The following is a 276354-nucleotide window of genomic DNA, read 5'->3' as shown; positions in this document are numbered from 1 at the left end:
ACCGCTGCACCTGGCTGATTTTTGTATTTTTAGTAGAGATAGGGTTTCATCATGTTGGCCAGGCAGGTCTTGAACTCGTGACCTCATGATCTGCCCGCCTCGGCCTCCCAAAGTGCTACGATTACAGGCACGAGCCACCGCGCCTGGCTGCCATTACTTTCAATGGTAAAAACAGCAATTACTTTTGCACCAACCTCATATGAACTTGAAACTGGCAGCCATGAGTACTTCCTTTGCTTTCTCTGCAAACTGCTCAGGGGTCTCTCCCCAGTAGGCCTTGGCAATGGTGGTTTCCTCTGCCAGAAGCACCCTTTCCCACAGGTCTACTCTACCTGGTGAGCTCTTATATTACCTCCAAAACCCAATCCCATTGTGCCCTGCCCCAGTAGAGTCATGGGTTCAAGCCTCGACTCGGGGGCACCTGGGGGCATTTATGATCGGCCGTGTCTTCTCCAGATTGGGGAAGAGTCTGGGGACACACCAGGAAAGGATAGGATCAAGATGGGACCTGAGGGCCCTTGGGGCCTCTCCCGCCTTCCCCAGGGACCCTTGCGCATACAGAGAGGGCCTGTTGTCTAATGGGTGGGAGGAGGTGGACTCTGGGCCAAGCTCCCTTTGTTCAAACACCAGCTGTGCTGATTTTTGCTGTGAGTCACTTGGTCTTGGTTTTCTCATCTGTGAAACAGGAAAAATAGCAGCTCCTCTCAGGACTCATGGCCGGGAGCTTTGGTAAGCAGGTGATTGTCATCAATGACCCTCACACTCCTCTCTCCTCTCTTCCCAGCTACTCTGATCCATGGATCCCCTGGGCCCAGCCAAGCCACAATGGCCGTGGCGCCGCTGTCTGGCCGGGCTGCTGTTTCAGTTGCTGGTGGCTGTGTGTTTCTTCTCCTACCTGCGTGTGTCCCGAGACGATGCCACTGGGTTCCCTAGGCCAGGGTTCATGGCCGTGGAACCTGTCACCCGGGCTCCCAGTGGGTCCTCCCGACAGGACACCACTCCCACCCACCCCACCCTCCTGATCCTGCTGTGGACGTGGCCTTTCCACATCCCCGTGGCTCTGTCCCGCTGTTCAGAGATGGTGCCTGGCATGGCCGACTGCCATATTACTGCCGACCGCAAGGTGTACCCACAGGCAGACGCGGTCATCGTGCACCACCGGGATATCATGTACAATCCCAGTGCTGACCTCCCGCCCCACACCAGGCCGCAGGGGCAGCGCTGGATCTGGTTCAGCATGGAGTCTCCAAGCCACTGCTGGCACCTGCAAGCCCTGGACGGATACTTCAATCTCACCATGTCCTACCGCAGCGACTCCGACATCTTCACGCCCTACGGCTGGCTGGAGCCGTGGTCCGGCCAGCCTGCCCACCCACCGCTCAACCTCTCGGCCAAGACCGAATTGGTGGCCTGGACGGTGTCCAACTGGAAGCCGGACTCGGCCAGGGTGCGCTACTACCAGAGCCTGCAGGCCCATCTCAAGGTGGATGTGTACGGGAAATCCCACAAGCCCCTGCCCAGGGGGACCATGATGGAGACGCTGTCCCGGTACAAGTTCTACCTGGCCTTCGAGAACTCCTTGCACCCGGACTACATCACCGAGAAGCTGTGGAGGAACGCCCTGGAGGCCTGGGCCGTGCCCGTGGTGCTGGGGCCCAGCAGAAGCAACTACGAGAGGTTCCTGCCGCCCGACGCCTTCATCCACGTGGACGACTTCCAGAGCCCCGAGGACCTGGCCCGATACCTGCAGGAGCTGGACAAGGACCACGCCCGCTACCTGAGCTACTTCCGCTGGCGGGAGACGCTGCGGCCTCGCTTCTCCAGCTGGGCACTGGATTTCTGCAAGGCCTGCTGGAAACTGCAGGAGGAATCCAGGTACCAGACGGTGCGCAGCATAGCAACTTGGTTCACCTGAGAGGCCGGTGTGGGGCCTGGGCTGCTGGGAACCTCATTTTCCTGGGGCCTCACCTGAGTGGGGCCTCATCTACCTAAGGACTCGCTTGCATGAAGCTTCACCTGCCTGGGGACTCAGCTGCCTGGGGACTCAGCTGCCTGGGACGGTCACATATTGCAGCTTCACCTGCCTAGGGATTCACCTACCTGGGTCCTCACTTTCCTGGGACGTCACCTGCTGGAGTCTTCGGTGGCCAGGCATGTCACTTACCTGGGATTTCACATGCTGGCTTCCAGGAGCGTCCCCTGCAGAAGCCTGGCCTGCTGGGGACCTCATCTCCTGGGGACCTTGCCTACTGGGGACCTCAGCTGTTGGGGACTTTACCTGCTGGGACTTGCTCCCAGAGACCTTGCCACACTGAATCTCACCTGCTAGGAGCCTTGCCTCCTGGGGACCTCACCCTGGAGGGCACTGGGCCCTGGGAACTGGCGCCCTTGGGGCCCCACCCATGAGTGATGGTTCTGGCTGATTTGTTTGTGATGTTGTTAGCTGCCTGTGAGGCCTGCAGAGGGACAATGACGGTACCGTTTCCAGATGTAATATTGCAAAGAAAACCGATGATGAGGCCGGGCGTGGTGGCTCATGCCTGTACTCCCAGCACTTTGGGAAGCCAAGGCAGGTGGATCACATGAGGTCAGGAGTTTGAGACCAGCCTCGCTAACACGGTGAAACCCCATCTCTGCTAAACATACAAAAAATTAGCCGGCCGTGGTGGCGGGTGCCTGTAATCCCAGGTACTTGGGAGGCTGAGGCAGGAGACTTGTTTGAACCCAGGAGGTGGAGGTTGCTGTGAGCCCAGATCACGCCATTGCACCCCAGCCTGGGTGACAAGAACAAGACTCTATCTCAAAAAAAAAAAAAGAAAGAAAGAAAGAAAGGAAGAAAGCTGATGATGCGTTCTCCTCATTCTAGGATAGTGGTTCTCTCCCCAGGGTGATTCTGCCCCCAGGACATTCAGCAAGGTCTGGAGATACTTTTGGCTATCGAAGTGAGGAAGGGGGATGAGGTCACCTAGTAGGCAGAGGCCGGGTTACTCCAAACCCCCTACGATGCACAGGATGCTCCCACAACACAACCACAACCAATCTGGTTCCAAGTGTCCAGAGATAGAAAAACCCTGTTCTAGACCTTTCTATGGCCTTGGCAGTAGGTGTCGGAGCTCTGTGAGGTACATCTCCAGCTGCTTCCTGGGGGTGGGCTCTGACAGAGTGGGGTGAGGAAGGACCAGCGTGGGTGGGGAGTGGGGCCCAAGCTGCCTGGGGATCAAAGTAGGGCCTGGCTGGGACAAGGGGACCTTCCCTGCCCAGACACAGTGCCAGGTGGGGCCAGATAAGTCAGCTGAGTTATTAGGGACAGGACGGAGAAGAGCAGAGGTTCCCTGAGAAAGAAGGTGGTGGGCGTGTGGGTGACCTTCAGCATGGAAATGCCCATGGCTGGGGCGACACTCAGTGTGACTGCCACCATATGGCTGCTAGGAACGCATCACTGTGGGTGTGGCTGCAGGTGTGACTGTGTTTATGTCATGCAGACTACGTATAACAGGGGTGTGTATTCGTGTGGTGATTGTTCCAAGCGTAAGACTGACCGTAAATGCCCTGGGAGTGTTTTTTATTTTTATTTGTTTATTGTTTTAGAGACAGGTTGGAGTGCAGTGTCATGATCACGGTTCACTGCAGCCTTGAACTCCTGGGCTCAAGTGATCCTCCCACTTCAGCTTCCCAAGTAGCTGGGACTACAAGCATGCACCACTATGCCCAGCTCTTTGTTTTTTTTTTTTTTTTTTTTTGGAGAGATGGGGTCTCGCTATGTTGTCCAGTGGTTTCTCACTATGTCTTGAACTCCTGGCTTCAAGTGATCATCCCGCCTCAGCCTCCCAAAGGGCTGAGATTACAGGCGTGAGCCACCGTGTCTTGCCCTTGAGTGAGCCTTTGCATCCGGGACAGTTCAGGGGCCCCTCTCTGAGTGTGCAGGGCTGTGTCTATGTGGGTCTCTCACTATGTGGCTGCTGCAGGGCTGTGCATGTGTGTAAGTGTGTCAGCAGATGTGATGGAATGGATTGTGAGTGACTGGGGCTATGTGTGCACCCTGAGTGTGTGTCTGTGACCATAGGTGTGATGCTGTGTGCTTTTGTGAATGAGAAGTGATTTTGAGAGTGTTCCTCTCAGGCTGGGCGCGGTGGCTCATGGCTGTAATCCCAGCACTTTGGGAGGCTGAGGTGGGAGAATCACCTGAGGTCAGGAGTTCAAGACTAGCCTGGCCAACATGGTGAAACCGAGTCCCTACTAAAAATACAAAATAATAATAATAATAATAATATTAGCCGGGCTGGGCACAGTGGCTCAGGCTTGTAATCCCAGCACTTTGGGAGGCCAAGGCAGGAGGATCACAAGGTCAGGAGATTGAGGCCATCCTGGCCAACATGGTGAAACCCATCTCTACTAAAAATACAAAAATTAGCTGGGCATGGTAGTGCGTGCCTGTAATCCCAGCTACTTGGGAAGTTGAGACAGGAGAATCCCTTGAACCAGAGAGTCGGAGGTTGCAGTGAGCCGAGATCGCCCCACTGCACTCCAGCCTGGGCGACAGAGTGAGACTCCTCTCAAACAAAACAAACAAACAAATTAGCTGGGTGTGGTGGCGGGTGCCTGCAATCCCAGCTACTCAGGTGGCTGAGGCACAAAAATTGCTTGAACCCGGGAGGCAGAGGTTGCAGGGAGCCGTGATCGCACTACTGCACTCCAGCCTGGGCAACAGAATGAGACTGTCTCAAGAAAAAAAAAAGAAAGAGGGAGTGTCCCTTCCTGAGTGTACAGTTCTGAGTGTGGATGGTGACTGTGTAGGATCATGGGTCCTGCCTGCTGACCCCTTGTGGGTGGTGGTCTCTGTGTCTCGTGAGTGTGCTTGTGTGTGTGAGACCCTCATCCGGTGTGCCGATGGGCTGATGACAACCGCGGCCCCAGGGAATTGCAGGGGCTTCTCCGTTTATTTATGCTCCAATTCCCTGGGGGGCTGGGCCTGGTGCCTTGTGGCTGAGACACTGGATCTGGGTGACAAACAGGAAGGCCGAGGTCTGGGAGGCCCCGGAGGGTGGACAACACTCACATACACATGCACACGGTGGCATGTGTGAGCTTCCGGGGCGGCAGACCCCTGAGGGTCAGCTTTCTCACTGTGCGTCCTGGGCTGAACAACACTCCTCTCTCTGAGGCCAGGCCATCTAGGATGGGGAAACTGAGGCTCAGAGTAAGCGTCACTTGGGCTTCCGCAGCGTCTGGAAACTCCGGGCTCTCTGCGGAGGCCAGGCTGAGTCGGCCCAAATGGTGGAGGAATCCACCACCTCAAACCTCAGAGTCAGAAGACTGCGGGGGTGGGCGGGGACCCCAGCCAGCGGCAGCCCTGAAACTGCTTCCGAAGCAGACCACCCACGGGCTTGGGCCTGGCCCCCAAGCCCTGTTCTCAGGGCCCCCTGGAAGTCCTGCTCATTAGCCTCCTTGAGTGTCTCTAGCTGTAGCTGAAGGTCCCCGGGAGCCTGGGGCCAGGGATGTTCCTGTATGTCTGGGTGATTCTCCCTGGGGGCAGTTTCTGATCTGTGCCCTCCAGCTTTGCCGGGGAGGGGGGCGCGGGGAGGTGCGGGCTGAACCTGCGAAGGGACACTGTGGTTAGAGGGTGGTCCTAAGGGCGGACGTATGGGAAGGAGTGGAGGGGGCCCAGCTAAGGGGAAGGGTTGTAACCTTGGGAACCCCCAATCTGAGGGGCAGGAGGGGAGGAGTCTCGCCTCGCCGGTGCCTGCCCTGGGCTCGCAATGCCCGCCCCTTCCCCGCCCCTCAGACCGACCGTGGGACCCGCCGACCCCTCCCGCGCTCTGGCAACCCAACACCCCAGGCCTGCCAAGCATCAAGGTGACACCGTGGGCAAATCTAAACACCGAGCCGGGCTTTTTCCATCCTCCGCAGGGGCTTGTCGTAAATCCCCCCTCGAGGCCCGGCCAGGGCTTTTATGGGCCGAGGACCCAGGTCTCTGGGGACCCAGCTCTACCCCAGCAGGCGCCGGCTTCGGGCTGGATGGGGCTGGCGCCCGCCCCAGGCCTCTCCCCGCCGGGAGGTGGGCAGCGTGCGGGTATTTTTAGTAGCTGGAGGGAAGGAGATAGTGGCTTTCAGCTCACCCTGGTGGGGGAAGACCGGCCCGAGGAGGCCGTCGGGTAAGGGAGGTCTGGGTCCACCTGGACCTCAGTCTCCTCACCCAGAGTGGCTCCCCCTTCCCCCTCCCTAGAAGCCCACATAGCGGGAGAAGTGCGGACGGGGAGACTCTGGGGAACTGATTCCACCTGGACCTCAGGCTCCTCACCCGCAGTGTGGTTCCCTTTCCCCCTCTCCAGAAGTCCACACAGCAGAGAGGTGCAGTCGGGGACAAGCTGGGGAAACTGGGTCCACCTAGACCTCAGATTCTTCATCCCAGAAGCCCACACTGCGGAAGGGAATAAGCTGGGGAAGGGAGGTGCGGCAGGGAACAAGCTGGGGAAACTGGGTCCACCTAGACCTCGGTCTCTTCATCCGGAGCGTAGCTCCCCTTCCCCCTCCCCAGAAACCCACACAGGAAAGAGGTACGGACCGGGACACGCTCGGGACGGGCAGAGGGACCCGTAGGGAGGCAGGAAAGACGGTCCCTGCCAACCTAGCCCCATTCACCCCATTTTTCCTTTTTGTCTGCCATAAACTGGAGCCACTTTGCATCTACCCGTCCCCCAAAGCAAACGGCATCTTCCCACCACCCTGCAGCTGGGCCCCCCACTGGTCCCCGCTTTCCCGGCGGAGACAGCGACGCGAGCCACCCGCGAGCCCCTAGCCGAGGGTGAATCACGAGCCAGTTCGAGTTCCCACACTTTATCTCAGTACAGTTATCGCGAGAGTCCCGGGGCCGCGCCGGCGTGCTCCACGCACGCGCAGTCTGTCGCGGGGCCGGCCGGTGGTGCCGTCGGGGCGGGGAGAATGGCCGCCGCGCCGGCCGGGTGAGGTAGGGTCACACGCAGGCGCACTCGCGCGCCGACAGCTCGTGCACCGTGTGGTAGCGGCTGTGCGCGTCCAGGAAGGACACCTCGTCCTCGTAGGCCGTCGGGCGGCAGCAGGGCTGCGCGCGCACCCGCTCCCGCCGCAGGCGCCGCCGCTGGCGCAGGCGTCGCAGCCCGAGGTCGTAGACGCGCGCGGCGGCCTCGCAGGCGCCTGCGCAGTAGCGGAACAGCACCGTCTCGTCGGACGCGTAGCCCAGGCCCAGCTCGCTCACGCGCACCTCCAGCTCGCGCAGCCCGCACGGCCGCGCCCCAGAGCGCGCACGCGCGCGCCGCCGCCGGGGCCCCGCCCGACGGCGCGGACCTGGGGGTCGCCCAGCCCAGGGTGTCAGCTCGCGCAGCTCCACCGCATCCGGGGCGCCCTGCAGCAGTGCACGGTCTGCGAGGGGAGGAAGAGAAAGGAGGCGGGTCAGTGGGTGCAAGGGATGGGAGGGAGCCCCATACCCTCCCTGTACCTCTGCAAACGAAGACCCTTGCTGGGACGCCAGACCTGGACGGCTTCTCATCTCCCAGATCCCAAATTTTCACACCCTCTTGCTGAGCTGCTCATGCACCCTCTCTGGGCGGCACTGGAGGGCACGTACATACACCCCTACGCTGGTCCAGCACCCCTTTCTGAACCCTGAGCCTATATTGGCTGCCCAGAACCTGGTTCATTCTTTCTGGGCTGCTTTCCAGCCCGTCTCACCTTGAGCTAAGCTGACCGGGGTCTAACTCACCTCCTCTGGGCCCCTCTCTCACCCCATTGTTGCTCCACTCTCCTCATCCTCCATCGCAAATCTATATGGACCCCGCCCTTATGCTGGGCTGCCCCAGGACACTGGTGCACCCTCTCTGGGCAGCACGGGGAGGGGGCTGCTTCCCATGCCCCATCCCTCTTTAGTGAGGCTGTCATAGGTCTCTATCTCTAGAACCCCTTCTTCAGGCCCTGACGTTTGCTCTGAGTTCCCGGGTTTTTCAGACTCCCTCCATCCCCGCTGCCCCACTGTGCAGTGGAGCCTCAGTTTCCCTATCCAAGAAACGAATCGGGGTGGGTTTCTCAGAATGCAGAGGAGCAGCAGGTACTGCAGCCTACTGCATTCGAGGCCTGTGTGGGGCCCCCACTCCATGGAGTGACAGCAGCTACTGTCAGGGCCACCCCCATGTGACAGGTGACAAAACGGACCATCCCAAGGTCACATCATTACCAGGTGGCCGAGAGAGACGGGCTTAAAGGACATTCTTCCTGCCTTCACCGTTCACCCAAGTTTGGCCCAGGTCCAGCCGCCTTCTCCCACACTCGCCAGGAGGTGCCCAAGTCACCGATTCCCAGGGCCTGGCAGCCTAAATTTATTACCCAAGCGCTGACTCCACCCCCAAACTCCGAAGCCCCAGGAGAGAAGTGCAGACGCTGGAATGACAGGCAGCGCTACTGGCGGACCAGAAGGCAGGGGACTCCCAGCCCCAGAGCAGGTGGCAGTCATGCTTGTGGTTAGGAGAGGAAATCTTGAGTTTAGTCCCCACCTGCCCCCAGGGCTGGTGCACCTGGCTGTCAAAAGAATGAGCCTCTAGGTGGCCCTGGGGAAGGAGGGGCTGTCTGTCTCCTGGGGTTTGGTAGGGGAGGAGATGTCTGTTCCCACAGGGGGTCTCAGAAACAAGACAGACCCAGCCTCAGAGCCTGACTCTGCCACTTTCGCCACTTGCAACCTCAGGCCTCAGTTGCCCTGTCTGTTCCATGAAGCTTGCATGATCTCTGTCTTGGCTGGGGCTGAGAGGGTGGGAAGTCGGTGCGGGGGAGTGGCCGATGACTGAGCAACCTAGTCCGTGTTCTTAAAGCCATGGAGCAGGACTGGAGTGGCCGGGACTGTGCTGGGGGGTTAGTTAGGGGCACGCCCAACCCTAGAGGGGTGCATCGAAGCAGACATTTGTGGGCTTGCCAGATACAATACAGATGCCTGGCTAAATCTGAATTCCTTATCAACAATGAATAATCTTTTTTTTTTTTTTAATGACACGGAATCTCGCTCTGTCGCCCAGGCTGGAGTGCAGTAGTGCGATCTCGGCTCACTGCAAGCTCCACCTCCCGGGTTCACGCCATTCTCCTGCCTCAGCCTCCCAAATAGCTGGGACTACAGGCGCCCGCCACTGCGCCCGGCTAATTTTTTTGTAGTTTTAGTAGAGACGGGGTTTCACCCTGTTAGCCAGGATGGTCTTGATCTCCTGACCTCGTGATCCGCCCACCTCGGCCTCCCAAAGTGCTGGGATTACAGGCGTGAGCCACCGCGCCCGGCAACAATGAATAATCTTTTGGGATGTCTGTCCCTGCCTCTCTGCAACAGGGCTGGCTGCTTGCACGGGGGGCTAGAACACAAAGTCCCCAGCCTGAAATTCCACCATGGAGCCTAGAACATGGGGACTTGGGGACTCAGTGGCAGCTCCCTTTTTGCCGTAGAGCAGGCAGGCACCCGTCCATGGGCCCTGACCCTCCCCAGTGCCTGAAATTCCTCCATTCCTGCTTTGCCCCCCTCAAGTCCTGGAGCACTGGCTTTTGGAGCCCCACCCGGGTCTCTGTCCCAACATCCTAGGAAGGACTTCGTGCCACTTGCAGAGAGGGAAGTGGTGGGAGGACAGAAGTGGAGCTCGTGCCGGAGGCCACCCTTGTGCATTGTAAGGACAAGAAAAGAGGATTGTGTGGGCTGGCAGGGGCGGGCGCAGACGTGCACGCGGGCGTACTCATGGCCCACACCCAAAGGCACTGCACACGCACCCTGCCGGTGTCTGTGTCTCAGATGCCCACACAGGCGCACGCATGGACATGTGTGTGGGCACAGGGGTCAGGGCCCAGGCACCACTCTCACCGCACGGCACTTGCAGTGGGGCAGGCATTAGGGATTGGTGGGGAGTTGGGCAAGGGTCTTGCCCTCAGGGTGGGCATTTCTGTGTCCCTATAGCAGTGCTTTTGCCCGTGTCTGTGCCCCCAGCCCTGTCTCTCCTCTCTCTCTCCACCCCCCCTCATCCCTCCAAATCTCTGGGTCTCTCTTCTGGTTTTCAGCTCCCGCTCCATCTCCCGCCTCCCCTTGGTCCCTGTCCCCTGGGGCAGATCACTGGGACCTCAGATCCAGCCTCTCACTCCTCCCACCGCCCCCCCACCGCTGCGCCGCGGGGGCCAACCGGGCGAATGCCCGGGTCTAATCTCCATCTGGCCCCCACAAGACCTCAGGGCAGAGCCTAATTCCTTGTGACAGCTAAGCCGAAAGACCCCAGTTCCCAGAAGTCACCCTAGCTCCACCAGGCCATTGGGGGAATTTGCAACCTCCCTCCACCCCATCTTTTTTTAGAAAATGTATTTATTATTATAATGTTTTGAGACAGAGTCGTGCTCTGTTGCTCAGGCTGGAGTGTAGTGGTGCAATCATAGCTCGCTGCAGCCTTGAACTCGTGGGCTCAAGTGATCCTCCCACCTCAGCCTCCCAAGTAGCTGGAACTACAGGCATGCGCCACCACACCTGGCTAATTTCTAAAGTTTTTTTTTTGTTTTTTTTGTTTTTTTTTGAGACGGAGTCTTGCTCTGTCACCCAGGCTGGAGTGCAGTGGCCGGATCTCAGCTCACTGCAAGCTCCGCCTCCCGGGTTTACGCCATTCTCCTGCCTCAGCCTCCCGAGTAGCTGGGACTACAGGCGCCCGCCACCTCGCCCGGCTATTTTTTTGTATTTTTTAGTAGAGACGGGGTTTCACCGTGTTAGCCGGGATCGTCTCTCGATCTCCTGACCTCGTGATCCGCCCGTCTCGGCCTCCCAAAGTGCTGGGATTACAGGCTTCAGCCACCGCGCCCGGCCAATTTCTAAAGTTTTTTGTAGAGATGGGGGTCTCACTACATTGCTGGGGCTGGTCATGAACTCCTGGGCTCAAGAGATCCTCCTGTCTCGGCCTCCCAAAGTGCTGGGATTATAGGCAGGAGCCACTATGCCTTGCCCTGAATAATCTTTTAGGATGTCTGTCCCTGCCTCCCTGCAACGGGGGGCTTGCTGGCCCTATCCTTTTTTTTTTTTTTTTTTTTTTTTTTTGAGACGGAGTCTCACTCCGTCATCGGGCTGGAGTGCAGTGGCGCCATCTCGGCTCACTGCAACCTCCGCTTCCAGGGTTCAAGCAGTTCTCCTGCCTCAGCCTCCCGACTAGCTGGGATTACAGGCACGTACCACCACGCCCAGCTAATTTTTGTATTTTTAGTAGAGACGGGGTTTCACCATGTTGGTCAGGCTGGTCTCGAACTCCTGACCTCAGTGATCCGCCCGCCTCACGGTGCTGGGATTACAGGTGTGAGCCACTGTGCCTGGCCGGCTGGCACTATCTTTTAAAAACTTATGACCCCCGCCACCTCCCACTTCACTGCCTGAAATTCTACCCCTTACGTTGGGGGTATCTGACCCCACACAGAGGAGGAGCTTACACTGGGCCAGGCGGGCAATCCGGGTGTCCAGGGTTCGAGGCAGGCGGCGCAGTGGGACCAGCGCGGGTCCGAGGCGGTGGCTGAGAAGCAGGCCCTCTCGACACATCCAGATGGACAGCACGGAGCTGCAGAGCACTGAGGCCAAGGCCGCCGCCTTCCAGCGCTGCATCCTCAGCCTGCGGGCACAGGATGGTCCGCCGCACGCCCCCTGTCTGTCCCTCCAGCAACGAACAGGCGCAGGGCGCTGGGCCAGGACTCAGTGTGGGGCCTTTGACTTTGAACAACGCCTGCCAAATGGTCGATAATCACATGGGAATGGTCCCTCAAGGAACCATTGAACAAGGAAGGGGTTGGGCTCCGTGCCAGGAGTCACAGGGAACCACCCCCATCTGGGGGTCCCGGAGTGCCTTCCTGAGGAGCCGATGACAGGGTCCAGACTTGAACAAAGGTAGGAGTTGACCAGGCAGAGAAGAATGACATCACAGGCAGGGGACACAGCCAGTGCAAAGGCCCTGAGTCTGGACTGAGCGTGGCGTATCCCAGGAACAGCGAGGAGGCCGGAGAGACTGCAGCTGAGGAGCCAGGGGGAAGAGTGAAAGGAGGACAGGTCATTCCCGGCAGGTGGCACTGTAGGACAAGGGCGCGGGGAGGGTGGTGGTTAGGATCGTCTGGAGGCAGGAATCCGGGGCTGACACTGTTCCCTACACGCTGGTGTCCTCCATTGACTCTGCCCCTCTCTGAGCCTGTTTCCCATCCAGTTGGATAAGCAGGCCCAGAAGTAGTTAGCAATGGACCAGAGCTGCCCCGGACATTGAGTCCCAGCTCCGGGCTTTTGCACAGACAGGTCTTTCCCTGGAGAACACTTCTTCCCTCCCTCCCCACTGCCACTCCCCTTTCTTTTTCATTTTCTCTTTTTCTTTTGGAGATGGAGTCTCGCTCTGTTGCCCAGGCTGGAGTGCAGTGGTGTGATCTCAGCTCACTGCAACCTCCGCCTCCCGGGTTCAAGTGATTCTCCCGCCTCAGCCTCCCCAGTAGCTGGGATTACAGGCGCCCGCCACCACACCTGGCTAATTTTCGTTTTTTTTTTTTTTTTTTTTGAGACGGAGTCTCGCTCTGTCGCCCAGGCTGGAGTGCAGTGGCCGGATCTCAGCTCACTGCAAGCTCCGCCCCCCAGGTTCACGCCATTCTCCTGCCTCAGCCTCCCGAGTAGCTGGGACTATAGGCGCCCGCCACCTCGCCCGGCTAGTTTTTTGTATTTTTTAGTAGAGACGGGGTTTCACCGTGTTAGCCAGGATGGTCTCGATCTCCTGACCTCGTGATCCGCCCGTCTCGGCCTCCCAAAGTGCTGGGATTACAGGCGTGAGCCACCGCGCCCGGCCAATTTTCGTATTTTTAATAGAGACGGGTTTCACCCTGTTAGCTATGCTGGTCTCAAGCTCCTGACCTCAAGTAATCTGCCCACCTTGGCCTCCCAAAGTGCTGGGATTACAGGTGTGAGCTACCGCACCCAACTTCCTCTCTTTCTTTCTTTCCCTTCCTCCCTCCCTCTTTTCCTTTCCTTTCTTTCCTTCCTTCCTTTCCTTCCTTCCTTCCTTCCTTCCTTCCTTCCTTCCTTCCTTCCTTCCTCCCTCCCTTCCTCCCTTCCTCCCTTCCTTCTTTCCTTTCTCTCTCTCTCTCTTTTTCTCTCTCTTTCTATTATTTTTTTTTTTTAGACAGGGTCTTGCTCTGTCACCCAGGCTGGAATGCAGTGGTGTGATCACAGCTCACTGCAGCCTCCACCTCCTAGGCTCAAGCGATCCTTCCACCTCAGCCTCCCTAGTAGCTAGGATTGACTACTACAGGCGTGAGCCACCATGCCTGGCTAATTTTTAATTTTTTTTTTTATTTTTTATTTTTTGGTTTAATAGAGAGGGGTGTCTCACAATGTTGCCCAGCCTGGTCTTAAACTCCTGGGCTCAAGTGATCCTCCCACTTTGGCCTCCCAAAGAGCTGGGATTACAGGTATGAGCCACTGTACCTAGCTCCCACTCCCCTTGCAATCTCAGCTTGGAGGGCGCCTCCTCCGGGAAGCCTTCTATGACTGCCTACCCTATTCACTTCAACCTCTGGCTGGTGCAGGGGCGCTAGTGGGCCCCCAGCAATGCCCTGAGCTTTCCCCATTCGGGCACTGGGTGCTGTGAGTGCCTGGTGGCATCCTTCTCACTGCATGTAGTCAGCATTTAATAACTCACATGTACACACCCACCACACCCGATGCTGTCTGGGCTCCTCCCCAGCGTCCCACAGCCCCCAGCCCGAGTTTACATTCCCCCTCCCGGCTGCCTAGTGTGGGGTGGCAAGGAGCCTGGCAGCCGGCCAGGTGTAAACATTTACACCGAGCGCTGAAAGCCGGGTTGGATGTGGGTCAGCGCCTCCGGGCCTGGGCTCGGCTCGTGATCCCCAGGTGCCCCCCCCGCCGTGCATGCACCTTGTACCTCCAGCTTTGCGCGCTGCCCTGCACCGCGCATAGATTTATTTGCGTGGGATTCGCATTTCATTTGCATGGACTGCGCCCTGTGTCCTGATGCGCAGAAACTCGAACCGCCCTTTCTCTACCCCGCTCACCCCCATGGATGAGGACCACAGGAGCTACGCACACCAGACCTTAAGTAACAAGACACATTTATTAAGCACCAGCTGTGTAACAGGCCCGGTGCTGAGCCCACGAGAGAGGCATTACTATCTCCATTTTACAGCTAGGCAAACCGAGGCACAAAATGGGTAGGGGCTTGTCCAAGGGCTAGAAAAGGACATGGGATTCGAACGCAGGTTCTTTGACACAGCACACACCATATGGGCTGGGCTTGGGAGCAGATGCTGTAGTCACCCCGAGAACTTGCCTCACCACTATTGCTGGTACTTGAGACTCTTTGGTATTGGTGGTGGTTATTCTTAGTAAGGAATGAGCTCCCCAACATGAGGGCATCTAAACAAATCCTAGACCAGCCTGGGGATCTATCTGATAAGAGTGAAATTGCAGGGGAAGTTGATTCTCCCCCAGGGCCAGCCCAGCTGGGTCAGTGGCACAGAATAGGCGCTCATAGACATTTGCTGAATGATGAATGAATGAATGAATGAACACAAAGAAGCTAGGCTGGCCAGGTATGGTGGCTCATGCCTGTAGTAATCCCAGCACTTTGGGAGGCTGAGGAGGGCAGATCACCTGAGGTCAGGTGTTCAAGACCAGCCTGGCCAATATGGTGAAACCCTAGCTCTACTACAAATACAAAAATTAGCTGGGTGAGGTGGCATGCACTTGTAATCCCAGCTACTTGGGAGGCTGAGGCAGGAGAATCACTTGAAACCGGGAAGCAGAGGTTGCAGTGAGCTGAGATTACACCACCACTGTACTCTAGCCTGGGTGACAGAGTGAAACACCATCTCAAAAAAAAAAAACAAAAAACAAACAAACAAACAAAAAAAAACCCTAGGCACTGGGTGGCCCAGATTCTAAATTGGAGGGTCCGGAGTTTCATGTCTGAGTGAATGGATGGATGGATGGGTTTATTGGGAGGATGAAAAAGAGACCACAGTTGAAGTCTCTGGGCTTAGTATACAGTTAGTGCATAACAAACAAGGTGACTGTCATGAATGGGCCTAGATTCACTGGGAGTGGGCAGGGGGGCCCTCCCTGAGGAGGTGACGCATGCACTAAGACCCAAGTATAAGAAGTCAGTCATAAGAAAATCTGGGGGCAGGTGTTCCAGGCAGAGGCACTGCCTGTGCAAAGGCCCTGGGGCAGGCCCACACCTGGCGTGTTTAAGGAACAGTGAGGAGGCCTGTGTGTCTGAGCAGAGTGAGCAGGGGAAGAGAGAGAGGAGGGGAGGTTGGGAAGGATGGAGCAGCTCATGCAGGGCCTTGTGTGTGGGCCATGGGCAGGACATTCCATTCTTGAGGTTTTGTGGAAGCAGATGGCAGCAGCAGCATTTTGTCAGATGTCAAACCCATCCCCTTCATTCCTTTGTGTGTGTTCTTTTGTTGTTGTTGTTGTTGTTGTTGTTTGAGATGCAGTTTCACTCTGTTGCCCAGGTTGGAGTGCAATGGTGCAATCTCAGCTCACTGCAACCTCCACCTCCTGGGTTCAAGCAATTCTCCTGCCTCAGCCTCCCGAGTAGCTGGGATTACAGGCATGCGCCACCATGCCTGGCTAATTTTTTGTATTTTTAGTAGAGATGGGGTTTCACCATGTTGGTCAGGTTGGTCTCGAACTCCTGACCTCAGGTGATCCACCCGCCTCGGCCTCCCAAAGTGCTGGGATGACAGGCGTGAGACACCACGCCGGCCAATTTTTAAATTTTTTGTAGAGATGAGGTCTCATCGTGTTGCCCAGGCTGGTCTTGAACTCCTGGGCTCAAGCGAGCCTCCTGCCTTGGCCTCCCAAAGTGCTGGGATTACAGGCACGAGCCACTGTGCCTGGCTGCAAGTCATACCCTTATCCCCACTGTATGAATGGGAAACAGGCCCAGAGCTGGGAAGTGACCTGTCCGAGGTCATAGAGCCGGCATTTGAATGCTGGTGGTAGGAGGGGGGAGACAGGCAGGAAACCTACCCGGGCCCTGGACCTCTCTGGACCCCCTCTACCCTGCTTGTCCACACATTCAAGTCTTAGAGTGGTGTGACTCAGTTTCCCCATTGGACTAGAACAAGCCTTGGGCTGTGGTGGTCTGTTTCTACCAAGGGCCTAGCCCCAGCATGGCCTGGTCACAGGATCCCCGGAGGCCTTGGAGCTTCAGACTCTCCCCACCTAGAGCTCTGGTGGAGGGCAGGAAATTGGGGGGCCATCGGCGGAGGGGGCCCAGCAGGCAGGGCTGATTAGCAGCCATGAACAATGGGCCTCTCTGTTCTCGGGGGTCACCTAACTGGTTTGTCTCTGGCACGGACGCGACCAGCTGGGGGTGATGTGGGTGTGGCGGAGGGCACAGGGAGGGGGCTGGGTGTGCACAATGCATGTGCCTGTGTCCCAGAGGCCCTCGCCTGGGGAGGCATCTGTACCTGTGCATCTGCACAGAGACACACACTTGTAGGTACAGGAGTGCCCACTGTCATTTGCAATCTAGCCCAGGTCATCATCTGCGCCCTGAGACCCCTCCTCCTGGCCACACACACAGGAGTACACAGGTGAACATGCTGCCAGCACCCACAGCTGCCAGAGCCCAGGAGTTTGAGACCAGCCTGGGCAACATAGCGAGATCCCCCATCTCACACAGCACACCTGCAGGCTTACACTTGTGTGCCCACCATCTCATTCACACCCAGCCATCTCACTCATTCACACCCAGTCTTCTCACTCATTCACACCCAGCCATCTCACTCGTTCACACACAGTCTTCTCACTCATTCACACCCAGCCATCTCACTCGTTCACACCCAACCATCTCATTCACACCCAGCCATCTCACTCATTCACACCCAACCATCTCATTCACACCCAGCCATCTCACTCATTCACACCCAACCATCTTATTCACACTCAGCCATATCACTCATTCACACCCAGTCTTCTCACTCATTCACACCCAGCCATCTCACTCGTTCACACACAGTCTTCTCACTCATTCACACCCAGCCATCTCACTCGTTCACACCCAACCATCTCATTCACACCCAGCCATCTCACTCATTCACACCCAACCATCTTATTCACACTCAGCCATATCACTCATTCACACCCAGTCTTCTCACTCATTCACACCCAGCCATCTCACTCATTCACACCCAACCATCTCATTCACATCCAGCCATCTCACTCATTCACATCCAGTCCTCACTCATTCACACCCAGCCATCTCACTCATTCACACCCAGCCATCTCACTCATTCACACCCAGTCTTCTCACTCATTCACACCCAACCATCTCATTCACACCCAGTCTTCTCACTCATTCACACCCAGCCATCTCACTCATTCACACCCAGCCTTCTCACTCATTCACATCCAGCCGTCTCACTCATTCACACCCAGTCTTCTCATTCATTCACACCCAGTCTTCTCACTCATTCACACCCAGCCATCACTCATTCACACCCAGTCTTCTCACTCATTCACACCCAACCATCTCATTCACACCCAGCCATCTCACTCATTCACACCCAGTCTTCTCACTCATTCACACCCAGACATCTCACTCATTCACACCAAGCCATCTCATGTCCTCACACTCAGGTTCTTTCATACTCGTGCACACACACTCCCACACACACACACTGCCCATGCACACACAATCACACTCACGTGCTCAAGTATTCTCACTCGAGCACACTTGCACGTTCAGATGCTCCCATATTTGGCTGGGTGCGGTCGCTCACACCTGTAATCCCAGCACTTTGGGAGGCTGAGGTGGGTGGATCACCTGAGGTCAGGGGTTCGAGACCAGCCTGGCCAACATGATGAAACCCTGTCTCTACTAAAAATACAAAAATTAGCCAGGCATGGTGGTGGGTGCCTGTAATCTCAGCTACTCGGGAGGCTGATGCAGGAGAATCACCTGAACCTGGGAGGTGGAGGTTGCAGTGAGCCAAGATCTCACGACTGCACTCCAGCCTGGGCGACACAGCGAGGCTCCATCTCAAAAAAGAAAAAAAATTAGCGCCGAGCATGGCAGTGCACGCCTGTAATCCCAGCTACTCGGGAGGCTGAGGCAGGAGAATCGCTTGAACCCGGGAGGCAGAGGCTGCGGTGAGCTGAGATCACGCCACTGCACTCCAGCCTGGGTGACAGAGTGAGACTCCATCTCGAAATGAAAGAAAACAAAACACTCCCACATTCACTGTTTTCACACTTCCACACTCAAACAGGGTTACACGCACATCCCAGGGTGTTTTCACACTCACACACACTTGGATTTTTCCACACGCATTCAAACACAATCACACATTTGACCACGATGACACTCACACACTTGCCTGCCTGCCTGCCTGTCTTCTCTTTTTCTTTTTTTCTTTCTTCTCTCTCTCTCTCCCTCCCTTCCTTCCTCTCTCTCTCCCTTCCTTCCTTCTCTTTTTTTCTCTCTCTCTCCCTCCCTTCCTTCCTCTCTCTCTCTCCCTTCCTTCCTTCCTTCTCTTTTTCTTTTTCTCTCTCTCCCTCCCTCCCTTCCCTTCCTTTCTCTTTCTCTCCCTCCGTCCGTCTCTTCCTTCCTTCCTTCTTTTTCTTTCTTTCTCTTTCTTTTTCTCCCTCTCTCTCCCTCCCTCCCTTCCCTCCTTTCTTTCTCTTCCTTCCTTCCTTCCTCTCTCTCTCTGTCTTTCCCTCCCTCCCTTCTTCCCTCCCTCCCTCCCTCCCTCCTTCCCTCCGTCCCTCCTTCCCTCTCTCTCTCTTTCTTTCTTTGACAGAACCTTACTCTGTTGCCCAGGCTGGAGTGCAGTGGTGCAACCTCGGCTCACTGCAACCTCTGAGTCCTGGGCTCAAGTGATCCTCCTGCCTCACCCTCCCAAGTAGCTGGGACCACAGGTGTGCACCACCATGCCTAGCTATATTTGTGTGTGGGTGGGTGTATATATATATATATATATATATATATATATATATATATATATATAGTTTTTTTTCTTTTTCTTTTTTTTTTGTAGAAACGGGGTTTCACTGTGTTGCTCAGGCAGGTCTCAAACTCTTGGCCTCGAGCAATCCTCCCGCTTCAGCCTCCCAAAGCACTGGGATTACAGGTGTGATCCGCTGTACCCAGCCAGTATTTTCATACTTACACCCAAACATGATCCCATGTACACTCAGATGTTTCCAGGCTCACATATTCTAACACAATCACACCCACATACCAGAACACCGCCACGTGAATGCCCTAGTGTGTTCTCACACTCACATTTGAATACATCACGCTCACACGCTAGGGCGTTTTCACAGTCACACTCAAACATGACCCACTTACACACTTGGATGCTTCCACCTCCATTCAAAACACTATCACTGGCCGGCAAGGTGGCTCATGCCTTTGATCCCAGTGCTTTGGGAGGCCAAGGCAGGAGGACGGCTTGAGGCCAGGAGTTTGAGACCAACCTGCACAATATAGGGAGACCCTGTCTCAGAAAAGAAAAGAAAAGACAAGGCCGGGCATGGTGGCTCACATCTCTAATCCTAGCACTTTGGGAGGCTGAGGCGGGCAGATCATTTGAGGTTAGGAGTTTGAGACCAGCCTGACCAACATGGTGAAACCCCGTCTCAACTAAAAATACAAAAAAAAAAATTAGCCGGGCGTGGTGGCAGATGCCTGTCATCCCAGCTACTCAGGAGGCTGAAGCAGGAGAATCACTAGAACCTGGGAGGCGGAGGTTGCAGTGAGCTGAGATTGCACTACTGCACTCCAGCCTGGGCGACAGAGTGAGACTCCATTGCAAAAGGAAAAAAATAAAAGAAGATGAGAAGAGAACAGACAAAAAGAGTCAAGGTCATGAAGGACAAGGACAGATGGAGGAGGAGTCTCAGATTGGAGGGGCCAAAGGGGATCGCTAAATGTCATCTGAGATCTTGGATGGGCCCTGGGACAGAGAGAGGACATTAGCAGAAATACTGGTGAAACAGCCAGGCTCAGTGGCTCACGCCTATAATCCCAGCACTTTGGGAGGCTGAGGCGGGGAATTCGCCTCAGCCCAGTTCGAGACCAGCCTGGACAATACAGTAAGACCCCATCTCTACAAAAATAGAAAATAATAAATTTTTAAAAGACACCATTGGCCAGGCACAGCAGCTCACGCCTGTAATCCCAGCACTTTGGGAGGCTGAGGCAGGCGGACCACTGGAGGTCAGAAATTCGAGACCAGCCTGGTCAATATGGTGAAACCCCGTCTCTACTAAAACTGCAAAAATTAGCCAGGTATGGTAGTGCATGCCTGTAATCCCAGCTATTAGGGAGAGTAAGTGAGGCAGGAGAATTGCTTGAACCCAAGGAGTGGAGGTTGCAGTGAGCCAAGATCGTGCCACTGCACTCCAGCCTGGGCGACAGACCAAGACTTCGTCTCAAAAAAGAAAAAAATCACACTCACACACTTGGGTGCTTTCACACTTGTGCTGAAACGTTATAGCCACGTGCTGGTGTTTGCACACTCACACACTTGAACAATCCCACAGTCTCACACTAGGGTGTTTTCACACTCACACTCAAGTATGATCCCACTCACACACACTGAGGTTTTCCCCACTCACACGTGGTATGCTGGTCTCACAGAGACACACACTTGGAGGTACAAGAGCATCCATTGTCATTTGTGCTCTGGCCAAGGTCCCCAAGACCCCTCCTCCTGGCCACACACTCACACACGCAGGGGTGCACAGGTGAACACGCCACCAACGCCCACAGCTGCAAACATTCCAGGGGGCACAGACACAGTGGGCGGAGAGTGAGAGGAGGGGAAGCAGAGGAGGCCGGGGGGACTCAGGAGGGAATGGCCCCGCCCTGACCACCGCCCACGTCCACCCCGTGGGGATCTCGTGTGCTGTCAACACTGCCTGTGCAGGGCCTGGCCAGAGGTCCCTTCCCAGTCCTGGAGAAAAGGTAGAGATCTTGAAGAACCTGCATTGCCTGGAGGGAGAGAAGCCTCCTTCCTTCCTCAGTGGAGGGGGCGGTCCGTAGCGGTGTGAGCTGCAGCAAGAAGGACCTAGGACAGACCTCCATTTCTAGCTGGAGGCCACACAATCCCTAGAGCTGGAGAAGGAAGGGAAATGGACTCAGAGAGAAGCAATGAGCAGCTCAATGTCGCACAGCTACACAGGCCCTTCCAATCAATCCAAGCAACAGACAGCCGGCCCAAGGGTGTGTGTTTCTGGCACCTTCCTTGGTGATGCCAGGAAATGTTGCTCATTATCTTTATGCACAGCCAACGCCCTGGCACCCCCACATCCCTTCGCACCGAACTTCCCAGGGGACACCTGCCGGGCACACCCAGTCCCAGGGATAAAAGCCTCTGTCCTACAGAACTCCCGGTCTCAAAGAGTGGCACCTGAGAGAGGAAGAAACGGAGGACCTCTCTCCATGTAGGCATCTCTTCTAATCTTGGGGAGGCCTGGAATTGAGGTCTATCTTAATTTGGCAAACTCCTACTCTACCCTGAAAGCCCTAGCTCCTACAGCCCCTCCACCAGAAACCCTTCCCTGCTACCCATCTCGGCCACCCCCAAGCCATGGGTCCCTTCCTTTTTTTTTTTTTTTTTTTTTGAGACAGAGTCTCGCTCTGTCGCCCAGGCTGGAGTACAGTGGCCGGATCTCAGCTCACTGCAAGCTCCGCCTCCCGGGTTCACACCATTCTCCTGCCTCAGCCTCCCGAGTAGCTGGGATTACAGGCGCCCGCCACCTCGCCTGGCTAGTTTTTTGTATTTCTTAGTAGAGACGGGGTTTCACTGTGTTAGCCAGGATGGTCTCGATCTCCTGACCTCGTGATCCACCCGTCTCGGCCTCCCAAAGTGCTGGGATTACAGGCTTGAGCCACCGCGCCCGGCCCGGGTCCCTTCCTCTTGCCTAGCCCTGTGAGCATGGTGTCTGTGCCCATGACTGTCTTTGCTGGATGGGAGTTTCTAGAGGGACATCTTGGGCTAAGTGTTTGCAGGGCACGGGGCTGACTTCGAGCATTCAGTTTACAGAGGCGTGAGCTTGCTGCAGGTCCCAAGTCTGCACAATTTTGCCTGTGTGGGTGCTGCCCTGCACACACTTCTCCTTCCTCTCCACTTCACTCCTGGTCCTCCTGTGACTCAGTTTCTCCTTTTTTTTTTTTTTGAGACAGAGTCTGGCTCTGTTGCCCAGACTGGAGTGCAATGGTGCTATCTCAGTTCACTGCAACCTCTGCTTCCCAGGTTCAAGCCATTCTCCTGCCTCAGCCTCCCAAGTAGCTAGGACTACAGGTGCCTGTCACCACGCCTGGCTAATTTTTGTATTTTTTCTTTTGAGACGGAGTCTCACTCTCTCACACAGGTTGGAATTCAGTAGCGCAATCTCGGTTCACTGCAACCTCTGGCTCCCGGGTTCAAGCGATTCTCCTGTCTCAGCCTCGCGAGTAGCTGGGACTACAGGTGTGTGCCACCGTGCCTGGCTAACTTTTATACTTCACCATGGTGGCCAGGCTGGTCTCAAACTCCTCACCTCAGGTGATCCACCCACCTCAGCCTCCCAGAAGTACTGGAATTATAGGTGTGAACCATTGTCCCCAGCCCCCATCTGTTTTTTTTAGAATTAAAAAAAGGTTTTTTTTTTTTAATAGAGACAAAGTCTCGCCATGTTGCCCAGGCTGGTCTCAAACTCCCGGTCTCAAGCGATCCTCCCATCTTTGCCTCCCAAAGTGCTGTGATTACAGGTGTGAGCCACCATGCCTGGCCTCCCATCTTCAATAGGGCATGAAGGGTGCCACCCAGCACTGTGGGAAAGCCAGGGAGGACCTGGAAGAGCTTGACCAAGTGGCTCTTGGGCTCTTGCCACTGCCCACGGGCAGAGGATGCCAGGCTGTGAAGCCAGCATATGCCAGTGAGGAAGTGCTTGTGTGTGTGAACGCCGCGGCATACACGTGCTTGTGCCCCTGTGCCTCTGTTTTCCCCAAGTGCTGACAGCTTGAGGGCTCACAGCTGGGTCTGTTCCTAGGGCAGCCTCCTGGTCTCCTGTTCCTAGATGGCCTCTGGAAGTTCCCTGAGGTTCCACTGATAGGGAAGCTGAGGCCCCATGAGGGGCAAGACTTGGCCAGGGGTCTGGGCCTCTCGAGGCAAGACTCAGTGATTCTGCAAAACACAAAACAAATTCCACAGCCCACAAAAATGTGCCCCCTCCCTCAGAGGGCCCCAGGGCCTGGGCCCACCCCATGGGGGGATGAGGCAGCCAGGACAGCCGCAAGCTGGCGACACACATCTGGGGGCAAACCAGGAACATCTGGTGAGCACAGCTGGTTCCGATGCTGCGTCTGAGGGGCCAGAGGCCAACCTAGGGGGCGGCTTTTTGTCGGGTGGTGCCAGGGGAAGAGGTCCAGCCTCTCCTCTTCTTCCCCCAGCACAGAAACTGAGTGCTGCCCAACTGCTAGAACTATCGCTGGCTCCCTGCTACCCTGGACATCAAGTCCCAGCCCATGAGCTTGTCTTGAGGGACTCTGGGTCTGTCTTTGCCAATGTGAAGCTGAGCGCTGGATGGTCAGGAATAGTGGTTTCTAGGGAGGAGTATGGTGGCTCCTTTGGGATCATACTAGTGGTAAAATAATAATAATAATAACTGGGCCGGATGTGGGGGCTCATGCCTGTAATCCCAGCACTTTGGGAGGCTGAGGCAGGTGGATCACAAGGTCAGGAGATCAAGACCATCCTGGCTAACACGGTGAAACCCCGTCTCTACTAAAAATACAAAAAAATTAGCCAGGCATGGTGGTGGGTGCCTGTAGTCCCAGCTACTTGGGAGGCTGAGGCAGGAGAATGGCGTGAACCCAAGAGGCGGAGCTTGCAGTGAGCCGAGACTGTGCCACTGCACTCCAGCCTGGGCAACAGGGCGAGACTCTGTCTCAAAAAGTAAAAAAATAAAAAATAATAATAACAATAATAATAACTGGGCCGGGTGTGGTGGCTCATGCCTGTATTCCCAGCACTTTGGGAGGTCAAGGCGGGAGGATCATTTGAGACCAGGAGTTCGAGACCAGCCTGGCCAACATGGTGATACTCCATCTCTACTGAAAATACAAAAAAAAAAAAAAAGAAAGAAAAAACTAGCCAGGTGTGGTGGTGCACTCCACCAGTCCCAGCTATTCGGGAAGCTGAGGCAGGAGAATCACTTGATCACGGAGGTTGCGGTGAGCCAAGATCGCTCCAATGCACTCCAGCCTGGGTGACAGGGCGAGACTCTGTCTCTAATAATAATAATGATAATAATTATAATTGAAACTAACATTCATGAACAACACTATAGTGCCATTCAAAGCACTTTACATGTAGTAACTTGTACCAAGGTATGGACTATTTTATCCCAATTTGGTAGGCAGGAAAACAGAAGTCCAGAGAAGTAAAGTAACTTGCTCAAACAACTTAAGCGGTTGAACTGGGATTTGAACACAGGTGGTCAGCAAACTCCTACTCATTCCTCAAAGGCTCACTTCCAACACTCCTCCCTGCACATTCTTTTTTCTTTTATTATCCAATCAATGGCTGCATAACCTCTATTTTTTTTTTTTTTCCCAAGACAAAAGTCTCGCTTTGGAGTGCAGTGGCACGATCTCGGCTCACTGCAACCTCCACCTCTGAGGTTCAAGCGATTCTCCTGCCTCAGCCTCTCGAGTAGCTGGGACTACAGGCGCACCACCAGGCCCAGCTAATTTTTTTGTACTTTTAGTAGAGATGGGGTTTCAACATGTTGGCCAGGCTGGTCTTGAACTCCTGACCTCAAGTGATCCTCCTGCCTCAGCCTCCCAAAGTGCTGGGATTACAGGTGTGAGCCGCCACACCCCACCGATAACCTATATATTATTTTTCTTTTTTGTTTGTTTGTTTTTTGAGATGGAGTCTCGCTCTATTGCCAGGCTGGAGTGCAGTGGAGCGATCTCAGCTCAGTGAAACCTGAGCCTCCTGGGTTCAAGCGATTCTCCTGTCTCAGCCTCCCAAGTAGCTGGGATTACAGGCACGCACCACCATGTCCAGCTAATTTTTGTGTTTTTAGTAGAGACGGGGTTTCACCATGTTGGCCAGGACGGTCTCGATCTCCTGACCTCATGATCCTCCCACCTCGGCCTCCCAAAGTGCTGGGATTACAGGCGTGAGCCACCGCGCCCGGCCATAACCTCCATATTCTTAACCACGTGCTTTCTGACCTGTCTGACAACAACAATAACACCACCAATAATAGTAACACCCAGCAGTGTTGGCTATTCCATTTATTTAAAGGCAGACACTGTGATGACTGTCTTTCCCTACATTTAATTCTCCCACATTCCCTGAAAAACATGCTATTATTACTAGCCCTGTTTTCCACGTGGGGAAACTGAGGTGCAGAGAAGTAGCTTGTTCAAGGGCACACAGCAAGCAAGTGGCTGAGGCCGGTCGTGGTGGCTCACGCCTATAATCACAGCATTTTGGGAGGCCAAGGCGGGAGGACGGCTTGAGGCCAGGAGTTCAACACAAGCCTGGGCAACATAGCGAGACCCTGTCTTTACAAAAGAAAAAAAAAATGTCTTTAATTAAAAGTATTAAGTGTCTGAGCTGGGATTGGAACCTGGATCCAACTCCAAACTTGTTCTCTCCCAGAGTCCGCAACTACTGCCTGGGAACCTCCTGGCCTGTGTTAACAAGAGGAGAGGTGAGAGAGGGGCTTAGGCCCTGCTGTTGGAGAGAACAGTGGCACTGAGACCCAGGGAGGTACGAGATTTTCTTAAAGACACACAGGAGGGCAGACCCAGCAAGTAAAAGGCCCCAATGGCAGAAAGTCCTGAGTGCCAGGCTGGGTTCTGCCTCCAGCACACGAATTAACCTGACAAACACTTATTGAACGCCTACTGTGTGCCAGGGCCTGGCTGGGGACCAGGGACTCGATGGTAACCAAGGCTACCCTGGGCCCCTCCCCGAAAAATTCACCATCCAGTCAAGGAGGCAGATAATAAATATGAAATAAACAAGGTAATTAGATGTCAAGAGCATGAAAACAACAACAACAAGAAACCAGGATAGGGCTGGGCGCAAAGTGCCTCATACCTGGAATCCCAGCACTTTGGGAGGCTGAGGCGGGAGGATCGCTTGAGCCCAGGATTTTGAGACCAGCCTGGGCAACACAGTGAGATCCCCGTCTCTACAAAAAAAAAATTTTAAATTAGCTGGGCTTGGTGGCATGCACCTGTAGTCCCAGCTACTCGGGAAGCTGACGCAAGAGGATCGCTTGAGTCCAGGAGGTAGAAGTTGCAATGAGCTATGATTGCGCCACTATAGTCTGGGCGACAGTGCAACACCCTGTCTTGGGAAAAAAAACAAAAAAACTCAGGATGAAGCCATAGTGACTAGAGGCTGCTTCTAGACTGGGGAGTCAAGGAGGGCTTCTCAGAGGAGGAAGCATTTGAGCTGACACCTGGATGACAGTAGAGAAGCCAACATTGAAGATCTGGAAAGCGTGTTCCAGGCAGAGAGCTGCACGTATAAAGGCTCGGAGGCAGGACCGTGCCTGTTCGAGACGACCAGTGTGGCTGGAGCTCCAGGAGCCAGGGGACAGCACAGGGAGATGAGGTGGGAAGTCACGAGGGCCCTGTGGCCTGCAGGGTCAGTGTCCCGCAGTCCCCCACCGGCGCCTGGAGCTCTCTCTTCCTGCATCCGCCACCTGGCTGCGTCTGGGGAGGGAGGCTGGGGAGCGTGTGTGTGCCAGCTTCTTAGGCCCACCGTTTCTGGCCCTGGCCCTCTGTGGTTGGGCTATATAGTTGCCACCTTGACCACACCAGGCTCTTGGGGCTGGCCAGGCTGCCCCAGGGCTGGCCTCGAAGGCATCTGGAGCTGGCAGGAGGGGGGTCCCCGGGGTGGGATGACAGGATCAGCCTAATGAGGCCTGGCATGGCTAAGCAGCTGGCACAGGGCCCAGCAGGTGGCTTGAGCGGCATGGGTCCTCCGGGAGCGGCCAGGACACCACAAGACGCTGGCCATCTGATGGAAAGGGAAACTGAGGCACAGACCCCAGATGAAGGTTAAACCCTAACACTGGGTGAGACTGGGAACCACTCCTCAGTTTCCCAGGAAACAGGTGAGCTCAATCATCTTGTCTTTTTTCTTTTGAGACAGGGTGACAGAGTCAACCAGGCTGTCACCCAGGCTGCAGTGCAGTGGCGCAATCTCAGCTCACAGCAGCCTGGACCTCCTGGGCTCAAGAAATCCTCCCACTCCAGCTTCCCAAGTAGCTGGGACCAGAGGGGGACGCCACCACACCTGGCTAATTTTTGTATTTTTGGTAGAGATGGGGTCTCGCTATGTTGCCTAGGTTAGTCTGAAACTCCTTGGCTCAAGGGATCCACCTGCCTTGGCCTCCCAAAGTGTTGGGATTACAGGCATGAGCCACTGCACCCAGCCATCATCTTTTCCATCTCCACAAATTCAAATTTTGCCTTGGGTTGGGACACACTGTGCTATTTAAGAACAAACAGTGCCCTCTCTCTGGGCCTCAGTGTCCCCACTTGGGAAGTGGGGGCCACGCTGCAAGCTGGGCCCGCTGTCTGATTTCTTCCAGGGCTCGCCCAAAGCCTGATTTCATTTGGATCTGACAGGGAGACCCCTCCATTCCACCATCATCATCTCTGAGAGACCCTTCCTGCAGACATGCTCCATTCACGTCCACTCCCTATTCAGGCTTCCTTCAAGGCCATTATCAGCCCTGCAAGTGCAAGGCTGGTTTGGGAGCCTCCTGTCATCTCCAACCCCGAGCCCCAGCCACCACCTCCACCTTGAGGCCCCAGAGCCTCTGCCTCACCTTGAAGGACCAGGGAGATGCATCGCTGAGAAACCCACAGCCCCCCAGCAAAGATAGCCCAGCCCAGTGACTCCAGATACATTAACAGCTTGCACCTCTCCAATCTGTGTATTTAGCCCCTACCTCCAGGGATGCAACCTTGAGTACCCCAGCCCAGTTCTTCCTCTGCCAACCTTCTAGAACAGTCTCTCCCACACTCACCAAGGCACCTTGACTATTCCATGCCTCCAGATCATTGCATGCACAATTCCCGCCTCCTGGAATGCTTTTTTTCCCACTTGGAAAACTCCTATTCATCCTTCACAGCCCCACCTCTGAGGCCCCTCCTCCAGGAAGTCCTCTCTGACCCTCCTACCCTGAGGTAGACCCCTCCATCCCCACACTGAGCTTCCCCAGCCCTGTGTCCCTGGGTCTAAATCTGGCTCCCTTGAAGGACAGCACCCAACAACTCTGACACCAGTCAACCACACCGTTGCCACGAACACACATTTGTCAAAACAATCTTTTGATTGTGTTATGCCCCGCTGCAAACTTTTTGAGTCCCTTCTGCTCGACTCTTAAAAGCTGTATCCTCTGTTTGCTCCCTGAAAGCTGAGGCCTGAAACCCGAGGGGGCCAGTGCTGATGGTGGAATTTCAGAGCAGTACCCAGTTGAAGAGGGGAATGTTTTATTTTCTTCCCTGCACCCCTAGAAGAAGCTTTTTGCAGCTCCCTGGGGGTGGAGTGGCTTCGGAGCTGTGAACCTCGGGAGTCTGAGGATGAAGGGAGGAGGGAGGGGTGTCCAAAGGGCCCCAAGGCAAGAAGCTGGGGGTGGGAGAAGCTGGCAGTGTGGGTGGGATTCTGCCTCACACTGACATCCTCTGAGGCTGCTCACACCCCAGCCAGGCTTCCTCAGCCCGGGGCACTCAGAGACAGACAAAGAGGGCCATGGAACAGGGACAAGGATGTAGAGAACAGGGAAAGGGCAGGGGAGACAGGCAGGAGGGAGGAAAGTCAGGGGTCTGGCCTCCTGCAACCCCCTGCCTTAAACCCCTGGCCCCGCTCCGCAGATCTGGACCAATGACCAGCCCTGCAGGTAACCACAGGCCTGTGGGCAGGACGGATGCGTTCTGGGGAGGGGGCAGTGGTGGCATTCACCCTGGGATAGCCATTTCTCTCTCCAGCACACCCCCCTCCCCACCAATCTGTCTGCAGCCCCCTTGGGCCTAATGACTCCTAATCCACAAACCACCTCCTGGGACAATTCGGGGCTATGCCCCTGCAGGAGACACCTTTTATAAAAAGCAGGAAAGGCAGGCACAGCCTCCCCCCACTTCAAATCCAGGCTTTGCCCTTAAGAGACCCCCCCCTCCACACTCCAAAGGGTTTCACGCCCTCTGGTGGCTGAACGGGCTGCTCCAGGAGACCAGAGGGCCCGGCCCTCACCGGAGGACACCGTGTCCCCGGCGGCGGCGGCGGCGGCGAGCAGGGAACGCGCCACTGACAGATGTTTACTTCTTCGCGCAGCTGGGCCGCGACGGCAGCCCCCCGCCCGGGCTCTGAGGGATCCGGAAGCCCCCCAGCGGCCCCTTGGAGACCACATGGCTAAAGGGGTGTCTGGGTCTCGCCCTCCTAGAGGCTGAGGAGGGAATTCTGGGGAGGGTACTGTGCCTTCCTCAGATGCACACTCGGAGGTCTTAGGAGGCAGGGTTGCGCCCGTCCCGTCGGACAAGGACACCGCGGCCGGATTCGGGCTTGGAGAGCCGCTTAGGATCTAGCTCTACACGCCCGCCCCTCCCCACGCGCTGACCTGTCGCCCCCTGACCCCTCCCTCATATACCCGTTGGCTCTGCTGCAGGAGGGAATCCCCTGGTCTATTCGGAGTCCTCAGCACCCTCCATGCCCCGTCCATGGGGCGGGTCGTCCCCGTCGTACCCCGTTACCCCCCACCTGCCCCGCCTGCCCCTTGCTTACCTGCTGTGGGCGCCGGACTACCCGTCAGTGGCGGCCGCGCCGGCCCCAGCCCCTGCCCCTGCCGCCGCGACCGCCATCCGGGTCGCCTGGGCCCGCGGTGCCCGGGGGGGCCCGGGCCGGAGGGGGCGGCCGCGGGCGGGGTGCGGCGCGGGCCGGCCCATGGGGCCCCCCCGGGCTCGCTTAGCCGCGGGCTGCGGCCATCCCGGCCCGGCGGGGGCTGGGGCTGGGGGTGGGTGCCCTGGACGGCCGGTGGCTCGGAGGGCGCGGGGCGCGGGGGCGCACGGACGGCACAAGCGGCCTCGGCGCCCAGCGCGGGGCTCCTGGGCGGCGGCGCGAGAGACCTGGGCGCTCGGAGCGGCTCCACGGCGCGCTCTCCCGCCGCCTCCGCCGCTCCCGCCGCGGACGGCTCGGCCGGCGCGGGGCCGGGGGCGGGGCTGGGGGCGGGGCTGGGGGCGGTGGCTCGGGTTTCCCCGGCCCTCCCCGCCCTCCCCGTCCCCGCCGGAGGGGGACCGGAGGAGCGCAGGTGGCAGAGGCGCGGGAACCAACCACAGAGCCCCCTTTAGACGGCTTTCTCCTCCGGCCCCGGGAACCCCGACGGCGCCCCTTTGGGAAAGCCGGGACCCCAAGACACCCCCTCCGAAAGTGTCGAAGAGTCGCAGCTGTCCCGACGCCAGTGCCTGTGGCCCTCGGCGCCCCCTACATTCTATCGAGGATCTGACCTCTCTGCCAGACCTCCCCAACCGGTCCCATGTCCCCTTCCGGAGAACGAGGTGCCAAGAAGTCCCTTCACTAAGAAAGCCCCTGAAGGGAAGCCCCCAGAGTGGCGCCCCCCCAACTAGCTGTTTCCCATCCTCATTCCGGGGATCCCCGACCGCTCCTCTTGCCTAAATCCGAAGCCCCAAGACGGCCCCCCGATCCCTTCTGGCGAACTAAGACCCATGGCCCCCACCCCAACAGCTGTGGCCCCCGCATACAGCTCTCCCCACCCCACTGAGGATCGGGGTGTCCCCCTCCAATCTTGTCCCACGTCCTCCTTCCCCAGAAGCTGAAGAAGCCCCCTCCCAATAAAGCTCTTCCAGGGAACTGAGACGCAGTCTTCCCCTCAGACGGATGACAACACGCGCTGTCCTCAGCGCCCCCCATCAAGCAGCAAGTCCCCCCAGTGTGGCCTCAGAGCCCTGCAGGGGATTTCTCGCTCCTAGCTCCCGCCGGCGCCCCCTCCTGGCACTAAAGCTCGCGGGCCGGGGAACCCAAACCCACACGGGCTCCTCCCCGACGGCTCCGCGCTCCCACAGCGCCCCCTGGCGGCACCGGGCTAACTCGGGGGGTGGGACTGGGATGGATGGGCGGGGCTGGGACTGCTGCGGCCGGGTTCCCGCCCCGCAGGGTGACCGAGAAACTCCCGCCCTGCAGACTCCTCCCCGCGCCGCCTGCGTTCTTGGGGCCCCGGTGCTCTGGTTTCTCGCTCCCGCCGCCTGGGTTCTTGGGGTCTCCTTCTCACTCCCGCCCTGGCTGCCCGCATTTTTCTGATTCCAGCAGCCTGGGGGTTCGCATGCAGATTAGGCCTTCCTAGAAGATCCCTAACGCCAACACATGCGCGTCCCCCCAAAGGGCCTGTACAACTTGCGGGGCTGCGCAGTGCGCGCGGTGATGGGGACACTCACGCAGCCTCGCCTCCTGCTGCACGCGGGCTGATGCACGCGGTGCTGCGCACGTGCGCGGGATGCGTGCTGGAATGTGAGTTTGTGGGTGGGGGGACGAGAGAACGGGCCTGTGTCAGAGAAGTGGCAGCCTGTTCCCAGATCTAGGACGGAAGATAACAGGGATCTGTGTTCTGTGTGGCCTTGGGCCTGCCCCCCTGTGCCTCAGTTTCCCCACTTGTAACAGGGTATTACTAGTAGCTCTTCGCTGCGTTCTAGTAAGGATTGAATGAGTGTGAATAAGCTTGTATAAGTAATGAGTAAATGTGAATAAGTGAGTAAGCCTGGCAAGTGGGGAATGATGTCCCAGTGTCTGGGATTACGGGTGTTCCCAAATGTTCACTCCCAGGAACCCATTCACAGTGACACACAGACACCCTGACCTCAAAAACACACCCTCAAACCTTTGTTCCTGGTGGGGTCACACCCCCTGCCATCTCTCTCTTTTTTTCTTTTTTTTGAGGCAGAGTCTTGCTCTGTCGCCCAGGCTGGAGTGCAATGGCATAATCTTGGCTCACTGCAACCTTCGCCTCCCGGGTTCAAGCATTATCCTGCCTCAGCCTCCCAAGTAGCTGGGATTGCAGGCGCGCACCACCACGCCCAGGTAATTTTTGTATTTTTAGTAGACAGGTTTCACCATGTTGGTCAGGATGGTCTCGATCTCTCGACCTCGTGATCCGCCCGCCTCGGCCTCCCAAAGTGCTGGGATTAGAGGCGTGAGCCACCATGCCCGGCCTCTCTCTCCTTCTCACACAAACCTAGACGCCCTAGTGAGCACAGACATTCCCGCACAGTCACACCCTGCCCCACCCTCGGGTCCTCACACGCAGACACACGCTGACACAACCCCTCCACGGGTATCTCACAAGGACACGCGTACACTCTTCTGCGGGCGTCCTTCCTTACCCCACGCCCTTCTGAATGCACTCATGCCCACAGACCTGGGATTCACTCAGCCCCTGACACACACACACACAGACACGCACTCTCTTAGCAGATCCTTACACACCCCCATGCTGCCTGGCACTGGTTAGCGCACACACACACACCCCGGGCCCCGTCTGGGAGGCACAGCTACCCCTGCACACACACAACCGGGCCAGGAGCCCACCCCCACCCCAGCCCTCCATCATTAAGCTGTCACCAGCTGCCCCTCGGCTGCCTCCCGCTCACCCCACACCGCCTGTGCCCCCCTCCCCGCCGCGGCTAGGGGCCATGGGGGCGGGGGTCGAGCAGACACATGGAGAGCAGCACACACACACATGTGCCCACCATGTGGACGCTTGTAAAACGGTTGCCCCGGCAACAGCAACTTGAAAGACTTGGTTCTTCCTCTGGGATTGGGGGGAGACGCTAGGGGCGGGGCCAAGGTGGGGGCGGGGCCAAGGTGGGGGGCGGGGCGGGACACAGGAGGTGGGGACGCCAGGACCCACGCCCAGCTACAGCCATTCCAGTCAGGGACACAGACGCTGAAACACCTACACACGTGGACAGAGACCCCGTCCTACCTGGGGACACGGAGACCCTGCCTTGCTCAGGGCCAGCCCCGTGTGGTGACACCAGAAACACAGTTCCTTTCATCCTAACACCCTCCCAAATCACCCGCACACTCTCTGTCACCGACCCACACACTATCTCACCCCTTGTGACAGGCGGTGACAGACACCCTATCACACTCGCTGACCCACACGGAAGCCGGGAACTGAGGTGCACAGGGACACACGGGGCCCTCCAGGATTCCTCCACCCCGTATCCCAGAAAGGAACCCCAGGGACCAGGACTCTGCATTAAAAACACCCGTCTGTGAGCTAGGCATGGTGGCTCATGCCTGAAATCCCAGGGCTTTGGGAGGCTGAGGCAGGAGGATCAATGGAGGCCAGGAGTTCAAGACCAACCTGGGCAACATCCGGAGACCCCCCATCTTTACAAAATAATTTTTTTTTCATATTAGCCAGGCGTGGTGGTACACGCCTATATTTCCAGCTATTTGGGAGGCTGGGGCAGGAGGACCCCAACCCAGGAGGTCAAGGCTGCAGTGAGCTATGATGGTACCACTGCACTCCAGCATGGGTGACAGAGCGAGACCCTGTCCCCCCACAAGAAACTAAAAAACCAGTCCTCTGAATTCCATCCCTTTCCAAGAAATTGTCTGGGCTTGGCTGCCCAGGAGGCCAGGGAATTCAGAGGCTGGCTCTATGTGCAGGAAACACGGGTATTTACAATGCTTTATTTTTAAATCTTTTTTGTCCCAGGCTTGGGCTGCCGCAGGGCGGGCCGGATGTCGCCAAGTACTGAGCCTTTCTCTCTTCAAGTGCAGCCCATGGGCAGGATCTGTGGTCTTCCCAGAGCACAGATATGGGGAAACTGAGGCTCAGAGAGGAGCAGGAAGGCACCAACAGGCACTTGACCTTTTTCTTTCTTTCTTTCTTTCTGGAGACAGGGTCTCACTTTGTCACCCAGGCTGGAGTGCAGTGGTACCATCATAGCTCACTGCAGCCTCGACCTCCTGGGCTTAAGCGATCCTCCCACCTCAGCCTCCGTGTAGCTGGGACTACAGATGTGCACCACTGCACCCAGTTAATTTCTTAGTTTTTTAGAGAGATGGAGTCTTGTTGTGTTGCCCAGGTTGGTCTCCAACTCCTGGGCTGAAGCGATCCTCCCATCTCGGCCTCCCAAAGTGCCGGGATTACAGGCATGGGCCACCGTGTCTGGCCCAGGCACCTGACCTCTTTGACTGATTCAAGCCTGCTGACATCAGGGTCAAGGCCGAGGCAGGGGTGGGACCATGCAGGGGTGGCTGTAAACCACACCCCAAAGCCTGCCTGCCCTTTCTGGTGTTTGCTTGGAAATTAGTTCCACTCGTTCGCTGTCTCCTCAAACATCTCCCCCAGGTAACTCCTGGCGACACTCACCCCCACCTCCGCCTGCTCTGTGCCCACTTGGTGGTTGTGAGACTCAGGGATCAGAGAGGTCAAGCCGCTAACCTAAGGTCACAAGTAAAGAAAAAGCCGCAAAGTGGGGTTGGATGACTGTACCACGCTCCACCCCTGTCCTCCCGGGGGCTGGCCCCCTGCCCTCCCCGGGAGGCCACTGCTCCCAAAGGGAGTGATCTGTTCTCGGGTGGAGACTCCAGGGCAGAGGTTCTGGGAGGCCGGGGGCCGCTGGCCAAGACTCAGACTTGGCTGCTGCAGAAGTTTCCATCTTAGCGCCAGGAGTTGGGCCAGGTTCCGGGGGTTTGGGCTGCATCTCGAGACCCCCAGGGACCAGTCCTGTGGGGGTGGAGGTGGCCGGATGCCCACTGTGTCCCCTGGCTGGAGCACTGGCCATCCTTGCACACTGAGCACCACCCCAGCCCCCATTGTGTTGGTGACTGAGCTCATGGGGCCTCAGTTTCCCCATCTGCCAAATGGCTCCCATGTTTGTTCTGTGTCCAGCACTGGGCACGCAATATGTCATCAGAGCCTTGGAGGTGGGTGCTGTCATTCTCCCGTGGAGAGGGAAAGGGACTTACCCAGGACAGTGGGGCAGCTCAGGACTCCCCCAAAACGATGCTTTGGGGCTGATTCAACAAAGTCACTCTCGCCCCAGCCCAGACCATGCTGAGCCCACACAGAGGCCTCAGCTCAGGCAGGACACAGAGCTGGAGACACACTCCTGGGCGGGGGTCAGGCTGGCCCGGAGCAAGGTCCCCAGCAGCTGGGGGAGGAGCCTACCAGGCAGGGATGGGACCCTGAAGGCCTGTGGGCGGCAGGAAGGGGCCGGCCGGTTCCGGGCGAGGATGGTAAAAACAGGGCCAGCAGCTGTCCCCACAGGGCCGTTTACAGCCACAGGTCAAGGGTCCAGTCCCTGGGGGACTTAGGTCAGCAAGGTGGGAAAACCATCAGGCCAACCAAGGAGGCCAAGGCAGGGGAATGGGGACTGGGGAGCAAGCAAGGAGCTGGACTGGGGTTGGGCGGTCTTGTGTGGTACACAGCAGCGGCTGAGCGGCTCTTCTCACAGTGGCACCAACATTCATGCACAACCACACACACACACACACACACACACACAGTCCTACACAAGCCACAGCCACCAAGGTATGTACACAATCCCTCATGCACCTTCATAACACAACAGACACACAGTCATGCAGACACACAATGGCACACACAGGCCTCCCCCAAGTCACGCATCCACCGCAGTCTGGCTCCCACACGCACACACACTCAGGGACACGCGCTCGCACCCGGCTCCCCCGCTCTCTACCACCTCCCACCCGCCCGCCCGCCCGCCTTGCCATCTCGCGTCCTTGGCCTGGGCTGCCCTAATCCCGGGCTCCTGTCCTGAAGCCAGGAGATAAGGAGCAGCTGCAGCCACAGATAAAGGAGTCGCAGCCACAAATCCGGGGCGGCCGCGGCAGCATCGGGCACTGAGCCCGGGGCCGCACCTGCCCTGCCGCTGCCACCCCCATCCGGCCTGGGCGAGAGGGCTGCAGAGAGGGCAAGAGGCGAACACAGAGTAGGGGAGAGACTGAGGAGCATGGAGGGAGGGGGAGCTAGAGAGAGGCAGAGATGGAGAGAAAAATTCGAGAGCGATTCGAGAAGGTCAGAGAAAGAAATACAGAAAGAACAAGAAATGTTTTCTGAGTTAGAAACAGGAAGAATAGGTTGGGCACAGTGGCTCATGTCTGTAATCCCAGCACTTTGAGAGACTGAGGTGGGAGGATTGCTTGAACCCAAGAGTTTGAGACCAGCCAGGACAGCATGATGAGACCCTATCTCTACAAAAAATACAGAAATTAGCCAGGCATGGTGGTGGGTGCCTGCGGTCCCAGCGACTCAGGAGGCTGAGGCAGGAGGATTACTTGAGCCCTGGAAGTTGAGACTGCATTGAGCCGAGATCATGCCACTGCACTCCAGCCTGGGTGGAAGAACAAGATCCTGTCTCTAAAAAGAAAGAGAGAAACAGTGGCCGGGCACGGTGGCTCACGCCTGTAGTCCTAGCACTTTAGGAGGCCGAGGTGGGTGGATCACTTGAGGTCAGGAGTTTGCGACCAGCCTGGCCAATTTGGTGAAACGTCGTCTCTACTAAAACTACAAAAAAGTAGCTGGGCGTGGTGGCGGGCACCTGTAAGCCCGGCTACTTAGAAGGCTGAGGCAGGAGAATCTCTTAAACTTGGGAGGAGGAGGTTGCAGTGAGCCAAGATCGCGCTACTGCACTCCAGCCTGGGTGACAGAGTGAGACTCTGTCTCGAAAAATAGTAAAAGGAAGGAAGGAAGAAAGGAAGGAAGGAAGGGAGGGAGGGAGGGGGGGAGGATAAGGGGGAGAGAGAGAGAAAAAGAGAGAGAGAGAAAGAACCAGCTGGTGACTGAACAAAAAACCACCAGTTGAGTCCGCAGGTCCTACTCCACCGCTACCTGGGTGCCTCAGTCTCCCTACCTGCTCAGGGGCCCCAAGACCACTGACCTCCATTCTCCTTCCTCCAGGTTAGTCAAAGACGGTCCAGGCCTGGTGTGGGATTGGGGTGCATATTCCTCAATGTCCCCACACACTGTACAGTGACACCAATAGCTTGAGCCAGGGCCCTTGGGAAGCCCTCAGCCCCCTCCCCCAGCCTCAGAGAAGGTGGGATTCTCTAAAGCAGGCTCTGTCGCTTTGTGCCTCAGTTTCCCCCATCATGGTAAGATGCATTCACTCAGCAAGTGTCCACGGAACACCGCTTGTGTACCAGACCCTGTGTTGGGCGCTGGGGACACAAAGTGACTAAGCTAAGCCCGTTTCCCACAGTCTCTGGGCTCATCATCCAGTGGGAAAGACGGGCACGTGGCCAGGCATCCCCAGTCCTGCCCGGCCCTGATCGGGGGCCATTCAGAAAGCTGCAGAGCCCAAGCCAGGTGTGGTGGCTCACTCCTGTAATCCCAGCACTTTGGGAGCCCGAGGCGGGTGGATCACTTAAGGCCAGGAGTTCAAGACCAGCCTGGCCAACATGGTGAAACCCCGTCTCTACTAAAAATACAAAAATTAGCTGGGTGTTGTGGCGCATGCCTGTAATTCCAGCTACTAGGGAAGCTGAGACAGGAGAATCACTTGAACCCAGTCGGCAGAGGTTGCAGTGAGCTGAGACTGCACCACTGCACTCCAGCCTGGGCAACAGAGTGAGACTCTGTCTAAAAAAAAAAAAAGAAAGAAAGCCGCAGAGCCCAAAGTGGGCACTGAACCCACTCTGAGCAGGCGACAGTCAGGGAGGTGTTTTTTTTTTGAGACAGAGTCTATCTCTGTCATTCAGACTGGAGTACGGTGGCCCGATCTCAGCTCACTGCGGCCTCCACCTCCCAGGGTCAAGCGATCCTCATGCCTCAGCCTCCCAAGCAGCTAGGATTACAGGGGTGTGCCACCATGCTCGGCTAATTTTGGTCGTGTGTGTGTGTGTGTGTGTGTGTGTGTCTTTGAGATGGAGTCTTGCTCTGTTGCCCAGGCTGGAGGGCAGTGGCATGATCTTGGCTCACCACAACCTCTGCCTCCCAGGTTCTAGCGATTCTCCTGCCTCAGCCTCCCAAGTAGCTAGGACTACAGGTGCTCACCAACATGCCTGGCTAATTTTTGTATTTTTAGTAGAGACAGGGTTTCACTATGTTGGCCAGGCTGGTCTCGAACTCCTGATCTCGTGATCTGCCCGCCTTGGCCTCCCAAAGTGCTGGGATTACAGGTTGAGCCACCACACCCAGCCTCCAACCCTTTTTTTTTTTTTTTGAGAGGGAGTCTTGCTCTGTCACCCAGGCTGGAGTGCAATGGCGCAATCTCAACTCGCTGCAACCTCTGCCTCCTGGGTTCAAGCCATTCTCCTGCCTCAGCCTCCCGAGTAGCTAGGATTATAGGCACCCACCACCACGTCCAGCTAATTTTTTAATTTTTAGTGGAGACAGGGTTTTGCCATGTTGGCCAGGCTGGTCTTGAACTCCTGACCTCATGATCCGCTCACCTTGACCTCCCAAAGTGCTGGGATGACAGGCATGAACCACCGTGCCTGGCTCCAGCCTCCAACTCTTTCTGCTTGATTGCATGAGGCCAGAAGTTCAAGACCACCCCGGGCAACACAGCAAGATCCCATCTATAGGAAATATAGAAAATTTAGCCAGGCAATGTGGCATGAGCCTGTAGTCCGAGTTACTTGGGAGGCTAAGACAGGAAGATCACTTAACCCTACGAGATCGAAGCTGCAGTGAGCTATGATCCTGCCACTGCACTCCAGCCGGGGCCCTGTCTCTGAAGAAAAAAAAAAAAGAAGAAGAAAAAGAAGGCTTAGAATGGGGCCTAGTACACAAAGTGTTCAATAATTGTTCAGCTACTGGTAAACAATATTATACCACTATAATAATATAATAATGGCCAGGCGCAGTGGCTCACGCCTGTAATCCCAGCACTTTGGGAGGCTGAAGCGGGCAGGTCACGAGGTCAGGAGTTTGAGACAAGCCTGGCCAGCATGGTGAAACCCTGTCTCTACTAAAAATACAAAAAATTAGCCAAGCATGGTGGCACGTGCCTGTAGTCTCAGCTATTCGGGAGGCTGAGGCAGGAGAATTGCTTGAACCCAGCAGGCAGAGGTTGCAGTGAGCCGAGATCGGGCCACTGCACACCAGCCTAGGTGACAGAGTGAGACTCTGTCTCAAAAATAATGACAATAATATAATAATAATAATAAATGATAATATATAATAGTAAACAGCTGATGTTATTTTATTCATATTAATATCATACTTGGCAATGGCCAATCCACAGCCCTCCTCCTACAGGAAGCCTTCTGGGATTGCCTTACACTGAGGAGGTGGAGTTATCACAGGGGACAGCCAGGCAGCCCTGGGTGATCTCTTCTTCAAGGCTGAGGCCCAGAGAGAGGAGGCCACATTCCTGAGGTTGCCTTTTGTGGGCCTCAGTTTCTGCCATCTGACAATTGTCTCCTCAAAGCTATCTGGGGGAGTGGTGACATGATGAGAAAGAAAAGTGGGAGAACCTCAGAGGGGAATGGATGGGCACCCCTGGAGGGAGGAGTACCCATCCCTGGATGGTGGAGCACTTTGGGAGGTCAGGGTAGGCGGATCGCCTGAGGTCAGGAGTTCGAGATCAGCCTGGCCAACATGGTGAAACCCTGTCTCTACTAAAAATACAAAAATTAGCTGGGCGTGGTGGTGGGTGCCTATAATCCTAGCTACTCGGGAGGCTGAGGCAGGAGAATTGCTTGAACCCAGGAGGCAGAGGTTGCAGCGAGTTGAGATTGCGCCATTGCACTCCAGCCTGGGTGACAAGAGCGAGACTTAATCTAAAAAAAAAAAAAGTCTCACCCTGACTACTTTGGTTTCTTCTGGTTTTATTGATTTATTTTTAATTTTTATTTTATATATACTTTTTTTTTTTTGAGACAGGATCTCACTTTGTTGTCCAAGCTGGAGTGCAGTGGCACGATCTCAGCTCACTGCAACCTCCGCCTCTGGGGTTCAAGTGATTCTCATGCCTCAGCCACTCCAGTAGCTGGGATTACAGGCACCCACCACCATACCTGGCTAATTTTTATGTAGTTTTAGTAGAGACAGGGTTTCAACATGTTGCCCAGGCTGGTCTTGAACTTCTGGCCTCAAATGACTCAACCGCCTCGGTTTCCCAAAGTACTGGGACTACATGAGCCACCGCACCTAGCCATTTATTTATTTTTAGAGATGGGGTCTCACTCTGTTGACCAGGCTGGAGTGCAGTGGCACGATCATAGCTCACTGCAGCATTGACCTCCCAGTCTCAAGCAATCCTCCTGCCTCAGCCTCCCGAGTAGATGGATCCACAGATGCGTGCCACGATGCCCAGCTAGTTTTTCAATTTTTTTCCGAGAAGAGGTCTCCTCTCTAAGTGGCCAAGGCTGCTGGTCCGGAACGCCTGGCCTCAAGCGATCCTCCTGTCTCCAGAGGGCTAGGATTACAGCATTAAGCCAAGGTGCCCGGCCTTTTCCAGTTTTAGATTCCCAGGTTCCACCGTTTTGTTCCCAGATTGTCCTACAGAGGGCAGCCGAGGCCAGAGATGGAAGACAAAATGCCCGTTCTCCCCTCCACTTTCTCCCAGGTCTTAGAAAAGCAAGTTCCAAGCCAGTTGTGGCCTTGGGCAAATCCCTTCCCTCTTTGGGCCTCAGTTTCCTCATCTTTTTTTTTTTTTTTTTGAGACAGAGTCTCTCTGTGTCACCAGGCTGGAGTATAGTCGCACGATCTTGGCTCACTGCAAGTTCCACCTCCCGTGTTCAAGTGATTCTCCTGCCTCAGCCTCGCAAGTAGCTGGGATTACAGGCGTGTGCCACCAAGCCCGGCTAATTTTTGTATTTTTAGTAGAGAGGGGGTTTCACCATATTGGCCAGGATGGTCTTGATCTCTTGACCTCGTGATCCGCCCGCCTTGCCCTCCCAAAGTGCTGGGATTACAGGCGTGAACCACCACGCCCGGCCTAAGGGAGATACTTTTATCTGCCCCATTTTATTGATGAGGTGTCTGGGGTGTGAGAGAGGCTAAATGAGATGCCCAATGGTTCCAGCTGGTAAGTGGAGGGGCAGGGATTCAACCTGGTTGAGTCCAGAGCCCTGAATTTCCTGTGCACACCAAACCTTCTCCAGGAATAGGGAGTTTAGGGGGTACATCAGGGCTTGGTGGGGACTCTGGCAAATGCTGAGTAGATCCAGCTTTCCTTGGCGCACAGCCTTCTGTGGCTCTCATTTCACTCACATATGATGAAAGCCCAAGTCCTTCTCGAAGCTCACTGAGTCCGGCAAAACCCTCACCTTTTCACCTCCCTTCCCTGGCTTCCTCCTTCTCTCCCCCTTGGACTGTCTGCTCCAACCACATGGGCCTCCTCAATGTTCCTCCAACATGCCAGGACTTTTCCTCCTGCCTCAGGGCCTTTGCACTGGCTGTTCCCTCCACCTGGGACACTTTCCCTCTGATATCCCTACAACTCTCTCCCGCAGCTCTTCCAAATACTCTCAAACATGACCTTCCCCAGGAAGCCTTCCCTGGCCGGCCTATTAACAACTGCAACTGCAGCAGTGACCTATAATTGCACCACTGTACTCCAGCCTGGGCAACAGAGCAAGATTCTGTCTCAAAAAATAAATAAATCTATTTTTTAAATAAGTAAATAAATAAATTTAAATAAATAAACTCTGTCTCTCAAAAACAATTAAAATTTAGCTGGGGAGAGTGACTCACGCCTGTAATCCCTGCATTTTGGGAGGCCAAGGCAGGTGCATCACTTGAGGCCAGGAGTTTAAGACCAGCCTGCCCAACATGATGAAACCCCATCTGTACTAAAAATACAAAACTTAGCCAGGCATGGTAGTGGGTGTCTGTAATCCCAGCTACCTGGGAGGCTGAGGCAGGAGAATCGCTTGAACCGGAAAGGCGGAGGTTGCAAACAGCCGAGATCGCGCCACTGCACTCCAGCCTGGGCGACAGAGCCAGACTTCCTCTTACAAAAAAAAAAAAAGAAAGGCCGGGCACAGTGGCTCATGCCTGTAATCCCAGCACTTTGGGAGGCCGAGGCGGGCGGATCACGAGGTCAGGAGCTCAAGAACATCCTGGCTAACACGGTGAAACCCCGTCTCTACTAAAAATACAAAAAAATTAGCCGGGCGTGGGGGCGGGCGCCTGTAGTCCCACCTACTTGGGAGGCTGAGGCAGGAGAATGGCGTGAACCCGGGAGGCGGAGCTTGCAGTGAGCCGAGATTGCGCCACTGCACTCCACCCCGGGCGACAGAGCCAGACTCCGTCTCAAAAAAAAAAAAAAAAAAAAAAAAAAAACCCAACAGCCAAGAGTAGAATTCCAAATCCACCTTACTGCTTTATTACCTCCTCTTTTACGGTTTAATTTACTTATGTACAGTTGACTCTCGAACAACTCGGGTTTGAACTGCATCCAACCACTTATAAGTAGTCTTTAAAAAATGAAATACAGTTGGCCATCTGTATCGGCGGGTTCTTTAACCCCTACCAAATGCGGAGGCGGGATGGGAAACCTGCAGATACAAAGGGCGAATTTTTCCTATACAGGGATTCCGTTGGGCGACTGGGGAACTTGAGTATACGCGGATTTTGGTATGAGCGGTCTTGGAACCAATCCCCCAAATTCTGAGGAGTATTATGTTTTTTGTCTGTGTTTCCGACTCCCAAGTGAGCTCTTAAAAGCAATGATTTCTCCGTTTTGTTTACTACCACACCCCCAGCATCTACCACAGCATCTGGCATACAGACGCTCAACTAATTATTTGTTGAAACTAATGTCCTGCATAAAAGTAGTGTAATTTACTTTTTTTTGTTTTTGTTTTTTTGAGATGGAGTCTTGCTTTGTCGCCCAGGCCGGAGTGAAGTGGCCCGATCTTGGCTCACCGTAATCTCCTCCTCCCGGGTTCAAGCAATTCTCCTGCCTCAGCCTCCTGAGTAGCTGGGATTACAGGCGCCCACTACCACGCCTGGCTAATTTTTGTATTTTTAGTAGAGATGTGGTTTTGCCATGTTGTCCAGGCTGGTCTCGAACTCCTGACCTCAGGTGATCTGCCTGCCTCCGCCTCCCAAATTGCTGGGATTACAGGCGTGAACCACCGCATCCGGTTTTATTTATTTATTTGGAGGCAGAGTCTCGCTCTGTCACTCAAGCTGGAGTGCAATGGTGTGATTTCAGCTCACTGCAACCTCCACCTCCCTGGTTCAAGCGATTTTCCTGCCTCAGCCTCCCAAGTAGCTGGGATGATAGGCATGTGCCACCACGACCAGATAATTTTTTATATTTTTAGTAGAGATGGGGTTTTGCCACGTTGTCTAGGCTGGTCTCAAACTCCTGACCTCAGGTGATTCGCCCGCCTCGGCCTCCCAAAGTGCTGGGATTACAGGTGTGAGCCACCGCGCCCGACCCCTAATTTACATTTTTAAAAACCCTAGTAGGGGCTGGGAACCATGGCTCACGCCTGTAATCCCAATGCTTGGGAGGCCAAAGTGGGAGAATCGCTTGAGCCCAAGAGTTCGAGATCAGCCTGGGCAACCTGGTGAAACGTCGTCTCTAGAGAAAATTTAAAAATTAGCCAGGCCTATTGGTGCATGTCTGTAGACGCAGCTACTCGGGAGGCTGAAGTGGGAGGATCGCTTGAGCCCAGGAAGAGGCTGCAGTGAGTCGTGATCGTACCACTGCACTCCAGCCTGGGCGATAGAACGAGACCGTTTCAAACAGAATAAAGATAAAACCCCCAAAACACCCTAACAAGTAGGCTCCATGAGTCCAGAAGCTGATTGCAGTTCAGTTTGCAAGCTGCCAGGCTCTAGTTTATATAGGATCTGAGGCTCAACCCATGTACAGGCACCCCGCCCCCGCGTTGCGTCACGGGCGCGCAATGGCGCCATTGGAACGACAAGAGCATGCGCACTTCCCCAGCACAAGCAGGGAAGACACGCGTGACCCGGAAGGCCTTCCCGCCACACTCCAGAACGGGCGTGAGGGGCGCCGATGGCGGAGGGAACGGCGGAGGCCCCTCTAGAGAACGGTGGTGGCGGCGACTCAGGAGCCGGAGCGTTGGAACGGGGAGTGGCGCCCATTAAGCCTCAGTGAGTCGCCGGGGCAGGAGGGAAGTTCAAGGGCCCTTTCCGGCACCCATAGCGTGGCCCAAGCTGTGCATGCCGGGAAATTAAGCAGCGGCTAAGGGCGAGAAGCCATCGGTTCTTCATTCCGGACTGTTCTTCCGCCTGCAGTGTGGTCAGCGGAGGTATCTGAGATTGTGCACGTTGGTGACCGTCACATGCGCGAAGGACACCACGTGCATGCTAGGGCAGGTGGGATTTGAGGCCAGGCCCGCGGTGCATACTGGGGATTGTAGTCCCTGCATATGGACATACGACGCATGTGCCCCGCCAGCGCCGGTTACTGGCGGGTCCTGGGTTTGGAGTGAGTGCCGTGGGGCGTGCTGGGGCTTGCGGTGTTTGAAGGGCCGAAAGGCGTGCAGGGAAATGTGGCGGCTTAGACTCCGCTTCAAGGCATGCTGGGAATTGTAGTTTTTCTTAGCCTAACATGCGCAGGGACGTTCTTGACTGAACCTGATAATAGTTTTCGCGCAACACTTTGGACAGTGAGGACCCAGGGACGAAATAGATCTTTTTTGAGGCCCTGAGGGGCTCCCAGGCTGGGAGCTGGCTAGTTCTTAAGTAGTGAGCTCCCCATCAGCAGAAGGATTTAAGCACGGGCAAGTGTTTCTAGCCTCCTTTCGCTAGTGTTTATTGACTCTACGTTTAGAGGGTTTTCCTTTCCCTGTCTGTCGGCAGATACCTCACCACCAAGGAGCAGTTTCACCAATTCCTGGAAGCCAAAGGGCAGGAGAAGCCTTGCCGGGAAACCGAGGTAGGAGACTCAGCTGGCAATGACCTGGCTGAGCCTGAGGCTAAGCGGATCCGACTGGAGGATGGACAGACGGAGGACGGGCAGACGGAGGAGGCAGCAGAGCCCAGGGAGCAGCCGCAGACTCAGAAGAGGGCCCGGGGACAAAACAAGGGCCGGCCTCATGTGAAGCCCACACACTACGACAAGAACAGGCTGTGCCCCTCCCTGATCCAGGCGAGTGCGGCCACGTGAGCATTCCTGCCGGGTGTTTCCTGGCGGTGGGGAATTGTTAGAAAGCTCCTGGGCCTTCAGCAGTGAGCGGTGAGCTTGCTCTGATGCCATTCCGTCTTCATCCTCCTCCGGATATATTGTGGGGCTTGTCATTGTTCTTATTGTACCAATGGAGAGGCAGAGGCACAGTGAGGTGCCTGACTTGCTCAGGGACACAGAGCCAGGAGGGGTGACCTAGAGTTTGAATCCCTGACTGCTGGGCTGCCCCGGGGTCTCCCTGTCCTCCCTCACTCCTTCCCTGTTTCCCCGCAGGAGTCGGCTGCTAAGTGTTTCTTCGGCGATCGCTGCCGCTTCCTGCACGACGTGCGGCGCTACCTGGAGACTAAGCCGGCAGACCTGGGCCCCCGCTGTGTGCTCTTCCAGACCTTCGGCCGGTGCCCCTACGGCGTGACCTGCCGCTTCGCTGGGGCCCATTTGGGGCCCGAGGGACAGAACCTGGTGCAGGAGGAGTTGGCGGCCCGCGGGGCCCAGCCCCCACCCGTGCGCAACGGCCTGGACAAAGCCCTACAGCAGCAGCTACGGAAGCGCGAGGTCCGCTTCGAGCGAGCTGAGCAGGCCCTGCGCCGGTTCAGCCAGGGCCAGCCGCCGGGCCCCACACCTGCTGCTGCTGTACCCGAGGGCACGGCAGCCGAGGGTGCTCCCAGGCAGGGCAACTGTGGCGCCCAGCAGGTCCCCACAGGGCTGGGCACTAGCACCCCTCCTAGCAGCCCCGTGCGGACCTGCGGGCCCCTGACGGATGAAGACGTGGTCAGGCTGCGGCCCTGTGAGAAGAAGCGGGTACGTGTTGAGAGCAATGTCTGTAGCAGACCTGTCCATCAGGTGTGCATCTATTAGGCACCAGCTGTGACCACGTTCCTGTTCTAGCTCCCTGGGAGTCAGAGGCTGTGCCTTGAAGGAGCTCCCAGCTGAGTCTCCCTCTCTGTGCTCTGTCCTGGGCCCAGCCTTCAGGAGGTCCCACTCTGGTGGTGACAGAAAGAGCTGGACAGGGCCGGGCGCGGTGGCTCACGCTTGTAATCCCAACACTTTGGGAGGCTGAGGCAGGCAGATTATTTGAGATCGGGAGTTCAAGACCAGCCTAGCCATCATGGTGAAACCGTGTCTCTACTAAAAATACAAAAATTAGCCGGGCATAGTGGCGGGAGCCTGTAATTCAAGCTACTCAGGAGGCTGAAGCAGGAGAATCGCTTGAACCCGGGAGGCGGATGTTGCATTGAGCCAAGATTGTGCCACTGCACTCCAGCCTGGGCGACAGAGCAAGACTGCATCTGGGGGAAAAAAAAAAGAAAGCTGGGCACACTCTCAGTCCCACAGGGTCACGGTTGGGCAGCAGGGGACAATATGGAAGGCTTCCTGGAGGAGGGGGCATTGCAGCTGGGTTTGGATGGTTAAGTAGAAGCTTTCCAGTGGAGGAGACGATGAGGAAAAGAACATTCCTGATCAAGGGATTGATTGGCACATGCAGAGGCCCAGAAAAGGAGCCAGGCCATTGGGGCCAGGGCCAAGTGTGTCCTAGACTGTGGGGAGAAGGGAGGTCCAGGGCCTCAGCAGCTGGGGTGGAGGCCCAAGCTTCACTTGTATTTTTTTTTCCCTCTAGCTGGACATCCGTGGCAAACTTTACCTGGCCCCCCTCACCACGGTAGGACCTGGGTCAGGTGGCTGCTGGGGTGGCAGGGTGGCAATGTGGCCATTCCAGCAGGGCTTAGTGTCTCCGCACCTGCTGGATTGTGGGGCTGGGGCGCATATTCAGGATCCGGCTGTGTGTGTGTCTGTGTGTCTGTGTGCGTAGTGTGTGTGTGTGTATGCATGTGTGTATGTATACATGTGTATGTGTGTGTTTGTATGTATGCGTATGTGTGTGTCTGTGTGCATAGTGTGTGTGTATGCGTGTGTTTGTATGTATGCGTGTGTATGTGTGTCTGTGTGTGTGTCTGTGTGCATAGTGTGTGTGTATGTATGCGTATGTGTGTCTATGCATAGTGTGTGTGTATGTGTGTGTGTTGTATGCGTGTGTGTGTGCATAGTGTGTGTCTGTGTGCAGTGTGTGTGTGTGTGTGTCTGTGTGCATAGTGTGTGTATGCGTGTTTGTATGCATGTGTATGCGTGTGTGTGTCTGTGTGCATAGTGTGTGTGTATGCGTGTGTGTTTGTATATATGCATGTGTATGCGTGTGTGTGTCTGTGTGCATAGTGTGTGTATGCGTGTGTTTGTATGCGTGTGTGTGTCTGTGTGTCTGCATAGTGTGTGTATGCGTGTGTATGTGTGTGTATGTGTGTGTCTGTGTGTGTGTGCAGTGTGTGTGTTTGTATGTATGCGTGTGTATGTGTGTGTCTGCATTGTGTGTGTATGTTTGTGTGTATGCGTGTGTATGTGTGTGTCTGTGTCTGTGTGCAGTGTGTGTATGTGTGTGTTTGTATGTATGCATGTGTATGTGTGTGTCTGTGTGTGTGCATTGTGTGTGTGTATGCGTGTCTGTGTGTGTCTGTGTGCATAGTGTGTGTATGCGTGTGTGTATGTATGTGTGTGTGTGTATGTGTGTCTGTGTGCATAGTGTGTGTGGGGTCTGTGTGTGTATGCATGTGTGCGTGTGTCTGTGTATGTGTGTGTGTGTGTGGTGTGTGTGGGTGTGTGCGTGTGTGCATGAGCATATGTGTCTCCTGCTCCCCCCTCAGTGTGGGAACCTGCCCTTCCGACGGATCTGCAAGCGCTTCGGGGCGGACGTGACATGCGGAGAGATGGCCGTGTGCACCAACCTGCTGCAGGGCCAGATGTCCGAGTGGGCGCTGCTCAAACGCCACCAGTGCGAAGACATCTTTGGCGTCCAGGTCACTGCCCGCCCCGAGGGAGGGAGAGCAGAGGGGCCCTCGGCTGCGCTGTCTCAGAGCCAGGTTCCAGGTCTGCCCTGGTTGCCTCCTCGACCCCCTGGCCTCAGCTGTGGAATGGGGGAATGGGGGTGGTTCCCTGATCCACCTCTGGGGACCGATGACCGTGGCCGGGGACCAGTGCCTTACAGACAGACCTTGGCTCCTTCCAGGGAGGGCCCGAGAGAGGAGGCTGCTGGCTCAGGGCCCCCCAGTGGGGAGGGAACAGCCAAGTGGGGACAGTTGAGACTCTCCCCTCACCCCCCGTTCTGCCACTGCCTACCTACAGTTGGAGGGCGCCTTCCCCGACACCATGACCAAGTGCGCCGAGCTGCTGAGCCGCACCGTGGAGGTGGACTTTGTGGACATCAACGTCGGCTGCCCCATCGACCTCGTGTACAAGAAGGTAGTGGCCCCGGACGTGTGCCTTGGTTTCCCCATCTGGGCAGGGAGGCACTGGGCCAGCTGACGATGTCGTGGGTAGAGGGTCAAGGGTTCAGGCCCAAGTGTGGCCCTGGAGCCCCTGCCTTTCCTGCGGGTTGACATCTCCTGGTGGGGGCCTCCAGGCAGCAGGGGTGAGGGGTCTTGGGGTGGCCCGGGTCCTGCCCTCCCTCCACCTGCCTGTCTCTTCCAGGGCGGGGGCTGTGCCCTCATGAATCGCTCCACCAAGTTCCAGCAGATCGTTCGTGGCATGAACCAGGTATGGCCAGCCACATCCCCACATTGGCTCCCAAACAACTCCCCCAGGCCCTGCCTCCCACCACCTCCCACCATCTCCCACCACCTCCCACCACCTCCCACCACCTCCCACCATCTCCCACCATCTCCCACCATCTCCCACCACCTCCCACCATCTCCCGCCACCTCCCACCATCTCCCACCACCTCCTACCATATTCCACCGTCTCCCAGTGTCTCCCACCGCCTCCCACCATCTCTCACCACCTCCCACCATCTCTCACCACCTCCCACCATCTCTCACCACCTCCCACCATCTCCCACCACCTCCTACCACATTCCACCGTCTCCCACCACCTCCCACCGTCTCCCATCACCTCCCACCGCCTCCCACCATCTCCCACTATCTCCCACCACCTCCCACCACATTCTACCGTCTCCCACTATCTCCCACCACCTCCCACCATCTCCTACCACCTCCCACCACCTCCCAGTGTCTCCCACAACCTCCCACCACATCCCACCGTCTCCCACCACCTCCCACCATCCTATAGGTGTTGGACGTGCCACTGACTGTGAAGATCCGCACAGGCGTCCAGGAGCGTGTGAACCTGGCGCACCGCCTGCTGCCCGAGCTGCGGGACTGGGGCGTGGCACTCGTCACGGTGGGTCTTGGGACGCCTCGGGCATCAGGGTCTCGGGGTCGACCCCGCGTCCCTTCCTAACGGCTCCTCTCCTCCCATCCCTCCCTCTTCACCTCCGCACCTCCCTCCGTCTCCGCCTCTGTCTCTCTCTGTCCCTCTCAGCCTGGCTCTCTCGGTCTCTTTCTCTCTGCGTCTCACTCTCTGCCTCCTACCCTGCGTGGCGGCTTCTCCCCCAGCTCCACGGCCGCTCTCGGGAGCAGCGCTACACCAAGCTAGCCGACTGGCAGTACATCGAGGAGTGCGTGAAGGCCGCCAGCCCCATGCCCCTGTTCGGTGGGTGCTCCGGGAAGCCACCTCCCTCTCCCCTGCCACCCTCGGTCACTCTGGGCTGTTCACCTTCCCACCTGGGACCCCCTCCTACCACCCTGATGGGGGCCACTGGGTCAGCCAAAACTGAAGGGCTGGTAGGGAGACCCCCAGGGTCCCACCTGCCCGTGTCTCCCTGAGACCCCAACCTCTGTCTTCTCAGGAAATGGGGACATCTTGTCATTTGAGGATGCCAACCGCGCCATGCAGACTGGTGTTGCCGGGATCATGATTGCCCGGTGAGTGCCCAGAGATGTTACAGAGATGCAGCTCCAGCTTAATGCACAGCAGCAGTGCCCCGAACCCGACACGCCGTCACCCACCCCTGCTCTGTGGCGGGCTGTTGGTCCCAAGTTGGGAGGGGCAGAGAGCGCTGTTAGGAGCTGCAGCTGTGTTGCGGCAGAGAGGACTGAAAATTGCTGCTGCCATGGGATCTGATTATGGTGGGTTGAAAGTCCTGGGCTTTGGCCAGGTGGACTGGCTCACCCCTGTAATCCCAGCACTTTGGGAGGCCAAGGCAGGCCGATCATTTGAGGTCAGAAGTTCAAGACCAGCCTGGCCAACGTGGTGAAACCCCATCTCTACTAAAAATACAAAAATTAGCCAGGTGTGGTAGTACACGCCTGTAATCCCAACTACTAGGGAGACTGAGGCAGAATTGCTTAAATCTGGGAGATGGAGGTTGTACAGTGAGCCGAGATCTTATCACTGCACTCCAGCCTGGGCAACAGAGCCAGACTCTGCCTAAAAAAAAAAGAAAAGAAGAAAAGAAAGTCCTGGGCTTTGAAGGTTGTGTGCACACAGCCGGGAGGCTTCCTAGGCTTAGTAGGTTTCGTGGTCTGGGCTCCAGCTCAGGCCAGGCCATGGAAGCAGGGGCCACACGATCCCAGGCAGGCTGGTGGCTGGGCCCACTGATCGTCGCCCGTCCCACAGTGGCGCCCTGCTCAAGCCGTGGCTGTTCACGGAGATCAAGGAGCAGAGGCACTGGGACATCTCGTCGTCCGAGCGCCTGGACATCCTGCGGGATTTTACCAACTACGGCCTGGAGCACTGGGGCTCGGACACGCAGGGTGTGGAGAAGACCCGACGCTTCCTGCTCGAGTGGCTGTCCTTCCTGTGCCGGTGGGCACCGGGGCTGGCTGGGGTGGGCGGCGCATGGGCCGCGGCTGACTAGGGCTGACTCAAGCCTGTTCTGCTGCCTGCCCGCCTGCCTGCAGGTACGTGCCCGTGGGGCTGCTGGAACGGCTCCCACAGAGGATCAACGAGCGGCCGCCCTACTACCTGGGCCGCGACTACCTGGAGACGCTGATGGCCAGCCAGAAGGCCGCCGACTGGATCCGCATCAGGTGCCTGGGTGGGCTGGAGGTGCAGGGCTGGAGTCAGGGCTCTGGGTCATGGAGGGTGCTTTGCAGGCCCTGGGCCTGACCTTGCTTTCCACCTGCCCTCCCACAGTGAGATGCTCCTTGGACCAGTGCCCCCCAACTTCGTCTTCTTGCCGAAGCACAAGGCCAACGCGTATAAGTAGCCTCAGGCTTTCCCAGGGGCACCGTGGGGCGAGGAGAGTACAATAAATTTTATTCTTTTAAAATCCAGGCCTTTCTGTGACCCTGAAGCAGCCCCTCCTTGGCCCCCATCTTCCCCAAACCTCTTGGCCGCCTCCATGGGCCCTGCCCCAAGCTGGGTGCTGCTCGTGCCCAGAGAGGCCTTGACCCCCAAGAAGGTAGCAGATGCAGGACCCGGGGAGCCTCAGCCTGCATGCCCGTGGAGATCAGGGCAGCCTGTCTGGAGGAGGCAGCCTCGAAGCTGTTAGGGGGTGTTGCTGGAAGAGGCAAAGGCCTGGCCCAGAGTCCTCCCTCCCCTCGTGATGACCGTCTCTGCCACCGTCTGCCCCTGCCCGCCCCTAACACCCAGAACCCCAACCAGTGGGCGGGCTGCAGGCTGGAACCCGCTGCCCCGAGTAACCAGGCAAACAGAACCTCACCGGGTTCTCAGCCTCTTCTCTGGTTGGGCCACCTGTGCTCCTACTGCCGCCCTCCCGGCCTGTCTGGGCTGGGCCCCCCATTGCCCCATGCAGCACCCCAAACCCTTCTATGCCCCTGCAGCTCCCCAGGAAGGTTTCAGCCCCCAGAGTCTGGAGGGGGCCGAGGCACTGGGCAGCCAGCCCGCTCCCACCTGCACCGAGCCACCTCCCGCCGTGGGTACGATCGGGTGGGCAGGGGCACCTGTTAGGGAGGGCTCAGGGTCCCACCCGCCTAAGGGCCCCACCCACCCGGGCACCTTTGTCCACAGGCTCCTTGAACCTCTACCATCCCCCAGACCCAGAGAAAGAGGTGTTTCCGGCCCCTCCAGCAGGTACCGGCCTCCCCTGAACCCTTGATGAGGCTGGGAGTGGGTTTGAGGGCAGGCCCATCTTGCCCCTGCCCTGTCCCTAGGTGGGGGCCTGAAGGCATGGCCTCTGCTCCCCTGCTTCACACAGGTCCCCCAGATGAGCCCCAAAGACGAGCTCTGTGTTATCCATCACCCAGCCAGGGCCCCAAAGCAATACCTATGTCGTCCCCCAAAGGGGCCCCCCAATGGCAAGGTTCTCGTGGCATCCCCCAGACAGGCCCCCAGGCTTGAGCTGGGCCCATCAGGCAGCGGCTGCTCTCAGGCCACCTGCCTGCTGCCCACAGGTTTCCAGATGGCCCCATGCGGGTGCTTCTTCGATCCCCGCATCTATCGGATTGAGTGGACCACCCCTGACCTGGGCCAGTCGGCCCTGTACAAGCTGGCGGCAAGCAGCGGGGGGCCAGTGGGGGGCCCCTCTGCCCCAGGCAGCTACCTCCTGGAGCCGCAGCCCTACCTCAAGGCCCCGGGGCTGCCCCCATACCCCCACTACCAACCAGCACCGGGGGGGGCCCAGTTCCTCTTGCCCTACTTCCCGCCTGAGGGCCCCGGGCCAGAGGCTCTGGGCTTTGTGGGGGACGCGGGACCCGCCGCCGCCTTCATGGAGCTGCCCCTACCGCCACTTGAGGAAGGCCCGGCCCCGCCACCCCCTCCACCTCCCAAGGAGAACAAGCCACCCCCTGTACTCATCACGCTGCCTGCAGAGCCCACACTGCCCCCGGACGCCTACAGCCACCTCCAGGGCCACCTCGGCCACTTCCCTGGGCCCGAACCCCTGGCCTTCCCCGCCAAGGAGCTACAGGGCGGCGGGGCCCGACCTGGGCTGCCCACGTACCCACCAGGCCTCAGCGAGCTCAAGGTGGCTGAGGCCAAGGACGGGGCCCTCCTGGGAGCAGGCGAGGCCAAGGCCCCCGAGACGGCCAGAGCTTTGGCACTGCCTGACAAGGTGCTGCTCGAGGACGCCATGAAGCTCTTCGACTGCCTGCCAGGCGCCACTGAGCCTGAGGGTGCCCTGTGCGAGGTCCCCGGGCCGGCCCTGCCTGACAGCAGTGGTGGGAACCCAGCCGATGACATCCGGTCGCTGCGCCTGCCCGAGGAGCTGCTGTCCTTCGACTACAGCGTGCCTGAGATCCTGGACACCGTGTCCAACGTCGACTACTTCTTCAACTTCAAGGCGCTCGACGAGGAGCAGCCGCCCCACCCGGGGCCCCCTACCGCCAACACCCCAGCCCCCAGTCTGCCCGGCAAGAGAAAGGCCTCGACGGCCAAGAAGGGAAAGCTGGGAGGGAAGGCCAAGCAGCTGGCAGGCCCAGCCAGCGCCACTTCCCCGGGGCCCAGGCAGGACCTGGGACCCACCCCCCATTAAAGCACATTTGACCTTTCAGCTCCATGTCCACGTGGTGGCCTTGGGGATGGGGAGGGGGCTGGAGGTGCACACCTGGCCCCTCACCCTGTCATCCCGCAGACTGGCAAGGCAGTGCCCCCGGCCTCACAGTGAGGCCTCCAGAGCCTAGCAGGGGAACCCCGGAATGACAGGACACCCTAAACCCCTTGAGTCCCAGCCCTGGAAGATCAGACTCCACTGGCAGAGGCACGGGCCTCCTGGGGCATGGGGTAGCTGACCTCTAGACTCGACGTGTTCTAAGGATTTTCACCCCTTTGGTGGGGAAAAGCAAGGCTGCCCAGAGAGAGGCAGGAACTTCCCCGGAGACACACAGCTATCAGGGCAGGGCTTGTGGAGCAGCTTCCAGATCTCCACCCAGCCGCCTCCTGTCCCCAGGAAGCCACAGTCACTGCAGGGAGGGCGGGAAGGGCCACACTCTTGTTCAGACAGACAGGTGGGTGCAGGGGCTTGACCTGATGGTGTGAGGGTGGGGGCTGGGGCAGGGATGGGGAGACTGCCCACGCGTGAAGGAGTGGGGAGCACACAGCACCCAGGGGACCTGGCATGTGCACCCGAGATGGAGACAGGAGACAGCACCTGGAGCCCAGGAGAGGGTCAGGGGCCCCAGCGGGCCACACTTTTGGGTCCCGGGTGGCAGGGACAGCCCCGCTACTGGTTACAAAACGGGATGGGCCCAGCTTCGGAAGAACCACCTCCGGGAGCTGGTTCCTGTCACTGCTCACCCACATCAGGGTCTCGAGAGCCCTCTTGCGGGTCCAGGCAGTGGCCACCTGTACCCTCCTCGCCTGAAACGTTCGTGGTGGTCCTGGGAGAGGCTGACCCCGTTGCCCTAGGGACACGTAAGGAAACAGGAGGCCGAGTGCCGTCCAGCACCTCCTGGGATGAGTACACCCCTCTGGGATGGGAACCTTCAGCCTACCCCTTCCCCAGGCTATGGGCTGGATCTCCTGGGCCTCCGGAGTCTGCTGGGGGAGCCCCTGGGAGGCTCACCTAGAGTCCAGGAGGCTGGTGGGTGTTTGGAGGCAGAGCAGAGACCATGGTCCCCGCTCTGTGCAGGGCACTGGGCCTCCTGCTCTCTGGAGCTACTCTCCCAGAAACCTTTATTCAGAAAACTCAGGAGGAGGCCAGGTGCAGTGGCAAACGCCTGTAATCTCAGCACTTTGGGAAGCCGAGGCGGGCAGATCACTTGAGGTCAGGAGTTCGAGAGCAGCTTGGCCAAAATGATGAAACCCCATCTCTACTGAAAATACAAAAATTGGCTGGGCGCGGTGGTTCACATCTGTAATCCCAGTACTTTGGGAGGCCGAGGCAGGAGGATCACAAGGTCAGGAGATCAAGACCATCCTGGTGAACACGGTGAAACCCCGTCTCTACTAAAAACAAAAAAAAATTAGCCGGGTGTGGTGGCGGGTGCCTGTAGTCCCAGCTATTCGGGAGGCTGAGGCAGGAGAACAGCGTGAACCTGGGAGGCGGAGGTTGCAGTGAGCCGAGATCACACCACTGCACTCCAGCCTGGGTGACAGAGTGAGATTCCGTCTCAAAAAAAAAAAAAAAAAAAGAAAGAAAAGAAAAGAAAATACAAAAATTACCTGGGTATGGTAGTGGGCACCTGTAATCCCAGCTACTCAGGAGACTGTGGCACGACAATTGCTTGAGCCGGGGAGGCAAAGGTTGCAGTGAGCCGAGATGGTGCCACTGCTCCACCCTGGGTGACAGAGCAAGACTCCATCTCAAAAAACAAAAACAACTCACGATAGTGTCTTGGGGCTGTGCAGCTGCGGCTTTCAAGGCAGGGTCTCACTGTCCCAGGGACTGTGCCATGTGCCCTCCTGGCATCTGCAGTGATCCCCATTCGTCCCTGTTTCCCCCTTGGGACACAAGCTGGGAGAGACTCCAAACCCACTTTGTTTTTTTGAGACAGAGTTTCACTCTTGTCCACGCTGGAGTGCAATGGCACGATCTTGGCTCACTGTAACCTCCGCCTCCCGAGTTCAAGTGACTCCTGCCTCAGCCTCCCGAGTAGCTGTTTTTAGCTGTATTTTTAGTAGAGATGGGATTTCACCATGTTGGTCAGGCTGGTCTCGATCTTCTAACCTCAAGGGATCTGCCTGCCTCAGCCTCCCAAAGTGCTGGGATGACAGGCGTGAACCACTGCACCTGGCCCCAAGCCCACTTTTCTCAGCTGCCTTCCAGCTCCTCCCCGAAGCCTCACTGGGGTATCTCTGAAACTAAAACCAGGTGTCCCAAGTGTAGGGGAGGTCTTGGCTGATGAGGAAGTGGGGCAAGGACCTGGGATCACTTTTCTTGAAGATTAATGTGGAGTGAGAGTCACACAGTGGATGTCTGCAAGGACCCAAGTAGCAGCTTTTTTTTTTTTTTTTTTTTTTTTTTTTTTTTTTTGGTCTGAGACAGGGTCTCACTCCATCACCCAGGCTGGAGTATAGCGCTGTGATCATGGCTTACTGCAGCCTCGACGTCCTGGGCTCAATCGATCCTCCCACCTCAGCCTCCCGAGTAGCTGGGACTACAGGAGTGCACCACCACACTCAGCTAATGTCTTCAAAAATTTTTTTGTAGAGATGGGGGTCTTGTTACGGTGTCCAGGCTGATCTTGAACTCCTGGCCTCAAGTGATCCCCCTGCCCCAGCCGCTTGTAGCTATGTTGGGCAATTTAAAATGATCACAGAATGAATATATATACATATATATATATACACACACCAAAGAGTAATCAGAAGTCATGAGACTGACCAAATTTTCCCTTAAAATGAGATGGCTGACCCCGGTGCAGTGGCTCACCGAGAGTCCCAGCACTTTGGGAGGCTGAGACAGGAGGATCGCTTGAGCCCAGGAGTTCGAGACCAGCCTGGGCAATATGTCAAAACCCCATCTCTACAAAAAAAAAAGTTAAAAAAAATTATCCAGGCGTGCTGGCGTGGACTTGTAGTCCCAGCTACTTGGGAGGCTGAGGCAGGAGAATGGCGTGAACCCAGGAGGCGGAGGTTGCAGTGAGCCGAGATCATGCCACCGCACTCCAGCCTGGGTAACAGAGCAAGACTACATTTGAAAAACAAAGAAAGAACAAAAAACGAAAAAATGGTGAATAAATACCACTTCCTGCTATGTTACACTATACTTTATTTGAAGACAAGGGGTCGGGACCCTGTGGACCGGCCTCAGTGGTCAGACCTGCCTCCGTTAAGAACTGCGGTGGCGTCCCATGGGCTTTGAGCCTGTCCTGGCTGTGGCCGAGGCCCTGAACTGGCAGACCGTCTTGCATCTCCCATACAGCTGTGCCACAAAGCTCGTCATCCTGCGGCCACGTGCTGTGCGTAGCAGCCTGGGGATCATGTAGGCCAGCCACACGGACCCCAGGATGCTGGAGATGAGCAGTACCATGACAACCCCGGCAGAGACCAGCTGCACAGGGAACGCTCCATACACGTAGATGCTAAAGACGGTCTCCAGTTGACAGTAGCTGCAGGGGGGTAGGAGATACAGGGAGAGGCCATTGGGCATTGCCTTTGGGGGACTTTGCCTTGTCTCTGGCAAAGGTGTTCAGACCCACAGGAGGGAAAGCCAGGCCCACAGCAGTGACCGGGTATACCCACTTCTGTTTCCATCCACTATGACTTTTTTTTTTTTTTTTTTTTTTTTGAGTCTGAGTCTCTCTCTGTCGCCCAGGCTGGAGTGCAGTGGCATGATCTCGGCTCACTGCAACCTCTGCCTCCTGAATTCAAGCAATTCTCCTGCCTCAGCCTCCCAAGTAGCTGGAATTGCAGGCACCTGCCACCATGCTTGGCTAATTTTTGTGTTTTTAGTAGAGATGGGGTTTCACCATGTTGTTGGCTGGTCTTAAACTCCTGACCTCTAGTGATCCGCCTGCCTCCGCCTCCCAAAAATGCTGGGATTACAGGTGTGAGCCACTGCACTCAGCCCACTTTGACTTTTATGGGGTTTGGTTTTGTTTTGTTTTTTGAGACGGTGGAATCTGGCTCTATTACCCAGGCTGGAGGGCAGTGGTGCAATCTCAGCCCACTACAACCTCTGCCTCCTGGGTTCAAGCGATTCTCCTGCCTCAGCCTCCCGGGTAGCTGGGATTACAGGCGCCCACAATCACACGTGGCTAATTTTTAGTAGAGACGGAGTTTCTCCATGTTGGCCAGGCTTGCTCGAACTCCTGACTTTAAGTGATCCACCTGTCCTGGCCTCCCAAAGTGCTAGGATTACTGGCATGAGCCATTGCGCCTGGCCAACTTTTATGGGTTCTGAGTCTGCCATCCTCTCTGTGCCCTCTGGCAGCTGTCACCAGGGTCCCCATTCTCCCCCAAAGCCCAGACTCTGGCTAGAAAGGGTGGAAGGGGCAAACTAAATGGTCCATCAACAGCAGGGAAGTGGTGGATAACAGTGGAGGCTAGGTCAGGGCAGGAAAGGTTCAGGGGTATCACAGAACCCACAACGGGGAGGGGGACAGTGCAGGCCGCGTGGTGCAGGGAGCAGATGTGGCAGGGGAGAGTCCCACACCTCTCTCCTCTCTCCTGTGGACATCTTCACCCTACCCAGTGCCTTCCACCTGCTGCCACCCCAGAGCTGATCCTCCTAGGCTGGGGCCTCTAGGGAAGGCAGGACCTCCACGTGTTTTTTTTTTTTTTTCAGGGGGTGAACTTTCATCCTTCTGGAGAGGGCAGGTGATGGGTGACAATGACTTCTAGCAGGGGTGAGGATATGAGGAAGATGCCACCTGGTGTCCCCCTCCCAAAGGGACACGCTGATCCACATGGCATGGCTTAGATGTGGCTTTATAATCTCCTGAGCACCTGTCAGTGCTAAATATTTAACAGCTGGCTCTCAGAGGGGAAAGCCCACCTGGGTAGTGTCTGCCAATTCCCGAGGTGTAAATATTTCCACTGTGGCTGATTCCAAGCCACTGACGTGAAACTGACCCGTGGAAGATTCCTGAATTTTTTTTTTTTTGAGATGGAGTCTCGCTCTATTACCCAGGCTGGAGGGCAGTGAGTGGCGCAGTCTCGGCTCACTGCAACCTCTGCCTCCCAGGTTCAAACGATTCTCCTGCCTCAGCCTCCCGAGTAGCTGAGATTAAAGGCACCTGCCACCATGCCTGGCTAATTTTTGTATTTTTAGTAGAGACGGGGTTTCACCATGTTGGTCAGGCTGGAGATTCCTGAATACTTGAGAGTCTACTCCTGGCGAGCCAGTTTGACCCACAGCCATCAGCACACCCTAGCCACAGGGAGTAGGAGAGGGTGACTTGGGTGTGCCAGGGCAGCGGTGCGGCCTCCAGTCACTGCTGTTCCCCCAGCACCCAGTGCAGGACTCTGAAATGAGTATTTATTTCACACAGGAACAAATGTCACCCAGAACTTAAAATATCACTTGTCCTGGGGACGGCCTGGGCCATTGGGGGAATTCAGGTTTGTCCCCCGAAACATGGGTGACCTGCCCCCAGGGGCATCAGGCGCCCCCCGTCGTCGGGGTAGATGGGCCCGCTCACCTGTAGTACGGATCCACAATGGAAATGTAGAAGACATAGAAGCCGTTGTTGTGGCTGAAAACGATCTGGTTTGCTGTCCGGCCGCCCAAGATCTGATACTGGACATCTGGCCATCTCAAAGGGGCGTCGTTGTTGGGGTCGTGGCAGCTCACGTAGTTCTGTGGGGGACAGAGGCGTGCCCACTGGCCCTGGGGGCTGGGGAGGGGGCCCTGAGCCTCCCTCCTGCCTGCCGAGGCCCTGCGCCCACCCCAGTCCTCATTAGGCATGCATGGGTGGGACTCTGGGGCCAAGTGCCCATGGTGGGGGCAGGTTCATGCTCCCTGCAGCAGAGACTGGACGGAGGCTGCTCAGCCTCCATCTCACCTGCCTCTGTTGGAGGCCAAAAGATTGAGGGTCATGATCATCTCAGTATACCACTGGAAGCTATATGAGTAAATAGCACACTGTTCTCATAAAAGCAGAATGTTGGCAAACTGACAAACTGCGTCTGCCGCCTGGAAGGGATGCTGAGGGCAGTCACGATCCAGGCACAAGTGTTTCTTGTGATTAGGTACATCTGAAGCCTGGTAGTAATAATATGAACCTGTGATCAGCTAAGCAGCTGACCAATCGTTACCTCCTCCTCCCTGCTCTTTATTTTGTTTGTTTTGTTTTGAGATGGAGTCTCCCTCTGTCGCCCAGGCTGGAGTACAGTGGCGCGATCTCGGCTCACTGCAAGCTCCCCCTCCCGGGTTCACGCCATTCTCCTGCCTCAGCCTCCCGAGTAGCTGGGACTACAGGCGCCCGCCACCACGCCCGGCTAATTTTTTTTGTGTATTTTTAGTGGAGACGGGGTTTCACCGTGTTAGCCAGGATGATCTCGATCTCCTGACCTTGTGATCCGCCTGCCTCGGCCTCCCAAAGTGCTGGGATTACAGGTGTGAGCCACCGTACCCGGCTCCTCTTTGCTCTGTCTACCCAATAAATAGGAAGGGCTATGGAAGCTTGGGGGGCTGACTGCCTTTGCTCACTAGAAGCAGGGAGCTCTCTTCTTCCCCATGCCTCTTCCTTAAAACAGCTTCTTTTGTCTTAAATTTTCATTTCTATGTTCGTTCTCCCTTATTCATTCCCCCTTCATTCAGTCTTGTAATGACGGTCTCAAGTAGTAACAGTAGTAACTTTTGTAGTGAGCATCTCAAGTAGTAACCATGGCAGTCTGCCCCATGCCTCCTTTCGGGCCGTCCTGGGCTGTGGAGGCTGCAGGCTTAATAACTCAGCCTGGGTGAGAGTCAGGTGCTGCCAATGACTTTTTTATTTTGGGACATTGTCTTCCGCTGTCCCCCAGACAGTGGAGTGCAGTGGCATGATCTGGGCTCACTGCAACCTCTACCTCCCAGGTTCAAGCAATTCTCCTGCCTCAGCCTTCCAAGTAGCTGGGACTACAGGCAGGTGGCACCACGGCCTGCTAATTTTTTTTTTTTTTTTTTTTTTGAGAAGGAGTCTCGCTCTGTTGCCCAGGCTGGAGTGCAGTGGTGTGATCTCGGCTCACTGCAAGCTCCGCCTCTCGGGTTCACACCACTCTCCTGCCTCAGCCTCCCAAGTAGCTGGGACTACAAGCGCCCGCCACCACGCCCGGCTAATTTTTTTGTATTTTCAGTAGAGACAGGATTTCACTGTGTTAGCCAGGATGGTCTCGATCTCCTGACCTCGTGATCCGCCCAAAGTGCTGGGATTACAGGTGTGAGCCACCACACCCAGCTAATTTTTGTATTTTTCATAGAGACGGGTTTTCACCATGTTGGCCAGGCTGAGCTCTAACTCCTGACCTCAAGTGATCCACCCGCCTCAGCCTTCCAAAATGCTGGGATTACGGGCGTGAGCCACAGTGCCTGGCCACTCTTTATTTGTTTGTTTGTTTATTTACTTATTTGTTGAGAAACAGCCTCGCTCTGTTACCCAGGTTGGAGTGCAATGGTGCAGTTTTGGCTCACTGCAACCTTCACCTCCCGGGTTCAAGCGATTCTCCCACCTCAAGCTCCGCAGTAGCTGGGATTACAGGTGTGCACCACTATGCCCAGGTAATTTTTGTATTTTTAGTAGAGACAGGGTTTTGCCATGTTAAGCTGGTCTTGAACTCCTGTCCTCAAGTGATCTGCCCACCTCGGCCTCCCAAAGTGCTGGGATTATAGGTGTGAGCTACTGCACCTGGCCAGAAAAACTTCGTGTTCTACAAAAGCACCCACTCACCACAGCTGATGGAAAAAAAAAAAAAATAGTGATGGGGCCATCTCTTAAATGCACTCATGCAATTTGCAATGAGACAGCCCATACGAAGAATGCAAATAGAAATACCAACAGAGCCAGCCGGGCGCGGTGGCTCATGCTTATAATCCCAGCACTTTGGGAGGCAGAGGAGGGCAGATCACGAGGTCAGGAGTGCGAGACCAGCCTGGCCAATGTGGCAAAACCCCATCTCTACTAAAAATACAAAAACTAGCCAGGCGTGGTGGCAGGTGCTTGCAAGTCCAGCTACACAGGAGGCTGAGGCAGGAGAATTGCTTGGACCCGGGAGGTGGAGGTTGCAGTGAGCTGAGATTGCGCCACTGCACTACAGTCTGGGGGACACAGTGAGGCTCCTTCTCAAAAAAAAAAAAAAAAAAAAAAAAAAAAAAAAAAAAAAAAGGCAAATGCAAAAAAAGAGCTATGACACCATCTGCTGGTGGCTTTGCTGCATGTGCTGCATTCCTGATACAAAACACGTGTCCCAGGAAGACACAGGTGGACTGATGCAGTCTCTTCCTTGTGGGGACAGGACATCACACTCTCATTTGTCAGTCATGCATGAACCAACTCGCATTATAGAAATACACACTGAGAGGGGCCGGGCGCGGTGGCTCACACCTGTAATCCCAGCACTTTGGGAGGCCGAGGCGGGCGGATCACAAGGTCAGGAGATCGAGACCACTGTGAAACCCCGTCTCTACTAAAAATACAAAAAATTAGCCGGGCGCGGTTGTGGGCGCCTGTAGTCCCAGCTACTCGGGAGGCTGAGGCAGGAGAATGGCGTGAACCCGGAAGGCGGAGCTTGCAGTGAGCCGAGATCGCGCCACTGCACTCCAGCCTGGGCGACAGAGCGAGACTCCGTCTCAAAAAAAAAAAAAAGAAAGAAATACACACTGAGAGGGGCCGGGCGCGGTGGCTCACACCTGTAATCCCAGCACTTTGGGAGGCCAAGGTGGGCAGATCACGAAGTCAGGAGATTGAGGCCATGCTGGCTAACATGGTGAAAACCCATCTCTACTAAAAATACAAAAAAATTAGGCAAGCGTGGTGGCGGGCGCCTGTAGTCCCAGCTACTCAGAAGGCTAAGGCAGGAGAATGGCATGAACCCGGGAGGTGGAGCTTGCAGTGAGCCAAGATCGCGCCACTGCACTCCAGCCTGGACAACAGCGCGAGACTCCGTCTCAAAAAAAAAAAAAAAAAAAGACACACTGAGGCCGAGTGTGGTGGCTCAGGCCTATAATCCAGCGCACTGGGGAGCTGAGGTGGGAGGATCGCTTGAGCCCAGGAGTTCAAAGCCAGCCTGTGTAACATACTGAAACCCTGTCTCTACAAAAAAAAAAAGATACAAAAATTAGCCAGGCATGGTGGCGCACACCTGTAGTCCCAGCTAATTGGGAGACTGAGGTGGGAGGATCACTTGAGCCTTGAGTCTTCAGTGAGCTGAGATTGTGCCACTGCACTCCAGCCTGGGTGACAGAGCGAGACCCTGCCTAAAAGAAATAAAAATAAGGCCGGGCACGGTGGCTCAAGCCTGTAATCCCAGCACTTTGGGAGGCCGAGACGGGCGGATCACGAGGTCAGGAGATCGAGATCATCCTGGCGAACACGGTGAAACCCCGTCTCTACTAAAAAATACAAAAAACTAGCCGGGCGAGGTGGCGGGCGCCTGTAGTCCCAGCTACTCGGGAGGCTGAGGCAGGAGAATGGCATAAACCCAGGAGGCAGAGCTTGCAGTGAGCTGAGATCCAGCCACTGCACTCCAGCCTGGGCGACAGAGTCAGACTCCATCTCAAAAAAAAAAAAAAAAGAAAAAGAAATAAAAATAAGGCCGGGCGCGGTGGCTCAAGCCTGTAATCCCAGCACTTTGGGAGGCTGAGGCAGGCAGATCATGAGGTCAGGAGATCAAGACCATCCTGGCTAACACGGTGAAACCCCATCTCTACTAAAAAATACAAAAAACTAGGCCGGGCGCGGTGGCTCAAGCCTGTAATCCCAGCACTTTGGGAGGCCGAGACGGGCGGATCACGAGGTCAGGAGATCGAGACCATCCTGGCTAACACGGTGAAACCCCGTCTCTACTAAAAAATACAAAAAACTAGCCGGGCGAGGTGGCGGGCGCCTGTAGTCCCAGCTACTCGGGAGGTTGAGGCAGGAGAATGGCGTAAACCCAGGAGGTGGGGCTTGCGGTGAGCTGAGATCCGGCCACTGTACTCCAGCCTGGGCGACACAGCGAGACTCCGTCTCAAAAAAAAAAAAAAAAAAAAAATACAAAAAACTAGACAGGTGAGGTGGCGGGCGCCTGTAGTCCCAGCTACTCAGGAGGCTGAGGCAGGAGAATAGTGTAAACCCAGGAGGCAGAGCTTGCAGTGAGCTGGGATCCGGCCACTGCACTCCAGCCTGGGCGACAGAGCGAGACTCCATCTCGAAAAAAAAAAAAAAGAAAGAAAAATAAAACAGATGTACACTGAGTAGGACAGCCTGGGAATTCCATCCATCCCGCAGTAGCAACCATTGGGATGGTCCCAGGCATTTCTCATCATCAGCAAAGTCCCCGAACACCTTGGCGCCTGCATTTCCCGTCTTTTGGGCAGTTCCTTAAATCCTCAAAGGCCTTGTACACCCCTAAAAGGAACTGGAGTTCCCGCTAGATCCCCTAAGGGACCTTCGAGTCTTTTGCAGTCATGATCTCTGCTCACTGCACTCTCTGCCTCCCGGGCTCAAGCGATTCTCCTGCCTCAGTCTCCTGAGTAGCTGAGAGTACAGGTGTGCGCCACTATGCCTGGCTGACTTTTGCATTTTTAGTAGAGACGGGGTTTGGCCATGATGGCCAGGCTGGTCTCAAACTCCTGACCTCGTGATCCACCCGCCTCGGCCTCCCAGAGTGCTGGAACTACAGGCGTAAGTCACCGCGCCCGGCCGAGTCTTTCATTCCATAGTCAGTTCCATGGCTGCACGGTGTCCTCACACACTCTCCCACCCCTTGGTGGCCTGCTGATTCTTCTGGAAACAATCCTAGGGTCCTGTTACCTCTCTGTTCCAGAAGAAAGGCCCCCCAGATTCCTTTATCATGGTGGTCCAGTTCTGCGGCTGGGAGGTGCACATTGCCGACTTGGCCGTCAGGGAATAGGAGTACGAAAACTGCCCGTTCACCTCCAGTAACACATACTCGGCATTGACGACCTCCTGGAAACGGTCTTTTTTCCACCTAGGACACAGGCACGGGGCAGGGCTGTGCGGGGAGCAAGGACAACCCAGAAAGACCTGGGCCACAGCCACCTGGACGGCTGCAAAACTGCTTGGGGGGTGGGAGGTGACAGAGAGCAAAGCGAAGGATGCCTGCCGCTCCCAGGTGAGGATGTCATGTGTAGGCTGCAGGGAGGCCAGGAGACAGAGCTGGGTGGATGGGGAGATGGGTAGCAGCCAGCACTGAGTATTGATAACAGGGAGGAAAGAAAAGTCTGCTTGGGGGCCAGACGCGGCGGCTCACGCCTGTAATCCCAGCACTTTGGGAGGCCAAGGCAGGCGGATCCCCTGAGCTCAAGAGTTCAAGACCAGCCTGGGCAACATGGCAAAACCCCGTCTCTACTGAAAATACAAAAATTAGCCTGGCACAGTGGTGCACGCCTATAATCCCAGATACTCGGGAGGCTGACGCAGGAGAATCGCTTGAGCCAAGGAGGTGGAGGTTGCAGTGAGCCGAGATCGCGCCACTGCACTCCAGCCTGGGCGGCAGAGCAAGACTCTGTCTCAAAAAATACATACATTCACACAATCTTCAATCTAGTTCTTGGGCACGCTGACCACATGTCGAGTACTCGGTAGCCACATATAGTTCATGGCTGCCAGACTGGAAGGAACAAATTGTGGAGCATTTCCATGGCAAAATGTTCTACTGGGCAGTACTGGTGTGAGGTTACAGCAGCGTCAAGTTGGCTGTAGTTATCACCCCCAGGTAGGGGCAGAGCCACCCACATGACCAGGTAAATGCAGACATTATACCCAGCAGGAGTGGGCAGGGAGAATAAGATGAAGGAAGACAGGGCCGGGCGTGGTGGCTCACGCCTGTAATCCCAGCACTCTGGGAGGCCAAGGTGGGTAGATCACCCAAGGTCAGGAGTTTGAGACCAGCCTGACCAACACAGTGAAACCCCATCTCTACCAAAAATACAAAAATTAGCTGGGTGTGGTGGCAGGCACCTGTTATCCCAGCTACCCAGGGGCTGAGGCATGAGAATCACTTGAACCTGGGAGACGGAGGCTGCAGTGAGTCAAAATCACGCCACTACACTACAGCCTGGGCGATAGAGTGAGACTCCCCCCCAAAAAAAAAAAAAAAGGCCGGGCGCGGTGGCTCACACCTGTAATCCCAGCACTTTGGGAGGCCGAGGAGGGTGGATCACGAGGTCAGGAGATTGCGACCATCCTGGCTAACACGGTGAAACCTCGTCTCTACTAAAAATACAAAAACTTAACTGGGCGTGGTGTCGGGCACCTGTAGTCCCAGCTACTCAGGAGGCTGAGGCAGGAGAATGGCGTGAACCCGAGAGGCGGAGCTTGCAGTGAGCCGAGATTGTGCCATTGCACTCTAGCCTGGGCCACAGAGCAAGACTCCGTCTCAAAAAAAAAAAAAAAAAAAAAAAAAAAAAAAAAAAAGATGAAGACAGCAGGACCCACGGATGGGGCAATGGGAGTGTTATGGACTGAGCTGTGCTCCTCCCAAATTCCTATATGGGAGCCACAACCCCCACCCATGTGATTATATTTGGAGATGGGGGCCTTTGGAACGGTAATGAAGGTTATGTGAGGTGATAAGGTAGAGGATGATCTGATAGCACTGGGTCCTCAGAAGAAGAGGAACAGGTTGGGTGTGGTGGCTCTTACCTGTAATCTCAGTGCTTTGGGAGGCCAAGGCAGGAGGATCTCCAGAGCCCAGGAATTTTAGACCAGCCTGGGCAACACAGGGAGACCCCCCCCCTCTATAAAACATTAAAAAATTAACCGGGCATGGCGGTGTGTGCCTGCAGTCCCTGCTACTTGGGAGGCTGAGGCAGGAGGACCGCTTGAGCCTGGGAGGTTGAGGCTGCAGTGAACTGCGTTCATGCCACTGCACTCCAGCCTGGGCAACAGAGCAGGACCTCAACACAAAAAAAAAAGAAAAAAGGAAAGAGAGAGAGAGAGAAAGAAAGAGAGGAGAGAGAGAGAAAAGGAAGGAAAGAAGAGAGGAAAGAGGGAAGGAAGGAAGGAAGGGAGGGAGGGAAAAAAGAGGGAAGGAAGGAAGGAAGGAAGGAAGGGAGGGAGAAAAGAGGGAAGGAAGGAAGAAAAGAAAAGGAGGCCGGGCGCGGTGGCTCAAGCCTGTAATCCCAGCACTTTGGGAGGCCGAGACGGGCGGATCACGAGATCAGGAGATCGAGACCTTCCTGGCTAATACGGTGAAACCCCGTCTCTACTAAAAATACAAAAAACTAGCCGGGCGAGGTGGCAGGCGCCTGTGGTCCCAGCTACTCGGGAGGTTGAGGCAGGAGAATGGCGGGAACCCGGGAGGCGGAGCTTGCAGTGAGCTGAGGTCCGGCCACTGCACTCCAGCCCGGCGACAGAGCGAGACTCCGTCTCAAAAAAAAAAAAAAAAAAGAAAAGAAAAGGAGAAAAAGAAAAGCTATATGAGGTCATAGGGTGTAGGGTGGACCCTGATCTGATACGACTGGTGTCCTTATAAGAACAGGAAGATGGCCGGGCGCAGTGGCTCACGCCTGTAATCCCAGCACTTTGGGAAGCCAAGGCAGGTGGATCACAAGGTCAGGGATTCGAGACCAGCCTGACCAACATGGTGAAACCCTGTCTCTACTAAAAACACAAAAATTAGCCAGTCGTGGTGGCATGCGCCTGTCATCCCAGCTACTTGGGAGGCTGAGGCAGGATAATCACTTAAACCCAGGAGGCGGAGGTTGCAGTAAGCCGAGATCATGCCATTGCACTCTAGCCTGGGTGACAGAGCAGAAAAAAAAAAAAAAGAACAGGAAGACAGCAGGAGTGCATAGGCATAAAGAAAAGACCATCGGCCGGGCGCAGTGGCTCACGCCTATAATCCCAACACTTTGGGAGGCCAAGGCGGGCAGATCATCTGAGGTCAGGAGTTCAAGACCAGCGTGATCAACATGGTGATGGTGAAACTCCATCTCTGCTAATTAGCTGGGTGTGGTGGTGGGCACCTGTGGTCCCAGCTACCCGGGAGGCTGAGGTGGGAGGATCGCTTGAGCCCAGGGGACAGAGGCTGCAGTGAGCTGAGATCATGCCACTGCACTCCAGCCTAGGCAACAGAGCAAGACCCTGTCTCAAAAAAAGAAAAGGTGTTCCAAGGAGAGGGCCCTGGGGGCCAGTGGGGTTGGGGCAGGAGAACGGTGGGAAACAGTGACCACCATCAATCATTTTGAGGGATAGAGGGGAGCCTGGAGGGCCAGGCTGGTACCCCAGGGCCAGGGAGCATGAGGCCCTGCCACCGTCACCACCCTGCAGCACCCCCCTGGGGTCTTACAGCTCCACCACGGGCTTCCATGGGGTATCATAGTAGACGAGGAGAGGACAGCCCAGCTGCTGGTAGGAGTAAAACACGTGCAGGTCCTTGGAGGACTGCCGCCCCTGGAAGCCGGGGTCGTAGAATTCCCTTCAAGACACCAAGAAGCAGAGATGGGGAATCTGTGAGTTCTTGCCCAGTCTGCGAACCCTTCACAGCCGCAGTTTCTTGTATGAAAATGGGGATCGTCCATGAGAGTGGGTGGAGGGGGCATCTGAGGTGGGCGAATGAGAGCCATGGACCAGAAAATGCTGAAACTTCCCATTCTAGTTAATTTTTTGGCTGGAGCACAGTAATGCAATCATGACTCACTGCAGCCTCCACCTCCTGGGCCCAAGCAGTCCTCCCACCTCAGCCTCCCGAATGGCTGGGATTACAGGCACACGCCACCACACATGGTTAATATTTTAAATTTTTGTATAGATGAGGTCTTGCTGTGTTGCCCAGGCCGGTCTCAAACCCCTGGCCTCAAGTGATTCTCTCACCTCAGCCTCCCAAAGTGCTGGGATTACAAGTGTAAGCCACCAAGCCCAGCAAAATTTCTGCTTCTTAAATTAGATCAGTGCAGGCCGGGCGCGGTGGCTCAAGCCTGTAATCCCAGCACTTTGGGAGGCCGAGACGGGCGGATCACGAGGTCAGGAGATCGAGACCATCCTGGCTAACCCGGTGAAACCCCGTCTCTACTAAAAAAATACAAAAAACTAGCCGGGCGAGGTGGCGGGCGCCTGTAGTCCCAGCTACTCGGGAGGCTGAGGCAGGAGAATGGCGTAAACCCAGGAGGCGGAGCTTGCAATGAGCTGAGATCCGGCCACTGCACTCCAGCCTGGGCGACAGAGCGAGACTCCGTCTCAAAAAAAAAAAAAAAAAAAAAAAAAAAAAAAATTAGATCAGTGCAAAAGTAATCGAGGTTTTTTTCTTTCTTTTTTTTTTTTCTTTTTTTTTTTTTTGAGATGGAGTTTCATTCTTGTTGCTCAGGCTGGAGCACAGTGGCATGATCTCAGCTCACTGCAACCTCTGCCTCCCGGGTTTAAGCGATTCTCCTGTCTCAGCCTCCTGAGAAGCTGGGATTACAGGTGCCTGCCTCCATGCCCGGCTAATTTTTTGTATTTTTAGTAGAGACGGAGTTTCATCATGTTGGCCAGGCTGGTCTTGAACTCCTGACTTCAGGTGATCCACCTGCCTCAGTCTCCCAAAGTGCAGGGATTACAGGTGTGAGCCACTGCACCTAGCCAGTGTTTGCCATTACTTTCAACAGCAAAAAACGTAATTACTTTTTTTTTTTTTTTTGTGAGACGGAGTCTCACTCTGTTGCCCAGGCTGGAGGACAGTGGCGTGATCTCGGCTCACTGAAACCTCCGCCTCCTGAGTTGAAGCAATTCTCCCACCTCAGCCTCCCGAGTAGCTGCGACTACAGGCATGTGCCACTACACCTGCCTAATTTTTGTATTTTTAGTAGAGATGGGGTTTCACCACGTTGGCCAGACTGCTCTCAAACTCCTGACCTCAAGTGATCTGCCCCTCTCAGCCTCCCAAAGTGCTAGGATTACAGGCATGAGCCACCGCGCCCGGCCAAAACTGTAATTACCTTTGCACCAACTAACAAATCACCCAGTTTAAAGTATTTTGCAATGCAGCCCACATAGACTAAGATGACACGCCCCTCTGTGTCCTCTGCAGGTTCCAAAGTCACTGCCCCTTAGCAGCCCAGAAGCACCAGTTTAGGCCTCAGCTCTAAATGGGTAACTGACTTTTGACTTGCATTTGAGGGGTCAGGTGTTACAAATCACACAGAAGTGTGCACTCGCGTGGTAAGGAGCTCCCCCATGCTGGGTGCAATGAGGGGCCTTGATATGATCGAATATTTGTCACTTCCAAAAGCTCCTGCTCAAACTGGATCCCCAATGTTGGAGGGGGCGCCTAGTCAGAGGTGTTTAGACCACAAGGGCAGGGCTATGAATGGCTTAGAGCCATCTTCATGGTACTGAGTGGATTTTCCATCTCAGCTTCCATGATAACTGGTTGTTTAAGAACCTGGCACCTTCTCCCACCATCCCCCCACTCTTTTTTTTTTTTTTTTTTTCTCTAGGTTGCCCAGGCTGGTCTCAAACTCCTGGCCTCAAGCAATTCTCCTGCCTCAGCCTCCCAAAATGCTGGGATTACAGGTGTGAGCCACTGCACCTAGCCTCCTCCCCACTGCCCCCCTCCTTTTTTTTTTTTTTTTTTTTTTCTTTATGAGACAGAGTCTCCCTCTGTCGCCCAGGCTGGAGTGCAGTGGTGCGATCTCTGCTCACTGCAACCTCTGCCTCCCGGTTTCAAGCAACTCTCCTGCCTCAGCCTCCCGAGTAGCTGGCATTACAGGCGCCCACCACCATGCCTGGCTAATTTTTGTATTTTTAGTAGAGATGAGGTTTTGCCATGTTGGCCAGGCTGGTCTCGAACTCCTGAGCTCAAGGGATCTGCCCGTCTCGGCCTCCCAGAGTGCTGGAATTACAGGTGTGAGCCACCGCACCTGGCCATAACTCTTTTCTTTATAAATCACCCAGCCTGGGGTAGTCTTTCAAAGCAGCACAAATTGACTAAGGCCCAGACTCGCGTATCGGCGTGGCAGCACACACTCACTGAGCAGGACAGCATGTGGGACCAGCCAGCTGAGGCAAGAGGATGGGTTGAGCCCAGGAGGTCGAGGCTGCAGTGAGCTATCATCACCCCGCTGGCACTCCAGCCTGGGCCACAGGGCCAGACCCTATCTCTTAAAATAAATGAATGAATGAATGAATGAATGAATGAATGAATGAATGAATGAATGAATAAATAAATAAAATTCCTAATTTGCTCTTGGCTTCTGCAGGCCTGATTGTTGCCTTGGGTTTTCAGGTGTTGCGGCGGCGGGGGACACTGGCTTACTTTTCGATGATGAAGCTATAATTGTCTTGCAGGGCCAAGGCATCCAGGACGCCCTTGGAACAGGCAGAAACTGTGCTGCAAGCAAAAGACGACATTGAGCAAGTGTGTGACCTCACAAGGAACCAGATCATTATGGATGGGACAGAAAGGGAGAGGCTGGGCGTGGTGGCTCAGGCCCAGCACTTTGGGATGCTGAGGCAGGCGGATCACCTGAGGTTAGGAGTTTTGAGACCAGCCTGGCCAATATGGAGAAACCCTGTCTCTATTAAAAAAATACAAAAAGTTAGCCAGGCATGGCATCATGTGCCTCTCATCGCAGCTTCTTGGAAGGCTGAGGCAGGAGAATCACTTGAACCTGGGCGGTGGAGGTTGCAGTGAGCTGAGATCGCGCCACTGAACTTCCAGCCTGGGTGACAGAGCAAGACTCTGTCTCAAAAATAAATTGATAAAAATAAAAACAAAATAATAAAATAAATTAAAAAGGGAGGGCACACCTTTCTGTCCAATGCATGAGCAGTTGCCAAATGAGCAGATATGGAAAACAAACAAACAAAAAACAAGAGACCCCAACTCTGGGAGGGGCATGGCAGGAAATGGCTCTGCACTTTGCCATTAGAGGTGTAGCTGGTCTGGCTTTTTTTTTTTTTTTTTTTTTGAGACGGAGTCTCGCTGTGTCTCCCAGGCTCGCTGCAAGCTCCGCCTCCCGGGTTCACGCCATTCTCCCGCCTCAGCCTCCCAAGTAGCTGAGACTACAGGCGCCCGCCACCACGCCCGGCTAGTTTTTTGTATTTTTAGTAGAGATGGGGTTTCACCATGTTAGCCAGGATAGTGGTCTGGCTTTTTAAAAAATTTATTTTAAAAATTGTGTTAGGCCAGGCGCGGTGGCTCATGCCTGTAATCCCAGCACTTTGGGAGGCTGAGGCGGGCAAATCCCTTGAGGTCAGGACTTTGAGACCAGCCTGGCCAACATGGTGAAACCCCGTTTCTACTAAAAATACAAAAATTAGCCAGTTATGATAACGGCTGCCTGTAATCCCAGCTACTAGGGAGGCTGAGCAGGAGAATCGCTTGAACCTGGGAGGCAGAGGTTGCAGTGAGCTGAGATCGTGCCACTGTACTCCAGCCTGGGCGACAGGGCGAGACTTGGTCTCAAAAAAAAAAAAACAAAAAAAGTGAATATCACCAACAGGTGAAAGAGGGGAGTCCAATGTGCTGGAAACAAAGTTAACCTATTAGGGTGAATCATTTAACTTTTTATTATGGAAATAGTAAATACATACAAAACTAAACAGAATAATCGAAAGTCATCCACCTCAGCAATTGTTACCATGTGGTAATGGTGCCCCAACAACTCCCCTCCTCCCCTCTCCCCACTCCACTCCAATAGCAACATACTTACTTCTTTTGTTTGTTTGTTTGTTTGTTTGTTTTTCGAGACAAGAGTCTTACTGTGTTACCCAGGCTGGAGTGCAGAGCACAGTGGCTCAATCTCAGCTCACTGCAGCCTCCACCTCCCAGGTTCAAGTGATCCTCCAGCCTCAGCCTCCCAAGTAGGTGAGATTGCAGGCCTGCCACCACGCATAATTTTTTTTTTTTTTTCAGTAGAGACGGGGTTTCGCCATGTTGGCCAGGCTGGTCTTGAACTCCTGACCTCAAGTGATCTGCCCACCTTGGCCTCCCAAAGTGCTGGGATCACAGCCGTGAGACACGGCACCTGGCCTCAGCATACTTACTTCTGGATGACGATCTTTTTATCCAGATCACAGCCAACTGAAATCAGTGTCGACTGCAGAGGAGACAGAAATGTGGACCCAGGTCAGTGAGGGTCACCCAGACGCAGTGAATCCTATACAGGGACACACTCCCATGGAAACGGTTTGGAAACCATGTGGCCTGGATTCCAATAGCGTGTCCTTGGATGCCTGGGATGCACTGTAACTGCAGCTGGCCCCGCAGAGCTTAAGCTCTGAGAGCCTGGGGTAGGGCTAACTAAACTCCCGGTGTCACCTGACGAGCTGTTAGTGGCTTCACAGAGAACAGAATTAACTTTTTCTTTTTCTTCTTTTATTTTTATTTTTTTTGAGACAGAGTCTCACTCTGTCGCCCAGGCTGGAGTACAGTGGTGCGATCTCAGCTCACTGCAAGCTCCGCCTCCTGGGTTCGTGCCATTCTCTTGCCTCAGCCTCCCAAGCATCTGGGACTACAGGTGCCCACCACCACACCCGGCTATTTTTTAAATTTTTTTTTAGTAGAGACGGGGTTTCACCGTGTTAGCCAGAATGGTCTCGATCTCCTGACCTCATGATCTCCCCGTCTCGGCCTCCCAGTGTGCTGGTTTTACAGGTATGAGCCACTGAGCCTGGCCAACTTTTTCTTTTAATTAATTGTTTTTTTTTTTTGAGACGGAGTTTTTGCTCTGTCACCCAGGCTGGAGTGCAGTGGCCCAATCTCAGCTCACTGCAACATCCTCCCCCTGCATTCAAGGGATTCTCCTGCCTCAGCTTCCCAAGTAGCTGGGATTACAGGTGCCTGCCACCATGCCCGGCTAATTGTTGTATTTTTAGTAGAGACGGGGTTTCATCATGTTGGCCAGGCTGGTCTCCAACTCTTGACCTCAGGTGATCCACCTGCCTGGGCCTCCCAGAGTGCTAGGAATACAGATGTGAGCCACTGTGCCAGGCCCAGAACTAATTTATGAGCCCAGCACAATCCTTGGTACACAGAGAGCATGGGGAAAAAAAAAATGCATGCATGCATGTATGAATGAATGAATGAATGAATGAATGAATGAATGAATCAATGGCCTGGAATGAATAAACAAAAAGGAGAAAGAAGATAGAAAGAGTGATTGGGGGTTACTTTACAGCCTTAGGGACATGCTTCTCAAACTGCAGTGCTGCATGGCACCCTCAGAGTTATACAATGGAGTCTAAAAGCCACAGGACCAAAGGACTTCTGGTATTTGAAAGCTGTTTTGTATTAAGACAAACACGGGCCAGGCGCAGTGGCTCACGCCTGTAATCCCAGCACTTTGAGAGGCTGAGGCAGTAGGATTGCTTGAGGCCAGGAGTTAGAGACCAGTCTGGGCAACATAGTGACACCTTGTCTCTATGAAAAATAAAACTTAGCCGGGCATGGTGGTGCACGCCTGTAATCCCAGCTACTTGGGAGGCTGCGGCAGGAACATCGCTTGAGCCCAGAAGGTTGAGGCTGCAGTAAGCCTTGATTGTGCTACTGTGCTTCAGCCTGGGAGACAGAGTGAGACCCTGTATCTAAAAATAAAAAACAGCCAGGCGCTGTGGCTCACACCTGTAATCCCAGCACTTTGGGAGGCCAAGGTGGGCAAATTGCCTGAGGTCAGGAGTTCAAGACCAGCCTGGCCAATGTGGTGAAATCCCAGCTCTATTAAAAATACAAAAAATTAGCCAGGCGTGGTGGGGCTTTCCTGTAATCCCAGCTACTTGGGAGGCTGAAGCAGAATTGCTTGAACCCAGGAGGTGGAGGTTACAGTGAGCCGAGATCATGCCACTGCACTCCAGCCTGGGCAACAAGAGTGAAACTCTGTCTCAGAAATAAATAAATAAATAAAGCAAACCAAAAAGCAAGACAAACATGGATTTACCTTAGAACAGAATGCAAGATTCATTAAAAAAAAAAAAAAAAAAAAAAAACTGGTCAGGTGTAGGAGTTCAGACCTGTAATCCCAGCACTTTGGGAGGCTGAGGCAGGAGGATCACAAGACCAAGAGTTCAAGACCAGGTTGGGCACAGTGGCTCATGCCTGTCATCCCAGCAATTTGAGAGGCCAAGGCGGGCAGATCACTTAAGATTAGGAGTTCGAGACCAGCCTGGCTAACATGGTGAAAACCAGTTTCTTCTAAAAATACAAAAATTAGCTGGGCGTGGTGGCTCGGAGGCCAAGACGGGCACATCACCTGAGGTCAAGAGTTCAAGACCAGCCTGGCTACTATGGTGAAACCCCATTTCTACTAAAAATATAACAAAAACCTCCCCGCTACTCGGCAGGGTGAAGTTAGGAGAATTGCTTGAATCTGGGAGATGGAGGTTATAGTGAGCCGAGATTGTGCCACTGTACTCTAGTCTGGGCGACAGAGCAAGACTCCATGTCAAAAAAAAAAAAAAAAAAAAAAGGGAGTTCAAGACCAGCCTGGCCAACGTGGGTGAAACTCCATCTCTACTAAAAATAAACAAATTCACCAGGCGCAGTGGCTCACGCCTGTAATCCCAGCACTTTGGGAGACTGAGGCGGGCAGATCACCTGAGATCAAAAGTTCGAGACCAGCCTGGCCAACAGGGTGACTGCCTGTATTCAACTGCCTCAATCACCCCCTTCCCCAGCCCCTGACACCCCCAATCCTACTTTCTGTCTCTATGAATCTGATGACTCTAGGGACCTCCTAACAGTGGAATCACACAGGATTTGTCCTTTCGTGCCTGGCTTCTCTCACCGTGTGGGATCTCCTCGAGGTTCATCTGTGTGGAAGCATGCAGCCATACATTTTTTTATGCCATGAATGTTTATTATTATTTTTAATTTTTTTTTATTTTTTGAGGCAGAGTCTCACTCTGTTGCACCCAGGTTGGAGTGCAGTGGCACTATCTCTGCTCACTGCAACCTCAGGGCCAGCTTCCATGCGTCTTTAACACGTATGACACCAAATATGGGACAGCAAAGATTTGGCACCTACCAGTGGCTTGATATCCACACATGAAATTTCCTTGTTTGCTATGTCCACAGTTAAGGTAGACATGGTGGCTCTCTTTAAGCTGCAAGGCAATGGAACCTGTGTTATTAAAGAACAGCACCCTTATAAACAACACGGCTGCATTTCATTCATCCTTTCATCCATTCAATCACCCATGCATCCATCAATCCATCTCATCCATCTTTCCATCCATTCATTCCACCCACCCATTCGTCCATCCATCCATCCATACATCAATCCATCTCATCCATCCATTCATTCCACCCATACATCCATTCATCCATCCATCCATCCATCTCATCCATCCATTCATTCCACCCACCCATTCGTCCATCCATCAACCTATCCACCCTTCCATCTCTCTACCCATCCACTCATCCATCTACCCATTTATCCATCCATTCCATCCACCCACTCATCCATCCATCCACCCATCCATCTCTCTATCCATCCACCCACCCATCCATCTCTCTATCCATCCACTCATCCATCTACCCATTTATCCATCCATTCCATCCACCCACCCATCCATCCATCCATCCATCCATTCACTCATCCATCTATCCATTTATGCATCCATCCATCCACCCATCCATCCATCTCATCCATCCTTCCATCCATTCATTCCACCCACCCATCTATCCATCCATCCATCCACCCATCCATCTCTCTATCCAACCACTCATCTATCTACCCATTTATCTATCTATCCATTCCATCCACCCACCCATCCATTCATCCATTCACTCATCCATCTATCCATCCATCCATCCATCCATCCATTCATCCATCCATCCATCCATCCATCCACCCCTCCAGCCAACCATCCATCCATCTCTCTATCCATCTATCCACTCATCTATCTACCCATTTATCCATCTGATACGGTTTGGTTCTATGTCCCCACCCAAATCTCATCTTAAATTGTAATCCTCACATGTCAGGGGAGGGACCTGATGGGAGGTGATTGGATCATGGAGATAGTTTCCCCCTTGATGTTCTTGTGATAGTCAGTGAATTCTCACAATATCTGATAGTTTAAAAGTGTATGGGACTGGCCTCGGTGGCTCATGCCTGTAATCTCAGAACTTTGGGAGGCCGAGGTAGGTGGATCACCTAAGGTAAGGAGTTCGAGACCAGCCTGGCCAACATGGCGAAACCCTGTCTCTATTACTAATACAAAAATTAGCCAGGCGGCCGGGCGCGGTGGCTCACACCTGTAATCCCAGCACTTTGGGAGGCCGAGGCGGGCGGATCACGAGGTCAGGAGATCGAGACCATCCTGGCTAACACGGTGAAACCCCGCCTCTACTAAAAATGCAAAAAATTAGCCGGGCGAGGCGGCGGGCGCCTGTAGTCCCAGCTACTCGGGAGGCTGAGGCAGAAGAATGGCGTGAACCCGGGAGGCGGAGCTTGCAGTGAGCCGAGATCGTGCCATTGCACTCCAGCCTGGGCGACTAAGCGAGACTCTGTCTCAAAAAAAAAAAAAAAAAAAAAAGGCCGGGCGCGGTGGCTCAAGCCTGTAATCCCAGCACTTTGGGAGGCCGAGACGGGCGGATCACGAGGTCAGGAGATCGAGACCATCCTGGCGAACACGGTGAAACCCCGTCTCTACTAAAAAAATACAAAAAACTAGCCGGGCGAGGTGGCGGGCGCCTGTAGTCCCAGCTACACAGGAGGCTGAGGCAGGAGAATGGCGTAAACCCGGGAGGCGGAGCTTGCAGTGAGCTGAGATCCGGCCACTGCGCTCCAGCCCCGGCGACAGAGCGAGACTCCGTCTCAAAAAAAAAAAAAAAAGAAAATTAGCCAGGCATGGTGGCATGTGTCTGTAACCCCAGCTACTTGGGAGGCCAAGGCAAAAGAATGGCTTGAACTCAGGAAGTGAAGGTTGCAGTGACCGGTGATCACACTGCTGCACTCTAGCCTAGGCGACAGAGTGAAACTGTGTCTCAAAAAAAAAAAAAAAAGGTATGGGCCGGGTGCGGTGGTTCACGCCTGTAATCCCAGCACTTTGGGAGGCCGAGGCGGGCAGATCACGAGGTCAGGAGATCGAGACCATCCTCACTAACATGGTGAAACCCCGTCTCTACTAAAAATACAAAACAAAATTAGCCGGGCGTGGTGGTGCCTGTAGTCCCAGCTATTCGGGAGGCTGAGGCAGAAGAATGGCGTAAACCCGGGAGGCGGAGCTTGCAGTGAGCTGAGATTACACCACTGCACTCCGGCCTGGGCGACAGAGCGAGACTCCATCTCAAAAAAAAAAAAAAAAAAAAAAAAAAGAGTTCAAGACCAGTCTGGCTACTATTGTGAAACTCTATTTCTATTAAAAATACAAAAAAAAAAAAAAAAAAAAAAAAGCCAGGCGTGGTGGCACACACCTGTAGTCCCAGCTACAATCTCGGCTCACTGCAAGCTCTGCCTCCTGGGTTCAAGCAGTTCTGCCAAAGCCTCCTGAATAGCTGGGATTACAGGCACACACCACCTTGCCCAGCTAATTTTTGTATTTTTAGTAAAGATGGGTTTCACCATGTTGGCCAGGCTGGTCTCGAACTCCTGACCTCGTGATCTGCCTACCGTGGCCTCCCAAGGTGTTGGGATTACCGGTGTGAGCCACCGCGCCCGGCCCCTGCTTTCTATTCTTTTGGATGGATGGCAGTGGGTTTGTTGGAGCAAATGGTAATTCCATGTTTCAGTGTTTTGAGGGACCGCCATTCGTAAAGTGTTTTTGTTGTTGTTTTGTTGTTGTTTTTGAGATGGAGTCTCACTGTGTTGCCCAGGCTGGAGTGCAGTGGTACCATCTCGGCTCACTGCAACCTCCGCCTCCTGGGTTCAAGCCATTCTCATGCCTCAGCCTCCTGAGTAGCTAGGATTACAGGTGCCCACCACTACACTTGGCTCTTTTTTTTTTTTTTTGAGACAGAGTTTCACTCTTGTCGCCTAGGCTAGAGTGCAACGGCATGATCTCGGCTCACTGCAACCTCCGCCTCCTGGGTTCAAGCAGTTCTCCTGCCTCAGCCTCCCGAGTAGCTGAAATTAGAGGTGCCTGCCACTACACCTAGCTATTTTTTTTTTTTGTATTTTCTAGTAGAGATGGGGTTTCACCATGTTGGCTAGGCTGGTTTCCAACTCCTGACCTCAGGGGATCCACCCACCTTGGCCTCCCAAAGTGCTGGGATTCCAGGCGTGAGCCACCACGCCCGGCTCTTGTGAAGTGTTTTAATCACCTTGTTTTATTGTTCTAAAGCTGGGGGTCTGATCTCAGCCCTGCTTCTGTTCGCTCCTGCTAAGGGATCCCCTGTAGGCAGCCCGGTCCCCACCTCTGCGGGGAGACAACATACCTGGAAGTGAAGTTGAAGTCGGTCCTGCCCCAGTGCTGCTGCTGTTTTAAGTAAATATCCTGTGGGGTCAAGAGAGAAAATCCCAAGCACATCTGTGGAACACCACGGGCATCCCCCAACTCAGGACATTGGGAGAGATGGGGTGTTGGAGGGGACGTGAGGAGACAAACCTGGAAGCCTCTTAGTCCCACTCTGTTCTTTTTTTTTTTTTTTTTTGAGATGGAGTCTCTCTCTGTTGCCCAGGCTGGAGTGCAGTAGCACCATCTTGGCTCACTGCAAGCTCCGCCTCCCAGGTTCAAGGGATTCTCCTGCCTCATCCTCCCAAGTAGCTGGGACTACAGGTGAGCGTTGCCATGCCTGGCTAATTTTTGCCTTTTTTTTTTTCCTGTTTCTTGAGATGGAGTCTCGCTCTGTCGCCCAGGCTGGAGTGCAGTGGCGCGACCTCGGCTCACTGCAAGCTCCGCCTCCCAGGTTCACGCCATTCTCCTGCCTCAGCCTCCTGCATAGCTGGGACTACAGGCGCCCACCACCACGCCCGGCTATTTTTTTTTTTTTTTTTTTTGTATTTTTAGTAGACACAGGGTTTCACCACGTTGGCCAGGCTGGTCTCAAACTCCTGACCTCCAGTGATCCACCCGCTTTGGCCTCCCAAAGTGCTGGGATTCCAGGCATGAGCCACTGCGCCCAGCCAAGCCGTGCTCTGTTCTAATCCCAGCGCCTGTGAAAGCCTTCTGGAAGTTCACAGAAACAACGGCCCCAATATGATGGCGCCCATTCCCGTGCTCCCTGAGTTCTGGGGACCCGTAGTGAGGAGCGATCGTTTTCCTCACTCACCTAGATGTGACGTGAAGAACCTGATCAAAGGAGTTTGCCGTCACCGACTTGCACCTGGTCAGGCCCCTGCCCTGTGGAAACTGCCCCGACTCAAGCCTCATGCTTCAGTTTACCCAGCTAACTCAGATCTCCGGCCACCCTCCTCGGGCTGCGTTAGGCTCCTCCCTGTCATGCCATCCGGGTCTCTCCGGTGTGACACTTTAATGAGGCCAAGCGTGTGGGTGACGGCTGCCTGATCATCTTCCCATCCCGGGGCACAGCCAGGGGCTATGTACCCTGGAAACTCCTCAGCTTTTTATGCTGATAAGGGAAGGAGGAAGAGGGGGGCCCCTCAAGGGACAGGCGACGGGGTTTGGTGGGGATGCGGCTCACCAGTTTGTACTTAGTGTTCCCGTCTGACGTGTAACCGCTCTCATAGAAGGTGGCCTGGAACCCCAGGGAGTGGGGGTTGCTCACCATCACCTGGGAGTGGGAGCAGAGAAGCTCAGGCTGTACGGAGCCAGCAAGCAAGATGGGGTGACAAACCCCCGCAGTGTCCCCAACACACCTTCAGATGAAAAACCAGGACCGGGCACAGTGGCTAATGCCTGTAATCCCAGCACTTTGGGAGACCAAGGTGGGAAGACCGCTTGAGCCCAGGAGTTCAAGACCAGCCTGGGCAACACAGCAAGATCCCGTCTCTACAAAAAAAAAAAAGTTGGCCAGGCACGGTGGCTCACGCCTGTACTTCCAGCACTTTGGGAGGCCGAGGCAGGTGGATCACCTGAGGTCGGGAGTTTGAGACCAGCCTGACCAACACGGAGAAACCCCATCTCTACTAAAAGTACAAAATTAGCCGGGCATAGTGGCACATGCCTGTAATCCCAGCTACTAGGGAGCCCGAGGCAAGAGAATCCCTTGAACCCAGGAGGCGGAGGTTGCGGTGAGCTGAGATCACGCCATTGTACTCCAGCCTGGGTAACAAGAGCGAAACTCTGTCTCAAAAAAAGAAGAAGAAGAAGAAGTTGAAAATGCATTTATTTATTTATTTATTATTTTATTATTTATTTATTTATTTATTTTTGAGATGGAGTCACTCTGTCACCCAGGCTGGAGTGCAGTCGTGCAAACTCAGCTCACTGAAACCTCTGCCTCGCAGGTTCCAGTGATTCTTCTACCTCAGCCTCCCAAGTAGTTGGGATCACAGGCATGCGCCAACACACCCAGCTAATTTTTTTTTTTTTTTTGTCTTTTTTTTTTTTTTTTTTTTTCCTTTTTGTGGAGAACGGGGTCTCGCTATATTACCCAGGCAGGTCTCGAACTCCTGGGCTCAAGCTATCCTCCCGCCTCTGCCTCCCTGAGAGCTGGGATTACAGGCGTGAGCCACCGCGCCCGGCCACCCAGCTAATTTTTGTATTTTTAGTAGAGACGGGGTTTCACCATGTTGGCCAGGCTGGTCTCAAACTCCTGACCTCAGATGATATACCTGTGTCAGCCTCCTAAAGTGCTGGGATTACAGGCATGAGCCACTGCACCCGGCCTATTTATTTATTTTTATTTTTTTTCGGAGGCAGAGTCTCACTCTGTCACCCAGGCTGCAGTGCAGTGGTCTGATCTCAGCTCACGGCAACCTCTGCCTCCTGGGTTTGAGCGATTCTCGTGGATTAGCCTCCCGAGTAGCTGGGATTACAAGCACGCTACCACACCCAGCTAATTTTTGTATTTTTAGTAGAGACGAGGTTTTACCATGTTGCACAGGCTGGTCTCAAACTCCTGAGCTTAGGCAATCTGCCCACCTCGGCCTCCCAAAGTGTTGGGATTACAGGTGTGAGCCACCATGCCCAGCTTGAAAATACATTTAATAGATCTAACCTACCAAGCATTGGAAGTTAACCCAGACTACTTTAAGTTGAGAACAAACCAAGCAATACCAAAAGGAGAACAAAACCCCCTCGCCCTTCCACCCCCTGGATCACGACGTTGACATTTCAGGGGTCCAGCCTTCCTGAATGTTTGTAGAAATAGATAACACATTTGGATGAATTTACCCACCTTTAACTGTACAATTCAATGGCATTGGGTAGAGTCACAATATTGTGCAACCATCACCACCATCTGTTTCCAAAACTTTCTCGTCACCCCAAACAGAAACTCTGTCCTCATGAAGCAATAATTTACCTCCTTTTAACTTTTTAAAATTTATATTTATTTATTTTTATTTATTTTTTTGAGACGGAGTCTCACTCTGTCGCCTAGGCTGGAGTGGAGAAGCGTGGTCTCAGCTCACTGCAACCTTCACCTCCCAGATTCAAGTGATTCTCCTGCCTTAGCCTCTTGAGTAGCTGGGACTACAGGTGCCCGCCGTCACACCCGGCTGTTGGCCAGGCCGGTCTTGAACTCCTGGCCTCAGGCAATCTGCCCGCCTTGGCCTTCCAAAGTGCTGGGATTACAGGTGTGAGCCACCACACCTGGACAAATTTTTTATTTTTTAAGAGATGAGGTCTTGCCCTCTTACCCAGGCTGGAGTGCAATGGCATGATTATAGCTCACTGCAGCCTCAGCCTCCTGGGCTCAAGTGATCCTCCTGCCTCAGCCTCCCAAGTAGGTGAGACTACAGGTGCATGCCACTACACCTGGCTAATTTTTATTTATTTTTATTTATTTATTTATTTATTTATTTATTTATTTATTTATTTTGAGACAGAGTTTCACTCTTGTTGCTCAGGCTGGAGTGCAATGGCGTGACCTCAGCTCACCATAACCTCTGCCTCCAGGGTTCAAGTGATTCTCCTGCCTCAGCCTCCCGAGTAGCTGGGATTACAGGCATGCGCCACCACACCCAGCTCATAATTTTAATTTTTTTTGTAGAGACAGGGTCTCACTATGTTGCCCAGGCTAGTCTTGAGCTCCTGGGTTCAAGCGATCCTCCCACCTCAGCCTCCTGCAGTACTGAAATTACCAGCGTGAGCTGCTGTGCCTGGTCCTCATGTAACTTACTGAATACTAACAGTGAAAAACAGAAAGTTTGTATCAGTACTGGAAGCACAGTTCCTACTGAATGTAATCAGTTTTGTGCCATTGTAAAGTCAAAAAATTGTAGGACCATCTGTACTTGCAACTAATGTCTAGGCTTAGACACTTGGATTTTGGATCTAGAAACATCCAAGCACTTCCTGCTGGGTGGGGGAAGGCCATGGGGTCAGGGCTCTTAGCTGCTAGCAAGAGAAGCCTGAGCAACAGGCTGAGTTAAGAAAATGAGGCCGGCGTGATGGCTCATGCCTGTAATCCCAGCACTTTGGGAGTCCGAGGTGGGTGGATCATGAGGTCAGGAGTTCGAGACAAGTCTGACCAACATGGCAAAACCCCCTCTTACTAAAAATACAAAACTCAGTCAGTCATGGTGGCATGCACCTATAATCCCAGCTACTTGGGAGGCTGAGGCTGGAGAATCGCTTGAACCTGGGAGGCAGAGGTTGCAGTGAGCCGAGATCGTGCCACTGCACTCCAGCTTGGGCAACAGAGCAAAACTCTATCTCAAAAAAAAAAAAAAAAAAGAAAGAAAGAAAGAAAAAGAAAAGTCAAGAATAGAAAATGAATTTATGAGCAGCTGAGAAGGATGGAGGAGGCACAGAGACGGCACAAGAGAGGCCAGGCAGCCAGCCGCACAGCCACAACCTCATCATGCCCAGACATGCAGAGGCTGGTCAAGGGGGAAGACACATAGAAATGGCTGGACATGGTGGCTCATGCCTGTAATCCCAGCACTTTGGGAGTCTGAGGTGAGCAGATCACCTGAGACCAGGAGTTCAAGACCAGCCTGGCCAACATGGGGAAACCCCATCTCCACTAAAAATACAAAATTCACCAGGTGTGGTGGCACATGCCGGTAATCCCAGCTACTCGTGAGGCTGAGGCAGGAGTATTGCTTGAGCCTGAGAGGCAGAGGTTGCAGTGAGCCGAGATCACGCTACTGCACTCCAGCTTAATGGACAAAGTGAGGTCCTGTCTCAAAAAAAAAAAAAAAGACACAGAGACAATTTCTATGCAGAATCGTGAGTGCCTGAGTAGCGTCTCTCCTTGTGGGGGATGCCAAGGGATTTCCAGAATCTGGGAGTGGGCACCGGGCATGTGGCTGAGAATCCCGATAGCAGAAACATCGAGATGTACTTACCAGAGGAATCAGGGATGTGCCTGGCTGGGGTATCAACAAAGCAGTCAGTTCCAGCTGGCTGTGCATGTCAATGGTATACATCCTGTATGTAAATTCTCCTTTCAGAAACTCTATCTAGTTAGGAAGGCAAAGAAGAAAGACAATCATGCTCCTGTTCCCAGAAAGAAAGGGCAAGGAGGTGGGAAGGAGGAAAGGACCCTCCTGGTGCTGCCGCCTGAATCTCCACTTGTGCCTCTGGCTTCCCCACTAGACTCTTTATTTCCAGAAAGGGCTCAAGTTGGGCACAATGCCAGCCCTCCCTTCTCTCCAGAAGTATCCGCCAACCCTGACATTCGCAGTAATTGCTTTTTTTTTTTTTTTTTTTGCTTTGCTTTTTCTTTTTTTTTTTTTTTGCTTTTGCTTTTTTTCTTTTCTTTTTTTTTTTTTTTTGAGATAGGATCTCGCTCTGTCGCCCAGGCTGCAGTGCAGTGGTTTGATCATGGCTCACTGCAGCCTTGACCTCCCAGGATCAAGCAATCCTCTTCCCTCAGCCTCCCGAGTAGCCGGGACGACAGGTGTGTGCCACCATGCCTGGCTAATTTAATTTTTTTTTTTTTTTTGGTAGAGGCAAGGTCTTACTATGTTGCCAGGCTGGTCCCAAACTCCTGGGCACAAGCAATCCTCTCGTCTCGGCCTCCCAAAGTGCTTGGGGTTATAAGCGTGAGCCACCGTGCCCGGTTTCTTTCTGTTTCTTTAGAGTAGAGCCGCCCCAGTATGCATCTCCAGACCATAACAGTCTTGTCCATTTCCCAACACGGGTATGTCTTTTAATCCTCTCTCAATCTACGGGTTCGTTGGCTGGGTTTAGTGGCTCACAGCTGTAATCCTGAGGTGCAGAGGATCACTTAAGTTCAGGGGTTTGAGACCAACCTGGACAACACAGGGAGACTCCTGTCTCTGCCACAAAACTATATATATATGTATATATATATATATATATATTTTTTTTTTTTTTGACATGGAGTCTCACTCTATCACCCAGGCTGGAGTGCAGTGGTGCAGTTTCGGCTCACTGCAACCTCTGCCTCCCAGGTTCAAGTGATTCTCCTGCCTCAGCCTCCTGAGTAGCTGGGATTACAAGCATGTGCCACCACGCCCGTCTAATTTTTGTATTTTTAGTAGAGACGGGGTTTCACCATGTTGGCCAGGCTGGTCTCGAACCCCTGACCTCACGTGACCTGCCCGCCTCGGCCTCCCAAAGTGTTAGGATTACAGGCTTGAGCCACCATGCCCAGACCCCTTTTCCTTTCCACGGATTTTGGAAGCAAGCCCCCAAGCTGTTGGGCCTGTAGCATTTCTCAAAGTCTGGATTTCCCTGGTGCAGGTGAACCCTTTCCTCTGTCTTTTGTATTTCTGGCAAATTGGCAGCTGGAGTGATGCTCACCCCATCAGACTGGAGTTTGATCGCGTTGGCAAGGTTCAGTGGGTGATGTGATCTATCTCTTACTAGTGATGAATACTATCTTGTTGTCTCTCTTATTTTGTTAATTTCTCTTTTTTATATTAGTTTTTTAGAAATTGGGGGTCTCATTTTGTCACCCAGGCTGGAGTGCAGTGACTCCATCATAGCTCACTGCAGCCTCTAATTCCTGGGCTCAAGTGATCCTCACACCTCAGCCTCCCAAGTAGCTGAGAGTACACACTACCACGCCCAACTTTTTTTTTTTTTTTTTTTTTTTTTTGAGACGAAGTCTTGCTCTGTCACCCAGGCTAGAGTGCAGTGGTGTGGTCTCGGCTCATTGCAACCTCTGCCTCTGAGGTTAACGAGATTCTCATGCCTCAGCATGCTGAGTAGGTGGAGTGACAGGCACCTGCCACCACACCCAGCTAATTTTTGTATTTTTAGTAGAGATGGGGTGTCACCATGTTGGCCAGGCTGGTCTAGAACTCCTGACCTCAAATGATCCGCCCGCCTCGGCCTCCCAAAGACTCAGTCTCCAAAGTCTCCCACCGTACCTGACCAACGCCCAGCTTTAAAAAAACTTTTTTTTTGTTTTAGAAGTGGGTCTATGTTGCCCAGGCTGGTCTTGAACTCCTGGCCTCAAGCAACCCTCCAGCCTCAGCCTCCCGAGCAACTGGGGCTACAGGCATGCACCACCATGCCCAGGTTGAATTTGTCTTTTTTAAACAGTGCATCGAACATTGATCTAAACAGTTAGGATCACCTACATTGCATCTTCCAACGTGAAGATCAGGGTCCATGAGAATTGCCTGGATATTCAGGAGGCACTTCTGGAAATCAAAAGCTGCAAAAGCTGTGTCACGCAGTGGGGTCAGTATTTCCAGAATCCCTGAGCTCCTGAACATCAGGGCTGCGTCTTCTGACCAGATGTGTTGGTGTGCAAACTAAGAAGAAAATGATTCCTGAGATCCAATCATTCTCATTGTTTTTCTGCAGATTTAAATTTTTTGAGACGGAATCTTGCTCTGTCGCCTAGGCTGGAGTGCAATGGCGCGATCTCAGCCCACTGCAACCTCCGCCACCCAGGTTCAAGAGATTCCCCTGAGTTGCTGGGATTATAGTCGCACGCCACCACGCCCAGCTAGTTTTTGTATTTTTAGTAGAAACAGGTTTCACCATGTTGGTAAGGCTGGTCTTGAATTCCTGACCTCGTGATCTACCCGCCTCGGCCTCCCAAAGTGCTGGGATTACAGGCGTGAGTCACCGCGCCCAGTCATGATGCAGATTTAAAGAAGGTAAATTCTTTTTTTGAGATGGAGTCTCACTCTGTCGCCCAGGCTGGAGTGCAGTGGTGCGATCTTGGCTCACTGTAACCTCCACCTCCCAGGTTCAAGCCATTCTCCTGCCTCACAAGTAGCTGGGACTACAGACATGCACCACCACGCCCAGCTAATTTTCATATTTTTAGTAAAGACAGAATCTCACTATGTTGCCCACGCTGGTCATGAACTCCTGGAACCAAAGTACCGGGATTGCAGGAAGGAGCCACTGTGCCTGGCCAAAATAATTCTTTTTTTTTTTTTTTTTTTTTTTTTTTTTGAGACGGAGTCTGGCTCTGTGGCCCAGGCTGGAGTGCAGTGGCCGGATCTCAGCTCACTGCAAGCTCCGCCTCCTGGGTTCACGCCATTCTCCTGCCTCAGCCCCCCAAGTAGCTGGGACTACAGGCGCCCGCCATCTCGCCTGGCTAGTTTTTTGTATTTTTTTAGTAGAGACGGGGTTTCACCGAGTTAGCCAGGATGGTCTCGATCTCCTGACCTCGTGATCCGCCCGTCTCGGCCTCCCAAAGTGCTGGGATTACAGGCTTGAGCCACCGCGCCCGGCCTAATTCTTTTATTTTAAATTTTTGTTAGTTTTATTATTATTATTATTTTTAAGAAACAGAGTTGGGCCGGGCACGGTGGCTCAAGCCTGTAATCCTAGCACTTTGGGAGGCCGAGACGGGCGGATCACGAGGTCAGGAGATCGAGACCATCCTGGCTAACACGGTGAAACCCCATCTCTACTAAAAATTACGAAAAAAACTAGCCAGGCGAGGTGGCGGGCGCCTGTAGTCCCAGCTACTCGGGAGGCTGAGGCAGGAGAATGGCGTAAACCCGGGAGGCGGAGCTTGCAGTGAGCCGAGATCCGGCCACTGCACTCCAGCCTGGGCGACAGACCAAGACTCCATCTCAAAAAAAGAATTTACCTTCTTTAAACTTCCAGGAATTATAGTGGCTGTAGGCTGTAGTCTAGCTGGAAAAACACTGAGGTAGAAGTCAGTAGACCTGGGAGACTCTTTCGGCTCAGTCACTAACAACTTATGTGGCCTTGGGAAAGAAAGAAGCTGCAGCAACCACGCCTGTAATCCCAGCACTTTGGGAGGCCGAGGTGGGAGGATTGCTTGAGCCCAGGAGTTCGAAGGAAGCCTGGACAACAAAGCAAGACCCCATCTCTACAAAAAAAAATTCCAAAAATGATCCAAGTCTGGTAGTCCTAGCTACTCGGGAGGCTGAAGTGGGAGGATCACCTGAGCCCTGGAGGTCAAGACTGCAGTGAGCCAGTATCACACCACTGCACTCCAGCCTGGGTTTCGAAGTGAGACACTGTCTCAAAAGAGAAAGAAAAAAAAAAAAAAAAAAGCTGGAGCTTTTGTTTTCTCATTTGTAAATGGGGGATGACATTATCTCCTTCACGGAGTTACTGTGAGGATGGAAATACAATTTTTTAATTTTTTTCTTTTCTTTTGGAAATACAATTAGATAGGCACAGTGGCCGGGCACAGTGGCTCACGACTGTAATCCCAGCACTTTGGGAGGCCTAGGCCGGTGGATCACCTGAGGTCAGGAGTTGAAGACCAGCCTGGACAACATGGTGAAGCCCTGATTCCACTAAAACTACAAAAATTAGCCTGGTGTGGTGGCGTGAGCCTGTAATCCCAGCTACTGGGGAGGCTGAGGCAGAAGAATTGCTTGAATCTGAGAGGTGGAGGTTGTAGTGAGCCGAGATTGTGCCACGGCATTCCAGGCTAGGTGACAGAGTGAGACTTCATCTCAAAAAAAACAAAAAATTAGATGGGCATAATGCACAAGAGGATGTCAGATGACACCTGTGCCACCACTTAATACCACTTTGAGCCGGGACAGATGACTTAGGACTCTGTGCCTCAGTTTTTCCATCTGTCAAATAGGGACGACATGAGGAGCTACTCCTAAGATGATGGTCAAGGTTAAATAATGTAATACACGAAAGTGCCTAGACCAGCACCTGTCGTATTTTGAAAACTCTTCCCCTTTTAGCTGTTGTTGTTGGTATTATTATTTTGCTAACTAGAGTGATTTCTAGTCTTCGAATAGAGGTTCAGAAGTTTGTGAACAAGACCATTATTCCTTACCAACTAATTTGTAACCCCACTTTCTTTTTGATTGTTGTTAAGACAGAGTCTTACTCTGCCTTCCGGGCTCAAGCAATTCTCCTGCCTCAGCCTCCCGAGTAGCTAGGATTACGGGCACCCACCACCACTCCCAGCTAATTTTTGTATTTTTGGTAGAGACGGGGTTTCACCACGTTGGCCAGGCTGGTCTTGAACTCCTGACCTCAGATGATCCTCCCACCTCAACCTCCCAAAGTGCTGGGATTACAGGGGTGCACCACCGCGCCCAGCCCGTAACCCCACTTTCTTTTTACCTACTTTGATTATGGAACTTGGCACGATGCCCAGATTGCCATAATACAAATTATCCTCCCGAGTTATAACTGCCAGTTCGTTTTCATCTAGGAAAAACAAAACAAGACCAAATGAAAATTGAAATGCTGGTCATTTCTGTGGACCAAAAGATAAGTATGGCTGGGTGCAATGGCTCACGCCTATAATTCTAGCACTTTGCCAGGCCGAGGGGGTGGATCACTTGAGGCCCAAAGTTCGAGATCAGCCTGGCCAACAACATGGTGAATCCTCTTCTCTACTAAAAATACAAAAATGAGCCGGGCACGGTGGTGTGTGCCTGTAGTCCCAGCTACTCAGGAGGCTGAGGCAGGAGAATCACTTAACGAGGGAGGCAGAGGTTACACTGAGCAGAGATCGTACCACTGTACTCCAGCCTCGGCAACAAGATTGAAACTCTGTCTCAAAAAAAAAAAAAAAAAAAAGGAAAGGAAAAGAAAAAGAAAAAAGAAAAAAATAATATGACAGCTATTTTCTGGTTTATAATCACAAAGTTCATGTGGAAAAGCCAAGCAATATGAAAAAATAAAGAGTTGAAGCTTTTTTTTTTTTTTTTTTTTTTTGGAGTCTCACTCTGTTGCCCAGGCTGGAGTGCAATGGTGCGATCTGCTCACTGCAACCTTCACCTCCCGGGTTCCAGCGATTCTTCCTTCCTCAGCCTCCTAAGTAGCTGGGATTACAGTCCCCCGCCACCGCACCTGGCTTATTTTTGTATTTTTAGTAGAGGGGGGGGGTTTCGCCATGTTGGCCAGGCTGGTCTCGAACTCCTGACCTCAGGTGATCTGCCCGCCTCAACCTCCCAAAGTGCTGGGATTACAGGCATGAGCCACCGCGCCCGGCTGATTTCATGTTTTGGCTGGGTTGTGTCTGGCAGGCCTATGGTTAATAAGCCAGGTCTAAATATCTCTAGGCTACCAGTGGGTCAAGTACGCACTGACAGCAATGTTGTGGATGGTGATCTGGGCTTCAAAAATGGAAGTAAACAAGGTCTGTTCTCCTTTTTTCACCCGGACGGTGTCGACAAGCTGACCTAGGAGGTAACAGGACAGGTGCATGAGGCCCCGTGTGCATCATGGGAAAGGGGATGTCTACTACTGCGACCCCAGCTACCCGTGCCACCACCCAGCCCACCCGGCCAGTGGCTCTTTGATGTTCCTTATAGCTTTTGAGAGGTTTGCTATTCAAAGGAGAATGAATCAAGGAAAACACAGCACTGAAACACAATTTTGTTAAGCATGACAAGGAATGTGCTTTGGTTTAAGAAAACCCAACCCTTCTGCCAGGCGTAGGGGTGCATGCCTGTAATCCCAGTACTTTGGGAGGCTGAGATGGGCAGATCACTTGACTTGACATCAGGAGTTCGAGATCAGCCTGGCCAACGTGGCAAAACCTTGTCTCTACTAAAAATACAAAAATTAACCGAGCATGGTTGCACGCACCTGTAATCCCAGCTACTTGGGAGACTGAGGCAGGAGAATCGCTTGAACCCAGAAGGTGGAGGTTGCAGTGAGCCGAGATCGCGCCACTGCACTCCAGCCTGGGTGACAGAGCCAGACTCCATCTCAAAAAAAAAAAAAAAGAAAGAAGAGAAAAGAAAAGAAAAAAGAAGGCCGGGCGCGGTGGCTCAAGCCTGTAATCCCAGCGCTTTGGGAGGCCGAGATGGGCGGATCACAAGGTCAGGAGATCGAGACCATCCTGGCTAACATGGTGAAACCCCGTCTCTACTAAAAATACAAAAAACCAGCCGGGCGAGGTGGCGGGCGCCTGTAGTCCCAGCTACTCGGGAGGCTGAGGCAGGAGAATGGCGTAAACCCGGGAAGCGGAGCTTGCAGTGAGCTGAGATCCAGCCACTGCACTCCAGCCTGGGCGACAGAGCGAGACTCCGTCTCAAAAAAAAAAAAAAAAAAAAAAAAAGAAAAGAAAAAAGAAAACCCGACCCCCATTAGTCTTCTCTATCAGCAAGCTCAGAGGGAGGGCCATTGAGTTTTTTGTCAACCAGTGGCTTGAACACAACGGAATGTCTTCTAATACAGGTGACCACTATAAGGAATAAAACAGATCGGGCTTGGTGGCTCTCATCTGTAATCCCAGCACTTTGGGAGGCTGAGGCTGGAGGATAGCTTGAGCCCAGGAGTTTGGGACCAGCCTGGGCAACAAGGTGAAACCCCATCTCTACAAAAAATAAGTTAGTTATGCATGGTGGTGCACCTGTAGTCCCGGGCGCGGTGGCTCACGCCTGTAATCCCAGCACTTTGGGAGGCCAAGGCGGGCAGATCACGAGGTCAGGAGATCGAGACCATCCTGGCTAACATGGTGAAACCCCATCTCTACTAAAAATACGAAAAATAAAAATACAAAAAAAAAAAAATTAGCCGGGCGAGGTGGCAGGCGCCTGTAGTCCCAGCTACTCGGGAGGCTGAGGCAGGAGAATGGCGTGAACCCAGGAGGCGGAGCTTGCAGTGAGCCAAGATTGCGCCACTGCACTCCAGCCTGGGCAACAGAGCGAGACTGTGTCTCAAAAAAAGAAAAAGAAAAAGAAAAAGAAATGTTAAATACAAAGCCTCCTGAAACTCTGTAAAAGCAGCCTCAGAGGTGTCTGACTGGCGTTTTTCTGGGATGTGCCCTAAAGCTGGCAGAATAAACCTCCATGATGGAGACTCTTGTCACCATCACTTATTTCAGTTGTCACTATCTACCCGGCCCTAAGTATCCTGCAAGCCCGGAAGCTGGTGAGGACGCAGAGAGATCCACTGAGTGATTATGGGCTTGTGGTCCACTTGGAACATGGAAGAGGAAAAAAAAATCAAGTGGTGGAGGGGTCACTCCTTCCCCTCCCTTTATCCAGGCTGTACCTGGCCCCTCTGGAGGAGGCCACTGGGCAGCAGCCCCACCCTGGGCCCCTGGGCTCACCTGCATTACGGGAAAACAACAGGCTCTTCTCAAACCACAGGAGCAGGATGCCTTTCTGGCCGGGGGCGATGACGATGTCGAGAGTCCCGTTATAGTCAAAAGACAGCCCCAAACTCCGGTTGAGGGGGTGGTCTGAGTACTTGAACATGCCCTGGGAGAAAAAGACAGCTTTCAGCCTCTCCCCAGACCCTACTGTGGAGTCCCACTGAGTCCTAATGAGGGAAGAGGAGTCCGGCTAGCTGGTGCAGGGGACAGCAAAGAAAGCAAAGAAGTCGGCCGGGCGCGGTGGCTCAAGCCTGTAATCCCAGCACTTTGGGAGGCCGAGGCGGGTGGATCACGAGGTCAGGAGATCAAGACTATCCTGGCTAACATGGTGAAACCCCGTCTCTACTAAAAATACAAAAAACTAGCCGGGCGTGGTGGCGGGCGCCTGTAGTCTCAGCTACTTGGGAGGCTGAGGCAGGAGAATGGCGTGAACCCGGGAGGCGGAGCTTGCAGTGAGCCGAGATCACGCCACTGCACTCCAGCCTGGGAGACACAGCGAGACTCCGTCTCAAAAAAAAAAAAAAAAAAAAAAAGAAAGCAAAGAAGCCACAGATCTGCCTTTCTTTTTTTATTTTTATTAAATACAACTTTATTGTTTTGATAAGGTTACATTTCAGTTTAACCATTGAAAATTTAGCACTGAATAGAGAATTACTCTAAGTGTCAAATGCTCGATGCATTTTGAAGATTTATTTTATTTTATTTTATTTTATTTTATTTTATTTTATTTTATTTTATTTTTGAGATGGAATTTGGCTCTGTTGCCCAGGCTGGAGTGCACTGGCACGATCTCGGCTCACTGCCACCTCCATCTCCCAGGTTCAAGTGATTCTTCTGCCTCAGCCTCCCAAGTAGCTGTGATTACAGGCGCCCGCCACCATGCCGGGCTAATTTTTTTGTGTTTTTAGTAGAGATGGGGTTTCACCATGTTGGCCAGGCTGGTTTCAAACTCCTGACCTCAAATGATCTGCCCGCCTCAGACTTCCAAAGTGCTAAGATTACAGGCATGAGCCACTGCACCTGGCCTCATTTTGAAGATTTAGTACAGAAAAATGTAAGCTATCTCATCCATTAGTTGTTTATATTGATAACATACTGAAATGGTACTATTGGGCCAGGTGCAGTGGCTCACACCTGTAATCCCAGCACTGTGGGAGGCCAAGGTGGGGCGGGGGGTGTGGGGGGGTCACTTGAGGTCAGGAATTCGAGACCAGCCTGGCCAACATGGTGAAACCCTGTCACTACTAAAAATACCAAAAATTGGCTGGGCGCGGTGGCTGACGCCTGTAATCCCAGCACTTTGGGAGGCCAAGGCAGGTGGATCACGAGGTCAGGAGATCGAGACCATCCTGGCTAACATGGTGAAACCCCGTCTCTATAAAAATATACAAAATTAGCCGGGCGTGGTGGTGGGCGCCTGTAGTCCCAGCTACTCGGGAGGCTGAGGCAGGAGAATGGCATGAACCCCGGAGGCGGAGCTTGCAGTGAGCCTAGATCGTGCCACTGCACTCCAGCCTGGGGGACAGAGCGCGACTCCATCTCAAAAAAAAAAAAAAAAAAATTACCTGGCCGTGGTGGCGGGCGCCTGTAATCCCAGCTATTTGGGAGGCTGAAACACAAGAATCACTTCAGCCTGGGAGGCGGAGGCTGCAGTGAGCCCAGATGACACCACTGCACTCCAGCCTGGGTGACATGGTGAGAATCAGTCTCACATAAATAAAAAAAAGAAATGATACTATTTTAAAATGGTTAAACAACAATATATTATTGGCCAGGCACGGTGGCTCACGCCTGTAATCCCAGCACTTTGGGAGGCCGAGGCGGGCAGATCACGAGGTCAGGAGATCGAGACCATCCTGGCTAACACGGTGAAACCCCGTCTCTACTAAAAAATACAAAAAACTAGCCGGGCAAGGTGGCGGGCGCCTGTAGTCCCAGCTACTTGGGAGGCTGAGGCAGGAGAATGGCATGAACCTGGGAGGTGGAGCTTGCAGTGAGCTGAGATCGTGCCACTGCACTCCAGCCTGGGCGACAGAGCCAGACTCCGTTTCAAAAAATAAATAAATAAATAAAATAAAATAAATAAATAAATGTTTAAGAATGTGTGAGTTGTAACGAAAACCTGGGCTTAGGCAAAGGTCCTCTGGGTAGTTCTTTGCCCTGCAAAGTTACTTACCTTCCCTTGATCCACTACAAGCATCCCCACCTGTGACAAAGAAAATAAGTGGAAGATTCCACCTAAAGACCCGACGATTTCTGCCTATGAAACAAACAGAAAATACTTCAGATGAATCCATCTCAATACCCACGTGTTTGTCAGTTTAACTTCAGATTATCTGATAAATTACAACGAAGGAAAGTCTTTTTAAAAAAAAAAAAATAGATAATGCCCTCTCTGGAAATACAACACTTGACCAGGCGGGGTGGCTCAGGCCTGTAATCCCAGCACTTTGGGAGGCCGAGGCAGTGGATCACCTGAGGTCAGGAGTTCGAGACCAGCCTGGTAACATGATGAAACCCCATCTCTACTAAAAACGCAAAATTAGCCGGGCGTGGTGGTGGGTGCCTATAATCCCAACTACTCGGGAGGCTGAGGCAGGAGAATCACTTGAACCCGGGAGGCAGAGTTTGCAGTGAGCTACAATTGTGCCACTGCCCTCCAGCCTGGGTGACAGAGTGAGACCTTGTCTCAAAAAAAAAAAAAAAAAAAAAAGAAAAGAAAAGAAAAGAAATGTGACACTTGGGTCAAAAACTTGAAAGAAGACAGCTTTGGTGTGAGTGTTTGGAGAAAATGATATGACCCAGACTGTTAGAAGAATGCCTGAGTCTTTCATTCCTGCCTGGGAGTCCTCATTTCTGATTGTTGGCTGGACAGTAAAGTGTCTAGCTGCTGACTTGGAACATGAATCAAGGTCCCCACCTAGGAATAGTGAGACAGATTTCCATAGCAGCCCAGCTGGCTACCTCCCACATCTTGCAGAGACACAGACAGACGGAGAGAGAGAGAGAGAGAGGGGAAGAGAGAGACAGAAAGAGGGAGAGACAGAGAGAGAGAAAGAGAGAGAGAGAGGAAGAGAGAGAGAGAGAGAGAGAGACTAAAACTGCTATCTTTTTTTTTTTTTTTTTTTTTTTGAGATGGAGTCTCACTCTGTTGCCCAGGCTGGAGTGCCTGGCACAGTCTCAGCTCACTGCAACCTCTGTCTGCCAGGTTCAAGCAATCCTCCCGGCCTCCCCCTCTCGAGTAGCTGGAACTACAGGCACCTGCCACCACATTTGGCTAATTTTTGTAGAAACAGGATTTTGCCATGTTGGCCAGGCTGGTCTCGAACTCCTCACCTCAGATGATCCACCCACCTTGGCCTCCCAAAGTGCTGGGATTACAGCCACCAGCCACAGCACGTGGCCTTGATTGTTTCTGAGACAGAGTTACATTCTTGTTGCCCAGGCTGGAGTGCAATGGCGTGACCTCGGCTCACTGCAACCTCTGCCTCCCAGGTTCAAGCCATTATCCTGCCTCAGCCTCCCGAGTAGCTGGGATTACAGGTGCCCGTCACCACGCCCAGCTAATTTTCTGTATTTTTAGTAGAAATGAGGTTTCACCATCTTGGCCAGGCTGGTCTTGAACTCTTGACCTCGTGATCCACCTGCCTCAGCTTCCGAAAGTGCTGGGATTACCGGTGTGAGCCATTGAGCCTGGCCTCAAGATCCTTAATTTAATCCCATCCGCAAAGTTCCTTTTGCTATGTCAGGAACCATATTCACAGGTTCCAGGAATTAGGATGTGGACAGCTTTGGAGATCTAATATTCTGCCCGCCTTCGAGACCTTTCCTCCACCTATCCCATTAGGAATTATGAGATCCATCTGGCCCTGGAAGGGACTCTAGGTCTTGCTCCATCACTCCAGCCAGTTTCTTCTCTTTTTCTTTTTTTTTTTTTCTTGCAACAGGGTCTCTCTCTGTCCCCCAGGCTAGAGTGCAGTGGCGTGATCATACCCCACTGTAGCCTCAGTCTCCCAGACTCAAGCAATCCTCCAGCCCCCTGAGTAGCTGGGATCACAGGTACCTGCCACCATGCCCAGCTAATTTCTTTTTCAATTTTTTGTAGAAATGGGGGAGGGTCTCACTATGTTCCCCACGGTGGTCTTGAACTCCTGAGCTCAAGTGATCCTCCTTCCTCGGCCTCCCAAAGTGCTGGGATTACAGGTGTGAGTCACTGTATCCAGCCATCAATATACATAATTGATAGCAATAGGGGTTGACTCTTGTCGTGGCTATAGCAATGCTGAGCTCAACTATTCTCTGAGGTAACCTCTCCTCTTGAAATGTCCATGATAGGCCGGGCGCGGTGGCTCAAGCCTGTAATCCCAGCACTTTGGGAGGCTGAGACGGGCGGATCACGAGTTCAGGAGATCGAGACCATCCTGGCTAACACGGTGAAACCCCGTCTCTACTAAAATACAAAAAAAATTAGCCGGGCGAGGTGGCGGGCGCCTGTAGTCCCAGCTACTCGGGAGGCTGAGGCAGGAGAATGGCGTAAACCCGGGAGGCGGAGCTTGCAGTGAGCTGAGATCCGGCCACTGCACTCCAGCCTGGGCAACAGAGCTAGACTCCGTCTCAAAAAAAAAAAAAAAAAAAGAAATGTCCATGATAAAAACAACTTCACCACCACACGCACAAGCATACATGCAGGCGCACACACCGGTACACACAAACATACATGCACGCACACACACGTACACACATACACGCACGCACACACACGTACACACATGTACACACACACAAAGGCTATTTTAGTAATAATTGGGGATTTTAGTGATGCTAGGTGTTCTTTTTTGTGTTGTTTGTTCTTTTTTCTTTTTTTTCTTGAGACAGAGTTTCACTCTGTCACCCAGGCTGGAGTGCAGTGGCATGATCTGAGCTCACTGCAACCTTCACCTCCTAAGTCCAAGTGATTCTCCTGCCTTAGCCTCCCAAGTAGCTGGAGGATTTTTTTTTTTTTTTTTTGTATTTTCAGTAGAGATGGGGTTTCACCATGTTGGCCAGGCTGGTCTTGAACTCCTGACCTCAAGTGATCTGCCCCCCTCAGCTTCCCAAAGTGCTGGGATTACAGGCTGAGCCACCTCGCCTGGACAGCGGTCATTTGATTTGAAGGTCACCTGATTTCAATGTGACCGCATCCTAGCTTAACTGATTACATTTGCAAAGACCCTACCTCTAAGACAGTTTACTGCGATGGTTGGAATGACGGTGTCCCCTCCAAAATTCATGCTGAAATCCCCAATGTATTATAAACAGGCGTGGTCTTTGGGATGAGCATCCTTATAAAAGAGCTCTGGGTTGAAGGCAGCATAGTTTGTTGGTTCTTCTGCCTTCTGCTGTGTGAGGATGTGGCTTTTGCCCCTCCAGAGGACCCCCCAGCATAGGCGCCATCTTGGGAGCAGAGTGCAGCCCTCACCAGACAGCAACCCTGCTGGCACCTTGATCTTGGACTTCCCAACCTCCACAACCATGACAAATAAACTTCTGTTCTTTATAAATTACTCGGTCTCAGACATTTTGTTACAGCAGCAAAAATGCCAAAGACAGTTAAATTCTGCAGTTCCAGGTTGACATAAATTTTGGGGACACTGGTTCAACCCACTACAGTTTTCTCATCTGTAAAGTGAGCATGGTGAGGAACTTGATGGCACGAGTCTTCAGGTGGGCATGTGGATGTGTCATAAATTAATATGTTGCCTTTACTAGGGCACTAGCTTTTTTTTTTTTTTTTTAAAGACAGGTCTCACTCTGTCATACAGGCTGGAGTGCAATGGCGCTATCTCGGGTCACTGCAACCTCCACATCTCAGGCTCAAACAATCCTCCTGCCTCAACCTCCCAAGTAACTGGGACTACAGGTATGCACCACCTTGCCCGGCTAATTTTTGTATTTTTGGTAGAGACAAAGTTTCACTATGTTGCCCAGGCTGGTATTTAACCTGGGCAACATAGTGCCCAACATAGTGTCCTGGACTCAAGCGATCCACCCTCTTCAGCCTCCCAAAGTGCTGGGATTATAGGTGTGAGCCACCGTACCCCTACCCAGCTGGGCACTAGAGTTTTGTTTTGTTTTGTTTGTTTTTTGGGGTTTTTTTGTTTTGTTTTGTTTTGTTTTGTTTTGTTTTGAGACGGAGTCTCGCTCTGTTGCCCAGGTTGGAATGCAGTGGCATGATCTCGGCTCACTGCAACCTCTGCCTCCCAGGTTCAAGCAATTCTCCTGCCTCAGCCTCTTGAGTAGCTGGGATTACAGGTGCCCGCCACCAAGCCCGGCTAGATTTTATTTCATTTCATTTCATTTCATTTCATTTCATTTCATTTCATTTCATTTTATATTTTACTTTTTTGAGATAGTGTTTAGCTCTTGTTGCCCAGGCCGGAGTGCAATGGTGCAGTCTCAGCTCACTGCAGCCTCCGCCTCCCGGATTCAAGCAATTCTCGTGCCCCAGCCTCCTGAGTAGTGGGGATTATAGGCATGCGCCGTCACACCTGGCCAATTTTGTATTTTTAGTATTTTTGTATTTTTAGTAGGAGGGGTTTCTCCATGTTGGTCAGGCGGGTCTTGAATTCCCAACCTCAAATGGTCCACCCACCTCGGCCTCCCGAAGTGCTCGGATTACATGTGTGAGGCACCGCACCTGGCCTGTCACTAGCTTTTTATAAGCACTACATAAACGGCATAAATGGTGCCATGATTTTGCCTGACCTAAAACTTTTTGTCTCCTTTCTAACTTCCTAGGCTCCTGAGCTGACTCCATTGACCTGGAATTTTCCCTAACCCAAGGCTGGAGAGCAGTGGTGTGATCATAGACACTGCAGCCTCAATCTCCCAGACTCCAGTGACCCTCCCACCTCAGCCTTCCAAGTAGCTAGGACTAAAACATGCCACCACACCTGGCTAATTTTTTTTTTTTTTTTTTTTTTTTTTTTTTGAGATGGAGTCTTGCTCTGCCGCCCAGGCTGGAGTGCAGTGGCCGGATCTCAGCTCACTGCAAGCTCCGCCTCCCGGGTTCACGCCATTCTCCTGCCTCAGCCTCCCGAGTAGCTGGGACTACAGGCGCCCGCCACCGCGCCCGGCTAGTTTTTTGTATTTTTTTAGTAGAGACGGGGTTTCACCGTGTTAGCCAGGATGGTCTCGATCTCCCGACCTCGTGATCCGCCCGTCTCGGCCTCCCAAAGTGCTGGGATTACAGGCTTGAGCCACCGCGCCCGGCCTTTTTTTTTTTTTTGAGACAGAGTCTCGCTCTGTCGCCCAGGCTGGAGTGCAGTGGCACGATCTCAGCTCACTGCAAGCTCCGCCTCCCGGGTTCACATCATTCTCCTGCCTCAGCCTCCCGAGTAGCTGGGACTACAGGTGCCCCCCACCACGCCTGGCTAATTTTTTATGCATTTTTAGTAGAGATGGGGTTTCACCGTGTTAGCCAGGATGGTCTCGATCTCCCGACCTCGTGATCCGCCCGCCTTGGCCTCCCAAAGTGCTGGGATTATAGACGTGAGCCACCGCGCCCAGCCTAATTTTTAAATATTTTTAATTTTTATTTTTGTAGAGATGGGGTCTTGCCATGTTGCCCAGGCTGGTCTCAGACTCCTGGGCTCAAGCTATCCTCCCGCCTCAGCCTTCCAAAGTGCTGGGATTACAGGCATGAGCCATCACCCCTGGCCCAGCTGGACTCTTAAAAGAGGAAAAAACCCTCGTGCACCCATTGACAGCAGTTACTACAATCACAAGGTACATATATTTTTATTTTCACATTCTTACCAAATTTAACATACCTGTCTGTCATAGTGATACTTCCAAAAACTGAATCCCCCAGTGTTAGAATAATATATATAAGTTTGGGATATCTGATCTCCACGGAAATATGCAAAAACCAAATTACTGACATCCTATTAAAAAAGAAAAGAATGAATGAATGAAAGAAAGATGCCAACAAGTAACGTTCCTGAACATTTATCCCAGAGAAATGAAAACTCACATCCGCACAAAAACCTGGATGTCTGGATGTGACTATTTGTTGGGGCTGTTTCTGAGAGCCAAAAAGTGGATACACAACAGGCACGGTGGCTCACGCCTGTCATCCCAGCCCTTCGGGAGGCCGAGGCAGGTAGATCACTTGAGGCCAGGAGTTCCAGACCAGCTTGGCCAACATAATGAAACCCCATCTCTCCTAAGAAATACCAAAGTTAGGCCGGGCATGGTGGTTCACACTTGTAATCCCAGCACTCTGGGAGGCCGAGGTGGGTGGATAACTTGACGCCAGGAGTTCAACACGAACCTGACCAACATAATGCAATCCCATCTCTTTTTTTTTTTTTTTTTTTTTTTTTTTGAGACGGAGTCTCGCTGTGTCACCCAGGCTGGAGTACAGTGGTGTGATCTCGGCTCACTGCAAACTCCGCCTCCCAGGTTCACGCCATTCTCCTGCCTCAGCCTCCTGAGTAGCTGGCACTACAGGTGCCTGCCACTGCACCAGGCTAATTTTTTGCATTTTTAGTAAAGACAGGGTTTCACCGTGGTCTCGATCTCCTGACCTCGTGATCCGCCCGTCTTGGCCCCCCAAAGTGCTGGGATTACAGGCGTGAGCCACCGTGCCTGGCCAACCCCATCTCTTGTAAAAAAACCAAAAAACAAAAAAACAAAGTTAGGCCAGGCATGGTAGCTCACGTCTGTAATCCCAGCACTTTGGGAGCCCAAGGTGGACCAGGAGCTCGAGAGTTCGAGACCAGACTGACTAATTAAAAATACAAAATTAGCGGGGCATGGTGGTGCATGCCTATAACCCCAGCTACTCAGGAGGCTGAGGCAGGAGAATCCCTTGAATCCAGGAGGTGGAGGTTACGGTAAGCCAAGATCATGCCATTGCACTCCAGCCTGGGCAACAAGAGGGAAACTCTGTTTCAAAAGAAAAAAAAATTAGCCAGGCCTAGTGGTGTGTGCCTGTAACTCCGGCTACTTGGGAGACTGAGGTGGGAGAATACCTTGAGCCCAGGAGTTCGAGACTGCAGTGAGCTATAATTGCAACACTGCACTCCAGCCTGGGGACAGAGCAAGACCTTGTCTCAAAAAAAAAAAAAAAAAAAGGCCGGGCGCGGTGGCTCAAGCCTGTAATCCCAGCACTTTGCGAGGCTGAGACAGGCGGATCACAAGGTCAGGAGATCGAGACCATCCTGGCTGACACGGTGAAACCCCGTCTCTACTAAAAAATACAAAAAAATAGCCGGGCGAGGTGGCGGGCGCCTGTAATCCCAGCTACTCGGGAGGCTGAGGCAGGAGAATGGCGTGAACCCGGGAGGCGGAGCTTGCAGTGAGCTGAGATCCGGCCACTGCACTCCAGCCTGGGCGGCAGAGCGAGACTCCGTCTCAAAAAAAAAAAAAAAAAAAAAGTAGGGCCAGGCATGGTGGCTCAGGCTTGTAATCCCAGCACTTTGGGAGGCTGAGGCAGGTGGATCACTTGAGGCCAGGAGTTCGAGACCAGCCTGGCCAACATGGTGAAACTCCATCTCTACTAAAAATTAGCCGGCCGTGGTGGTGTGTACCTGTCTGTACTCCCAGCTACCCAGGAGGCTGAGCCAGGGGGATCACTGAAACCTGGGAGGCAGAGGTTGCAATGAGCTGAGATTGCACCACTGCACTCTACCCTGGGTGACAGTCATAGACTGTTTATGTTATTAGTAAGGCTTCCAGGCAACAGTAGGCTATTAGTAATTAAGTTTGTTTTTTGGTTTATTTTTGTTTTGAGACAAGTTCTGGCTCTATCGCCCCAGCTGAGTGCAGTGGCATGATCTCAGCTCACTATAACATGTGCCTCCTGGGCTCAAGCCATCCTCCCATCTCAGCTACCCGAGTAACTGGGACTATAGGTGCACACGACCACACCTAGCTATTTTTTTCTTTTTCTTTCTTTTTTTTTTTTTTTTATATTTTGAATAGAGACAAGGTCTCACCACGTTGCCCATGCTAGCCTCGAATTTGTGAGCTGGGATTACAGGTGCCTGCCACCACACCTGGCTAATTTTTTTGTATTTTTAGTAGAGATGGGGTTTCACTATGTTGGCCAGGCTGGTCTTGAACTACTGACCTTGTGATCTGCCTGCCTCAGCCTCCCAAAGTGCTGGGATTACAGGCATGAGCCACCGAACCTGGCCAGTAATTAAGTTTTGGGGAAGTCGAAAGTTACCTGTGGATTTTCAACGGTGTGGGGTGGAGGGTGGTACCTCTGACCTCTACATTGTTCAAAGGTCAACTATAGATGGATGTATTTACTGTGTGTCAGCCAGTGGATCTGAAAACATCTCCAAAACCTTTTCCATCTCCCAGCCGTGCTCTGAGCCCATAGGAAATGACACTGACCAAGTTCTTGAGACCCAGTCTCAAGCCTTACACTGTCCTTATTTCTTTTTCTTTTTCTTTCTTTCTTTCTTTCTTTTTTTTGAGACAGAGTTTCACTCTTGTCACCCAGGCTGGAGTACAATGGTGCGATCTCGGCTCACTGCAGCCTCCGCCTCCCAGGCTCAAGTGATTCTCCTGCCTCAGCCTCCCGAGTAGCTGGGATTATAGGCACACGCCACCCTGCCCGGCTAATTTTTTGTATTTTTAGTAGAGACGGGGTTTTGCCATGTTGGCCAGGCTGGTTTCAAACTCCTGGCCTCAGGTGATCCACCCACCTTGACCTCCCAAAGTGCTAGGATTACTACAGGCACGAGCCACCGTGCCCACGTCTTTTTTTTTTTTTTTTCGACAGAGTCTCGCTTGTTGCCCAGGCTGAAGTGCAGTAGCGTAATCATGGCTCACTGCAGCCTCGATCTCCTGGGCTTAAGCAACCCTCCTGCCGTAGCTGGGACTGCAGGCACATGTCACCACACCAGGCTAATTATTTTATTTTTTTGTAGAGATGGGGTTTCACTATGTTGCCCAGGCTGGTCTCAAACTCCTGGGCTTCAGCAATCCTCTTGCCCCGGCCTCCCAAAGTGCTGGGATTACAGGTGTGAGCCACCACGCCCAGCCTTTATTTCTACTCATGATTATTTGTGTTCAGAGGGGAGCAAAAAAATGAACAATTATATACTTATACTTACCACACAAAACAAACTTCCAGTATAACAACAATTATCACCAGAAACATGTGTAACTGGGTGTTTTATACCTGAAAAGAAAATATAATTTTGAAATGTTTATGATTTCCCTGAAGTTTGGAGAAAAGTTTATTTACTTATTTATTTGAGACAGAGTCTCCCTCTGTGGTCCAGGCTGTAGTGCAGTGGTGGCTCACTGCCACCTCCACCTCCCAGGTTCAAACAATTCTCCTGCCTCAACCTCCTGAGCTGGAATTACAGGTGCCCACCATCACGCCTGGCTAATTTTTGCATTTTTAGTAGAGACGGGGTTTCGCCATGTTGGCCAGGCTGGTCTCAAACTCCTGACTTTGAGTGATCCACCCGCCTCGGCCTCCCAAAGTACTGGGATTACAGGCATAAGACACCACATCCAGCCTAGAGAAAAGTTCAGAACAGGGTTTCTCAACCTCAACACTACTGAAATTTGGGAACAGATGGTTCTCGCTTGTAAGGAGTTTCATATGCATTGTAGGATGCTTTTTAGCATCTATATATCTACCCACTTAATGCCAGTAGCACCTTCCTCTAGTCTTGACGCCAAAAACGTCATTGCCAAGTGTCCTCTGGGAGACAGAACTGTCCCCAGTTGGCCGGACTCGGTGGTTCACACGTATAATCCTAGCACTTTGGGAGGCAGAGGTAGGTGGATCTCCTGAGGTCGGGAGTTCAAGAGCAGTCTGGCCAACATGGAGAAACCCCGTCTCTATTAAAAATACAAAATCAGGCCAGGTGCGGGGGCTCACGCCTGTAATCCCAGCACTTTGGGAGGCCGAGGCAGGCAGATCACGAGGTCAGGAGATCAAGACCATCCTGGCTAACACAGTGAAACTAAAATACAAAAATTAGCCGGGCGTGGTGGCGGGCGCCTATAGTCCTAGTTACTTGGGAGGCTGAGGCAGGAGAATGGCGTGAACCCGGGAGGCGGAGTTTGCAGTGAGCTGAGATCATGCCACTGCACTCCATCCAGTCTGGGCTACACAGCGAGACTTCATCTCAAAAAAAAAAAAAACAATAAAACACAAATTAACCAGGCACAGTGGCTCACGCCAATTATCCTGGCACTTTGGGAGGCCAAGGCGAGGGGATCATGAGGTCAGTAGATCGAGATCATCCTGGCCAACATGGTGGAACCCGATCTCTACTAAAAACATACAAAAATTAGCTGACGTGGTGGCACGTGCCCGTAGTCCCATCTACTAGGGAGGCTGAGGCAGGAGGATCGCTTGAACCCGGAAGGTGAAAGTTGCAGTGAACTGAGATTGTGCCACTGCACTCCAGCCTAGCGACAGAGCGAGACTCTGTCAAAAAAAAAAAAAAAAAAAAATTGGCCGGGCGTGATGGCACATGCCGGTAATCCCAGCTACTCGGGAGAGGGGGTGAGGCAGGAGAATCGCTTGAACCCGGGAGGCGGAGGTTGTGATGAGCCGAGATTGATCGATCGCACTCCAGCCTGGGCAACAACAGTGAAACTCTGTCTCAAAACAAACAAACAAACAAACAAAAAGTTAGCCAGGCATGGTGGTGGGTGCCTGTGACCTCAGCTACTCAGGAAGCTGAGGCAGGAGAATCGCTTGAACTCAGGAGGCGGAGGTTTCAGTGAGCCGAGATTGGGTCACTGTACTCCAGCCCGGGGGACCGAGTGAGACTCCATCTCCAAAAAAAGAAAAAGAAAAAGAAATTTTTTTGTAAAGATGGCATTCTGCTCTGTTGCCTAGGGTGGACTTGAACTCCTGGGCTCAAGCGATCCTCTTCTTTTCTAAAGCTAATATTTGCCTCATCTTCACTTTTCACATCTTCTTTCCTCCCGCATCAGGGTCCTCGTCTTTCTCCCTCTTCACAAAGCTCACCTTCTCTACCGTCCCCTACCCCTCATGTGAAGGGTGTGCGAGGGACAATGCTCATCACCCAGCTTGGTTACCAGACATCTACTGGTCATCCTCAGCTTTCCCTGGCCCTCCCACACCAATCCATCACCAAGAGCCGCTGATGTCTCTCGAATTTTTTTTTTTTTAGACAGAGTCTCACTCTGTCATCCAGGCTGGATGGAGTGCAGTGGCCCATTCTCAGCTCACTGCAACCTCCACCTCCTTGGCTCAAGGGATCTTCCTGCCTCGGCCTCCAGAGGAAGCTGGGATTACAGGCACACACCACCATGCCCAGCTAATTTTTGTATTTTTAGTAGAGACCGGGTTTCGCCATGTTGGTCGGGCTGGTCTTGAACTCCTGACCTCAACGATCCGCCTGCCGCAGACTCCCAAATTACTGGGATCACAGGCGTGAGCTACCACACCTGGCCAATGCCTCTTGTTGGTTTCAATCAGTCCAAGCACCTTTTGTGGCTTATGACTACAATGCACGATGGGAACACTAGGTTCCCAGTCTATGGATGGGGCCCCAGGCCAATTTTTATTTTGATTGGAAAGGACAAAGTTATGTCCTGAGGCTGACATCCGAGTAGGAGCATCACTTATACTTCCAACACTAATACCCTCTTGTCTCATGTTGGCTACACTCAAACAAAATTTAAAAATACAAAATGTACATACCTAAAGACAAGTTCCAAGAATTGCTTTCATAATCATAAGTATAGACTTTATGATTCACTACTAACAGCAACAATGAACCAGTAAAATGTGCTGATGTCACTTCTGGAACGCCGACCTGAAAGTTATCATATGAATGATATCAATGAGACCATCTTTTCAAACACTGATTCAGAAATCCAGACTTCTAGACATGCATTGAAAAAAAAAAAAAATTTATGGACAGGCGCGGTGGCTCTTGCATGTAATCCCAGCACTCTGGGAGGCCAAGGCAGGTAGATCACCTGAGGTAAGGAGTTCGAGACCAGCCTAGCCAACAGAGTGAAACCCTGTCTCCACTAAAAATACAAAAATTAGGCAGGTGTGGCATCAGGTGCCTGTAATCCTAGCTACTCGAGAGGCTAAGGCAGGAGAATCGCTTGATCCCAAGAGGCAGAGGTTGCAGTGAGCCCAGATCGGCTCACTCCAGCCTGGTGACAAGAGCAAAACTCCGAGAAAAAAAGAAAGAGAGAAAGAGAGAAAGAGAGAGAGAGAGAGAGAGAGAGAGAGAAAGAGAGAGAGACAGAGAGACAGAGAGAAAGAGAGAAAGAGAGAGAGAAGAAAGAAGGAGGCGAGGTGCGGTGGCTCACCCCTGTAATCCCAGCATTTTGGGAGGCCAAAGCAGGTGAATCAGCAGAGGTCAGGATTTCAAGACCAGCCTGGCCAACATGGTAAAACCCTGTCTTCACTAAAAATACAAAAATTAGCTGAGTATGGTGGCAGGTGCCTGTAGTCCCAGCTACTCGGGAGGCTGAGGCAGGAGAATCGCTTGATCCCGGGAGGCGGAGGTTGCAGTGAGCCGAGATCACACCATTGCACTACAGCTTGGGCAACAAGAGCGAAACTCCATCTTGAAAACAAAAAGAAAAAGAAAGAAAAGAAAAAAACATTTATGGCCGGGCGTGGTAGTTCACGCCTGTAATCTCAACACTTTGGGAAGCCAAGGCAGGCGGATCACTCAAGGTTGAGTTCAATACCAGCCAGCCAACATAACAAAACCCCGTCTCTACTAAAAATACAAAAAAATTAGCCAGGTGTGGTGGTACATGCCTGTAATCCCAGCTACTCGGGAGGCTGAGGCATGAGAATCGCTTGAACCTAGGAGGCAGAGGTGGCAGTGAGCCGAGATCGCACCACTGCACTCCGGCCTGGGTGACAGAGGCTTGGTCTCAAAAAGCAAAAACAAAACAAAACAAAACAAAACAAAAACAGCACAAAAAAACCACACCATTTTCCATCCTGGCTGACATGGTGAAACCCCGTCTCTACTAAAAATACAAAAAGTTAGCCGGGTGAAACCCCGTCTCTACTGAAAATACAAAAAGTGGTGGCGGTACCTGTAGTCCCAGCTGCTCGGGAGGCTGAGGCAGGAGAATGGCGTGAACCCAGGAGGTGGAGGTTGCAGTGAGCTGAGATCGCGCCACTGCACTCCAGCCTGGGCCACAGAGCGAGACTCCATCTCAAACAAAACAAAACAAAAACACCACTTATGCCAGCAATGGTTGGTTGGTTCTCAGATACTGGGAACTGTGTATCTTGGGGCCAGCTAGAAGCCAGTTGAAGCTGGTCTTGGATGCCCTCAGATGCCTCAATTCATTCCATCTCCTCTTCCTTTATAAAAATCTTCCCTGAAGCTGGGCGTGGTGGCTCATGCCTGTAATCCTAGCACCCTGTGAGAACAAGGCAGATCACCTGAGGTCAGGAGTTTGAGACCAGCCTGGCCAACATAGTGAAACTCCGTCTCTACTAAAAAATACAAAAATTAGCCGGCCGTGGTGGCTAATTTTTGGGGTAATTCCAGCTACTCGGGAGGCTGAGGCAGGAGAATTGCTTGAACCCAGGAGACAGAGGTTGCAATGAGCTGAGATCGCGCCACTGCACTCCAGCTTGGGTGACAGAGGGAGACTCCATCTCAAAAAACAAAAACCACAAAATCAAACAAACACACAAACAAAACAAAACCTTCTTGGAGGACAAAGCCTAAAGTATAAATGATGAATGACTAGCGTTAACTGTTAAGTGTTGCTTTTAGGAGAAATATTGGTATGTCGATAATTGACAAACCTTTATTTTTATTTATTTATTTTGAGACAGAGTCTCGCTCTGCCACTCAAGCTGGAGTGCAGTGACACAATCATAGCTCACTGCAACCTCCAGCTCCTGGCTCAAGCAATCTTCCCAACTCAACCTCCTGAGTTGCAGGAACAGCAGACATGCACCACCACACCAGCATACCCGGCCAATTTTTAAAAATTTCTTATAGACTTGGAGTTTCGTCATGTTGCCCTGGCTAGTCTTAAACTCCTGGGCTCAAGCAATCTGCCCACCTCAGCCTCTCAAAGTGCTGGGGTTACAGGCTTGAACCACCACGTCCAGCCCAAAACTTTATTTAGCATAGGTGTCGATGGTATAATTTCTCAAACATTCACTAAGGGTGTGGTTTTCCTGCTTTGATTTAGGACAATTTGGGGGGCTCTTATTTTTTTTCCGTAGAGACACAGGTCTCCTTATGTTGCCCAAGCTGGTCTTGAACTCCTGGACTCAAATGATCCTCCTGTCTTGGCCAATCAATGTATGGGGATTACAGGCATGAGCCACTGTGCCTGACTGAGGGAAGTCTTGAAATTACTGCATGTAAAGTAAGATACCATCCCACCTATCTATTTTTTATTTATTTATTTTATTATTGTTATTTTTTAAGACAGAGTCTCCCTCTGTCGCTCAGGCTGGAATGCAGTGTCTCAATCTCGGGCCACTACAACCTCCACCTCCTGGGTTTGAGCGATTCTCCTGCCTCAGCCTCCCAAGTAGCTGGGACTACAGGCCCGTGCCACCATGCCCAGCTAATTTTTGTATTTTTAGTAGAGACGGGGTTTCACCATGCTGGCCAGGATGGTCTCAATCTCTTGACCTCGTGATCTGCCCGCCTCAGCCTCTCAAAGTGCTGGGATTACGGGCATGAGCCACTGTACCTGACCAAGGGAAGTCTTGAAATTACTGCCTGTAAAGTAAGATACCATCCCACCTATCTATTTATAATATCACCAATGTAAGGAAGACCACCTACATCGACTCTTTTTTCTTTTCCAGGAATAAAAAGTCTATTTTGGTAGTAGAGGCAGAATAAAACCAGCCCTTCTTTTTTTTTTTTTTTTTTTTTTTGAGACAAGAATTTCACTGTTTTTGCCCAGGCTGGAGTGCAATGGCGCGATCTCGGCTCACCACAACCTCCGCCTGCCCAGTTCAAGTGATTCTCCTGCCTCAGCCTCCCGAGTAGCTGGGATTACAGGCATGTGCCACCACCCCGGCTAATTTTGTATTTTTAGTAGAGACGGCGTTTCTCCATGTCGGTCAGGCTGGTCTTGAACTCCCGACCTCAGGTGATCCACCTGCCTCGGCCTCCCAAAGTGCTGGGATTACAGGCGTGAGCCACCGCGCCCGGCAACCAGCCCTCTTTAGGCTTAGAAATTGCCCTTAACGTCTTTAAGAGGAACATTGTAAAATAAACCTCTAAACTAACAAGAACAGACTACTCTGATATTTCTGATCTGTATTTTCCCCTGAGTATTACTTATACTAGCATCCTTCAGATCGTTCCGTAAAATAACTACCTGCATTGATGTAGGGATGGTAAATGGAAGGAGACTAGTCTCAAAGTTATCTGTTGTGAAAAAAACTTGTTTTCTGAAATAAATAATGAATGAGTTAAATTAGGATAATGTCACGCAAGGAAAGAAAAAAGACAATAGAAGTACTCTAAAATGTTTCCACTCAAACAAAATTTGTATTGTAACCAGGAGTCATTTAGATATAATTTGCTTATTTTGCATAAATAAACCTCTGTTGTCCAGGTATTTGACTTCCAGAAATAATAGAAATAATAGTTTAAATGTGTGAACACATCAAACATAAAACTATATAAAATGTACATTGAGTGACAGGATGGACTTCGGTTTTATAATTTATATGGCTCTAATTCCACTAAAGTAAATAGTTTTAGATCAGGAATGTATATATAAGAAAGAAACAATTTGTTCCTTCATATAGGAAACTTTTAAATAGGAAAACATCCATGAACATGGTATATCATTTCATTATCCAGATCTCTTCCCCCAACTCCCCAGTAAATTTTATGGTTTTCAACAGATAAGAATTACTGAGTTGGCCAGGTGCGGTGGCTCATGCCTGTAATCCTAGCACTTTGGAAGCCAAGGCAGGCAGATCATCTGAGGTTAGAGGAGTTCAAGATCAGCCTGGCCAACATGCTGAAACCCCATCTCTACTAAAAACACACACAAAAATTAGCCAGGTGTGGTGGCGCACACCTGTAATCCCAGCTACTCAGGAGGCTAAGGCAGGAGAATTGCTTGAACCTGGGAGGCAGGGGTTGCAGTGAGCCAAGATCATGCCACTGCACTCTGGCCTGGGCGACAAGAGCAAAACCCTGTCTCCAAAAAAAAAAAAAAGAAAAAGAATTACTGAGTTAATTCCTATTCCTTTTAAAGTCTTTGTTGCCCTCATGAATGGTATTTTTCATAATAGCCTTTAAAAAAAAAAAAAGAGAGGCCAGGCCCGGTGGCTCAAGCCTGTAATCCCAGCACTTTGGGAGGCCGAGACGGGCGGATCACGAGGTCAGGAGATCGAGACCATCCTGGCTAACACGGTGAAACCCCGTCTCTACTAAAAAATACAGAAAACTAGCCGGGCGCGGTGGCGGGCGCCTGTAGTCCCAACTACTCGGGAGGCTGAGGCAGGAGAATGGCGTGAACCCGGGAGGCGGAGCTTGCAGTGAGCTGAGATCTGGCCACTGCACTCCAGCCTGGGCGACAGAGCGAGACTCCGTCTCAAAAAAAAAAAAAAAAAAGATTTAATTTAAAAGGAAGGTAATGGTACATAAAATTGCCGCTTACCCTAGATACAGTGCTATATTTTTCTTGCAAGGATGTTTAATCAAGCGTGTTGTTGTAGATCGAAAATACAAGCGGTCCTAGAGAGATAATCACAAAATCTTAATAATATCAATAACCATAAATGGCTGGTAGAAATAATTTTTAATACACACCATTATCAACATAAAGGGTGAAATCTGAATTAGGTAGGTGGATTGTACCAATGTCATTTTCCTGCTTTGACCTTGTACTATGATCATGTCAGATGTGACTGCTGGGGGAAGCTGGCGGAAGGGTTTGGGACTTCCCTGTACTGTTTTTGCAACTTGCTGCAAATATGTAATTATGTCCAAATAAAGAGTTTTTTTAAATTCACAGGGTGGGCCAGGTGCGGTGGCTCATATCTGTAATCCCAATACTTTGGGAGGCTGAGGTAGGAGGATTCCTTGAGGCCAGGAGTTTGAGACCAGCCTGAGCAGCTTAACAAGACCACATCTCTGGCCGGGCGCGGTGGCTCAAGCCTGTAATCCCAGCACTTTGGGAGGCCGAGACGGGCGGATCACGAGGTCAGGAGATCGAGACCATCCTGGCTAACACGGTGAAACCCCGTCTCTACTAAAAAATACAAAAAACTAGCCGGGCGCAGTGGCGGGCGCCTGTAGTCCCAGCTACTCGGGAGGGTGAGGCAGGAGAATGGCGTCAACCCGGGAGGCGGAGCTTGCAGTGAGCTGAGATCCGGCCACTGCACTCCAGCCCGGGCGACAGAGCCAGACTCCATCTCAAAAAAAAAAAAAAAAAAAAAAAACAAGACCACATCTCTATAAAAAATATAAAAATGGGCCGGGCGCGGTGGCTCAAGCCTGTAATCCCAGCACTTTGGGAGGCCGAGACGGGTGGATCACGAGGTCAGGAGATTGAGACCATCCTGGCGAACACCGTGAAACCCCGTCTCTACTAAAAAATACAAAAAACTAGCCGGGCAAGGTGGCGGGCGCCTGTAGTCCCAGCTACTCGGGAGGCTGAGGCAGGAGAATGGCGTAAACCTGGGAGGCGGAGCTTGCAGTGAGCTGAGATCCGGCCACTGCACTCCAGCCCGGGCTACAGAGCGAGACTCCGCCTCAAAAAAAAAAAAAAAAAATATATATATATATATATATATATATAAAAATTAGCTGGGCATGGTAGTGCATGCCTGTAGTCCCAACTACTGGGGAGCCTGAGGCAGGAGGATGGCTTGTACCCAGTTGTAGGCTGCAGTGGGCTATGATCTCAGCACTGCACTACAGCCTAGGCAACAAAGAGAGACCTGTCTCTAAAAGAAATGATAATTTAAAAATTAAAAAATTTCAGGCCAACTGCAGGGGCTCACCCCTGTAATCCCAGCACTTTGGGGGACCGAGGCAGGTGGATCACGAGGTCAGAAGTTTGAGACCAGCAGGGCCAACAGGGTGAAACCCCATCTCTACTAAAAATACAAAAATTAGATGGATGTGGTGGTGCACGCCTGTAATCCCAGCTACTTGGGAGGCTGAAGCAGGAGAATCGCTTGAACCCGGAAGGTGAAGGTTGCAGTGAGCCGAGATTGCGCCACTGCACTCCAGCCTGGGCGACAGAGCAAAACTCCGTCTCAGAAAAAAATAAAAATAATTAATTAATTAACAGGATAATTATTCGTATCACATCTCATACTTATACATGTTACTATTTGTTTACAGATGATTAGTTATTTGAAAGGCCAGAGAATGATAAATATTAACATGTTAGAAACCAGTCACTTGAAGATTGTTTCAAAATGCTGACACCATTTGTGAAATTATGCAGTTTTTTTTTTCTTTCTTTTTTTTTTTTTCTGAGACAGAGTCTTGCTCTGTCACTCCAGGTTGGAGTGCAGTGGCGCGATCTTGGTTCACTGCAACCTCTGCCTCCTGGGTTCAAGCAACTGTCCTGACTCAGCCTCCCGAGTAGCTGGGATTACAGGCGCCCACCACCACGCCTGGCTAATTTCTGTATTTCTAGTAGACACGGGGTTTCACCATATTGGCCAGGCTGGTCCTGAACTCCTGACCTCAGGAATCCACCCGCCTCGGCCTCCTAAAGTGCTGGGATTACAGGCATAAGCCACCTCGCCTGGCCGAAATTATGCAATTTTGTCAATAGGAAACGAATTTGAACTGACAGAATATTTTTTCTTCATGCATTTTAAGCATGAAGTAAACTGACATTTCCTGTGACACTATATGAGGTAAACAAAGTAACAGGGTTTGCTCCTACTGTTACTCTGCATTTTAAAATCTCCTATCAAGGCTGGGCACAGTGGCGAACGTCTGTAATCCCAGCACTTTGGGAGGCTGAGGCAGGTAGGTTACTGAAGTCCAGGAGCTCGAGATCAGCCTGGAAAACATGGCAAAACCTTGTCTACAAAAATACAAAAGTTAGCTGCGCGTGGTGGCACACACCTGTAATTCCAGCTACTAGGGAGGTTGAGGCATAAGAATCGCTTGAGCCAGGGAGGCAGAGGTCATGGTGAGCCGAGATGGCGCCACTGCACTCCAACCTGGGCAACAGAGCAAGACCCTGTCTCAAAACATGAAATCTCCTGAGAGAGAAGTAAACAGAACACTCGATAAAAACTCAAGACCATCTTAGTTCTATTCCCACTTCTTCCTCTTGGCGCTGTTCGGATGACTTGATCTCTCTAAACTTGTTTCTCAGTGAAATGGGGAAGATTAATGCCTACTTCAAAGGGGAATGAATTGTAAAGACTGAGTAATGAGGTCGGGCGCGGTGGCTCAAGCCTATAATCCCAGCACTTTGGGAGGCCGAGGCGGGTAGATCACGAGGTCAGGAGATCGAGACCACCTTGGCTAACATGGTGAAACCCCGTCTCTACTAAAAATACAAAAAAAAAAAAAAACTAGCCAGGCGTGGTGGCGGGCGCCTGTAATCCCAGCTACTCGGGAGGCTGAGGCAGGAGAATGGCGTGAACCCTGGAGGCGGAGCTTGCAGTGAGCCGAGATCACGCCACTGCACTCCAGCCTGGGCGACACAGTGAGACTCCGTCTCAAAAAACAAACAAACAAACAAAAAAGACTGAGTAATGATCTTAAATGCCTGACAACACTGGCACCCAAGAAATACAAGGAAGTGTTACCTCTGATCTTGTAATTAGATAAAAGTGAAGGATGAATTTAAGTGTGGAACCACATACCCCTTGAACGTCCTGTATGACATTAAACACTTTTCCTGTCCTCACCGTGCGAGCACTAGAAGGTGACAAGAAAGACCATCTGTCAATTTTTATTGTATATTCAGCATGACTCCTCCTACTCAGCCACCTCAGGGTTAACCCTAAAGTATCTGTTCTTTTTTTTTTTTTTGAGACGGAGTCTCACTCTGTCGTCCAGGCTGGAGTGCAGTGGCGCAATCTCGGCTCACTGCCACCTCCGCCTCCCGGATTCAAGTGATTCTCCTGCCTCAGCCTCCCGAGTAGCTGGGACTACAGGCATGAGCCACAACGCCCGGCTAATTTTTTTTGTATTTTTAGTAGAGTCGGGGTTTCACTGTATTAGCCAGCATGGTCTCGATCTCCTGACCTCATGATCTGCCCGCCTTAGCCTCCCGCAGTGCTGGGATTACAGGCGTGAACCTGGGAGGCGGAGGTTGCAGTGAACCTAGATCGTGCCACTGCACTCCAGCCTGGGCAACAAGAACAAGACTCCATCTCAAAAAAAAAATAATAAAATAAGGGTATGGCTGGGCGTGGGTGACTCATACCTGTAATCCCAACACTTTGGGAGGCTGAGGCAGGAGGATCAATGGAACCTAGGAGTTCAAGACCAGCCTGGGCAAAACAGTGAGACCCATCCCCCCCTTTTTTTCTTTGATTGAGTCTCCCTCTGTTACCCAGGCTGGAGTGAGATCTCGGCTCACTGCAACCACCACCTCCTGGATTCAAGCGATTTTTCTGCCTCAGCCTTCCAAGTAGTTGGGATTACAGGCACCTGCCACCAATCCCGCCTAATTTTTGTATTTTTAGTAGAGACAGGGGTTTCATCATGTTGGCCAGGCTGGTCTGGAACTCCTGACATCAAGTGAGCGATCTGCCCACCTCTACCTCCCAAAGTGCTGGGATTACAGGCGTGAACCACTGTGCCCGGCCAGTGAGACCCCATCTGTACAAAATAATAATAATAATAAGTAAAATAAATAAGGTTAAGGAATCATTACTCTAGGAATCTTCCTGTAAACATCAAATGAGACCATACACCCTAAGAATACAGCTCACAGGTCCCTACTGAATGTGACAGTTTAGTCCAGGTGGTAGTTCCCTGAGGGCAGGAACGGAGTTTCAGCAACTGGTCCCCATGGCAGGTTGTAGTATCCACTAACCTAACATTTACTGAAATTTCAAAATGTGCAGGGTAAGGCTGGGCGCAGTGGCTCACGCCTGCAATCCCAGCACTTTGGGAGGCGGGGGTTGCAGTGAGCCGAGATCGCAGCACTGCACTCCACCCTGGGCAATAGAGCAAAAACTCCGTCTCCAAAAAGAAAAAGAAGTGGGAGGGCTTAATATCGGGCTGGGAGGGTGGGGTGGAATAGGGTGAGCGAGGCGTCAAGTTCGATTCCTAAAAAGAGTAAAAGGGGAGCCTCAGAGAGGCTGGGGAGCAGGCCTCGGCTCCAAGATGAACCAGCACCCTCCCGATCCCCGGGAGCACCCCAGCCCCAGGAGGGTAACCCCACCGGCAGAGCGGCTGAGCTGTGACCAGCGGTCGGAGCCACATGGTCACAGCCGCCACCAGCATCAACATCAGCATCGACTTGGCCCTCCGCCGCCACCACTGCCCCTCAACCGCCACCGGGAGTCGCTGCACAGCCCGAGTAGGTGCAGACTGAAGCCTGCGCATGCGCACCAATGAGTCCCGGGAGCAGGCCTGAGCCCACGGTAGCCTCGCGCTCCGCCTGAACCCTGAGCATGCGCAGACGAATCCCGGGAAGCCTGAATCCGCGCACAAACGCGCGCTCAGAGCCTGGGCATGCGCACCCGGCCACCCGTGGCCAGTCTAGAGTCTGAGCATGCGCATGTCGTCCACGCGCCTAAGCGTGTGCCCAGGCTGCTCATGAGTTCCTAAACTCTGCGTTTGCAACAATACGAGGTTTTGTACGGGCTCTGGCGTGTGCCCACAGATATCCCCGTGACCGGAAAACGCCTTGGGCGCGTAAAGTAGGAGACCGGAAGAGGCGGAGAAGATGCTGTCGCTCGAACTCCGCCTCCTCTTCTCCGTGTAGGCCCCGCCCCCTGAGGCAGCTGTTTTGGGCCTCGCCCCCATCGGGTCCCGAGGCACGCGCCGGGAGTCACGTGCGTTCCACGGCGAGCGGAAATGACGCGAGGTGTGTGCGCCGCCAGTATGGCCGGGCTATGGCGGCGAGCACAGGCTACGTGCGACTGTGGGGAGCGGCGCGGTGCTGGGCGCTGCGGCGGCCGATACTGGCCGCCGCCGGGGGGCGGGTCCCCACTGCAGCCGGAGCGTGGTTGTTCCGAGGCCGGCGGGCCTGTGACGCCTTTCCTCCTTGGGCACTGTGGGGCCGAGGCCCGGTAATTGGGGGCCAGTGGCGGGGGTTTTGGGAAGCGAACAGCCGCGGCGGAGGAGCATTCTCGGGGGGCCAGGACGCCTCCGAGGGCGGCGCAGAGGAAGGAGCCGGGGGCGCGGGGGGCAGCGCGGGCGGCGGGGAAGGCCCGGTCATAACGGCGCTCACGCCCATGACGATCCCCGATGTGTTCCCGCACTTGCCGCTCATCGCCATCACCCGCAACCCGGTGTTCCCGCGCTTTATCAAGATTATCGAGGTAATAGGAGTCCCCGCCTCGGCCTCAGGTTTCCCACCTCTGCAAGCAGCGGGCTGAACCGTGGGATCACTTTAGCGCCCTCGTGTTTCGCAACTTTTTCAGACATGAAGTTTCTTAAAGGGTGCAGTTCGAATCCTTGTCTGCTCACCACTAGCTTGGCAACCTTGAGCCAAAGTCCTCCCCTTTCGAATTTCTTAGGATCTGTTAGATGAGAGGAGTTGAACCCGAAGAGCCTAGGATTATCCACTTAGAACCCCGGTCGTAGAAATCCGGGGCCGGGAGGGACCAGAGTAGTGTTACGGCGCTGTTAGTTTTCTGCTTACTTGGCACAAGTTTTATAATACCTCCTTGCCCCAGGCGCTCTGCCGTCTGGTTACGAGCCTCACTGGGATCAGAATTCATTCGTTTCTTAAACAAATACTTCTTGATTGATTGCTTATTATTTGCCAGAGACTGTTCTAGGTGCTGAGGATATGGCAGTGAACAAAACAGAAAAATTTATGCCTTTGAAGCTGGGCATGGGCTCGCGGTCTAGTCCCAACTATTCCAGCGGCTCAGATGGGAGGATTGCTTGAACCCTGGAGTCCAGCCTGGTCAACATGGCGAGACCCTGACTCTTAAGAAAAAAAAAATCTGTCTTGGAGCTTACGTTCTGGCAGGATGAGACAGGCAATAAAGATGATTAGTAACGATATTGTATTAGAAGGCAACAATTACGAGAAATAATAGAGCGTGGATGGGACAGGAGGCTTAGGAGGGTGGGAAGAGGACATTATTCAGTGTGTTCTTGACCTCCTACCACGTAGCAAGTGCTGAGAATACTGTAGTGAACAAGTCATGCAGTCCCTGGCCTTAACTTATGTTCCGGTGGTAGAAATTAGATCATTTCAGACTAAGAGCCTTGGGGGTGGGGAGGGAGCAGGATGATGTAATAGGGAGAAAGCAGAGTGTAAGGAACTTGAGCTTTTAGAGTAGGAAGGCCCCAAGAGCCTTCTCCCCTAGCTCCCCTTCCCTTAAAAAACAACTACTGATGTGGAAACTGGGATCTATGAGAAGGTTATCTCTTAACTGGCGGGGAGCAAGGTCACGCAGTGAGTCAGCCTCTGCGCTCACCCTCCAGACTCTGATAAACAAATCTCAAGGATCTGTTGGGAACGGAAAGGCCATTTCAGAGGGGCAACAGACAGTGGAGAGGGGACAGAGGGAGCTTCTCCAACGCTGTCAGTTTGTGTGTCTGAGCTTTTTTTTGTTTTTGTTTTTGAGACAGAGTTGTACTCTGTCATCTAGGCTGGAGAGCAGTGGCGCGATCTCAGCTCACTGCAACCTCCGCCTCCCAGGTTCAAGTGATTCTCCTGCCTCAGCCCCCGGAGTAGCTGGGATTACAGGCGCCCACCACCATGCCTGGCTAATTTTTATATTTTTAGAAGAGACAGGGTTTCACCATGTTGCCTACGCTGGTCTCGAACTCCTGACCTCAAGTGATCCACCCGCCTCAGCCTCCCAAAGTGCTGGGATTGCAGGTGTGAGTCACTGCGCCCAGCCCCAAGGTCTTTCCTTGATGTTTAGTAGTAGTTACTGATGCAGGCCCCAGAACAAGACCCTGTGGGGTCCTATCCTGGCTCCATAAACTTCAAGTTATTCCTTTGGCTTCCACGTTCTCATCTGTGACTTGGACGTATTAGTATCTTATTAGAGTTGTTGTGGGACTTAAATGAGACGATGTGGGCTGGGCACGACGTCTCACATGTGTAATCCCAGCACTTTGGGAGGCTGAGGCAGGAGGATAATTTGAGACCAGCATGATGGTCAACATAGACCCTGTCTCTACAAAAACAAAGAAAGAAAAGCTGGGCACAGTGACATGCATCTGTCATCCCAGCTACTTGGAAGGCTGAGGCAGGAGGATCACTTGAAACTGGGAGATCAAGGCTGCAGTGAGCCATGGTGTCACCACTGCACTGCAGCCTGGGCACCAAAATGAGGCCCTGCCTTAGTAATAACCTGATATTGTTTCCTCTTTGGTGTACTTCTGACATTTCAGGACTCTGCCCCGGAGGCCTTTTTCCCATCCTTGACTTCACCCCTGGCAGTTCTCTTTACCCTCCCAGGTTTCTGGAGCCACGATGGTGTTCATCAGGTCTGGTCCCCTCAGTTCTGCAGAGCGACAGATGCCCCTTGCTCCCAGGGCCTGAGCAGAGAGATGATTCTTCTAAAAGAGTGCAGACTGCCCACATGGAGCTAGGCAGGAGGGTTAAATGAGTGGCTGCGGATAGTATTTGGGAGACTGGCAGGTGGTTCTCATTATATTTCTGGTTGATGATGCGTTGTAAATCATAAAAATGGATCCTGCCAAGGCCAGGAGGCAGATGCCAAGGATGCAGCTATCAGTTGTTGGCAGAGGGGAAATTGGGGGGCAACTTCTTTGGGACCCAAGAAATGTTTCTGAAATTGTTGGCAAAGCTTGATTTACTCTTCAGTTTGTGCTTGACTATCTGGCCAACTTGCTCTAGAAGGTTCTGTCCTCATTAGCGACTTCTGAGTATAATGAGGACATGCTGTTACCCAGGCTGGTCTGAAACTCCAGGGCTCAAGTGATCCTCGTGCCTCAGCGCCCCAAAGTGCTGGGATTACAGGCATGAGCCACCACACCTGGCCAGGCCATTACCTTTAGTCAAGGTCTGTCCAGTGAATTAACGAAGACTTGAAAGAAATCAGGTGAGCTCCTTGCTCCTTCACATGCTTCCTAGAAGACATCATTAGCCCTGAACCTGCTGTTGAGAATATGCTGTGATCCTAGGGTTCTTGATCATTAATTAACAGCATATGATGTGATAAGGAAGTAACTTTCAATGAAAATTGGAGGGACCGGGCATGGTGGTTCATGGCGAAACTCCATCTCTACTAATAATACAAAAATTAGTGGGTGCAGTGGCATGCGCTTGTAATCCCAGCTACACAGTAGGATGAGTTGGGAGAATCGCTTGAACCCGGGAGGTCGAGGTTGCATTAAGCCGAGATTGCACCACTGCACTCCAGCCTGGGCGGCAGAGTTAAACTTTCAAAAAAAAAAAAAAAAAAAAGGAAGTCATTAACCTCTGGAGTGGGCCACATTTGAATTACTTGTTTATTCTGACTTAATAAAAGCAGAATGGTTTTGATTTTCAAACCAAGACAGTTTGCCCTGGACATCCCTTTTGAAGCTGGATGTTAAATCAATTTCTGGGTTCTGACCATCCGTCTACTTTGAATTTCCTTTGGGAATGGAGGAAACCACTAAGAAAAATGCAGCTAGTTAATTCTGCCTCACTGTATTCGCCACCGCAGCTTCCTATCCTCCAGTCTTTTTTTTTTCTTTTTTTTCTTTTTTTGCGTTTCAGCGTTCCTGAACCCTGTTGATTAGTATCCCGGATCTGATTAGCGTGTCCCCAGAGAATAATCTAGACAATGTTAGAGCTGCTGTCAAAAAATGTCAACTAGAAAAGTTACCCTGGGCCGTGTGTGGTGGCTCACGCCTGTAATACCAGCACTTTGGGAGGCTGAGGCAGGTCGATCACCTGAGGTCAGGAGTTCGAGACCAGCCTGGCCAATATGGTGAAACCCTGTCGCTACTAAAAGTACAAAAATTAGCTAGGTGTGGTGGTGCATGCCTGTAATCCCAGCTACGCAGGAGGCTGAGGCAGGAGAATCCCTTGAACCCAGTGGGGGCAGAGGTTGCAGTGAGCTGAGATGACGCCATTACATTCCAGCCAGGGCAACAGAATGAGACTCTGTCTCAAAGGAAAAAAAAAAATCTACCCTGCATTTCACCTTGGGGTCATTGTCATGCTAGGTTAAAAATAAGAAGTTGGCTGAGCTGCTAAGAAGGAAAGTCCGTCTCGCCCAGCCTTATGTCGGTGTCTTTCTAAAGAGAGATGACAAGTAAGTGTGATTTTTTTTTTCCTTCGTTCCCTTGTTGACGTTGCCCTAGAGTCCAGCTCACCACAAGTCCTACTTTGTACTTTGCACTTTTGACTCTTGACCCCAAGGAAACCAGGGAAGACCTCCAGAGTAAAGACCAGGAGCCAGGCAGGCTGCCTTTTCAGCCCGGGCTAAGAACTCAGCTTGTAGCACTAAACTGCATGCATTGGTAAAATGTGGGGGAAATTAACTTCAGGGACTCTTGGTGATGAGATGCACCATGAGGCTGCCTGAAAGCCGAGCCAGCTGGTCGGAGATCATGGCTCCACGTAGAAATGAGTTCCATGGGCCAGGCGTGGTGTCGCACACCTGTAATCCCAGCACTTTGGGAGGCTGAGGCATGTGGATCACCTGAGGTCAGGAATTCCAAAGCAGTCTGACTGACATGGTGAAACCTCATCTCTACTAAAAATACAAAAAATTAGCCAGACGTGGCGGCAGGCACCTGTAATCCTAGCTACTCGGGAGGCTGAGGAAGGAGAATCGCTTGAACTTGGTAGGTGGAGGTTGCAGTGAGCCCAGATCGCACCATTGCACTCCAGCCTGGGCAACAAGAGCGAAACTCCATCTCAAAAAAAAAGTTGCATGTATGCATTCCATGCAGGCTCTGTGACAGGAGCATAGAAGAGACTTCAAATCCCATCTGGACCATGTCCTTGTGGCTGACTTCGTGAGGAGCCACCCACCCGGTCCTGTGACCACTGGGGGCAGCCCTGACCTGGCAGAAGCTTCCCTAGGCTCTGGAGCTCCTGTGGGAGCCAAGGAAGCCGCTCTTGGTTTTCAGTAGCATTTGGAGGGACGTTTCTTTTCTCTCCCTCCTTCCTCTCAGCCGGAGACATCCTGCCAAGCATGCAAGCCGTGTTCCAACGTTCCTCTGTGCTCCTCTTCCACAGCAACGAGTCGGATGTGGTGGAGAACCTGGATGAAATCTACCACACGGGGACATTTGCCCAGATCCACGAGATGCAGGACCTTGGGGACAAGCTGCGCATGATCGTCATGGGACACAGAAGGTGGGTGGCTAGTGGGGGTAGTGGGGGGTGGAGGGCAGGGTAGCACGCAGGAGACCAGCCCAGGATGCCCCAGGCCCCAGCATCAGCTTGCCTTGTCTGTCAGCCCCGCAGCGTTCCTATTAGCACTGAGGCCAGACCTGGGGGTAAGAGTGAGACGTGTCACCTCTGGACCCTTCCTGTCTCAGAAAGGGGTGAGCTGCAGGGCTGGGCACAGTGACTCCTGCCTGGAATCCCAGTACTTTGGGATGTCAAGGCAGTTGGATCGCTTGAGCCCAGGAGTTTGAGTACAGCCTGGGCAACATAGCGAGATCCCATCTCTGCAAAAAAAAAATAGAAAAATTAGCTGGATGTGGTGGCTCATGCCTGTGGTCCCAGCTACCCAGGAGGCTGAGGTGGGAGGATCGCTTGAGTCCAGGAGTTTGAGACCAGCCTGGGCAACACAGCAAGACCCTGTTTCTATAAAACATGTAAAAAAAGTTAGACATGATGGCATGTTCCTGTAGTCTCAGCTACTTGGCAGGCTGAGGCAGGAGGATTGCTTGAGCCCAGGAGGTCGAGGCTGCAGTGAGCTATGATCACACCACTGCACTGCAGCCTGGGCAGCAGAGTGAGACCCTGAGTTGAGGTGGTGCTAGGTGCTCTGAGGCAAGATGCAGAGGGCATGAGAGGTGGAGGGCTCTCGGTGCTCTGAGGGGAGACACAGACGGCGTGAGAGGTGGAGGGTGCGCGGTGCTCTGAGGGGAGGTGTAGACAGCCTGAGAGGTGGAGGTGGGTAGCTTCCGTGAAGTGCTTGGGGACATTCTTTGCGATGGTGTCCTTGAAATCGAGACCTGAACGACAGGAAGGAGCCACCTGAGCTGAGTCCAGGGTGCAGAGTCTCAGAGACCAGCCTGTGCCCGGCCAGGCTGACACTGTTTTCAGCAGGAGGCCCTGGGGCTTGTCGCTGCAGCTTATCCCCGATATTTAGGATGGGGACAGTGGTGCATTGGCGTGGGACACAGGGAATGCCTGAATCTGGCTGGAGTCTAAGGGGTGGAGGGGACACTGGTTGGGAGGCCCCGAGAAAGCGGCTCGAGTCTCCAGCCCGAGGACCTGTAGCCACCCTGTGGCTCCAGAGGTCTGGGTTCAGCGGGACCCTTGGACCACCTGTGCCACCAGGGAGGCCTCAGCCGGGGCCAGGGCAGCTCCCAGCCTCAGTGGCTTCACGCCTGCCTTGCTCCTGCGTCAGAGTCCATATCAGCAGACAGCTGGAGGTGGAGCCCGAGGAGCTGGAGGCGGAGAACAAGCACAAGCCCCGCAGGAAGTCGAAGCGGGGCAAGAAGGAGGCGGAGGACGAGCTGAGTGCCAGGCACCCGACGGAGCTGGCGATGGAGCCTGCCCCCGAGCTCCCGGCCGAGGTGCTCATGGTGGAGGTGGAGAACGTCGTCCATGAGGACTTCCAGGTCACAGAGGAGGTGAAAGTGAGTCCGTGTGTCATGCAGGGCGGTCGCAGCCGCCTCCCCAACGGGCTCCCTTGAGCCATTCCTACAGCCTCTCCTAGGAGTTGTCTCCCACCCTGAGCCCCTCAGCAAGGGTCTGGCCTGTCTGGAACTCAGTTCTAATGGAACAAAGAGGGTGCTTTTCCTCCCAGAGGTCTTTGGAAGACTCTGGGATGGGAGAGGCACAGGAAATTTACTGGAGCCGTAGCTACTCGAGAGGGAGGCAGGGTTGGAACCCAGGTCCAGCCCCAGCCCGTGTCCCCTGTGCCAAAGCCTCCAGCAGTTACCAAGACACCTTCCAGCCCCGGCTTCTTCCCACCAAGCCCAGGAGGTCAGAGAGGGGAAGCTGGGACCCGTGGCTGTAAGACAGGAAACAGCGTGTTGGCCACCCTGATCCCCCAACCTAGGCCGTCCTGCCTTCCTGGTGGCACAAGGAGTCAGCTTCCGAGGTGGGCAGCCTCCTGGCGGTGCCACCTGCCCTCCTGCTGTAGGAGCAGTCAGCAAAGCTAACCAAAGGCCTGAAGCATGTCAGCTCCTTACTTGTGTGCCTGGTGTCATCGGCCTCCTCCCCAGGCTGTTGCAGAGCCTGGGGGGAAAGTGCCATGATCAACTGGTAATTCTGCTGTGGACGCTGGGAGGGGTGAAGCGTCCTGTCCACAGGCCCACCTGAGTTCTTGAGGTCAGCACTTGTATCCTGTACTGCTAGCCTCTATGAGTTGTTTTTGTTTTTGATTTTTTCTTTTTTGAGACAGAGTCTGGCTCTGTCACCCAGGCTGGAGTGCAGTGGCGCCATCTCCGCTCACTGCAGCCTCCGCCTCCCGGGTTCAAGTGACTCTCATGCCTCGGCCTCCCAAGTAACTGGCATTACAGGCACACGCCACCACACCCGGCTAATTTTTGTATTTTTAGTAGAGACGAGGTTTTACCATGTTGGCCAGGCTGGTCTCAAACTGCTGACCCTGGGTGATCCTCCCACCTTGGCCTCCCAAAATGCTGGGATTACAGGCGTGAGCCACCGCGCCCGGCCACCTCTGAGTATTGAGCACTTGAAGTAGAGCTGCTGTGGCCGAGGAACAGAATGGAACATTTTACTGGCTGGGTGCAGTGGCTCATGCCTGTCATCCCAACAGTTTTGGAGGCCAAGGAAGGAGGATCACTCGAGACCCGGAGTTCAAAACCAGCCTGGGCAATATCGATACCCCTGTCTCTGCAAAAAAAAAAAAAAAAAAATTAGCTGGGCATGGTGGCGTACACCAGTGGTCCAACCTGTGGGAGGGTGGCTTGAGCCCGGGAGGTTGAGGCTGCAGTGAGCTGTGATTGCATCACTGCACTCCAGCCTGGGCAACAGAGTGAGACCCTGTATCTAAAAATTAAAACAATTCTAACAGCCACAGTGGCTACACTGTTCTGGGCAGCACAGCACTGGCGCTACCTGTGAGAATCTTGCAGCAGGGGGAAGACAGTGACCGACCTGACAGATGTGATTAGAATTGGCAAGACCCCTGAGGGGCAGCGAGCTTGTTTTTTATTTATTTATTTTTTTTGTGAGCGACAAGGCTGTTTATTTCATCTGTTTTTTGTTTTGTTTTGTTTTGTTTTTTTGGTTTTTTTTTTTGAGACGGAATCTTACTCTGTTGTCGCCCAGGCTGGAGGGCAGTGGCGCAATCTCGGCCCTCTGCAAGCTCCACCTCCCGGGTTCACGTGACTGTCCTGCCTCAGCCTCCCCAGTAGCTGGGACTACAGGCGCCCACCACCACGCCCGGCTAATTTTTTGTATTTTTAGTAGAGACGGGGTTTCACCGCATTAGCCAGGATAGTCTCCATCTCCTGACCTTGTGATCTGCCCGCCTCGGCCTCCCAAAGTGCTGGGATTACAGGCGTGAGCCACCGCGCCCGGCCTGAACTTGTTTTTCTTAAAGCAAGTGCCCTGGACCTCCAGTGGGCCAGTTCTGGTGCCTTCTACCAGGGTCAGCTCAGACAGTTCAGGGTCAAAGCCAAAGACTAGAGACCGGGTGATTACGGTTTTTTTGGAGACAGGGTCTTGCCCTGTCACTCAGACTGGAGTGCATTGGCGCAATCTTGGCTCATGGCAACCTCCGCCTCCTGAGTTCAAGTGATTCTCCTACCTCAGCCTCCTGAGTAGCTGGGATTACAGGCATCCACCAAAGTGCCTGGCTAATTTTTTTTTTGTAGTTTTAGTGGAGACGGGGTTTCACCATGTTGGCCAGGTGGGTCTTGAGCTCCCGGCCTCAAGTGATCCACCTACCTCTGCCTCCCAAAGTGTTGGTGTTACAGGTGTCAGCCACCATGCCCAGCCGAGACCAGGTGATGAAAATTTGGTTGTAGGCAGGAACAGTTGCTCATGCCTGTGGTCCCAGCTACTCCGGAAAATGAGGGGGGGAGGATCGCTTGAGCCCAAGAATTCCAGGCTGCAGTGAGTCATGATCGCACCACTGCGCTCCAGCCTGGGTGACAGAGTAAGACTTGGTCTCTCAAAAAAAAATAATAAAAGGCAGTCTCTTTTCTTCCCGCAAGATAGCTTGTCCTAAGGACAAGGCTCTGAGGGGTAAGGAGACAGGGTTTGGTTTTAGTTTGGACTCTCTTGGTCCCATGTCCCTGGGACTGGTGAGTTTAGGCTGCACTCCTCCGTGTCCGAAGCCCTCTGTGGCTAGGGCCAGTTGGGGGGGGGGGGGAGGGGAGGGGGGCAGCTGATGGAGCAACTGGTGGGTGGGGCTCCCAGGGCCACGCCTCCCACCCCCTGCTGAAGCACTGCTGGGCCTCAATGACCCTGCCCCCATACCTGGCAGGCCCTGACCGCAGAGATCGTGAAGACCATCCGGGACATCATTGCCCTGAACCCTCTCTACAGGTGGGCCTCTGTGCGGGCGGCTGCCAGGCGGGGGCATCTCTGTGTTTCTGCAGCTGGGTGGGTAGGGAGCTTCCTCAGCGTCCTCCTGGGAGGAAACCGCCTGGGGCAGGGATTCGCGGCTCAGGGAGCGGCCTGTGCAGAGGAGCCTGCTGCCCACTGGGGCATGGGGCAGGTGGGAGGCCCGGGGCCTCAGCAGGCCCAGGTTCCTTGTCCCCTTCTGCTGAGGCCGGAAGCTGTTGCTGGCATTGGCTAGGGGAGTGGGGAGCAGACTGCTGAGGTGAGGTCACTGCACGGCTCCCGTGGGGGCTGCACGTGGGGATGCCACATGCCTTTCCAGCCCAGGACAGGTGGGCCCTGAACTCTGGGCACCAAGCAGCAGAGCTTGCTCCCAGCGAATCGCCCTAGGCCCTGCCTGTAGCTACAGGGGACAAGGACCCTGAGGACTGGGTCCCCGTCAGGGGGCTGCAGTGCAGCAGAGCGCAAGGCCGTGGACACCGAGGCGGCTCCCTTTGTCCCCCAGGGAGTCGGTGCTGCAGATGATGCAGGCTGGCCAGCGGGTGGTGGACAACCCCATCTACCTGAGCGACATGGGCGCTGCGCTCACCGGGGCCGAGTCCCACGAGCTGCAGGACGTCCTGGAAGAGACCAACGTGAGTGCCGCCCACCTCCACAGCCCCCGACACCCGGCTGCACCCACCTCCACTATGCTCCGCCCATGCCCAGCTGCCCTCACTCCTCCTCGGCTCCCCCGTGCCTGCCTGCCCTCGCCCCTCCACCGTGCGCCATCCACCCCCAGCCGTGTGTCCCTGGCTCTGTTTTTGAGATGATTTCCCGCCATGTGCCTTGATGCACATCCGTCCGCCTCTGAGCGGCGTCATAGCCTTCAGCTGGGAGTTACCGTTGTGGGTTCAGTGGGATCCTCTGGGCCGCGTACCCGGGGCATCGCCAGTCTTTTGCTGTTGTGAGCGGCATTCCTGAGAGCGTCCCCATGCACGCAGCTGGAGGGCCTGCGGAGGTATCCATAGGATGCGTTTCCAGCACAGGATTTGTCAGGGCGGAGGGCGCGCACGCCTCTGTGCTGGGTGTGGCGTGGCCAGGCGCTCCTGGCAGCATCTCGCAGGGCGCGCCTTTTCCCCCACCTCGGCCCTGCATGCACAACCACCGACTTCTGCTCATCCTTTCCGCCCTCCCTGTCTCGGCAGATTCCCAAGCGGCTGTACAAGGCCCTCTCCCTGCTGAAGAAGGAATTTGAACTGAGCAAGCTGCAGCAGCGCCTGGGGCGGGAGGTGAGCCCGAGGCTGAGGCGCAGCCACTCTTGGGGGCCTTCCCGTCAGGCCACGTGACATCAGTCAGGCTCTGGAGCACACGGCGGGACCAGTGGCATCGACCAGGGCAAGCCCAGAAGGCCTGTCTGGGTTTTGAGGGCTTCGTGCCATCATCTGCTCTGTCGTCCTGGGCTGTGGAACTCTCTGCATTGAACAGGAAAGCTTAAAGCTGGTCCCAGTGTAATGAGCCCAGGGTGGAGCAGTCTCAGGACCGTCCCACATCAAGAGAATTTCTCTGCCTTTGTAATCTTGAGGACAGTGTTGGAAATTGGGAAGTAGCCTGGGAAAAGTCAAGATGCTGTTTCTTAAGATCCAGCCATTGAGGCTCACTGTCCTGATACTTGGCAGATCACAGCCTGCCTGATGCTCAGTCACTTCACAGTTGTAGCATTATTTGGAATTTTTTATTTTAAGACAGGTCTCAGTCGGCCGCCTAGGCTGGAGTGCAGTGGCGCAATCTCAGCTCACTACAGCCTCCACCTTCAGGGCTCAAGCGGTCCTCCCACCTCAGCTTCCCGAGTAGCTGGGATTACAGGCGTGTGACACCACACCGGCTAATTTTTGTCTTTCAGTAGAGAAGGGTTTCACCATGTTGGCCAGGCTGGTCTTGAACTCCTGGCCTCAGGTGATCCGCCTGCTTTGGCCTCCCAAAGTGCTGAGATTACAGGCGTGAGCCACGGTGCCTGGTCCCATCTCTATAAACAATTTTAAAATTAGAGCCAGGCGTGGTGGCAGGTGCCTGTGGTCCCAGCTACCCAGGAGGCTAAGGCAGGAGGATCGCTGGAGTCCAGGAGGTGGATGCTATGGTGAGCTATCATGGTGCCTTTGCACTCTAGCCTGGGCAACAGAGGAAGACCCTGTTTCAAAAAAAAAAACAAAAGATGGAAGGAACCAAAGGCTTCCTGCCTTGGGTTTCGTTTCTTTTTTCTGAGTCCTGGGGGAGCAGAGGGTCTCCACTCGCGCGGGGACGCACACACTCACCTTCCCAGACCCAGGGCCTGATGGCAGCGCCTCACCCCACAGGTGGAGGAAAAGATCAAGCAGACCCATCGCAAGTACCTGCTGCAGGAGCAGCTGAAGATCATCAAGAAGGAGCTGGGCCTGGAGAAGGACGACAAGGACGCCATCGAGGAGAAGTTCCGGGAGCGCCTCAAGGAGCTCGTGGTCCCCAAGCATGTCATGGATGTTGTGGACGAGGAGCTGAGCAAGCTGGGCCTGCTGGACAACCACTCCTCGGAATTCAAGTGAGCGCCAGGCCCGGGACGGCCCAGCCCTCGGGCAACCCCTCCTCAGCCCCTGTCTTGGGCAGGCCAGGGGACCCAGCAGGAGAGCCCTGTGGCACTTTCTTGCTGTAGTAGGTGCTTGGTGGTGGGCTAGGAGGTACCCAGTGAGCATCAGTCCTGTTCCTGGGCAGGACACGTCATCACCATCTCCATTCTACAAGGAAATTGAGGCTCAGGGCTGTGGAATTAGTGGTCAAGGCCTATGAGCTGGTAGGTGGTGCCAGGGATTTGAACCCAGGGACACCTGGCTCTACACCAGGGCTGCTTTTTTATTTTTTTATTTTTGAGATGGAGTCTCGCTCAGTTGTCCAGGCTGGAGTGCAGTGGTGCAATCTTGGCTCACTACTACTACTACTTCCCAGGTTCAAGCAATTCTGCTTTGATCCCTCAGGTAGCTGGGACTACAGGCATGCACCCCATGCTCTACTCATTTTTTGTATTTTTAGGAACCATGCGGTTTCACCGTGTTGTTCAGGCTGGTCTTGAATTCCTGACCTCAAATGATCCGCCTGCGTTGACCTCCCAAAGCGCTGGGATTACAGGCATGAGCCACCGTGCCTGGCTTTTTGCTTTTTTTTTTTTTTTTTTTTTTTTAAGAGTCTTGCTCTGTCGTCCAGGCTGAAGTACAGTGGTGCAGTTTTGGTTCACTGCAACCTCCACCTCCCAGGTTGAAACGATTCTACTACCTCAACTTCTGAGTAGCTGGGATTACAGGCATGCGCCACCACTTCCAGCTAATTTTTAGTATTCGTAGTAAAGATGGGGTTTTGCCGTGTTGGCCAGGTTGGTCTCAAAACTCCTGACCTCAAGTGATCGCCCACCTTGCCCTCCCAAACTGCTGGGATTACAGGCGTGAGCCACCTCGTGCTATCTCAGCTCTCCTGACAAGAGTCAGCAGTGGACCTCCAGCAGTCCCCTCCTTCCTGCGCTGGGTGCCTTGGACAGGGCAGTTTGTAAATTTTGTTTGTTTGTTTGTTTGAGATGGAGTCTTGCTCTGTCGCCCAGGCAGGAGTGCAGTGTCTCGGCTCACTGCAAGCTCCACCTCCTGGGTTCATGCCATTCTCCTGCCTCAGCCTCCGGAGCAGCTGGCCCTACAGGCGCCCACTGCCACTCCCAGCTAATTTTTTGTAGTTTTAGTAGAGACAGCTTTTCACTGTGCTAGCCAGGATGGTCTCGATCTCCTGACCTTGTGATCCGCCTGGCTTGGCCTCCCAAAGTTCTGGGATTACAGGCGTGAGCCACTGTACCTAGCCCATAAACTGTTTTATAGAGACGGGGTCTCGCCGAGTTGCCCAGGCTGGTCTTGAACTCCTGGGCTCCAGCGATCCTCCCACCTGGGCCTCCCAAAGAGCTGGGATTACAAACATGAGCTGCCGTGCTTGGCCTCACACATGGTTTCAAGCCCCGGGCAACCACACAGCCAAGTCCAGCAGACACACGGGCAGCTGGTGAGCTCCGCTCAGCATCTCTCATCTTTCCCCTGGCAGTGTCACCCGCAACTACCTAGATTGGCTCACGTCCATCCCTTGGGGCAAGTACAGCAACGAGAACCTGGACCTGGTGCGGGCACAGGCAGTGCTGGAGGAAGACCACTACGGCATGGAGGACGTCAAGAAACGCATCCTGGTGAGCCCAGTGTCTGGCCTGCTGTTGATTTGCATGTGGGCAGTGGGCCCAGGCCCAGGACTCTGTGCTGTGGGTTGAGATTTCAAAGGAGCCCCCTGGTGAATTCGTAGGCCTGGGGGTGCTGGTCGGGGAAATCCTGACGGAGGGAGCATCGGGCCCTGCCCCCGGGGGCTTGAGGATTTCCCAGATGGACTGAAGTCATGCCTGATAGGCCGAGCATGGTGGGGCTGCTTGAGGATATCCTAGATGGACTGAAGTCATGCCTGATAGGCCGAGCATGGTGGGGCTGCTTGAGGATATCCTAGATGGACTGAAGTCATGCCTGATAGGCCGAGCATGGTGGGGCTGCTTGAGGATATCCTAGATGGACTGAAGTCATGCCTGATAGGCTGAGCATGGTGGGGCTGCTTGTCCCAGCTACTCAGGAGGCTTAGGCAGGAGGATCACTTGAGCCCAGGAAGCTGAGGCTGTGGTGAGCTGTGATCGTACCACTGCACATCAGGTTGGGTGACAGAGGGAGACCCCCATCTCTACAAAAAATTTTAAAATTTGGGCCGGGTGTGGTGGCTCAAGCCTGTAATCGCAGCACTTTGGGAGGCCGAGGCAGGCAGATCACGAGGTCAGGAGATCGAGACCATCCTGGCGAACACAGTGAAACCCCGTCTCTACTAAAAATACCAAAAATTAGCCGGGCGCAGTGGTAGGTGCCTGTAGTCCCAGCTACTCGGGAGGCTGAGGCAGTAGAATGGCTTGAACCCGGGAGGCAGAGCTTGCAGTGAGTGGAGATTGCACCACTGCACTCCAGCCTGGGCGACAGAGCGAGACTCCGTCTCAAAAAAAAAAATTAGTCTGGTGTGGTGGTGTGTGTCTGTAGTCCCAGCTACTTGGGAGGCTGAAGTGGGAGGATTGCTTGAACCCAGGAGGTGGAGGCTTCAGTGAGCTGTGATGGCGCCACTACACTCCAGCCTGGGCGACAGAGCAAGACCTTGTCTGAAAATTAATTTTAAATTAATTTTTAAAACACCACTCCTGAGACATTAGAAACCAGGCAGGCAAGTGGGAGTCAGAGGCTAAAATCAGGAGTCAGAGCCTGGGCGTGGTGGCTCACGCCTTTAATCCCAGCACTTTGGGAGGCCGAGGTGGGCCGAGGCTTGCAAGGTCAGGAGTTCAAGACCAGCCTGACCAACATGGTGAAACCCCGCTTCTACTAAAAATACAAAAAAAGTAGCGGGGCATGGTAACTTGTGCCTGTAATCCCAGCTAGTAGAGAGACTTGAGGCAGGAGAATTGCTTGAACGCAGGAGACAGAGGTTGTAGTGAGCTGAGATCGCACCAGTGCACTCCAGCCTGGGCCACAGAGCAAGACTCCATCTCAAAAAAAAAAAAAAAGGAGCCAGAGGCATTGGTGGAGGGGGAGAGTGGGCTGCCTCTCTGGGTTGGGCTGGAGAGAGTGGGGCATTGGTGGTGTTCGGGGTCCCGGGGAAGGGACCCGTTAGGAGGTGGGGAACTGCTGCATGGGCCTGGCACTGCCGGGTGGCCGCTGTCTCCTGGCATCTAGTTGTCCTGTTGGTGTTAATGGAGCTCTTGTCACGGGCTGCCCCTCCCTGTGGCCAGTGGCAGTACTGATCTGCTCAGCCTCCCGGACAATCCTGGTCCCTTTCCGCAGCCCTCAGGCGTCTGAAAGGCAATGTGCAGGTGGCGAGAGTCACGCCCAGGCCCCCGGCTTACCCAGCCCACGCGCCCACTGAGCCTGCCTCTGTCCGTAGGAGTTCATTGCCGTCAGCCAGCTCCGCGGCTCCACCCAGGGCAAGATCCTCTGCTTCTACGGCCCCCCTGGCGTGGGCAAGACCAGCATTGCCCGCTCCATCGCCCGCGCCCTGAACCGAGAGTACTTCCGCTTCAGCGTTGGGGGCATGACTGACGTGGCTGAGATCAAGGGCCACAGGTAGGCCCGGCTCCGGCAGCTCTCCCCCCGGGCTCCCCTCAGCGGTGCCGCCGGGCTTCGTCTTCTGCAGTCACCGTTCACATTTGGTAGAGCAATCTGGGTCGTGGGCAGCCAGTTCCACTCACGCTAGAGTAACTGAAACGTCCAGCCATGTGGCGGACCTCAGGCCTGGCTGATTCCAGGCGCTCAAACAGCGCTGGCAGGAGTCTCCATGGCCTGACCCCTGGGAGACAGACATCTCGGCCGGCCCTCCGTAGACACCCCCGGTAGTTCCAGCTCAGGTCCTGCAGTGCCCCGGCCAGAGCTGCAGGGCCAGCATTTGCCATGCACACGCTGGTTTATGTGGGCTGTGGCTGATGCCCCAGGACTCAGGGTAAGGTCGGCCCCACGCCCCACCCTGAAGTCTGTGGGCTGGAGTCAGGAGAGACGGTCTCCGGTGAGGACCGGGCTGCGCACACCAGAGAAACCTCGGCGCCTCTGTGGGCTCACTCCTCCCAGCTGGCCTCAGGCCCAGAGCAAGGGCCGTGGCCCTCAGCGTTCAGCGCCTTCCCACCTGGCCCTTCGGGTGGGCAGCCAGGCGCGGCTTCTGCGGCTTCCCTCCTCGCCAACCTCTGTAGACCACGATTGTTTGGAAACCGTAGCCCTAGTGAAAGCCGAGCATGAGGCATCTGCTAAGTCCACCACCTATTTCCATTCTGCACGGCGTTCACTTGAGTCCGGGTTTGAAGTGAACATTTCTGGCTCCTCTAAAAACATGCTCAACTCTGGAACCCCCAGGCTCAGGCCTTCTCAGCCTGCCCGCTGCAAGGGTGACAGCATGCTGGCCCGCGCCGTGTCCGGTCCCCAGGGCGTGGCCACTCTCACCAGCCTGGAGTTGGGAGGAGCTGGAGGAGGTGGGGCCAGTGCAGTTTTGGGGGTCCCAGATTGACCAGGGGGGTGGGGGTCTGAGTGGGAGGACAGGAGACCTGTTTTGCAGGCCCTTGGATGGGGTGGGGGTGTGAGCAGGAAGGAGCAGCTGGGTGAAGGTGGAGGGGCGGGTGTGGGGGCACCCACTCCTTCCTGGGCACGCGGTTTGAGGTGGTCCTGAAGCCTCTTGGGCCCTGGTTCAGGGATGGCTAGAGGTGCAGGCAAGACCCACTCACTGCCGGAGGAGAGACCCTGGCGGGGTCTGAACGAGCCTCAGCCGCCTCCGGCCTTGGGAGGGAGTCACCAGGGAGCCGGGCTGCAGGGAGGGCAGGCGTCTGTGCTGACGTCTCTCGGGGTTCCTGAGACAAGGACAAGGACAGGAGACTGGCTGCGGGGAGATGGATCACTGTTGATAACAGCAGCAGAACCCTCCTGCCCACAGGACTCTGCATGACCTGCCCCACCCCTCCCTCTCCTCTCCTCTTCCTCCCCCTCCTTCTACCCCCTTCTCTCTCCCCACTTCCCTCTCCATTTCCTCCCTTCCCCTCTCCCCCTCCTCCCTCTTCCCCCTCCTCCCTCTTCCCCCTCTCCTCCTCCCTCTGCCTCAGCCTTACGGCCTCCTCGCTGTTTTTCCAACACACCAGGCGTGGTCCTGTCTCAGGGCCTTTGTACGGGCTGTGTCCTGGGCCTGGAAGACCCCACGTGACTCCCTCCTCACCTGCGTTGCTCGGGCCTCTCCCTAAGACACTCGTTACCCCCGCACACTTAAAGTGGCACACACAGCCCAGTGGCGCCTCAGTCCCTCTGTCCCTGCCCCCGTGTCTTCATCCCGCAGACAGAGCCTTCCTCACTGCCTCTCGTGGGGCCTGTGACTCTTCTGTCTGTGTGTGCCACGTGCCGGGCCCCTGTGCTGGGGCAGAGCTTGCAGGAAGCCCTCCTGAGAGCCAGTGCTGGCCATGACCGGTGTCGCCCGAGCCTGAGGGCTGCGGCGTGCCTGGCGTCCCTCAGTGAGGAGTGGGGGCCTTCTGCTGCCAGCACCTGGCTGGCTCTCACCGTGGGTAGGGGGGGCCAGCTGAGTGACGGAACTGAGGGAGATCTGGCTTTGAATCGGTGACCCCAGAATCTGAGCTGGGGGGATGTCCCTGTGCTCCCCAGCTCTCATGAGCACAGAGTGAATCGGGGCAAGTGACCAGCATGCCTGCAAGTGCCACATATCCGGTGGCTACCAGCAGGTCCCCCCTGCCCCCCCATTGCGGCCACGTCTCCTGGGTGTCCAGGTAGCCTCTCCGCCGTGGCCCTGGAGGGTGCATGGCATCGTCGTGGCCAAGCCAGGCTACCGAGTGGCCTCTGACCCTGCTGTGCGCCCGCAGGCGGACCTACGTGGGCGCCATGCCCGGGAAAATCATCCAGTGTCTGAAGAAGACCAAGACGGAGAATCCCCTGATCCTCATTGACGAGGTGCGTGCCGAGAGGCCCTGAGCCTTCCTAACCCAGAGTCCCAGGCGGCCCTGACCAGGCAAGGCCGTGTGCAAGACGAAGCCCAGAGTCCTCCGGGCCCCAGGATCCCTAGGTCAACTGAGGCGCCGTCGCCATGATGCTAGACCTGATGGCACGAACGGCTCCCTCCCACCCACAGCCATGCCCAGCAGGCTGCCCGTCCAAGGCAGGGGGTGGGTGCTGCTCACGCAGGGCGTCCCCAGCCCCGATCCCGGGCTCTCCCCACTGGGCGGGCTGGCCAGGGACGTGGCGAGAGCCACCACCTGCTGTTTGCTGCCCCAGGTGGACAAGATCGGCCGGGGCTACCAGGGGGACCCCTCGTCCGCGCTGCTGGAGCTGCTGGACCCAGAGCAGAACGCCAACTTCCTGGACCACTACCTGGACGTGCCCGTGGACTTGTCCAAGGTGGGGGGCCCGTCCGGGGCCTGGGCTCGGGGGGAGGGTGAGCGGCCAGTCCCCCAGCACCTTGCCGCCTCCCCCAGGTGCTGTTCATCTGCACGGCCAACGTCACGGACACCATCCCGGAGCCGCTCCGAGACCGCATGGAGATGATCAATGTGTCGGGCTACGTGGCCCAGGAGAAGCTGGCCATTGCAGAGGTAAGCCCAGGCCCTCCCCACCAGTCTTCGTCCCCAGAGCAGGGGGTGTCCCCCAGAGCCTGCAGAGGCCGTGCCGCTGGGAGTTCCCGGACCCGGGAGAGACAGGTGGGACCTGTAGCCCAGAGGAGCAGATGCGGCCGTGAGAGACACACCAGACGCTTGTGAGCCCCTGAGGCCTTCCCAGCATCCTCGTGTCCCCTGGGGGCTTCAATGCCCACTGCTGGGTCCAGCTCCCAGCCTGACTTCCCCAAGGGGTGGGCCTGTAGTTCCCTGGGACAGGACGAGGGGGCATGGGGACCCCTCAGGGGATCAGGAATGCCCCCCAGTATCAGTGGCAAATGTAGAGTGACCTGCATGGCTCTGTCCGTCTCACAGATGCCCTACCCGCATGCCATTAGAGCTCAGAACTATGGCAAGAATTGTGGGGGGCTGTCGCTGACCCTGGAGCCCACGACCCAGTCCCCCTTCTCATGTGCTGAGGGTAACAGCCACGTAACCAGTCAGCTACCCTACAGGCCCTGGGTCTGTGTATGGGGTCAGCCCAGAGACAACCAGGAGGCCTTCCTGGAGGAAGTGGTATCTAAGATGCCATTGGGGAATAGAAAGTGGATCCAAGCAGAGGACACAGCACAGGCAAAGGCCTCGGACCTCTGGGCATGGCGGGTGGCAGGGCTGTGTGTCCAGGTCTTGGTTTCACCATCAGGGACCTCGTTTCCAGGCCAGGATCTGGGGGCCATGGGAAAGGCACTGGCTCCCAGGTTCTGGACTGAGCTGGTGGGCAAGGTCCCTCCAGACCCAACCCTGACGGCCGCCCTTGCAGCGCTACCTGGTGCCCCAGGCCCGCGCCCTGTGCGGCCTGGATGAGAGCAAGGCCAAGCTGTCGTCGGACGTGCTGACGCTGCTCATCAAGCAGTACTGCCGCGAGAGCGGCGTCCGCAACCTGCAGAAGCAAGTGGAGAAGGTGAGCAGCCGCCCCGCCCTCCTGGCACCTGCCGCCCACCCCACCATCCCGCGCTCATCACCCCACCTTCCCGCGCTCATCACCCCACCTTCCCGCGCTCATCACCCCACCTTCCCCCGCTCATCACCCCACCATCCCGCGCTCATCACCCCGCCTTCCCCCGCTCATCACCCCGCCTTCCCGCGCTCATCACCCCACCATCCCGCGCTCATCACCCCACCATCCCGCGCTCATCACCCCACCATCCCGCGCTCATCACCCCACCTTCCCGCGCTCATCACCCCGCCTTCCCGCGCTCATCACCCCGCCTTCCCGCGCTCATCACCCCGCCTTCCCGCGCTCATCACCCCACCTTCCCATCCCCATCGTGCTGCCTTGACTGCCCAGGTGTTGCGGAAATCGGCCTACAAGATAGTCAGCGGCGAGGCCAAGTCCGTGGAGGTGACGCCCGAGAACCTCCAGGACTTCGTGGGGAAGCCCGTGTTCACTGTGGAGCGCATGTACGACGTGACGCCGCCCGGCGTGGTCATGGGGCTGGCCTGGACTGCCATGGGTGAGTGTAGTGGCGGGAGGAGATCCCAAGCCATTCCCATTTCTACCCAAGAACAAGCAGGTCCCACCTTGCACACCTGTGCAGTTGGCCGCTGGTGGCTCTGGACCGCCTCTGGCTGGGGGCGGTGTGGGCAGCCCAGGGCGTCTGGGGCTGATGGAGGGGAAGGCTGTGAGCACACGGGTGGCAGCACACCATGGGCCTTATGGATTTGGGTGACACTTTGATAGGCTTACAGGTGGGGACAAGGGGTCCCTCAGCATGAGCTCATCCAGACAGGCCTTGGGGCCACCACACAGAAAGGAGGCGAGAGGGCAAAGGGGGCGGTGCGGGAGGGGCTGGAGAGGGGCTTGTGTCTCTGGGCAGGGCAGCAGTAGCTGGGGTCCTTGTAGCCCTGGGGGTATCCTCTGTGGCGGGCAGCTGCTGGGGGCTGCCTTGGGGGGCGTAGAGGGCCAGGAACCTGCGACGCAGCAAAGGCGGAGGCCAGTGTTGGCTCCTGATGGGACACAGTCCCTGCCCGGGGCACCAAGATGCTGAGCTGGGGCAGGAGTGGTCAGGGTGGCCCCGAGGGGTGGAGTGAGCGCCAGCCCGGGCTCTGAGGCCTCCCGTGTTCACAGCTCCACACCCATTCCAGGAGGCTCCACACTGTTTGTGGAGACATCCCTGAGACGGCCACAGGACAAGGACGCCAAGGGTGACAAGGACGGCAGCCTGGAGGTGACAGGCCAGCTGGGGGAGGTGATGAAGGAGAGCGCCCGCATAGCCTACACCTTCGCCAGGGCCTTCCTCATGCAGCACGCCCCCGCCAACAACTACCTGGTGACCTCACACATCCACCTGCATGTGCCCGAGGTAACCGCGTCACCCGCTCCCGACCCGCCCCTGGGCCGCTGGCCACCTACTCACCCGCTTTCCCCACACCCCCCCACAGGGCGCCACCCCCAAGGATGGCCCGAGCGCAGGCTGCACCATCGTCACGGCGCTGCTGTCCCTGGCCATGGGCAGGCCCGTCCGGCAGAACCTGGCCATGACTGGCGAGGTCTCCCTCACGGGCAAGATCCTGCCTGTTGGCGGCATCAAGGAGAAGACCATTGCGGTGAGTGTCCTTGTGCCTGCCCCACAGCACTGGCAGGGCCCACACCACCACGGGACAGGCCCAGTTCCCACCACGCAGCCTCTGTGTGGGCCAGGAAAGAGGGAAGCCCTGGGCTTTGGACTCAAGTTTCTCTGGCCTGGAGCTGGCCTTAAGCTGACCGCCCTAGCTGCCTTCTCCACAGCGAGTCGTGTGGGTTACATTCTAGCGCCTCCACTGGCTGCCCCAGTAGAGGGCCGGGGGCGTGGTTCCTGCTTCCTTTCCCAGGCAGCCCAGCAGCAAGTGGGAGGCTGGAGATGGGGACAAGGTTTAGGCATTGCTGGTGTAGGGAGTGTTTGGAGCTCCCAGCCAGGGTGCTGAGCAGGTTGGAGTGCCACTGTCCCTGCTCTTCCCTCCTAGCCCTGCCTGTCCCCAGACTGGACCACACCTGCCGTGTGTGTAGGAAGCCTGGTGGAGTCAGCCAGGATATGCCACTGAGGGAGGCGTGGTCAAGTGGCCATGACCACCTCGACCTGGACATCAGGCACAAACTCCCTAGATCAATGGTGGGGCAAATTGGGAGGCTTACTGTCCCTGGAGGCAGTGTGCAGTGACAATGCGAACTGCTGTCCTTTTAAGGGGCTGTGCCTGGCAGACCTGTGTAGCCTCCAGAGCTGGGGAGGGGTGCCGCAGGGCCTGGGGGCAGAGCAGGCTGGGCTCAGATGCAGATGCTCACAGGCCCGTGTTCAGGCCCCAGACACTGTGCCTGACCCCTGGAGGTGAGGCCGTGGGGGTGTGGCTCATCCAGAGCCCTAAGACTGCTCCCACGGGTGGGGAGGCCCTGGCTCCTGCTCTCAGGCTGTCAGAGCCAAGGCCAATGGTTCGCCTTGAGCCTGTTTCCCTGCCGGGGATGGGGATCCTGCTTAGAAGCCCTTTCCTTCCTGGAGGACAGCACACCTGCTGTCCTCCCACAGGCCCAGGCAGGGCTGACCATGACTCTGCCCCCAGGCCAAGCGCGCAGGGGTGACGTGCATTGTCCTGCCAGCCGAGAACAAGAAGGACTTCTACGACCTGGCAGCCTTCATCACCGAGGGCCTGGAGGTGCACTTCGTGGAGCACTACCGGGAGATCTTTGACATCGCCTTCCCGGACGAGCAGGCAGAGGCAGAGGCGCTGGCTGTGGAGCGGTGACGGCTCCCCCTGGACTGTAGGAAGCGGATGTCAGGCCCTGTCTGGGCTGGAACTGAGCGCTGCGGGGATTGCACCCGGGCCTGGCAGCGGAGCCACCGAGCGGTCAGCTCGGTCCAGTGACCCAGATCCCAGGGACCTCAATCGGCTTAATCAGTGTCTGGCACAGAAACTATTTAATGATTAAAGTCATTTCCAGTACGGCGGCGGCCTCATCTGCCCCAGGAAGGGTGGGTGGGCCAGGGCTTTTGATTCGCGGCCAGGCAGCACCCACAGAGGGTGTGGCTCAGGGCGGGCACCAGAGGGGACGGCGGACAACCCCCCCCCCCACCCACGGACAGCAGCAGAGCCAGGGCTTCGGTCAAGCTGTTCTTTATTTCACGGAGAAGCCGGGGGAGGCGGCTCAGTCTTTCTTGGCAGCAGCTTTCCTCATAGCGGCCAATACGTTGCTCAGCTCCTCCCGCTTCCTCTTGGCGCGGATGTGCGTCCCCACCTGCCAGGGACGAGGCCGCAGTCAGCCCGGCCCCAACTCCCATCCCATCCCGCCCCTCGGCCGGCAGCGCCCACCTACCCTTTTCTTGATAAACTTGAGGGCCCGTTTGTCCTTGGAGACCTTCAGTAACTCCATGGCGCGCCGCTCGTACGGGGCAAAGCCACACACCTCCCGAATCATGTCCCGCACGAACTTGGTGTGTTTCGTCAGACGCTGGGGGGAAAGGGGCGGCCGTCAGGGTAGGGGGAACCCTGCATTCTACTTAAGCAGCTTCTCGCGCTGCCACGATTTCCCTGGCTACTTCCTCCCCTCTGTAAGTAGCTGTGAGAACTAAGGCATTAACCCCTAGCGCTTTTCACCGCGCCCGGAGCAGCTCCCATCCTCCCCAAGTCCCAGTCTCCGCAACACTCGCAGGACGCGCCTGGAGTCCAGGCTGAATAAAAGAGCCCAGTACACTGGCACACCTGAAATCCCCCAACCTCACACACCGCAACCTCGGGCCAGCTCCATCAGCGAACTCCTACTCATACGTCAGAACCCCAAACCCGCTGCCCCGCGCCGCTCTCAAGGTGCTCCCTCTGCCCCAGCGTGGATTGCCGCCGCCCCCTTTAGTTCCGCACCCCAACGCGCATTCTTTCAGGTCGAGAGCCTTTGCCCAAGCCGTGCCCTCCACCCTCCAAGAAACCCCCGACAACCTCCGCGTGGCCCCCGCACTCACCCCGCGGCGGCGGCTGTGCCTGGGCTTGCTCACGTTCTTGGTCACCTTGTGGCCCTTGTTGAGGCCCACGGCCATAGGGTAGCGTAGAGCCATGGCTGCGGACAGCGGAGGGGAGAAGGGGCGGAGGTGAGTACAGGCTCGGTTCCCGAGGCCCAGAGACCCGCGTCCCGGCTTCTTCAGCCTCGCTTGCCACAACCAACCATCCTCCAACCCGCACAGAGGACCCGGGAGTCTGGATGGCGGCGGATCCCGGCAGTGCGGGAAAGCACTTACCTACTGCTCTCCCGTGGCGGCCCTGGCGGAAGGGCTGGCGGCGAGCGGAACTCTGGGATATCTACTCGGCTCAGGAGGCGCATGCCAGAGAGGCAAGAACGGCGCGCGCTCCCCCTGGCGGCTGGAGTCTTCCCCCCGCGGTCTCACTGAGCATGCGCGACCGAGCTCCCTGAGCATGCGCGTTTACTCCTGCGAGCCCGAGAGCTGGAGTCGGAACCAGTGGAGGTGACTGTGGCTGCCTTCCTCTCTCTGCTTGTGACATGAGTTCGAAAGCCAACTCCGCCGATTTCTGGCCGACCCTGCATCGACGACGTCATCCCCCAGAATTTCTTCAATTGTAGAACGAGAATAATAATAAACTGTTTGAACTGTTAAAACGCCCATTAGGCCGGGTGCGGTGGCTCACGCCTGTAATCTCAACACTTTGGGAGGCCAAGGCTTGTGGATCACGAGGTCAGGAGCTCGAGACCAGCCTAACACGGTGAAACCCCGTCTCTACGAAAAATACAAAAAATTAGTCAGGCCTGGTGGCAGGCGCCTGTAGTCCCAGCTAGTCGGGAGGCTGAGGCAGGAGAATGGCGTGAACCCGGGAGGCGGAGCTTGCAGTGAGCCGAGATCGCGCCACTGCACTCCAGCCTGGGCGACAGAGCAAGACTCCGTCTCAAAAATATAATTAATAAATAGCCAGGCATGGTGGCATGCTTCTGTAATCCCAGCTACTCAGGAGGCTGAGGCAGGAGAATTGCTTGAACACCAGAGGCAGAGGTTGCAGTGAGCCAAGATCGCGCCACTGCAGTCCAGCCTGGGCAACAGCGAAACTCTGTCAAAAAAAAAAAAAAAAAAAAAAGTCCCATTAACGAGGGTATTGGTTTCATTATCTATCAATTGGTCAAGCTCTGGACTTGGTCCGAATACAGCAACGTGTAATAGTGCCCCTTGGGGACATCTGATGTAATTTTAGGTGGTGCAGGGACGGGAAGTAAATAACTGAATTACGTGGCGGAAACACACAAGTTTCCAATTTTTCTCCTTTAATGCTACTAATATACGAGACAGAGTCTCGATTTAGGGCTGCTCTAATTGGGGTTAGCGCTTTCATGTTTTTTCCAGACAGGGTCTTGCTCTGTCACGCAGGCTAGAGAGTGCAGTGCTGTAATCATAACTTATTGCAGCCTTGACTTCCAGGGCTCAAGTGATCCTCCTGCCTTAGCCTCCTTAGCTGGGACCACAGGCACATGCCACCACGCCTGGCTAATTTTTTAATTAAAATATTTGCAGCTGGGTACAGTGGCTGACACCTGTAATTCCAGCACTTGAGGGGCCGAGACTGGGGGATCACCTAAGGCTAGGAGTTCGAGACCAGCCTGGCCAACATGATAAAACCCCATCTCTACTAAAAAAAAAAAAAAAAAACAAAAAGGTGTGGTGACCTGCACCTATAATCCCAAGTATTCGGGAGCCTGAGGCACAAGAATCGCTTGAACCCCGGAGGTGGAGGTTGCAGTGAGCCTAGATCGCACCACTGCACTCCAGCCTGGGCGACAGAGTGAGACTCCGTCTCAAAAATAAATACATTAATTAAAAAGTAAAGACAGGGTTTCATCATGTTGGCCAGGCTGGTCTCAAACTCCTGACCTCAAGTGATCTGCCCACCTTGGCCTCCCAAAGTGCTGGGATTATAGCCGTGAGCCACGGCTCCTGGCCCTCTCAGCCTCCATTTCTCCACCTGTGAAATGGGATTGAGAGTCAAGGATCCTGATACATACACCCCACTCCCTTTGCCCACCAGCTGCTAGCAAATTGGAATTACCAAGGAATTTGAACAACATATATGCAAGAGAAGAAGAGTTTTTATTCACAAACAGGAGGCTGGGTCCAGCCCAGAACACACTCTTTCCCTCCTCCTCCCCTCAGACCCTGCCACCAGCTAGACGAACAGTGTAGACGTCCCTGCAGGTGTGAAGAGTACCAGAGACCCCAGCTGGGGGAAGCTGGCAGGGGTTGGGGGAGATAATCCCAGATGCAATGAGTGGAAAAAATAAATCAGGGACTTAGAAACACAGACAGGAGATGGAGAGGGGTCCATGGGTGGCTCAAGGGTGGCGTGACCTCTCTGAGCCTCAGTTTCCTCATCTGCAAAATGGAAGCAGTCATGTCATCAATAAAGGCCAAACAGGTGAGGCTTTGCAGGTCCCGGACAAAGGCACCTAACAAGGGGCACCTGCACCTCCAAAGCTGTAACTGGTTCCAGGTGCCCGTCGTTTTTCTCGGTTTTGCTTTTCTGTCTTGATGACTTCATCTTGGGCTATGGCCACCCTCTCAGGGGTGTCTCTGTGAGTGTTCTGGCTCCAGGGACAGTTGGAGAGAGGAGCGTTCCCGTCTGGGACGTTAAGGGGCACCCCCAGGTGCTCAGGCTGCAGCAGCGGCCGTGACGTTGAGATCCTGGCGGATAAACCAGGCCCGCGGGCGCGGCAGCCAGCGCCGGAGCAAGCACAGCAGGTGGAAACGCCACGGGTAGAAGACGCCAGCTGCGCGCGTGGCGCCGCCGCGGATCACGGCCAGGGCTGCCTTGGGCCCCGGGGCCGCCTTGACCCTCGTGACTCCCCTGGGGACGGGAGGGCGCGGTGGGGACTGCGGCTGGGGCTGGGCGGCCGCCCATGGGCCCCAGCCCAACCCCAGGCTCGCCCGGGCCTCACCTGACTGCCTCAGCGGCGGAGGCGCGATCTCGGAGGCCCAGGACACACATGGTGATTGCCACGTTCACGTCCTGCACGTCCAGTTCCCGCCGCAGGGAGCCGAAGAAGCTGTCCAGCGCGAACTTGGCCGCTGAGTAGGGAGTGGAGAACGACGTGGGCACGCGGCCTGGGAGCGCGGACAGCAGCGGCTGAGTGGCTCCCCGTCGTCCGGGAAGCCTGCCCAGACCCTCCAGGCTCACCCGCATCGAGCTCCCCACTCCCCGTCCCGCAGGGCCGGGGCCGAGTGCACGCACCGAGCAGCGAGGACACCACCACCAGGGAGCCCTTGCTGTCCGTCAGGCTGGGCAGCGCCCGCGACGTCAGTTGCACGTAGCTCAGAAAGTTTACCTGCAGGTGGCACTCGCGAGTCACCGGCAGAGGCGGAGCCTACGGGCAGGGCGGGGCTAGAAACCCGGAGGGCGGGGCCAGAAACCCGGAAGGCCGGCCCGGGGGCGGGGTCAAGGCCGGGGCGGGGCCTTGGGCTAGGAGGGGCGTGGCCGGGGCGGGAAAGGTGGAGAGCCGGCTCAGGAGTTGGCAGAGCCCCGGCCGCGAAGGAAGCGGACCACCGGTCCCTGAGATCGAGGGGCGGGCTGGGGCCACGGAGGAGTGGAGCACCTGCATGAGCCAGCGCGTCGCCTGGGGGGTGCGGGCTCGCGTGCCGGCCGGGACGCCGCCGATGTGGTTCAGCACGAGATAGTCCAGCCCTCCTGGCCCAGAAACGCCGGTCAGCCCCGAGGCCCCTCCCCAAGACAACGATCAAACCCCGCCCCCGATCTTAGCTCCACCCAGAGCGCTGATCCAGTGAACTCCGCCCCAGGTTACTCCCCCTACGATCAAAGACACCCAGCCCTGGCCTTACTCCCTGGATCTAGCAAGGTTTCGTCCCCATTCAGTGAGGCCCCGTTCAGAGCACTTTCCCCAAGATGCAATGAGACTCCGCCCCGACCACGCCCCCAGTCCGCATACGTCTCCGCCCTGACACACCTGTTACTGTAGCCACACCCACAGCCCAATTCCGGTCCTGTCCCTAAGGCCTAGGCCAAGGTCCCGGACTCCAGGCTTCAGGCCCAGCCCCTCACCCAGCTTGTCCAGCGCAAACTGCACCACACTCTCGGGCGCCTCAGGGGAGGCCATGTCCGCAGCGATGTAGAAGACCTTGGGGGCGCCCAGCTTCCGGCAGTTCCCTACCACCTGGGGGGGGCCAGAGCTGCCCGTGGGCCTCTCCTCTACAGCAGCGCCCCCCCCCACCCCGCACCTGCCAGCCATAGGGAGGCCCCCGCCTGAAAACCCCCCCCTCACTCTGAGCCTCGAGCCCCATTCGACACCATTCCCAAAAATGTACCACTGCTGGGGGCACAAAGTGGAGCCTGCGGGCCAGAATGCTGGCCAATTTGGTGGTTAGTCAATCACCAACATCTAAAACAGGACATTTCACCTACAATTTCCAGATTGCTAGCTTCTCTTGAAAAACTGAAAAGTTTGAGCCCAAGAGCTATACCCTTCCTTGAAGTAGCAATGGGCTGTTTGTTGCTAGGAAGTGGCCATCCTTCCCTTGGAGTTTGAGAGCCCTGGCTATCAGCACAGGCATGGACACTCAATACTCTCATTTGCTGAGAAACACTGCACTTTCCAGTCACCGCCTCACTGCACTGGCACAACATCCTAACCCATGAGAAGGTGGGGTTTTTGTTTGTTTGTTTGAGACGGAGTCTCACTTTGTTGCCCAGGCTGGAGTGCAGTAGTGTGATCTCGGCTCACTGCAACCTCCACCTCCAGGGTTCAAGTGATTCTCCTGACTCAGCCTCCCACGTAGCTGGGACTACATGCTCGTGCCACCATGCCCTGCTAATTTTGTTTTTCTTTGTTTTGAGACAGAGTCTCTCTCTGTCACCCAGGCTGGAGTGCAGTGGTGTGATCTCAGCTCATTGCAACTTCCACCTCCTGGGTTCCAGCAATTCTCCTGCCTCAGCCTCCTCAGTAGCTGGGATTACAGGTGCCTGCCACCATGCTGGTGTTTTTTTTGTTTTTTTTTGTTTTTGTTTTTGTTTTTGTTTTGTTTTGTTTTGTATTTTTAGTAGAGACGGGGTTTCACCATGTTGGCCAGGCTGGTTTTGAACTCCTGACCTCAAGTGATCTGCCCGCCTTGGCCTCCCAAAGTGCTAGGATTACAGGCGTGAGCCCACCGTGCCTGGCCTAATTTTTGTATTTTTAGTAGAGACGGGGTTTCACCATGTTGGCCAGGCTGGTCTTGAACTCTTGACCTCAGGTGATCCACTTGCCTCAGCCTCCCAAAGTGCTGGGACCACAGGCGTGAGCCACCGTGTCTGGCCAGAAAATGGTTTTATTGTCCCCGTTTTGCAAATGAGGAAACTGAGAGGCTCAGAGAGGTTAGGCGACTTGCCCAAGGTCACACAGGAAGCCTGGTCATTGCAGGGATTCAAACCTAGGCTCTCTTCCCTCCCGCCATGAGCACCCCCACCATTCATCTAGACATGGGGTGGCTCACCTTCTGCAGGAGGGCCTCAGTGTGGGCAGTGAGCACCAGGTGGGAGCCCAGACGCGCGTAGTGATAGGCCAGCTCCTCACCGACACCAGCGCTGGCCCCTGTCAGCAGTACTCGCGCTCCCTGGAGGCTGGCTGGCCATAGCCAGGGTGGTCACTCTGGGCGGAGGACAGGACAGCTGGCCCGGTTTCTCCCTCCCTCAACCCCAGGTGCTCACCTGGGTCAAAGTTGTCATCCCAATAATAGGCGAAGAACAGGGCCCCCAGCCCTGTGAGGAGAAGCACCTTCATGGTCCTCTGTGGGCCTGCAGAGGGACAGGGGACAGAGGTGGCCGGCACAGGCCTGGCCCACAGCCACCGCGTTTGGTGGGTGTTTGGTGATGCCACCGCCTTGGATCCACGCCCTCCTCTCCACAGCCACCACCTGTCCAGGCCACCACGGTGGCTCCATGAACCACCGCACCTGCTCCCTCTCCCTCCACCCTTCTCAGCCCTCTCCATCCACACACCTTGCCTCCCCTGGACTGAAAATCCTTCCTGTTCCAGTTAGAATAAAAACCAGACTCCTTGGTGGCCACAAGCACCCTGCGTGGACCTGTCCTCCTTGCTCACTCTGCTCCACTAAAACAGACCCTTTGCTGTTCCTGGAAACCAGCTGGCCGGGCGCGGTGGCTCACGCCTGTAATCCCAGCACTTTGGGAGGCCCAGGCGGGTGGATCATGAGATCAGGAGATCGAGACCATCCTGGCTAATACGGTGAAACCCCATCTCTACTAAAAGTACAAAAAATTAGCCAGGAAGGCCGGGCGCGGTGGCTCAAGCCTGTAATCCCAGCACTTTGGGAGGCCGAGACGGGCGGATCACGAGGTCAGGAGATCGAGACCATCCTGGCTAACACAGTGAAACCCCGTCTCTACTAAAAAATACAAAAAAAAAAAAAAACTAGCCGGGCGAGGTGGCGGGCGCCTGTAGTCCCAGCTACTCGGGAGGCTGAGGCAGGAGAATGGCGTAAACCCGGGAGGCGGAGCTTGCAGTGAGCCGAGATCCGGCCACTGCGCTCCAGCCTGGGCAACAGAGCAAGACTCTGTCTCAAAAAAAAAAAAAAAAAAAAAAATTAGCCAGGCGTGGTGGTGGGCGCCTGTAGACCCAGCTACTCAGGAGGCTGAGGCAGGAGAATGGTGTGAACCCGGGAGATGGAGCTTGCAGTGAGTTGAGAAGATTGTGCCACTGCCCTCCAGCCTGGGCAACACAGCGAGACTCCGTCTCAAAAAAACAAACAACAAAAAAAGCCAGTCGGCCGGGCGCGGTGGCTCAAGCCTGTAATCCCAGCACTTTGGGAGGCCAAGACGGGCGGATCACGAGGTCAGGAGATCGAGACCATCCTGGCTAACACGGTGAAACCCCGTCTCTATTAAGAAATACAAAAAAAACTAGCCGGGCGAGGTGGCGGGCGCCTGTAGTCCCAGCTACTTGGGAGGCTGAGGCCGGAGAATGGCGTGAACCCGCAAGGCGGAGCTTGCAGTGAGCTGAGATCCGGCCACTGCACTCCAGCCTGGGTGACAGAGCGAGACTCCGTCTCAAAAAAAAAAAAAAAAAAAAAAAAAAAAAAAAAAAAAGCCAGTCACCATCCTGCCTCAGGGCCTTCGCATAGGCTATTTCTACTGCCTAGAATGCTGTTCCCAGATATAATCAAATGGCTTGCTCTCTCACTTCTTTCAAGTCTCAGTGCAAAAGTGACCTCCTTGGGCTGGGTGTGGTGGTTCACGCCTGGAATCCCAGCACATTGGGAGGCTGAGGCAGGCAGATCACTTGAGGTCAGGAGTTTGAGACCAGCCTGGCCAACATGGTGAAACCCCACCTCTACTAAAAATACAAAAATTAGCCGGGCGTGGTGGCAGGTGCCTGTAATCCCAGCTACTCAGGGGGCTGAGGCACACACATGCCTGTAATCCCAGATACTTGGGAGGCTGAGGCAGGAGAATTGCTTGAACCCGGGAGATGGAGGTTGCAGTGAACTGAGATTTGCCATTGCACTCCAGCCTGGGCAACAAGAGCAAAACTCCATACCAAAAAAAAAAAAAAAAAAAGGCTGGGCGCGGCGGCTCACACTTGTAATCCCAGCACTTTGGGAGGCCAAGGCGGGCCAAGAGGTCAGGAGACCGAGACCATGGTGAAACCCCATCTCTACTAAAAAATACAAAAAAAACTAGCCGGGGGAGGTGGCGGGAGCCTGTAGTCCCAGCTACTCGGGAGGCTGAGGCAGGAGAATGGCGTGAACCCGGGAGGCAGAGCTTGCAGTGAGCTGAGATCCGGCCACTGCACTCTCGCCTGGGCGACAGAGCGAGACTCCGTCTCAAAAAAAAGAAAAAGTCAGTGGGACAAGGGGAAGAGGACTTCCAGAACCAGGAAGATGAGACAAACCAGACGGAGGGGATCACTGAGGAGTCCCGAAATCTCCCATCTGTAGGTCCAGCCCTAGGTTCTTTGCCTCTGCTGTCCTCTGGGTGTCTCCTCTTGACAACCTCCAGGCCCCTTAGAGCCAGCAGGACCCAATCTAGGCTCAGCGTGTCACCCCACACCTGCTTCTCTTCCCAGCTCACCATCACAGTAACAGCCCCACTGTCCCCTGTCCCTAAATGGGAGACCCAGGCATTGTCCTCACCTCCTTCTATCCTTTCACCCCCATGAGCTCATGGTTTTCAGATCTTATCCATTCTCCGTCTCCAATCTCTCCCCAACTGTCCCTTCCTCTCTCTCTCCAGGGCTCCCAGATTGTTACCTCCCTCCTAGACCCTACTCCTGGCCTGACCACCCCCATTTTTCCTCTGGCCTCCCTTCCGTCTCCCACTTGGTCTGCCCACCTCCACACTGGCTTCCCCATGTCCACACTCACTCCCTCCCTGCCTCTCCTGTCCATGCAGCCAAAGGCATCTGTGTCAAAAGCAACATGGCCACGGCCCTGCCTGCTCCAAACCCTCTCAGGGGTCCCCACTGCAACTGGTGGAAACCAGGCTCCTCACTGCACCCCATGAGGCCCTGCAGGTGTAGACCCTGACTACCTGTCTCTCCTCCTCTCCCACGGCCCCATCAATGAATCGTTCAGTTCTCAAAATAGTGAACTCCTCGCCTTCCCCAAACACACCAGGCATGCCCACAGCAAGAAACGAGCTTCCACCTTTTCCCCTGCCAGGGACAGCCCATGAAGCCCCTCTGCTCATCCCTCTTTCCGCCCCCAGCTCCATACTGACTGCAGCAGCCCGGCAGGGGGAAGTGGGACCAGATGGACAGACGGGTGGACAGATGGGTGGATGGATGGATGGATGGACAAATGCATGTATGGATGCACAGATACAAGGATGGATGGGTGGGTGGATGACCAGATGAATACATGGATGGGTGGATGGATGGATGATGGACGGACAGATGCATGGATGGATAGATAGATGAGTGGATGGATGGATGGATGAATGGATAAACGGGGGGAACATATAAATGGATGGAAGGATGGACGTATGGACGGACAGATGCATGGATGTATTTATGGATGTATGGACGGATGGATGAGTGGATGGCCAAATAAATAGATGAATGGGTGGACAGATGGATGGGTGGAAGGATGGGGGAGCAGATGGATGAACTGATGGGTGGGTGGATGGGCGGACAGATGGATGAACGGATGGGTGGATGGATGGGGATTCAGATGGATGAGCGGAAGTGTGGATGGATAGATGGAAGGATGGATGGGTGGATGGACAGATGGATGGATGGAAGGATGGACGTATGGACAGAGGGATGGGCACATGAACGGTTAAAGCAGCCCGGCCGAAATGCGGGAGAAATGGGGGGAAGCCAAATCTCTGCAGAACTCACCGGCCCCTTGTTGACCTCGGCGGTCCTTAGCTTCCCCTCTGAACAAAGCGGGCGTGTGACCCGCTGCGTACCCCTAAACCGTGCACTCACCCACTCAGGCCTCAGTTTCCCCCACTGTACAGCAGGGCTGGGGTCCCAGCCTGGGAGCCACGCGAACGCCCCCACAGTCCTCTCTTCTCCGCAGCCTCCTGCCGGGTACCCGACCGCGCCCCCTCCCGTAGGGCCTGGGTCACGTGACTCGAAGCCCACCTTCTCCCGGCGAGGAGCCAGGCCGCGGGGACCCAGCGCCGGAGCGTCGCCGGGCAACAGTCCCCGCCTGGTCTCCACCTCCCACCAGGGGCCCGGCACCGCCCCCTGGGCGGACGCCCCGCCTCCGAATCGATCACGTGAGGGGGCCGCCGCTCTCGAACAATCCCGCCCTCGCGTTGCCGTGACAACCGCCTTCTAGGCACACTCTTCCTAGGTCCGGGCCCTTGGTTCCCCGCGCGGGCGCGGGTGGATCTCTCGGGTTCCGACTTCTTCTCGAGTCACTTTCAGGCTTCAGCCAGGAACCTAACGCCTCTTTCCCTTCACGCTGCCAGGACCCGGCCGGGCCGAACTACATTTCCCAGGAGGCTCCGCGGGCAGGTACAACTAGCGCCGTGCTGACTACATTTCCCAGACAGCCTTGCGGCGGCCCGGGACTTAAAGCGTCCATTTCCCAGCTGCCCCTCGCTGCGGGACCGCAGCCTTTCTTTGGAGTCTCAGAGCCGTAAGAGACTACGACTCCCAGAGGACCTTGCGTCGGGCAAGAAAGACTACACCTCCCAGAGGCCTCTGCAGGGCCGCGACAGGAAGCGGCGGGCGAGTCGAGTGTCCTTGCGCGTGGATCCGAGCGACCATGGTGGCCCGGGTGTGGTCGCTGATGAGGTGCGTGAGGGAGCCGGAGGGGACCCGAGTCCCCGAAAAAGTCCCTTTTTGTGGGCACCCCTGTCTCCAGTCTGGTCCCGATCTGCTCTTCGCTTTCCGTAGGGTCACCTCCCCTTCGTCCCCCGCCTATGGGCTAGATAGGGAAACTGAGGCTCCAGCGGGGTGGAGCTTCCCGAGGTCGCCAGTCTCCTCCCTCCTGCCTCCCAGCGAGCCCTTGGCGTTCCACTCGCGGTGTCAGCCTCCGCCTCCGAGCCTCAGTTGTTTTCTCTGTGAAGTGGGAATGCCGGTGAATCCTGCCGCTGGCGTGGATGGGAGGTGAATGCGTGCTCGGAGTGACAGCGGGCAGGAGGCGCCCAGGGACCCTTGGTTTCTCCAGGGCTGGAAGGCTTCTAGAATGTCAAGGATCTTACGTCTTCACTGCCCTCGCTCACTGTGGGACCTTGAGTGACCCACTCTCCCCCTCCCGGTTTCAGTTTATCAGTTAAAGTGGCGTCCAGCCGCCCTGCCTTGCACATTGTAAATCGAGTGCTGTATATAATGGGAGTCTGGGTCGACGGTGCTACACTACAGAGTGTCACCTGTGGACGGTGAGCCCCCAGGAGGGTCTCACTGTCTCCGTGGGCCTTTACCTCCTGAGCGTGGCGGTCAGTGTCCGCTGAGCTTCTGCTCCTCCCGTCCCTGCCCGCAGGTTCCTCATCAAGGGAAGTGTGGCTGGGGGTGCCGTCTACCTGGTGTACGACCAGGAGCTGCTGGGGCCCAGCGACAAGAGCCAGGCAGCCCTACAGAAGGCTGGAGAGGTGGTCCCCCCCGCCGTGTACCAGTTCAGCCAGTACGTGTGTCAGCAGACGGGCCTGCAGATACCCCAGGTACTCCGGGCTGGGAGCGAGGCCAGGGCTTGGCGGGTGGTGAGCTCTTGGGGGGTTCCTCCAGCCCTGCATGATGTTGTTCTCCATATTTATGCTGGCCTGATTCTCAGGCCTGTCCTCCTCCCTCCGCTTCTGGGGATGGGCTGCTGAGCCTTTTCACCACTTCTTTCTGCTCATCTCTTTTCCCAGCTCCCAGCCCCTCCAAAGATTTACTTTCCCATCCGTGACTCCTGGAATGCAGGTAAGGCACCCAGTTTCTTTACTTGGGAGGTTGCTGCAGACACCCCAGTCTAGCCCCTCTCCCCACTTCCTGGCCATTCCTTTCTGTCCATCCCCCTTCCTGCCCAACATGTGTCTCTTAGGGATCTAAAAGGGAAAGGAGGCCTAGCCTGGTGGCTCACCCCTGTAATCCCAGCACTTTGGGAGGTCGAGGTGGGTGGATCATCTGAAGTCAGGAGTTCGAGACCATTCTGGCCAACATGGTGAAACTCCATCTCTACTAAAAATACAAAAATTAGCTGGGTGTGGTGGCGCATGCCTGTAGTCCCAACTGCTCGGGAGGCTGAGGCAGGAGAATCGCTTGAACCCAGGAGGTGGAGGTTGCAGTGAGCAGAGGTGGCGCCACTGCACTCCAGCCTCGGTGACAGAGCAAGACTCTGTCTCAAAAATCAATAAATAAATAAATACAAGGGAAAAGAGTGGAGATTCTAGCGAAGGGGATTGGGGGGAGCCTTTGAGGGCTGGGTTGTACAACGCCTGGTAGAATGAGAGGCAGGAGGCCTGGGCCCACATCGGAGCTTGTCCTATGAGCTTGGACAAGGCAAGGCCCTGCCCCACCTCTGCCTCAGTTTCTGCTGGAAGTTGTTCTAAAAAAATTTTGCTTGCTGGGTGTGGTGGCTCATGGCTACCAGCACTTTTGGAATCCAAGGCAGAAGGATTGCTTGAAGCCAGGAGTTTGAGAACAGCCTGGGCAATATAATGAGACCCTCTCTCTACAAAAAAAAAAAAAAAAAAAAAGTCTTTTTAAATTAGTTGGGCATGGTGGCGTGTGCCTGTAATCTCAGGTACTTGGGAGGTTTAGGCAGGAGGATGGCTTGAGCCCTGGAGTTCAAGGCTGCAGTGAACTATGATCACACCACCGTACTCCAGCGTGGGCAACAGAGGGAAACCCTCTCTCTAAAAAACAAAACAAAGCTGGGTGCGGTGACTCACGCCTGTAATCCTAGAACTTTGGGAGGCTGAGGCGGGCAGATCACAAGGTCAGAAGTTCAAGACCAGCCTGGCCAACACAGTGAAACCCCATCTCTACTAAAAATACAAAAATTAGGCTGGGTGCAGTGGCTCACGCCTGTAACCCCAGCACTTTGGGAGGCCGAGGCGGGCAGATCATCTGAAGTCAGGAGTTCAAGACCAGCCTGGGCAACATGGTGAAACCCCATCTCTACTAAAAATACAAAAATTAGCCAGGCTTGGTGGTGCGCGCCTGTAATCCCAGCTGCTACTTGGGAGGCTGAGGCAGGAGAATTGCTTGAACTCAGGAAGCGGAGGTTGCAGTGAGCCAAGGTTGCACTACTACACTCCAGCCTGGGTGACAGGGTAAGACTCCATCTCCAAAAAAAAAAAAAAAAAAAAAATTAGCCCGGTATGGTGGTGCGCTTGTAGTCCCAGCTACTTGGGAGGCTGAGGCAGGAAAATCACTTGAACCCGGGAGGTGAAGGTTGCAGTGAGCCAAGATCGCACTACTGCACTCCAGCCTCAGCGACAGAGTGAGACTCTGTCCCCTGTCCCCCTGCCCACCACCCAAAAAAAAAACCTCTTAGAGTTTCCCAGGGGTTGGAGGCTGGGTGAGGCTGGGAGGGGAGCATCACCAGTGGCCGTCCCTTTCCCACAGGCATCATGACGGTGATGTCAGCTCTGTCGGTGGCCCCCTCCAAGGCCCGCGAGTACTCCAAGGAGGGCTGGGAGTATGTGAAGGCACGCACCAAGTAGCGAGTCAGCAGGGGCCGCCTGCCCGGGCCAGAATGGGCAGGGCTGCCACTGACCTGAAGACTCCAGACTGGGACCCGACTGCGAGGGCAGCTCCCGGCCTTGCCGGCCCAATAAAGGACTTCAGAAGTGTTCCCTGACCCGTGTGCTGGCCCCAAGGGGCACAGGGTCGGCCTGGTGGTGCCTAGAGCACCAAAGCCTGGGCTTCTGGCTCCTGATGGCTTGTCAGGGCTTGATCTTGACCACAGGCCATAGCTCTCCCCTTTGCTGTCTGCTCTGGTGCGGGGAGTCAGAGGTCACAGTGGTTGCTCCCGGTGCTCCACAGGCCATGCTCTGGGGCCAGGAAAGTGCTTTGGCCAAGCCTGGGTTGTGGGGGGTCTTGGTTTTGGAGGGCTGAGACCACGGGAGGACAGTGGAAGAGCCAGAGTGGAGAAGTGGGATCTGCTTCCCTGCAGGACACAGGGCAGGAGCCCCCGGGGCCACTGGTTCCCGCCCTCCTCAGCTCCTATCCAGAGTCCTGTCCCGGCCCTTTGTTGGCTGGACTCCACCCTCATTCCACCCTCTCCTCGACAACCCTATAGGGATTCCTGGCCGTTGAAGGAAATCCAGGTGTTTGTTGCCATTCAGAGGGTCCCCCGGACATCCCCTCTCCCCTGGGACGCCTTCCCTGACACCCCTGCCACACGCTGGCTGAGCTACCTGGCAGCCTGCACAGGTCCCCCGCATCAGGCATGAGCCCTGGGAAGCTGGGCCTGTCGAGGGGCTCCCTGAGAGGCTCCCAGCATCCAGCCACAGAGGGCGGTCCACAGGGTTGGTGATGGCAAGAGGCCTGGGCCCAGAAACCAGTCTGGTGGCTCCAGGCAGATGGGGGTGTGGCGGTGGGGGGCTTGGGTGGGGCCGTAGGCCTCCAAAGGATGCTGCCCTGAGGGCAGGGAGCAGACAGGTGATGCTCACTAAGGTGGAACAGGGTCCCCGTTCCCACGAGTTCAGGGGTTTATGTTGCTTGGTGTAGGGGACTCAGCTCAGGAGGGGACAGCTGTTACAGAGGAGAGGAGCAGAGACTAGAGGCCGGGGCATCTCCCCCGCTGTCCCACTCAGAGAGGAGAAGCCCCTGGCCTGAGCAGGGCATAGGAGGGGTGTGGCTGGGATCAGCGGCCTAATCTGGTAGAAGGGGAGCCCACAGGGCCTACCCACCCCCTTCCCCTGAGGAGCATGGTCCCGGGGCAGGTCCGCCACATCCACTGTACCCCTGCCCTTACTGGGCCTTAGCAGTGGTCGGGGCAGGTCTAGGGTGAGGGAGGGATGAGCAGGGCAGGGGAGCATCCCTGACCCTCGGTGCTGCAGGAGGAAGCCGGTGCTCACCGTCCTGGCCAGCAGCACCCACGCACCCACCGCCTCCTGCCACCGTCCACCAAGCCCTTCGTGAAGCCCCAGGAAGGAGCAGGCTTCAGGCCCATTTTACAGATGAAGAAACTTGCCCCGACAGTTCTGTCTGCCCAGCCTGTCTGGAGCCCAGGCTGTTCACAAAGCCTCACTGGGGATGCAGAATTTCCAGTCGCCTCGCACCCAGGCACGCAGCCCCAGCCTGTGAGGACAGGAGGGTTTGCTGTCAGTGCTGTGATGCCATGGCTGGGCCGGGGGTGTCCGCCCGCTCCAGGAGGCCTCTGCAGCCTCACACCTGTTACCAGCACTGTTAGAGGGGAAGGACTGGACAAGGCCAGTGAGCAGCTGCCTTCTGGGCCGCTCACCTCCATCCAGGCGGCTGGGTCCTGCAGCTCCACGAATGTGACTTAGTTCTTCCCTGGGGTCACTCATGGGCTTTATCCCATGAGTCCGTCCTCGCCCATCCACTGGCACCTGTGTGCAAGAACGTGTCTGGGGTCAGGGGAGTTGGGGGGCCATGGAAGCGGAGCTCCGGAGAGCAGAGGTCTGCGGGTGACTTTGGGAAAGTGGGAAGGGGCTGGGAAAACACCCGACCACACCCACAGCCAAGACCACAGAGCAAGGCAAGGCTGGGGTGTGGCACATTGCCATTTGACAGCTGGGGTCACTTGATAGCTGGAAGCAGGATGGGCTAGGAACGGAGTCCAGGGAAAGCTAGCCTGTCGCGATGTGGGATGGGCAGAGCTAGAAGAGAGAGCGGGGGAGTCCATAGGCGGAGTTCAGCTGGGGCTGGGGCATGGGGGACACCGAGTGGCTGACATCAGTAACTGCCCTTCCTTTCACCTGTCACCACAGCTGCCCATGGTCCTGCTCCAGCCTTGAGTGCACCTTGCCCGGCCCTGGCCTGGAGTGAGTGCTAACTGGGCATCCCAAGGGGTGGCGGGTGCAGCAGAAGTGGAGGTGATCAGCTGGGTGCGGTGGCACATGCCTGTGGCCCCGGCTGAGGCAGGAGGATCACTGGGACATTGAGGCTACGGTGAGCCATGACTCTACCACCACACTCCAGCCTGGGTGAAATACTGAGACCCTATCTCTTAAAAAAAAAAAAAAAGCGGCCGGGCGCGGTGGCTCAAGCCTGTAATCCCAGCACTTTGGGAGGCCGAGACGGGCGGATCACGAGGTCAGGAGATCGAGACCATCCTGGCTAACACGGTGAAACCCCGTCTCTACTAAAAAAAATACAAAAAACTAGCCGGGCGAGGTGGCGGGCGCCTGTAGTCCCAGCTACTCGGGAGGCTGAGGCAGGAGAATGGCGTGAACCCAGGAGGCGGAGCTTGCAGTGAGCTGAGATCCGGCCACTGCACTCCAGCCTGGGCGACAGAGCGAAACTCCGTCTCAAAAAAAAAAACAAAACAAACAAACAAAAAAAAAAAGCAAAAAAAAAAAAAAAGCCAAGGTAACCAGGAGCAACATGAGTCCTGAGGGTCCCCAATCCTGGCTGGGGGGATGCTGGGCTCAGGGTCTCCGTGGCACCAGCCCAGAGCACGTTCAGCCCACTTTTGGCCCCATCCATCCGGTGCCATATGGGCCAGCAGCAACCTGGGTTCTTCCCTTGTGGGCTGAGGGCTGAGCAGCCAGTTTTAATTAAATCCGAAAGGACAAGGTGACAACCGAAGCAGCTGACAGCCATGCGTCTTCCCATCTCACGTGGTCCTGGAAATGAGTTTGCTGTCAGTAGAGATGCAGGATGTTTCTTCTCAGTCATTTTGCAAGCCAGAGACCTCTAGCCGGCAACACCTAGCCTGGGCCTCGCTTGGCCATGCTGGCATGCCCCAGTCGCCTGTGTTATAGCTTGTACCTGCATTCTGTGGTTCCCAAGCTATTGTACTGCGCCCAAGAAGAACGAGGATACGCTGGACATTGAAGGCTGAGGAGGGAGGAGAAGAATTTTACTGAGCGACTGAACAGCTTTCAGCGGAGAGAGGATGCGGGGTCTGGTTTTTTCCTCCTCGTGTAGCTGGGTCCAGGACATTTTATAGGCTCAGAATTGCGGGGGCAGGGGGAGGCCATAGGTAGTATTGGAAAGGGCAACATTCGATTGGTTAAAAGGCATTGTTCAGAAAGAATCAACCAGGAAAGGGGGGACAAACGGGAACAGAAGTTCTCACTCTGGGTGGTGGGTTTCCTCCAGGACCAGCAGTCTGATCTTTCAGCTTTCGGGCTGTTTTTGGCTTGAAGGTGGGGTTTCCCTGGGACCTGCCCCTTTCTGCCTAGACACTTGGCTGCCTCCTGTCACTTTCAGTAGTGATCCCAGCTAACTTGGACTCGGGAGCTGCTCTATGCCTTGGTAGAATTAGGTTTTTGGAGCTGGAGGGAGAGGGAATGCAGTCCTGCGATGACACCCTTCACCCCGCAATCCTCAGAGCAGCTCAGTAGCCTCATTTTACAGGTCAGCAAACAGAAGCTCAGAAAACTGCAGGAACTTATCTAGAGGCAGGCGATGGCAGAGGCAACAGTGGAAGCCCCATGCTCCGACCCCTCTGCTGGCCTCTGGCAGCACTGAGGCCACGGGAGGGCTGGCATCCTTCATCCCCAGGGGTGGTCTCTGGAAGAAGGAAGAGGCAGGCCAAGAGGAGGGGTGGTTTCCTTGAGGCTGAGGCTGGGAGAGAACTTCCAGGCCTTAACCCCCACACCACGTCTGCATTCCAGGGGCGCCAGGTCCCTACACACCCTGCCTCATCTCACCTTGCAGGAGAGTAAGACCCCTCTGCCCCTCATCCTGGCAGACTCCTCTCCTACACGCAGGGTCACCATGCCCCTGTCCTGAGGCAGAGTTCAGCAACTTTTCTTCTCCTTGGGCACCGCAGTTTGCTTTTGTGTGACTTAGCTCAACAGGATGCAAGCTCCCTGAGGGAAGGGACCATGTGTTAATAGTAGGCGTGGCCCCAAACCCCAGTGTAGAGCCTGGGGTATAGAAGATGATTAGTAAGCATGGGCTGGGCGGGTGGCCCACGCCTGCAATCCCAGCACTTTGGGAGGCCGAGATGGGTGGATCACCTGAGGTCAGGAGTTCAAGACCAGCCTGCCCAACATGGCAGAACCCCGTCTCTACTAAAAAAAAAATACAAAAATTAGCCGGGCGTGGTGGCACATGCCTGCAGTCCCAGCTACTCGGGAGGCTGAAGCAGGAGAATCACTTGAACCCGGGAGGCGGAGGTTGCAGTGAGCCGAGATTGCGCCACTGCACTCCAGCCTGGGTGACAGAGCGAGACTTCATCTCAAAAATAAATAATATTAATAATTAAGAGGCCGGGCGCAGTGGCTCACACCTGTAATCCCAGCGCTTTGGAAGGCTGAAGCGGATGGATCACAAGGTCAGGAAATCGAGACCATCCTGGCTAACACGGTGAAACCCCGTCTCTACTATAAAAAAAAAAAATACGAAAAGTTAGCCGGGCATGGTGGCGGGTACCTGTAGTCCCAGCTACTCGGAAGGCTGAGGCAGGAGAATGGTGTGAACCCAGGAGGCGGGGGTTACAGTGAGCCAAGATCAGGCCACTGCACTCCAGCCTGGGCAACAGAATGAGACTGTGTCTCAAAAAAAATAAAATAATAAAATAAATAAATAAATAAATAAATAAATAAATAGAAGATGATTAGTAAGCATGAATGAATTAATGGATGAGTACAGTCAATGGCTTGATGGATTAATGAGTGGATGGGATGAGTGGTTAGATGGGTAGATGCATGCATGGGTGAATGGGTAGATGGATGATGGGGTAGATGGGTGGGTGGATGATGAATGGATGGGTTGGATTGGGTGGATAGGTGGATGAATGGATGGGTGGATGGATGACTGGGTGGGTGGATGAATGGATGGATAGATAGGTGGATGAATGGGATAGATGGATGGGGTGGGTGAGTGGATGGATGATGAATGGATGGGTGTGTGGATGGATGAATGGATGGATGGATCGATAGGTAGGTAGATGGATGCATGGGTTAGATGGAGGATGGATGGGTGAATGGGTTAGTGGATGGATGTATGAGGACTCGTTAGTCTACTCCACTTACCCACAAAGCACTGGTCCATCTTGGTTCAGAGTCTTGCCAGTGAAGGCCTGCTGTTGGAGCCTGGCATTGTTGGGCTGGCTGCCACTAGAGGCATGGCCAACTCTGAAGACGTTTCCCTGGCTGAGGTGCAGGCCGAAGTGGACACTCATGTGCGTCGCCGTGCTGAAACCAAGGGCAGGGTCTGTCCCTCTGGGACCTGGGCTTCAGCTGCTTCCTGGAGACATGTGTAAGGATGGGGACCATGATTTGGAGGGAAAAGGCTCCTCTTACTCTATAGAACAACCTCAAGAGACCACCAAGTAGCCCATGGCCAGAGACTTCACTCCCAGAGTGTCAAAAATACATGGCGCTGTCCTGTGGCCATTCCCCTCTTCCCCCAAAGCCTTCTGGCAGTTTCTCCCACAAGCTTGCTCCTGTTGGCCTCGGAGCCTTCACAGTGTGCTCCCCCATCCAGGAAATGCCTCCATTCCTTCTGTGGCCAGGGCAACCTGTACCATCAAGCTGCACTTCTTTTTTTCTGAGATGGAGTCTTGCTCTTCTCCCCCAGGCTGGAGTGCAATGGCGTGATCTTGGCTCACTGCAACCTCCACCTCCTGGGTTCAAGCGATTCTCCTGCCTCAGCCTCCTGAATATCTGGGATTACAGGCGTGCGTCACCAATCCCGGCTAATTTTTGTATTTTTAGTAGAGACGGGGTTTTACCATGTTGGCCAGGCTGGTGTCAACCTCCTGACCTCAAGTGATCTGCCTGCCTCAGCCTCCCAAAGTGCTGGGATTACAGGCATGAGCCACTGCACCTGGCCTTTTTTATTTTTTCAAGATGGAGTTTTGCTCTGTTGCCCAGGCTGGAGTGCAGTGGCACAATCTCGGCTCACTGCAACTTCCACCTCCTGGGTACAAGCGATTCTCCTGCCTCAGCCTCCTGAGTAGCTGGGATTACAGGTGCACACCACCGCACCTGGCTAATTTTTTCTATTTTTAGTAGAAGCGGGGTTTCACCATATTGGCCAGGGTGGTCTCGAACTCCTGACCTTGTGATCCACCTGCCTCAGCCTCCCAAAGTGCTGGGATTACAGGCGTGAGCCACCGCACCTGGCCTAAGCTGCACTTCATAAGCTCACCATGTGCATGTGTGCCCACCTTGAGGGCAGGGACCGATTGGGTCTGTTGTGTGAACACATCTGGTCCGTGCCAGGGACCCTGCTTGAGAGGGGGGTCTCTGGAAATGGGAATTGAATGAATGGGTGGTTCGAAGCTTGGATCTTTTCCATTGCCGGGTTGTCCTCACTTGTCAGTTCTCCCTGCTAGGCCTCAGTTTTTCTGTCTGCAAAATGGGGTTGTATAGCCTCCTAGGGTTACATTGAGGACGGTGGGGAAGGGCAGGTACAGCTCAGTGCCTGGCTGACAGCAGGGCCGAATCCCTGTCCTTCCCTGTGTAGCAGAAGGACGACAAAGGGTGCTGCCTGGGTGTAAGAAGTAGAGCATCCCATGCAAATGACTCAAGACTGTGGCCAGGGAGAAGCACTCCGAGGCATCTCTCCTGCCTAGGAGACTGGGCTGCCTGCGTTGCCTCGTGCCTGGAATCCTAGCACTTTGGGAGGTCAAGGCGAGTGGATCGCTTGAGCCCAGGAATTCAAGACCAGCCTGAGCGTGATGAAACCCCATCTCTACAAAAGATACAAAAATTAGCCAGATGTGGTATCACCCATCTGTAGTCCCAGCCACTGGGCAGGCTGAGGTGGGAGGATCGCTTGAGCCCAGGAAATGGAGACTGCAGTGAGCTATGATTGCACCACTGCACTCCAACCGGGGTGACAGGAGACTGTCACACACACAAAAAGCTTGTAGCAATTTGTTACCTTGGCCCTAGAGAACTGGCATAACGGCCATGGATTCTGACTTTGTAGATCCACGTAGGTTACACAATTGGGGTTTACAATTATTGCTGTGGGCATTTGGTTCTTACAGGTAGTGTCCAATCTGTGCCCTCAGTTTTCTCTTCTGTTAACTGGGGCTAATAATGACACCTGGGAGGAAGGTGTAAGTCCACGTAAAGCAGAGTTAAAAGGGAGTCTGGGCCAGGCGCGGTGGCTCATGCCTGTAATCCCAGCACTTTGGGAGGCAGAGGTGGGCGGATCACGAGGTCAGGAGATCGAGACCATCCTGGCTAACAGTGAAACCCCGTCTCTACTAAAAATACAAAAAAACTTAGCCGGGTGTGGTGGCGAGCACCTGTAGTCCCAGCTACTCGGGAAGCTGAGGCAGAATGACGTGAACCTGGGAGACGGAGCTTGCAATGAGCCGAGATCGTGCCACTGAACTCCAGTCTGGGCGACAGAGCGAGACTCCATCGCAAAAAAAAAAAAAAAAAAAAAAAAAAAAAAAAGAGTCTGTAGGGACATGCCCCAGATGTTCACAGACCTCATCTCTCTCAGCTAGTGGAATCTGTCCTTTCTTTCTTTCTTTCTTTTTTTTTTTTTTGAGACTAAGTCTTGCTCTGTTGCCCAGGCTGGAGTGTGGTGGTGCAATCTTGGCTCACTGCAAACTCCACCTCCTGGGTTCAAGTGATTATTCTGCCTCAGCCTCCTGAGTAGCTGGGACTAGAGGCGTGCACCACCACACCCAGCTAATTTTTGTTTTTAGTAGAGTCAGTGTTTCGCCATGTTGGCCAGGTTGGTCTCAAAATCCTGACCTCAGATGATCCACCCACCTCGGCCTCCCAAAGTGCTGGGATTACAGGCGCCACCGCACATGGTCTGTCATTTATTTTAAAAAATACTCCCTAAAACCCATCAAAGAAATGGGGTCTTGCTCTACTGTCCAGGCTGGACGTGAACTCTTGGCCTTAAACAATCTTCCTGCCTTGACCTTCCAAGTAGCTGGGATTGATTACTGGCATGCACAACTGCATATGGCTCAAAAAAATGGAACCGAGTGCAGTGGCTCACACCTGTAATCCCAGCACCTTGGGAGGCCGAGGTGGGCAGATCACCTGAGGTCAGGAGTTTGAGACCAGCCTGCTCAATGTGGTGAAAACCTGTCTCTACTAAAAATGCAAAAATTAGCCGGGCATGGTGGCAGGCGCCTGTAGTCCCAGCTACTCAGGAGGCTGAGGTAGGAGAATTGCTTGAACCCAGGAGACAGGTTGCAGCGAGCCGAGATTGCACCACTGCACTCCAGCCTGGGAGAGAGAGGGAGACTCCATCTCAAAAAACAAAAACAAGCCGGGCGCGGTGGCTCAAGCCTGTAATCCCAGCACTTTGGGAGGCCGAGACGGGCGGATCACGAGGTCAGGAGATCGAGACCATCCTGGCTAACACGGTGAAACCCCGTCTCTATTAAGAAATACAAAAAAACTAGCCGGGCGAGGTGGCGGGCGCCTGTAGTCCCAGCTACTCGGGAGGCTGAGGCCGGAGAATGGCGTAAACCCGGGAGGCGGAGCTTGCAGTGAGCTGAGATCCGGCCACTGCACTCCAGCCTGGGTGACAGAGCGAGACTCCGTCTCAAAAAAAAAAACAAAAAAAAAAACAAAAAAAACAAAAACAAAAACAAAAACAAAACAAAAAAAGTACAAACAATGTGAACTGCTTGTGTTAAAAAAAAAAAGGTATGAGGGGAAGGCTGAGAACATGGCTCCTGGGGGTTACCACTGGGTTCCTTCCTGGATGTCACTTTCCTTCTGAAAGGAAACATTCCGTCTTCGCCAGGGACAGGTCACAAGAAAGGCGAGCATGGGACCGAGTTCTGGCTGAGGAGCCTCAGGCGTGAGTTTGCCAAGAGGCCTGTGAGTGCAAGTCCCTGTTCCTGCCCTTCCTTGTCCTGCTGGATAGGCCCCGATGATACCCACACTGTGGGTGGATAGGATTGTTGGAGCTTTCAGCCATCCGTCATCCATGAGCCCCAAAATCCTCAGAGACACGAAGCCTGAGGTGGGCTGCAGTGAATCCCGGGAACTGACTACCTGCAGACTTCCCGTTAAGGCAGGGAAGGGCGCCCCTTTATCATCTAAGCCACCACTGGTATTGGTCGGGCCACCTGTCCTTTACAGCTGAAGGGACCCTAGAGCGTCACCAGGGCTCCGCCGTCTTCCTGTCTGCTAGACGCTGCTTCCTCCTCACTTTCCACTAGTGAGGCTTACAAAATGTGGGAGGCACCCGCTTCACAGTTTGAGGTATGTCCCAAGTCTGGTCTGGCTTCCTGGATTAGGACAGGTGCTGGATCCCAGGTGCCGTGGCTCCAGCCTGCTATTGGTACGTGGAGGGTTGGCGTTGAGCTTGTCTCTTCCGGCCGACATGGAGGCCAGCCCTGGGCTGGTCAGAGCCCCCATCCTGGCACGAGGGGGCTGCGCCCACGCACAAGCACACCGCAGGCCTGAGATGCTGCTGAGGACCTTCAGCCTTCACTGCTTCCACCCTCGACTCTGCCGTGAAAATAGTTTGTCCTCTGAGTAAAAAGGTAATGCGGAAGCATCCACATGATGATGGTGACTGGGCTCTGGCAAGTCAGCGTGGAAAGTGGCAGCTGGAAATCTTCACAGGCTTGGTATGAGTGTGATCCGTGGGGGAAGCATCTGCCAGTGTCCATCAACAGGGTGTGAGACCCCCACACCCTGACAGGGATGTCACCCAGTACCCAAGAGCAGAGCAGCCCCGTCTGTGCTAACATTAAAGGAGCGGACAGCTCGCTGACCTGAGAAGCCAGGCAAAACCTGCACCGCACAGGCCCATTACGTGAAAATCGTCGTCTTACTGGAAAGCCTCTCCCACACCCAGATGCCTTCCTGGAGGTTTTCTATCACATGCGTTTCATACACATTTAGAAATAAACAGAGTTGGCCAGACACGGTGGCTCATGCCTGTAATCCCACCACTTTGAGAGGTCGAGGCGGGCAGGTCACGAGGGTCAGGAGTTCAAGACCAGCCTGACCAATATGACAAAACCCCACTCTACTAAAAATACAAAAATTAGCCGGGCATGGTGGCAGGTGCCTGTAGTCCCAGCTAGTCAGGAGGCCGAGGCAGGAGAATCACTTGAACCCGGGAGGCGGAGTTTGCAGTGAGCCGAGATTGTGCCGCTGCACTCCAGGCCTGGGTGGCAAAGCGAGACTCCATCTCAAAAAAAAGAAAGAAAAAAAAAGAAAAAAATAATAAAAGGAACAGTCAATGTATATCAATACAACTAAAAGGCACTCAAGTATAATTTCGTTTCATTTAAAGAGGCGGAAATAAAGAAATGACACTTTAAATAAAGGGTATGTGAACGGAAACACATTTATTACCAAAAAAAAAAAAAAAAAACCCAAAACGAAAAACAAAATTCACATTGTATTGAGCTACAATATGGCAGCAGATTAAAAAAAAATATTTTTACACAGTTTAAGATAACTCCTAACAGAACATAGCCTTGTTGCCATGTGACAGGACACAGGATTCCAAGTACTCAGTAGCGGCGAGTGAAGCGGGCGTCGCTGGGCCTGCTCCCCCGGCTCTGGCCTCCGAACCCGCCTTGCATGCCACCGTGTGGGATGGGGTGGCCCCGGGAGGCCCCGCCTGGGGCAAAGCTGCCGCGCCTAGGAACAAATTCACATTGGTTTGACTGTGAAATCATCCTGCTCCCCTGGCCCATCCCAGCCTGCACAGCTTCCCTGGACATTGCCTGCAGGCAAGGCCCCTTCCTGATGCCTTCCCCTCCTGAGTGGTGGCAGGCTCCACAGTACCCCATGCCTGGCCTCATGTCACACTTGGGGGAGGGGGCGTTAGCTGGAAGGACTGGTTGTTAAGCGTCCTCCAAGGTAGGCCAATATGCAAAGCAGGAGAAAGGAGAGCCGCCCTGGCATGCGTCTTACCCTGACATCCCTCCTCGGTTCATCATGTGGCCAGGCCCCGAGTGACCGGACATGCTTCTCTCACCACCTGGAAGACAGACGTGCTTTCACACAGGGAACCTGCACACATAGCGTGGAACCCACGGCACATTTAGCCCACTGCACTCCCTTTGGTGAGGCCCCCAGGTACCCGAAACTAGCAAGTCCCAGAAGGACACCTCGGCACAGTAACCACAGACGTCCAGTGTCCTCCCAGCAGAGAGGACTCGGGAACGCCCACTGTCCAACTCCTGGGCCAGACCACCAGAGAGTAGGTGGTGTCTGAAGTGCTTTTCACTCCTCATTCCAGCACTGAGGGCAGAGCACCTCCTGTGCTCACCTGAGGAGTGAGAGAAGGCGTGGCCTCCATCTTTCCATCACTTCCCAGCACGCCCTGGTCCCAGCCCAGAGCTGCTCCTCACCTTGCCACCTCTTGTGATCCCTGTCCATCATGCCACCGTCAGCCGTGCCCTGCCATGCCCGGTCATCCTCTCTTCGGCCATGGTCCCCCCAGTCACGTCTGCCCCTTGAAAGAGAGACATCTCTGATTTGGATTGCCCCCATCTCTGGCTCTTGTGCTAATAAATGTGGTGGCTTCTGGAGGGTGAATCCCTGTGTTTTTCCCACCCTGTGCCCACATCCCAGAGACTTGGGGGCCCCTTGGTGGGACAGACCTATCCGGTCAGCTGACTCTGTGAGGCCAGGGACAGGTACTGTGGGGTGTGGGACACAAACCTGGGGGGAGGAGGCAGCCCCCGGCCCTCACTCATCCTCTTGTCGGAGCCATAGCCCCCCCAGCCATCGCGGGAGTCCCGGCCGTGGCGCTCTGGTCCTCCATGGCGTTCTGGGTAATGCTGGAAATCACAGGGCCAGGAGGAAAAAAACCTTCAGTGTCAGCCCCCAGACCCCAAGGCTTTTCAGGCAACACGCTAACGATGACAACAGTCACTCTGGACAGAAGTGCTGGCAGGCCATACTGGTTCACATGACATAGCTGCCTCCCTGAAATCTGCAGGCCAGAGGCCCCGTGCTCTAGGCTCATAGCCTGGTACACAAAAGGTACTAGTACCAAGGAATCTCCAAGGCAGGTACCCACAGCACCACCAGAGCCGGAAGGGCCACCAGGGGTCACACTAAAAATGATGCTTGCGAGAGAGATTCCCTGGGTCCCACAGCTTAAATGGTTAGTGCCCAGAGCCAACAGTACTCTTATTAAGTGTCTTCTACTAAGGGAAGGTCAGGTTTATAAACCTTTAATGTGTGCATATTCTGGAAATAATTTTTACAAATTTCTTCCTTCCACAGTGAAGAAAGTGTCAAACAGAGCCCCCTCATCCAACCAATTGCTAGGCAAGCAAGCATCCTTCCTCACAGTCAAGTTTCTCAGAAGTTTTTGCTGGGTGCCTGGTCTAGGACCTTATGTCTTGCTCTGCTCAGGACATAGGACACAGGACACTAAGAGATAAATGGCTGGTCATCCACTTGGCCAGTCCCACTATTCCCTCCTCTGTGTCACTGTTTTTGTAAACCACATGGCTAACACAGACCAGGAGTTCTTGACCCTGCTATTTCAGGGAAGACCAAGAGAGGGCGAGTCACACTCTATGTCTACTTTTTTGCTGGCCAAGGTTAATATTTACACCCACAGCCTGTTTCTGTGGCTGGAAGCACTTTCCAGCCTGACTTTCACAAAAGCTAGTGAGGGAGTTTTGGCTTCACAGTCCTGTTCTTTCTCTTTCCACAAATACGTATGTGGCCTCTGGGGCTTTTGCCCCATGACCATATTGTAGGTGAAAGGAAACTAGAAAAAAGTCCTGGTAAGGAAACCTCCTTGATGCAGCCTGGTCATCGTACATGTCCAAGTTCACCTCCCCATTCAATGGAGAGAGAGCTCTGCCAGGGTGAAGGCAAAGATGGCAGCATGCTCCACCATATGCAAGATGTCCCACATTACCACTGCCTGCTTCCCTGGTCGATTCTTCCCAGCGTGTGCTCTGACACCTCCCCTCAACAAAGTAAAAAAAGGGCCTCCTGAAATAAGCTCTCCTTAGTATTTGAAAATTGAACCAACATTTTTCTGTCCAACCAACCCAAGTTAACAGTTCGACAAGGCCCATAAGTTCTGTGCTAGTTTTCTCTGTAGGGAGAGATCATCATTGGCCTTTGGGGTAACTGTGATGACTCATTTATGACTGTGTGAGGAGAAAGGATCAAACTGCCTTCCACTATTAGGAGAGCGTATCTGACACCTGCATGAAAGTAGCTGGTGGCCAGGCATGCTAGCTTACATGTGTAATCCTAGCACTTTGGGAGACCGAGGCAGGAGGATCACTTGAGCTCAGGAGTTCAAAACTGGCCTGGGCAACACAGTGAGATCAGTCTCTATTAAAAAAAAAAAAAAAAGTAGCTGGCAATGATAAACACGTTTGTACCGACATGCGCCCACCTCATGTAAACTCCCCACCACCCCAACCTCTGTAGGAGGAATATTACCCTCATTTCACTGCTGGGGAGACAGGCTAGGCAGGAAGGGGTGACACCAAGGTGTGACCCCAGTTCTGTCTGATTCTGGAGCCTGGACATGGAACCACTGGTGTATGCTCCTCCACCAGAGAAAATCCACAGGACTAGTTCTAGGTTTTGCTGCATATAATTTGCTTCCAGGAGCAGGGAAAAAGGAACCCCATGAGGCTGATGGAATTCCTAAGGATCCCAAGACAGAGCTGAGTACTTGGCTATGCTCAGCCACATTAAGGAACCAAGGGGGACAGAAATGGGAAGCTTATGCTGGAGTCCGAAAATGCTGGCAAGAGGAGAAAGGGCTCATGAATGGATTCCTCAGAGAGGAGGCATCTTCCACACAGCAACGTGCCGCCCCCCAGTTTATAGGGAAAGTCACTAGAGGTCCAAGGCTCTCCTGGAAAGTCTCAGTCTCAACGTAAGATGGAAAGAGAAAATGAAGCTTATTGTTCTAACGTGCTAGCCCCCCAAGGAGAACGTGCACAGATCAGAGACCTAGTGGTTTTCCAAGGCTAAGCGGGGCCCTGGGGTGATGAAGGATGTCCTTAGTTTCCAAAGAGGGCAGGCACTCGAGGACAGACACAGTAACCACAGCCTTCCCAGATGCACCTGTCTGAGTCAGCTGTGCGGCTCACTAGACACTTCCCAGCAGAGCCAGGTCACACCACAAGGTTCCCTGGCACTTCTGCACGTGTGTGGTCAGTGTGGGACACAGAACCCCGGGGTCAAGGCTAATAACAGCTTCAGAGTAACTGTTCGGACTGACAGCCAAGACTAACCCCAAATAATCCCAAATTTTCATCCCACACACCTAGACTTTTCTAGTGCTATATTTTTCTCTTTCCTCATTTTGTCTCTCACTCAAGGAAAAGGCAGGAAGAAGGCACGCTGAAGGGAAAAGAATCCATTCTACGGGAAATTCTGTGGCTACCACTGTAGCTTTGGACTTACCTGTCCTTCTCGTTCTCCCATCATTGACCTTGAACCTTCTCTCCTGAAAAGGTAATTTAAATCAAACCGTAAGGGGAGGAATAGGCTTCTTCACAAAGAAAGGACCATCAGGCCCCCAGTGAAAAGCATCACTTCCCCAACTGGAGGCAGGAGACCTGCGGGCCTGACTCAGCATACACCTGATGAATGGAGTGGGCTCAGAGAGCCCAGGAGTCCTTGTTCTCAGTCAGAGAATGAGCCAGGAAAAAGAAAACCTGCACGCCCAGCAGGGGCCCAACTGACCTGTCCACCGAGTGGTCGGGGTAGCGACCGCGGTCCCTGTGGTCAAAGTCGTGGAAGCGGTCCTGGCGGTTAAAGTCAGAATGGTAGCGCTCATCCAGGGCGGCCCGCTTGGCTTCTGGCCAATAGGCATCATCTCGCCTGTGAGGGGACAAGAGACAGAGATAGAGGGATCCTCTACCCCATACGTATCTATCACCTTTGTGGGAGCTGGCCCCTATCACTTCACAGAACCAGGATGACTTTCACTGCTATAGAAGGCAAGATCTGATTTGACCCCAGTGACTGCACAGCTGTTTTGTTTTGTCCCACACACCCACCTCCCCTGATCAAAGCGGCCTTGGTTTTCTAAAGGGGGAGCCATTAGTTAACTGCCATTTAGTTAAGCAGTCAGTCCTATGGGCTGCCTGCAGATGGCTTCTGGAGCCCTACACAGCCACCTCCGCTCAGGAAGCCACGTGAGCCTCCACCCTGAGGGGCTCTGTCAAGTGCACTTGCCATCTCTTGTGCCCCACCTCCTGTCCTGCCAGCAGCCCCGGCCATGTACTGCTGCAACACACAGATGACCATAAAAAACTCTCATCAGAAGGCTTTCGTACCAAGGCATAATAGATCCGAGAAGAGTTTACAAGGCCCTTTACAGAAGTTGCACTGTATATGATCTAGGCTCCTCTTCAACCCATGCAATAGAAAGAAACAACAAACAGCGATTTTTGCCAGGTTGCAGTGCATGTGTAAAGCCTGACACAACCACTGCTGGAATTATGCACCTGACTCCTGACAGCAGCTGTGCTCAGCATTTTGTGTTCCTATCTCCTCCTCAGTACGTTTGGGAAATTAAAATTAATCTTACTGCCGGGCATGGTGGCTCATGCCTGTAATCCCAGCACTTTGGGAGGCCAAGGCGGGTGGATCACCTGAGGTCAGGAGTTGGACAGCCTGGCCAATATGGTGAAACCCTGTCTCTACTAAAAATACAACAAAATTAGCCAGGTGTGGTGGCACATGCCTGTAATCCCAGCTACTTGGGAGGCTGAAGCAGGAGAATTGCTTGAACCCAGGAGGCGGAGGTTGCAGAGAGCCAAGATCGTGCCATTGCACTCCAGCCTGGGAAACGAGCAAAACTCTGTCTCAAAAGTTTTTTTAAAAAAATTCTTTATTTCCAGAATAAGCAAAAACAAATTACAATTGATTAAAAAAGCCAGGACAAGGCCAGGCACGGTGACTTATGCCTGTAATCCCAGCACTTTGGGAGTCTGAGGTAGGTGGATCACCTGAGGTCAGGAGTTCGAGACCAGCCTGACCAACATGGTGAAACCCCATCTCTACTAAAAAAACAAAAATTAGCCGGGTGTGGTGGTAGGTGCCTGTAATCCCAACTACTAGGGTGGCTGAGGCAGGAGAATCGCTTGAACCCAGGAGATGGAGGTTGCAGTGAGCTGAGATCGTGCCATTGCACTCCAGCCTGGGCGACACAGCAAGACTCTGTCGGAAAAAAAAAAGGCGGCCGGGCACGGTGGCTCAAGCCTGTAATCCCAGCACTTTGGGAGGCCGAGACGGGCGGATCATGAGGTCAGGAGATTGAGACCATCCTGGCTAACACGGTGAAACACCGTCTCTACTAAAAAATACAAAAAACTAGCCGGGCGCGGTGTCGGGTGCCTGTAGTCCCAGCTACTCGGGAGGCTGAGGCAGGAGAATGGTGTGAACCCGGGAGGCGGAGCTTGCAGTGAGCTGAGATCTGGCCACTGCACTCCAGCCTGGGCAACAGAGCGAGACTCTTTCTCAAAAAAAAAAAAATTAAAAAAAAAAAAAAAAAATTAAATAAATAAAAAAGCCAGGGAAGAGTCTTAAAGGAGATGCAATTGGCAGCCCCTCCTCTGGGCACTTGTGACATGACGCTCCGCCTGCCCTAGCTTCCCTCCTCAGAAGGTTTGTGCCACCCTTGAACCCGATTAGTTAACCAGCACTACTTTATCCAGTCTCCTGTCTCTAATTTCTTTTTTTTTTTTGAGACGGAGTCTTGCTCTGTCACCCAGGCTGGAGTGCAGTGGCCGGATCTCAGCTCACTGCAGCCTCCGCCTCCCGGGTTCACGCCATTCTCCTGCCTCAGCCTCCCGAGTAGCTGGGACTACAGGCACCCGCCACCTCGCCTGGCTAGTTTTTTGTATTTTTTAGTAGAGACGGGGTTTCACCATGTTAGCCAGGATGGTCTCGATCTCCTGACCTTGTGATCCGCCCGCCTCGGCCTCCCAAAGTGCTGGGATTACAGGCTTGAGCCACCACGCCCGGCCTCTAATTTCTTTTTTCGAGACGGAGTCTCACCCTGTTGCCCAGGCTGGAGTGCAGTGGCGCGATCTTGGCTTACTGCAACCTATGCCTTCTGGGTACAAGCGACTTTCCTGACTCAATCTCCCAAATAGCTGGGATTACAGGCGCCTGTCACCACAACCAATTTTTTGTGTTTTAGTAGAGACGGGGTTCTGCCATGTTGGCCAGGCTGGTCTCGAACTCCTGAGCTCAGGCAATCCGCCCACCTTGGCCTCCCAAAATGTTAGGATTACAGGCTTAGTGAGTGTGCCCGGCCTATGCTTCCTTTGAATGAAAGATCTCAAGCTGGACGGGTGCAGTGGCTCATGTCTGTAATCTCAGCACTTTGGTAGGCTGAGGCGGGTGGATCACGAGGTCAGGAGATCGAGACCATCCTGGCTCACACAGTGAATCCCCGTCTCCACTGAAAATACAAAAAAATTAGCCAGGCATGGTGGCGGGCGCCTTTAGTCCCAGCTACTTGGGAGGCTGAGGCAGGAGACTGGCGTGAACACAGGTGGCGGAACTTGGAGTGAGTTGAGATTGAGCCACTGCACTCCAGCCTGGGCGACAAACAGAGACTCCCATCTCAAAAAAAAAAAAAAAAAAAAAAAGTCAAGTTAACTCAACTGTGAGGTCCCTAACACGATTCTGAACGCCACGTGTTAAGGGCAGTGCAGATCTGCTTACCGGTCCAGGTCGTAGGGCCGCCGCACCGCAGGCCGCCGCTCCTGCTCGTAGCGCAGTTCCTGCTGGCGCCGCAGCTCCTCGCGCTCACGGTGGATGCGCTCCTGCTCGCGCCTGCGCTCGTGCTCCACGTGCATGCGCTCGCGCTCCAGCCGCTCTCGCTCCATGCGCTCACGCTCCAGCCGCTGGCGCTGGAAGGCCAGCCTCTCTCGGGCAATCTCCAGCCGCTCACGCTCCTCGCGCTCCCACTGTGCCTGCATGCGTTGTTCGCGTTCACTGCGCTCACGTACCCTGCTGCACAACAGTAGAGCTGCAGAAGGGGACCTAGACACCCCCAGCCAGGTCCCAGGGCTGACTTTAGGATGCTGGGTTGTGCAGACTCCAGGGCTGTGCCTCCACTACGTGGTCTGCAGAACCATACACTCCAGCGGGGAGAAGGCTTCTCCGGCCCACGGGAGGAGTCCAGGAAAATCCCAGGAATGAGGCCCAGGCTGTGTGTGTGTGTGATCAGGTATAACGTGAACTGGGCCTCATTTATCCAACATTTCCTGAAGCTTGACAAGTGATTTCAGGAAACAGTCAGTCAAAAATAAGCAACAGGCCAGGTGTGGTGGCTCACGCCTTAATGCCAGCACTTTGGGAAGCTGAGGCGGGTGGATCATGAGATCAAGAGATTGAGACCACCTTGGCCAACATGGTGAAACTCCATCTCCACTAAAAATACAAAAATTAGCTGAGCGTGGTGGCATGCACCTGTAGTCCCAGCTACTAGAGAGGCTGAGGCAGGAAGATCACTTGAGCCCATGAGGCAGAGGTTGCAGTGAGCCACTGCACTCCAGTCTGGCAACAGAGCAAGACTCCTTCTCCAAAAAAAAAAAAAAAAAAGCAACAGAGTATCAGAGTATATGCTTCATAGTGAGTGAGTGTGAACTGGAACCTTCACTCCCTAGACCACAGGATTAAATGAGTCCTTGTGAAGTGGGGCTGGCAGGCCCCACAGGTGTGAGGACATTACCAGTTGTACCTTTTGGCAGGGATACAGATGACATTTTAGTGTGTTCCTCCAGTCTTTGTATATAAAAGACAGGAGCCAGAAAGTCTCTCTTTTTTTTTTTTGGTAGAGACGGTTGCCCAGGCTGTTCTTGAACTCCTGAGCTCAAAACAATCCACCCGCCTCCACCTCCCAAAGTGCTGGGATTACAGGTGTGAGCCACTGTGCCCAGGCTCAGATTTTCTTCTTTTGATCCTTTACCTACACAGTTATTAGATATACAGCCTGGGCAATATAGTGAGACCCCGTCTCCACAAAAAATAGTATTAGCCAGGCGTGGTAGCTACTTGGAGGCAGAGGTGGGAGGATCAATCACTTGAAACCAGGAGGCAGAGGCTGCAGTGAACTATGATTGTACCACTTAACTGCAGCCTGGGTGAAAGAGTGAGACCCTGTCTCAAAACAAAACAAAACAAAACAAAAGGGTGTGTGCAGGGAGCTACTAAAAAAAAAAAAAAAGCACCTCGGTGCAGTATAGCAACTACTGACAGAGCATTTTCATTGTATCAGAAGTTATCTAGAAGTGATTTAAAAGGCCGGGCGCGGTGGCTCAAGCCTGTAATCCCAGCACTTTGGGAGGCTGAGGCGGGTGGATCACGAGGTCAGGAGATCGAGACCATCCTGGCTAACATGGTGAAACCCCGTCTCTACTAAAAATACAAAAAACTAGCCAGGCGTGGTGGCGGGCGCCTGTAGTCCCAGCTACTCGGAGGCTGAGGCAGGAGAATGGCGTGAACCTGGGAGGCGGAGCTTGCAGTGAGCCGAGATCGCGCCACTGCACTCCAGCCTGGGTGACACAGCGCGAGACTCCGTCTCAAAAAAAAAAAAAAAAAAAGTGATTTAAAGTGTACAGGAGGATGTACATGGGTTATATGCAGAAATATCACACCGTTTTATATCAGAAACTTGATCCTCTGCAAATTTTGGTATCCGTAGGGGTCCTGAGGTCAATTATCTCTGGGACAACTGTGTTTCTGTCCCAGCAGAAATGTATAATCTTGCCTCATTGTGTTCTGGACCCAAATGACTGCAAGTTCCTCAGTTCACCCAACATGTCTTGGATCCTCCCACGCCTGCCTCTGTGGATCTCAGCACTTTCTGGAGGAGCCCCTAGTATGAAAGGGCTGCGGTTTACCGGAACTTTTCAGTTGTGTCCAAATGCTCACAACCTGACGGGACACCCAAGCCCAACACTTCCTTGTTTATAGGTTCCTCTAGGGCAGACACAGAGAGGGGTCAAGGGTCTGGAACACTCTAGCGTTTAGCATTGCAGGCTCCTGCGGGTGCCCCCTAGGCTGTCCGTGTTCATTACTCCCCCAGCAGAAATGCCATCTGCCAATGTCTGCATTCACAGGACTATGTGAGATTTTTTTTTTTCTTTTTAAAGGAATTTTTCTTTTTAAAGGAATAAAAGGGTGATTACTTTATAGGCAGAGCAGTGCCCTCTCCCCCTCCTTTTAAACTAATGGTCCTTATTTTTTATTTGAGATGGAGTTTTGCTCTTGTTGCCCAGGCTGGAGTGCAATGGCGGGATCTTGGCTCACTGCAACCTCCACCTCCTGGGTTCATGCGATTCTCCTGTCTCAGCCTAAGTATATGAGATTACAGACATGCACTACCACGCCCAGCGAATTTTGTATTTTTAGTAGAGATGGCGTTTCACTATGTTGGTCAGGCTGGTCTTGAACTCCTGACCTCAGGTAATCTGCCAGTCTCGGCCTCCCAAAGGGCTGGGATTACCGGTGTGAGACACTGCGCCCAGGGGTCCTTACTTTTACTTACTTTTAAAACTAAAGTTGGCCGGGCATGGTGGCTCACGCCTGTAATCCCAGCACTTTGGGAGGCCGAGGTGGGCGGATCACAAGGTCAGGAGATCGAGACCATGGTGAAACCCCGTCTCTACTAAAAATAGAAAAAATTAGCCGGGCGCAGGGGCGGGCGCCTGTAGTCCCAGCTACTCGGGAGGCTGAGGCAGGAGAATGGCGTGAACCCGGGAGGCGGAGCTTGCAGTGAGCTGAGATCCGGCCACTGCACTCCAGCCTGGGCGACAGAGCGAGACTCCGTCTCAAAAAAAACAAAAAAAAACAAACAAAAAAAAACATAGCAAGTCTATGAACTGAAAGCTGAAGGAGCAAAAAGGTTGACAGCTCTATCCCACCCCAGGGAACTCTGCAAATGTCCTTCAGGACACAGTCATGACCACATTCTAGGAAAAACACCAAACCATTTCTGGATCCCGACTCACCTATGGGACTCTGAGTCTCTCGACTTCCGAGGCTCCTTGACCTTATCAAAGGACACGACGGACCGCTTCTCTCTGCTGGCTGATTTGCGATCCTGGCTTTTGGAAGCCTAGTTCACCAAAGAACATTAAAAAGGTTAAAGCAGAGGCCGGGCACAGTGGCTCATGCCTGTAATTCCAGCACTTTCAAAGTTCAAGGCAGGTGGATCATTTGAGATTGGGAATTTGAGACCAGCCTGGCTAACATGGTGAAATCTTGACTCTACTAAAAATATAAAAATTGCTGGGCACGGTGGCTCATGCCTATAATCCCAGCACTTTGGGAGGCTAAGATGGGCGGATCACGAGGTCCAGAGATTGAGACCATCCTGGCTAACATGGTGAAACCCCATCTCTAATAAATAAAAATACCAAAAAATTAGCCGGGCGTAGTGGTGGGCGCCTGTAGTCCTAGCTACTTGGAAGGCTGAGGCAGGAGAATGGTGTGAACCTGGCAGGCAGAGCTAGGAGTAAGCCAAGATCACGCCACTGCACTCCAGCCTGGGCAACTGAGCAAGACTCTGTTTCAAAAAATAAATAAATAAATACATAAAAATAAAATAAAAAATAAAAATTAGCTGGGCATGGTGGCGCATGCTTGTAATCTCAGCTACTTTGGAGGCTGAGGTGGAAGGATCCCTTGAACCTGGGAGGCGGAGGTTGCGGTGAACCAAGGATGCGCCACTACACTCCAGTCTGGGTGACAGAGCAAGACTTCGACTAAAAAAGAAACTGCTGGCGCAGTGGCTCACATGAAGTCAGGAGTTTGAGACCAACCTGGTCAACGTGGTGAAATCCCGTCTCTACTAAAAATACAAAAATTAGCCAGGCATGGTGGCAGGTGTCTGTAGTCCCAGCTACTCAGGAGGATGAGACAGGAGAATCACTTAAAAACCCCCGGGAGGATCGCTGAAGGACACCAGCTGTGGAATTTGTGGCTTTGGCAGACTGAAATCATGGCAGGTCCAGAAAGTGATGCGCAATACCAGTTCACTGGTATTAAAATATATTTCAACTCTTACACTCTCACAGAGAATGAATTGTGTACTGGCCACATATGGAAGCTTTGCTTTGTCTTATATTTCAAGTTAAGGTCCAAAAAAACTCCAGCTGTGAAAGCAACATAAATGGATTTTAAATTGTCTATGGTTCTTACCCTCATCTATTAGGTTCCCATGCCTGGAGAAGCTAATGCCAACTCATCATGTGATAATTCAATTTGTACAATAAATTATGAACCTGGAAAAAACAACAACAACAAAAAAAACCCGGGGGGTGGAGGTTGCAGTGAGCCGAGATCGTGCCACCGTACTCCAGCCTGGGCCACAGAGCGAGACCGTCTTGAAAAATAAATAAATAAATAAATAATACATAAAAAATAAATAATAAAATAAAAAAATGAAAAAAGTTCAAGCCGGGCGTGGTGGCTCAAGCCTGTAATCCCAGCACTTTGGGAGGCCGAGAAGGGCAGATCACGAGGTCAGGAAATCGAGACCATCCTGGCTAACATGGTAAAACCGTTTCTACTAAAAAATACAAAAAAAACTAGCCGGGTGAGGTGGTGGGCACCTGTAGTCCCAGCTACTCGGGAGGCTGAGGCAGGAGAATGGCGTGAACCCGGGAGGCGGACCTTGCAGTGAGCGTGAGCTGAGATCCGGCCACTGCACTCCAGCCTGGGCGACAGAGCAAGACTCCGTCTCAAAAAAAAAAAAAAAAAAAAAAAGAAAAAGTTCAAGTAGGTGTGACAGGGGAACAGGAAGAATCAGGTATATATATATCCATGCCTAACCATCAGATATGGAAGTCCTACGTGATTAATAACTTTCAGTGAAAAGCAGATAATGAGCTGTTTAATCCAAAGAAGCCCTACATTTTGCTTATCATAATTGAAAGACACAGAATTTCATCAACATTCAATGCTAAAATGTGATCTAACAGTACATTTAATATAGAAAAACTGGAAATGAGTATTCCCCCAAAAAACTTCATATAAGATCAAAAAACCGGCTGGGCGCGGTGGCTCAAGCCTGTAATCCCAGCACTTTGGGAGGCCGAGACGGGCGGATCACGAGGTCAGAAGATCGAGACCATCCTGCTAACACAGTGAAACCCTGTCTCTACTAAAAAATACAAAAAAAAAAAAACTAGCCGGGCGAGGTGGCGGGCGCCTGTAGTCCCAGCTACTCGGGAGGCTGTGGCAGGAGAATGGCGTAAACCCAGGAGGCGGAGCTTGCAGTGAGCTGAGATCGCGCCACTGCACTCCAGCCTGGGCGACAGAGCGAGACTCCGTCTCAAAAAAAAAAAAAAAAAAAAAAAAAAGATCAAAAAACCACTTTTTTATGTCTTTTGCTTCAAAAATAAATTCCTTAATTTTGCTCTTTCCTTCATAATTAAACACATAATGAGTTCCCAAATGAAGCACTTCTGATACACTTGACAAGTACCTTATTTGTGCCGACTACATTTTTAAGAGACCTACTCATTTTATCCCCAGAACCCACACTTTCCTTTCTCCATTTTCCAAAGGTGTTTTATAGAACAAGGATAAAAGGCTATGACATATTACAATACTGGCACACAGAGACTGAAAGCTCCCAAGTAATCCGCTCCATTCACCAAACTGAAATGGTTCCTCCTCCATGCAGCTGAGGGTTGACCCGGCAGGTCCAAGGTCCCTCCCCTTCCTTAAGGAGGGGCTGCTGGCAAGACTTGTCCTTGGCTGGCAACTGGGAAGTTGGCTCTCAGTGTCCCCAGTTGACAGTTAACCAGTAAGGGTGGCTTGGTGTGCACAGACCATGCAAATAATAGGTGTTTTTTTTTTGAGATGAGGTCTCACTCTCTCCCAAGTTAGGATGCAGTGGAATGAACGCGGCCTTGACCTCCCAGGTTTAAGTGGCATTCTCCCACCTCAGCCTTCTGAGTAGCTGGGACCACAGATGCATACCATCAAGCCTGCCTAATTTTTAAATTTCTTGTGAAGATGGGGTCTCACTAGGTTGCCCAAACTGGTCTCCAACTCCTGGGCTTAAGTGATCCTCCCAGCTCAGCCTACCAAATTGCTGGGATTACAGGCATGAGCCACCATGCCCAACTCACACTGCAGCCCAGCAAGAAGACAAGAGTACAGGAAGGGGTCAAGGAGGTTGGAGACAGGCCAGGTCACCATGGCATGCCCCACACTGCTGGGTGTAGGAATGCATCATGGGGAGGTGATGACACTTTCGGGGTAGACAGGGAACATGGAATGCCACACAGGGAAAAGCCAACTGCTCCCATATGTGAATTTTAAAGTTAGTTTTAGAAAATAAATAACAGTTATTAGAGCAAAAGTAAGGATAAATAAGGATAAACGAAAACTTTCTGCATTTCTTAAAATAATTTGAGGCCGGGCGCAGTGGCTCATGCCTGTAATCCCAGCACTTTGGGAGGCCAAGGCGGATGGATCACCTGAGGTGAGGAGTTCGAGGCCAGCCTGGCCAACATGTCGAAACTTTGTTTCTACTTAAAAAAAAAAAAAAAAAAAAAAAAAAATGGCGTGCGCTTGTAATCCCAGCTACTCGGGAGGCTGAGGCAGGAGAATCACTTGAGCCCGGGAGGTGGAGGTTGGAGTGAGCCAAGATCGCACCACTGCACTCTAGTCTGGGCAACAGAGCAAGACTCTGTCTCAAAAAAAATAGTTTGAGATCTCTACATTTTTGAAACAGCAGATAAAAGCTTTTTTCAGATGAAGCTTAGTAAGTAAACTGAAAAGAACAAAATAGCTTAGTTAGAAAATTAATACTCACTCTCTCTTTGGACCCAGATGTTTTTACACTAATCACAGGCACCCCTTTGGATTTATCCATTACTACAGTCCGCTCGGTCCCTCGACTTCCTACGGAAAAGACAGGGAAAGTGTAAGTGGAAGACCATGAACACGCAGATGAGAAAAACCCTCCACAACATGAATCCAGTTTGGGTTGCCAGCTAATGACAGCAGAATAACATACCCCACCAGGCACAGAAACAAGACAGAATCCTGGGCTCATCAGCTGCCCACCTGACTTTGTGGCTCGAGATCGCTCTGAGGGGCCAGGTTTCTGATCATCTTGGTCCTTACTCTTTTCTCCACTTCCGTCTTCACCCTTCTTAGCATCATCTTTTCTGTCACATTTATCGTCCCTCTTAAGGTTTGCAGATCTATAAAAAACAGACGTGTTAGCTGGGCGTGGTGGCTCATGTCTGTATTCCCAGCACTTTGTGGGGATGAGGCGGGAGGATCACATGAGACCAGGAGTTCCAGACCAGCCTGGCCAACATGGCAAAACCCCGTCTCTACTAAAACTGCAAAAATTAGATGGGCGTGGCTATAATCCCATCAAATCAGGAGGCTGAGGCATGAGAATCCGTTGAGCCAGGGAGGCGGAGGTTCAGTAAGCGGAGATCTTCCCACTGCACACCAGCCTGGGCGACAGAGCGAGATTCTGTGTAAAACACCCTGCCCCTTTAATGTAGCCAGGGAGGAGAGGTACCTGTCACTGTTGCTCGACTTCTCCTTTTTCCCGTCACTGTCTCTTTTGTCAGAGGTTTTCTTTCCCACAGGTTCATTTTTGGCCTGAAAATGACAACCAAGTGCAAGTATTACCTCGTTTCCTAATGTGGGCTATATCCTGGGAAGAAAACGGCCACTCACTTTCTCCACGGAGATCATCTTTCCGTGGAGCTCCGTCTTGTGCAGGTGGTTAATGCATTTTGTGGCCTCTTCTGCTGTAGACATCGTGACAAAACCGTAACAGCGAGCTCCAGGACTCCGGGCATTTGTCACAACCTTGGCGCCCACCACCTCAAAGGAAAGCAGGCAAATACGACTCAGACACGAGGCCCACTGAGCGGGGCATGGGGATATGAACAGCCCACAGGGAAGTCTGCTCATTGGGGGTCCAAGAAGTGTTAGACTGGGGACAACAATGCTACTAATGCTTCTGTTTCGCTGTTGTTCCTCCAAGGACCTCTGGCCAGTTCTAATCGCTCGTCTAGTTCCTCAAGGGGACCAGGAGGGCAGTGTAGGGGAACAGACGAAAGGGAAATGAAACAGGGTTCTGCCAGTGTTCCTTTAATATAGTCTAAAACTTGTGAAGAAATGTTCCAAATATACAGTCACGCGACATAGGTGGTAAATTATGAAGCGATGTAATGTGGGCAAAAGAAAAAAAAAAAAAACAAAAAAAAACACTTCAGCACAGACTGATGCAAGGAAAGGTCTGTGTGTGAGCCATGCTCTGGAACTCAGATCCGCCCTACCACTGACTGTAACAAAACTCAGTGACGTGTTTCAGATCCTGTAGACGCATCCTTTCCAGTGTACTTGGTTCTCTCAACCACAGCAGGCGGCAGTTACGGTCGCCCTTTGACGGCAGAAGACATCATGGCTCATGAAAAGCCCTGCAGGAGCCAGTGGCCATGGCTGGTAATCACGCTCATCATGCCACATGGAATCCTAGTCCCAGAGGACATTCTCAGAGGGGCCTGGTCCTTGACTTAACCCACATCAGGCCTGCTGCGCTCAACACACTGTAGTCTCCAGGGCGACACCTCCCCACTGAGCATACCCACCCGCTGGGGCCGCCATGGAGTCAGGAAAGGGGGTCTAGCAGAGGAGACTTGCCGCAGGTGTTGCCAGCCACACACCTTGTATCACGAGGCCCAGGAAGCCCTTAGTTATGTCTGTAATAATGACATATTTAGTGTTGTTTTTTTTTTTGAGATGGAGTCTTGCTCTGTCCCAGGCTAGAGTGCAGTGGTGCAATCTTGGGTCACTGCAACCTCCACCTCCAGGGTTCAAGCTATTATCCTGCCTCAGCATCCTGAGTAGCTGGGATTACAGGCATGCGCCACCACGCCCGGCTAATTTTTGTATTTTTAGTAGAGATGGGTTTCAGCATACTGGCCAGGCTGGTCTCGAACTCTTGACCTTGTGATCCACCCACCCCGGCCTCCCAAAGTGCTGGAATTACAGGTGTGAGCCACTGCGCCCAGTCTGTTTTATCCTCTTTTAAGTTCTTCGAAGCCAGTATCAGGGAAAACACTTGCTTTTCTGTATTGCAATGTGTTGAACCCTCACTGTGTAACACAAAGGATTGGACTCCTTCCTTTGGCTGTCCCCGAAACTGACTCTGAGAGAGACAAGGAGCCCTGGATGCATGAGGCTGTTTGGGAGGCGGGTCTGGGAAGCATCAGGGAGGAGGGGAGTGAGAAAGCACAGGGAGGAGGGCCAGGCGGCTGCGCTGGGCACTGTGGGTAGGGGGCTGGTGCCATCAGCCCCACCTTCATGGGCTCAGGAAAGGCAGGTGCTATAGACAAGAGGCAGCTAGAATTGCCCCCAGTGGTGAACTGAGGCAGCAACTTTGAGAGCCCCCAGCTGCTGAGGTGAGGTTCAGTCAATGGACACAACACACCCATGCTCAGGACCCCCATCATCAGACTCCAGGGTCCCTGTTCTGAGTTCCAGCATCATGAATTCTGTTCTAAGAACACTGCTGCCTCCCAGACATGCTGACCAGCACCCCTGCCGGCCAACCCTGGCAGCCCACGTGAGTGCGACGTCCTGAAGACACAGAAATGGATCCACAAGTCATTACAGGGAAGGGGACAAGCTTGGAGAGAAGGGGGGAAATACAGCAGTGATCTGGGCTTTGGAAGCTTCCACATCACTTTCACCTCTATCCATGGAGGGGAGACCCTCCCCAACCATCAGCAAGTATAAGCTCCTGGTATCTCTCAAAGAACTCACTGAGGGGAGAGGACCTGCATGTAAAGGCCACCCAACGCTGGTTTCAAAGTATCTTCTCCAGAAAAGTTCTGGCACTTACCTTCCCATATTTGCTGAAAAGATTCTTCAAATCTGTAGCTCTGGTTGTAGAAGAGAGTCCACTAACCCAGAAATTCCTACCACAACTGCTGCGACCTGTTTCAAAAGAAAGTTATAGTAAAAACCCAAATACCCACAAGATCTTGAGTCTTAGAGACAACCTTTCCAAACCAGACATGGTTTCCACTTTTCCTGAGGCAGTGGCAGCACTAAAAGTCACATGGGGCCGTGGGCCTGACCACTGTCCTCACCAAGACCCTCTAGTGCAACACCAGGCCCAGCAGCACTGCCACAGGGCCCATCACAATACTGAGTGGGGCTGTCAGGACCACCTGAAGTTTCCTAAGAAAGTTAGCAATTGCGGGCCGGGTGTGGTGGCTCACGCCTGTAATCCCAGCACTTTGAGAGGCCAAGGTGGCGGAATCACGAGGTCAAGAGTTCGAGACCAGCCTGGCCAACATGGTGAAACCCCGTGTCTACTAAAAATACAAAAAATTATCTGGGTGTGGTGGCAAGCGCCAATAATCCCAGCTACTTGGGAGGCTGAGGTGGGAGAATCTCTTGAACCCAGGAGTAGGAGGTTGCAGTGAGCCCAGATCACACCACTGCACTCCAGCCTGGGCAACAGAACCAGACTGTCTCAACAACAACAACAACAACAAAGTGAGCAATCGCTTAATTACAGAAAGTGCAGTGTGCAGTGGCCATGTAGCAAAACAGCCAAACTTGGTGTCAACAATGCACTGTTTCTCTTTCCACCTATAGCTTTGTATCTATCCCATGTTTTCACTCCTGTAGAACACTGATTAAGAAAAAATTTGGCAGGGTAAAATTATTTCTCAGTTAATGAATTTAACAAAAGGTTACAGGATGAATGTGCTCCCATCACAAGGATCTGCACCAAATCAGCCTAACTCTTAGGACCTGGTATGCTTCCTACAACCCAGGACCTATAGAGGTAACAGCAGAGGAGGAGAAAGACTGCACAAAAGTCTCAGGAACCACAATCAAATACCCGCCACTGCCCAGGCCATACATGCTCCAAGGGACTGGTGTCGCTGAGGTGACCTACCCTTTTCCTCTTTGGAAAGCCTTTTTGTATCCGAGTCATCTTCGGGAGAACTAGAGACAAAGGATAATGTCACTCCGCAAGGAAGCAGCATGGAGGAAACAAACTCAAAACCATAAAATTCGTGCTGAGGTTGCATACCTACCCGAAATTTAGCTCTGAAAAAATGATACCCCGACAAACTTGTATTGCAAATCTGACCTAACCATAAGATTTCAGACCCACAGGAGTTAATTAATTCTGCTGGGCTAAAGGTAATTAGGAAGAATTAAAGAACACAACCACGACAGGTTGAGAAAAGAAAAAAGATTATGTAATCAGTGTAAAATACACAAAGAGAAACAAAACATTCTTTAGAAGCAAAACTACAATTTCGTCAGTCTGGCTGGCCAATTGCAGAAAAAAACAGCTTATGTGTGTCATTAAATGACCAATGAAAAGGAGATAGCGTCTGGTCTAAAACTGAGAAAAAACAAACCTCATTTTCTGATCAGCGCCCTCACTGGTTGAGGACTCTTTAGGAGCCGGAGGGACTTCATTACAAGCTTCAAAATCAAACTTCCTCCCGTCTTCTTTGCTATCTCTGGCTTCTGGGCTTGCGGCTTCCGTGGGTGCTTCCGCGAGCTCCTCGCTAGAGGCCTCCGCGAGTTCGGAGGCCGCACTACTCTGCTCAACTGCCGGCTCTAGCCCTACAGGCTCACAGTCCGTCCTCTCGCCATCGCCTGGCTGCTCCGCGGGCTCCCTTTTCACTACCGCTAACAGGCTGTCTGCCTTGCTCGACTGAGCGTGTGCTGTTGACTCGCTGGCCAAATCTAAATCACCCTCTTCCGGATGGGCGCTGTCAAATAGGTCCTCTTCCTCCGCAAGCTTTCTGTCTGGCCCCACGCTACTTGTGTCCTGTGCAAATGGCTGCTCCAGCTCGGAACTTTCTTCTTTTACTGGCTCAGATTTACAAGTTTCCCCCAAAATGTCGAGTATTTTCTCATTTTCTACGGATTTAACAGGAATAGAATGGCACAAGGTTTAATTACCAGGGAAATAAAGCAATCACAAATGTGGAACTGGCACGGCTGCCACACTAACACGAAGAGAACTGCTAGCTACACAGAGATTGGAAAACCCGCGGGTACACAAAGTTATACTGGTTACACTACCTGCGCTGCGACCGCCTCTAGGTAAGCCTCTACGCTACACGGAAGAGAAAAGCATCCCAGAGATTTAACCCCCAAAACCTTCTGGCTGATTCTTGACAGTCTTCATTCTGTCGTCGTTTAGATATGACTCTTCCAAATTTAGCTTCCAAAGTCCAAGTTGCTTAACTGAATGTATCACCATTCACTGAACAGCTCAATTTCCAAATTTCTTTGAATTTCTTTTAACAGAACAGTCCAACATGAAAACCAGAATCTCTTCCATCCGTGCTCTGAGATATTTGCAGTCCAGAAAGTGAACAGTGTTTGGAATTCTCATGAAGACACTCTTTCCTCTTCTGGAATCCAGTTATGTCTCAAATTTATGTTTTAAAATGTATCTCCCTACCACTGCCTGAGCTGCCTCAATTAAAAACCACAAAATTAAGCTACTGCCCAATATCACAAGATCTGTTTTGTGGGTGCAGAGGTATTAGCTCTCAAGAGAGGCATCCGGAACTCTTTCTATGTATGCTTCAATGCTGTTGACATTCAAAAAAGCATGAGATACTTTCATCTCACCAATACATTTTGTAAAATGAGAAGTGAGCCACTTTCACAGATCTGGTGATATGGCTGGGTTTCCAATCTCTATGATCCTGGTAGGTTTTGGATTGTAAACCTTTAGAACAATGTATACTATAGAAAGGCAACTTTTAAAAAATCAAAGAATTCAAATTAGAGAAGGTGGAAAACTAGAATGGTTCCAAACCCCCGCTGGTAAGTTTTTCATTTAACAGTACCTGGCTCCAGGGATGGCTCTTCAATTTCCTGCAAGAAAAAACATAAATAAGACTGTGCCAGATGAATGACACCTACAGTTTATTCAAATGAAAACCCAGAATAACTAAAGAGGGAATTTAAAAATACACGGAGGGAAACTCACAAATGCAAGAGGTGGAGAACCTGCTTGTTCTAGGAATGGCTCCACTTCACTCAGCCCACCCTCCGTTCATTCTCCAGGGGCCTGGCACTGGTCTCACTTTGTGGTGAGGCACTCATCACAAGTGTGCCTGACACTCTAGATTGAACTCTCAAATTCAAGGAGTAGTGTTTTCATTTTTCTACTGTTAGCATCTAGAGGAATGCATGGCACATTAACAGTCACTTTTTCACTCAATGAAGCTATGATAACTTTCTGATATTCAAAAGACTGAGAGAATATGGGCCTAGGTGGTATGACTCCTGCTCTTACTTGGCATGGTGGTGCCAGCGTGAACACCTCTGTAAATACCCTTCCTCCTTCATCTCCTCTTCCAATCAATGTCCCCACCAGGCCAGCTCCAGAAGTCATTCAGACTCTTCCCAGGAAGCCCTGCCCACTCAGGCTGGTGCTATCCTTGCCTATTGTGGCATCTGGCTGTACTACCCCCATTCCATCTCTCTGCATCTTGTGTCCACAGTAAGCACATGTCCCTCTGTGGCCTTCGGCCTTCAGCCAATGAATCCCTATGCCACCTCCCTCCCTGACAGGTCCAGTCCTCCCCTGCCCCATCCAGCCAAGTCATCCACATCCCTCAGTATCCAGCTCAGTGGCATCTCCTTTCAGGAAGGCTTTCCCTATTTCCCTCTAACCCAACTCCAGCTATGCCCACTAAGCAAAGGAGTTTTTCCCACATGATGTGATCCCCCAGCCTTTATGTTTCCTGTGCACACAAGGTACACTCCTCTGGAATTCCAGTTAACACTGATGAGCACTGATTAGGTTCCAGGCACAAATATAAGCACCTTACATACACACAGACTCGTCATTGGTCACAGGAGGTCGGTCCTAATGGTAGCACCCTTCTTTTTACAGAGTAATAGACTGTGACCAGACAGACTAACTTGCCCAAGGACACACAGCAGGTGGGAAGCAGAGACAGACTCTGAGCAAAGGCCATATGAGTGTGAGTCTGCACTGTTAACCATCAGGCCAGGCCCTACGAGCATGGGGAGCATCCTTCTCATTCATCTGCGTAATGCTGGTAGTTAATGCCACACCTGACACATCACAGGGGCTTCACATATACCCAATAAATAGGTGTGACTGAATTAGAACTTCCCCTGGGAACTGCCCTGCCATTCCAGGATGCTCTATGAAACTGTACACTTTCCTCATGGTTTCACGTATTTTTAATCAGTATTTTCCCCACGTACCCTACCCCATGCTGGGAATTCAGACCATACGACTGAAGCAAATGATCAATGTTGGCAGAATAATTCTTTCTCATTTTCTCTAAAGAGAAGCAAATACATTCCTATTTGTTTAGGAGAGCTGTAGGTTTCCCATTTTAACATAGGAGACTGTGACCAAGAAAGACCCACGGGAAAAAGTGACAAGATCTGGCTCCTCCTCTCCTTTCTGAGTCGGGAATGGCTGTGTCAATTCGCAGGTGGAGAGACAGCAGCTCTAAAAGCGAACTGGGTTTCACCACGTTTTCTTTTTTTTTTTTTTTTTGAGACGGAGTCTCGCTGTGTCTCCCAGGCTGGAGTGCAGTGGCGTGATCTCGGCTCACTGCAAGCTCCGCCTCCCGGGTTCACGCCATTCTCCCGCCTCAGCCTCCCAAGTAGCTGAGACTACAGGCGCCCGCCACCACGCCCGGCTAGTTTTTTTTTTGTATTTTTAGTAGAGACGGGGTTTCACCATGTTAGCCAGGATAGTCTCGATCTTCTGACCTCGTGATCCACCCGCCTCGGCCTCCCAAAGTGCTGGGATTACAGGCTTGAGCCACCGCGCCCGGCCTCACCACGTTTTCTTGAGATTTGTGCCCTCCTCAAGGCTGGAGCTCTGGCTTTCCAATATCTCCCTTGCCCTTGCTTGGCAGAAGCAAATGGAGATCTTTTCCAAAAGGTGATTTCTAATTACAATAGCATAGATGACATTTAAAAAGAAGAGGCGGGGGAAAAAAAGGCCAGGCAAAACCTAGCTCAATCTTCATTTCTCCACAAAAAGTTCTCCTAAGAATTAGACAGCTACCTAAGTGTGTTCTAACAACTTATATCTATGTAGGCTGGGGAAAAAAAGAAACTCAAGACCCACAAATATAAAAATCATACCTAGAAATTCTCAACTCATCTGTTCTCATCTAAGATTTAATATTTACATAGATGCTATTGAAACAGGTAGGATGATACAGTCATTAAAAGAAATCTGGGCAATTTCAGAAAAAAAAAAAAACTTCCCAAAGACCAAGACCAGAACCCCTGAGACCCCACCTTCCCCAGCAGGGCTGTGTCAACCCTCAATCCCCATCTGGGCCCTATTCATCTTTCCCAGGCAGCCATTCCCTCTTGCTGTCTCATCAGATTGTCTTTCTGCAGGGGATGCCACCCAGAGTAGATGAGACAGGCTGCCTTTCACCTCCAGCAATGAAATTAACAAGAATGCCACAAAACATGTCTTTTATCACTGCTGGTAAGCCACAGCGCTTGGAGGCCACTCGTCGAAGCCTAGAGTTAAGTCCCTGGCAATGTGTACATTATATTTGGAGGAAAGCAGAAAGCAAACACCCGCTAACAATCCTGACAAAGGAAACAACCTTTGTGGTGATGATTAGCCGGAATTGGCGTATGGTGTCTGAAATGGTTTCCAGAAATTGTGGTCTGACCTTTCATTCTAAAATTACTGAGACATATAACAGTTTACCTGTAATATAGTGAAGTCAGATGATGAAGTATCTAAATTGTTTATAGTTTCTTTGTCCTCTATCTGTAAAAATAAATGGAGAAAATACAGTTCATCACACCAGCAATAACGTAACATAATGGTACATCTGTACAATGAAAAGTGAACAGCTATGAAAATAATTTACAACAAAATTTTAAACCCAGGGCAGAAATCAAAACACCATTATAGTGTAATTGTAGCTAAACTGAAAGAAATGTTGTATGTAAATGTTCACCTGCACATAGACTATGAAATCTACTAATACTAATGGTATCTGTGTAGGTTTTAAAGATGCAAACCAAAGAAAAAAGTCTAAATCAAGCAGAAAAGAGATGAAAATGAGTGCATACTCTAAGTGGATCTGAGCACAGGGTGAGGGCTGTTCTTACAGGAGCAATGGCTAGAGTCCTGCTGAAGTGGAGCCTTCAGCCACCGCTGCTCCCCCAACCTGGATGCTGATGATGTGGGGCCTGCTGCCCCTGGGGTAGGTACCTCCCTCAGTGGAACAGTATCTCTCAGCATGAGGGTGGGGATAGGAGCTCGGGACTGGCAATGTCCTATGCCCTACTTGCAGGGGAAGAATAGCTTTTACTCTAAGAAGCAGGCTCTGCCCAGTAAGGCAAAGGATTCCCCAAACAAAGAAAGGGGGTTCAGGTAATTTGTGACTGAAACCAATTTTGGCCATCTGCTCTAAAGCCATGAAGTTTGAGATATACTTAGGGGGAGATTTTTTCAGATATTTTATAATCAGCATGTTATTTTTATCACTTTTACTTCACTAGGAAAGACATACACATGATCAAAAGACACAAAAGGTACAAAAGCCCATTCACTGAAAACCACTCTCCACTACTCCTTTCTTCCTGCCATGCAGTTGTCATCACATATGCTACACATGTGTTTAAGCGCCAAAGACCATCTCCCCTCTGACATCTGCACGAGGGCCAGCACATCATTCTGAACCTTCCCCAAGTGTCACTTCTCTTTTGGAGATCTTTGAGTTCACACAGATGTGCTTAGTTCATTTTGATGGTTACACAGCAGTAAGAACTCTATTTGTGGTGGTACATTTCATAATTAACTATATGGTGCTTTTTAGACGCTGGGCATTGCACTAGGCCAGGGAAACAGTTTGTTGGAGCTGCATCGTAAATTCTTCAGGAACTACAGAACAGATGAGTCAGGACTCTCTGACACTAAAGCACAAAAGCAGCCATAGACAACAGTATCAATAGGTGTGGCTGTGTTCTCAGAAAACTTCATTTACACGATGAGACCCTGTCTTGAAAAAAAGCAAAACAAAAACAAAACCCAAAACAAAAACAAAACAAAACAAAAAAACCCCAAGTGACAGCCAACTTGATGACTTCTGCTTTAAGTGTATGATAAACATCCATCCATTGAATCCGCTGAAAACCTCTTGCAAGAGAGGAGCAGAGGTTAAGGAGTTTGTCCAGGGACACACAGAAATTGATCCATCTCCAAAAATCTATCTCATCTGAACTTTTTTTTTTTTTTTTTAAACAGTCTCACCCTGCCACCCAGGCTGGAATACAGTGGCATAATCCTGGCTCACTTCAACCTCTGCCTCCCTGGTTCAAATGATTCTCCTGCCTCAGCCTCCTGAGTAGCTGGGATTACAGGCGTGAGCCACCGTGCCCAGCCAAGCCACTGCACCTGGCCTCAACTCTTAAAACTATACTGCTTCCAGGCATTTAGAATGTTTCCAGCTTTTGTTACAAAATGTATTATTTTCTACTTAGGAGGGAAAAAAACAGCCTTAAGATGCAGCCATTTAGGAAGGGTGAGTAACTCCTGCTGCTGTGCAAGTGTTTCTGCTACTCCTTTTTAGAAGCTGGTGAATGGGACTCACCAAAAATTGCACACCCTATTTGTATCAGAATAACTGTCAGCCACTTCTCAGACTCAAATCCTCCATTTAAATATGACAATCTGCTACCTCTAAGGATACTCGGAATCAGTTCCAAGAGGAAATGTAAAAGCATTCTGAGGAAATGCAGAAGTGGACTGACTGGCATACAACAAGGCTTCCGTCCCCCAAGACTGCTTGAGAAGTGCTCACTGTGGAAGACCTGAGGACCAGGACAAGAACAGGGCCCCCCACCAGTCAACACATAAAGGGCTCCATAGAGACACTCCACGGCTTCTCATATGCATCACCTTTTCTGTCTGACAAATATTAATCATCAGGTAAATGAAATTAGTATCAATAATGGCACCAAGACAATGTCATACGTGAGTTAAGTACGTGGCCTCTGGAATTAGCCTGATCTTAGTTCTTATTCTGTTACGAGCTGTGTGTCATCTGGAGATTTTTTAGTCCTTGCCTTCCTAATTTCCTCAACTGAAAATGGGGACAACAGTACCTCACGTTGCTATTAGAAGAATTAAAGGGCACAAGCTGGGCTTGGTGGCTCACGCCTATAATCTCAGCACTTTGGGAGTCTGAGGCAGGCGGATCACCTGAGGTCAAGAGTTCAAGACCAGCCTGGCCAACATGGTGAAAACAGTCTCTACTAAAAACACAAGAAAATTAGTCGGGCTTGGTGGTCGGCGCCTATAATCCCAGCTACTCACTCGGGAGGTGAATCACTTGAACCCAGGGAGCGGAAGTTGCAGTGAGCGGAGATCGCGCCACTGTACTCCACCCGGGCAACAAGAGCAAAATTCTGTCAAAAAAAAAAGAAAGAAAGAAAGAGAAAAAGAGAAAGAGAGAGAGAGAGAAAGAGAGAAAGAAAGAGCATAATGCCAATGCCTGGCAGGTAGTATTCAGGAAATATTACCCACTATAATCTTACTATCCATCTGATATGTTTTTAACAGGAAAAAAGCTTAGGTTTAAAAACAATATCAAGGTTAATATTAGAGGTTAACTCTTAAGATAGGTATCAATTGGTGGTGGTTGTTCTTTTTTTTTTTTTTTTAAAGCAAGAAATAGGCTTCTGTCAGACTCTGCCACCCAGGCTGGAGTTCAACTGCACAATCATAGCTTAGTACAGCCTTGAACCCCTGGGCTGCTCCTTCTGCCTCAGTTTTCTGAGTCACTGAATTACAGGAGTGCATCAAGGCACCCAGCTCAACAACTGCTTCTTAACAGGAAAACACCAACTTCTAACCTCTTTCTATTTCAGTGTTTTCAAGGTACCTAGGCCATTACACCACAGATCAAGTCCTGCAACAGGAAGGGTATGAATGGTTGTCCTCAAAATGTCTCACACTGTATGCCGCAAATGGATGGCAAGTGCATGTATGTTATAAGACAGTACTTTTCAACAAAACAAATTGGTTCCGAATCATCTGAACCAACTGACCCTTATTCTACTGAACTGGCATTACAGAACAACTTACTTCCCAATATGAAATGGATCATCTCTTTTTAATTGTGGAACTGATACATTCAGGGTACATTCTAGAGACACTGCCGGTTACCTACAGCATGTTCCTGAAGCTGCTCCGGAAGCTCTTTCATTTCCCCCTCGACTAGCTCTCTACTATCCGACAGGGACTCCTGGAGGTTATCAGCATCATCGTCTTCGACACAATCTGCAACGCTTCCATTATCAATCTCTGCTTCATCCAATACACTGATATCCATGATGTCGATGTCCTGCAAGTTCTCCAGACTGGTCTCAACATCCTCCTGTGACACAACCAGACCGAACCATCATGTGACTGCCACTGGTCCATCTACCACGCTACTCACTCGCAAGGCTGCACATACCTGTCCATCCCCAGAGTTTTCCTCCAGCCCGTTATCTTCCACACCCTCTTCTTCTGGTTTGCGCCCTGAAGACAGAATCATTTACAGCATGAGATCAAATGATACGCACTTTACAGAAGCAACAATGCCCTGAGCACTACACAAGCGGTCACTTTATAAACATCTGAGACACTCTGCTACTTAGGGATACTTCCTAATCCAGGAATGAGGCCATTCTGGACAAGACAGCCCTGCCCCACCCCCAAGCAGAAGAGGTTCTGTTCTTGTCTGAGCTGTGGAAGTGCAGAAAACAGGTTCCTAGTAAGGTTGAACAGGATCAGACCTGTCCTCAGCTCTGCCCTTCTTCCCATCTCAAGTGTCCCTGTTTGAGGGAAAAAGCATTTGTTGCAAGTGTGCTGCCTTTTAGTTAAGGAACATGTTTTCCCACAGAAACTGCGCATGCCCGAGTATGCACATCTTTAATACTTAAAAAGAAAAAAGAAAGGCCAGGTGCGGTGGCTCATGCCGCTAATCCCAGCACTTTGGGAGGCCATGGCGGGCAGATCACCTGAGGTCAGGAGTTCGAGACAAGTCTGGAAAACATGGTGAAACCTCACCTCTACTAAAAATACAAAAAATTAGCTGGGCGTGGTGGCAAGCGCCTGTAATCACAGCTACTTGGGAGGCGGAGGTTGCAGTGAGCCGAGACTGTGCCATCGCACTCCAGCCTGGGGAACAAGAGCGAAACTCCGTCTTAAAAAAAAGAGAGAAAAACAAAAAACCCACATACTATCAAGATACTCCAGAGGGGCTGGGAGCAGCGGCTCATGTCTGTAATTCCAGCACTTTGGGAGGCTGAGACAGGTGGATCCCTTGAGGTCAGGAGTTTGAGACCAGCCTGGCCAACATGACGAAACCCTATCTCAACTAAAAATACAAAAAACTAGCTGGTTGTGGTGGCAGATGCCAGTAATCATAGCTACTCGGGAGGCGGAGGCAGGAGAATCACTTGAACTCTGGAGGTTTAGGCTGCAGTGAGCCGAGATCGCGCCACTGCACTCTGGCCTGGGTGACAGAGCAAGACTCTGTCTCAAACCAAACAAAACAAAAAGAAAAAAAAAAAAATTGCAGAGGAAGGTTTTTTAAACTTATACATTTCCATCAACAGTGAATTAAAAAGTGCCAATCTCGTGCGCCTGTAGTCCCAGCTACTCGGGAGGCTGAGGCAGGAGAACTGCTTGAACCCCGGAGGCGGAGGCTGCAGTAAGCCGAGATCACGCCATTGCACGCCAGCCTGGGCAACAGGGCGAGACTCTGTCTCAAAAGAAAAAAAAAAAAAAGAAATGCCAATCTTCCTTGAATCTGTTAAAAATTTGCTGTTTTTCTTCATCTTTGCCAATATGCTAGGTAAGAAAAGGAATACTGTTTTAACACAAATTTATCTCCTGACTACTCAAACTGCTTTGAGTCATTTGCTTTTTGTTGATTACCTGTACTTTTCTAAAAATTTCTGATTTACACCCCCCAACCCCACTATTTAAAAACTTCAGCTCTGGCCAGGCATGGTGACTCACGCCTGTAATCCCAGAACTTTGGGAGGCCGAGGTGGGCAGATCACGAGGTCAGGAGTTCAAGACCAGTCTGACCAACATGGTGAAACCCCGTCTTTACAAAAAAATACAAAAATTAGCCAGGCCTGGTGGTGCACGCCTGTAAACCCAGCCACTCGGGAGGCTGAGGTAATCCCTTGAACTGGGAGGTGGAGGTTGCAGTGAGCTGAGATCACACCAATGCACTCCAGCAGGAATAAGAGTGAGGCTCCCTCTTAAAAAAAACTTCGGCTCTATCCCCCATCATTTGAAGTTTATATATCATATGTACAAAACATATTTTCCCAGTTCTTTACCAGTCTTTCAATTTTGTTTACAGGTTTTGAGTACACTTCACTGTTTTTTGTTTTGTTTTTTTTGGGGGGGGGGGGGATGGAGTCTAGCTCTGTCATCCAGGCTGGAGTGCAGTGGTGTGATTTCAGCTCACTGCAACCTCTGCCTCCTGGGTTCAAGCAATTCTCCTGCCTCAGCCTTCTGAGTAGCTGGGACTACAGGCACCTGCCACCACACCCAGTTAATTTTTATATTTTTAGTAGAGAAGGGGTTTCGCCATGTTGGCCAGGCTGGTCTCAAACTCCTGACCTCAGGTGATCCACCCGCCTCAGTCTTCCAAAGTGCTGGGATTACCCTCGTGAGCCACTGCACCTGGCCCATTTCACTCTTATGTGGCCAAAGTTTTTAAAATGTAAATGGTTTGGCTGGGCGCGGTGGCTCACGCCTGTAATCCCAGCACTTTGGGAGGCTGAGGCGGGTGGATCACCAGGGCAGGAGATAGAGACCATCCTGGCTAACATGGTGAAACCCCGTCTCTACTAAAATTCAAAAAAAAAAAAAAAAAAAAAAAAGCCGGACATGGTGGTGGGCACCTGTAGTCCTACTAGGGAGGCTGAGGCAGAAGAATGGCATGTACCCGGGAGGCGGAGCTTGCAGTGAGCCGAGATTGCACCACTGCACTCCAGCCTGGGCGACAGAGCAAGACTCCGTCTAAAATGGGGGGAAAAAAATAGTAAATGGTTTATACCTTCATGCTTGGATGTCCTCTTCCACACTGAAGGCTAAATAATATACCTGTATTTAGTTCTTTTGAGGTTTTAAACATTTATTCTCTCAGTTTCATGTTGAGTGAGACTATTCTCTCAATAGTTGTCCCATTTGGAAACTGATTTCCCAGCACCACTGACTAAATAGTACTTGACCCCGACACCAATTTGAAATGTTGGCTTCCTCAATATTATATTTGTATTTATGTCTGGGATTACTTGTTTCCATTCTCTTCCACTGATGTTATTCTTGTTCTAGTTTTAGATATGTGGCATTACCATGTTTTTCTAAACAGAAGATACTTGCCGGGCGTGGTGGCTCATGCCTATAATCCCACCACTCTGGGAGGCCGAGGTGGGTGGATCACCTGAGGTCAAGAGAAGAGTTTGAGATCATCCTGGCCAACATGGCAAAACCCCGTCTCTACTAAAAATACAAAAAATTAGCCGGGCATGGTGGCAGACACCTCTAATCCCAGCTTGAGCTGAGGCGGAGAATCGCTTGAACCTGGGAAGTGGAGATTGCAATGAGGCGAGAACACACTATTGCACTCCAGCCTGGGCGACAGAGCAAGACAGACTGTCTTTAAAAAAAAAAAAAAAAAAGGAATAAAGAAAAAAGAAAAAGAAAAGACTAAGTAACTATAAGAAAAAGAAACTAAAGACGATTGGAAGGTATGGCTTAACTCCAGGTTTTTCTTCAAGAGTTTAGTAATTTTAGGCCGGGTGTGGTGGCTCACACCTATAATCTCAACACTTTCAGAGGTCGAGGTGGGCGCGTCACCTGAGGTTAGGAGTTTGAGACCAGCCTGGCCAACATGGTGAAACCCCATCTCTACTAAAAATACAAAAATTAGAAGGACATGGAGGCAGGTGCCTGTAATCCCAGCTACTCGGGGGGTTGAGGCAGGAGAATCACTTGAACCCAAGAGGTGGAGGTTGCAGTGAGATGAGATTGTACCACTGCATTCTGGTGTGGGTGACAGAGAGAGACTCCATCTCAAAATAAATACAATAAAAAGAGTTTAGTAATTTAAAAAAATGTGGAAAACATCAAGAGGCTGCATACTTTCTTAGGTTCCTATTTCTCCTGTTAGCCAACAATGCTAAAAACAGGGAAGTCATTTCCCGCAACTGTCCTTGTGCAACCTCCCAATTTTTCTTACTAATCGATGACTTATAACATTTGCAACAGTTCACAAGGGCAGGCATGCTGGCACCTTCATCCAAACAGCAGTATTAATATGGTCATTTGCTTTTTCATACAAATGATAAAATGAGTAGAGAACAGAAAAATGTAAACGATGATACTAGAAATAACAGAACTGAAGCAAAAATGTAAGTCCTTAGGCATGGCAAAAATGAAATTTCTGGTGTCAAGAATAGACGAGCTCAAATCAAACTCTTTGACTATCTTCCATGTGAAGAATAAAATCACATGGATGAAATCCATGAAATAGACTCTGGAAGACCACATCTCAAAGGCAAGGCATAACGTAGCATCGTTTCGTGTTTTAGAGCTACTGCCAGCATAGCTTCCTAGCATCCTTATGGAAGGCAGTGCTCAGCTTTTTGAAGAACGTAGGAGAAAAGTCGATCAGCCACACAGCCCTGGGAAAACTACTTCCTGCCAGGCTTCCTTCCCAACGTGAAGAATAGTCTCTTTTCACTTTATTTTCTTTCTTTCTTGTTTTTTTGAGACAGGGTCTGACTCCATCACCAAGGCTGGAGTGCAGTGGTGTGTCTTGGTTCACTGCAGCCGCTGCCTGGCTACTTGGGAGACTGAGACAGGAAAATCATTTGAACCCAGGAGGCGGAGGTTGCGGTGAGCTGACATTGTGCCACTGCACTCCAGCCTGGGTGACAGAGTCAGACCCTGTCTCAAAGGGGGGAAAAAAAAAAAAAGTGGACAAGACAATAATTTGTTTATACTAGAAACTATTCTTGTAACTGGATAAATATGTAACATACTGGGGGGAGAAAAAAAGAAAAGTCAAAGACAAAAATCCCAACCCTAATTATTTGTATTGTAATTGAGGCTTAAAATATCTAATTCCATTCATATTTGTAGAATTACTTCATTTACAAAGATAGGGGACTATCAAACTAATAACAGAATTCAATACATGATGTTTTGGTCAGCTGGCTGGGAAATCCATCCCCATTTTATACCATTATTTCTTTGGCAAAACATGCCTCAAGGTATAAAAAAGTTGGAACTCAACCCAGTGGTCTCTGTAAACATGTTGGGAAGAGATACCAGAGCACTACCACAGAATGATTATATTTGATAAAGTTGATACAATTCTGTGATACATACTTTGGTTTCTGTCCAATTCTATTCCAGATACTAGGAAAAATGTACGTTAACTCATCAGACACTTGCTGCCCTTCATAAGGTGTTTCTCTCTTCCTCAGGAGGGGTACTAGATTTTCATGAAACAGAATCAGGGTTTTCTACTTCTATGACCACTTTTCTCCCAAGCAGTATGTACAGGTACACTGCAGCCAAATCCTTCTTAGAAGACTCCCCCAAAGTAAAAAGTGACTGGAAACATCTAGAGAACACGCAATCTTCAAAATGTTTAATCTTCAATGTATAAAGCACATCCCTGACTGGAATGTTTATTAATCATCACTACTTGAGGAAAGACACTATCCTCCAGAGAAGAAAAACAACATGTCTAAAAAAGTGAATGCAAATAGGAAAAGTATAACTCTCTAGCAAAAACTAAAGAGCCATTGAGCCCCTCGAATCCTTCTACCTCAGCTCTTCACCCTAGTTTGTAGTCTCAGCTATAGGCATGACCGTTGTGGCCTCTATCACCTGCTTGTAGCTCCCTGCCTGGGATTCCGTCTCTTCCGTTCTGTTAAGCTTCTGCCTCAGAGACTGTCTTACCTCATCGCTGACTCTGCTGCCCTGGACTTCTGCTGAGATGCTCCCATAGTACCCAGGGCCACATGTGGGTGGTTCATTACTTTTTGATTTGATTACACAAACACACTTCCCTAATTATGCAAATATACCCATTAAACTTTACTGCAGTAACAGAAGATTCATCCTCCTAAGTACAGGAAGTATAAAGCTATTCATACCTTCCCCTTTCCCCACTTTCCTCGTAAGGGGTTACCAACATTCCCAGGTTGGTGGTGCTTCAGGACATCGTCTTGAGTCTACATACATTATAAAATACACATGGAAATAAGCTTGTGATGAGATGAAATCTTTTTTTTTTTTTTTTTTTTTTGAGACGGAGTCTCGCTCTGCCGCCCAGGCTGGAGTGCAGTGGCCGGATCTCAGCTCACTGCAAGCTCCGCCTCCCGGGTTCAGGCCATTCTCCTGCCTCAGCCTCTCGAGTAGCTGGGACTACAGGCGCCCGCCACCGCGCCTGGCTAGTTTTTTTTTTTTTTTTTTTTTGTATTTTTTAGTAGAGACGGGGTTTCACCGTGTTAGCCAGGATGGTCTCGATCTCCTGACCTCGTGATCCGCCCGTCTCGGCCTCCCAAAGTGCTGGGATTACAGGCTTGAGCCACCGCGCCCGGCCGAGATGAAATCTTATTGTTAGTGAGCAATGACAGCAAGTTACAGAAACTACTAACAGGCCATGGACATTTTTATGTACTGCATATTGATCCACCTCCATCTTTGACTCCATGCTATGGCAATTCCCCATGTTAGCTGCCTTCTCAAAAAGGCTGTAGCAGTTTATTGTCTCCAACACCTACACCTTCCCCAATACCCTTGCCAATGTGGGAGAACAGGAACTGTGTAAAAGAAAATTTTTTTGAGACAGAGTTTTCGCTCTTGTTGCCCAGGCTGGAGTGCAGTGGTGTAATCTCGGCTTACCGGAACCTCCGCCTCCCGGGTTCAAGCGATTCTCCTGCCTCAGCCTCCCAAGTAGCTGGGAGTACAGGCACGCGCCACCATGCCCGGCTAATTTTATATTTTTTTGTAGAGATAAGGTTTCTCCATGTTGGCCAGGTTGGTCTCACTTTACCTCAAGTGACCCGCCCACCTCAGCTTCCCAAAGTGCTGGGATTACAGGTGTGAGCCACCGCACCTGGCGGAACTGTGTACATTTTTACCAGTTTGATAGGCAAAAATCTTACGTCATTACAAAATTCGCTTTTCTCCAATTACCAGCAATGGAATCTTTTGGTCTCTAGGCCACGTCTGCTTTTTCATTTATCTGTGAATTGCTTGTGTATAGTCTCTGCTCCTTGTTGACCGAGTTGCCTGTTTTCCTTACTGATTTGTCAGAATATTCAATGCTTTCTGGATTATTAGTCTCTTCTTTATTCTGTGCTATAATATTTTTTTCCCAGACTGCTGCATACCTTATGGATATCTTTTCTTGACAGAGGCTTAAAACTTTTATGTAGCGAAATTTCTCTTTCTTTGTTGTTTCTCAGTTTTATTCTTACTTCAGGTCTTCCTTATTACTATATTATAAAAAGTACTAAACTAGCTGGAATTTCTTTTTTTCTTTTTTTTGAGACGGAGTCTTGCTCTGTTGCCCAGGCTGGAGTGCAGTGGCCGGATCTCAGCTCACTGCAAGCTCCGCCTCCTGGGTTCACGCCATTCTCCTGCCTCAGCCTCCCGAGTAGCTGGGACTACAGGCGCCCGCCACCTCGCCCGGCTAGATTTTTGTAGTTTTTAGTAGAGACGGGGTTTCACCGTGTTAGCCAGGATGGTCTTTTTTTTTTTTTTTTTTTTTTTTGAGACGGAGTCTTGCTCTGTTGCCCAGGCTGGAGTGCAGTGGCCGGATCTCAGCTCACTGCAAGCTCCGCCTCCCGGGTTTACGCCATTCTCCTGCCTCAGCCTCCCGAGTAGCTGAGACTATAGGCGCTCGCCACCATGCCCGGCTAGTTTTTTGTATTTTTTTTTTTTAGTAGAGACGGGGTTTCACCGGGTTAGCCAGGATGGTCTCGATCTCCTGACCTCATGATCCACCCGTCTCGGCCTCCCAAAGTGCTGGGATTACAGGCTTGAGCCACCGCGCCCGGCCGCCAGGATGGTCTTGATCTCCTGACCTCGTGATCCGCCCGTCTCGGCCTCCCAAAGTGCTGGGATTACAGGCTTGAGCCACCGCGCCCGGCACTAGCTGGAATTTCTATCTTACACAAGAAAAGATAAGATTAGAGCTTTCCCCCACCACCAAATGAACAAACCCTCAAACTTTCTATTGTTCGCAATATCCTATCATCAGAATTGAGGAAATCCCTGTATTTTCCCCCCAGAATTTTAGTTTTTCTTGTGCATTTTCTTTTTAGACTATTATAGAACACATTATAAAATTTTCTTTTAGGTTACTCTGGAGAAAATGGACAATTTTCTGATAAAAAGTCATCACATCTAGGAAAATTTTCTCAAATTAGTCATTTCGCAGGACTTGAAAATTTTCTGTTAGTTGTATTTACTATTTAAGAATGTTATGTACATTTCAATGTCAATCTGGCAACATGCTTAATTCTTTGATTCACTGATGATATAACTGTCACCTCAAAAATCCTGGAGAATCAAGTGATTAATTGTAACCAGCTAGCAAGTTTGGCAAACTGTTCATGAGGGCTTTGTCACCTTTCTTAAGTTGTCTTTGGCTTGCTTCGGATTGATTTAATGGTACTTAATTTCATGAGGTACAGTCAGCCTGGTAGATCTCACAAACCAAGCACTGGCCCAGGAGCTGACATCCTAGCAGCAAAAGTACATCCAAGTTCCAAGACCCTGATTTCTAATAGCGCTCCTTAAAAGGGCCCAGGGCACTTGGAAGAAATGGCTGATCCTGGGGATAGGGCAGGAAAAGCATAAGATGAGACTCAAGTACCCTCCCATTCCAGAAGGTAAAAAACCGTTCAAAGAATGACATAGACATGTGGAAATGACAGGGAAGCCTGCCGGACAGGGCTTCCAACGGAATGTTTTGCACATTGTAGCAAATAAACATAAAGGCTTTCAACCTATGGAATAAATTAAGTTCACACAGATAAATGAGGGAGAAGGGCAAGCTATTCCTTGTGGCAGTAAACCAAGTAATAAAAAAACAATAACAAAATTAAAAAATCACCATTTGGCAACCACCAGAATAAATGAATGGAGACGAATTGGCGGTTGCTGAAACTAATGGAGGATGAGCAGGATATTTACACAGTCTCAAAGTATCTTCCCCACAAATATAACTATGAAAAGGAAGACAGTAACTTTCCAGTGGAGAAACCTGGCCAATAGCATTTAAAGTCAGTTAACATGGCCAGTAATGGCTCAAACAAACAGCATGTGCCTCTGGATAGCACACTCTGATGACAATATAGGCTGGGCGTGGTGGCTCATGTCTGTAATCCCAACTCTTTGGTAGGCCAAGGTGGGAGGACCGCTTGAGCACAGAAATTCAGGGTTGCAGTGACCTATGACTGCACAACTGCACTCCGGCCTGGGCAACAGGGCAAGATCCGGTTTCAAAACAAAACAAAACAAAAAACAGGAATACAACATGTCTGGTGTATTTCTGACAAGCGTATAACTTGATCCTTATTATGGTGGGGAGAACCCAAAACAATTCAAATAGAAAAACAAGCTACAAAATAAGTGTAAGTGTTCAAGATTAAAAGCTACAAAATAAGTGTAAGTGTTCAAGATTAAAGAAAACTAAGGAAACATGATGACTTGATGCAATGCATGACTGGACATTTTTTGTCTGAGTTACAGAGAACACTATATCAGAACAAACTACTGAATCTAAATGAGGACTAAGACGAGATGGCAGTATTATGGCAGTATTGTATCAATGCTAATTCCTTGATCTGGACATCTACAGTTAGGTAATATCCTTGGCTTTACCGCAGTATGTAGGGCAAAGGGGCATATGCGCCTTGCAACTTGCCAAGCGGCATAGTAAAAATATACATACAGGGAGAGAAAAGGATAAGGCAAATGTAGTCAGATGGCAACATTTGGGGACTCTGGGTAAAGGGTTTATGGGAATTCCTTGCATTATTCTTGCAACTTAATTAAGTGTGAAATTGCCAGAATGAACAAAAACGAAACAAAACAAGCCAGCAGCACAGGACTGGGTAATACTTAACCAAGCAAACAGGCCAACTTTGCATCTCCAGTTACAAAACATTCTCAAACACCATAAAACATCCTATTAATTTGTACTTTGTGATAATGTCACTACAAATAAATTCAGTTTCCTGGTAATTATTTTATTTTTTTGAGACAGGGTCTTGCCCTGTTACCAAGGTTGGAGAGCAATCACAGCCCAATCATGGTTCACTGCAACCTCAAATTCCTGGACTCAAGCGATCCTCCAACCTCAGTCTCATGAGTAGCTGGGACTACAGGTGCACGCCATCACACCTGACTAATTTTTCTAATTTTCTGTAGAGATGGGGTCTCACTATGTCACCCAGGTTGCTCTCCAACTCCTGGGCTCAAGTGATCCTTCCGCTTCGGCGTCCCAAACTGTTGGGCTTACAGACGAGAGCCATCTCGCACAGCCCCTAATAATTATTTCAAGAGTCTGCTAAACACATCAGTTGTGGAGGGGTACTGAGATTACTTGAGATACGCTTTCTGTAATTTTAAAGCATTTTGAATTCATACATTACAGCGGTCACTCTATTTTCAGTTAAAATCTTGATAAAACCTACCAATAGGTTTATCATAGTTGAAAGTAGTTGAAAATAATTAAGAAAACTTATAGACCTGCCTTATTAGATATCAAAATGTACTGTAAATTTCTAGAATAAAACTGATTACAAGAAGCAAAACAAAACAACAAATGAGACACAAAAGAGCTAGTATTGCCAGTATTTTACATGAAGTTCTAGAACGGATAAAACTAATAGTGAAAGTAATCACAACAGCGACTTTTATTTTTGCAGGGGAGGGGAGATGCACTGGGAGGGGCAGAAGTGATCTTTCTGATGACAAATGTTTCTTTTCTTTTTTCTTTGAGACAGAGTCTTGCACTGTTGCCCAGGCTGGAGTAAACTGGCATAATCTCAACTCACTGCAACATCGGCCTCCCAGGCTCAAGCGATTCTCCTGCCTCAGTCTCCCAGTAACTGGGATTACAGGCACCCGCCACCATGCCCAGCTAATTTTTGTATTTTTAGTAGAAACGGGATTTCACCATGTTGGCCAGGCTGGTCTTGAACTCCTGACCTCAGGTGATCTGCCCACCTCAGGTGATCTGCCCACCTCAGCCTCCCAAAGTGCTGGGATTACAGGTGTAAGCCACTGCACCCAGGCTAAATGTTTCATATTTTGATCCCTACTACCTCACACCACATGCAAAATACATTCTAAATGAATTAAACCTCCAAATGTAAAATGTAAAAATAAAACCATAAATCTTATTCTCTCTATATATAACATAGTATAAAATATATATATTTTAGACTGAGTTTCACTCGTTGCCCAGGCTGGAGTGCAACAGCGTGATCGCCACTCACTGCAACCTCTGCCTCCTGGGTTCAGGTGATTGTCCTGCCTCAGCCTCCCAAGTAGCTAGGATTACAGGTGCCGGCCACCACACCCAGACAATTTTTTTATTTTTAGTAGAGACAGGGTTTCACCATGTTGACCAGGCTGGTGCTGAACTCCTGACCTCAGGTGACCCACCCGCCTTGGCCTCCCAAAGTGCTGGGATTACAGGCATGAGCCACCGCACCTGGCCTTAGAGTCCTATTTTTTATAATTTAAAAGCAAAGAAGTCCTTTTAAAGCACAACATAAAATCTAGAAGCCTAGTGATCAAAATACCACAAGTCGAATCAAATGACAGATTAAAACAATAGGAACATTTTATATAGAGTCCTTTTAACTCAATAAGACAAACAACCCAGCACAGAAATCGGCAAAGGGCATGAAAAGGCCATTCAGACAACACAAATGTCCAATTATCAGAAGCAGAAGCAGTATAATCTGTGAAGAAATGCAAATGAAAGTCTCACCTGCAGAAAAATGCAGATAAATACAATGAAATACTTTTCTTCTATTTAACAGGCAAACAAGGTAAGTTTGATGTTGAGTTGAGTGAAATAGGCACTCTCACCCACTGTTGGGACAGTTTTTTGGTTTTTTTTTTTTTTTTGAGACAGCCTCACTCTGTCGCCCAGGCTCTCGGCTCAATGCAACCTCAGCCTCCCAGGTTCAAGCTATTCTCTTGCCTTAGCCACCTGAGTAGCTGGGATTATAGGCGCCCACCACCACACCTGGCGAATTTCTGTATTTTTAGTAGAGACGGGGTTTCACCATGTTGGCCAGGCTGATCTTTTGATCCGCCCACCTCAGCCTTCCAAAGTGCTGGGATTACAGGCGTGAGCCACTGAGCTTGGCTGGGACAGCTATTTGTAAACTAGCTATGTGAAAATAAAAGGCCATATCCTTGGACTCTAGAATTTTCCTTTCACTGAGTTATCAAAAATTATATTACTTTGACCACACAAAGCTATTTATCTCTGGTTTGTGCAAACACTGAACATTGGAAGTACCAAGTGATAACTGGAAACAAAGATCTCCAAACGTCTAGTAATAAAAAGACTGATGGGCTAAATTGCCTTATATTTACTCATACAGAAGATTATTAGCCTGTTACAGCAGGCTATTATGAGATTTTGTACAGCAAGATCGGGGTTTTTTAATGAGAAAAATATATGCATACAGGTGTGTGTATATACCCTTATCTTTACTTTTTTCCTTTCTCACTCTGTGCCCAAGCTGGAGCGTAGAAGCACACTCACAACTCACTGCAGCCTTGACTTCTTGGGCTTAAGCAATCCTCCCACCTTGGCCTCCCTAGCAGCTAGGACTACAGGTGTGTGCCACCATGCCCGGCTCACTGACTTTTAATTTTTTGTTTTTCTAGACACAGGGTCTTGCTCTGTAACCCAGACCTAAGTTTACTTTTAAACATTATACATACACACAAAGTCTGGAGAAGTATGCTTAACTTTTAGTAGTGGGCTGTTCCCTGACTGTGAAGAAACTTCTGCTTTTTACTCCCATGCATGTATTTTAAAACCTGGCAGGCACAGTGGCTCACACCTGAAATCTAAACGCTTTAGGGGACTGAGGTGAAAGCACTGCTTGAGCCCAGGAGTTAAAGGCTGCAGTGAACCATGACTGCGCCACTACACTCCATCTGAGGGACAGAGTGAAAACCCATCTCAAAAACAAAACAAAAAGAGCAACAAAAGCCTGTAGTACAAGTACTTGCGTTTATCAGAAGAAAAAGGAAAACAAAAGAGATCCACAGGCTCTATTTTTTCCTATTACGATTTCTTTCCCCATTGGTTTTCTAGGACTCTTTCCCTTGGCAGAAGTTTACTTGAGTAAAGGCAAAAACATGCAATATATCATGAGCCACAGAAGTGACTTCGTTCTGCTGTTCTCCAGCGCTTACCCCAAACACTGTGGCTGACACTGGGGCCCGCCTCTCAGATATTTAAACTCAATACTTCACCACCAAGTATTAGTTATGATCCCATTTAGTTTTGGGCCCTAAGAACCAGGCCTTCAATTACAGGTCGGGCATCCCTATCTGAAACTCTGAAATCTTCTGAGCACTGACGTATCGCCACAAATAGCAAATTCCACACCTGATGTGCGGTGGGTTGCAGTCAAAACGTTAGCGAAAGCTTTGTTTCATGCACAAAATTATAAAAAATATGGTATAAAATTATCTTCTAGTATAGAAGAAACAAATTTTTTGTTTAGATTTGGGTCCCAATCCCAAGATTATCTCATTATGCATATGAAAATACTGCACAAAATCCAAAAAACGAGGCCAGGCGCCGTGGCTCAAGCCTGTAATCCCAGCACTTTGGGAGGCCGAGGCGGGTGGATCATGAGGTCAGGAGATCGAGACCATCCTGGCTAACACGGTGAAACCCCGTCTCTACTAAAAATACAAAAAACTAGCTGGGCGAGGTGGCGGGCGCCTGTAGTCCCAGCTACTCGGAGGCTGAGGCAGGAGAATGGCGTGAACCCGGGAGGCGGAGCTTGCAGTGAGCCGAGATCGCGCCACTGCACTCCAGCCTGGGCGACACAGCGAGACTCCGTCTCAAAAAAAAAAAAAAAAATCCAAAAAACGAAACCCTTCTGGTCACAAGCATTTCAGATAGGGAAAACTCTACATGAACCAAGAGAACATTCGGTCCACAAGCCCAACTTCAGCTGATTCTTTTTTTTGTGGGGATGAAGTCTTGCTGTCCCCCGGGCTGGAGTGCACTGGCATGATCTGGGCTCACTGCAACCTCCGCCTCCCGGGTTCAAGCAATTCTCCTGCCTCAGCCTCCCGAGTAGCTGGGGTAAATTACAGGTGCCCGCCACCATGCCCGGCTAATTTTTATATTTTTAGTAGAGACGAGGTTTCATCATGTTGGCCAGGCTGGTCTCGAACTCCTGATCTCAGGTGATCAGCCCGCCTCAGCCTCAGTGCTGGGATTACAGGCGTGAGCCATGGCGCCCTACCTTGGCTGATTCTTAAGCCATTAGTTGAGTGTTACCAAGTTAAACCATTGCAGGGGAAAGAAACATAAACAAGATACAGCCCTAGTCCTCAACAATCTGGTCTTGACAGAAGGCAAGATGACATAGATATTAAACCAAGGTATAAGGAACTATGCCACGGGAAGACAGAGGACCCAAGGAGACGAGCTGCTATTGGTGGGATGCATCAGTTGTCTTTTGAGGAACTAGGTCTCTAAGGCAGACAGATGGGGAAGGGTGGGCACAGCGACGACGTCACAGAGAACCAGGAGAGTAAATCATTTGTTTGGCGCCTGACACACAAACAAAGCACAGTGTGGGGGATGGGCGAGAGAGATGTGGGTAAGATGGTGAGAGTCATGTCATGTGAAATGTAACTTTTACTGTATAAGCAGTTTTTAAAAGAAATGTTAAAGTGACAGTTCTGTTTGAGCCACGTGATATTTAAAAGGAATGTTATTTTCTACAAGTCCAAGCAACAGGAGGCTTGGGCAGTCCTAAATACTTTGTGGACTCCAGGTTGGAGTTCAGTGGTGCCATAACAGCTCAGTGCAGCCTTGAACTCCTGGGTTCAAATGATCCTCCCGCCTCAGCCTCCCAAGTAGCTAGGAAAACAGGCGTGTCTTGATGCCTAGTTACTTTTTTTTGGCGGTGGATAGAGGCAGGCCAGGCTAGTCTCAAACTCCTAGATTGAAACTATTCTCCTGCCTTGGGTTCCCAAAGTGTTGGGATTACAGGTGTGAGCCACTGTGCCCAGCATTTTTTTTTTTTTTTTTAAAGAGACTGGGTCTTGCTCTGTCACCCAGGCTGGAGTGCAGTGGTGCAATCATAGGTCACTGCAGGCTTGAGCTCCTGGGCTCAAGTGATCCCCCTCCTGAAACTCCCAAGTACCTGGGACCACAGGTGCATGCCATCATGCCTGGTTAATTTCTTTTTGGTGGAGATGGGGGTCTCCCTGTGTTGCCCAAGTTGATCTCAACCTCCTGGGGGTCAGGTAATCCTCCCGGCTCAGCCTCCCAAGCAGCTGGGACCACAGATGCATGCCACCACACCTGGCCTTTTAAAAGTTTTTTTTTTGTAGAGTTGGGTTTTGCTATGTTGCCCAGGCTGGTCTTGAACTCCCAGGCTCATGTGATCCTCCTACCACAGCCCCGAGTCGCCTGGGATTACAGGCACACGCCACTGTGACTGACTCCTGAAAGACTCCTTACTTAAGAACTGCTGACAATCTACAGAGGAAAATGAATAAAGGGCAAATACTCCTTCCATCCTGTTGGAATTCCCAGACACCAAGGAAACAAAACACAGTAGAGAGATCTTTAAAGAAAATGCAAAGCTTCGCTGAAGGCTCCCAGTTCAGAGTGGTTCACAAGGCCAATGCACAGACAAGTACATGAGGCACATTAGCAATGAATTTGTTTTGAAGAAAGCACTTAACATGAAACTTGCTTATGAAATCCTCCATACCTTTGCTGGACCTCTTCGATGTTTTCTTGTTTCCGTCGGAGGTAATTTCAATTTCGTCAGGATTACCACCTTCATCTTCAATTGCCTAAAAAGAAGGGAAAAGTAAAGTTGATCCAAAAAGTCAGCACACACACTGTTTTCAGAGAGCCTTCAGGTGACAAGGAAACTGTATTTTTAAGATCAAAAAGCTGCTGCTGCCCTCACCGCCCAGGGCCTGTGGCCCATCCACTCATCTGTTATCTTGCTCTACACTGGAGACCGACTGACGCCACCAGTTCTTAGCTGGGTGGTCCCAGGAGGGTTTACTTAGGTGCTCAGTTTTTGCTTCTTCCTCCGGAACATGCGGCTAATAATAATATAGTACTTACCCTGGAAGACTGTTGTGAGGGTTCTATTAGCCATGAAAAGGAAGCACTCAACAAACAGTAGGCTTATCTGGTTCATCTTCTTCCTAAGCCCAGAAGAACTCAAAAAGGGAAAGGCACACTCTCCAATTTCTTCTGACTTTACTCACAAAATACTCTTTAACCCTCCAGGGACTCCCTCCACGCCGTGCCTGTACTCAGTACTGTGTGGATGGAATACTAACACTCACTGGTTGGGATCCTACTGTGTGTTACACACGAGACCAGTCACGACATGCATGACCTTATCCGATCCCCGTCATGTACATTCACGACTGACTCCAATACCTCATTCTCAACCACTACGTGATTGTGCCTCATAAGATATTAACAATTTCTTGGCACACCCAGCCTCCCACCCCAGGACTCTGTCATTCACTTCAACAATGCCCATCCTCAGCACAGTGCCTGGCATCAACTAAGCCATCAGTACAGAACACGTCAATCATGATGACATTGCTAGAAACTTAGCTTCAGGTTAAGTTTTACTGGTAACTTTTCCAGTCTTTACTCTCCTGTCCCATGAGCACAAGTTTTGTTCACATCATTTCATGTACTGTTTTATTTGCAGAGGTTTGGAACCCTCGAAGTTTCCCAGGTGGGTAAGTCTGAATTGAGATAGGGCCTGGGGATTCCACAACTCATCTTTACCAGCAGCAACAAAAATCTCTCCTCTCAGAAGCCAGAAAAGGGACTGAAGTTCTTTCCTGGGATTAAGGAAAAGTACAATCACCAAGTCCCTCATCCTTTTCCCAGGGACAGGCAATTCTGAAACACCACTAGGAAAAAAGAAGCAATGCCCTAGGCAGGTGTTTCATTTCCCCCTTTTGCTCTTTTGCCCTTCCTGGAAAAATAAACCAAGAAAGGGACAACAACAGGATGACAGAAACGGGAAGAGAACGAGATCAGAAAACTCCAGACTGGCTTGGGTGAGTAGCAGACAGGGATATGGGCTGGCAGTATTCGTGTTTTGGGACTACATCTTGAAGAAAATGAAAAGGAGAAGGAAGAAGGAACAAATCTGTGCTCTCAGAGATGACAGTGAGTGATGGGAAATCTCAGTCACCAGCTTGACTGGAAGGTTCAGTGCCATCACAACAGCTTTTCAGGCCTATGGACCGTCCCGGGAGAAAAAAAGGATAAAGCCTCTTAATTTGGCTTAGCTGATGGGAGGCCGCCAATCTCCACTGTCTGCGTTTTCTCTGGGTAAATATGTAGATCAATGAACTTCCTGCCTTGTCTGAGTAAAGAGAGAATCCACAGTGAAAAGAAACCGAAGTTTGAGCTTTTAAAAGGCCCATGTGACTCTGGCCAAGACAACTATCCACTCGAGCCCAGGGTTTCTCATCAGGGAAAAAAAAAAAAATCTCTACTTCTCATCACCAATTAATAATAAAGCCCCGCGATCTCCGTAGTTCCGGAGCCAGGATGGTGGAATGTCGTCACCAGCCCCACTGCCTGCAGGGCCTGGGAGGGTGGGCGGCCAGGCGGAGCGACTACAGAGGAGAGAGGTCCCAGAGTAGCCAGGTGGAAGAAATGCAGAGAAAGAAACCGACAGGAATAAAGAAACCGCAGGCGGCTAACCTTTACTTGACTCTCTGCTTTTCCAAGGGATCCCTTTGAATCCCCCAAGGTAGGCGTTAGAGCCCCCGATCTGCAAATGAGGACGCGTGGTGGCACAGAGAGGAGAAGGGAATCGTGATGGCAACCACACACCGGAGTGTTTACATGCGCCAGGCAGCACGCCAAGCCTGCTCCACGCAACCTTATTTAATCCCCAAACCAAAGTCCTATTGCTTTTTTTCTTCTTACAGAGAGAGAGAAAAAAATAAATAAATAAAATAAAAAGGACTCAGAAGGGGTTCAAGGTCTTCTATGCCCAAGATCAGGCCACGGAGAGCTGGCAGGGTTCCCGAGTCCAGAGAGACTGATGGACCAGGGGAAGCCCAGGCTCTGCCCGCCTCCCGGGCAGTTCTGAGGCTGGTTTTAAAGTCCACCCCGGGTCTCCCCTCATTTCACATTTCGGGTCGCTATCGTCAATCCCACTTTTCCTTCCTGCCCTGTTACTTCACCGGGCGAGTACCGGCAAAACGGGAAAACGGGGTTGTGGTCGTTTTTTCTATTTTTCCCTTTGAGTCTGTCCCACGGGTGTCTCCTTTGAAAATCTGCCCCGATTCAGGCTGGTCGGTCCCCCGTGGGTCACAAAATCTCTTCCCAGGGGAAACCAAGCAGCAGGCCCAGGAATCCCACGGCCTGGGTTCAAATCCCGACGCCGCCCGTCCTCGGCCGTGTGACCTTGGCCGAGTCCCTTCCCCTCGCCTAGGAAGTGAACGTTTCAGGGTCTCCCCTCCAGGTACGGAGGCGGGGACGAGACGAGGGGAGAACCCTCCTCTCGGGGGACGATGTCACCCGTCACCGCTTCTCCTGCACGCGCGCCGTTTTTCTGGTTCTCCCGGCCCCAATGCGGCGTTACTATTTGAACCCAGGCCCAGCCGGCCAAGGGACTCTCGCCAGGGCCTGGGAAGAGCCAGGGGACGCGAGAACACCAGGTCCGGGGAGGCCGCGAACGGGGCCGGCGGCGGACGCCAGGGCCCGCGAGCCACCGTCGCGGCCAAGAGGATCCCAGACCCACCCTGTGCCCCCCCCCTCGGGGCCCCAAATCCACCTTCTTCAGCCGCTCCATCAAAACGCTCTTGTTGCCGCTCGAGTCCACATTCCGTTTCCTCAGCTCCGCCCGCAGATCGATTACTCGCAGATCGCTGAGGCGCCGCGTTCCGGTCTCTGACGAGGCGGAGCTCAGAGCCGCCGCGCCCGCCGCTCCAGAATCGCCTAGGCCTGACAGAGTCTCCGCCATTCCAGGGACCCTGGCTCCGCCGCCCACTTTCCACAGAACCGGGCCGGTTTTATCAGGCTCCTAGCACAAAATGGCGCCGCCTGCGAGGGAACCGCTCCAGTCGCCCCGGCGCGCCTCGCTTCTGCGCAGGCGCACCAAGCGCAAGCTGGACTATCCCGGTTGCAACTGCACATGCGCAGTGAGAACAACGCGGGGATGTGCGCAGTCGCGTTGCGTCTCTCCAGCCTCCCGCCGGGAACTGCCGGGACGCATGCGAGCTGCAGATTCGGCGCCTGCGCGTGGTGCCGGTGAACGCGCGGTTGGTCGACGCGCGAGCGTCCTTGCTGCTAAGTGCGCTCGTGAGGCGGTGCGCGTGCGCGTGCGCGGCCGCAAAGCGGGGCGGGAGGAAACGAGTGCGTTTTCCTCTTAGGCGGCGCCATTTTGTGTTCAGAGCCGCTCCAGCTGCCGGCGGTGTGCGGCTGAGTCGGTGGCGGCGACGGGAACGTGACGATGGCGGAGACTCTGCCCGGGTCGGGCGACTCGGGCCCTGGCACGGCTGCTCTCGGCCCGGGCGTTGCGGAGACTGGGACGAGGCGACTCAGCGAGCTGCGGGTGATCGATCTGCGGGCGGAGCTGAAGAAGCGGAACCTAGACACGGGCGGCAACAAGAGCGTCCTGATGGAGCGGCTCAAGAAGGTGAGGCGGCGCGGGGCTCGGGGGTGGCGCAGGAGGCTTGGGCACGCCCCCGCCAGTGCCTGTCACCGCGGCTCCCGGACCCGGGGCGCCCCGGGTCCGACCCGCGTCTTGGCCGACCCCGACTCGAGGTGTCGGGCACCCAGGGGGCCGGCTGTGTGACCTTGGCCCGTTACCGCCCCTCTCTGTGCCTTCCTTCCTATTCTCCTTCCACCTTTTCTCTTTAAGCGCGCTCAGCGTCCGGTCTTCTCGGCTACCAGGGTGGCCCCGGGACCCCTCCTGGGTCTCCCTTTCGAGCCTTGGCTCTGTGACCTTGGGCAGGTGCTTTTCTCTCTGTGCCTCAGTTTCCTTCTCCGGAGAATGGGTGTCTGGCGGACTCCTGAGCTTTTACAGGAAAGGGGGCGGTGCTTGTTCTTGCCCCAGGGCCTTAGCATTTACGGAGCTGTCCACCCGTGTCCCCCAGATCTCGTGGCCGGCCCCTTGTCATTTCGGGTGTGCCTGAGACATCACCTTCCTGAGCGCCCTCCCTAATGCGCCGCCCCACCTCCTTGCCAGCTCATTCTGCGTTTATGTCGTACCTCGCTGAATGCAGGGGCTAAATGCAAGATATTAAGTGGTTGGGGATTGTCTGTCTCCGCAACTGGAACAAACTCCTTCAGCATAGGGAGGGAGCTTGTGGGTGCCCAGTCCTGGACCCGGCAGGTGGCAGGCACTGAGGGACCTGTTGAATTTCCCCAGGGTGGCTGCTGTTCCTCCTCACCAGCGGTGGCCAGCCCTTCACCGAGGCCGGGCCAAGTGCAGCCTCTCTGTTCTGATTTGTCCCATCACATAACTTTAAAGTCGAAGGTTGGGCAGTGTCGAGTTGAGTTGCCGTTTTGGAACTGGTCCTTGACCCCAGTTCTGGAGCTCCTGCTCGCAGCCTCCCTCTCCTTTGTCATTTGGACCCAGAGAGACCCAAGCTGTGCGGGATTCCTCCTCCGCCTTTTGGGCTTGCGGCCCAGATAGCTGACCCGGAGTTGCTCTCTACAAGGACGTGTTTGCCTTTGTTTCATGGGAGGTTGTTACTTGTAAGGAACAGTGTGTGCCCTGCAGCTCTTAATCAAGTTGTAAAACTCATCTGTCCCTAATAGGCGGTTAAAGAAGAGGGGCAAGATCCTGATGAAATTGGCATCGAGTTAGAAGCCAGCAGCAAGAAGTCAGCCAAGAGATGTGTTAAAGGTATTTACTTGTACATATGATGCCTGGGGCTTGAGTGTTTAGAGAATTTAGAGAAATGGTGTGTCGTGCTCTTCCCGCCCTCTAGGCTGGGAGAACTTCTCTGGTCCTCGGTGTCTCCTACTAAGAGTTAGCTTTGCTCATCACCACCTAACAAGTAGCTGTGTCAAGGGCACAGGGATGTACGGGTGCCAAGTGCAGTTAAAATACACGAAAAACGTTTCAGCTTCTGCCATTGGGATTAAAAGTCAACTAGAGAAAGACAAGCTCTTAAAGCTACTTCTACGGGTCTGAGGAACCAAATGTTCCTTCCTGGTTCAAAAAAGAGGTCTTAATTAAGCAAGGAAAAGGACACCAATCCGAGACTGAATAAACTCAGCTTTGCTAGGGTCCAGAATAGATTGTTGGGGTACTTGCACTCAGCCTATTTTTTTACTATTACGGTTTTTGAATGTGAAGATTTAATTCACAGGACCGTTAAATTTATCAGGTTAAGGTGTGCAATTCAGTGCTTCCTAGTGCATACACAAGGCTCTGCGTCCACCACCACCGTATTCTTCTGGATTTTCACCGCCCCAAAAGGAAACCCGGTCCTCTTTAGAAGTTAGTTGCCTTACTTTTCTCCCTCCAGCCCCTGGCAACTACTAATCCATGTTCTGTCGGCATAGATTTGCCTATTGTGGATATTTCATGTAAATGGAATTGTATAACATATGGCCATTTGTATCAGCTTTCACTTAACGTAATGCTTAAAGTTCATCTGTGTTGCAACATGTATTGATACTTCATTCCTGTTTATGGCTGATACCAGTTATTTTTGGAAGCATTGAATTCCATAAAAGTTTGAAGCTTTGAATATCCCAATTGGTATTGTCCTCATTGTTAGGTTTTATGGTGATAAGGATAATGTAATTTATCCTTATTATATTATTATATTATAATAATATTATAATATAATTTAGGTTTTCTGTGCAGGGGGCCTGTTTTCTTGGAAAAGTGCTAAATTCAGGCAGTGGAGGATCGGTGCTTAGAAAATAGAAATTGTGCATTTTTAACAATTTAGTTGTTTTTTTAACAGCTTTTTCTTAATGTGTTTCATAACACATTAACTGTTTAAAACGTGTGCGTGTGGTTTGAAAGGTTAAATCTTTTAGTTAGGTTGCATAAGAGCTTGAAGTTAAAGTTTACTTTTGAAACATGGATGTGTTTTTATTGTTCTTCTGACTGTCAGTATTTCAGCTAGAAGGCCTGACTGCCTGTGCAGATTCAGAATGTGAGAAACTGGTCTACAGCAGGAAATACAGTTTATCTCTTCTCTTTAGGTGTTAACTTATGCATGATCTGAATTTTTTTTTTTAATGGTTGGGAAAACTGCTTAACAATAAAGTTTAAAAGTTTTTTTATGTAGGTGCTCATTTTAAAACTGTAAAGTTCAAGACTTACTCAAACTATCCTTGGCTTTTAGCAGGAATTTAACAGGGAATTTTTTTTTTTTTTTTTTTTTTTTTGCGATGGAGTTTCACTCTTGTTGCCCAGGCTGGAGTGCAGTGGTGCCGTCTGGGTTCACTGCAACCTCTGCCTCCCGGGTTCAAGCGATTCTCCTGCCTCAGGCTCCCGAGGCTGGGATTACAGGCGCCCGCTGCCATGCCTGGCTAATTTTTTGTATTTTTAGTAGAAACGTGGTTTCACCATGTTGGCCAGGCTGGTCTCGAACTCCTGACCTCAGGTGATCCACCCGCCTGGGCCTCCCAAAGTGCTTGGATTACAGGCATGAGCCACCATGCTTGGCCTAGCAGGGATCATTTCTAATGATCTTTGCATCATTAGAAAAACTAAACTTTAGCTGAGTGCTTTGAAGACCTGCCTGAATGCCTAGATTAAAGCTTAGGTCGATTCAAAACTACTTGGAGTTAGTGTTTTGACAGGAAAGCTTGGATGATAAAGTTCGTCTGTTGCTTTAAAAATGATATATGTAGCCTCAGCTCTAGTGAGGATTAGAAGGGCTTCTGATAGCTTCCCATTCCTTTTTCAGAGAAGTAACCAAGCCCAGAGAGAGCCCAGGTCTTCAGGTGGAGCTCATCCCCTGCGGGCCTCATCTTCCATCCTGAGCTGCTGATGTTCTCTAGAGGTGTCAGGGCACCTGGCTAATGGATAAAGCGCAAGTGCCTTAGGACTTTGTGGTTGCAGTTGGGGCCTGTTATTACATACAGCTGTTAGATCAGGAGACACTCAATTACTTTTCTTTTCGAGCACTATGCAGCAGCGTTCAGTTGAGTCCAAAGTTGGACTCATTCTGGGAACTCACCAGTAACTGCTTTGTTGCAAGAATTGAAGCAGCCAAACTTGTTGAGAGAAAGTGTCCTCATTATAAATCAGAGTAAGAGTCTTCACCAAAATTAGGAGTTCTAGGCAACATTGTAGGTGGGTTTGGAAAAAATAAAACCTGGATTAAAAATTTAAGTTTTAGATACCATGTGGGATTAAAGTTGGATTTTCTTACATCTGTGTCCCTGACAGCGGCAGCTTTTCGTTGGCCAATGCCAGGTGCTGGGGATTGGGGCGTCGCCTGTCTACGCCACATTAGCTTTTCGGTGATGCTCCTTGGTCAGCATTTCTCCTATTTCCGTCCTATGTGGGCACTGCAGGCTACTATTTAGGGCCTAGAAATTGGGTGCAATTACCAAACAGTTTTAGACAACGTATTTCAAAAGGAAATGCTGTGTTTAGATGTCATGGGAAGTGGGACAGCTGAGTTTCAGAGTGCCAGCTTTGGAGCCCAACCAAATTCTCGTGTGTCAAACGCAGATCATAAAACCTGCTAGTGTTGTTAGGCGTCTTAAGTGATAGACTGGAAAAAGCTCACGTTGCGAGACATGCAATTAAACTGCATTTCTTGAGTGATTATTGATAACAGTGGTGAGTGAGACTCTTAAGTTGTAGACCCTGCAGGTTTTTTATGTTTTTCTTTTTTGAACAATTTTTGGAAGTAATACTTTTAGATAATTTGGAAAATGTAAAAAGTATGCATGTGAAAATAAAATTCTCTCTCATCTTACCCCTGAGTATTTTAACTATTGTTGGTGATTATCTTAGCCTTATCCACCCGGATTTTATAAACATCCTCGCATATACGCTCGCATGGATACAAATAGACACCGGCTTTTAAGAAACGTGTATCTTTTTTTCTGTTTGATTTTTCTTTATGGGTGTGTGTGTGAGAGAAACACAGTCTTACTCTATTGCCCAGAGTGGAGGGCAGTGGCATGATCGTGGCAGCCTCAAGCTCCCAGGCCCAGAGCACTCACCCACCTCACCCTCGCCAGTAGTTGGGAGTACAGGTGCATAACACCATGCCTGACTAATTTTTGTATTTTTGATGGAGATGAGGTCTCACTGTGTTGCCCGAACTTGTCTCTTAATTCCTGGGCTCAAGCGATTCACCTTCATTAGCCTCCCAACGTGCTGGGATTACAGGCGTGAACCACCGTGCCCACACTGTGGGCATTTTTTCTGTTTCATTAAATATTCTTTAAAAGCATACGTTCTTTAAACATTGTGAGACATTGGATGGTGTCCCACAGGGTTTCTCAGTATTGGCGCTATTGACAATTTGGGCCGAATAATTCTCTGTGGTTGGGGATTATCCTTTGTATTGTAGGGTCGTGACCAGTGTCACTAGCTGCTGATGCTAATGGCATTCTCCCAAGTCATGACAACCAACAGTGTCTCCAGACATTGCCAGCCATTCCCCCCGGTTGTGAACCACATCTGAATGAAAATGTGCTGTAATCTGTTTCCCTTTTGGGTGTTTAACAGGTACAGTAGGACAGATATCTATGTTTCGAACTCCTTGTCAGATACCCTAAGACTCAAATTCCTGGAATAAAGGGTATGCACATTAGTGAGGTTTTTGATAAATATGGAACCTCAAGTTTATTCTCAAGGTTTCCTCTCTTGATCCCCTCCAGCCTCCTTTTGCAATACCTAGCAGAATTCTATCAAATAGTTATTTTGTGGTCACAAAACCCAGGATGATTCTCAACTTTATGGCAGCCTTTGCCTTTTGCCTTGGGGGGAAAAAGTTTTTGAGCTGAAAAATGACAAAGACCTACTTGAAATGGGTAGAATATAGGGAGAGCCAGCAAATCACTAACTCAATATTTTATGTTGCAGTTCTTTGGTTACTAGATGGGTATTGTATTTTTTTGTCGTTGTTGGTTCAAAATGCCTGTTTTTATCCTTTGTTCATTTTTTTGTGATTTTTTTTCTTAGGTTTGGAGTGTTTTTGAAATATATGGAAACTTTTAGATATTTTGTGGTAAATCAGACTACTCTGATAATCTAACAGGAATCCTAATTTTCATCTCCCTATTGATGTATTACTTAGAACACCAATTGAGGCCGGGCGGCGTGGCTCACGCCTGTAATCCCAGCACTTTGGGAGACGATGGCAGGTGGATCACGAGGTCAGGAGTTCGAGACCAGCCTGGCCAATATGGTGAAACCCCGTCTCTACTAAAAATAGAAAAATTAGCTGGATATGGTGGTACACGCCTATAGTCCCAGCTGCTGGGGAGGCTGAAGCAGGAGAATCGCTTGAACCCGGGAGGCAGAGGTTGCAGTGAGCTGAGATCATGCCACTTGCACTCCAGCCTGGGCGACACAGTGAGACTCCATCTCAAAAAAAAAAGGAAAACAAATTGAGACAAAATTATGTGTGACAAAAGAAGGGAGACTTAGTTTCTCTTATAATGTGTTCTGTTCTAAGATTGAAATCTATTCTGCATAAACTAATTATGAGGTAGAACTTGAGTGTTATCTGATTGAACAATTATTCTGTAATTAGGACTGAAGATGGAGGAGGAAGGCACAGAAGATAACGGCCTGGAAGATGATTCCAGAGACGGGCAGGTAAGTGATGTCAGGGTAGAGACGACAAGCAGCAGCTCCCTGTCCTGGTCCAGGTGGTTGTTAACGACTCTTTTTCCTCTTTACAGGAGGACATGGAAGCAAGTCTGGAGAACCTTCAGAATATGGGCATGATGGACATGAGTGTGCTAGACGAAACTGAAGTGGAGAATAGCAGTGCTCCAGATTTTGGGGAGGATGGCGCGGACAGTCTTCTCGATTCCTTTTGTGATAGTAAAGAATACGTGGCTGCACAGCTGAGACAGCTTCCGGCTCAGCTCCCAGAGCATGCTGTAGGTAACTTGGAGACACAGCGGGTTGTGCCCGTAGCCCCGAGGCACCTGGCGCTTGCGTGCTGCTCATGTGAGGGAGAACACAGCTAAACCGCCGTGAACACATAGTTCAGTGTCTAAACCCTGCTGTTAAACCATGTCCATTTAAACGCTGTGTAGGTCAGGGATTAACTAATAGATAGCTTTTCTGTAGTACTGGGGAGTGTTTTTATAATTGGCTGGGAGACACTTTGAAAGCATGTGGTAAGTCATAAAATAGAAAGCTCTGACATAAAAGATTTTCGTTTTTTGAGATGGGGTCTCACTGTTACCCAGGCCGGTCTTGAACTCTTGGGCTCCAGTGATCCTCCCGACTAGCTGGGCTTATTGGCACAGGCCACAGTGCCCAGTAAGTTTTTTCCCTGTAAAAAATAGTTTTAAGAAACAAAAAAGACGGTTTATTTATTTAGAGACAGGGTCTTGCTCGCTTGTGCAGACTGGAGTGCAGTGTTGTGATCATAACTCACGGCAGCCTCAGCCTCCCAGGTTCAAGCACTCCTGCAGAGCTGAGACTACGCTGAACCACCATGCCCAGCTAATTAAAAAAAAGTTTTTTTTTTTAGAGATCATTAGGTTACCCAGGTTGATCTTGAACCCCTGAGCTCAAGCAGTCCTTCCGCCTCAGCCTCCCAGAGTGCTGGCATGACAGGTGTAATGCCGCACCCAGCTCAGAAATGGTTTCTAATCTCATCATGGAGATATTCCTCTTAATGTTGTGTTTTTTTGGTTTTTGCTTGCTTGTTTGTTTTTGAGAGGAGTCTCACTCTGTCACCCAGGCTGGAGTGCAGTGGCAAGATCACGGCTCACTGCAACCTCCGCCTCCTGGGTTCAAGCAATTCTCCTGTCTCAGCCTCCTATCTGGGACCACAGGCACACACCACCACGCCCAGCTAATTTTTTTGTATTTTCAGTAGAGATGGAGTTTTACCATGTTGGCCATGATGGTCTCCATCTCCTGACCTTGTGATCTGCCTGCCCTGGCCTCCCTAAGTGCTGGGATTACACACTTGAGCCACTGCACCCAGCCACCGGGCTAATTTTTTATATTTTTTGGTAGAGACAGGATTTCATAATGTTGGCCGGGCTGGTCTCAAACTTCTGACCTCAAGTGATCCGCCTGCCTTGGCCTCCCAAAGTGTTGGGATTATAGGTGTGATTCACCACGCCTGGCCTGTTAATGTTTTAAGCAAGGTTAAGCAGTTACATTAAAAGATGTAAAGTACAATGAAGACAAGTACCAACCATGCTCCCCAAAGGGACTGACTGAGCATCCTTGTATGTAAAGGAGGACCTTTGCTTAGGGCTTTCCCAGCTTTTCACTTCTAGTGTTTTGGCATAGAGCTCTCTGGTGGGGCTGTTCAAATACCACAAGCCATCACTGTCTTCAAGCTGATCTTCATTTTAATCTGACGTCATGTGCCCAGTAGGTGGTTTTACTTCCTTAAGGCATTGCAGCTTTTAGCTTGGGGGTGGAAATGCCTCCGTAGGACTGAACCTTAAACCTTACGGTCAAAAGTCATTGCCTCCAAATTTATCCTCCTTTGATCTAGGGCAGCACTGAGGAACTGATTAGCTGCCTTTCTCAGCCTGGTGCTGCTGTGTGTTTATTATTTTCAGAGTGTGTATTTCTCAGTTAATGGAGGCATCCAGGTCATGGGTTCAAATCTAGAAAAGGAAAAGAGAAAATACTTGGGAGTGATCTTTTTGTAGTTCACTTAAGAGCTTCAAATTTAGTAAAACTTGGTGATAACAAGTTTTTCTTTTGTTTGGCATGTAGTAAAGAGAGAAAATGACCAAGTTAAATGTTTGTTTTTAATAAAATAGGCTAGGAGGGCCAGGCGTGGTGGTTCACGCCTGTAATCCCAGCACTCTAGTAGGCTGAGGCGGGTGAATCACCTGAGGTCAGGAGTTCAAGATTAACCTGGACATGGTGAAACCCTGTCTCTACTAAAAAATACAAAAAAATTAGCCGGGCGTGGTGGCACATGCCTGTAATCCCAGCTACTCAGAAGGCTGAGGCAGGAGAATCACTTGAACCCGAGAGGCGGAGATTGCAGTGAGCCAATCGCGCCATTGCTCCAGCCTGGGCAACAAGAGAGAAACTCCGTCTCAAACGAATGAATGAATAAAGTAGGCTAGGAGAAAGTGCCCGGTGAGTGTTACCTTAAGAGTATTGCTGCCAAGTGAAATTGGAGGAGCACAGTTTATCATTTTTGAGTTCTGCTTTAGAAATCCTGTGGTTGGATGGTTATGTGTTAATCACCAGTACTTAGAAACTGCCTGGGAAATTGATTCGTTCATTCACCCAGTACAGACAGGGCAGCATACCCCCCTGCAGGCCACTGCCAGAGACGCTGGTGGAGCAGAGGCGTGGAGTGTGTGTTCTGGCGGAGAGGCAAGCGCTGAACTGAATGACCCAACAGTAGACTTTTAGATGGCAAAAGGTGCTGTGAGGGAAACAGACACACAGGTTGCCTAAGCGAGGTGTTGGCCTTGGTTTTCACAGCTCCAGCTTCCACAAAGTCATCTTCCATTTTGTTTTTCAGGTGGATGGGGAAGGATTCAAGAACACTTCGGAAACTTCATCGTTGAACTTCAAAGTAACTCCGGTAAGTTACCATCTGGTTCTGCATCACTGGGAATGTTAAACAAGTGGTTGATGTTCCACAGTGAAAGAGCAGTGTGTATGTATAAGGAAATGATACTGTGCTGGATACTGGGGTTAAGAGGTTAGCAGAACAGAAGTAGTTTCAGGGCTGGCCATCTAGCAGGGGCAGTGGGATCAAACCAAGTATGTAACCAGAAGGGAGAAAGACGTGTGATGAGGGAGCAGGTGTGGTGGTTGGACTTCAGAAGTGCCTGGAACTCTTCCCAGAGGAAGTTCTGTCTGAATTGAGGTCTGACGGATAGGTTGAAGAGGGAAAGAAGAATTTGGAGCAGAAAGTGTGGGGGGTGGCTCTGATGCAGAAGAGAGAGGGGAGCACACAGGGTTGAGGAGAAGCCAGAGGGTGTTGCAGAGCAGCCGGGCCCACCTCGCTGAGTCTGGGCTACCAGAAGGATTGGACCTATTGTCCTAAGTGAGCCAGATGTTGGAAGAGGTTTTCAGCAGAGTAGAGAGATCATTTTGTTTTAACAGAATAAGTTTATGTTGGGAAAAGTATTTTTTTCCTAAATCCACTGTGACCTCTCCTCTGACAAAGGGGGTCTTTGCCAGCTGCAGCAGCCACTAGGTCAGCTTGGTCGTGGGGTGAGTGGCACGTCTGTGTGGGGCCCAGACTCGGGAGAATCAGACAGACTGTTATCACTAGGGACCTGCTGTTACCAGAGGAACTGGCAAAATGAACTGGTTTTCATCAAGTTATTGTAGCATGGAATACATTTTTTGGAGAGGAGAAAGTTTTGTGGAAACAGGCATTTTTTCACAGATGATTGAAAGCTGTATTTGTTGGTGAAATGTATCTGCCCCGTGTTTAAAGTGACTTGTGGATTTGCTTTTTCTTTTTTAAATAGGACATTGAAGAATCTCTTTTGGAGCCAGGTACTGATAAGAGAAACACGACAGTTATGGTTTGAAAGTTTTCACGCTATTATTTTAAAGCTGCCTATATTTTAAGTTGTGTTATGATCTTGTAAATTGCTCTAATGGTGGACAATCCAGATCATACAAGGATCAGAGATTGGAAACCCATTCGTATCACCAGATCTGTGGAAGAGCCATTCTGGCTTCTTGAGGTCAAATACATTTGGTGCAATGTAGTGATTATTTTCATCTCTAACCACGTAGAGTGGCATTTAATTCCCCCTGTCCCCATGATTCCTCCATGTGTTTCTACACATGAAACAGATCTTGTGATATTTTGCTGCAGTCGTTTTGATTAACGCAGTTAAGGCAGGAAAAAGCTGTTGTCAGGGCACTTACCACCTGAGAAGTGACTGGATTCCAGAAGAGGAAACAGAGTTTCTTCGTGAAAATTTTCAACATATTATTCCCCTTCCGGACTGCGTTTATCTCCCACCGTCAGAAGAGATTCTGATTTTCATATTGGATTGTTCTGTTAAAAGAAATTCAAAGAAATTTGGAAATTGAGCTGTCGTTGAATGGTGATTGCATTCGGTTCAGCACCTTGGACATTGGAAAATCAGTCAGAAGACCCAGACTTGAACAAAAACTCGAAGAAGACTGTTGAGAAGCAGCCGCGTGGTTGTAGGTTTTTAAATCTGTGGGGGCCTTTTCTCTTCCGTGTAGCGTAGAGGCTTACCTAGAGGCGGTCGCAGCGCAGGTAGTGTAACCAGTATAACTTTGTGTACCCGCGGGTTTTCCAATCTCTGTGTAGCTAGCAGTTCTCTTCGTGTTAGTGTGGCAGCCGTGCCAGTTCCACATTTGTGATTGCTTTATTTCCCTGGTAATTAAACCTTGTGCCATTCTATTCCTGTTAAATCCGTAGAAAATGAGAAAATACTCGACATTTTGGGGGAAACTTGTAAATCTGAGCCAGTAAAAGAAGAAAGTTCCGAGCTGGAGCAGCCATTTGCACAGGACACAAGTAGCGTGGGGCCAGACAGAAAGCTTGCGGAGGAAGAGGACCTATTTGACAGCGCCCATCCGGAAGAGGGTGATTTAGATTTGGCCAGCGAGTCAACAGCACACGCTCAGTCGAGCAAGGCAGACAGCCTGTTAGCGGTAGTGAAAAGGGAGCCCGCGGAGCAGCCAGGCGATGGCGAGAGGACGGACTGTGAGCCTGTAGGGCTAGAGCCGGCAGTTGAGCAGAGTAGTGCGGCCTCCGAGCTCGCGGAGGCCTCTAGCGAGGAGCTCGCGGAAGCACCCACGGAAGCCGCAAGCCCAGAAGCCAGAGATAGCAAAGACGGCGGGAGGAAGTTTGATTTTGAAGCTTGTAATGAAGTCCCTCCGGCTCCTAAAGAGTCCTCAACCAGTGAGGGCGCTGATCAGAAAATGAGGTTTGTTTTTTCTCAGTTTTAGACCAGACGCTATCTCCTTTTCATTGGTCATTTAATGACACACATAAGCTGTTTTTTTCTGCAATTGGCCAGCCAGACTGACGAAATTGTAGTTTTGCTTCTAAAGAATGTTTTGTTTCTCTGTGTGTTTTTAATGGGTGATTCAATTCTTTTTCTTTTTCTCAACCTATCATGGTTGTGTTCTTAAATTGTTAATCGTTATCTTCAGCTAAATCGAATTGACTTTTACAAATCTGACATTGTATTTTTGGGGTCAGATTTTCCAATATAAGCTTGCAGAGGTGTCTGTTAAAATTTTATTTCAGACTAATTTTCTGGTAGGTATTCAGTTTTAGCACATAATCATATTTTTAGTTTTGTTCTCTTTCGTTTTTTTCCTGTATGAGTAACATTAACTTTTGTCTCTAGCTCTTTTAAGGAAGAAAAAGATATAAAGCCAATCATTAAAGATGAAAAAGGTATGATTTAACTTATGTGGTAGGGAGCCATGTTTGGATCCCTTATTTTGGGAGGAGGGGCGTGCAGATATCCACACTTTGGATCCAGTAATTTGTTTTATTATGGATTACTGGAATCAACCACCTAATGGTTTCTTGAGAGACTAGTTTTAGAAGTTCGCAAGCATCTGCATTTTATATTTCTGTTGTGGTTGTCATTTATGGGATAGTGAAAAGCACAAGAAAGGAATAATTCTGCTCATTGAAGACTGTTTCATGGACTTTAGAGACTGCTGTCTTGGATGAGATCTGATCATCAAAAGACATTTCAGTGCATAACTGACATGGGCATGATTATTCCTTGAGTAAGAAAACTCAGTTTTTGCTGTCCAGATTTTCTGCCTTCTGTGTGTTGGCATGTGTGTGTGCATTAAATTCTTGAGTCAACAGTTGGGATTGGGCGTCATTAGGGCTTTTAAAGAGGGCTGCGCTCTTAAGAATGGTTGTGCTTCCTGTTAGGCCTTGGGTTGATGCCTAAGAATCTCCCTCTCGTGCCAGGTCGAGTTGGCAGCAGTTCTGGTCGGAACCTGTGGGTCAGCGGGCTGTCCTCCACAACACGAGCTACGGATCTCAAGAACCTTTTCAGCAAGTATGGGAAGGTATGCCTTCCCTTGCCTCATACCATCCACTGTGATGATCAGAGTTAAAAAGGAAACTGCCGGGTGCAGTGGTTCACATCTATAATCCCAGCAGTTTGGGAGGCTGAGGCAGGAGGATTGCTTGAGTCCAGGAGTTCAAGACCAGCCAGGGAACATAGCAAGACCTTGTGTTTACTAAAAAACGACAACAATGGCTGGGCGTGGTGGCTCAAGCCTGTAATCCCAGGACTTTGGGAGGCTGAGACGGGCAGATCACAAGGTCAGGAGATCGAGACCATCTTGGCTAACATGGTGAAACCCCGTCTCTACTAAAAAATACAAAAAAACTAGCCGGGTGAGGCGGCGGGCGCCTGTAGTCCCAGCTGCTCAGGGAGTCCCAGCTACTTCAGGGAGGCTGAGGCAGGAGAATGGCGTAAATCCAGGAGGCGGAGCTTGCAGTGAGCTGAGATCCGGCCACTGCACCCCAGCCTGCGTGACAGAATGAGACTCCGTCTGAAAAAAAAAAAAAAAGGACAGCAACAAAGCTCGCCCAGTCTTGTGCAGTGCACCTTATTTCCTGACTCACAGTAACTAGGGTGCCGAGCAGGGCACGTGGTTGGTCATATCACAGCAGTGCTCAGAACAGCAGTATAAACAGCCTCCATCTCAATGTTCTTGGGGTTCTTTCTAACTGGTCTCAAAGAGACTTATGGTCTTTTGTCCTAAGCAAAACTTAAAGCTGACATGATCAGTTTTTTTCCCTTAAGAATAAATTGGGAGGCTGAGACGGGCAGATCACCTAAGGTCAGGAGATCAAGACCATCCTGGCCAACATGGCTAACCCCTGTCTCTACTAAAAATACAAAAAATTAGCCAGCCGTGGTGGTGTGTGCCTGTAGTCCCAGCTACTTGGGAAGCTGAGGCAGGAGAATCACTTGAACCCAGGAGGCAGAGGTTGCAGTGAGCCAAGATTGTGCCACTGCACTCCTACCTGGGTAACAGAGTGAAACTGTCTCAAAAAAAAAAAAAAAAAAGAATGACATGAATAATTGACTTTCATATAATTTAGCATTTTAAGTATATAGTTTGACATGATCGTGGTTCAAAAATCACTAAGATGCTGCTTATGGGGGCAGGAGAAAAATAGTACAATTAAGCAGCTTTCCAAAGGAAGTTGAGGAGGACAATTTAAAATGATTCCACTGTTTGGAATGAATTAATGTAAGAGTCTTCTTTTTTTTTTTTTTTGAGACCGCGTCTCGCTCTGTTGCCCAGGCTAAAGTGCGGTGGTGTGATCTTGGCTCACTGCGACCACCGCCTCCCAGGTTCAAGTGATTCTCGTGCCTCAGCTTCCTGAGTAGCTGGGATTACAGGCACCCACCACCATGCCTGGCTAATTTTTGTATTTTCAGTAGAGATGAGGTTTCACCATGTTGACCAGGCTGGTCTCCAACTCCTGACCTATGTGATCTGCCTGCTCGGCCTCCCAAAGTGCTGGGATTACAGACGTGAGCCACCGCACTTAATCAAGAGTCTTCTGATAAGCAGTTGGCACTCCCCTGGTCTCCTGGGTGCCTCTGGGGAGTGGCTTCCAAAGGAGAAGACTCACCATTTAGTGTCTGGATGGTGCCCTGATTCCAGGCAGAGCGGGGCCTGTCCGACACAGCCTTCTGGCTACAGAAGCTGTTCTTTTGTCTAGGTCTGTGTCACCCGATCAGGTGTTGGTTAATGTTTCATTGCTTAAGAAGCAGACAGGACCCAGAGAAAGCATTTAGTTCAGTTTTTCTCTTAACAGTCTGTTCAACAAGGGCTTAGGAAATTCTTATAACCATGAATAACCCGTTTCTTCAGTTACTTTTTTGACTTCACTCAGACACGATTAAGCAGAAGTAAACATACATGGTTACTGTCATCACAAATTTTTTAGTCTGATGGGAAAAAGACAGTTTAAGAAATAAACACATATGTGTTGTGATGAGCCTATTAAGGAAGGTTAGAGTACGCTATCAGTATGTTGGGGAGACCATGTTTAGATTCGGGAGACAGCTTCAGCAGACCTCGCTGAAGAAGTGACATTCAGCCGAGGCGTGAGTGATAGAGTTGGCCTTGCCTGTGGGTCTCAGCTCTGGACAAAAACAGGAGGACGTAGGAAGGCCAGAGGGGCAGGACACCACTCGGCTACTTGACTGAAGCATGCAGAGGCTGCTGTGACAAGCTCCAGGGCGGATGGCACTGCCCAGGGATGGGGACGTACAAGCTTAGTATGGTGCCTCCTCTCATTTGGGTTTTGTCTGTCAGAAGAAATGTCCTTGTAAGGATGATTAATTTGATGGTAAGGTAGAATGACGTCATCATTGGCTTCAGCTGTGATATGGGAAGTGGCGTCTGTGTTTCTGTGAGGAGAGTCTTTTGTCCCTTTGGCCATGACACTTCAGGCAGAGTCTCGACTCCTCCATTTGTGTGGTCTAAACCACAGGACGTCAGAGTCTGATGGGAACCTCGAGCGTGTGGGTTCCACCTTGTCATTTCATAGTTGGGGCCATGAGGTCCAGAGACGGGGAATGCCTTACTCAGGTTGACCCACTGAGTCAGAGATGGGTCAGAGAGCAGGACTCCTGTGTTTTGGGGAAACGTTCACTCTGTGCGCCAGTGCTGGTGGGGCTGGCGTTGAATCTGCTATCTTGCTGTCTGTTTTCTGTTCATGATGTTTGTTCATTTATCTCTTTTTCCCATTTATCTGCCGCCTTGTGGGTTGAGTCCTTTGATGACTGATGGCTTATTTACTCTCTTTGTCATTGTGGTTTACTGGCTGCTTGTAGGATTACAGTACACATCTTCCCTTACAGTCTGTCTGCAAGTGGTGCTCTGTTGGGTTCAGTGTAGTGCAAGAACTATCCGCGGGAATATACTTGCATTTCCCCTCCTGTCGATCTTCGTGATGTTATTGTCATACAGTTTACTTCTCTTGAAGAAGTCACCCAATATTTTGTTGGCTTTGACTTGCTGTGGTTTGGCTTTTTTGCTTTGAACAGTTTTTTTTTGTTTGTTTGTTTGAGACAGAGTCTCGCTCTGTTGCCCAGGCTGGAGTGCAGTGGCGCGATCTTGGCTCACTGCAACCTCTGCCTCCCGGGTTCACGCCATTCTCCTGCCTCAACCTCCCAAGTAGCTGGGACTACAGGTGCCCGCCACCATGCCCGGCTAATTTTTTGTATTTTTAGTAGAGACGGAGTTTCACTGTGTTAGCCAGGATGGTCTCGATCTCCTGACCTCATGATCCGCCTGCCTTGGCCTCCCAGAGTGCTAGGATTACAGGCGTGAGCCACCACGCCCAGCCGAACAGTTATCTTTTAAAGAGACCCAGAAATGACTGGAAAAAATCATGTTCACCTCGCCAGGTGCTCTTCCTTGCTTTTTGTTGTACATCCCGTCGGAGATCATCTTCTTCCCTCCTGAAGGAACTGAAAGTTTCTTGTAGTGTGGGGTTGCTGGTGATGTGTTCTTGTTTCTTTTGCATGTCAGAAAAAGTCTTTACTTTGTCTTCATTTTGAAATAAATTTTCACTGGGTATAGAATTCTAGGTTAACTTGGCCGGGCGCGGTGGCTCAAGCCTGTAATCCCAGCACTTTGGGAGGCCAAGACAGGTGGATCACAAGGTCAGGAGATCGAGACCATCCTGGCTAACACGGTGAAACCCTGTCTCTACTAAAAAATACAAAAAAAAAAAAAAAAATAGCCGGGCGAGGTGGCGGGGGCCTGTAGTCCTAGCTACTCGGGAGGCTGAGGCAGGAGAATGGCGTGAACCCGGGAGGCGGAGCTTGCAGTAAGCTGAGATCCGGCCACTGCACTCCAGCCTGGGCGACAGAGCGAGACTCCGTCTCAGGAAAAAAAAAAAAAAAAAAGAATTCTAGGTTAACTTAATCCTTGTTCCTTTAGTTTCCAATTTGTCTCTTTTCCTCTGGCTGCTTTTAAGTTTCTTCTGTTTTTTGTTTTGTTTTGTTTTCCCATAGAGACAGGATCTCACCGTGTCGCTCAGGTTGGAGTACAGTGGTGCTCACTGCAGCCTCAACCTCCCAGGCTCAAGCAATCTTCTCACCTCAGCCTCCTGAGTAGCTGAGACCACAGGCATCACACCACTACACCCAGCTAATTTTTAAAATTTTTGGTAGAGATGTAGTTTCTCCGTGTTGCCCAGGCTGGTTTTGAACACCTGGCCTCAAGTGATCCACCCGCCTTGGCCTCAGAAAGTGCTGGGATTACAGGCATGAGCCACTGTGCCCAGCCTGTCCCGGTAATTTTTTATGGGATGTTGTGAATTGTATTTTGTTGGGTGCTAGTTATACTTGTATCTCTACAAATACCCTTGAGCTTTTTTCTGGTGCACAGCTGAGGTACTTGACACACTTTGGTCCTTGTGGGGCTTTTATGCTAAGTCAGGGTCAAAGTAGCCTTCAGTTTGGGCTGATTTGGTCTCACTACTGGGCAATGCCCTCTGAGTAGTGGGTCTGATGCCCGTGAATTACCAGCCTTTCCACCCTGGCTATTGGGAAGAGCAAACCATTTGTGGCCCTGAGTGCCCCCAGTGATTGTTCCCTCTGCTCCTTATGAGTGGTGCTGTCCCAGCCTCTGGTTTCCTTGCACACACATGCACTGGGCGGGAGGAGCCCTCTGTGGGTCTCTTCAGCTTGCTCTGTGTGGCTGTGTCCTCTCTGATCCTCAGTTCTGTGGTTTCTCTCTGCCTTGGTCTCAGAATCTCAGTGCTATTTTACCCATCCCCCATTGCCTGGGAACTTCAGGCAGTGAGCAGGGGCAGTCAGGAAGCTCTCAGGGATCGCTGTCTCGGGCAGCCTGTTGTCCAGGATCTGAAAACCGTCATGGCCTACGTTTCATCACGTTTGTCAGTTGTTTCAGGCAGGAAGACAATGCTTAGTTCTCCCATCTCGGCCAGAAGTGGAAGTCCTTTCCCCATGGGAACATTCCCGACAGTCCGGGTCTGAGTCAAGCTGTTCTCAGGCCCAGCTGGAGTGGATGGGTGCGTTGCTTAGTAGCCCCACAGCTGTTCGTGGGCACAGTGGAAATAGAGAAAACGATGTGGATGGGTAGGACTTCTGGTTATTAGTTGTGAGTAATGAAGTTTAATGGTTTTATAACCTTGCATGTTTGTGTGTTTTCATTGTGATGACTGATCTTGTATTAAAAGCAATTGTATTTAGTGGCTGGGTACGGTGGCTCACGCCTGTAATCCCAGCACTTTGGGAGGCCGACTGGGGTAGATCACTTGAGGTCAGAAGTTGGAGACCAGCCTGGCCAACATGGGGAAACTTCCATCTCTACTAAAAACACAAAAATTAGCTGGGCGTGGTGGTCAGTACCTGTAATCCCAGCTACTTGGGAGGCTGAGGCAGGAGAATTGCTTGAACCCAGGAGACAGAGCTTGCAGTGAGTCGAGATCAGGACACTACACTCCAGCCTGGGTGACAGAGTGAGACTGTGTCTCAAAAAAAAAAAAAAAAGCAATTGTATTTGGATAGGTCAGGATTAATTGGAACCAATTCAGTAACTAATAGTGGAAAAGTACTAATATGGGGAGAGGTGACAAATAGTGAAAATGATTCTGATTGTCAGGTAATAACTTTAGCAAGTTGTGTGGTCATTTGTATGAGACAGTAAGAGTGCCCTTTTTCATGAAGGTTGTTGGGGCCAAAGTGGTAACGAACGCCCGCAGCCCGGGGGCTCGATGCTATGGATTCGTCACCATGTCGACATCCGACGAGGCAACCAAGTGCATCAGCCATCTCCACAGGACTGAGCTGCATGGACGAATGATTTCCGTAGAGAAGGTGAGGCAGTTCTCGTCTATGGTAACTCGCAAATGGAGTTTGCAAGTGAGAAGGCCTGGGCCACACATCATTTCTGTCTGTATTATATTTTAGGCCAAAAACGAGCCTGCTGGGAAAAAGCTTTCCGACAGAAAAGAGTGCGAAGTGAAGAAGGAAAAATTATCGAGTGTCGACAGACATCATTCTGTGGAGATCAAAATTGAAAAGTAAAGTGAATTTTCAAACCTCCTCTTGGAATCCCTGGGAGGAGGGCAAGGGCAGCCACCGTGGGCCTTGAAAAACACACTCTGTCCCCACCTCTACCCACGCAGCCTTTCCAGCTTCCTGCTGGAGTCTCAGCTGATTTTTGTGTTCTGCTGCCACTTCAATATTCAGCCTTATTTATTTATTTTTTGGAGACAGGGACTCACTCTGTCACCTAGGATGGAGTGCAGTGGCACTGCAGCCTCCACCTTCCAGGCTTAAGTGAGTCTCTTACTCCAGCCTCCCAAGTAACCGGGACTACTGCAGGCATACACCACCCAGCCAGGCTACTTTTAGCATTTTTTGTAGAGACGTGGTTTCGCCATGTTACCAAGGCTGGTCTCAAATTCTTGAGCTCACGTGATCTGCCCGCCTTGGCCTCTCAAAGTGCTGAGATTACAGGTGTGAGCCACCACGCACTGCCAATCTTCAGCTTTCTGTTTAAAGCTATTTAACGAAGTAGCCCGTGTCTTTAAAAAGTGGATGCAGATGATCCTCAGCATGTATTTGTGTCCTGACAAGTGATTAGCCTTTTGAAAAATCAGTATACACAAAATGAAAGAATACTATTATTTTATGTCCTTTTCCATATTCTGGTCCCTTGTACAGCCTCTCAGACCTCGGAATCATTTCCTCATCCATGTTGATTTTCATGTAGTTCTCACTTATTAATCACAGCAACTGTCATAAACCCAGTTTTTCAAAGATAAAGCATCATCCAAAGGAATGTAGCCTGGTCTAGTGTTGCAGTGAATGACTTTGAGCAAGTTGGTGCTGTGTCTGACAGATGGCAAGTATTGCTGTGTTTACTTCAAAATTAAAAATATCCCAAGGCACCCTGTGAGTTCACGGTGGCACCCTGGGGTATCTTGGCCTAGTGGTTGGGAACCATGGGTCTGAGGTTCTATTTTTATAAAGGGGTGATTTATATCGAATCAAAATGGAGGTAGGGACAGATCTTTCAAGGCAGGTGTGGCTTATTTATATTTTTAACACAATTGTAGGCTTTTGAGAAGGTAGATTTCGGTGGTGTATCTGATCAGGGCAATGTCTCAGAAGGCTGAGTGTCTGCCTTAAGTTTACATTGTCAGTACAGTTTAGAGAGTAAACATGTCTGTGGACATAGTTGAACTGGGTTTTTGGAGATGTAATTACCAATTTACATCATGGCCAAATTGGAATTATTATATTTAATTGGAATTGTTTTTTTTTTTTTTTTTTTTTTTTTTTTTGAGATGGAGTCTGGCTCTGTTGCCCGGGCTGGAGTGCAGTGGCCGGATCTCAGCTCACTGCAAGCTCCGCCCCCCGGGTTTACGCCATTCTCCTGCCTCAGCCTCCCGAGTAGCTGGGACTACAGGCGCCCGCCACCTCGCCCGGCTAGTTTTTTGTATTTTTTTAGTAGAGACGGGGTTTCACCATGTTCGCCAGGATGGTCTCGATCTCCTGACCTAGTGATCCGCCCGTCTCGGCCTCCCAAAGTGCTGGGATTACAGGCTTGAGCCACCGCGCCCGGCCTGGAATTGTTATTTTTAAAAAGCATTTTACTTTTTGAGATGGGTCACCCAGGTTGGAGTGCAGTGACGCAATCATGGCTCACTACAGCCTTGACCTCCCAAGCCCAAGTGATCCTCCCACCTCAGCCACTCTAGTAGCTGGGGCTACAGGCATGGCTACCACTCCCTGGTAATTTTTAAATTTTTGATAGAGACAGGGTCTTGCTCTTTTGCTCAGGTTGATTTCCACCCTGGCCTCAAGCAATTCTCCTACCTTGGTCCCGCAAAAGACTAGGATTATAGGCGTGAGCTGCTGCACCTGGCCCCAAGTTGAAATAAGTAGGCCCCTGAGTAATGGGTGTCAGATGAACCTTCATGAACTTGGAGGGGGCGGGGGGTTGGTGAGCACCCTAATTTAATCAGCAACTTCAAAAAGACACATCCCATCAGCATTGCTGAGAAAAAAAGTCTGTATTGGTGGAAGATGGGGAACTGTTGTTGCAGGTTTGCGGTATTCTTGGTATCTTGTGTTTCATTCATTGCTTTTCTGCATTTGTGGGAAAGGTGGTAATAATTAGCTAACAGTATGGCATGGTCCTGTGGCCAGCATTGGGAATGCAGCAGTTTTCTCGGTCCTTGCAGTAGCCCTGGGAGGCACGTGCTCTATGTAGGAGAGGATACAGGCCTAGATAGGGGAACACGTCCTGCCTGAGTTTTCTGGGAAACGGCAAGGCTGGGATTCAACCTATGAAGGTCGCTCGGAGCCCCATGGCTCTTAACTGGGTGATGAACTTAAGACCTTTAAGACCGAACTTCCTGCAGGTTGTTTGCCTAGGAGGTTGAGCATTTTAAAATTTGTTTTGACCTTATTTTTTCCTTCAAATTGACACCTTCATTAGCCTTTCCTTCCGTTTGAAGGATTTCTAGATTGGTGGTCGGTCTTGTGAAATAGAGAAGCTTTCCAAAGAAGGGAAGAAGAGGGGCTCGCCTTTGCCGTCTTGGATGAGTGCTGGTTTTTATACAGTTGTTATCCAGAAAGCACATGTAAGTGTCAGGTGTAATCCCAGCACCCAGGGATGATTCTTTTTGTTGGATATCCTTCCAGTCTTTTTTCCAGCACATGTATTTATCTACTAGAAGGAAAGCAGATGAATAAACACAGAATCTTGTGCGGCAGGTGAAAGCAGCCAACCCCCCACCCCCGCCCTGTCCCGTCCTGCCCCGTTGCAAGTTCATGAAGGCTCATCTGACACCCATTACTCAGGGGCCTACTTATTTCAACTTGGGGCCAGGTGCAGCAGCTCACGCCTATAATCCTAGTCGTTTGCAGGACCAAGGTGGGAGAATTGCTTGAGGCCAGGGTGGAAACCAACCTGAGCAAAAGAGCAAGACCCTGTCTCTATCAAAAATTTAAAAATTACTTGGAAGTGGTAGCCCACACCTGTATCCAGCCACCTCCTTTTTATTCCCCCTGAGTTCTGTCTCAGGGTCTAAAGACCCTTCTTTTTGTTTTTTTGTGTTTTTTTCCTTTTTCTGTTTTTTGAAATGGAGTCTCTCTCTCTTGACAGGCTGGAGTGCAGTGGTGCAATCGCGGCTCACTGCAACCTTCGCCTCCTGGGTTCTAGCAGTTCTCCTGCCTCGGCCTCCCGAGTAGCTGGGATTACAGGCATGCGCCACCACACCCGGCTAAATGTTTTTGTGTTTTTAGTAGAGATGGGGTTTCACCATGTTGGCCAGGCTGGTCTCAAACTCCTGACCTTGTGATCCATCTGCCTCGGTCTCCCGAAGTGCTGGGATTACAGGCATGAGCCACCATGACCGGCCTAAAGACCCTTCTTTAAAGCATACCATGAGGTAACAAAAGTAAGCTGTAGAGCAGTATATGAAGTATGACCTCGTTCATGTCACGCCTAAGACACTCTATATAACGTCACCGTAGATCACCGCAGTCAGGCAGACCCAGTGATTGACAGTAAGGCCGCCCTCGTGGTCGTCATAGGGATGAGGGAGAGGAGATAAGATGATTTACAATAGTCAGTTTTTCTCAAAATGAGTATTTTTTTTTAAAAAAAGACAACATGATGTGGAGGTTGAGAAGGGCAAGGGAGATGGGGCAATCAGAGGCTTCCCTGGCATGGCTGGAGCTCTGCCAGGAACCCTGCCTGGGTCGGTTGGGGAGAGGCCAACAGGTGCTTGCTGGAGGGCCTTGCAGAGGCCTGACTTTCCTGCCTGGACCCTGGCACATTGTTGGTGTTGAGTCAGTGTGCAGTTTAATTGCCTGAGACGAATGGCATTAGGGAACGCGGCAGCTGAGTTTGAGTGGTGAAGATGATTTATTTCACTGCTTAGAAGAAAGTTGCTTTTGGTTGAAATGGCACTTAACACCTTCCCATATTCACTGGCACATAACACATCATTTAACTCCCTAAAAGTATGCAGTAGTTACTAACCGAGGGGTGTTGGCCTCACGGGTAAATGGCCTGCCACTCTGTGCAGTGGGGGCTTGGCGTCCTGCCACTGGGCCTCTGTCCTATTGAGGCTATATTGGGAAGAAATGCTTTTCCCTATAAAGCTTATAAACAATGTTCCACACATACATGATGAAACATTAAACTTTTTAGAAGTGTTCTCATGTAGTTGGCATGTTTCTCGTCTCCACCTGCACGCCACTCTTGCATGCCAGCCTGTCTGGCATTTTGGAAATGCATCCCCAGGAATTTCATTGTGCATATCCCTCAGTTGAGCAAGTAATAGAAGTGGGAATACGGCCTGTATCTAAAGAGGAGTATTGTTGTTGTTATGGTTTTCAAATAATTTTTTCCCACCTGATTGCCGCCGGGGTGATTTTGTTTTGCGTGGACATCTGAGTATGTGTGAGTGAGGCTCTGGGTGAGCCGTTCCTGTTACAGAGTCTTGTGAACTCAATTTGATAACCATGTTTTTAAATAGAACCGTAATTAAGAAGGAGGAGAAGATTGAGAAGAAGGAGGAAAAAAAGCCTGAAGACATTAAAAAGGAAGAAAAAGACCAGGATGAGCTGAAACCTGGACCTACAAGTCGGTCTAGAGTCACCAAATCAGGTGATGAGAGTCTTTTAAGTGCTAGGGGAAGGGTAAGGCCCAAGGCCTGGCACGGGTGGTGAGTAGATGGGGTTCCGAGGGAAGATGAGGACAGCAAGCTCTGGTGACATGGCTGTTTCGCTGTTCATATGTCACCGTTGAAGAAACAAGAGTCTGTTGATGAAATGGCTTAAAGGAGTTTCCATACAACATCAGGAATCCAGAAGTGCTTGGGACTCAGGGCTTGACGTGTATTGCTGAACTCAGCTGCCTGAGTTCTGGCTTTCTCAGGGCCTTTGGCTTGAGAGTGAGTTGTCCAAGTTTCTTGTAACTAACCTGATGCTATTTTGCAGGTGTGCAGTCAAGTTTTTCCCACATTATGTTAAAGCTGGAGGTAGTAAAAATACAGAGAAAACTGAAACCTCCAAGCATCTGTTGAAGTGGTTGTATTTGGACGATGCCACTTCTGTTGTCATTTTGTAAAAGTTCATTGTGCTTTACACCTTTGAATCTCTATAAGACTCAGAATGTTTTGTGGCAAAAAAAATAAGCCAACTCCACCTCCCCCATCAAGGAAGAAAAAAAACAGAAACAAAACCCAGCCATCTGGAGCATTGAAATTTGGTACAGCACATTACAAGCTGGATCTTCAGCTCTCGGGCTAATTTACCCCGAGTCTCATGAGGAACGTGTTTTTAAAATGTTCCTCAAGTATTATAAATCTCCCCAAATAAGTCATTGTTCCAGTGCTTAGAGCCTGGTGGTTCTGTTGTCAGGAGAGAGAATTGGTTGGGAAGCCTTTATTGCTGGAAATGAATGGAGGGAAGCCCACCCGTCTGGCAAGGCACTCCCTCAGAGCTGCAGTGTGATTCTGAGCATGGACTGGATACTGCAGAGCTTCACAGAACGTCAGGGAGGAGTGACAGCATAGACCAGCTCCAGAGCTGTGTGGGTTTAGTGTGGAGGGTCACAGAGGGCTCTGCGGGACGGCTGTGTCTGTGTGCGTGCTGCAGGTTTAAGCTGTAGGTTGGGAACAGGTCCCTCCAGTTGTACAAAGACCCGTGAGGGTGCCCCCGTTGTGCTGTGCCCGCGTTATTGTGTCGCTCACAATAGATGAGAAATAGAGGCTCCCAAGGCTGGTGTCAGTCACTTGACTCATGCCTTGTGTGTCCAGAGTCCATCAGAGCGCTGTTTACTACAGGAAGTTGGGGCGTCCACAGGTTTTCATAGTTTGCTGTGTTTTGTCCTGAAGGAAGCAGAGGAATGGAGCGGACGGTTGTGATGGATAAATCGAAAGGAGAGCCTGTCATTAGCGTGAAAACCACCAGCAGGTCCAAAGAGAGAGTGAGTATTGCCTCCGCCATCTCAGGGCCAGCTGTTTCTCACGATGGCTCCACGACCCGTTTGATTCGCATTATGAAAACAATGCTGTTTCGCCTTTAAAATCTTAAAGAGTTCTTTGAAGTTTGTAGGAGGCATGATAATTGTGTAGATTGTAGATACAGACACACACGTGAATCCTGGCGCTTTCTGCAGAGCAGTGCTCCTCCGTGTTTGCTTCCCTCCATGTGCTGGCCCCGTACTGGCTCCTGACTGGGATGTGCCGCCTTCCGACAGAGCATCGGTTCACACAGCAGCTCCACCATAGGCTAGGATGGGCCAGACCCAGGCTTTTCAAGCTGGAAGGCAGGTCCTTCTCTTTGGTTGACTTAATAGCAGGTTACTTTCTTTCATTGATTTTCTAGTTTCTATTAAATTAACCAAAAAGGTAGAGACCAGCCTAGGACAGAGTGTTGGTCATGTTACCAGATCAAGAGCTGCCTCTCGAGTTGTGCTCACAACTAGACGAAATAGCATCTCATTTGCATTTTTCACTCTGGAAAACAATAAAAACCTCTGCTTCCCAGCTGCAGGTTCTAGCTAAGATGTTCGTGAGGTGACTGTGCTTTTTTAATGAACGCAGAGTTCACCGTATTCAGCCAGGACCACTTTGTGTGGTTAAGACTTAAGTTTTTTGTTTTTTTTTTTGAGACGGAGTCTTGCTGTGTCGCTCAGGCTGGAGTGCAGTGACGTGATCTCGCTCATTGCAGCCACTGCCTTCTGGGTTCAAGCGACTCTCCTGCCTCAGCCTCTTGAGTAGCTAAGATTACAGGCGCGCGCCACCACACCAGGCTAATTTGTGTACTTTCAGTAGAGACGGGATTTTGCCACATTGACCAGGCTGGTCTCCAACTCCTGACCTCAAGTGATCCACCAGCCTCAGCCTTCCAAAGTGCTGGGATTACATGGGTGAGCCACCGCGCCCAACCAAGACTTAGTTTTTAAAATGAACATTTGGATTTTATAAAGTATCAATTCCTAATGTCATTTTTCACATGAAAATCATAAGATACAGAGAAATCTAGAGTAGAACATTGAAAAAGACCCATAATCTTACCCCCATGTCACTGTGATGTTGAAAAATAAATAGTGACCACATGTGCGTGATTAAAACATCTGGTCAGCTCGGGGAGATGCAGCATGGGCATACTAAAGCCTCCGTATGTCCGGCTGGGCTCCTCGGCTTCCTCTGCACACAAGTTCCCTGTGCGTGCCGTGGGACCACAGACAGAGGATGTGCTGGAGCTTGCATTTTCTGTGTAATATGCCATGGAGGTCTCTACATACAGACATGTAGGTTTGGCCTTTTTCCTTTTTGCTTTTTTTTCTTTTTGCTTTTACATTTTTTTTTTAAATTTTATGGATAATATTTACCTATTAAAAAATAAAGGGTGGGGTGTCTCACTTTGTTGCTTAGCCTGGCTTCAAGTGATTCTCTCGCCTTGACCTTCCAAACTTGCTGGATTACAGGTGTGAGCCACTAGCCCCAGCTTCTTTTAACTTTTAAATTTTGAAATGAAGTGCTGTTCAGAAAGGTTGTGAAGGGGACTCCTGCGTGTGTTGCACCTGCCAGGTCACTAGTAAGTGGCTAAGCTGGCCTGAGAACCCAGGAGTGCTGGCACTGTTGCCTGCTGTGCTGCCCACTGTGCGGTGGTACGTGGGCACCTGTCCCCTTCTTACTCCACTGCAGTGTGTGTAAGACATCTGCTCGTCTCATAGGCAAAGCGTGCCATCAAAGTGCTGGGTGATGTCTCCCTGTGTGTGTATGCCCCTTCCTCCCCAGCCTGCATTTTATTAATAATTGGTGTAATGTCTCTGCCTTGACCTTTACCTGTCTTTCTGTTGGCTTGGTTTGTCTTTCATTGCTTGCTCTTTCTCTCCTATGGGAACTAATTAGGAAAATAAGCTGAGTAGCTTTTTAACAATGTCATTTCCCAAGCCCCTGCCCCAGAGATTCTGTGTGGATCAGCAGGAGGCCTCAGGTTCTGTGTTGTTTAAAAGCTTCCTGGGAGGGTCTGGTGTGTAGCTAGTTTGGGTGATGCCTTGGAGAACCTTGAAATGGGAGTCAGTCGTTACAGCTCTGAGCTTTATGCCACAGATAGAAAATTATGAATGTAGGCTGGGTGCGGGTGGCTGACGCCTATAATCCTGGCACTTTGGGAGGATGAGGCAGGCGGATCACTTGAACTCAGGAGTTTGAGACCAGCCTGGACAACAGGACAAAACCCCGTCTCTACAAAAATAGAAAAATTAGGCATGGTGGTGTGCACCTGTGGTCTCAGCTACTCAGGAGGCTGAGGTGGGAGGATCACTTGAGCCTGCAGTGAGCCGTTGCACTCCAGCCTGGGCAACAGAACCAGACTGGGTCTCAAAAAAACCAAAAACCTACACAAAATAAATTACAGACATTGGCTATTAGTGTTCTGTACCTTATTAGGAGCACCGTTTTGCATTAAAGCATTTTGGCATATTCTATTTATTTATTTATTTATTTATTCATTTGAGACGGAGTCCTGCTCTGTTTCCCAGGCTGGAGTACAGTGGTGCGATCTCAGCTCACTGCCACCTCCGCCTCCCAGGTTCAAGTGATTCTTTTGCCTCGGCCTCCTGAGTAGCTGGGATTACAGGCATGCGCCACCACGCCCGGCTGACTTTTGTTTTTTTACTTGAGATGGGGTTTCACCATGTTGGTCAGGCTGGTCTTGAACTCCTGATGTCGTGATCTGCCCACCTCGGCCTCCTGAAGTGCTGGGATTACAGGCGTGAGCCACTGGGCCTGGCCTGGCATATTCTATTTAGAGCTGTCTGCCTGAGTCCTGAGCCAGCAGTTGAGATGTGAAACATGCAGTCTGCCCTCCAGCTGTCCAAACAGCTGGCCTGACTGCTGTCCCCCTCTGAACTAATGGCCACAGTGGCCCTGTGCGGATGTGCCCCGTGGCTCTCAGAGGCCTAGGTTTGCTTTGGATTATATGAGTCCTTGGCTGTGCTATGCTAGAAAAACTGTGCCTGTAGGTTTTTTGAGGCATGGGCCAACCTCTTCTCTTCCGTGAATGCCCCTTGACATTTGAAAGCAGGATTCTGGATTAGGCAGTAAAACGCAAACTTGGAGGGAAGCAGCCTATGCCTGGGCCTCTGGTCTGGAGACTACAGCCTTCCATCTACACCATGTGGGACCAAAGAATCTTAGTCTCATCCACACGTGCATAATCTCCATTGTGTGTTTGCTGCAATCATTTTCCTGACATTAATAAACCAGTTTTGGCAAACAGAGCTCCAAGAGTCAGGATCGCAAGTCAGAAAGCAAAGAAAAGAGAGACATCTTGTCGTTTGATAAAATCAAAGAACAAAGGGAGAGAGAGCGCCAGAGGCAGCGGGAACGGGAGATCCGAGAAACGGAGAGGCGGCGGTGAGTGGAGCTGGGCGGGGTGGTGGGCTGGTGGTTTCCTCTGGGGGTGGCTGTCCTTCTCCCAGCTGTACTTGGAGTGAGGACTCTGTGTGCCCGAGAGCCAGTGCCTGGGCCGGCGGGTGTTGTGCTTCGCCTGGGTCCTTGAGGCGCAGGGGCCAGCACCTGTTGACACATGAGCCGCCAGACATGCCAGGTGGCATGAAAGTCATCAAAGGGCCAGGTGCAGTGGCTCACACCTGTATCCGAGCACTTTGGGATGCCAGGGCCAGAGGATCACTTGAAGCCAGGAGTTCGAGACCATCCTAGGCAATGTAGCGAGACCCCCACCTCTACAAAATATTTAAAAATTAGCTGGGCACGGTAGCGTGCACTTGTAGTCCCAGCTACTCAGGAGGTTGAGGTGGGGGGATCGCCTGAGCCCAGAAGCTCAAAGCTGCAGTGAGCCGTGATCACAACACTGCACTCCAGACTGGGTGACAGAGTGAGACCCTGTCTTGAAATAAAGTCAGGGAAGCCCTTTACAGTATATGGGGTTTGGCTATGTTGCCAGGCTGATCTTGAACTCCTGGGCGCAAGCAATCCTCCTGCGTCAACCTCCCTAAGTGCTGGATTACAGGCTGAGCCTTCTGCTGGCTCAAAGTCTGTTTTTGCCCCTCCTCTGGTGTTGGACCTTGGCCGGTGCGCAAAACCCAGCCGTGTGTGGCTTTGATGGGATGGGATGGTCCCTGGGTGCTGAAGTCTCGGTCTTCCCTATTGAAACCTCTCACACAAGGTCAGAAACTGCAAGCCGAGTCCAGTTGTCATTTTGCCACGGCTCCATTCTGGGCTGTGGTCTTGAAGGTTTGTCCCTCTCTGCCTTGACATTCGGCGTTTTCATGTCGGGATACCCGGCGTTCTCTTGTCACTTTTCCTCAAATATTGCTCAGTAAAGCAAAAGCTGTGCTCATAGCATTTGGAAAATGTTCTTGAGCGAACCTAGAAATGTTGCCAGCTGTGCTGCCTTTGCTTTTCTTGAGGTGACTTTCTTAAGTAAGGTAACCCCCTGCACGCGCAGCTTTAGGGAAGCCCGGTGAGCTTTTGTATCCAATTTTTTTTTCCTGCTTCCAATTCACAACCAGTTTTGGGCACCGGGCTTTTTCTCCGTGGAGGCTCACACAGGGGGTTCAGGGCAGCCTCGCCTGTCCCCGCAGGGAGCGCGAGCAGCGGGAGCGGGAGCAGCGCCTCGAGGCCTTCCATGAGCGGAAGGAGAAGGCCCGGCTGCAGCGGGAACGCCTGCAGCTCGAGTGCCAGCGCCAGCGGCTGGAGCGGGAGCGCATGGAGCGGGAGCGGCTAGAGCGGGAACGCATGCGCGTGGAGCGTGAGCGCAGGAAGGAGCAGGAGCGCATCCACCGCGAGCGCGAGGAGCTGCGGCGCCAGCAGGAGCAGCTGCGCTACGAGCAGGAGCGGCGGCCGGGGCGGAGGCCCTACGACCTGGATCGGTGAGTCCTGCCCAGAGCGCGGGCAGGACGGAGACCAGCGTGGCAGCGGTGTTCACCCTTCCAACAGAACAGCGGCTTCCCTTCCGTCCCGGGAGGGGGGCGGGAGGGGGAGAATGAAATTTGATATGGAGCATGCGCCCTGGGGACTCCCTGTAGCTCTCACTGGCTGCTGCAGGTTTATTAGTTCACTGTCACCACTCGAGGCTGTGTAGCATCTCCCCCAACTTGAGTTATTCTGGGAAACTTGATGGCTGCCACTTGCTGAAGGGTTTGTGATGCTTTTCCTCTCCACTTCCCCGTGGAGCATAACTGTTCTCTGTCTTGTGAGACAACCAAATGCCCATTAGGCCCAAGTTGGCCACCGCTGTCTCTGCCGATCTCGTGTCCTTGTAAGACAGAGAGGCAGAGCAGGCGCTGTGGAAAAGGAAATTGCCTTTGGTTTAGAAAGTAGGTTTATTGGTCTCTAGCTACCTGGAACAGCTTAATTGACAGTCACCTGTCACCCCACTCTCCATGAGCCTAGTTTTCTGGTAAAAATCAAGAAGAAGATAATTGGATGCCATCCGGAGCTGTGTGTAGTTTACTATCACCTCATCTAATTCTCTTTGCTTTTGCAAGAAACTCAGAGGGAGATTCAGGCTCCCGTGGAAGGCAGGGAAAATAAAAGTGTGGCAACTCGAATGCTATTCCAGAAGAATCAAATATTTCATTTCACTTGCATTTGTGCTCATGAGTGGGGATCAGGGTATTAACAGTCTCATGAGACAATGAGCTCACAGCAGTGCTCCTTTCGGGACTGTTGGATGAGAATACAAGTGTACCTCTCGGCTGTTAATGGGGGTTTTAATTTATCAAATCAAAGCAATGATGATCGAGTGTTTAGAGATTAGCCCTGCAGGGCATTTTAAACGATACTGGGTCTGGGGAGAGAGCTCCCCTCCCCACCTCCACCTCCTTCCTTTTTCTCCTCCTTTCATAAATGGAATTTGCATTCTTTTAAAATAAAAACCAGACGAGATGATGCCTATTGGCCAGAAGGAAAGCGTGTGGCAATGGAAGACAGATACCGCGCGGACTTTCCCCGGCCGGACCACCGCTTCCACGATTTCGATCATCGAGACCGGGGCCAGTACCAGGACCACGCCATCGACAGGTCAGCGGTCCCGTCCCCTCCTTTAGCCACAGTCATTGTGGGCACTGGCGCATCCAGCTGACCTCATTCTCAGCCCAGTGCAGGGGTTCCTGTGTGCTCTGAAGCCTCGTTTACTTCTGAGATGCACAATGGGTGACTCTGATCTTGCCCAGAACTTGAGCGAGTTGCTGGAATTGGCGGCCGTTTACAGAATCCCCAGCTTGCCTCATGGGAAGGCATCTCAGAGCTTGTTCCAGCGTGGCCAGGAGGGACCTGGGTGGAGGCCCCCCGACACCGAGCTCTCTTGTGAGGCAGCGATGTTTGTCAGCACAACCTTGTTCTGGGTTTCATAGCTTCCTGGGAGGTCTCTCCATAGCTGCTCCCCCTCTCCGTTGGCGCCGCTAAGGAGAGGCGTGACCTGAGGCATGCTGGAGCTTTGGGGCTTTCGTGCCTTTCGAAGCTCTGGACCAGCAGAGCTTCCTGTGCCTGAGAGCTACCAGAGATGGAGGACATGCAAAATTTCTCATGAGGCCTGTTTTGCATTTCGAGGGTCTGGGTGGGCTTTTTAGCCTTTTGAAATGAGGAGTACATCTAGTTTATTAAGAAGACAGCACTTGGTTTTCCAGTTTAAAAGTCCTGTCTTTGGGCTCCCCTCAGCTGCACATCTCTGACCCATTTCCCCGTTCATTGGCTCCTTTAGAAGGAGTGTCAGAGTGGGCAGAATGGGAAAGGGAGGCTGAGAGGCCACACTCTTCATTCTGCTGGATTTTGGGATGGAGTTGGTGTGAATTTCGGCAAGTCCCACGCGTTGGGTCAGACCAAAGATTAGGGATCATTGGAGGCCTCTGTCCCTGTTCCCCTGACTGAGAGCTCTCCGAGGAATCTTAGTTCAGTGAGATCTGTATTCCCTTCTCTTTAGGATCCGACTTTGTTCCTGCCCCCAGAGAAAAGCCTTTCGATTTGAGCTAGCTTTTTGCTTTTTTCCAGGCCAGTTACACTTTTTATGTGATGGGATAGAATAAGTATCCCAGTCGTGAAACTTACCTGACCTACAGAAATGTGTAGTAGTGCCTGGCGCTGTTTGAACAGGATCTTTTCCTTTTGCAGGAGGGAGGGTTCGAGGCCAATGATGGGAGACCACCGGGATGGGCAGGTGAGTAGAGCCCCGATGCCAAGCCCTAGGGCCACTGTGCTGCTGTGCGGGCATAACTCACCATTTCTCATCAGGCGGCCGCTTTATCCCAGAGAGGTGGCAATTTAGCATGTGTGGCGGGTATGGATGTGTGGGTTCTGGCCAGCGACTAGACGCGCAAATGTTTAACGGGACCTGGTGGCTCATGCCTGTAATCCCAGCACTGTGGGAGGCTGAGGTGGGTGGATCACCTGAGATCAGGAGTTCGAGACCAGCCTGGCCAACATGGTGAAACCCCTGTGTCTACTAAAAATAAAAAAAATTAGCCGGGCATGGTGGCAAGTGTCTGTAATCCCTGCTGCTCAGGAGCCTGAGGCTGGAGAATTGCTTGAACCCAGGAGGCGGAGCTTGCAGTGAGCTGAGATCGCACCATTGCACTCCAGCCTGGGCAACAAGAGCAAGACTGTCTAAAAAAAAAAAAAAATTGTGCAAATATTTGATTGTTTTTTAATGTGCAAGTTTCTGTCATTTTCAAACATGTCGGGCTTGTTCTTCATTTTATCCAGTAGAAACCTCAAGTGTCTCTTCATTTTCCACTTGCTCAGGGAGCCTTTGGGTCTTGGTGCCTGTAGCGTGCCCCTAAGAACCCAAATGGTGATTGTCATTTAGCCCACATGTGCCAGGGTCGGGGGCATGGGGAGCCTGGGATTCTCCATGTTTCAAGTCCATGCTGGGTGGGCACTGGGGGCTGAAGACCACAAGAGTGGTCCCTAAATCTCAGTGGTGCCATGCGGGTGCCCCATGCGTGGTGGCAGGGTGTGAGTTCTGAGAAGGCAGCAGCCTGGTGGAGAGGTGGGAGTTGGGTGGCAGAGTAATGGCCTATGGCGACAGGCAGCACCTGCCTGCTTCGTGACTGCTGGCTCCTCTGTGCAGAGTTGGTTGGCCAGGGAGGCTGGAAGTGTGGCCCCGCCAGAGCACAGGGGTGCTGACCCGCCCGAAGGCACTCCTGTGATCAGAAAGGAGGCAGTGCCCAGCTCCTCAGGGAAGACAGGGCTCGGTGACATCTTAGTGGACCTTGAGCAGAGCTGTTGCGGGCAGTAACACCAGGGCTCCCCACACTCCTGGGGCAGCTCACAGCAGTGATGCAGCTGTAGGGGTGCGAGGAGGGGAGCCAGGGAGCAGAGGGTCAGCGAAGCAGGGCCCACCAGGGCTGAGCCCTCGCCCTGCCGTCTTCTCTTGGCTCCGGCCCACCTGCCGCCCTGGGGTCTTCGGTAGACAGTCCTCCTGGAAGGTGGGCCTATGTGGGTGACGTGGTCAGTGTCACCTTGTCCCTCTCCTGCCTTCCAGCACTATGGAGATGACCGCCATGGCCACGGAGGACCCCCAGAGCGCCACGGCCGGGACTCCCGTGATGGCTGGGGGGGCTACGGCTCCGACAAGAGGCTGAGTGAAGGCCGGGGTCTGCCCCCTCCCCCCAGGTTAGTGAGTGAGCCCCAGTAGGGTGGGAAGCATCTGTCCTAGCCTGGGAAGAGGTTGGTGCCTGGCCAGGCATGTCCCCAAGGTTTGATTTCAGCTAGGGCAGCTTTAGGATGGACTACCACGGGTCCTGCCATTTGAAACTCCTGAGTCAGAAAGTCCAGGTTCTCAAGAAGAAAGCGCAGAACAGGCTCTCAGGGATGGAGCTGTCCAGGTCGCCCAGAATGGCCCATCCCCATTCCCGAGCTGGGGAGCGCCTGCAGTTGTCAATGTCTCGATCACAGGGGCTGCGTTCCCACTGGGAGAGACAGCGCAGAAGCTGTCAGTTCTGCCCCGTCCGTGGTAGAGCGGCCTTGCCCTTGCCGCCACGTTGCCTCTTTACATGTGTCTTTCTCGGGTTTTCTCTCTGACCCCTAGTTGGTCTGGGGTGGGGCTTCTCAACCCTGCCCTGCCTATTAGAATCGCTTATGGGGACCGTCCCCCCAGGACTCAGGGCTGAGGACACTAGGCCAGGTCCTCCATAGGTATTCAAAGCCACCTTCACCAGCACTGCAGCTGTGGGGGCTGTCCTGAGTCTCGTCAGCATTACTGGGGTACAGGGCTTGTCTGGGAGGACTCTGGGTGCCTCTCTGGTTTCTTTGGCCAGCTGCAGTTACCCCTGCCTGTTTGCCCTGTTGCTGCCTGGACTGGCCGTGAGGAGGCTGGTGGCAGGACCACTTTGCAGTTGCCGCCCTGCTTTCCTCTGTGAGATGAGTGTCCTGTCTGTCTCCAGCCCTGGCCCAGGGCTGCCTTGGCCCCTGCCCACTGCTGCAGTGTGGGTTTTGGTCCCCTGTGCTCCCCTGTCCATCCCTCCCTCTACGCTGAGAGGCTCTTCCACCTCTGCCAGGGACTTTGACTCGGAGCCGTGCCAAGTGTCCCACCTGAAGCTTCTCCTGCATCTCTGGGCAGCACAGACGGTGGCAGTGCTCTGATCAGTTGGTGTAAAGTGTTCTGGGTGACCTCATTAGCATTCCTGTCCTGTCACTTAGTGGGTTTTGTGGTAAATAACTTGGGAATGTAAATGGGAAACTCAGAACCAAAGACATAGTGAGCAGTGGCTGGGCACGCTCGGGTCACCAAGGGCAGGTGCCACACGCGTGCTTTCCACTCCCTCCAGGGCGGTATTGCACTTGCCTGGCAGGTGTGTGTTGGGGGCTCCGATGGCCCCTCTTGGGCCTGTGGGCTCACTTGGCCTGACTGTCACTGCAGCCGGCAACCCGCAGCAGGCAGACACTCATGCAGATTGGGTCTGGCTGCTTTCCTGCACGGCCACTTAGGACTCAGGACACGGGACTCAGATTTTCATCTCCCAGAGTTTCTGTGTGAAACTTTTAAAAAAATAGCTTTCTTGAAGTATAATTCACAGGACACGTACTTCCCGTTTCACGTGTGCAGTCATTGGAGGTTTGCATGTGCGTGGATCTGTGCAGCCATCCCCAAGGCCGATTCCGAAGCATTTTCATCATGTCAGAAGAAACCCTGCTCCTCTTAGCAGCCGCACCCGCTTCTCCCCTGCCCTCGATAGCCACGGGCTCCTTTCTGGCTCTGGATTTGCTGTCTTGAGTCATTTCTTGGCCTGCGCGGTGTGCCTGCTGGGCCTGGCTTCTCCCTAAGTCTCATGTATTGAGGGCTCATCTCCACATGCTGCCTGGGCCAGCGCTTCCGTCCTAGTTAAGGCTGAACACTCCATGGTCCGGACACACCACATAGCGTTATCTGCTAATCAGTTCATGGGCGCTGGGGTCCGTCTCCCTTTGGCTGGTAGGAATCCTGCTGCCAGGAACATTCATGCACAGATGTCTTTGGTCACGTTTTCATTTCTGTCAGGTGGGACTGGGTTTGCTGGGTCGTGGTAATTCTGCCCTTAACTTTTTGAAGAACCACCAAACTGTTCTCCACAGTGGCCACACCATTTTACATTTCCACCAGCAGTGGACGAGGGTTCTTCCCTTTCCTCGCACCCTCCACGGTGCGTGTTACTGTGTTATTCTAGCATCCCAGCCCGGGGGAGGTAGTGTCTCGCTATGCCTTGGATTGGCATTTCCAGGTGGCATTGAGCCCCTTCTCACGTGCTTACTGGCACGTCAGTTTTTGGGGAAATGTCACTTCCCATGATTTGCCCACTCGTCTGCAGCCCTTGCTGTATGGCATGATCCGCCACGCGGCTGAGGTCAGGGTGGATGCGCCTGCTCCCAGCGCGATCCTGGAGGCTCATCAGACGGCTGCATGTCTGCTTTTTTTTTTTTGGCAAAGGGGTGGCCGTGACTGGGGAGAGCACAACCAGCGGCTGGAGGAGCACCAGGCGCGTGCCTGGCAGGGTACCATGGACGCAGGCGCGGCCAGCCGGGAGCACGCCAGGTGGCAAGGTATGGGGCTGGCTCCGGGGACGAGGGTGGCTGTGGCCCCCACACGTGTCCAGGGGCTTCCCCAGGGATGGAGTGTTTGCAGACCCTTCTTCTCTTCTAGGTGGCGAGAGGGGCCTGTCTGGGCCCTCGGGGCCGGGGCACATGGCAAGCCGCGGTGGAGTGGCGGGGTAAGGCGTGTTCGAGGAGGACAGTGGTTTGCTCCTGCTCCTCACTTCCTCTCCCGTTTTTGCATGTTTGATCAGCTGGCTGGGTTGGATGTTTTGAAAACAAAGCAAAAAGCAGCTCTTTGCAATTTATTCAAATAACGCTCTTCAGTTACCTGGAATACAATGTGTGATGATGGTTTTTCTCACGTGGAAAAAAAACCCAAGCGCTCTAAAGGCTGCGGGACCGTTACTGAACCCATGTTACGATGAAAACGCTGAGCACTTCAAGGGGAAAAAATGTCTGACTTTGTTCTAGGCGAGGCGGCTTTGCACAAGGTGGACATTCCCAGGGCCACGTGGTGCCAGGTGGCGGACTGGAAGGTGGCGGAGTGGCCAGCCAGGACCGGGGCAGCAGAGTCCCGCACCCACACCCCCATCCCCCCCCGTATCCCCACTTCACCCGCCGCTACTAAGTCCCACTCACTGCGAGTTTTCAGGTGGGCAGATGCACTGTTGAATCTGGTAGCCAGGGTTCCCTTGAACTTGGGGGATCTTTTTAAAAGCAAAGCAAATCCTGCCACCGTGTTGTAGCTCAATACAATGTGAACTCACTTTTTTTTTTTTTAAATAAATGTGTTCTTGTTCTGCCGTTTTTAAATCAAGGTTTCTGTTAACGAGGCATTCCATTTTCCATTAATAAAGTTTACCATTCGCAGTCTTGCGTGCGTGTGCACGTGCGTGAGTCCTCGTGGCCACAGAGCTCGGGATGGGACCGACCCTGGGCACAGTGGTGTGACCGCATGTTGACTATTGGCTCTACCAGGCGCTGCCAAAGTCTTTTGCCTGCATCATCCTACTGCATTCTCATAACCGCCCCAGGAAGTGGGGCGTCCAGGTCCCCATCATTGGATGATGAAACTGAGGATGGGGAGTCAGCCCGTGGGAACTAGGAATTCTTCAGGGGGTGCTGTGCACCGTGGGGCCCTCAGACCAATCCCTTTACACTGAGCCTGTCTCTGTGTGGGTAGTGGTGAAGGCGTGCCAGGCCCTGGGGAGCCCTCCCCCTGCCACCTCAGTATGGGGCTGTGTCCCATGCTGGTGTGTGGTGGGCTCTTTCGGGAAGGCTGCGTGTGTGGTGGGCCTGCCCTCCGCCGGCTGCCGAGTGTGTCCACTCAGTGCCTGCTGCCAGCAGCTGGACAGGAGTGGGACGGTGCTGACTCGGCAATGGGCCCAGGTGGTAGAGCTAGTCCCTTCGTTCTTCTGGAAATGTCTATTTGTCTGCAAAAGTGCATTTGAGTGTGACGCTTATTTGCTTCCTTAAAGACTGTGCCGGACGAGGCACCTCACTCGCCAGGGTAGCCCGCAGGCTGCCAGCCCATGCGCGCAGCCCTCCGTGCCAGGTCCCTGCAGGGGCCGACCACTGTGAGCGCAGCTGTCCTCTTCAGAATGGGTACACGAGTGGAGCTGATGCTGGCCAAGGGCGGGGACTGCAGGCGTCTTGGGGCAGAGGATGGTGCATGGGGTCTGCCTGGTGCCCTCTTGGCAGGAGGGGCAACCCAGCCCGGTGTGGTGGTGTGGTGAGAGTTAACTGGGAGGGCCACCTACTGGGGACCTCTTTCCCTCCCCTTTGTATCTAGGACAGCCACCCACAGGCCCCTCCTCCAACTGCCGGTTCTGCTGGAGTTCCCCATTCCCCCGCTGGGAAGTTAAGTTTTAAAAAAGCCATCTGAAAATCCAGCCCAGCTTGCTGCAGACACCGGAGCATGAAAGGCAGGTTGGCCCTGGCTCTCGGCGTCTTGTCTAGGCCTGAGCCTCCGTGAACGCATTCGGGAGCCTCCCCAGCGGCGGCTTCTGGAGTCGTTTTCCAGTGACAGGTGGACTGGGCGCAACGCCACCTCCTTGTTGCACACGGGGGCCTTCGTGGCTTGCCTGTCTACCCCACAAGCCAGAGTCTAGAAATCGGGGTTGAGAGCTTCCCTGTTGGGCAATAAAAGGTAGGCTCAGCCTGCATTGAGGAGGCAGCCTGGGATTGGGAGCAGGCCCTGTTTTGAGATCTCGTCATGGAGCACCTTCCTGGAGATGGGTGTGGCCTCGTGAACTACAAAGCAGCAGCTCAACAACTGCCAGGCCGCCCCATGGGAGTTGTAAAGGGAGCCAATCCCACTGGACATCCTGCGGGGGCAGAAGAGCCCTGCCCTTTCCTGTGAGCCAGGCCTGGAACCAGCTCTGTTCCATGCAGAAACGAAACACTTGAGTTACCGGGACTGCTGTCACAAAGCACCATAAACTGGCTAAAGAAGCTCATTGGCTCTCAGTTCTTGAGGCCGGGAGTCTGAGATCTGGGTGTGGGCAGGGCTGCGTCCTTCCCAGGCTATGTGGCAGAATCCTTCCTGAGCCTCCTAGCTTCTGACAGCTGCCGAGTGCCTCCGGCCGTTCCTTGGCTTGTAAACACATTGCCCAGTCTCGGCCTCCGTCTTCATGGGGCCTTCTTCCTGTGAGCGTGTTTGTGTCCTGGCTTCTGGTTTCCCCTTTCTTTCTTTCTTTTTTTTCTTTGGAGACACAGTCTCACTCTGTCACCCAGGCTGGAGTGCAGTGGCGAGGATCTGGGCTTACTGCAACCTCTGCTTCCCAGGTTCAAACGATTCTCGTGCCTCAGCCTCCCGAGTAGCTGAGATTACAGGTGCCCGCCACCACGGCCAGCTAATTTTTGTATGTTTAGTAGAGACGGGGTTTCACCCTGTTGGCTAGGCTGGTCTCAAACTCCTGACCTCAAGTGATCCACCCGTCTCGGCCTCCCAAACTGCTGGGATTATAGGTGCGAGCTACTGCACCTGGCCTGTTTCTTTAATAATTGAGTGTAGGTACGTTAACTCTTATTTCAAGAGAGAAAAGGTGGGTGGAACAAAATATGTGTTATGAAAAGGAGATGCTCTGATGGATATATCCTCCCTTTGGGCAGTTGTGTGTGAATCGCGCTGCTGCGAGCATTTATGGATGTGTATGTATTTGAACACCTGTTTTCCATTCTCCTGTGCATGTACCTAGGACTGGGATTGCTGGGTCCTGTGCTGACATGTAACTCCTGTGTTTTACTTCTGGAAGTATAGCCAGGCTTCTCCACGGTGGTAGTACCATTATACATTCCTACCAGCACTGCACCAAGATTCCAATTCCCTTTATTGCCAGACAGGGCCTCACTGTGTGTCCCAGGCTGGAGGGCCGTGGTGCGATCATAGCTCACTGCAGCCCTGAACTCTGGAACTCAAGCCATCCTCCCACCTTGGCCTCCCAAGTTGCCGGGTCTACAGGCATGAGTCACCGTGCCTGGCCTTGTATACCATTTGGTGGTGAATTTTGTTATATTTCCCATTATTTAAAAGACATTTTTAAAGGGGAGGGGGAGCCGTGGGGCATCACAGGAATGAGAGCCACTGGGGCAGAAACAGGGAGCTTCTTGAGAGCGAGTTTAGGAGCCAACTGCCTGGCACCCAGCCTTCTCACTACCTGCCTGCCCACGGGCAGGTCATAATTACTCTCTGCTTTGGCTGCTTTAACTGGAAGAAGGGAGTAATCATTGTAGTTGCCATATGGGATATTTACAAAGATTAGTTAATCCACCTAAAAAGCCTGGCATACAGTAAATGCTTAATACATGTTGGCAGGCCCTGGGGAGCCCTATAGGAATAAAGCCTCGGGTACTCACGTTTCACAGGGGCCCTGGCAAAATGCAATGCCAGAGGTCTGGAGGGGGTCCCGGTGAGGAAATGACCAGCTCCAGCCATACAGAAAGAAAACGGCAGGATCAGAATGAAGACCTTATGGCCTGGCGCGGTGGCTCACGCCTGTAATCCCAGCGCTTTTGGAGGCTGAGACAGGTGGGTCACCTGTAGTCAGGAGGTCGAGACCAGCCCGGCCAACATGGGGAAACCCATGTCTCTACTAAAAACGCAAATATTAGCCAGACGTGGTGGCAGGCGCCTGTAATCCCAGCTACTCGGGAGGCCGAGGCAGGAGAATTTCTTGAACCCTGGCGGGCAGAGGTTGCAGTGAGCTGAGATCGCATCACTTCACTCTAGCCTGGGTGAAAGAGCGAAACTCCATCTCAAAAAAAAAAAAAAAAAAAAAAAAGAAAAAAAAATAGAATTAAGATCTTATGAAATGTCTCCACAGCTACAAAAATGTGTCAACTTCACCAATTGCTAAATTTTGTATTCATAAAGATTTCATTACATTTCAAAACAGCTCCTAGGTTAGATTTTCTCATTCCCAAGGAACTCCCAAGCCTCTACGATGATTGCCAATCTCAAATTGCATGCATGACTCCTAGTCGCATAATTTCAAAGGCAAAGTCAGAACAGGGCCTTTTGATTCCGAAAGAAAAAAATAAAAAACCAACAGCCATGAAGTTGACGTTTAGTGGGGATGCCATGCCTTTCAAAAAACAGGTTTGCCGGATTGAGGGGCGGGGGCTTCCTTGAGTCCCAGTGACCCACGGGAGAGGTGAGGCTGTGCCTCCCTGGTCATACGATGGTGACAAATCAGTGTTCGCATTCTGCTGTCACTGCTGGGTGGGTTCCAACCTCAGCCCTTCAGCCACATCTTTGGCCAGCTGGGTGGACTAGGGGAGCTTCTCTCTCTCTCCCTCTTTTTTTTTTTTTTTTTTTGAGATGGAGGCTGAAAAGGTGCCTTTGTCTTGGAGACCAGTGCGTTCACAGGTCCCAGGGGTTAGGACATGGGCATCCTTGCCCGTCGCCCTGGGGTACAACAGAATCCACTTTGGGAAGCACCGGATGTGCTTACCAGTCAAGCAGGTTAGACATCTCTAGTCCCCAGGGCCAGCCACTGATTTACACAAAGGACACACACGGGCGTCACACAACATCACCAACCCAGACATACCCCGGTGCAGCTTCTCGGGAAACCGGAGTCAATCCCTGAGAAAGTCGAGCGTGGAAGAAGGTTCTGAGTCCAAGGGAGGCTGAGACCCGCCCAGAGGCAGCGAGCCATGGATCTGAGGCTCCAGCCCAGGGTCCCTGCTCCTCAGCCTCCCTGGATGGCCGGGTGCCCCATGCCGAGGTCACACGGTGGTGAAGAGATAGGTGCTTGGGGCAAAAGTGAGCAAGCTGCACATGTGACTGTCCATAATTTTGCACATGCACTTGACCTTTAGAGTTGACCCCAAGGATAACTCTACATGTCCTGCAGTGCTTCCAGAGACAATACTGGGCCAGAAACTGACCCCAAATTACTCTTTGGAGTGCCGAGAGCCACTTCTCCACACTTCTCAAATCCTCATGAGATGCAGCCGCTCTGTGTTTGCCTCCATCTTCAAATATTGACACAGCAGCTGCCGGTGGCGCATAAGGCACTGAGGACCTGAGACACTGCCCTCCTGGGAGAGCTTCCTGGGCGGTCTGTGAGCCACGGCCCGGTTGCTCACGCCTATAATCCACAGCACTTTGGGAGGCTGAGGCGGGAGGATCACTGGAGCTCAGGAGTTTGAAAGCAGTGTGGGTAACGTAGCAAGACCCCATCTGTACAAAAAAATAAAATTAGCTGGGCTGCTGGTGTACGCCTGTCGTCCCAGCTACCCACGAGGCTGAGGTGGGAGGATCAGTTGGGCTCAGGAGGCAGAGGCTGTAGTGAGCTGTAATCACGCCACTGCACTCCAGCCTGGGCGACAGGCTGTCTCAAGAAAGAACACTGTGGTACTGGCTGTGACTGAAGAGACCAGCCACACATGGCCAGCCCCTTCACATTCCATCCCCTGCAAGAGGTCTGCTCTGACCACTGGATCAGCAGTGCCCATCACCCTCTGCTTTGTCCTTGTCACACCTGCCTGTGCTCGTGGCTCTGACCACTCACTACAGCATTGTTTATTGTTGGCACTCTCTACCACATAGGCATCACTGGGGCAGGCATCTACATCTCCCCAGTGCACAGCCTTTTAAAACGGAGGTTTTGGCCAGGCATGGTGGCTCACGCCTGTAATCCCAGCACTTTGGGAGGAGGAGGCTGGTGGATCACCTGAGCTCAGGAGTTTGAGACCAGCCTGGCCAACATGGTGAAACCCCGTCTGTACTAAAAATACAAAAATTAGCCGGGCATAATCCCAGTTACTGAGGAGACTGAGACAGGAGAATCGCTTGAACCTGGGAGACGGAGGTTGCAGCGAGTTGGTTGCACCACTACACTCCAGCCTAGGAGATAGAGACTCCACCTCAAAAAAAAAAAAAAAAAAAGGTGCTTTATGCAATATCTGGCATACAGTAGGTGCCTAGCAAGTGGTTGCAGTTCTTTGAATTTTTTTAGCAATAGACAGGTCTAAACCAGGGCTTCCCAACTCCTTGCCTGACAGAAATCCCTTCCCTCTGCCCTCTAAGAAGTTAAGTGTGACCCACAGACTTAGGGAAGGGGAATCTTTTGGACTCAATTTCCGTCACAGCTGTAATCTATAATGTTGCATTACAGTTTTTAAAACAAGAGGCCCCGCTTTGGCCTCTCAAATGCTGCACGCTGTGGAGTTAAGTGCTGGAAACCACTGATGGTGTCTCTTGGCTTCTTCCAGTCTTGCAATCATAGCCGCCTCGTGCCAACCAGCTGTGAAACTGCTGGGGTGCCCCGTGTACCCAGCCACAGAAAACGCACATCAGACCTCGCAGGGAGCTCGTAAAAGGCACTGAAGCTTCCCCTGCGTGGATGCTGCTGGCCACAGCAGACCAAATATTTACAGACTCAGCTGAAATGAAACCCAGCAGGGTAGATCTCACAAGTGGTCCGGGAAAGGTCCCCTCGCTCCATTGCTGGGGAAACAGTGCCCAGAGCGGGAAGGAAACCCACTTGGCCAAGGCCCCCTGCCAAGCAAGTTAAGATGAAATCCAGGCTGAAGAGCTGGGCTCTGAGTCCTTTGTTTTCTTGCTCATTTAACTTAGCAAACACTTCTTGGGTACATACTGCGAGCAGGGCTCCATGACAGGATTGCAGCCATGACTGAGACAAGCCTGCAGGTTCCTGCTGTCTCGGGGTGGAATGAGACTGGCTTCCTGGAGGAGGGGACCGGGCAGGCCTAAGCCATGAGTGAAGGAGCCCCAGAAGTGTTTTCCAGAAGAAGGAACAGGATTTGCAGAAGCCCCCAGGAAGGAAAGGCATGCCTCCCACCCTTTTTTTGTTTTTTTTGGAGCGATGGGGTCTTGCTGTGTTGCCCAGGCTGGAGTACAACGGCGCGATCATAGCTCACTGCAACCTTGAGCTACTGGAAGTAATCCTCATGCCCCAGCCTCCTGAGTAGCTGGGACTCCAGGCATGAGCCACTGCACCTGGCCTAGCACCTTTGAGTAATGGAGCAGGCAGGAACATGGGGACCTGGGGCCGCAGTGGCTGATCAGGGATGGGACCACCAGCCTGTAGGGTTTTCAGCCCTTGAGAAGAAGAGAACCAGCCCTCCTGGAAGGGTTCGAGGGTAACACTCAAATGTCTCTCTTCAGGCCCTTCCTTGCTTGAGGTGCAAATCCTCACTGTCCGCGTGCTCCCAGTCTCCCCATGCCATGAGCACCTTCACCTCCAGGAAGCTAGCACCAGCCAGCCCTGGGGAAGCAGGGGTGAGCCACCCTGGACTCGGGGCCCTGGCTCTGTTAGGACAAAGACACAGTATGGCGGCCAGAAGCCACCTCCAGTTTGGGGATCCTTGCTCCGAAGACCAGAACATAGGAGCAAGCAGGCTGGCAGAACTGGTGGGCACAGCTGGGCACAGTGCCTCACGCCTGTAATCCCAGCACTTTGGGAGGCCGAGGCGGGCGGATCACTTGAGACCAACCTGGTCAACATGGTGAAACCCCGTCTCTACTAAAAATACAAAAATTAGCCGGGTGTGGTGGCGCATGCCTGTAATCGGAGCTACTTGGAAGGTTGAGGCAGGAGAATCACTTGAATCCGGGAGGTGGAGGTTGCAGTGAGCTGAGATCGCCCCACTGCACTACAGCCTGGGTGACAGAGCAAAACTCTGTATAAAAAATAAATATATCTTTGGGAGATCGAGGCGGGCGGATCATGAGGTCAGGAGATCGAGATCATACTGGCTAATACGGCGAAACCCCTTCTCTACTAAAAATACAAAAAATTAGCGGGGTGAGGTGGCGCATGCCTGTAATCCCAGTTACTCGGGAGGCCAAGGCAGGAGAATCTCTTGAACCTGGGAGGTTGCAGTGAGCCGAGATTGCGCCACTGCACTCCAGCCTGGGCGACCGAGTGAGACTCGGTTGGGTATCACACCCCCACCTACTCAGCCCCTGGCCGAGTCATAGCAGGTGGACACTCATGGGGACCAAGATGCCGTCGAGGGACGGGGCCCAAGAGATGCGGCTATAAGTGGGGGGTGCTGGGTCACTGGAGATGCCTGACTTGCTTATTGAAGAAGCCTCAGGCTCTGGAGGTGGGGGACGCCGTGGGCGGGGAGAGAAGGGGGAAAAAGGATGGAGAAAGACACCGGGACACAGAAAAAGAGAGATGCAGGGAGAAGAGAGACAGAGGCTGAGACACAGAATGAAACACACACACACACAGGGACGCATTAGACACAAAAGGAGAAACAGATGGACCCAGGACCTGTGGAGTTGTGGATCTGCCCTTGGGGCAGCTGGGCCCTCCACTCCATATGTCCACTAGGTGGCGCCCAAGAGCCACGCTCTGCAGCGCAGCCGACCCGGCTGGGCCCCTCCTACTGCGGGAGCCCCGATCTCTCTGCCCGCCTTGTGTTTCCCCCACTGGGCCCAACACCACCTTCGTGGGCGGCCCTGGGGGCGCAGGTGGAGGCTGGAATGAGGGCTTCCTCGAGGATCGAGGGTCTCCAGAGCCTCCCAACCCGGCCCCCGGTAGGCGAAGGCCCTGTTAGTGTGTGTGTCTGTGCTTCTCTTAGAGTGAGTTTGTATTGGCCTCAGGAGTGGACGTGCCTGCTTCTGTCTTGGGGTGTGGATCTGGTGAATCTCCGTGTGTGGGGCTTAGGGCTGTGTGTCTCTCTGTGTGCATCTGCGTTTGTCACGGGGCGTGTGTCCCCGTGTGTAGCTGTGTTTGCTCTGGGGGACATGTGTCTCTGTGCGTGTGACTGCGTGTCTCATTTTTCTCTTGCTACATATCACGGCTGTATTTGCCTTGGGTGCGTCTGTGGCTCTGTGTGACTGATTTCTCCTCGTGCTGTGTACATTTTGGTGTATCTGGGCTGGCCAGTGACTTGTGTGCCTCATCTCCATGCCCCTTGGAAAGCTACTTCTCCCGCCCCTGCTCACCTTTCCTGACGGCTCTGTATTGTTTCGATTCTTGAATTCACCAAAGAATTCAAGAACCGAAACATTTATGAAGTGCTTCCTGGGGCCCCCTGGAGAGACAGGAGCGACTGTTCATGGAGCTGTGTGTCTATGGGTCTGACTATAGATTTAGATCCTGCTCAAACTAAGCTACTATGTACCAGGCCTTGGATCGGGTACTGTTTTCATGCTATGCGTTCAGTTTCCTCATCTGTAAAATGGGCCTGATATTCAACCGGGCGCAGTGGCTCACACCTTTAATCCCAGCACTTTGGGAGGCTGAGGCGGGCAGATCACGAGGTCAGGAGATCCAGACCATCCTGGCTAACATGGTGAAACCCCGTCTCTACTACAAATACAAAAAAATTAGCCGGGCGAGGTGGCGGGCGCCTGTAGTCCCAGCTACTCGGGAGACTGAGGCAGGAGAATGGCGTGAACCCAGGAGGCGGAGCTTGCGGTGAGCCGAGATCGTACCACTGCAATCCAACCTGGGTGACAAAGTGAGACTCCGTCTCAAAAAAAAAAAAAAAAACCAACTACAAAACAAAAAGAAATTGTAAAAAACAAATGGGTCTGATAAGGTTTGTAAAACCTAGAACACTGCTTGACGCATTCTTTTTTCTTTTTTTTTTTTTTTTGCGAGGGAGTCTCGCTCTGTCTCCCAGGCTGGACTGCAGTGGCCGGATCTTAGCTCACTGCAAGCTCCGCCTCCCGGGTTCACGCCATTCTCCTGCCTCAGCCTCCCGAGTAGCTGGGATTACAGGCGCCCCCCACCTCGCCTGGCTAGTTTTTTGTATTTTTTAGTAGAGACGGGGTTTCACCGTGTTAGCCAGGATGGTCTCGATCTCCTGACCTCGTGATCCGCCCGTCTCGGCCTCCCAAAGTGCTGGGATTACAGGCTTGAGCCACCGCGCCCGGCCTGCCTGGCGCATTCTAAAGACTCAGTGTGAGAAATTATCTCAGGCTGGGTTGTGGTGGCTCATGCCTGGAATCCCAGCACTTTGGGAGGCCAAGGTGGGCAGGTTTATTTTCAGTCCAGGAGTTCGAGACCAGTCTGGGCAACATGGCAAAACGCTGTCTCTACAAAACAACACAAAACCAAACCAAAACAAAAATAATTAGCCACGCGGGATGGTGTGCACCTGTAGTCCCAGCTACTTGGGAGGCTGGGGTGGGAGGATCATTTGATCCCAGAAGGCAGAGGTTGCAGTGAGCTGAGATCATGCCACTGCACTCCAGCCTGGGTGACACAGAGCCAGACCTTCCCTCAAGGAAAAAAAAAAAAAAAAGGAAAGAAAAATCATCTAATTTAATTCTAATAACTACAGGCACAACTATTAACCTATGGGTCAGTGGGGAACCCCTGAGAATTCTTCACTCACTGCTAAGAACTTGAGGGTTGTCAAAAAGGCCTAAATAGATTGGATGCTCGGACGTCTGTCTGCATAAAAACTTTCCTTTTAGCTTAGCTCAGTGGTTCTCAAACTTCAGAAAACTGAGTAGATGGGATCATGCTGGGTATAAAAATCAGGGACATGAGTTGTTTCAGACATCAGGAACTCAGCAGTGAACAGAACAGACAAAATAGCCGTTGGGGAGTTTCTGTTCTGATGGGGAAAGATAATAAATGAGGTTGTCACTCCACAAATGTGAGTCATTATGGTTATTTTCCATCAAAGGCTTTCAATATACTTGGCCGTTTCACCTTCCAGAAAGATGGTACTAACGTATCCCAGCAATGTATGCAAGTTCTCACTGCCCTGTACCTTCACAAAAACTATTATTGGATCTTTTTGTCAAATATTAGAGTGGCAAAATACTTTTTCACGAGTCTTTTACAATTTTCCACCTATGTCTTTTGTGTGTCCAAAGTGCATCCATGTTCTTTGCGTGTGTTGCTTTATTTTTATTGATTTCTAACCACTCTTTATATATGAGGAATGCTACTTTGTTTAAATATGTTGGTGGTAAATAGCCTTTGTTTCTAATAGAATGAGGCTAGAAAAACACAGCTTGCCAACAGGGACCACCATAAACCTTCATTTGCCCAACAAACATCCTGGCAGTGTATCAATCCTTCCTTCTTTCCTTCCTTCCTTCCTTCCTTCCTTCCTTCCTTCCTTCCTTCCTTCCTTCCTTCCTTCCTTCCTTCCTTCTTTCCTTCCCTCCTTCCCTCCTTCCCTCCCTCACTCCCTCCCTCCCTCCTTCCTTTGCTCCTTCCCTCCCTTTCCTCCGTCCCTCCCTCACTCTCTCCCTTCCTCCCTTCCTTCCTTTAGATGGGGTTCCGCTCTTGCCCAGGCTGGAGTGCAGTGGCACAACCTTGGCTCACTGCAACCTCCACCTCCTGGGTTCAAGTGATTCTCCTGCCTTAGCCTCTGGAGTAGCTGAGATTACAGGCACCCGCCACCACAACGGGGATTGCAGGTGTGTGCCTGTAGTCCCAGCTACTCAGGAGGCTGAGGTAGGAGGATTGCTGGAGCCTGGGAGGCTGAGGCTGCAGTGAGCTGTGATCATGCCACTGTACTCCAGCCTGGGTGACAGAGCAAGACCCTGTCTCATAAAATAAAATAAGATAAAATAAAACAATAACATAGGCCAGAATGCCTGTTCATCAGAGGCTGGGCAGCAGGGAGAAGTGTGGGTGGGGGGCCTGCATATTCCACCAATCCTGTAGACGAATAGGGAAGGAGGGTGGGTGCCGGGCCCACTTGCCCCCATCTGTAACATATCCACTGCCCTTAGCATTGCCACATTCTGGAATTATAGATACTTTGACTCTTGTAATGTACAAGAGGTTTTGTTTTTTTGTGTGAGAGAGTCTTGCTCTGTTGCCCCGCCCAGGCTGGAGTGCAGTGGTGCAATCATAGCTCACTGCAGCCTCCAGCTCCTGGTCTCAGGTGATCCACTTGCCTCAGTCTCCAGAATAGCTGGGACTACAGGGGCGCACACCACCACGCTCAGCTAATTTTAAAATTCTGGTCGGGCATGGTGGCTCATGCCTGTAATCCCAGCACTTTGGGAGACTGAGGCAGGCGGATCACTTGAGGTCAGGAGTTCGAGACCAGCCTGGCTAACATGGTGAAACCTCGTGTCTACTAAAAATATAAAAATAGCCTGGCGTGTTGGCGCATGCCTGTAATCTCAGCTACTCAGGACGCAGGAGAATCGCTTGAACCTGGGAGGTGGAGGTTGCAGTGAGCTGAGTTCATGCCACACACTCCAGCCTAGGTGAAAAAGTGAGATTCCGTCTCAAAAAAAAAAAAATTTTTTTTTTGGTAGAGTCAGAGCCTCGCTATGTGGCTTAGGCTAGTCTTGAAATCCTGGCCTTAAGCAATCCTCCTGCCTGGGCCTTCCAAAGTGCTGAGATTACAGGTAAGAGCCACCGTGCCCCACCTCTGGCCCATTTTTAAAAGCCTATTCCTCTTGCTTCCTGCTGAACTTTCTTAAAACTTACTACTGCATCTTTTTCTCCCCTAAGACAGCCGGAGGGGATGTCTGGTGGTTACTGCTCAGAGCCCCCACCCACCCACTAGAGAGCTCTGAGGAGGACGAAACACCAGCTGTTCTAAGATCCGAGGAATCTATGTGTTCAGTGATCCCACGATTCTGAGCCTCCCAGACTCCAGAGCTCAGGGATTCTCTGAGCTTGTCAGTGTCTGCCTGGGTCTTCCATAATTGCCCACCACAGATAATACGGTGTCTGGAGGCAGAAACCATGATCCCTCTAATCCACAGACCCAGGCAGAGGGCCGGTCGCCTGCAGCCACCAAGCTTTTCCTAACAGCTTAATGAGAAAGTCAGAATTAACTGGAAGTGGCACCTAGCACTCCGAGGGCTCAGTGTGGCCTCCCCATGTTGAAGCCAAGTGTCCCCGGGCCTCCCTTTGACCTTCTTGGACACCAGCAATTATGATGGGCGAGGCCTGGAATTCAGTCTGAACAGGGAGGTGGCCGGGGGCCATGGTGACCTAGTTCTTCAGGTTGAGCCAGCCCTCCCACCTTCCCCAGAGAGTGACCAGCCCAGCCTGGGTTCTCATTCTGCCACTACTCCTCTCCGGGCCTCAGTTTCCCTCCTTTGTTCAAGGAGGTCAGGGATCGTGCCAGCCTCCTACTTTGCTGTGTTACATGTAAATTTCTTGGCACATGTATTATGTTCTCATCTCTCTTTGTGCACACGGATACCTTCCCAGAAAGGACACTGCTGGCTTATACCTTTTTCAAACAGCTATTGTCAGAGAGCTTACACCATTTCACACTCTGAACCCCAACAGCATGAGGCTGCACTTTTCCCCAAACCCTGAAAACACAGCGAATGCTCAGACTTTTTCATCTTTACCAGCCGGAGAGATGAAAAGAAGAAAAAGGTATTTCATGGTAGTTTTATTTTATATTTAGGTTACCATGAGCGAGAATGAACTCCCTTGCCTATGCCCAGAAGACGTTTGTATCTCCTTTTCAGAAAACCGTTCTTGTGCGGTGGCTTAGGATGTAATCCCAGCACTTTGGGAGGCTGAGGCGGGAGGATTGCTTGAATCCCGGGAGTTCAAGACCAGCCTGGGCGGCCGGGCGCGGTGGCTCAAGCCTGTAATCCCACCACTTTGGGAGGCCGAGACGGGCGGATCACAAGGTCAGGAGATCGAGACCATCCTGGCGAACACGGTGAAACCCCGTCTCTACTAAAAAATATGAAAAAAAACTAGCCGGGCGCGGTGGCGGGCGCCTGTGGTCCCAGCTACTTGGGAGGCTGAGGCAGGAGAATGGCATAAACCTGGGAGGCGGAGCTTGCAGTGAGCTGAGATCCGGCCACTGCACTCCAGCCTGGGAGACAGAGCGAGACTCCGTCTCAAAAAAAAAAAAAAAAAAAAGACCAGCCTGGGCAACATGGCGAAACCCTGTCTCTACTAAAAATACAGAACATTAGCCGGGAGGGGTGGTACACAGTTACAGTGAGCCAAGATTGCGCCACTGCATTCCAGTGTGGGAAACAGCAAGACCCTAGCTCGAAAACAAAACAAAACAAAAACAAAAAAAAAAACCATTCATGTCTCACCTTTTTTTTGACTGACTTGTTAATCCGTATCAATTTCTAGATGCTTTTTACATATTAAGGATATCAGGCTCTTGTCTATCATGTTTTGGAAGCTGTTCTCCCTTAATGTTGCCTGTTGATCTTCTAGTATTTTTTATTTGTTTGTTTTTTCTTTTTTCTTTTCGAGCCACTGCGCCCAGCCTTTCTCTTTCTTTTCTTTTCTCTCTCTTTCTTTTCTCTTCTTTTTCTCGCTCTGTCCCTCTTTCTTTCTTTTTTTTTTTTTTGAGACGGAATCTTGCTCTGTCGCCCAGGCTGGAGTGCAGTGGCGCGATCTCGGCTCACTGCAAGCTCCGCCTCCTGGTTCACACCATTCTCCTGCCTCAGCCTCCTGAGTAGCTGGGACTACAGGCGCCCGCCACCTCGCCAAGCTAGTTTTTTGTATTTTTTTAGTAGAGACGGGGTTTCACCGTGTTAGCCAGGATGGTCTGGATCTCCTGACCTCGTGATCCACCTGCCTTGGCCTCCCAAAGTGCTGGGATTACAGGCGTGAGCCACCGCACCCAGCTGTTTTGTTTTTCTAAAGACAGGCTCTCATTCTGTCGCCCAGGCTGGAGTGCAGTGGCGTAATCTTGGCTCACTGCAACATCCACCTCCTGGGTTGAAGTCATTCTCCTGCCTCAGCCTCTCAAGTAGCTGGAATTACAGGCACCCACCACCACACCTGGCTAACTTTTGTATTTTTAGTAGAGACAGGGTTTCACCATGTTGTCCAGGGGGACCTTGATCTCCTGACCTCAGGTGATCCACCCACCTTGGCCTCCCAAAGTGCTGAGATTACGGGAGTGAGCCACTGTGCCCAGTTTTCAATTGACTTGTTAATCCTTATTGATTTCCAAATGCTCTTTACATATTAAGGAAATCAGTCTTTGGTCTGTCATGTTTCGGAAAACTTTCCTCCTTGATGTTGACTGTTGATCTTCTAGTATTTTTTTTAATGTGCATATGTGTGTAGGAATTTTATATTTGTAGTCAGTTACTAATCTTTTAATTAAAGGTTTCTGGGTTTAATATCCTTTAACACAGTAAGATTATTTTTTATTTATTTATTTTTTTTTGAGACGGAGTCTCGCTCTGTCACCCAGGCTGGAGTGCAGTGGCCGGATCTCAGCTCACTGCAAGCTCTGCCTCCTGGGTTCATGCCATTCTCCTGCCTCAGCCTCCCGAGTAGCTGGGACTACAGGCGCCTGCCACCTCGCCCGGCTAAGTTTTTGTATTTTTAGTAGAGACGGGGTTTCACTGTGTTACCCAGGATGGTCTCGATCTCCTGACCTCGTGATCCGCCCGTCTCGGCCTCCCAAAGTGCTGGGATTACAGGCTTGAGCCACCGCGCCCGGCCTTTTATATTTTTTTGAGACGGAGTCTCACTCTGTCACCCAGGTTGGAGTGCAATGGCGTGGTCTCAGCTCACTGCAACCTTCGCCTCCTGGGTTCAAGTGATTCTCCCACCTCAGCCTCCTGAGTCCTGGGATTATAGGCAGGTACCACCACACCTGGCTAATTTTAGTATTTTTAGTAGAGACCGGGTTTCACCATATTGGCCAGGCTGGTCTCGAACTCCTGACCTTGTGATCTGCCCACCTCGGCCTCCCAAAGTGCTGGGATTACAGGTGTGAGCCACCGCGCCCAGCCCAGATTATTTTTATTTTTAACTTCTATGTTTTCTCCTAATAGTTGTATATTTTCTTTCTCTGGGGGCAAGGGTTGAAGGGGCCATCTGGAATTTAATTTGGTTTGAGTTTTCTTTAAAATTTCCATCTGAAGGAAAAAAAAAAAAAAGGCTGGACATGGTGGCTCACGCCTGTAATCCCAGCACTTTGGGAGGCCGAGGCAGGCAGATCACTTGAGGTCAGGAGTTCGAGACCAGCCTGGCCAACATGGTGAAACCCTGTCTCTACTAAAAATACAAAAATTAGCTGGGCATGGTAGCGCACGCCTGTAATTGCAGCTACTCAGGAGGCTGAGGCAGGAGAATCGCTTGAACCCGGGAGGCGGAGGCTGCAGTGAGCCGAGATATTGCCACTGCACTCCAGCCTGAGTGACAGAGTGAGACTCCATCTTAAAAATAAAAAAATAATAATAATAATTAGAAACTTCCATCTGAACTCTTACGGTTGTATAAGAGTGATGTTTGTGGGCCAGGCGTGGTGGCTCACGCCTGTAATCCCAGCACTTTGGGAGGCCGAGGTGGGTGGATCACATGAGGTCGGAAGTTCAAGACCAGCCTGACCAACGTGGAGAAACCCCGTCTCTACTAAAAATAGAAAAAATTAGCCAGGCTTGGTGGCACACACCTGTAATCCCAGCTACTGAGAAAGGCTGAGGCAGGAGAATCGCTTGAACCTGGGAGGTGGAGGTTGCGGTGAGCCGAGATCGTGCCATTTTACTCCACCCTGGGCAACAAGAGCGAAACTCCATCTCAAAAAAAAAAAAAAAAAAAAGGTGATGTTTGTGTGATGAATGGATTACAACAAAACTGCTCATGCTAGGTGGCCTGGGTTCGAATCCCAGCTCTGCCACTTTTCTCTCTGTTTCCTCTGGGAAATCTCTTTTCTATGCCTCAGTTTTCTGACTTGTAAAATGGGAAGTCATAGTGTCATGGGAAAAATAAGAGATGCTTCCCCTACCCCAATAAAGTACCTAGAAGACTGTCACTCAGCAGGTGCTCTTTTATTTTCCTTTTTCTTTACTTTCTTTCTTGTTTTTTGAGACGGAGTTTCCCTCTTGTTGCCCAGGCTGGAGTGCAATGGCCTATCTCGGCTCACCACAATGTCCGCCTCCTGGGTTAGAGCGATTCTCCTGCCTCAGCCTCCTGAGTAGCCGGGATTACAGGCACCCACCACCATGTCTGGCTAATTTTTTTGTATTTTTTGTAGAGACGGGGTTTCTCTGTGTTAGTCAGGCAGATCTCAAACTCCCAACCTCAGGTGATCCACCCACCTTGACCTCCCAAAGTGTTGGGATTACAGGCGTCAGCCACTGCGCCTGGCCTCTTCTTTCTTTCATTCTTTCTTTCCTCTTCTTTTTTTCTCTCTCTCCCTCTTTCTTTCTTTCTTTTTTTTTTTTTTTTTTTTTTTGAGGTGGAGTCTTGCTCTGTCACCCAGGCTGGAGTGCAGTGGTGCGATCTCGGCTCTCTGCAATCTTTGCCTGTCAGGTTCAAGCGATTCTTCTGCCTCAGTCTCCTGAGTAGCTGAGATTACAGGCACGTGCTGCCACGCCTGGCTAATTTTTGTACTTGTAGTGGAGACGGGGTTTCACCTTATTGGCCAGGTTGGTCTCGAACTCCTGACCTCAGGTGATCCGCCTGCCTCAGTCTCCCAAAGTGCTGGGATTCCAGGCATGAGCCACCGCACCCGGCCTAAAAGTAAATTTATTATTTTTTTAAATGTAGGCTGAGCATGGTGGCCGAGGGTTATAATCCCACCGCTTTGGGAGGCCAAGGCGGAGAATCGCTTGTCGTCAGGAGTTCAAAACCAGCCTGGGCAACATCGCCAGGCCCCGTCTCTACAAAAAGTACAAAAATGAGCTGGTCGTGGTGGCAGGGCCTGTAGTCCCAGCTACTCAAGAGGCTGAGGCGGGAGGATCGCTTGAGCCCGGGAGGTCGAGGCTGCAAGGAACCATGATTGTGCCACTATGCTCCAGCCTGGGCGACCAAGTGAGATTCTGTCCTTAAAAAGATCAAATAAACTGGCCTCCCAGCCTCCCTCCCTGGCGCCTCCACCATGTAACCCCCTGGACATCCGCGCGTCTCCTTGGCTGGGATGACCTCGCTGATGGCTCTGTCGTGGGTGGCCACCTCGGATCCCCGGGCGCACTCTGGGGCCAGCAATGGGGAGCGGACCCGCCTGAGGGGACCGTGGCACCCGCCCCGCCCCGCCGGGCCTGCCCACTGCGTGCCGGGCGTGTCCGGGCGGGCGGAGCGCGGGCGCGGCGGGGGCGGGCGGCCAGGCCGGTCGGGCGGGTGCGCGGGGCGCGCGGGGCCCGGGGCCAGAGCTGGAGCCGGACGGGCGCCATGGAGGGGCTGCGGCGGGGGCTGTCGCGCTGGAAGCGCTACCACATCAAGGTGCACCTGGCGGACGAGGCGCTGCTGCTGCCGCTGACCGTGCGGCCGCGGGACACACTCAGCGACCTGCGCGCCCAGCTGGTGGGCCAGGGCGTGAGCTCCTGGAAGCGCGCCTTCTACTACAACGCGCGGCGGCTGGACGACCACCAGACGGTGCGCGACGCGCGCCTGCAGGACGGCTCGGTGCTGCTGCTCGTCAGCGACCCCAGGTGGCGGCGGGGCTCGGGGTGGTGGGAGGACGGCGGCCGGGGACCCCCGAAGAGCGGCGGGGGAGGCAGGCGCCCAGGGCGGCCTCCCAGGCCGGCACTGCTTTCCCACCTCGCGCTGCCCGCCTGGCCTCTCTCCTGACCTGGCCTTGCCGGCGTCGGTCTTTTGCTTCCCGGCTGTCTGTGTCTGTGTCTGTCTCTCTGCCTGTTTCTGTCTCTGCTGTTTTTCTCCCTCTCTCTCTCGTCTCTGTCACTCTCATTTTTGTCTCTCTCTCGTCTCTGTCTCTCATCTCTGTCTCGTTTCTCTTTTGTCTCTCTCTCTCATCTCTCTCCCTCTTCTTTCTGTCTCTTGTCTCTGACTCTCTTGTGTCTCTGTGCCTGTCCTCTTTGTCTCTTTCATCTCTTTTGTCTCTGTCTCTTTCACCTTTGTCTCTCTCATCTCTTTTGTCGCTCTCCCTCTCATCTCCATCTCTTATCTGTATCTCCCTCTTTTGTTTCTGTCTCTTGTCTCTGTCTCATTTATATCTGTGTCTCTCATCTTTGTCTCCTCATCTCTTTCTCTTTTGTCTCTGTCTCTGTGTCTCTGCTCATTTTGGTCTCTGTTTTTTTCCTCTCTGTGTGTTTCTCTCCATCTCTGCCTCTGTTTCTTTCTTTCCCTGATGATTTGGTTGCCTGTGATCATCTCTGTCTCTGTCTCTCTTCTCTCTGTCTCTCTGTGTCTCTGCCCACTTCTATCTCTGCTGTATTTCTCCTTGTTTCTCCCTCATTTCTGTCTCCCTCTCTTGTCTCTGTCTCTCTCCCCATTTTGGTCTCTGCTTTTTTCCTCTCTGTGCGTGTCTCTGTCTCTCTTCCCTTTTGTCTCTTTGTGTCTCTGCCCGTTTCTGTCTCTGCTTTTTTCTCCTTATGTCTCTGTGTCTCTTTTGTCTCTCAGTCCATTTTTGTCTCTGTTTTTCTCTGTGTCTGTGTGTCTCCCTCTCCTTGTCTCTCTGTCTCTTTGTCCATTTGTCTCTGTCTCTGCTGTTTTTCTCTCTCTGTCTCTGTCTCTTTCTGTGTCTCTGTGTCTCTGTCTCTTGTCTCTGTCTCTCTGTGTCTCTGTGTCTCTGTGTCTCTGTCTCTTGTCTCTGTGTCTCTGTGTCTCTGTGTCTCTGTGTCTCTGTCTCTTGTCTCTGTGTCTCTGTGTCTCTGTCTCTTGTCTCTGTGTCTCTGTGTCTCTGTGAGTCTGTCTGTTTTGTCTCTGTCTCTCTGTGTCTCTGTGTCTCTGTGTCTCTGTCTCTTGTCTCTGTCTCTCTCTGTGTCTCTGTGTCTCTGTCTCTTGTCTCTGTCTCTCTGTGTCTCTGCCCATTTTGGTCTCTGCTTTCTTCTCTGCGTGCCTCTCCGTGTCTTTCTCTTTCTCTGTCTCTCCATTTCTGTCTCTGCTGTTTTTCTCTCTGTGTGTCTTTTTTGTCTCTGTTTCTCTGCACGTCTCTGTCCATTTCTGTCTCTTTCTTCCCACGGTGTCTGTCTCTCTCTGTGTCTCTGTCTCTGTCATTTTTGTCTCTGCTCTTTTTTTCTCTGTGTGTCTCAACATGTGTGTCTGTCTCCTTCTCTTTGTCTTTCTCTCTGGGTGTCTCTGCGCATTTGTCTCTGCCGTTTCTCTCTCTGTCTCCCTGAGGCTCTGTCTCTCTCTTCCTTCTCTGGTCTCTCCCTACCCCCTTATCTCTCCCATAGCCCCACCCTAATGCCCGCTACCCACACTCACCCTTGGATATCTGGGTCCCCAAAGAGGTCCTCTGGCCAAGATGGCCCTCAAGCGGGGCGTCTTCTGGCCCAAGGAGGGGTCTCCAGAGAAGGGCACTGGGGCCACAGGAACAGCTCACTGCTGGCCTGGGGCAGCTCTGGGAAACGGGTCGGGGTGGCCGTGAGGTGGTGAAGGTGGCCTGGGACCACCACCTTGGAAGTGTTGAACAGGAGAGGGACGGGGGCCATATGAATTACCCTGGATTTTATGGGGGTCATCCTCACCCGCCCTCTAGAGGCTTGAGTCACCAAGCCTGTGTTGATGTTTTGAGGGCAGGAGCCTCAGATGCCACCCTGTTGCGGGAGCCTGGGGCTGCAGTGGGGGCGGGAGAGGTCCCCTTCCCAGGCCCTCTTGAGGGAAGATCTTAGTGGGGAAGGGGAGGCTGAGAGGATGATGAGGGATGGCGGTTCAGAGCTTGGGGCTGGGAGAGGGTGTTCTCGGCAGTGTACCTTCTATGAGGTCTGGGGACTGAACGACCCTCAGACGTCTAGACTGTAATCATGCAGTACAGGGTCAGCATTTATTGTGCGCCTACTGTGTGCCAGACTCCATGCTGGGCACTGAAATTCAGCAGTGACCCAGAGAGACCAGATCTTGCCTTCACAGAGCCTGCAGTCCCATGGGACAAGAGCCAAATAATAGCATGGGAGAATGTCAGCTCGCAGTCGGCGCTGTGGGGGATGCGAGGAAGGTGGAGAGGGGTCAGTGACTGGGGGACGCCTCTCTGGAAAGGTGACATTTCAGGATATGATGCGGAGGAGGTGGTTAAACAGAGAGTCAGGAAAGGGTGTTCCAGGCAGTGGGAACAGCCTGTGCAAAGGCCCTGAGGCAGGACCGCACCTGGCATGTTGGAGGAACAGTGAGGAGGCCCGTATGGCTGGAGCAAAGGGGAGAGAGGGAGGAAGGGAGGGCGGAGAGAGGCCGGGGCAGTTCATGCAGGGCCTTGCAGACTGCAGGGAGGACTTGGGCCTTGACCCTGAGGGAGGTGGGAGCCATAGAGGGCTGTGGGCAGAGGAGGCATGGGACCTAACTCAGTGCTCACAGGTAACCCCTGGCTGCAGCAGGGAGGACGGACTGTGGTGGGGGGAGGGCTGGAGACAGGAGACCAGGGTGGAGATCCCAGTGAGCCATGCTGGAGGCAGAGGATGGAAGCCTTCAGAGGAGACAGTTTTGGCCGGGTGCAATGGCTCACACCTGCAATCCCAGTACTTTAGGAGGCCGAGGCGGGTGGATCACCTGAGGTCAAGAGTTCAAGACCAGCCTGGCCAACATGGCGAAACCCTGTCTCTACTAAAAATACAAAAATTAGCCAGGCATGGTGGTACGCGCCTGTAATCCCAGCTACTTGGGAGGCTGAAGCAGGAGAATCGCTTGAACCCGGAGGCGGAGGTTGCAGTGAGCTGAGATCGCGCCACTGCACTCCAGCCTGGGCAACAGAGTGAGACCCTGTCTCAAAACAAAACAAAAAAAGAGACAGTTTCAACCTCCTCTGGGCTCCCACCCCACCCTAATGCCCTGCCCTTTGCCCCATCCCTGACCACACACACAGCTGGGGTTGATGGCGGAGTCCAGCTTTGTCTTCCCCAACAGACGGGGGCCCCTATCTGCCTTTGCTGTTCCCTGGCTGTGTGTCCTGAGGCAGCTAACCCACCCTCTCTGGGCATTGAATGGGTTCTGAGCTCCCCAGATCCCCAGACCACTCCCAGACCTATAGCGGCAGAGCAGGGGCTACTAGTGGGTGGTGCAGCACCAGCTGGGGAGGTCTCAGCTCCCCCATCTGAGAAATGAGAAAAACACTTTGGACCTGTCAGCCCAGACAGTACCCTAGGGTGAGAGAAGCTGTGTGGGCTGCTCGGGACAAACCTGCCAGGGCCTCTCTCACTTCCGGGTAGATAGGGCCCCCTCTTCTCCCTCCCCCAGCCTCTCTTGCCACCTCCTGTTTCTACACTCTGTGAAATGCAGTAGTGACAACATTTTCTGCCTCGAGGCAGCAGCGTTGCAGGGAGACAGGTCGTCATGGGAGCCAGCAGGCACTCAGTCATGGTCACGCTTTGAGAGCCTGTGAGATGCTAGGGGCTTTTCATGTGGCCTTACGGCTGCCCCTGGCGTGGATGCTAGTATTTATTTATTTACTTATTATTATTTTTGAGACAGCGTCTTGCTCTCTCGTCCAGGCCGGAGTGCAGTGGTGCGATCTCGGCTCACTGCAACCTCTGCCTCCCGGGTTCAAGCGATTCTCCTGCCTCAGCCTCCTGAGTATCTAGGATTACAGGCACCTGCCATCATGCCTGGCTAATTTTTGTATTTTTAGTAGAGACTGGGTTTCGCCATGTTGGCCAGGCTGGTCTAAAACTCCTGACCTCAGGTGATCTGCCCACCTCAGCCTCCCAAAGTGCTGGGATTACAGGTGTGAGCCACTGTGCCTGGCCGGGTGCTGTTATCATTGGCGGTTTACAGGTGGAGAAACTGAGGCAGAGCAAGATTAAGCTGGGAAGGGGCAGAGCCAGGGTTTAAACCCAGCTTTAAAGCCACGGCCTTCATCACTAAACCTTCCCCCTGCTCCATTAGTGGGAACAGTTGTTATTATTCTGATTTCATTGGCATCAGCCTGTTCCTCTCTTCCTCCCAAGGCCCTCTATCCATCCTTCAGCTGGTTCCATCAGCTCCGCCTTCAAAGTCTAACCAGAATCCGCCCACTTCTCAACCACTGGCCCAGCCCAGTCACCCCCACCCAGGTCCACAGCCCCTGCCCTTGTCCCCTACAAGTCTGTCCTCCCTGTAGCAGGTGCTAGAGGGCGCCTGTGAGCCCCTGAGTCAGGGCCCGTCCCTCCTCTACCGGCAGCCCTCCATGGCTCCCACCTCCCTCATGGTCAAAGCCTAAGTCCTTCCTGAGGCTTGCAAGACCCTGGATGACCTGCCGTATTCCCTCCCTGCTTTCTCCTCCTCCCTCTCTCCCCCTTGCTCACTCTGCTCCAGCCACATGGGCCTCCTCGCTGCCTCAGAGCCTCTGGACAGGCTGTTCCTTCAGCCTGGAATGCTGTTCCCTCAGGTCCCCAACTCCCTCTCTCCCTGCAGCCCTCCCTGACCATCCTGTTTAAAATTGCATTCCAGCGAGACGCAGTGGCTCACACCCGTAATCCCAGCACTTTGGGAGGCTGAGGCAAGCAGATCACTTGAGTCCAGGAGTTCAAGACCAGCCTGGCCAACCTGGTGAAACCCCGTCTCTACTAAAAATACAAAAATTAGCCAGGCATGGTGGCACATGCCTGTAATCCCAGCTACTGGGGAGGCTGAGGCAGGAGAATCGTTTGAATCCGGGAGGTGGAGGTTGCAGTGAGCCGAGATCGTGCCATTACACTCCAGCCTGGGCAACAGAGTGAAACTCCGTCTCAAAATAAATAAATAAATAATAAAATTGTATTTCACTCCAACCCTGCTTCATATATTTTCCCATCACTTGTCAGCGTCTGACTTCTCCACTCTTTACTTGTTTTTTTCACCTGTAAAAAAACAAGTAGACTGTAAACTCTATGAAGGCACTGCCATCCATCTTGTTCACTGCTGGATTCCCAGTTCAGTGCCTGGCACATAGTAGGTGCTCAATAAATATTAGTGGGATGTATTTGTCTCTGGAGGCAAGGAGTGGGCCGCTCAGAATATTTTTCTGGAGCTCTAGTGGTGCCTGGATGCAGGGGAGGGAATCTCCAGGTTGGAGGTGAGCCCTGGCAGGGGCAGGAAGAAGCGCCAGCCAGACACTGGGCAGAACAGGGAAGCCTCGAATGCCAAGGCAAAGGCTGTGTTTTTCCTGCAATCTGTGTCTTTCTGTCTCCCTATTTCAGGTAGTCTGGGTTGGAGGAGGCAGAGCCATGACCGAGGGGACCCGGGTACTGGCTGAAGGAATAGGCTGGGGTAGAGGGCACTTTTGGAAAACACTTCTCCTGCCTCCCGGGAGCCTAGATCTCACTCCAGGTAAGTCATTGTAGTAGCTGAGACAGAGAAAAGACCTTAGAGATTGTGGAGACCATAGATAGGGAAACTGAGGCCCAGGAAGGAGAAGAGACATATGTTATTGACCATCACTCACCTCCTATGCTTCTGGTCCCTAGGAGAGGGACATGACCTCGGTGGCTCACTTCTCTTTGGATTAACATGTGGACCAGAGCCGTATGGCCCCTGACTTGCTGGGTGACCTTGGGAAAATTGCTTCTCCTCTCTGGGCTCTGTTACCTGTCTCCTTACAGTGAAGGATTGCGCTTTGGTTTGGTTTTACTGCACTCTTTGCCTGCAATTCCTGCGACTGCCATCAGGTGGCAGAAAACAGCCACGTTCCAAGAGAATCGCTTGAATCCAGGAGTCGGAGGTTGCCGTGAGCTGAAATCAGGCCATTGCTCTCCAGCCTGGTGACAGAGCAGGACTCTGTCTCAAAAAAAAAAAAAAAAAAAAAAAAAAAGAGAGAGAAAAGGAAAGAAAACAGCCAAATTCACCAGTCACCAGGGGCCATCCCTGTCCTCTTAAAGGACACCAGGGACATCCACAGGAGGAGGGGATGACTACAGGTATCACTGTCCATGTCAGGGATGTTAGGTCAAAGGGAAGGACAACTGGCTAGAGAACTGGTGTTTCACCCTTCCCTGGGCCTGTATTGAAACGGGTGTATCCTTCCCCTCCTGTTGTTCCAGGGTCTGGGCTCCCAGGTGGATGGTGAAACCCTGGCCTGACCAGATGATGCACACTGCTGCTTCAGACGCTCCTGCTGGAGCCCCAATCCCTGACATGGACCTAGGACATTTTTGCTCCTGCCCAGCCTATCAGGAGAGAGCCTTGAGCCTTTCAGCTCTGCTGTGCGACTTTGAGGCTGTTGCTCCCCTGTTGGGGCCCCGGGTGCCCTGTCTTCAGTGGGAAGCACTGTGCCACCTTGGAAAGCTCCCATGGGCATCCAGAGAGCATCGCAAGAAGAGAAGCACAGAGGGGACAGGAGAGGCACTCGGAGGCCCTTCCCCTCTTGCCCAGGACATTCTCCCAGCCACACCTTTGCCCAAGCCATGCCCCCTGCCTGGAGCACTTTTCAACCTCTTTTCTGCAGCTCCAATACACGTGGGATTGCAGTCTCCTCCAGGAAGTCTTCTCTGATTCTCTCCTTCCCAGCCAGAGAGCACTTAGCCCTCTTTGGGGCCCCCACAGGCCCTTTGTGCAGTGAACAGCCCTGGCTGGGGGTGCAGCCAGTCCTACCCGAACTCTCCAATGACTGAGCAGGAAGATGGGGACATCCCAGCTCCTGCTCAGGCCTCCAACTGCGCCCCATGTCCACCCCCAGATACCTCTCCAGGAGATACCTGCGCGGTTTCCCCCTTCGCCTTAAATCCAGATGCCTGGTTGTCTGCACAGGGTCTTGGGGCGGCAGGGGAAGGGGGTCTGAAGAACTCTGGCCAAAAGGATGAGGATCTGGAGGTGGGGAACTGAGCCGAGGCATGGGAGGTCATCTCGGGGCATCGCAGGGAGTGCATTGTGGGAATTCCGGATGGAGACCCTCAGGGCAGTGTGCCGGACCTCCGTTGCACCTCTGACCTGGAGCCACGTCACCTCATGTTGTGCAGCCCCGGGGAGGGTCTTTGGGGAGGGGGTGCAGGGGCTGCACGTGTCCTCGAGGGCCGTGTTCACTCTCCAGGCACCACGGGCGGAGACGCCCGAGCCTGGGAAGAAATAATGTTTTAATTAAGAGTCCTGTCGGCCGCAGGACTCAAAGCACGGACAGGTGGATAGTAAATCGCCACCATGGGGACAGCCGCGCCCAGATTGTGCGTTTGCTTAGCTGGGGACAGCGCTTGGCCCCGGGGCTCCTGCTCGCCTCCCCTCAGAGCATCTGCTGAACTTCGGGCATCTACCCTCCAACTCCCGCTTGTCCGAGAGGAGGGGGAGAAGGAGGGGAAGAGAGAGGAGCCCCATTTCCCTCCGGCAGGCAGACGGGCTGGAGCTGTTTTGCAGAATGACTTGGGTCTTGCTGGCCCCTGGGTGTGCCTGGAGGGGGGTCTTCCTAGCCCCCTCCACTTCTCCCTTGGTGCCTAACCCAGGACTCTATCCACAGAGACCTACCGTGTGTCCCCTGGAGCTCCTCCTGGAGCAGAGCCTTCTGCTCTCTTTTCTGCAGAGGGTAAACCGAGGCCCAAGGAGGTTGTTAGGGACACAGCGCAGAGGGAGGCAGCCCAGATCCCTGCTCTTGTGTGGTTTGGGACTCTGCTAACAGCTGGGCCACATGCGTATATCTCGAGCCTGGATCCCTTCTGTCACTCATTTCCCTGTGCATATTCAGGGACCTGCCTCCATCAGGTTTTGGCAAGAAAATGGGGCATTTAATAATCTCCCCAGTTCCATTCCTTGGTCCCTACTCCGTGTCAGGACCTGCGCACGTCTTTTTGGAGCCCTGTCTCGATTGACAGCCGGCCGGAGGCGGTGGCTCACGCCTGTAATCCCAGCACTCTGGGAGGCCGAGGCGGGCGGATCACGAGGTCAGGAGATCGAGACCATCCTGGCTAACACGGTGAAACCCGGTATCTACTAAAAATACACAAAATTAGCCGGGCGTGGTGGCGGGCGCCTGTAGTCCCAGCTACTCTGGAGGCTGAGGCAGGAGAATGGCGTGAACCCGGGAGGTGGAGGTTGCAGTGAGCCAAGATCGCGCCACTGCACTCCAGCCTGGGCGACAGAGAGAGACTCCGTCTCAAAAAAAAAAAAAGGTTGACAGCCTCGCTGCTCGGAGGCCAGGATGACAGCCCATTTTACAGATGGCTTTCGCCTTGCCCAAGGTCACCACCCTCTGGACTGGTGCCCCAGTAGCCTCTGAACTGAGAGGTCCCCAGCCCGTGCCGGGAGCTGATGGAGGAAAAGGGGGGGAAGGGTTTCCCACTTCTTGACTGGGGGTGGAGGTGGGAGAAAGCATTTTCAGGGCGTTTTTGACATTTAACAAATAGTATGCAAATCTCATGCAAATTGCATGCAAATCATCACCCATTTCTTAAGCCTCGACAGCGCTGGCGTGTCTGAAATAATAATGTTGGACCTGTCCCTTGGTGATGACCTGGGTGGGGAGGTGCACAACCTTTTCCTTCCTCCCTCTTCCCGTCGCTTCCCATCCCATCTGTTCTCCTTTCTCCCTTCCTTCGCCCCCTTCCTTCCCTGTCTCTCCCTATCTTCCATTTTTCTCTTCTTCCTTCACATAATTTGTCCAAGGCCTCCCTGGCCTGAGATAAACATAAAGCTGCAAAAATGGCTTCCTGCAGCCCATTTTCCTGGTTGGGAAACTGAGGCATGGGCCTAAGTTCCCACAGCCACACCGAGGAAAGCAGCCCCCACTGAATGTCACCATGCACCAAAGTGCACGGTCCTCCTGACACAAGAAGGGGAGATGACAGTGGCTGGAGTCGTCAGAGCTGCTTTGAGGGAGCTCCAGGCCTGACAGGCTTACAGGACCAAGGGGAACTATTGTGGAATGTCTTGGCTTTGAATGACAGGCTGCTGATTTTGGATCTGGAGAAAGCTCACGCTGACTCTTCTGCTCCCCCAGTCTGTCTTTCTCCTGCTACTCCATCCACATATCCCTGAGTTTGGGCCACAGTCCCTCCATTTGGTTTGCATGTCCCACCTTCTTTATTTGGCAAGCTCCTATTCATCCTTCAAAGCCCTAGCTTCAATACCTGCTTCTTCATGCAGCCATTTCTCATCCTTCAAGAAGAGCCTACTTCCCTCAAGGCCCCTGCTGCTTCCAGTCTCACCTTCTGACTCACTCGGGATCCACCGAACTGGGAGGTCTGCGTCTCCTCCCAGCAGTCAGAGTCATCACTACCTTTGGGGCCGCAGGATCACCCAGCTTGGAACTAGATACAGAAATGCTGTTTTTGAGAGTGCGCTGAATAAAAGATTAAATGTTTGAAAGCAAGATTGAGTGTAAGCTTCCTAACTTGGCCTTGGAGCTCTCTTGGGCTTCATTCTACCCCATCTATGGGTTTAGGCTGCTCTTCTTTTACCCTCCTCTCACTCCACTCCAGGCCTTTGCACGTGCTGTTACTCCAGGTGACACTGTTACTCCAGGTGACCCCAGGCCAGCCCCCTCCCATCTCTGAGCCGTGAAACTCGGAATCCCGCCCGCTCCCTGCCAGGGCCTCTCAGACTCGGCTCCACCCTGAGCAAGTCTAGGCTATGAGGACTTTCGGGTGAGACTTGGCAGCTGCCATCTCGCTAGGGCCTGCGGCGTCCCAGGGAGGAGCCACCTCCCACCTTGGCCGCCCACCTAGTTTGTGCTCCAAGAAGGTCCAAGGGAATTCTCCTAGAGGGCAAGTGAGTCCAGGCGGTTCCCAGAGGAGACATCAGCGGTTTAGCCAGAAACTGCCAGGACCTGGAATTGCCACTTCCGTCCTGCCCTGCCTCTCTCTGTCTGTTCTCTTTCTGTGAGACTCCAGGCTGGACTCTGGCATTTTCTTAACTCTGAGCATTCATTCAATGAGTGATATCAAGACAGATGCTGCTCCAGCTGCCACAGACAGTGGGGCAGGTTGTTCACTGCACAAGAGGATCCAGCTGCAGAGGTGGGAGGGCCCCAGGAAGGGGCCCTTCTTTGTAATTCATCCAACAGCTCCCATACAAGTCAGTGCTGGTTCTGACCTTGTCATCTTTATTTCTCTCTCTCTCCTCTCTCTTCATCTGTCTCTGTGTCTCAGTCTCTTATTTTATTTTTGTTGAGACAGGGTCTTGTTCTGTTGTCCAAGCTGGAGTGCAGTGGCACAATCACAGATCACTGCAGCCTCAACCTCCCCAGCTCAAGCGATCCTGCCACCTCAGGCTCTTGGGTAGCTGCGATTATAGGCACACGCCACCATACCCAGCTAATTTTTAAATTTTTATAGAGATGGGGTTTTGCCATGTCGCCCAGGCTGTTCTCGAACTCCTGGGCTCAAGCAATCTACCTGCCTCGGCCTCCCAAAGTGCTGGGATTGCAGGCGTGAGCCACTGCGCCCAGCCTGTTTTTCATCTGCTCTCTGTCGCTCTATTTCTCTCTGTGGTTCTATTTGTATCTCATTATCTCTGCCTCTCTTCAATGTCTGTCTCTCCCAGTTTCTCAGTTGGTCTGCATCTCAGTCTCTGTCTCTCTCCATGTCTCTATTTTTTTTCTCAAATCTCCTATTGAAAAGGACCCCTCTTTCCCTGGGCCAGGCTCAGTGGCTCACAACTCTAATCCCAACACTTTGAGAGACTGAGGCAGGAGGATTGCTTGAGCCTCGGAGTTCGAGACCAGCCTGGGAAACATGGCGAGACCCAGTCTTTACAAAAGCATTTTAAAATTAGCTGTGTGTGGTCGCATGCCCCTGTGGTCCCAAATACTTGGGAGGCTGAAGCAGGAGGATCACTTGAGCCCAGGAGTTTGAGACCACAGTGAGCTATAATCATACCGCTGAACTCCAGACTGGGTGACAGAGCAAGACCCTGTCTCTAAAACAAAAAGAAAAAAAAAAAAATAGCCCAGGCACAGTGGCTCACACCTGTAATCCCAGCACTTTGGGAGGCTGAGGCGGGCGGATCACGAGGTCAGGAGATCGAGACCATCCTGGCTAACATAGTGAAACCCCATCTCTACTAAAAATACAAAAAATTAGCTGGGCGTGGTGGCGGGCACCTATAGTCCCAGCTACTCAAGAGGCTGAGGCAGGAGAATGGCGTGAACCCGGGAGGCGGAGCTTGCAGTGAGCTGAGATCGCCCCACTGCACTCCAGCATGAGTGACAGG

At 52.3% G+C, this 276354-nt stretch overlaps 12 protein-coding genes and 1 pseudogene across 79 annotated transcripts in view; 8 read left to right on the top strand and 5 right to left on the bottom strand.

Annotated features, from left to right (window-relative positions):
• The window catches only part of LOC102144516 (3-galactosyl-N-acetylglucosaminide 4-alpha-L-fucosyltransferase FUT3-like), a 9001-nt gene extending 6531 nt beyond the window's left edge, over positions 1-2470 (top strand). For both annotated transcript variants that reach the window (XM_015440356.4, XM_045379971.3), the window contains exon 2: positions 785-2470. In XM_015440356.4, coding sequence (XP_015295842.3) covers positions 797-1915 — 1119 coding nt within the window. In that variant the 5' untranslated portion in view covers positions 785-796 and the 3' untranslated portion in view covers positions 1916-2470. The remainder of the gene's footprint in view (positions 1-784) is intronic.
• Positions 2471-6818: 4348 nt separating this feature from the next.
• On the bottom strand, positions 6819-30226 carry NRTN (neurturin). Of its 2 annotated transcripts, none has more exons than XM_015440892.3 (3): positions 29818-30226; positions 11443-12014; positions 6819-7395 (listed from the first exon to the last, which is right to left on the bottom strand). In XM_015440892.3, the coding sequence occupies exons 2-3, from the start codon at positions 11609-11611 to the stop codon at positions 6971-6973; spliced, it is 594 nt and encodes a 197-aa protein (XP_015296378.3). In that variant the 5' UTR covers positions 11612-12014; positions 29818-30226; the 3' UTR covers positions 6819-6970. The 2 variants fall into 2 exon arrangements, with proteins under 2 accessions (XP_015296378.3, XP_015296377.3); XM_015440891.4 differs by having other exon boundaries at positions 11443-12069; positions 29818-29930.
• Positions 30227-43967: 13741 nt separating this feature from the next.
• On the top strand, positions 43968-51300 carry DUS3L (dihydrouridine synthase 3 like). 5 transcript variants are annotated; one of them, XR_012428274.1, is made up of 13 exons: positions 43968-44110; positions 44822-44897; positions 45420-45944; positions 46762-46803; positions 47837-47989; positions 48315-48431; positions 48660-48725; positions 49257-49367; positions 49509-49679; positions 49876-49951; positions 50646-50834; positions 50930-51058; positions 51165-51300. XR_012428274.1 is itself a non-coding variant. In XM_045378895.2 (13 exons), the coding sequence occupies exons 1-13, from the start codon at positions 44013-44015 to the stop codon at positions 51235-51237; spliced, it is 1752 nt and encodes a 583-aa protein (XP_045234830.1). In that variant the 5' UTR covers positions 43968-44012; the 3' UTR covers positions 51238-51300. The 5 variants fall into 5 exon arrangements, 2 of the variants coding, with proteins under 2 accessions (XP_045234830.1, XP_005587713.1); XR_012428272.1 differs by having other exon boundaries at positions 44822-45110; XM_045378895.2 differs by having other exon boundaries at positions 49583-49679.
• A 129-nt stretch (positions 51301-51429) lies between these two features.
• Positions 51430-53481, top strand: PRR22 (proline rich 22). The gene is made up of 3 exons (XM_005587659.5): positions 51430-51910; positions 52002-52064; positions 52385-53481. The coding sequence occupies exons 1-3, from the start codon at positions 51577-51579 to the stop codon at positions 53461-53463; spliced, it is 1476 nt and encodes a 491-aa protein (XP_005587716.3). The 5' UTR covers positions 51430-51576; the 3' UTR covers positions 53464-53481.
• Positions 53482-56620: 3139 nt separating this feature from the next.
• CATSPERD (cation channel sperm associated auxiliary subunit delta) lies at positions 56621-115467 on the bottom strand. Its single transcript, XM_005587651.3, has 22 exons — positions 115317-115467; positions 113785-113839; positions 110598-110674; positions 109299-109371; positions 105652-105766; positions 103067-103134; positions 99764-99877; positions 94129-94212; positions 91908-92058; positions 89932-90027; positions 88965-89047; positions 86005-86181; positions 83797-83910; positions 80019-80108; positions 78813-78871; positions 75457-75535; positions 72482-72534; positions 70749-70823; positions 67806-67934; positions 64304-64481; positions 59015-59172; positions 56621-56980 (listed from the first exon to the last, which is right to left on the bottom strand). The coding sequence occupies exons 1-22, from the start codon at positions 115388-115390 to the stop codon at positions 56701-56703; spliced, it is 2382 nt and encodes a 793-aa protein (XP_005587708.3). The 5' UTR covers positions 115391-115467; the 3' UTR covers positions 56621-56700.
• A 511-nt stretch (positions 115468-115978) lies between these two features.
• LONP1 (lon peptidase 1, mitochondrial) lies at positions 115979-138891 on the top strand. Of its 2 annotated transcripts, none has more exons than XM_005587646.4 (18): positions 115979-116421; positions 120251-120339; positions 121272-121391; positions 122620-122851; positions 125677-125738; positions 126259-126388; positions 126941-127024; positions 128087-128307; positions 129834-129972; positions 131739-131917; positions 134194-134281; positions 134603-134725; positions 134803-134919; positions 135740-135880; positions 136268-136433; positions 137065-137282; positions 137362-137526; positions 138511-138891. In XM_005587646.4, exons 1-18 carry the CDS (start codon positions 115993-115995, stop codon positions 138691-138693), a joined length of 2886 nt encoding a protein of 961 aa, XP_005587703.2. In that variant the 5' UTR covers positions 115979-115992; the 3' UTR covers positions 138694-138891. The 2 variants fall into 2 exon arrangements, with proteins under 2 accessions (XP_005587703.2, XP_015295763.2); XM_015440277.3 differs by having other exon boundaries at positions 138477-138891.
• A 155-nt stretch (positions 138892-139046) lies between these two features.
• On the bottom strand, positions 139047-140225 carry RPL36 (ribosomal protein L36). Of its 2 annotated transcripts, none has more exons than XM_065535654.2 (4): positions 140102-140225; positions 139902-139996; positions 139262-139396; positions 139047-139183 (listed from the first exon to the last, which is right to left on the bottom strand). In XM_065535654.2, exons 2-4 carry the CDS (start codon positions 139992-139994, stop codon positions 139094-139096), a joined length of 318 nt encoding a protein of 105 aa, XP_065391726.1. In that variant the 5' UTR covers positions 139995-139996; positions 140102-140225; the 3' UTR covers positions 139047-139093. The 2 variants fall into 2 exon arrangements, with proteins under 2 accessions (XP_065391726.1, XP_005587702.1); XM_005587645.4 differs by having other exon boundaries at positions 140175-140225.
• HSD11B1L (hydroxysteroid 11-beta dehydrogenase 1 like) lies at positions 140175-149588 on the bottom strand. Of its 47 annotated transcripts, none has more exons than XM_074025463.1 (8): positions 149282-149588; positions 145630-145716; positions 145416-145546; positions 143989-144100; positions 143525-143616; positions 143164-143257; positions 142871-143036; positions 140245-140473 (listed from the first exon to the last, which is right to left on the bottom strand). In XM_074025463.1, exons 2-8 carry the CDS (start codon positions 145700-145702, stop codon positions 140245-140247), a joined length of 897 nt encoding a protein of 298 aa, XP_073881564.1. In that variant the 5' UTR covers positions 145703-145716; positions 149282-149588. The 47 variants fall into 47 exon arrangements, 46 of the variants coding, with proteins under 46 accessions (XP_073881557.1, XP_073881564.1, XP_073881563.1 ...); XM_074025462.1 differs by having other exon boundaries at positions 145630-145754; positions 149372-149588; XM_074025461.1 differs by having other exon boundaries at positions 149372-149588.
• A 547-nt stretch (positions 149589-150135) lies between these two features.
• On the top strand, positions 150136-153174 carry MICOS13 (mitochondrial contact site and cristae organizing system subunit 13). 3 transcript variants are annotated; one of them, XM_005587643.5, is made up of 4 exons: positions 150136-150190; positions 150879-151056; positions 151246-151297; positions 152948-153174. In XM_005587643.5, the coding sequence occupies exons 1-4, from the start codon at positions 150162-150164 to the stop codon at positions 153043-153045; spliced, it is 357 nt and encodes a 118-aa protein (XP_005587700.1). In that variant the 5' UTR covers positions 150136-150161; the 3' UTR covers positions 153046-153174. The 3 variants fall into 3 exon arrangements, with proteins under 3 accessions (XP_005587700.1, XP_015295762.2, XP_045234828.1); XM_015440276.4 differs by having other exon boundaries at positions 150136-150505; XM_045378893.3 differs by having other exon boundaries at positions 150136-150532.
• A 10569-nt stretch (positions 153175-163743) lies between these two features.
• Positions 163744-209892, bottom strand: SAFB (scaffold attachment factor B). 8 transcript variants are annotated; one of them, XM_005587617.4, is made up of 21 exons: positions 209602-209892; positions 206533-206617; positions 190938-191002; positions 190650-190856; positions 187175-187237; positions 184290-184317; positions 182835-183345; positions 182360-182409; positions 181289-181383; positions 179113-179262; positions 178952-179034; positions 178480-178619; positions 178226-178314; positions 174405-174511; positions 171112-171402; positions 168115-168252; positions 167833-167875; positions 165097-165215; positions 164784-164887; positions 164344-164410; positions 163744-164067 (listed from the first exon to the last, which is right to left on the bottom strand). In XM_005587617.4, exons 1-21 carry the CDS (start codon positions 209788-209790, stop codon positions 163938-163940), a joined length of 2754 nt encoding a protein of 917 aa, XP_005587674.1. In that variant the 5' UTR covers positions 209791-209892; the 3' UTR covers positions 163744-163937. The 8 variants fall into 8 exon arrangements, with proteins under 8 accessions (XP_005587674.1, XP_005587676.1, XP_005587675.1 ...); XM_005587619.4 differs by having other exon boundaries at positions 164784-164881; XM_005587618.4 differs by having other exon boundaries at positions 171112-171399.
• Positions 175273-175679, top strand: LOC123570204 (ATP synthase membrane subunit K, mitochondrial pseudogene; annotated as a pseudogene).
• A 305-nt stretch (positions 209893-210197) lies between the features above and the next one.
• On the top strand, positions 210198-246871 carry SAFB2 (scaffold attachment factor B2). 4 transcript variants are annotated; one of them, XM_045378884.2, is made up of 22 exons: positions 210198-210465; positions 211593-211680; positions 216524-216588; positions 216675-216878; positions 219464-219526; positions 220428-220455; positions 221363-221873; positions 222303-222352; positions 222890-222990; positions 228657-228806; positions 228900-229012; positions 233492-233622; positions 234854-234945; positions 238251-238387; positions 239578-239865; positions 240878-241018; positions 242105-242150; positions 243477-243607; positions 245546-245613; positions 245898-246010; positions 246111-246177; positions 246473-246871. In XM_045378884.2, the coding sequence occupies exons 1-22, from the start codon at positions 210280-210282 to the stop codon at positions 246745-246747; spliced, it is 3048 nt and encodes a 1015-aa protein (XP_045234819.2). In that variant the 5' UTR covers positions 210198-210279; the 3' UTR covers positions 246748-246871. The 4 variants fall into 4 exon arrangements, with proteins under 4 accessions (XP_045234819.2, XP_073881549.1, XP_005587669.3 ...); XM_074025448.1 differs by lacking the exon at positions 221363-221873; XM_005587612.4 differs by lacking the exon at positions 245546-245613.
• Positions 246872-264469: 17598 nt separating this feature from the next.
• On the top strand, positions 264470-274513 carry TINCR (TINCR ubiquitin domain containing). 2 transcript variants are annotated; one of them, XM_065535653.2, is made up of 3 exons: positions 264470-264809; positions 270423-270552; positions 271263-274513. In XM_065535653.2, the coding sequence occupies exons 1-2, from the start codon at positions 264550-264552 to the stop codon at positions 270424-270426; spliced, it is 264 nt and encodes an 87-aa protein (XP_065391725.1). In that variant the 5' UTR covers positions 264470-264549; the 3' UTR covers positions 270427-270552; positions 271263-274513. The 2 variants fall into 2 exon arrangements, with proteins under 2 accessions (XP_065391725.1, XP_045234816.2); XM_045378881.3 differs by lacking the exons at positions 270423-270552; positions 271263-274513 and adding an exon at positions 269695-270008.
• Positions 274514-276354: the final 1841 nt, after the last annotated feature.

This window comes from Macaca fascicularis, chromosome 19 (genome assembly GCF_037993035.2).
Source record: "Macaca fascicularis isolate 582-1 chromosome 19, T2T-MFA8v1.1".
NCBI lineage: Eukaryota > Metazoa > Chordata > Mammalia > Primates > Cercopithecidae > Macaca > Macaca fascicularis.
The sequence above is the reverse complement of the archived record's forward strand: the minus strand, read 5'-3'. Positions and strand labels throughout refer to the sequence as shown.

What these genes read in the sequence shown, in the direction of transcription:
- CATSPERD (XM_005587651.3), bottom strand. Translation starts at nt 115,390, where the DNA reads ATGCTGATGTTGATGCTGGTGGCGGCTGTGACCATGTGGCTCCGACCG. An exon ending in ACAGCTCAGCCGCTCTGCCG is followed by an intron (nt 113,840 to 115,316) that starts GTGGGGTTACCC and finishes GTCACCTTCTAG; the next exon opens with TGCTCGCACGGTGAGGACAG. An exon ending in ATTGTGGATCCGTACTACAG is followed by an intron (nt 56,981 to 59,014) that starts GTGAGCGGGCCC and finishes ACCCCCCTGCAG; the next exon opens with CTACTGTCAACTGGAGACCG.
- LONP1 (XM_005587646.4), top strand. Translation starts at nt 115,993, where the DNA reads ATGGCGGCGAGCACAGGCTACGTGCGACTGTGGGGAGCGGCGCGGTGC. An exon ending in GCTGAGATCAAGGGCCACAG is followed by an intron (nt 131,918 to 134,193) that starts GTAGGCCCGGCT and finishes GTGCGCCCGCAG; the next exon opens with GCGGACCTACGTGGGCGCCA. An exon ending in TGCAGAAGCAAGTGGAGAAG is followed by an intron (nt 135,881 to 136,267) that starts GTGAGCAGCCGC and finishes TTGACTGCCCAG; the next exon opens with GTGTTGCGGAAATCGGCCTA.
- NRTN (XM_015440892.3), bottom strand. Translation starts at nt 11,611, where the DNA reads ATGCAGCGCTGGAAGGCGGCGGCCTTGGCCTCAGTGCTCTGCAGCTCC. An exon ending in GATTGCCCGCCTGGCCCAGT is followed by an intron (nt 7,396 to 11,442) that starts GTAAGCTCCTCC and finishes CTCCCCTCGCAG; the next exon opens with ACCGTGCACTGCTGCAGGGC.
- HSD11B1L (XM_005587623.5), bottom strand. Translation starts at nt 145,912, where the DNA reads ATGGAGAGGGCTGAGAAGGGTGGAGGGAGAGGGAGCAGGTGCGGTGGT. An exon ending in GTTTGCGCTGGACAAGCTGG is followed by an intron (nt 143,617 to 143,988) that starts GTGAGGGGCTGG and finishes TTTCTGGGCCAG; the next exon opens with GAGGGCTGGACTATCTCGTG. An exon ending in TCCGCCGCTGAGGCAGTCAG is followed by an intron (nt 142,780 to 142,870) that starts GTGAGGCCCGGG and finishes TCCCGTCCCCAG; the next exon opens with GGGAGTCACGAGGGTCAAGG.
- MICOS13 (XM_015440276.4), top strand. Translation starts at nt 150,162, where the DNA reads ATGGTGGCCCGGGTGTGGTCGCTGATGAGGTGCGTGAGGGAGCCGGAG. An exon ending in GCCGCTGGCGTGGATGGGAG is followed by an intron (nt 150,506 to 150,878) that starts GTGAATGCGTGC and finishes CCCTGCCCGCAG; the next exon opens with GTTCCTCATCAAGGGAAGTG. An exon ending in CCGTGACTCCTGGAATGCAG is followed by an intron (nt 151,298 to 152,947) that starts GTAAGGCACCCA and finishes CCTTTCCCACAG; the next exon opens with GCATCATGACGGTGATGTCA.
- RPL36 (XM_065535654.2), bottom strand. Translation starts at nt 139,994, where the DNA reads ATGGCTCTACGCTACCCTATGGCCGTGGGCCTCAACAAGGGCCACAAG. An exon ending in GGCACAGCCGCCGCCGCGGG is followed by an intron (nt 139,397 to 139,901) that starts GTGAGTGCGGGG and finishes CTTTCCCCCCAG; the next exon opens with CGTCTGACGAAACACACCAA. An exon ending in TCAAGTTTATCAAGAAAAGG is followed by an intron (nt 139,184 to 139,261) that starts GTAGGTGGGCGC and finishes CGTCCCTGGCAG; the next exon opens with GTGGGGACGCACATCCGCGC.
- SAFB2 (XM_045378884.2), top strand. Translation starts at nt 210,280, where the DNA reads ATGGCGGAGACTCTGCCCGGGTCGGGCGACTCGGGCCCTGGCACGGCT. An exon ending in TGATGGAGCGGCTCAAGAAG is followed by an intron (nt 210,466 to 211,592) that starts GTGAGGCGGCGC and finishes TGTCCCTAATAG; the next exon opens with GCGGTTAAAGAAGAGGGGCA. An exon ending in TTTTCAGCAAGTATGGGAAG is followed by an intron (nt 222,991 to 228,656) that starts GTATGCCTTCCC and finishes TTTTTCATGAAG; the next exon opens with GTTGTTGGGGCCAAAGTGGT.
- TINCR (XM_045378881.3), top strand. Translation starts at nt 264,550, where the DNA reads ATGGAGGGGCTGCGGCGGGGGCTGTCGCGCTGGAAGCGCTACCACATC. An exon ending in CTGCTCGTCAGCGACCCCAG is followed by an intron (nt 264,810 to 269,694) that starts GTGGCGGCGGGG and finishes ATTGCATTCCAG; the next exon opens with CGAGACGCAGTGGCTCACAC.
- DUS3L (XM_005587656.4), top strand. Translation starts at nt 44,013, where the DNA reads ATGGCGGAGGGAACGGCGGAGGCCCCTCTAGAGAACGGTGGTGGCGGC. An exon ending in TGTGCCCCTCCCTGATCCAG is followed by an intron (nt 45,111 to 45,419) that starts GCGAGTGCGGCC and finishes GTTTCCCCGCAG; the next exon opens with GAGTCGGCTGCTAAGTGTTT. An exon ending in GGGGCGTGGCACTCGTCACG is followed by an intron (nt 49,368 to 49,582) that starts GTGGGTCTTGGG and finishes CTTCTCCCCCAG; the next exon opens with CTCCACGGCCGCTCTCGGGA.
- SAFB (XM_005587617.4), bottom strand. Translation starts at nt 209,790, where the DNA reads ATGGCGGAGACTCTGTCAGGCCTAGGCGATTCTGGAGCGGCGGGCGCG. An exon ending in TGGGAGAACGAGAAGGACAG is followed by an intron (nt 165,216 to 167,832) that starts GTAAGTCCAAAG and finishes TGTGATTTCCAG; the next exon opens with CATTACCCAGAACGCCATGG. An exon ending in GGGCTGCCTCCTCCCCCCAG is followed by an intron (nt 164,888 to 165,096) that starts GTTTGTGTCCCA and finishes CTCTCTTTCAAG; the next exon opens with GGGCAGACGTGACTGGGGGG.
- PRR22 (XM_005587659.5), top strand. Translation starts at nt 51,577, where the DNA reads ATGACCGTCTCTGCCACCGTCTGCCCCTGCCCGCCCCTAACACCCAGA. An exon ending in CGAGCCACCTCCCGCCGTGG is followed by an intron (nt 51,911 to 52,001) that starts GTACGATCGGGT and finishes CTTTGTCCACAG; the next exon opens with GCTCCTTGAACCTCTACCAT. An exon ending in GTTTCCGGCCCCTCCAGCAG is followed by an intron (nt 52,065 to 52,384) that starts GTACCGGCCTCC and finishes TGCTGCCCACAG; the next exon opens with GTTTCCAGATGGCCCCATGC.